Below are 254,302 nucleotides of genomic sequence, written 5' to 3'. Positions count from 1 at the left end.
GGCCCAAGTAAGGAGTCAGTACTTTTCAGCAAAAGCAGTTTAAATACCTGTTACATTTATGCCTCACAATCATTCAGTCCTTGAGCAATCACAACCATTTGCCTGTTTGTCAATGAATCATTTTGTCAACGATCCAAACTAGATGCATAATGAGGGGTCAACATATAGTAGTGGTTAGTCTTATTCCCATTTTCCAGATGAAAAAAACAAAGGCTCAGAGACATGAAGCCATTTACCCAAGACCACACAGCTGGTAGGAAGAAAGTCAAGGATTTAAGTTGGGCTTCTAACATCTGAGTCCAGTACTATTTCAAAACACCACAGCTTCAATATAGAATAAGGAGAAGGAAAGAATAAACTGGTAGAGGGACTTTCCACAGGTGCCTTGGGGCAGAACCCTGAAATCTACAGTCCTTTCCAGTCTGGAAGACAGTGTTGATTCTCTCTACTCTGTCTCTCTCTCTGTCCAGTCGTTAGTGAGTCTTTGAAAGCCAGCCTGAGAAATAGCCAATCCCAGGAAATGTCACCTATAAAACACTCCTTGACTGAAGAAGGTCATAAAAACACCACAAAAGCAGGAAATAGTGCTGGGACAGTCTGTGGCAAAGGCCCAGCCCCAGGGAGGCAACAGAGGCAGCCTAACATGGACAACTACTGTCTAGATTCAAATCCCAGCACCACTCACAACTACAAGATCTGGAGTCAATAAGTCTCTGTTCCACAGTTTCTTCTTCCATCATTAGCCAATGTACATGAGGTGCTTAGGACAACACCCAGCAAGCACCACGAATACTTAGCATCATCATCTTTACTTTCGTGTACCAAGGGCCTCAAATGTAGTCCTTTAACGTAAGGACCACGTGAAGTTAAGGCAGGCTAGAAGCAGGGAAAGTTTGGGACTCATATATATATGTAGGTTGCCCACTTCTGGTTCAGGGACAGCCCAGACCACCCTCATCTGGCCAGAAATTGCCCTACCCATTGATTATTACATGGGAATCACCTGGTTCCTCCCTTCCCTTAGATTAGTGTAAGGTACCTGAGAAAGAAAAGCATTCTGTCAGCCTCCAGATTCCACCTCTGCCAACCAAGATCTTTTCCTAACTTTCAATAAACTCCCTTTACAACCATGTGTCCTGTGATGGATTCTTCCTGTGGGACACAAAGAATTTGGAAGTTTTCTGATCATAGACTGCACCAGCACCATTAACACTTACACACTCATCACAGAGATAAGGACAGGCTTATGTCTATGGGATTGGTCCCCACCATCAGACCACACCAACCTGTAGCATGCTATGAATTCAATACTTCTAATAAATAACATTGATGTGTCTTGTGTGAATTAATAGCATTGTTTGATTAAAGATAATATATACTACAAGCCAGGAGTACTTGTCTAGTATATACAAGGCCCTGGGTTCAATCCCTGGCACCACAAAAAAATTAAAAGTGACCTTTTTTGACCAAGTCCTCATTTTTTGTGTTCCAGACCCACACTACTCACTCTTGACTTAGAGAAGTCATGACTGCAGACCCTTCCCTGTGGATCTAGGACAACCTGAGGATTCCTGGGCCCTAGGCACCATCTCCCCCTGTTTAGGCTGTATCTTCTCCCATGCCCTTCATTGAGTCCTTTCACTAAAACTGCTATAGTTCTGACATAATAGGAAAGGATTTGCTCAGTTACTTCATCACTGTGTAGCATGGGCGAGTCACATTTTGCTTCTGTTCCTCAGTTTGCTCACAGATATAGCAGGTGGACAGGATCACGCTACCCACCTTGTTAGGCTGTTGCAAGAATTAAAGGCCCAATATAGTTTGTAATCCTAGCCACCGGGAGGCTAAGATTGGGATGATCATGGTTTGAGGCCAGCCGAGGCAAATAGTTTGGGAGACACCATCTCCAAAATAACCAGAGCAAAATGGACTGGAGGTGTGATTCAAGCCTGCTTTGCAAGAGAGAGACCCTAAGTTCAAACCCCAGTTCTACAAAAAAATAAAAAAAAACCGGCCAATGTCTATCAAGCATAGTTCCTGATACATTTCTCAACACTAAGTACATTTCCTTCTTTCTTCTGTCATAATATCCCAGGCCATCAAGGCCTTATTCTAATGTCCCCTTCACTCATTCTGCTTCTGTGCTATTTCTCAAATACTGCCAATGCCTTGGGGCCTTAGCACTGCTATTCCTTCTGCATGGAAGTCTTCCTCAGGTGGTAGTCATTCAACTTACTCCCTTGCTTCCTTCAAGCCCTCTACAAATCTCCCTTCTCAACATAGTCTGCTATGTGGTAATCCTATTTAACAGTGATGCCATCCTGCCTAATGACCAGCAGCCCTACCAGTCCCCGTCCTTTACCCTGCTCCTTTTTATTCTTTATTCTATGAAAGGTCTAATTGACCCATTTATTTCCTTCTTCACTCTTATTTCCTCACCCTGGAATGTGAGCTCCAGGAGGGCAGGGGCCATGTCTGTCTCATCCATCCTGGTTCCCACCACCTAGAACAATTCTAGTGCACACAGCACACAGGATGCCTCCTTTACACTTGAGAAAACGAGGCCCCAAGGGAAGAATTGCTTGTGTGAGTCCACACAGATGGGAGAAAGAGGAGCCAGGGTTTGGATCCAGGTCCCTGAAGTCCATGTTTTTTCCACCTCTCCAGGTTCTCAGCCACCATGATAAAACACGGCCCCTGGGCAACTGGAAGAGTTTAGAGGATGGTAAGGAGTTAGAATTTGGGATTCAGTGAGCTGCTTTTAAGCTAAGTTCATCATTCACTCAGTAAACATTTAGTAAGTCCCTACTATGTGCAACTCCCTATGCTTCCTGAAGTAGGAAGCTCAGTTATGACTTGATACCCTAATGTCTACTCACTGACTGACCGTCCCACCAGTACCTCCATCTCTACAGGTACAAAACCCAACCCACCAGGTGTGGTGGTGCACACCTATAATCCTAGCACTTGGGAAGTTGAGATAGGAGGGTCATTTCAGGCCAGCCTGGGCTACATGGAGAGACCCTGTGTCAAAAAAAAAAATCATACTTGAGTATGTGTGCACACACATGTGCCTCTTTTCTTTTGGTTTTTTTTCCCCCCACAGGCTTGTTTTCAAACAGATTTCTTGACCCTGCTGGAAGGTTAGGATTTAGCAGATCTTAGGGGATAGGCCCAGGGCCTACATCTGAATTAAGTGTCCATCTTCTGATATAGATGATTCACAGTCTACACTGAAATACTCAAGCCTGGATAATTAGAGTACACTTTTTTTTTTTCCCAGTACTGGGGCTTGACCTCAGGGCCTTCACCTTGAGCCACTCCACCAGCCCGATTTTTGTGGAGAGTTTTTTGAGACAGGGTCTCTTGAACTATTTGCCTGAGCTGGCTTTGAACCACAATCCTCCCAAATCTCTGCCTCCTGAGTTGCTAGGATTACAGGCGTGAGCCACCAGTGTCCTGCTAGAGTATACTTTTAATCACTCCTACCTGCATCCTCCCCTCCACACAGCCTTCAGGAAGACTTTCTGAGCCATGACTGTCCCCTGTTTAGGCAGGCACATACCACACCCCCATCGTGGCCTTCTAAGTCACACACTCTGGTCCACAAACTTTTTTTTCCCTAATTACTTGTAAGGAATTTTGAAAGTACAAAGATAACATAATAAACATCCAAATTTCAACTTTCAGAATTATCAGCTGTTATAATTTAACATGTCCTAAAGTCCTTTTTTGTCTTTTCTGTGTTTTATATGTTTGTATTGTTTTGTCACATTTTAGAATCATTTGACCCATCAATTACATTCTCCTTCCTTCCTCCAGTCCCTAGGAAACCTCTATCATTACTGTTATGTGTTATTTTGACACTGTCACACACATCTCTTTACCTCACACCTCCCCTCCTGCATTGCCAAAAATTGAACTGGAGTTGTCTACACTAGCTATATTGTTTCTCTCCTCTCATTCTCTTGAACTGGGTCTTATTGGACTTTCACCTAATTTCTGTACTTAAATTGCTCTTTTCAATGTCACCAATGGTCTCCATGTTTTTCATTCAAATACTCGTCATTTTTTCGTCCTTATATTAGTCCCCACCCTGAAGCAAGGGTGGGGAAGGGGCTGAAAGGGAGAGACGATGGGAGCAATGTAAAAACTGTATATTAGTCTAATCAGAATTGTCACTATGAATCTCCCCCATATAATGAATATATCCTAATGAAATATTTATAATAAAAAAACTGAAAAAAAGAAGATATACCTGAGGCAAACTACTTTATAAAGACAAAAGGTTGACTTTGACTCAGAGTTTTGGAGGTACAAAGTCTAGGGGCCTTGTTTGATGACAACCTTCTTGCCAGCAGGGCCCCAAAACATCACATAGCAAGAGACAGGAATCGTGTATCTGTGTGATCGGTCTCCCTCTTCTTATAAAACCATCAAGATTTAATCACAAGGGTTCCACACTAATGACTTTGTCTCATCCTAGTCATTTTCCAAGGCCCCACCTCTAAACATCATTGTCAGATTAAGTTTCCACCATCTTAATGCCTCACAATCAGGGTTAAATTTCAACACATGAGGGCTGGAGGTGTAGCTCATTGGCAGAATGTTTGCCTACCATGGTCAAGATCCTGGGTTTGATTACAGCACTGAAAAAAAAAAAAATCAACACATGAAGTCTCCGGGGTCACTCAAACCACACCAATCCATGTCTCCTCCTTCCCCCCAATACTGGGGATAGAACCTAGGGTCTCATACATGCTAAAAAAGCACTCTACCGAGCTGGTGGAGTGGCTCAAGTAATAAGAGTGCTTGCCTAGCAAGTTCGAGGCCCTGAGTTCAAACCCCAGTGGTGCCAAAAAAAAAAAAAAAGATTAATAAATAAATAAATAAATAAATGAAGCACTCTACCACTGAGCTACATCCCCCTTTTTTTACTTTATTTTGAGACAGGGTGTCACTAAGTTGCACAAACTGGCCTGTAACTTGTGGTCCTCCCACCTCAGCTTCCTGAGTAGCTGAGATTACATACGTGCACCACTACACTCAATTCAGGTCTTTATCGGCAGCCTTTGACATGCTTGATCTGTGCTCTTTTGTTTGTTTGTTTGTTTTGGTTTGGTTTTTATTTTCACTTTGAGACAGGGTCTCACTCTGTTGCCCAGGCTAGCCCCAAACTCCTAGGCTCCAGTGATCCTCTTGCCTCAAGACTCTGAAGCTGTAATTACGGGTGTACACCATCACAACTGGCTACATGTTCCCTCTTAAAACACTTTCTTCAATTAGCTTATTCTCATAGTGCTCTCCTGGTCATCTTACCTCTCTGGCTGTTCCTTCTGTCTCCCTTTACTGAATTGTCCTTCTTCCTTTCTTCCTCTTCCCAGCCACAATCTCTAAATGTTGGGTGTTGCAGGGTTCAGATGTCACATTTTAGCTGTTCTCTCTACATTCATCTCTCTGGCAACAGCATCCTTTCTCATGATTTCAAACCTTATCCATATGAAGACAACTCACAGATGCCCTGAATCTTTGCTCTGAGCTCCTACATCTATACGTGGTGCAGACATCTCAAACTGAGTATATCCAAAACTGAACTCCAGACTTTTCTACTCCCTCCCCGAACCTGCTTCTCTCACTGCTCCCCATCCAAGAAACAGCTCCTCCATCATCCCACTTACTCAGCCCAAAAACCTGCTATATCCATTTCTTTCATGTCAAAAATCGGCAAATAACTGTTAATTCAATCTTCAAAATATATCCAGAAAACAACCATTTCTAATTCCCCCACCACCACCACTTCCACCACTCTGATCCAAGCCTATGCTGTTCCTGGTCTAGATTATTGTTTCAACAAAGCAACCAAGACCTGGGGATGTGGCTCAGTGGTAGAGCACTTGCCTAGCATGCACAAGGCCTTGGGCTCAACCCCCAGCACCTCAAAACAGACACACACACACACACACACACACACAGCAGCAGCAGCAGCAACAAAAACAACCAAGCAGCCAGAGGAATCATTTTCAAGCCTAGGTGAGAAGCTATCACCCTGTGCTCAGATTCCTCCAAGGTTTTTGTATGACCCACAAGATCCTGCTGCTCAATCTAGCCACCATCTTGCTCAGCATCCTCTCCAGCTCTTCTCCCTTTATCCCCCACCCCCCTTTTGCCACCCTGGTTTCTTTGCTACTTATTCCTCAAACACACCTCGGATATTCCTGTCAGAACCTTTGACCTTGCATCCCCTCTGCTTGGGATGTAGTTGCCCCCAGATATCTGCATGGTTTCCTCCTTCACTTCCTTAGAGTCTTTGTTCAAATGTCATCTCTCAGTGAGGCATTCCCTGACTGGTCTATTTTAAGGTACAATCCCCCCAGCCCGCTCTCTCTTTTTCTTTCTCTGTCTTGTTTTTCTCCATCACTCTCTCACTCTCTGATCATATATATGTGTGTATTTTTTTCAGGGCTGAGGATCGAACCCAGGACCTCATCTTGCACATGCTGGGTAAGTTCTCTACCGCTAAGACAGGACCAGTGCCCCATATGTTGTTATGGTCTGTCTTGCCCCATTAGCATGTAAGCCGAAAGACAGCAGGAATTCCAGGCAGTAGAACATAATGGTTGACAGGATCTGCTTGGAGCCCATCTGCCTGGTTTTGAATGCTGTTTGTCTCCCGTCCAGCCATGGCAACTTGGACAAGACAATTAACTTCTCTGCCCACAGGTGTCTTCGTCTGTAAGATGAGGTGATCATAGAAGTTATGCCATAAATTATCTTGAGGATTAAATGAGCTACTGATATATGTGAAGTGTTTAGAATTGTACCTGCAGAAGTGTTTGTGCTGTTATTATTATTACTAAAGAACACTTGACTCTGTCCGGCACCTGTAATCCTAGCTACTCAGGAGGCACAGATCAGGAGGATCACAGTTCAAAGCCAGCCCAGGGAAATAGTTCCAGAGATCCTATCTCAAAACACTCATCACCAAAAAAAGAGCTGGTGGTGGGGGTAAGGAAACATCTCTTAATGAAACAGATTTTTTCAGTTATTTCACACATTTATGGATAAACATTACTTCTTGCTAGAATGACCCTGGTTGCAACATCAATTTTCTTTTTCATTTTTATAGATAGAATCACTAGGAATGATGTTTACCTGAAAAAGTAGTGAGAATGGAAGAAAGTTTGTTAGAGTAATGTCGTTTAATTATTTTAATTTTTTCTGGGTTGTAAACTAAAAATCACATAGTCATCTATCACCAAAACGTGGTTGTTGAGTCAGGCACTGGTGGCTCACACCTGTAATCCTGGCTACTCAGGAGACAGAGATTAGGAGGATCATGGTTCAAAGCCAGCCCAGGCAAATAGTTTGTGAGACCCTATCCTGAAAAAAACCCATCTCAAAAAAGGGCTGGTGGAGTGGCTCAAGGTGTAGACCCTGAGTTCAAGCCCCAGCAACACACACACAAAAAGTGTTTGCTGTTGTTTTGCCATGCGGGGGGTGGATTGCAGGCCTCCTGCAAGCCAGGCATGTGCCACACCACTCAGTTACACCCCCAGTCAAAACTTATTTTTTAATAACAACACAATTAAAAACTCCTGCAACTTTGCTGATAGGAAAGAACTGGAGAAGTCTGTGTTATCAATCACTAGGGCCTTTCAAGCCAGGAGGAGGGAAGCACGCACCTAAAATTCTAGCTACTTGGGAGGCTGAAGCAGGAGGATGAGTCCAGGAGTTGGAGGCCAGGCTGGACAACAAAATGAGACCCTATCTCTGACAATAATAATAATAATAACGGAATGGAGCATGCTCAGTGGTAGACTGTTCCTCATGTTTAAGGCCCTGGCTTCCATTTCCACCCTGAAAGAAAGAAAAAGATCAAGCCCCCCATATTCTTACCTTAATGGATGCCCTGGAGGTTTCCCCTCCTTGCTCCAATAAAAGGTGGGCTGCAAAGCTCAGGCTTTCTATTGTAGTGTGAGAGGGTAGGAAGGAAGAAGGACCTTGATGTCAGACCCTATTCTCTAGAACTTGAGTCACAGAACAGAGGTCGGGTCCTAATCCATGTTCTTGACAGTATTTGTGGCATGTACTCTGAGAGAAAAAAAATCTTCATGAACCCTAGCTTGAAAATTTCTGGCCCCATTGGTGGAGTGGCTCAAATTGTAGAGCACCTGCCTAGCAAGTGTGAAAATCTGAGTTCAAACCCCAGTACCACCAAAAAAAAAAAAAAAGAAAGAAATGAAGATTGCTGGCCTGCAAAGGAGATAAGGTAGCAACACAGGAAACTGATGCAAAAGCGAGGTGCCTTGGTTGTTTAGAGCAGAAGGAAACTTCTACTCTGGGAGAAAGGGGATAGGATTAGAGAAGGATTCCCCGCCCATCCAACCCCCACAGTTGGCTTTGGCCTATTCTAGCTGGTACCGATGACCTGCACTTTATTTGTTGCCCCTTCTATTTCTCCCACTGGACCAGGGCTCTTCTTTTGTTTCTGGTAGAATCCCCAGTGCTGACGCTGGAGTCACTGGCTGCATGAATGAATAAACAAACAGCCTTTGAAGGACAGGTAGCACTTGACCCAAGGAAATGGGAAAAGACAAAAATGAGTATTCCTGAGAAAATTAAAGAGAATTTAGCCAGGGGTCAGTGGCTCACGCCTCTAATCCTAGCAACTCAGGAGGCAGAGATCTGGAGGATCTCGGTTTGAAGCCAGTCCAGGCAAACAGTTCCATGAGATCCTATCTCAAAAAAACCCATCACAAAAAAGGGCTGGTAGAGTGGCTCAAGGAGTAGGCCCTGAGTTCAAGCCCCAGCACTGCAAAAATAAAAATAAAAAAATAAAGAGAATTTAGCACCAGGCAATTCCAGTGCTAGGGAGATTGAGACAAGAGGATCTCAAGTTCAAGGTCAATTTGAGCTTCAGGTGAAAGATCCTGCCTCAAAAAAAAAGAATTTAAAATGAAAAATGAAAAGACAAAGTGAACCTCCAGGCAAGGACAGCTCTATTCCCTGATGACCCAGCATTTTCCCATCCAGATAGCATCCTTGAGTCATTGTCCCTTTACCACAGAAAGTATATTAAGGTAGCCTCAACCCAGGTGTGCCCAACTGGAATTGTCAGCATTGAATCTGAGCCCCTCAGCACCAGGACAGGGTAAATCCATGCTCATTTCTCTCCTCAATACTTGGCTGAATCTGACTTCCCCCTTGACCCAAATACCTTACTCACACAGCAGATTACACAGGACTGTGAATCTGTCCCTATGAACAAAATAAACCTGTTTGCTTTTTCAAAAAAATGAGAAAACAGGTTTCACTACAGGCCTCAAACCAGAAGCAAATTGCTACTTCCTGAAGGTCTATCTGTGCAGTCTGTAGGAGGTCTCAAAAAATCCCCAAGGTTATGAGGAAGTAAGAGAGCCCTGATCCTATTCTCTGCCCTCTATTCCTTCTCATTGGCTGTGGATTCTCCTTGTCCCTTCATTTTTGTATGCCCCTTCATACAGGACAAAGTCATTAAGCAAGTTAAGCAAGTTGGGCTTCTTAAGGCTGATAGAATCATCTGAATTTTCACTTTTATTTTTATTTTATTTATTTATTTATTTATTTATTTATTTTGTAGTCCTGGGGCTTGAACTCAGGGCCTATACCTTGAGCCACTCCACCAACCCTTTTTTATTATGGTGGGTTTTTTTGAGATAGCAGCTCTCAAACTATTTGCCCAGGCTGTCCTTGAATCATGATCCTCCTGATCCCTGCCTCCTGAGTAGATAGGATTACAGGCATGAGCCACCAGCTTCAGCACCCTTTCAGTTTTTTACCCTCTTCTTCTCACCTCTGAGGTCCACTACTCCCCTCTGGCACTCTATGACCTCCTTCTTTTCTATGGGTTTATAGCCATTTGCTACCTGGCACCTGCCAATTCCCATGTCCAGCCTTCCCTTACAGAATGGTAGCTTTCAAGAGCAGGGGCTACCCTCCATGCATTCCACACTTACTATGCATTTACCATGTAGGATAGGAAGAACAGACCCATTCTGTGCTGCGTGTAATTCTCACCAGTCCCCATTTACAGAAATATAAAGCAACAAAGGTTCAACTATGTTAACATGTCCAAGGAAGTGGGTGATCAAAGCCCACTTCAGTCTGACTCTTTTCTTCCCCTTTCCACCAACTATGAATCCATAAGAAGCCTGCCCTCTCCGGGTACCTGTGGCTCATGCCTATAATCCTAGCTACTCAGGAGGCAGAGGATCAGGAGGACTGAGTTTCAAAGCCAGCCCTAGCAAAGACCCTATCTTTGAAACACCCAACACAAAAAAGGCCCTGTGGAGTGTCACAAGTGGTATAGTGCAGGCTTAGCAAGTGTGAGACTCTGAGTTCAAACTCCAGTGCTGGGTTGGGAGTTGTGGGGAGTGGGGAATAAAAAAGAAGTTTGCCCTCAAGGCCTCGAGGTACTTCCAGTCTCACAGAGGAGAGAAGGTAGCAAATTGCCACAGGACAAAATGTACTGAGGGGCTGCTGAGGTATTCAGAGTTTACTCTCCCCTATAGGGACCAGGAAAAGCATCACAGATCAGATGGTATGGGAGCTTGTTTTCATGTTGGGTAGTATTTTGACCACAGAGACAGCAGAAAGGGTATTCCAGATGGAGTATACCCCACGAACAAAAACTTACAAACAAGAACCCAGAGACATGTTTGGTGGACTAAAAGGTTTGGTAGAAGCAGGGTGTAAGCACAGCTGGAGTGGAATAAAAAGCCAGAGACAAAGAATCATAAACTCTCTTCCCACATTTAGCACCCCTGCCCCAACATACCCAAATCTACCAGGTGAGGAGGCAGGGGGGTCAGCTCAAGTAGTAGAGTCCCTGCCTAGCAATTGCTGGAGGCCCTCAGTTCAACCCCAGTTTAAAAAAAAAAACCTTGTCATGGAAAGCTCACTCTATAGAGCACCCCTGGTCGAGCACCTTCAGAGCAAGTCCAAGCCCCTGAGTTCAAACCTCAGTACCACCAAAAATAAAATAAATTATAATTTTAAAAAAGCTGATACTGGTGTCTTATGTCTGTAACCCTAGCTACTTGGGAGGCTGAGATTGGGAAGATCATGATTTGAGGCCAGCCCAAGCAAATAGTTTTCAAGACCCCTATCTCCAAAAAAAAAAAAAAAAAAAAGAGTAAAATGGAATGAAGGTGTGGCTCAAGAGGTAGATCACCTGCTTGCAAGGATGAAAGAAGCCCTTGAGTTCAAACCCCAGTGCCACCAAAAAAAAAAAAAGAAGAAGAAAAGAAATCTAATATGAGCTGTGTATACAGCTTGAAAATTTCTAGTAGCTACCAAAAAAAAAAGAGTAAAAAAGAAAGAAGTGAAATTAATTTTAGTATAATATTTTATTTAGCTGAACATTTCCAAAATATTATCCTTCCGACATGCGTTCAATATAAAAATTGTTTTGTTTTTACAATGCTTTGTCTAACCCAGGAACTCACACGAGCTAGGCAGGTACTCTACCACTGAGCTACCCCCGGTCCTGTAAAAAACTGCTAATGGTTCTGGAGATAGACGGTGGAAATAATACATTTTAGGTTATGTGTATTTTAGCACAGTAAAAATTTAGGAAAAAAATTGATGAGATATTTTATATTATTTTTTGTACTAAATCATTTTGGTTCAGACAAGCTTATTCCAATGTTCTCTTTAGCCCTGTGTAACAAATAAATGAAGCAAAAAGTTAGAGGGAACCCGCTATGTCCACAGACTCCTCTGGTTCTTAGAAAGTTTCTCTCTGGATGGTAGAATAATGTTGACCTGGTTTCTTCTTTAAATATTCCTTCATCTTCTGACTTGTTTACCACGGTCATGTTTTAGTATATAATCAGGAAAGGAATAAGTAGTAGGTACCAAGGGTGCCCGTAGAAGGGGCCCCCAATCCTGCCTTTGCAGCTCAGGGAAAGGCTTTAGGAGGAAGATACAAAGGAATGAACACAATTATTGCTAAAAACAGATTTGGTTGTGTTCACTTTATAATTATTCTTTAAACTGTACTTACATGCTTAATGTACTGTTGTCTGTGTATAATATATTTCACAATTTAAAAACATAGGTCTAGCAGGGCGTGGTGATGAATGTCTGTAATCCCATTATTCGGGAGGCTGTGACAAGAAAGATTGTGAGCACCAGTGGCTCAGCCCTGTAATCCTAGCTACTCAGGAAGCAGAGATCAGGAGGATCGCAGTTTGAAGCCAGCCTGGGCAAATAGTTGGCAAAACAAATAGTTTGTGAGACCATATCTTGAAAAAAACATCAGGAAAAAGGGCTGGTGGAGTGACTTAAGGTAAAGGCCCTGAGTTCAAACCCCAGTACCACAAAGAAGAAAGAAAAGAAGGAGGAGGAGGGGAAGGAGGAGAAGGAGGAGGAGGAGGAGGAGGAGGACGACTGCAGAGTTCAAGGCCATCTTGGGCTTCATAGTGAGTTTGAGGCCAGCCTGGGCATCATAGCAAGATCCTATCTCAAAAATTAAAGGGGCTGCTTGAGTGGCTCAAGTGGTAAGAGCACCAGGCTAGTAAGCATGAGGCCTTGAGTTCAAACTCCAGTGTTGCTGGAAAAAACAAAAAAACAGAAAAACATTAAATAAGTAGCTGGTGGAGTGGCTCAACAGGTAGACTACCTGCCTAGCAAGAGCAAGGCCCTGAGTTCAAGCCATCATAAAAACAAAACAAAACAAAACAAAATTAAATAAGTAAATAAATACAAATGTCTAACCAAGCATGGTGGCATATGCCTGCAATCATAGTGTGAAGAGTTTGAATCAGGAAGATTGAGAGTTCAAGACCAGCCTAGGGTACCATTTGAGCCAGCTCTTTTTGCTTTAGTTATTATTTAATAGGGTCTCACGTTTTTGCCCAGGCTCAGCCTGGACCACAATCCTATTCATGCCTCCCACACAGCTGGGTTGACTGAATCATACCACCATGCCCAGCTTATTGATTGAGATAGGGTCTTGATAACTTTTTGCCTGGCTGTGAACCATGATCCTCCTGATCTCTGCCTCTCAAGTAGTTGGGATTATAGGCATGAGCTACCTTACCCAGTCTAAAATTATTCTAAGTAATAAAAATAGGGTTGGTGGAGTGGCACCTGCCTTGCAAGGGTGAGACCGAGTTCAAACCCCAGTACCACCAAAAAAATAAAATAAAAATAAAATAAAGTAAAAATGTAGGCATACTCGCTAATGGCAACAAGCAATGACCACACACTCAGATGTTGGCTTCTAAATACTATTCTTCTCCAACAAAAGGAACCAAAAATCTTTGGAGAAATGGTGATTCTAGAATTTGGGCAGAGAAAAGACAAAACAAGCCCAGAGCATTTTGTAGTGCCAAAAAATAAGGAAATACTCAAAAACTAAACAAACAAACAAAAAAACCCAAACAGATGAGGGCATATCACAGGGATACAGGAGTCAACTTGAAGAGCTCCCAGTAACCAAAGCTAGGATGATTTGAGCCACAAAATAAATAACAGTACTAGATTACAACCTAAAGTAAAAATGACAATTTCTTTTCTTTTTTTTTTTTTTTGGTGGGACTGGGGTTTTAATTCAGGGCTTGCAAAATAGGTACTCTACCACTTGAGCCACTCCTCCAGTCCTCTATTTTGACTCTTACTCTGGTCTGTTGGAGTCTGATGCAGAAACTTAGTCCAGAACAATAGCAATAGCTTTCTATAGTCTTTTTTCTTCTTCTTCTTCTTCTTTTTGTAGTATGGGGGCCTGGTGCATGCAAAGCCACTGCTCTTCCACCGAGGTACAGCCCTAACCCTGTGCAATTTTATGTAGCACCTCTGATGAGGCTGTACTGTAAGAAGCATGGGAAAGGAGAGGAGTAAAGTAGCTGACCCAAAAGGAATTGAAGGTTGGGTCTTCAGGACTTTACCCTGTGGCAAAGGGGAGCCATGGGAGGCTATTCAGCAAGGGTGTGGCCAGCTTACTTACTGACTCAGCCAGTTCAGCTTCCTGAGGCCTCCTAAACCTGCCTCTCCTTCACCCAGTGCCCTTTCCTTCCATGTGCTCTTCCTTCTTTGCCTCCAGAAACCTAGCCCTAGCATGCATTCAGTAGTACAGCCAGGAGCCGTGTTACACACCTGTAGTCCCAGCACTGTGAAGGCCGAGGCAGGAAAATTGCTAGTTGGAGGCTGGCCTAGGCTACATTGCAATTTCCAAGCCCACTTCAGCCCTACAGTGAGATCCTGTCTCAAACAAAACAAAGCCTGAGCCAGGCACCAGTGGCTCATGCCTGTAATCCTAGCTGCTTAGGAGGCAGAGATCAGGAGGATTGCAGTTAGAAGCCAGTCCCAGGCAAATAGTTTGAGAGACTCTATCTTAAAAATAACCAACACAAAACAGGGTTGGTGAAGTGGGTCAAGTGGTAGAGCACCTGCCTAACAAGTGCGAGGCTCTGAATTCAAACTCCAGTACCACCAAAACCAAAACCAAACCAAAAGAACAAAGACTGTTGTGGTGGTTCATGACTGTAATCCAAGCACTTGCCTAGGCTACATAGCAAGACCCTGTCTCAACAAATCACTAGTACTGAGATGGTCACCTCTATGGCCCATCCTTCCAACCCCACCCCAGCCAGTTCAGCTGTCTTGAGAGGCTCAATATTTAGGATCTCAACATGCCCCACCCAGTAAGAGGTGGAGTCACCTTTCAACACGCCCAGCAGAGACCCCTGGGTAGGAAGTTGCCTTATGTAAGATCCCACAGTCTTAGTAGAGTTGACTCATTTTTTTCACAGCATCCCCTATTCTCTCTCACCCATGGCAAAAAGAATCTAGCCCATTGGTGGGGAAGGAGGCTCCAGAGCACAAGAGGGGACTTCAGGACGGAGCCAGGATATTGTGCTACCAGGAGAATTGTCTGTTATCAGACTGTCTTCAACCAGCCTTCTTGGAGCCACAAATATGTCCAGGTCAGAAACTGGGGAGAAGAAAAAGGGGCAGAGAAAGGGAGGTGAAGAGGACCTGGGTGCATACACTTTTTCCTGCCAGCAATGGTAGGTAGAATTAATCAGATTCTCACACCCCCAATGACACCAGTTTTCTGCATCCTGTATCCCTTTGTGGAAAACCAAAAACTAACATTGACCATCTGTTCTGTGCCAGGCATAACTTCATTTGATCCTCACAGCATCTCTGGATTGGTATACCCACTTCAAAGATGAGGAAACTGAGGTTGGAGAAGGTTAAGTGACATGCCTAAGGTTATGTAGCTGGAAGAGAGCAAAACCAATCCAAGGCTTTAGAGGACTGCATGGGTCTAAAAATGTTCTGGGAACTTTCATCTCTCAGAGGAGGAGGAAATGGTTTTACAGAAAAATGCAAATTCCCTGTGGGATCTCTCTTGTTTGATTGCTTGAGACAAGGTCTCACTAATTAGCCCAGTGTGCCACCACACCTAGCCTTTCTTTTGTGGTGTTGGGGATCGAACCCTGGGTTTTTGCATGCTAGGCAAACACTCTACCACTGAACTATACCACAGCCTATTTGTTACTCTTAAAAATTCCTTTGACTGCCAGGTACCAGTGGTGTACTCCTATAATACTCCTTTTTTTCAGGAGGGAAAAAAAGGGCTGGCTGAGTGGCTCAAGTGGTAGAGCCTGCCTAGCAAGCATGAGACCCTAAATTCAAACCAAAATAACACATTTTGCAACCTTCCTTATTTTTCTCCTTCTTCTCCCTTTTTTTGTGCTTGCAAAGCAGACATTCTACGGCTTGAACCACACCTCCAGTCTGTTTTGCTCTCTTTATTTTTTTGGAGATGGGATCTTGAGAATTGTTTGCCTCAGCTGGCCTTGATCCTCCTAATCTCAACCTCCCAAGTAGCTAACATTACAGGCATGAGCCACTGGCACCCACGTTCCTTATTATTCTTAACTCACTGTTTCTTTTTCTTTTCTCTTTCTTTCTTTCTTTCTTTTTTTTTTTTGAGAGATGGGTTTTTATTGTGAAACCTGGGCCTTGAACTTGTAATCTTCCTGCCTCCACCTCCGAACTGCTGGGCGTAGGCCACCACGCCCTGGGTAGCTCACTATTTCTTCAGCGCAGTATGCAGCATTCAGTGTTGGCAGGACACATGGACTCACAAGATGCTGAATCTTGGATGCTTTGCCTGGGTTTCTCACCTTCTTTGTTTAAGGACTTTCTGACAATGTATTGTAAACATAATTTTCTTTAGTGACATTGAGATGTGTGGATTCTGTTCATTCCTTGGGGCCCTGGCAACCAGAAACAGTAGAATCTGTCTGTCCAGGAATATCCTTATCTCCTTTTCTAAGTAATGAAGTTGAGACCACTCAATCTGGCACCTCTAGCACAACCCTGAACAGATTTCCACTTTTTCTCTCACTAATTCTTTTTTTTTTTTTTTTTTGTGGTGCTGGGGCTTGAACTCAGGGCTTTCACCTTGAGCCACTCCACCAGATCTTTTTTGTGAAGGGTTTATCAAGATAGGGTCTTTCAAACTATTTTCCCGGGCTAGATTCAAACTTCGATCCTCCTGATCTCTGCCTCCTAAGTAGCTAGGATTACAGGCATGAGACACCAACACCTGGCTTTTCTTTCTTTTTTTTTTTTTTTCTTGTGGGACTGTGGTTTGAACTCAGGGCTTCCCACTTGTAAAGCAAGCACTCTACCTCATGAGCCACACCTCCAGCTCATTTTGCTCTGGTTATTTTGAAATGAGGTTTGGAGATCTCTTTGCCTTGAACCATGATCTTTGGATCTCAGCCTCCCGAGTAACTAGGATGACAGGTGTCAGTCACCAGTGCCCGGCTTCTCCGGTTCTTGATCTATGATAAGAATGCCCCTTACTCGTGGACATGGCTATGGGCCAAGACCCCCTGCTTCATGGGGACACCTTCTTTGTGGTTCTTGCTTCTGATCTGGACCACATTACCTTTCCATCTTTCAATCAGAGCTTTGGCAGCAATTTCTGTGGCCGTACACTTTGCATAAAAACTATGAAGTTTTCTCTCATCGTCCATTTCAATGAGTTTCTGGTAGCCAGTAGGAAGGAAATATTCAGCTTCATTTTGATGTAGCTAATTGCCTATGAGGCACCACGAAAAAGAACCTCTGTTTCTTTCTGTTCCCTCATCCTCCACCCTTTCCAGTGTTCAAATTACTCACCATCTCCAGTCCATTCTGCCTCTTAATTGCCCCCAAATCTTCCCATATCTTCCAGTCCCTTTATTCCCTCTCCACCAGGCAACCTTTCTCTCTTGCCCAGGTCACTGCATAGCCTGCTCTCCAGCCTCCCTGACTCCAGTTAGGTTCCTGCCATTTAGCCTCTCCACAATGCAATCAGAGTGGCCAGAGCTCAAACTGCCTGAGTAAACATCCCATTGAGCCCTTGGTGACCTTAGACAAAGTCCATGATCTTAATGTGGCTGACAAGGCCCTTCCCATCTGGCCACAACCTCATTTTTCAGCCACACCCTGCTCCTGTCTGGTTTAACTACTTTCAGTTTTCCGGATGTGCTCATGATACTTCTTTTGCCTGGAAGCTCTGAGCAACTCCTACTCATCATTCCATCCTCAGCCTGAATCCCCTTTTTCCAGGAAGCCTGTCTGATCACTTCTGCCCCACCAGGCCGAGCTTGAAATCCTTAGTATATAGAGTCAGGAGATTCCCCCAAACTGGAGGGCTCCTAATAGCCAACTGGCCCATTTTCTGCCCTTCCTTTCCATTCCCTGGTGGATGTCACTGTTTCAATCACCTCCTCTGCTTCTCTGATGCCTCTCACTCCTCAAGACCCATCTCAAGTCTGGAATAATCCAGAAAACCTTCTGGGGAATGAAAAGAATGCAGCCCCTGAGTCAAGATGCCCCTGGTTTATGTCCTTCCTCGGCCATGTCTAGTGATATAACCTGAAGCATGGCACCTTTCCTTTTTTTTTTTTTTTTTTTGCAGACTGGGGTTTGAACTCAGTGCCTACATCCTGAGCCACTCCACCAGCCCTTTTGTTTGAAGGGTTTTGTGAACTATTTGCCTGGGCTGACTTCAAACCATGATACTCCCAGATCTCTGCCTTCTGAATAGCTAGGATTACAGGCGTGAGCCCCCAGTGCTTGGTAGCACCTTTCCTTTGAGAGCCTGAGTTCTGTCTATAAAATGGAGATGATCACATTACTAATACCCGCTTCATGGTTGTTGTGACTAAGTTATAGATGTTAAAGAACAGTATAAACTCTGAAGTGTCGTGTGGACGTGAGGGTGATGATGCTTCCTTGACACTGTGCTCCGACAGCACCCACAGGCCATGACCTGCTGTCTGCACTTCATCTTAATGCACCTCCCCAAATCTGCTCTTTATTCTGAGTGTGGAAGCTGGCTGGGGTCACGTCTTCTCTGGCTCTTGTGCTTTCCCTAGATTTCAGACATTGGGGCCAAGCAAATAGCTGTGTGACTACAGTGATTATAACCAGCTATCATTATTGATCACCTATTACATACCAAGTACTTTTCATCTATTGTTTCTAAGTCTCAAAATTATCCAACAGACAAGCATTTTTTGTCTTCACTATACAACATGGGACTCATAAAAATTAAATGACTTACCGGGTGTGGTAACCCATGCCTATAATTCCAGCACTTGGGAGGCAGAGGCAGGAGGATTAGTGAATTTTAATTTTTTTGGTAGGACTGGGGATTGAACTCAGGGCTTACTGCCTGAGCTACATTTTCAATCCACTTTTCTCTGGTTATTTTGGAGATGGGGGGTGGTCTCAAACTGTTTTGCCTAGGCTGTCCTCAAATCTCAGTCCCCTTAATCTCAGCCTTCCAAGTAGCTAGGATTACAGGAGTGAGTCACTGGTGCCCAGCTAGGATTGTGAGCTGAGGCCAGTCTGAGGTACATGGTAAAACTCCGTCTCAAAAATCTAAAAAAAAAAAAAAAAAAAAATTAAACAACTTGTTGAATATCATAGACTTGTTAGGATCGTGGGGGCAGGGACCTTGGGAATCTTTCTGGTACTGTCCCAGGATGATGTTAAGGGGTTTATAGCTTTCCACTTGCTGACTCTTCTATTGGTCATCAGCTGAGCTGAGTCCAGAGGAAAAGAGAACAAAGTGGGAACCTAACAGAGGAAGTGTCCATCATTTCATGGATCAGACATAAGGATAGGAGACTTTTGAATGGAAGTTAAGCTTGACTTCACTTAGAACACTGTCACAAAGCTCTGGTTCTATGTATGCAGGAGATGAAAGGTGTCAAGAAAAACCCTGGGACGTCTTCTAACAAGATGAGCACTGAAATGTCACACACGTTTTATGTGGAGACAGTAGATCAGAATGGGATTTGATGGTCAGATTACTCACTGTAGGGGGGAAATGGTCAACTGTTTCCATCCTCTTGAGGAAGAATTTGATCCAGAAAGAGATGCAGAGCTCATAGTGAACCACTAGGTGGCACTGAGGAGGGTGCACTGATTACCCTCTTAGCTGAATAATTAGAAGGGATTTTAGAGCAAGGAAATGTAAACTCCAACTTTTGCAGAAGAGATGTGAGGTCCACACACGTTACCCAGCTTTGTGAGCCAGTCCTAGAGTCTCAGGTCTGTCTAAATCTGGTGAACTTACCCATTAATACCTATTAAACCTCATCTACAGAATCCCGCCCACTCATGATAGGGGCTTAGTCTTCACTGACATCCTTCTGAGCTCCAGTCATCCTGCCCATAGAATGGAGGATCAGTCTACATCTGTGAGGTCAAGATAGTCCTCACTGGCCACATGCAGCAACTTGAATTTAAATTAATTAAAACTAATAAAATTTTAATGTTCGGTTCTCCAATTAGCCACCTTTTAATAGCTCAATAGACAATTGTGGACAGTAGCTCTCAGGTTGAGCAGCACAAATACGGAATATTTGCGCTATTATAGATGGTTCTATTAGACAACACTGGATGTATTGAAGGGGCTTCCAGCTTTAGTGCCTATGAATCCTCTGTGAAGCTCTTTTAGGTATATATACACACTTAGGATTACTATTTCTCCTCCTCCCCCTCCTTCTCTTCCCCTTCTTCCTCCTTTATGGTGATGAGGAGGATTGCTATATCTTCTTGATAAATTAACCTCTTTACACTATGCATTGTCTCTCTTTGTCCCCAGGGTTTGAATTCAGGGCCTCATACTTTCTAGGCAGGTGCTCTACCACTTGAGCCACTCGGCCAGTCCTTTTTTTGTGATGGGTTTTTTGAGGTAGGGTCTTACAAACTATTTGTCTGGGCTGGCTTTGAACCACGATCCTCCTGGTCCCTGCCTCCTGAGTTGCTAGGATTATAGGCATGAGCCACTGGCACCTGGCTTCCGCTTTCTTTTGATTGTTTACATTGTATGTTATTTTTTACCCTTTTGACTTTTTAAAAACCTTTTAATCTATTTATGTGTTTATATTAAAAAACCTCACCAGGCACTGGTTTTTGGTGGGACTGGGGCTTGAACTCAGGACTTTGCATTTGCAAAGCAGGCATTCTACCACTTGAGCCACACTCTTAGTCCGTTTGGCTTTGATTATTATTGGAGAGAAGTCTTGGGAATTATTTGTCTGGGTTGGCCTTGAACCAAGATCCTTCCAATTTCAGTCTCCCAAGTAGCTAGGATTATTAGTGTGAACCACCGGCACCCAGCCTTTCTTCATTTCTTTGTGTAGATCCAACTTGCCTCTGGTATCATATTCCTTCTGGAAGAAGGTCTTCAGGCAGTGAATTTCCCCAGCTCTTTTTGTTGCCTGGTCAACTTTCTGCCACTCCTGCATACCTGTGCCACAGATGCTCTTCAACCGGCTCTCAAGCCTCCCCTGGGGCAGACTGCTGTTGCTTGGTACTTTGGTACTATGTTCCTCAAGGAATGGGGGGGGGTTTCTCAGCCGTCTTGATCCAGCCTCAGTATTTTGTTTTGTGCGGATGGAAATGAAGGCTTTGTGCATGGTATCTGTCACTGAGCTACACCCCAGCCCCCCAGCCTCAGTCTTAAGCAGGCTCTGTGCATCTGGGCCTCAGCCTGGGGCTTTCTCAACATTCCTGCCCCTCCCTCCTCCTTGTGGCAGCCAAATTCCACCTTGTATTTTGGTTAGACTCAAACTTAGCTTGGGGTTGCTGAGGGTGTTTGCTTCTACCCTTCCTCCAGTTGCAGTGGGTCTTTACTTGAGTCATGGGAAGAGGTGTTTCTCACCTATTCACCAGCCCAGGCCCACGTGTTTTGCTTCTATTCCTCCCAGAATTAATTAATCTACCAGACACCAGGCATGAGAGACCAGCTTCTTCTAGCCCACATGCCTTTGTTGAAAGGAAAGAAGGGTCTGGAAAAGCTTGTGGGTCTCTGTGCTCATCCCTCTGCAGCATACACATCACCACCCAAGGGCTCTCTCTGGCCTCTCTCTAGTCTCATTCCCTACATCCAGCCTTTCCTGTTGACCCCTTGAAGATTCCTTTGTGTCTGGGGTCTGATCTATTCAAACTGCAATGCTAGTGCACACTTTAAAACTTGTTAAATTTACCCAGGCATGATGGCACACATTTGTAACCCCAGCTACTAGGGAGACAAATGTCAGGAGGATCATTACTTGTGGCCATCCCAGGCAAAAAAATTAGTGAGACCCCCATCTCAATAGATAAGTTGGGTGTGGTAGTACACACCTGTGCCAAGCAAAAACAGGAGACCTTATCAGAAAATTAGTCAAAACAAAAAAGGACTGGTGGAGTGTCTCAAGTGGTAGAGCACTTGTCAAGCAAGCATAAGATCATAAGTTCAAACCAAAAACCAAAAAAAAAAAAAACCACAAAAAAGCTTGTTAAATTTGTGATTTCTTCTTACCCTCTTCGATGACAGATACCTTTTCCCTGGGCTGTACAAAGGTGACACAATAGTGTGGTCCATCATATCTTCCAGAAGCTTGTTCCTCTTTGGAATTCAATTGATGTGGTTTGTTTGCAGTCTTAGTTCTCTGCTGTCTGCTTGCAATCATGGTTTAATAAATTTTCTGCGTTTTCCTCGATGTTAGGGTGGGAGCAATGTTTCTTTGCTGATTTCTTCATGAAATCAGATGACAGTGGAAGTGGAAGCCTATAAACTGTCAGAAATGCACTTTTTGAGCTGGGTGCTGGTGGCTCATGCCTGTAATCCTACTCAGGAGGCAGAGATCAGGAGGATCTTGGTTTGAAGCCAGCTCCAGGCAAATAGTTTGTGAGAAGTAACTTGAAAAAAACATCACAAAAAAGGGCTGGCAGAGTGGCTCAAGGTGTAGGCTCTGAGTTCAAACTCCAGTACCACCAAAAAAAAAAAAAAAGAGAGAGAGAGAGAGAGAGAGAAAGAAATGTACTTTTTGTAACTGAAAAAGAGGTTTTTTTTGATGGTACTGGGGTTTGAAATCAGGGCCTTGAGCTTGCTAGATAGTTGTTGTACTACTTGAACCAGCCCCTTTAGCTTTCATTAATTTTCAAATACAGTCTCAATATTTATGCCTGGGCTGGCCTGGACCTTGATCCTCCTATTTATGCTTCCTGTGTAGGTAGGATGACAGGCATGCACACTGCAACCACCTTTTTAATTGGTTGAGATATTGTCTCATAAATTTTTTGCCTGGACTGACCTCAAACTACCATCTTCCCAATCTCCACCTCCCAAGTAGCTAGGATTATAGATGAAAGACACTGTGTCTGCTGAATATCTTTTTATAGCAATAGAAAGGAATTTATAGGATCATTCAAGACCACTCCAGTTGCAAAGAAATACCCCACACAGAAATGTTGCCAAAAGCAATTCCCCAACCCTCAGGTGTGATTCCTACTGTTCAGCATTTCCAGGGTATCACTACAGGTTAAAATATCCATATTAGTCCATTTTGCTATAAAAAAATATGTGAGCCTGGGTACTTCATTAAGAAAATGGATATATTTGACTAATGATTCTGGGGGCTGAAAGTCCAAGATGGGGCAGTGCCATCTGCTTGGTCTCTAGCCCCTTGGCAGAAACACAACATGGCAAAGAAAGGGAAAGGAAAACAGCTTCCTGTGATTTGGATCCTGAGAATCCCCCTAAAGGCCCAGGTGTTAAGGCGTGGTGCTCAGAGTGGTGCTTTTGGGAGATGATGGAAGCTTTAAGAGAAAAGGCCTAGTAGGAGACCGTGGGCCCACCACCTCAACATTGCCACACTGAGGGCCAAGCCTCCAGCACATGAACATTTGGGGGAAGCACTCAGACCACCTCCATACCGTAGCAGTGCCCAGGCATTCGCTCAGTGTTTGTTGAAAGCATCCTGTGTGCAGGTATCCACCAGGCTAGCAGCTTCAGATTCTGCAGGCAGATATGGTTCTGGTCTTTGCAGGGCACACAGTGAGAAAATGGAAAAAAAAGTCATGACAGGTGTGGAAAGTGTTACAAAACGGGGAGCAGAGGATGCCATGGGAGACTGTGACTAGGGGACTACATAATCGTGCTCAGGAAAACCTTCCTGAAGAATTCAGTCATGGGCTGAATGATGAAGTAGGAGTTCACCAGGCAAAGAAAGGTATTCTAGTAAATAAGGGTACATATCATATTCCTCCAAGTCTTATTGGCATAAAAAAATCTTTATTCTGATCGCCAGTTCTCTAGGTCAGGCATTCAGGGAGAGTACCACAGGATGGCTTGTGTCTGGGCCCTCCGCTGGGAGACTTAAGAGGCAGAGGCTTGGACTCATCATAAGACTTGTTCATTCCCCTATCTAGTGGTTGATGCAGTCTGTGGGCTAGGAGTCTCAGCTCCCCTCCATGTGAACCTCTCCAGGTGGTTTCTCCACTTGGCTAGTTTGGGTGTCTTTAATATGGTAGCTAGATTCCAAGGACAAACATCCCAAGAAAGAGAGGCAGGCTGAGCCATATCATCTTTTACTACCCAACTTCAGGAGTCATTAGGCATCACTTCTGTGTTTTAATTGCTGAGTCTGTTTCAAGGGGAAGGGAAATAAGCTTCTTCCTTTTTTTTAATGGTTGGTACTGAGGTTTGAACTCAGGGTCTCACACTTGCTAGATAGGGGCTCTAATCCATGAGCCACACCCCATCTCCATAGAGATTTTTTTTTTGTTTTGGTTTTTTATTGGTACTGGGGTTTGAACTTAGGGCCTTGCCCTTGCTAAGCAGGTGCTCTACCACCATAGCTTTACCCCCAACCCTTTTTGGCTTTACTTACTTTTAGGGTAGGGTTCAGAATTATTGCCTGGGGCTAGAATAGGATGCCTCCCATGAACCTAGGATTACAGACGTGTACCACCATGCCCAGTCATTTTGTTTTGTTTTATTTTGAGACAGAGTCTCACTTTTTAGCCCTAGTCAGGCCTCAAACTCATGATCCTCCTGCCTCAGCCTCCTAAGTCCTGGGATGACAATCATGTGCCACCACCCACAGTTTAGACTTCATCTTTTCATCGGAGAGTGGCAAGGTTTAGAAGAGTAGAAATATTGCTGTGGTCATTTTTAGAAAGCACAATCTGAGTGTTCCAGTGGAAGAGAATGCTTAAGCAAAAGTCTAAGCAGGGCCCATCTGAAGACATATAAGAGCCTAGCAAGGCTGGTGTGTAGCCAAGATAAGAGACTTACAAGAAGAGGCTTAAGAGGTAGAAAACCAAAGTCTTCATTCTTCCCTTGAGGAGTTTATCATCTCTCTCTCTCTCCTCTTTTAATTTTTTTTTTTTAGTGCCAGGGATCAAACCTAGGGCCCTGTGCATGCTAGTAAAGCACACTACCACCCCAGCATGAGGAGTTCATCATCTTAACAGTCAAAGCTCCTCCCTTCTTAAGTTTAGTTCTTGAAGAGCAACTAAGTGGTGCCTCAACTATTTCCTCATTTGTTTCAGACAACAATCTGGTGAAAGACATATTGATAGCCCCATTTTTCAAATGAAGAAACTAAGAAGCAGTGAGCTGTGGTGGGAGACAATGTGGGGGGGATGTACTCAGAGATTTTAGGGTCATATGGATGAACATTTTACATGTCATCATGACATTTTTTTTGTGGCACTAGGCACTCAGGGCCTGCACCTTGAGCCACTCCATCCATCATCCCTTTTTTGTGAAGGGAATTTTTTTTTTTTTTTTTTTTTTGTGAAGGGAATTTTTGAGATAGGGTCTTTTGGACTATTTTCCTGGGCTGGATTTGACCCTTGATCCTCCTGATCTCTGCCTCCTGAGTAACTAGTATTACAGGCATGAGCCACTGGTGCCCAGCAGCTAATGTCTTTTTTCATAGAAAAATAAGTCTAGGACATCACACTTGTGGTTTCTTGGAATCAGTACTGCAAAAAATATATGAAATGAAAATAATTATATTACCTCTCTTCTCAGGTAGTCTGAAAGAAAAAAATTAAAGGTGAGCAAGGTAAAACATGCTATAGTGCTGGAACTCCATTCACCACTGAATAGATTTTTGATGGGGCTGGAGTTTGAACTCAGGGCTTCGTGCTTACAAAGCAGGCGCTCTACTGCTTGAACCACACCTCCAATCCATTTTGCTCTGGTTATTTTGGAGATGGGGCCTCCTGAACTATTTACCTGGACTGGCCTCAAACCATGATCCTCCTGATCTCAGCCTCCCAAGTATTTTTGATTACAGGCAGGAGACACCAGTGCCCAGCTTCAAAATGTATCATTAATTCTCTCTCACTCTTTCTCTTTTTCTCTCCCTCCCACTTCTTAACAGCTCAATTCTGCTCTGTGTTGGTCCAGCTTCAGGTGACTTTTTACCCAGAGTTGACAAGGTTACCCCTGAGGCTCTAGGGTTAATGCCTCCCAACTACCAGTTCAGAAGAAAGAGGTGCCTTCTTGCCATTGGGGTAGGAAAAGTTCTTAGATAAACTGGGCTTGGACACATGCCCATACTCAGTCAATCTCTGTGGCCAATAGGGAGGCCTATGCTGCTTAGCCAGCCTTGTTATATACAGTGCCCCGAGTCCAAAAAGTGGAGCCATGTTCTCCCAAATCACATAACCACTTGTGTAGAAGGAGTGATTCCCTAAGGAAAATCAAAGAAAAGTGAACTGGGGATATAGCTCAGTGGTCAAGTGCTTGCCTAGCATGGGTGAGACCCTGGGTTTGATCCCCAGCACTAAACAACAACTAACATTGATGATTCTTTAGCTGGACATAGTGGTGCATACCTGCAGTCCCAGCACTTGGGAAGTGGAGGCAGGAGGACCGACAGTTCAAGGCTCGCTTAGGCTACATGACCCTGTCTCAAAAAAAAAAAGGGAGGAGAAGGAAAAAGAGGAGGAGCGGTCAGGGACAGGAAAGGGCAAGGGAGTGAAGAAAATGAATTATATGCTGCATAAACAAATAAACTAACAAAAAATAAGTTTGCTATACTAAGCAATCTTGTAAAGTAGGTTCTGAGCCTCGGTTTTCATGTATGCACAACGAAGAACATATGACGGTGCCCACAGAATAAAGTCATGATAAGGATTAAATGAGATTAAGTTTTACTAAAGCTTGGCGTCTTACCAAACGTACAGGAAGCACTCAATAAATAGTAGTTGTTGTTAGGGATGCCTAAGTCAGAGAGTTAGCAAATGGTGAACTAGAATTTTAAACCTACATTTTCTGATTCTAAGGCCAGTGTCTTAGTCCCTTTCATGTTGTTACAACATGTATCTGAGTGAGACTGGGTATTTATAAGGAAAAGAATTTGTCACAGTTTTGGAAGCTGGGAAGTCCAAGACTGAGGAGTTACATCTGATGAGGGCCTGAATCAACATGATAGAAGTCATCACATGGCAGAGAGGGAGAATGCAGACTGGTCTCTCTTCCTTTTCTTATAAAGCCACTGATTCCATCATAGGGGTCCCTCTCTCATGACCTTGTTTAACCCTAATCATCTCCCAAAGGCTCTACCATCAACACCATCAACATTTGTCTTTGGGGATTAAGTTTCTAACACATTACTCTAGGACACACAGTCAAGCCCTTACAGTCAATGATCTGTGTACTTTTCAGGGATTTTTTTTTTTTTTGAGTTTGTTCTTTTTTATTTATTTATTTATTTTTTGGTGGTACTGGGGTTTGAACTCATGGTCTCATGCTTGCAAGGCAGGCACTGTACCACTTGAGCCACTCTTCCATCCTCTTTTTTGTCTTTTGATCTGTGTACTTTTCCATCAGCTTCTCACAGCATACCTTCCTAACTCTGTAGTATTTTACAGTATAGTTTTATCCTCATAATAACTTCTTTGCTCTATCTTTAGTTTAATCTTTGGATGCGGGAAGTATTGTGGATTGAACTCAAGGCTTCATATATGCTAAGTGTGAACTCTACCACTGGGGTACACCCCAGATCATAGCCTCTTCTTTTTGTGCAAATGTTACATGGTTGGAGAACCAGAAGCTAGAGGACCATCACAGTCATTCCTTCCACTTTCTCAATACCCCCAGGTTCTATTGAGAGTGGCTCCTTGCTGGCAGAGGGGCTCAAGTGGTAGAGCACCCACCTAGAAAGCATGAGGCCCCAAATCCAAACCACAGTGCTGCCAAAATAAATAAATAAAATAAAGTAAATAACAGAGAGTGGTTCCTCTGAATGCTGCAGCCTCCTTTCATATTTTCAGTCATCTAGACCCTAGGGCAGTGTTTTGCAAGTTGCTTTCTAGTATATCTTAAAGTTGAGTCATATCAGTCCTCCAATTGACTGGTGTTTCAAAATTTGAATTTCTTTATTTTCACATGTTCTATAAACATACTGTGGATTTCTACTTATAACTCTTGTCAGGTAGGTGGTGATATATTACCACATATCACACTATTTATAGCACAGAAGAGGCTAGATCACCTGCTTACTCAACAGTAATAGTCTTGGCTTGTCATTGCCAGAAAGGCTAACAATTATTTCCCAATGCATTTTAAAACATGAGAATTCTGTTTGCTTTAGCCTTTCTGAGTTTGGTTAGCAGAAATCATCCCCCCTGATTTGATTGGCACCACCAAGAGTCTGACCATCTAGAATTTGGCTTGGGCCTTGGACTCTGAGTTCTGCCCAGACCTACCTTGAAGATAGAGGTAGTTGAAATACATACTTCTAGAAAGTGAGATGCAAACAGAAACCTGTCAGGGACATCTGAAAAATGAACAAAAGCAAAAAGGCTGGGGGTGTGGCTGAAGTAGTAAGAGCACTTGCACATACGAAACCCTAGATTTAATCCCCAGTACCACACACACACAAAAAAAAGATATGGAGGAAGAAGAGAAGAGAGAGAGAGAGAAGACAGTTAATGGGGACAGTGATAGGATGATAAAAGGAACAACTAGGAATAATTTCTAAGGATTTTTTGGGGGGTGTTCTTGTTTTTATGTTTTTGCTTTTTGGTGGTACTCAAAGTTGGACTCAGGGCCTCGTGCTTTATAGGCAGGTGCTCTACCACTTGGCCCATTCCTCCAGCCCTTTGTACTTTGGTTATTTTTTGAGATAGGGTCTTGCTTTGATGCTTGAGCCAGGCCTGGGTGGCCTTAGACCAAGATCCTACTTTCTCTTCCTCCCAAGTAGCTGGGACTCCAGGTATGAACACACCATACCTAGCCCACATTTTTTCTTTCATGGATCTAAAACCTTATCATCAAATCAAGGTCACCTTGGTTTTCTCCTATGACATCTTTTAGAAGTTTTATAGATTCACATTTCATGTCTAGATCTATGATCAATTTTGAGTTGATTTTTAGAAGAGTTTAATGTTAGTGTCTGAATATATTAGTCTGTTTGGGCTGCTATCACAAAATACCATAGACTGGGTAAGCATATAAGCAACAGAAATTCATTTGTCACATTCTAGAGGCTGGGAGGTACAAGATCAGGTTTGCCCTAATCATGCTGTTTGGTGCTGCAGTAGCCATTTTGTAACTAGAGGCAAAATTAAAATGAAGGATTCTGGAGCAGAAAAAAAAATAGAAAGGAATCTTGTTGAATAGCTGAACTAATTAGAATAATCACCTACCTCAGAATTTCTGTTATGTGAAAAAAACTCCTGTAAGCCACTGCTGGCCATATTATTTACTTGCAATTTAAAAGAATCTCAATTTACCTGTTAACTATTTTATTGGGGCAATCTATCTTTGTTTGGTGCTAGGGATTGAACCCACAGCTTTTCTTGCCACTGAGCTATACTCTCAATCCTGGGGCTATCTTTGCATGGACATTTTTGGAATGCCTCTTTTGAAAATATCACCAGATTCCTTGACATATTCTCCTCAATATCCTCACTGGTGGCCTTTTTTGACTGGATTGGACAGAAACAGAGACATTTAGCTTGAGAAAGAGAGAACAGGAGAGTATGGTTATCTAAAGTTTCAATATGTATTTAACTTTTTCTTTTCTTTTCTTTTTTGGTGCTAGGATCGAATCCAGGGCCTTGCATATGCTAGGCTAGTGCTCTACCAATGAACTACAAGAGTCAAAGTAATTATTATGACACTACCAAAGTGGCCCAGCTCTTAACATTGACAATAAGAGCATCTCATTTAATACACAGCCGATGTTGCCACAGAGAACAACAACCTTGGGACAAATAAATGAAAGTACAAACTGCCCTGTGAGGCAGAAAACTTGCTTTTCTCAGACAGGATGAGCAAAGAACTGGGGCCAGAAAAGAGAAGCAGGTTAACACCACTCAGTTCTTAAGATTTACACTCAAGTCTGGGGAGTAAGATTGGCTGTCTCTTAGCGTAGCTCAGTAGGGTTTTCAAGAAGGAACTCAGGTCAGTGAGATATAAATGAGAGTGAGTCCAAGTGCAGGGAAGGGCTTGAACACAGGCGCACCAAGCTTTGAACTCGGTCTCACACTTGCTAAGCAGACACTTTACCACTTGAGCCACCCTATCAGCTCTCCTCATTTGATTTTTTTAAAAAATGCTTACATGTTTAAGTAGGAACATTCAGAAAGAGCAGATAATAATATAACCACCAAGAGTTTAATAAGGAGTTGAAAATGGTGGTACCAGTGACTCCCTCTGCAGAGCAGGTGAGTAGTGGGGCATCTTCTGAGGCTCTTGGGAAGAAAAAAGTAGCTGTATTCACTGCTGCAAACTTTATTTGAATAATCTTTATCTGTTTCCAAAAGCAAAATCAGAGAATACTGGAACTGGTCACTCTATCAAATATTTATCAGATACGATAATTGTGTGTACAGTGTTCTGGACAGGCTGTGCTTGAATACTGTCAGAGACAGAAAATTCACAATCTCCAAAAGTAGCCCAAGCTCTACTGGCATGAAAGAATAATCTTTGTGTGTGTGTTGCTGGAGATTTTACTCAGGGCTTAATGCATACTAGACAAGCACTCTTGCCACTAAGCTACATCCGCAGTTCAACCTGGCCCTCTTGATTAGAAAGGTCTCTCTTTAATTAACCTAAATATACCTATAGTGGGAGATGTGTTGGATTCTGAATTTAGTCTTTTTTTCTTTGCTGTGTTGGGGATCGAACTCAGGTCTTATACATGCTAGACAACCATTGTATATCTTGACCTATATCCTCAGCCCTTAACCTTCTTTTGAGTCTGTTTTTTCTATGTAAAATGGTAATAATACCTAACTCATAAAGTATTTATAACTATCAAGTGAATTATTGTGTATAAATTTATATGTGTACATACACACATATATGAAGATATTCATATATATTTAGGTCGAGGGAGCAAGTATGTGGCCAAGTGAGTACCTCACAGAAAATATTCAATAGTAACTGCAGCCATTATTATTTTCTTCCTGTCATTCACTCCCTACTATCAAACATTCATTCTGAAAACAAGTATTTACTAAACATATCCTATGTACTATAGACTGTGCTAGGAGTCCGGGAAACATATTCACCCTTCTCTGTCAATATTTCTAAGAGCCTCTGTGACTTTGCCCCAAGGATTTAAAATAATGGGGGTTCTGGATTAGAATAATCTGGGTTTTAAACCTAACTGTCCCACTTCATAACTCTGTGATTGTGGAAGTGTTGCTTAATCCACTGTAAGCACTTGTCTCCCATGGAAGGTATTTCATAAATGTTAGCTATTATTCAGACTTACTGACCCAATAACCCTAACCAAGGTTGCAGCCTGAAGCTGTAGAGCTATGGATAGATGATCTCAAAGCTTTCTTCTATTCTCAAAGTCTATGATTTTTTTATATTTAGAGGAACAGCTGTGGGGAAAAGGTCAGGAGAAATGACCCACAACATTTTTAGTAGGGCATGAAAGGCTTTGTGAGCTGAATTCACAAGGGTAGATTCTTACTCATCCAAATGGAGAGAAATCACCTTTGGGAGCTCAGGATAATTCATACAAGTGTAGTGAACAGAACTGGAGAAAAAGCAACTCATGGAGTGGTAAACGTGGGACAAGCACTATAAATGCTAAAAATGTGTATGTGGTCCTTCCTAAGAGTGGGTGGACGAGGGATAGACAGTGTTTAAAGTCTCAGACTCTGAAGTCAGGCAGATCTGTGTTTGAATCCAAACTTGCTTCTTTATCAGCTATGTAACCTCTTCGTGCTCCAGCTTCCTCTCCTGCAAAATACAGGTAGTAACTGTATCTAGGGGACCGTAACGTAGTGAAAATAAAAATGAATTGTTATTATCTAACAAGTGGCACCCTGTGGGTGAGTGACTTTCCCTTCTCAGAGGGTGATGAGTGTCTTCCTTTTCTGACTTGATGCTCCTGGTCTCTGCCTTAAGAAGTTAGGCATAGTGTATCCCTTGTCACCTTGAAAAGTTCCTTGGAGAGGAGAGTGTGTCCATCAGACTTGAGGCTCCACAATGCTGGAATTGCCTCTCTTCCCCAGACATGAGAACAGCAATGACTCCACTAGTCTCCGATGGGCCTTGTCTTTCATCAGTCTGAGGGTTCCTAAAATGAGCGTGGCTGAATCTCCTCCAAACTACTCAGTGTAAGATCAATTCCCTTTTGTCCTCTTCCTTCAGGCCCTGGAGACACTCGTGAGGAATGTGCTACTTCACTAGAACCCCAGAGCCAGAAAGTGTGGGCTAAGTCTTGACTCTTGGGGACCCTGGGCCCTAGCCTGAGGGATCCCCTAATTTAAAGGCTCAGAGGAAGTCTTGAGGAGCTCTTGGGGGCTGTGCAGGTCTCTGGGGGCAATAGAATGAGGGTGTGGGGGCTGTCCCAGAAGCTGTGAGAGGGAGCATTTTACCCACGGTGGGGTGGGAGGTGCGTCTAATGGGAAGAGCCTGCTCTGCAGGCGCTCCTCGACGGCGAAAAACTACAACTCCCAGGATGCCCCAGGGCTTAGCCCGGCTTTCCCGCCCGCCCACTGGCTGCCGGTCCCGCGAGCGGCAAAATGGATTGGCCGCGGAGGAGCGGGGGCTCCCCCACTAGCAGGTTAGTGGGCGCCGCCGGCAGCAGACGTTGACCCGGCACGGGGGGGCAAAAAAGGGGGCTGAGGCTCCGGCTCGCCATTCTGGAAACTGTTGGGCGCAATCTCCGTAGCGTAGGCGCGGGCTGTGAAGCACGAGGCCGGCGCGGAGACTGCGTGGCGCAGGCGCAGTGCTGGGCTTCTCCTGGGTCCCCAGACAGCTGGAGGAGATAAACAGAGCAGGAGGAGGGAGGGGAGTGCGTGTGTGAGAGCGCGCGAGGGAGTGTGAGTGTGTGTGAGCGCGGGTGTGAGGCGGTGCGCAGGGGCGGGCGGAGGCGCTGTCCGGCCCCGGCCAGGCGCCGGGCGGGGAGCATGGGAAGAAGCTAGAGCTGCCCGGGCTCCCAGCCCCCTTCCCGGGATCCGCGCTCCCACTCCCGGGAGAGGGGCCGGGCCCCCCGGACGGACATGGGCTCCTGAAGTTGCGCCGCTGCTGGTCCGGGAAAGAGACCTGACAGGTACGGGTCGTCGCCGCCCCCTGCCCTCCGCAGACGCCGAGGCGGGGACCGGCTGCCGCAGCCCCGACACAAGGGCCGCCAGTTCTGGGCCGACTCCAACCCTGCCGGCCTGGGGGCCTGAGTCCTCCCGCCTCGGGGCCCCCGGGTGTCCCGAGAAGGGGCAGGCCTCCCTGGGGCTGAGGGCCGGGTGGCCGGGGGCGGGGTGCGGGCGGAGGGCTGGTGGGGACGTAGGGAGAAGGCTGTGGGAGTCCCGGGAGGCTCTGCCTAGGGAGAGGTGGAAGTCGTCCTATCATGGGACTTTTTTTTGCGGAGTTTTGACATCTGATCTGGCGCCGGTCTCAGGAAGAAGGGGGCAGGTGGAAGTTACGGGAGGGCAATGACCCGACCTGCTGTTTCTGTTTCTCTCTCTCTCTCTCTCTCTCTCTCTCTCTCTCTCTCTCTCTCTCTCTCTCTCATCCCTGTCTCTCTCTCATTCCTCTCTCATCCCTCTCTCTCTCTCCCCCTCTTCCTTTCTCTGGGGTTCACGCTTCTGGCAGCCGCAGATGCCTTCAGTGGCCCATCCTGGCACCAAACCTGAACTTTAGCACGATGGTTGCGCCCGGTGCAAAGGGCCTCTATCTGGGAGTGGGCTATTCAACACCCAGTTCACGTGGTAAATAGGAAGTGAAGAGATCGACCCAGCAGGGTCCCTTCTTTCTGAACTTGCAGTGGGGCATCCCCTTGCCAGAAGGTGGTTGTATTTTCTTAGTACCCTCTGGTTAGCTCTCCCCTGCAGGTGCTCCACCAGGATTTTTGGAGAAGTATAGGAGCTTATGACTAGTGTATAACAGTCTAATATGTATGTTCTCGGATTTCCTTTAGCCTACTGACATAGTGGAAAAGCAACTTTAAAGTTTTGTTCTCAAGTTTATGAGTTTAGAAGTCTAGTAGAATGACTGGAGCTTCCTTATTCCTTCCAAGGATGGGCTGATGATCAGGGTAAAGTGGCAGTTAAATATTTCCTTTATTTATTTATTTATTTTTTTATTTTTGCAGTGCTAGGGCTTGAACTCAGGGCCTAGACCTTGAGCCGCTCCATTAGCCCTTTTTTGTGAAGGTTTTTTTGGAGATAGGGTCTCGAGAACTATTTCCCCAGGCTGGCTTCTCTGCCTCCCGAGAAGCTAGGATTACAGACGTCAGCCACTGGTGCCTGGCCCAAGTGTTCCCATTAAAACAAAGGCTGAAACAGTTTTTTGTTTGTTTTGCGGAACTGAGGTTTGAACTCAGGGCTTGGCTTGCTAAGTAGGCCCTCTACCACTTGAGCCATGCCCCCAGCCCTTGGAGCTGAAACAGTTTTGAGAAGAAAACAATGCTGAGGACACCTACCTTCTGACTCAAAGATGTTATGAAATCCCCATCCTAGGGCACAGGTAGGCCCAATGGGCTGCACTAACTTTTTTTTTTGCTACTGGGGCTTGAACTCAGGGCTTAATGCTTGCTAGGCAGGTGCTCTACAAGCCCTTTTTTATGATGGGTATTTTCAAGATAGGGTCTCAGGAACTATTTGCCTGGGCTGGCTTCCAACAGGCTCCTCCTGATCTCTGCCTCCTGAGTAGCTAGGATTACAGGCATGAAGTGGCAATTTTTTTTTTTCTTGTGGCATTTTGGTTTGAACTCAGGGCTTCACCCTTGCTAGGCAGGTACTCTTACTATTTGAGCCACTCCACCACCAGTTTTTTGAGATAGAGTCTCTAGAACTATTTGCCAGGGGCTGGCTTCAAAGCTCAATCCTCCTGATCAGCTAGGATTACAGGAGTGAGCCACTGGCATCCTGTGGCAATTTTTTTTTTTTTTTTTTGCAGTACTGGGGTTTGACCTCAGGGCCTTCACCTTGAGCAACTCCACCAGTTTCCCTCTTCTTTTGTGTGTGATTTTTTTTTTTTTTCCAGATAGGGTCTCATGAACTATTTGCCCAGGCTGGCTTTGAACCATGATCCTCCTGATCTCTGCTTCCTAAGTAGCTAGGCGCAAGCCACCAGTGTCCAACTGACAATTATTTTTTAAAAGGAAGAAAGATTTACTGTGGCTCATGGTTTCAGAGGGTTCAGTCCCTGGTTGCTTAACCCCATGTTCTTAGAACATCTTGGCAATGGGAGTGTGTGGCAGAGGAAGTTCTTTACCTCATGGCAGACAGGAAGCAAAGAGGGAGAGGGAGGGAAGGAGAGAGACAGAGACAGAGACAGAATTCAGAGAAGAGAAAGAAAAAGCTCTAGGGAATAGGTGTAACCTTGGAGGGCCCCCAGTGTCTTTCCTTCAGCTACTCACCACCTCCTAAAAGTTTCCACCACCTCTCAAAGTAGTCACCAGGTGGGGACCAAATTAAATGTTCAACACATGAACCTGTGGGGAACATTTCATATTCAAACCATAACATTCTCCTCCTAGTTCCCAGAGGCTCCTGGCCATCTCATTATACAAAATGCATTTAGTTCATCTTCAAGAGTCCCCAAAGTCTTAACAGTTAAAACATTGTTCAAAAGTCCAAATTGAAAGTCTTCTAGATTCAAAGCAAGCTCTTAGCTATGAGCCTGGCATGGCAGACAGGAAGCAGAACTAGTGCAATTTTTCTAGCTAGAAGGAATTCAGTATTGACTCATTGGGCATACTCTGTAGGGTAATTTCATACCCCTGGGCTTTTGGATCTAGAAAGACATAACTGATTTTTTGGCGGTAGTGGAGTTTGAACTCAGGGCCTCATACTTGCTAGGTAGATGTTCTACCACTTGAGCCACTCCACCAGCCAGTTTTTGTACTGCGTATTTTCGAGATAGGGTCTAGAGAACTATTTGGCTGGGCTGGCATCAAACTGCTATCCTCCTGATCTCTGCCTCCTGAGTAGCTAGGATTACAGGTGTGAGCCACCAGCACCCCATCTGCAGATCTTCAGGGGCCAACTGCTGAGGAAGATCCAGATTGTGATTTGTTCTTCAATTATGTTTAATTTTCTTCTCTTTTAAATTAGAGAATGTGTATCATATAAGCAGTTCTGAATCTCAAAGGGTCATAGACAACATGTAATATGGTGATACTTTTGTTTGGGTCACTGGATTAATGGTCCTGTTTCCTTTCTTTTATCCTCACCTTTCCATATTCTCTATTGCATCTTCGAGCTACCATCACAAATTGCTAGACATCCAGAACCCTTGGGCTGTGCTTTCTTCTTAGCTGTCATGTCTTCAAAAACCAGGTCCTAGCGTAGCAGTTGCCATTGGAAACCAATTAATTTGGTGTTATGTTTAATTCTGGCTAACTTACTTTGAGAAATATTTACCAGTTGGCCTGTATCCATCCTAAAAAGTGACTGACATTCTACTGGGCACCAGTGGCTCACACCTTAATCCTGGCTAAACTGGAGGTATGGCTCAAGCAGTACAGTGCCTACTTTGCAAGTGCCTGCTTTGCAAGCCCATGAAGCCCTGGGTTCAAACCCCGGTCCCACCAAAAAAAAAGTGACATTTCTTGAAGGGGTTTGGTATATGTTGGGCTTAGTACTAGGTAGTATCCTTACTTTGTCTAACTTAACCCTCATGACTGTCTTGTGAGATGAGAATCATTTTACTATACAGATGAAGACACAGATTCAGAGAAGTTAAGAAATGTGATTAAATTCACACAGCTAGTAAGAGGAAAGATTAGAATTCAAAGCTAGGTCTGTGCGCTTTGTGTTGAGCTGCCTCTGGGACTGTGACACATGAGGAAGCATGGAAAAGACCAAGCATGAGAGCATGAGGGAACATGATACCTGCCTGCAAATACTTGAATTGTCATGGGGAGGGGAAACTGGACTTTCTCTGTGTGATTCTAGGAGGCAGCATGAGAATTAAAGTCTACACACTCTGAGAGGGTAGACTTTGGTTTGATAGGAGAAAATTTGAATTTATAAATCTGCCTTATAAAAGAGTTATCATTTGAGGCATCCAAGTAGAGGCTTTGCCTCTTCTTATCAAGGGTATGATAAAGGAACTCATATTTATCCTACTAAACAACGTTTAATATTTTAAATTCAGTCGTTCTGTGAAAATATCAGACTCCTTTTTCTGATCTATAAAAAAAAGTCATGTTTTTTCCTGCTTTATATTGGACATTCAATATTTTTTCTGTAATATCTCATTTAGTGCTCAGAAATCCCCCAAGATAGAAATGATCATTATCCCCAAATGAAAATATGGTGGCTCTAGAAAGGTAAGAAATATGCTGGAGTTACACAGCTAGTAGTAGTAGGGGTGCTATTTTAATCCATGTCTGCCTCCTGTTAGCTGTGTGACGTAGACTAAATCATGTGTCCTCTCTGAGCTGCAGATGAGTTAAATGAGGCTTATGATGGTACCTACCTTTGTGGTATATTGATGAGGACCAAATGACTTAATATGTGCTTCTCACTGGCCTTCACTGATTTTTCTCAAGAGCCAGGACTTGGGGGTGAAGGACTACCACTTTATTAGCTTCTTCAGGGTGAATTTGGGTCTGACTGAAACCCAGAGAGTCCTGGGGCTCATTCTTTGTGCTCTTAGTAATAGCTGTAGACTCCTTAAAGGACTTTGTGGCATTAGTGACTAATACCTAAAAACTTGAAGCCTGAATAAGGGGAAGACACAGCCAACAGATCAGAGTATATAGGAGGCTGTGTCAGGGGCCTAATGCAAAGAAAATTCTCAGCCACTCCTGTAGAGCCAGATTCAAGGATCACTGTTCACATTTTTATATTTAATATCATCTTTTGGGATGAACAAGGTCACAACTGCTAGAGCTGGATGCCAAGAATAATGATCCTTAATCCTCCCTGTAGCCATATGGGGAGGTATTAACCCCATTTTCTTAGAGTGGGAGTAGGGAACAGGATAAGACTTTGTCCAGGTAGCTTTCTTGGGATTTTTAGGGCAGTGTTAGCTTCAGGAACTTGATAAAGTTTTGTCCTTATTCATAACCCCAGATTCTATTTTCAGGAAGTTTAAAACTATTTGTCCCTGAACCTTTTTTTTTTTTTGGTGGGGTGGGGGCTTTCTTAGAACGGGAGCCACTCAGTACTGCTCAGAAAGCTTCTTTATTTGAGGCCTGAGTGTTTGGGTTCTGATGGCTTAGCTGGTTCCCTCTTGAGCCACAGATCTGAATGTAGCACAGCTGCAAATAAGTTAGAAAAGAAGCATTTCCAAGTTGATCGGCTTAGTTTTCCTTGATCTTTCTGATAAGAGTACAATTAGAGGGTGAAACTTCAATGGCTTTCCTACTACAGGTACTGTGTTTTTAAATTTTTCTTTTTTTTAGAGGGTGGGGATGGAACTGGGTTTAAACTTGGCCTCGTGTGTATTAGACAAATGCACTACCACTTGAGCCACTCCACCAGCCCAGTACTTTGAATTGTGGAACATTTTGGAAAGATGCACATTAAAAGCAAAATCCGAGATTATGGGTGCTTTTAGTGATAGCACAGCATCATCAAAATATGTTCCCTTTTTTATTTCTGCACCCTTCCACTATCTTATAGTGATCGTGTCCTAGAGAAAGCAGGTAAGCTAGCTGATCACTAAAAAGCTAAGTTCTAAAAGCACCCAGGAAAATACAAAGATTAAATGGTGCTATAGATCCCATTCAGGAGAGGAGACATCAAGGTCTTGCCAAAAGCTTTCCAGAAAGTGAAGCATTTTTTGGGATGGACTTCAGAGAGAAAGCCTCAGTCAGTCCCTTATGGGATTCTGAAGCAAGCAAAGAATGTCTCCAAAGATGCTTTGCTGATGGGCCTGTGCTATAGGCCACTCCTTTCCCAGAAACTGGTCTTATGCTAACTTAGTCCATGAACCAGAAGTGATACTTTTTTTTTTGAAGACAGTCTTTTTCGGTGTAGCCTAGGCTGTCCTCAAACTCACAATTGTCCCGCCTCAGCCTTCTGAGTCCTGGGATAACAGGCGTGCTACCATGTTCTGCTTGAAGTACCACGCTTTAAATTTGTGTTTGAAACCAACAGAGTCAAGGTGATTTTGCTGTTGATACTGGGGATTGAACCCAGAGCCTCAAACATGTTAAGCAGGCACTCTACCACTGAGCTACACCATCAGCTATTTATTTATTTATTTTTGCAGTACTGGGGCTTGAACTCAGGGCCTCCACCTTGAGCCACTCCACCAGCCCTTTTTTTGTGATGAGTTTTTTTGAGATAGGGTCTCATGAATTATTTGCCCAGGTTGGCTTCAAACCGCAGTTTTCCTGGTCTCTGCCTCCTGAGTAGCTAGGATTACAGGTGTGAGCCTCCAGGGCCCAGCTTAAGTTGATTCTCCATTTAATAACTGTGTGCCTTTGGCAAATTAACTTTTCTGTTCCTCAGATCCTGTATCTGTAAAATGAGGATACTAATAGAACCTGTGTAGTGGGATTGTCATGAGAGAGAGAGAGTCTGTGAGGTACCAAGTGTAAAAATGTCAATAAATATTATTTACCAAGCTTGGTATTGGGAATTTTACATTTCTGGACATCCTGTAAAGGTTGGGGTTATCAGATTAGGAAACTGAGGTTTCAAAATGTTAAGCCACACACAAAAGTAGGTGACAGAACTGGGGTTTTAACCTTAGGTTTGTTAGATTCCACACCTACTTCTCCCCCTCCCCGCCAACCCTTTTTTGTAAAGGATATTTTCAAGATAAGGTCTTGTGAACTATTTGCCAGAGCTGGCTTCAAATCATGATCCTCCTGATCTCTGTCTCTTGAGTAGCTAGGATTACAGGGGTGAGCCACCAGTGCCCAGCAGTTATTTTGCTACTTCTAATGACCTTTATACATTGAAAATACTGCTGGATCCTCACCTTGTTGCATGTTTCTTCTCTTCTATAGGATTGCTCCAGTAGGAAAACCACTACAAATAGAGTAAAAGGAAACTTGCATACATTGTTTGCATAATTCAGAATGTAGAAAGGGGGTCAATTGTCGTCTTGGCTGGGGACACCTCCCTCCTGTGGGAGGCAGCATGTCCAGAGAAAAGAGAAGAGGTTCCATCTTTGGTTTGCTGCAAAATAGCAGCATCTCCTTAGACTCTCAGGAGTGTCATTGGAAGAAGTTCTGTGGCTCGTTTCTGAGTTCACTTCTTCATTTTGTAGATGGAGAAAGAGGCTGATGGAGTGAAATGCCTCTCTCAGGGTCATTCATCCAGTTTAAGACAGAGGCTCACCTGCAGCGCAAGACCCTGAATCCCAGTCCATGGCTTCTTCCTCAGCACCATGTAGTGTTATGCTTCAGTTCTCTCTTGTTAAGTGGGGATAATAATAGCTTAATAGCTTCCTCACAGGATTGTTGTGAAGCAAATTAAAAACATGAACAAAAGCAGCATTGATAGGTATAAAACTGTATGCATGCAAGGAATGCATGCTGTTATTCATTCAACAATAATTAGAGGCCTCTACTGAGCTCATATCACTCCTGGAAGAACTCAGAACATCAGCAGATGAATCAGATGAAGAGCTGGCCCTCGAGATGCTTTTAGTTTTTAGGTTTGGTTTTATTTTTAAACGGTAGTGGGATTTGAGTTTAGGGCCTCACACTTACTTAGCAGGTACTTTACCACTTCACCCACTCTGGTAGTCCATTTTGGTGTTGGGTATTTTTGAGACAGAGTCTCCAAAACTGTTTACCCAGGCTGGCTTTGAACAGTGTTCCTCCTGATCTCTGTCTCCTGGGTTGCTAGTATTATAGGTGTAAGCTGCTGCCAAACCTTTTAAGTTTTAAAGAACAGAAATCACATAATCACTGTTCAAGGAAGTAGACAAAAGGGTAAGAACTTAATTTTCTTTTTGTAAGTTGTGATTCTGAAGTAGAGAAAAGAAGAAAGGAATTGGAGGCTTTTTTTTTCTTTATAATTGAGATAATTCACACACCATAAAATGTATTTATTTATTTATTTACTTATTAGTGGATGGGAGTTTGAACTCAGGGCTTCATGCTTGCAAAGCAGGCACTCTACTGTTTGAGCCATACCACCAGTCCATTTTCCTTTTTTAAATTTTTTTGGAGATGTGGGGGTCTCTCAAACTATTTGCCTGGAGTGATGTCAAATTGCAATTCTTCTGATGTCAGCCTTCTAAGAAGCTTGGATTATAACCATGAGCCAACGCTGCGCAGCTAAAATGTACTCTTTTAAAGTGTACATTTCAGGGCTGATGGAGTGGCTCAAGTGGGAGAGCACCTGCCTAGTAAGCATGAGTTCCTAGGTTCAAATCCAGTACCTCAAAAAAAAAATGTATAATTCAGCAGGGTTTTGTTTTTTTGTTTCAAGATGAGGTCTCACTAGGTAGCCCAGGATGGCCTCAAACTTGCAATCCTGCTGCTTTGGCCTTTCAAGTACTGGGATTACAGATGGGTACCATCACACCTGACTAGCAGTTCTTAATATGGTCACAAAGTTGTGCAACCTTTAGCACTGTCTGATTCTAGAACATTTTCATCACACCACCCCCCCCGCCCGAAAAGAAACATATACCTTTGAGTTATTACTTCTCACTCCCCTATCTTCTTCATATCCTCCCTTAGCTCTAGGCAACCACTAACCTAATTTCTGTCTCTGTAGGTTTTCCTATTCTTGACATTTTATATAAAGAGCCACACAATTGTCTTTTAAATTTTTTATTAATATAAATTGTACAAAGTACATTGCCTTTTGTGACTTCATTCTTTCGTTTAGAATAATGTTTTCAAGTATCATCCATATTGTATGTGAATAAATTCTTCATTCCCTTTTATAGGTGAATAGTGCTCTGTTACATTGACATACCACATTGTATTTATCCATTCATCAGTTAATGGATATCTGAGTTATTCTTTTGCACTATTATGAACTATGCTGCTGAGAACATTCCTGTACAGGTTTTTTTATAGACACTTATTTTTATTTCTCTTGGGTGTATACCTAGGAGTAGAATTTCTGGATCATATGGTAACTGTTGAACTTTTTAAAGTTTTTTTTTGTCTTTTTTGTGATGCTGTGGATTGAATCCGGGGTTTTGCATATGGTAGGTACACACTCTACTGCTGAGCTATGTCCCCAGCAGTTTAAATCTCATCCTGTTTCAACAACTAATAATATCCTGCCTTTTTTTAATCTGTACTTCCCAAACTTTCTAGTCTCCCCCTTCTATTCTTTTAAATAAAACTCACAAATATTAAAGTGCATTAGATTCTAAAGTGCATTAAATTTGGTTCTATAGTTTTGACAAATGGATTTATTCATATAACCCAAGCTCCTGTCATTATGTAGAGCCTTTCTCTTGCTCTAGAAAGTTCTAAGTATCCTTCATTGTCAGCCCCCAATCCCCTAGGCAGCAGTATTCTGGGTTGGTTGGTTTGTTTTTCACTATAATTTTGTCTGTTGTAGAACTTCATGTAAATGGAATCGTATACTTTTTAATGTCTGGCATCTGTCTCAAAATCACTGAGATTCTTCCATGTTGTTACCTGTCTCAGTAGTTCCTTTGTTTTTTGTTGATATTGTTATTTTTAGATAACACACTTTACCCATTTAAAGTGCACAATTTTTTTTCCCTCACACTTGCTAGGCAGATACTCTACCACTTGAGCCATGTTCCTAGTCCCCGCCCTTTTTTTGGTTTTTTTTGCAGTACTAGGGAGTGAACCCAGGGCTTTGTGCTAGTACTCTACTACTTGTACCACACCCCTAGCCCCTGGTATTTAATATAGTATAATGTGCAAAAATCACAGTAATTTTTAGAACATTTGCATCCTCTCAAAAAGAAAACCCACACTGTAATGAGATACCATATCACAATTCAGTAGGATGGTTATAAAAAAAAAAACTAATCAAAAACAAACACCCAGGGTTTAAGATGGGGTTTGAGTGGTAGAGTGCTTGCCTGGCAAGCAGGAGGCCCAGAGTTCAAACCCCAGTAATGCTAAAAACCAAAAGCAAACAAAACAAAAACTCCCAAAGCAGAAAATAAGTATTGGAGACAGTGTAGGAAAATTGAAAGCCTCATACATGACTGATGAAAATATAAAATTGTGCAACTATTGTGGAAATGTTCGATTCTCAAAAAGTTAAACATAAATTTACTATATGTTTATTATATGACCCATCAATTCCATTCCTAGGTATAGAATTGAAAACAGGTACCTGAACAGATACTTTTTTTTTGGTCTGTGCTGAGGATCAAACCTAGGGCCTCATACATGCTAGGCAAGTACTGTACCACTGAGCTGCCTTCTCTGCCTAATAATTATTTTTTCACAAATGTTCATGGTAGCATTATTCATAACAGCTAATAGATGCTCACAATAAGTATATCAATATAATGGAATAGTATGAGGCTACTAAAAAAAATGAAGTACTGTTACTACAGCATGGAAGAACCTCAATAGCATTATGCTAAGTCAACAAAGCCAGACACAAAAAGTTACATTTTATAAATGAAATATTTACAGTAAATCCATGTAGACAGAAAGCAAAATGGTACCTACCAATGCTGGGGAGAAAAGGTAAGAGGAGACTGAGTACTTAAGATTGTGGGGTTTTCTTTTGGGTGATGGAAATATTTTATTGTCTATTATGTGTCTAACATTAAAGGAAAAAATATCTGCAATAACATTATGTCTAAACATTATAAGAAGGGAAGGTTAGTTAGATCAGATGGAGGTGTGATTTCAGGAGGGTGTGCTAGGAATCTGCAGGAGATTTGCTGCACAGAATCTGCTGATGGGGGAAATCCAGAAATGGCCTTAGGGTATCCAGATGAGTGGGATGGTTGGCAGGGAGGCTTGAGGGACCCTGAGAGCCATTTTTATAGCATAGAGGCCATTAAATGGAAGAAAGGCTAGACTTCTATGTGGCTCTAGAGTGGAGCTAGGATAAAAACATGGAAATAACAGGAGACTGAACTTTCTTTAAAAACTTAGTGGGTGGAGCTGGGGATGGAGCTCAGTAGAGTGTTTGCCTAGCATGCACAAGACCGTAGGTTCAATTCTTAGCACCACAAAGAACAAGAACAACAAAAACTTGGTGGGTTTTTTCTCTGACTAAAAGAAAAGTTGATTCAAAGGTAGAAGGAAAAAAATCAGTTATATTATTATCCTAAAATAGCTATTTTTATATATCATTTTTATTAATTTATTTTGGCAGCAGTGGAGTTGGAACTCAAAGCTTCACACTTGCTTGGCAGGTGCTCTACTGCTTGAGCCACTTCTAGCCCTATATATCATTTCAAAAACATGGTTGTGATACAGTGTTTGTTGAAAAGCACGATGTTATGTAAACATTATGATATGACATAATCATTTTTCCTTCATAGTTAGCATTTCTAATGACATCATATGGCTGTATGTTATTTAACCATTGTTCTATTATTGAAAACTTGTATGCTTTTTATTTTTTTGCCATTACAAAATGTGCCATGAATATCCTTGAATATGGAACTTTCTTCTATTTTGAGTTTTCTTTTGCTATATTCTCAAGAATGAGATTACTTGTTCTTTCTGACTGTTGTTATATAAGACAGTAATACCTTCAAGAGGTGGTGAGACTAAAAGCCAACCTATCAGGATGTTAAAGAGGAATTTCTTTATCAGGCTAGCTCTTGGACATCATGGTTACTATTACATATCCATTACAAAGGATATAGGTGAAGAGATACATAGGGAAAGATATGGGAAGGGGTGTGGCGATTCCGTGTCCTCACTGGCATGCTGTCCTTCGGTAACTTCCATATGTTCAGCTGTCTAGCAGCTCCCCTTTTTAGTCTTTGATTCTATGAATTTGTGAGAGGGTTGAACATTTTGGTTTTGCTGTGGATTTGGTTTTGGGGAGGGCCAAGATGAAGGTCAGGGATTTGAACATAATTAAAAGTTCAGATGGGCTGCCAAAGATACATACTGAGCAAATGAAACTTCACATCTGTCTAGTTGTGTGCCTTGTTCTTACTTTCTGGACATGCTGCCATCTTTCTTTGTACACATAGACAACCATGCATTTTCTGTGAAGCATACTTGACTTCTTCAGTGTTTATTCCAGTGCTTCCTGTGGTTATGAGTCACGGTCCTCCCTGCTTCTTTTACACATTCAGAGGTTCTTCAACACTATGGAGCAGGGCCAGCTCACCATACCATAAATCACTTAGGAAATAGCCAGTTCATGGAGTGGGCTAGTGGACTGTTTTATGGGTGGGATTGGAGCTTTGAAGCCAGCTTATTCCATTCCCCAAAGTTTGATGACATTTTCCATCCCAGGAATTAAATGTGTGTCTTGTGGAACTGGACTTGGCTGGAATGTGCAAGGGTCCTGAAGATCCTTCTGTAGCTTCTTTCTGTTGAACCTATTAAGAGAAGATGGCAAAAGTCAACATAACTAGAGACCTCATTCATCGGCAGATCAAGGTAAGCATACCTATACACTACAGCATGTAGTCCCTTCTTCCCCACAGATTCATTTTACAGATGAAAAAAACTGGGGTCTAGAGTCAGAGACTTGCTAGAGTCACATAGCTAGTTAGTAGAAAACCCAGGATTAGAATCAAAGGCTCTTGTCTCCCCATCTTCCTTTATCTAAGAATATGTAATTCATGGAGATGCCTCTGTCTCTGGAGTCAGGAGCTTGTACTTGGGCTGCTGAGATTAATGTAGACTGGTGAAGGAGGGGAGCCATCAATGTGTGGTACCTGTGGATGCACATTTGTGTGTTGGGGGATATACACAAGAGTAAATGTAGCTTTGTCATGTTAGTCTAGCTGCTAAGTTTTATATATAACAGAACCTGGAGGAGTCTTAGTCCCAGTGCAGCTTAGATTGCATCTTCTCTTCAAGGCTCTCCTGTATTAAAGCCTGCCCTTTGCAGTTTGTATGTAGAAGACACTGATACCTGTGAGAGGAATGGAGATTGGTCAAAGTCCAGTTAGTGAAGTAGCCGCAGGCTTTGTCAGGGAAACCATCAGAAGAGTAGCCACAGAAGTTTAGTGAAATAGATTCAACCAGCACATGTGCTTTTATGGTTAGAACCCCAAGCTGAAGTCGGAAGTTTTAACTACCCCCCTGAGCCTCATTTTTCCTCCCTCCTTCCCTTTCTCCCTCCTCCCTCCTTCCCTTCCTTCCTTCCTTCCTCCCTTCCTGCTCTTTTTTTATGGTACTGTGATTTGAACTGAGTACCACTTGAACTCTACCGTACTCCCAGCCTTTATGCCTTGGTTTTCTGTTACTAAATAGTAATAATATCTGCCTGCCTACAGATTGATTTTGAGGATGAAATCTGAATGAATATGAGAATGTGCTTTAAAAGGTTTATTTAAAGAAAATAATTTTTTTGGTGGCACTGGGGTTTGAACTCAGGGCCTTGAAATTTCCAAACAGGCACTCTACTACTTGAGCCACTCCTCTAGTCCCCCAATTTTTAAAAAATTATTATTCAGCATGAGCTGTGGCCATCTTCTGAAAGGACTAAATGTATGCCCCTGCATGAGTCACTTGTTGCACATTAGTCTATATATTTTGTGTATTTTTGCCTATATCCCTGAATCCTTTTAGCTTTGTCCAATCATGTGCTCTTCAGGAACTTTATTAGACTGTGTGGCCCTCAAGGACAGGGACTATTTATTAGGCAGAGAATGAGTAATTTTTTTCTTTTGTGTACCCCCCACAATATATATCATAAAGGTGATGCCCACTTTCTCCAACCTAAATATGGAAACTTCCCCAATTTTTCTTTTTCTTCTTTTTTTTTTTTTTTTTAGATTTTTTTGTAACTCAGTAGTACAACTGAGTGCTAAATTATATGCACCCTTCTGTTATGCTCTAAACCCTGCCTAGAAGTATTGCTAACTCCTGCAGGCAGTTCTTGTTCTTTTCTAGCTCCTATGATGGCCAACAAGGCTACAGAGGAAAGGTACACAGAAAATCATGTTAAATTGAATCAAAGAAACCACGAGTTTGTTTCTGTCCCTCAGGAGCGGGGTGCCTTGAGCTTTGAACGGCGCTACCATGTTACAGACCCTTTTATCCGGCGGCTGGGCCTGGAAGCAGAGCTGCAGGTAAGAGATCAAGTTTGCACCCTAGACACGTGACCTGTTCTCCATCCTCTACAGGCAGAGACAAGTTTTTCCTCTACAGGTCATATCTGAAGGTTACCACTCCTTTTATTGCACAATTTTGTTAGGCCAATCTGAATCACCAGAAATGAATACAGTTTAGTGGTCCACATAGTCACATAGAAATTATTTTTTGAACATGTTATTTGCTTGGAAAAAGTTTGAATTCTGTATCTCCATTACTGGGCAGTAATGATTCTTAGCTGTGTACAGGAATTTCAGATTTACAAAGTGTTTTCATACACATACATATAATGTTTGCATACATACAGATTTTCTCTTTTAGCTTCAGACAATGCTATAGGGAGACATATAGGAAATAGGTGTCTTGAAAACAAAATTATGCTTAGAAAGGCTAAGCATCTTGTCCCATTGTTTCTGTGCCCAGTCCATGCAGGGGCCAGGCTTTTGGTCCAGAAGTTTAGCTTATTCATTGTGTCTGACATAAAAACACTCCATAATGTTAATTCTGTTCCCTTTTCTTCCTTAAGATCATGGAGTTTTTTGGGGATTTTTTTAGTTGTTAGGTTGATTTATAAATGCTGCTTTGGGAAGATCATAGTTTGACTCCAGCTTTCAGCTGACCTACCCGACTTGACTTAGTGTTATCTGTAGGTTGAATAAGAATTCTCTTTGGCCAGGTACCAGTAGTTTACATCTGTATTCCTAGCTACTTGGGAGGCTGAGATCAGAAAGATTGAGGTTCAAGACCAGCCTGGGCAAATAGTTCTTGATACCCTATCTCCAAAATAACCTGAGCAAAGTGTGCTGGAGGTGCGAGTCAAGTATTTTTGGGTTTTTTTTGGTTTTTTTGGCAGTACTGGGATTTGAACTCAGGGCTTCCCACTTGCAAATCAGGTGCTATACTGACTGAACTACACCTCTGTTTATTTTTTATTTTTAGTTATTTACTTTTTGTGGTACTGGAGCTCAGGGCCTCACACTTCCTAGGCAGACACTCTTATCACTTGAGCCACTCTGTCAACCCCTTGCCGTGGTTATTTTGGAGATAGGGTTTCGCTTTTTGTCCAGCTGGCCTGTACCACCATCCTCCTATTTTATACTTTCCATTGTTGCTTTGATGACAGGTGCATGCAACCACACTCAGCTTTTTTTGTTGAGATGGGGTCTTGCAAGCTTTTCTGCTGGGGCTAGACTCCCCATTTCAGCCTCCTGGGATGACAGGTGTGCTCCACTGCATGCAGCTATTGGTTGAAATGGGGTTTCTTGAGCTATTTGTCCAGGCTAGCGTTGAACTGTGATTCCTAATCGCTGCTTTCCAAGTATCTAGAATTACAGGTATGAGTCACTGGTACCTGGCTCTTCTTGTTAATATAGGATTGTGATTATATTGATCTTAGAAGAGGACTAAGAAGAATTTTATTGAATGTTAGCAGTGTTACCTTGAGATGGGGAGATTATAGATGATTGCTGTTGCTTTGTTTTAATTATAGAATTGTATCTACTATAAAATATAACTGATAATAGTCGTAATGTGGAAAAGATAGGAAGAAAAATCACTTCTTATTTATTTTCATTTATTTTGTTGAAACAGAATCTCACTATGTAGTTCAGGTTGGCCTAGAACTCGCAATCCTCCTGCCTCAGCCTCCTGAGTGCAGAAATTACAGGCATGCCCACCATGCCTTTATTTATTTATTTATTTGTTTGTTTATTCACTTTTTGTGATGTTTGGGATCAAATCAAGGGCCTCACATATGCTAGACAAACACTCTACCACTGAACTATATCCCCAGCCCCTAGAAGTCACTTCTTTCATCTTTTTTTTTTTCTTTTTCTGTGAGACAGGATCTAACTATATAGCCCAAATTGGGCTCAAACATGTGATCCTCTTGCCTCAGCTTTGCAGTACTGTGTTTGTAGATGTGTACCACCTCACCCAGTTTGAAAATCACTTCTTAATCCCACCTCCCTCATACAGTTACTATTGGCATTTTGTATACCTCCTTTTATCTTCTGCATATTTTTACATAATTGTAATTATGATTATGATACTTTATATTGAATTTTGTCTTTTTTTAAGTTAACATATAATTATCTTTTTTCCTATGTTGCCAAGTAGTCATCATAATTTTTCCTTAATTTTTTTCTTATTGCAAAAAATAAATATAAGAGTAGGATGTATGCAATAGGGCTGAGGATGTAGCTTAGTAGTAGAGTGCTTGCCTAGCATGCACAGGGACCTGGGTGCAATCCCCAGCATTGCATGAAAAAAAGAAGAAAGAGCAGGTGATAGAAAAACATAAAGAAGAAAGAAAAATCATTTTTAATTCTACCATGTAGAAATAAACATTGTTAAAATTGTGTATTATAAAGCAGAATTCTAATTAAGACACTGGGTGTTGGAGGTAGAAAAGATTAAATTTGAAACTTGTCTTCTCTACTTCCTAGCTGTATGGCCTTGTACAAGTTACCCCTAGTTTCCTGATGTATGAAAACAGAGCAATAGCTGAGAGTCATGGTGATGATTAAATGAGTAAATTTGTGTAACACACTTAATACATAATTAACTAGCCCAGTAAGTTACAATGATGATTCTTAACTCTTCTAATGCTTATGTGCATTTTCTGTGCTTTGCATTTTGTCCTACAAAATGGGATTCATATCATTTAGACAATTTGGCAAGCTCTTTTACACTTTACACCATGATTGTTTCCCCATATCTCTAAAAATTCTTTGTCAGCATAAATTTTAATATATTTTGTTATTTATACTTAATATATTTGCATTTCTCCCATATGGAATGGGCCATATTATTTCCTTTGGGGTATAAGTTGAATTACATCTTTCTTGTGCAATTAGGGGTGGGAGGGTAGATTTTTGTCTGTAGGGAACATTTGGCAATGTCTGAAGACGACTAGAAGGATACTCTTGGTATTTAGTGGCTGTTGGCCAGGGATGCTGCTAAACATCTTACAATATACAGTAACTACCACAAAAAATGTGCTGCAAAGAATTGTGCATCCCCAAATGGCAATAATGCTGAGGTTGAGAAAGCATTATTATTCAGCATGTGTAGATGCTGAATTGATAGTAATCCCTGGCTGGCTGGGCCTCTCCTTTCAGTTGTGCCTCTACTAACCCAAGTTATCTCTACCATCTCTTCCTGATAACTCTGTCTAAAATAGACATGGAAACTTTTTTTATACACAAAACTGGATCCCCTCTCATTTCCCATGGTCTGAAACTCAAGTACATAATGGTGGTAAGGGGTCCTATATCACTTTGCACTCCTAAAAGCCACCTTGAACTGGGTACCAGTGACTCATAATACATGGGTATGTAACTAAAGGATAAATAGCTAGGGTAGCATTAGTAGGTCAGAGGGTATTATATATCTGTGATTTTAATAATTACCAAAGTTGCCTTCCATGGGGTTTATACCAATTTATACTCCTGTTATAATCTTTCACTCTTACATCAAACATAATGCTTAAGAAATAGTTTTCTCCCCAGCCCCAATGTGACCATTATTATTCTGAGACATTTCACAGACAAGTGCAATCTGATGAGCTAGAGAGATCTCAGTTCAGTTTCTAAGCTGGGAAAATATAATCTAGGTTGGCACCTGAAAGATGAATGAGAAAAGTTAACTAGAGTGGGGGGATAAAGAGGGGAACAGTGTTGTAGGTGGGGGAATAGCATGTGAGTGATGAAGAGAGAATGGAAGATACTGAGTTCGAGAGAACAAATAGAGAATATAAGTAGAAAAGAGATAATAGATAAGGCTGGCCAAGTGAATGTGGAAGGGATGTGCATAGTGAAGGATGCTGTAAGCTATGTTGCAGACCTTATACTAAGAACAGTGGAGAGCCATTGAATGTCTTACAGTAGATGAACAGCATAATCAGAGCTACACAACGAGAGTTAATCTTTTCTGCAAAACGAAAAATAGATTGTAGGAGATCAAATTGGAGACATTCAGAACACCAGGTAAAAGGTTATGGCAGTGGCTCAGGAAGAGGTGATGGATAAGCTGAACTAAGATAGTGGTAATTTAATAGAGAAAAGTGAGTTCTTTGAAACATTTAAAACCTAGAATTACAGAAGTCTTGGTAAATGAGTCTGGAACATTAGGACAAGAGAGGAGCACAGGATAAAGATCAGGTTTCTGCATGAATGGTGGGTAGAGAATAGGATCATTTGCTGCTTTGGAGAGCACTAGTAGAGAAACAGATTTGAGAAGAAAGAAGTGTTTGTGATGTACTACAGAGCTGTGGGTCATAGGTTGTCCTATTAAACTATCTGGACAGGTAGTTGGAATATTTGGATTTGAACTCAGGATAAAGGTACAGGTTAGAGATGTCAGTTTGGAAATAGAGATCAGCATATAGATCAGAGCCATGAAAGTGAGTTGTGATTGCAAGAGCCATTTCTCTGGAGTGTGTTATTGGTATAGATGGGTAGAAGTGGGTTGAGGAATTACTGGAAGTGAAGAAATGAAAATATCAACTGTAGATTACTCTTAATGTAACTATCAAGTAGAAGAGAAATGGAAGGCCATAGCTACATGTAGATTTGGCAACAAGGACTTTTTTTTTTTTTTTGGTGGTACTGGGGTTTAAACTCAGGGCTTCACACTTACCTGGAAGGTGCTGTACCACTTGAACCACTCCACCAGCCCTTTTTGTGATGGGTTTTTTCAAAATAGGGTCGCGCAGACTATTTGCCTGGGTTGGCTTTGAATCATGATCCTCCTGATGTCTGCCTTCTGAGTAGCTAGGATTACAGGCTAGGCAAGGAAGGACTTTTTTAGATTAGAGAATCTTGAGCATGTTTGATCTCAAGAGGAAAGGGAAAGTTGATGGGGAGCTGGTAGCTCAGGCCTGTAATTGTAACTACTCAGGAGACAGAGATCAGGAGGATCACAGTTTGAAGCCAGCCCAGGCAAATAGTTAATGAGACTCTATCTTGGAAAAAAAAAAGAGGGCGGCTGGTGGAGTGGCTCAAGGTGTAGGCCCTGAGTTCACACCCCAGTACTGAAAAAAAAATTCAGGAAAGCAAGACTATTATCCAGGGTGGGGGTTTTGTGAGATGAATGTTTTAAGATTGTGATTGTGGTAATGAATCATGAAGGGGCAGGTTTGGGGGGCTGGTGGGAGGTGGGGCAGTACTGGGGTTGAACTCAGTACTCACTTGCTAGGCAGGCATTCTACCATTTGAGCCACTCTGGCCAGCCCCATAGATTGGTTTTTCTCTCCCCTTTTTTTGGTGAGACTAGTGTTTGAACTCAGGGCTTCATGCTTGCAAAGCAGGTGCTCTACTCCAGTCGTTTTGCTCTGGTTATTTTGGAGATGGGGGTCTCATGAACTGTTTGCCCTGGCTGGCCTCAAACTACAGTCCTCCTGATCTCAGCCTCCCAAGCTCTTCTTTCTTTTTTGAGATGGAGGTCTTGCTATGTTGCCCATCTGGTCTCCCAACTCTCAAGTGATCTTCCATCTTCAGCCTCCTAACTAGCTGGGACTATAGGCTTGTATCATTATTCCTAACTCTGAATCATGGATTCGTAACTGAATAGGGAAAGGAAATAAGACATTAGGTACATGTATGGATTGAGAAGAGGGGTTAGCTGACTGGACCTGGAGGTCTTTTTGAGGATGAAGGGTCACTGAGGCATGATATATACAGATATAAATGTAGCTATAGATACTCTCTTGTACTTTGCTTTTTTCACTTATAAATATATCTTAAAAATCATCCCATACCAGTTGGTAGAGTTCTTCCTTATTTTTATGCTATTATATGGATGTATCAAGATTTATTCAATGAATTTCCCATGTGTGGGCACTTAGAGTTGTTTGCAATTACATACCAAAATGAGTAACCTTGAACATATGTATTTTAGAGTTGCTGGAGATAAGACATTTTGGTTTTTATTTTTCTTATGGTGCTAGGTGATTGATGCCAGGGTCTTGCACATGCTAAGCAAGCACTGAGTTACATCATCCCCAGCAATAATGCTGGAGAAGTATCTCTAGAGATTGAAAAAAATCCCTATAAGCAGAAGTGCTGGTCAGATGGTAAATGTGTATGTGGTTCAGTTAGATATTGCCAAATTTCCCACCATGGGAGTAGCACCACTTTGCCTTGCCTCTCACAATGCATGAGATATGCCTGTTTCTTCAGGTCACCAGTGGACTGTGCAGTTAATATTATGCTGTTTTGTTCCCCTACCATTCTTATATTGTTATCTCAGCATTAGAAAATGTTGTCTCAAAGTGAGTTGCATTTCTTTTATGAATGAAGTGTATTATATATTGCATATGTTTAAGTTCCATTTTAAATAACTTTTGCCAATTTGGTACAACAGAGGGAGAATAAGAATTAGTATGTTTTTGCATATTTTTTGCAAATAGAGCACAGGATGGATAATCAGAAACTAATGAAATTGGTCACTTCTAGGGGTGGAGGTGGTAAATATGGAGTGGAGAAAAGAAAGGGGGTAATCCTTTTTGCAGTTTTCACTTTTAGAACTATATTGAGAGTCTGCATATTCAAAAAGTAAGAATACATTAACAAAGATAAGGCAAGTATTGGTTAACTCAAGTAATTTTTGAACTTTGTACTCTGACAACATACACTTCAAAATGAACTTCAAAGAAATCTTGAACTATTTATTATAGGTTTATTATTTGTAATGGTATTTCTGTAGCAGTTCTGTATGCATTTTGTGTGCGTTCTAGAATCAAGCAAATGAGTAAATGTTGGGAGCCAAACAATCTCACTGTGGGAGAACAGAAATTCAAATATGGAATAGGGAATGGCAAAGAAGAACTGTGAGTGCATACATCTGTAATCTCAGCACTCAGGAAGCTGAGGAGAAGGATCAGAAGTTCAAGCGTAGCCTGGGTTATGTAGCAAGACCTTGTCTAAAAAAAACCCCCAAAATAACACAATAACAACAAAAACAACCTGGGATGTACTGGATTAGAATTAGCAGTATCAGTATGAACTCATGGTTCTGAAAATACAGACATAAAAATATGTACTTATATTTTATCTCCAGCTTTTGTTCACAGACAGGATTGAGAGGCAGTGATACCTTAGTGTTATAAATTAGTGTTTTCTAAATATCATCCCCCACTAAAAGGAACCACAAGTTGTTAGAGAAATAAGTGGTTCCAAGACTGGGACAGGGAAAGTACATGAAAAATGGTAGGAACATAGCAAAAGTTCACAGGAGCCAGCTTGCAAGGCATGCTACTGGCCAAACCTGGAACGATTTAAGCATCAGGATGAATGACAGTAATGAATTAATGCCCACTGAATAAAAACATCTGAGTTTCCCCAGGCTCAGGTGACTCACTCACACCTGTAATCCTAAACTGCTAGGAAGGCTAAGTTTGGCTCCTGGTTTGAGGACAGCCCGGGAAAATAGTTTATCAGACCCCATCTCCAAAATAACCAGAACAAAATGGACTGGAGATGTGGCTCAAGCAGTAGAGTGGCTGCTTTGCAAGCATAAAGCCTTGAGTTCTAAGCCCCACTCCCACCCCAAGAAAAGAAAAAAAACCTGAATTTCTATTTTTAGAATAACTGAGTTTCTGATGAAAGGGGGCATTTCATTCTATTAGGCTGTTACCCACTTAATGCAGAAGTAATAGAAAAATCCTCTCCCCCTTTTTGAGACAGGGTCTCACTATGTAGCTTAGGTTGGCCTTGAACTCCTGAACCTCCTGCTTTCAGCATCCCAAGTGCTAGGATTACAGGAATGTACCAGCATGATCAGCAGAAAATCACCATTTTATAACTGCCATACCGATAAATGATTCAAGCAAGAATAAACAATGAGTTATTGAAAACATCGGGTGAAAATTTGATAGAGGTCAGGATATTTGTACAATGTAATATATTTCCTCACAGATAATGAGGGGAAAAATAGTATCATGGTGAAGAAAACTGGTGGGTACTACCTTCAACACCTTGTGTTACCTGATATTGTATGGTAAGGACACAGAATCATTGAGGTAGTATTTCTGACAAAATGCATTGCCTAGCTGGGCACTCATGGCTCACGTCTATAATCCTAGCTACTCAGGAAGCAGAGATCAGGAGGACTGCAGTTTGAAGCCAGCCCAGGCATATAGTTCATGAGACCCTATCTCGAGAAAAAAAAATATAAAGAAGGGCTAGTGGAGTGGCTCAAGTGGTAAGAGCACCTGCCTAGCTAGCATGAGTCCCTGTGTTCAAACCCCAGTGCTGCTCTGCTACCCCCACAAAAAATGCATTGCCTAATTTAATCATGAGGAAATACTGAGACAAATCCAAACTGAGAAACATTTGTTCAGAACAACTGATTTATTCTTAAAAATGTCAATGTCATAAACAAAGAAGGGCGAGAGACTATTCCAAATTAAGAGACCAAAGAGAAAATGGCAGGTGAATACAGTGTGTCATCCTGGATTGGATTCTGGATCAGGAAGATCAAAAGGATGTTATCAAGATATTTAGTGAAATTTGAATATAGACTGCAAATTAGATATTGGTATTGTATCAGTGTGGAATTTCCTATTTTGGATAAGTTCTGGGTAAATAAAAAAATGAGCATGTTCTTAGAAATATATATACATTGAAATAGTAAAGTGTAAAGGGTCTTGCAGTCCGCAACTTACTCTCAAATGGTTCAGGGGAAAGAAATGTGCACATCTGGGTGTAGGTGGGTAGTTGCAAAGAGTAAGAAGAGAGGAGGGAGAGAAAGAAGGTGGCAATGTGCAAAATTAATAAATTATAATAAAGTATATATATGGATGTTTTTATACTTGCAACTTTTTTATACATTTGCAATTTTTCAAAAGGGAAAGTTAAAAATGGTCATTGAGAAAATACAAAAAAAACTGTTATAGTGACACCAACTGAGTAAGAGCCAGAATGGAAGTTCAGATTAGAGCATTTAAATCTAATACTAATCAGTATTCTAAAATGTTTTGATGTGTAAGACTGAAGCACTTTTTCCTTGGACATCTTTGCTCAGCATTCCATATCCATCATTAGTTACATGTGATAACTCATCTTCGCTGAGTGAACTTTATTGTCCTGAGGGGTTTCCAGCTCACAGCCTGCTGTCCTCTTTTTTTGGGGTAGAGGGGCTACTTTTGCTTTGGGTTTTATCACCAGGATCTTACATGTTCATAATGGAACACATTTTTATCCCTCCTATTTTGTTCACCTGTAGATTTCTTGGTACAGGGTTAGATACATGGTAGGGAAGAGAAGACAGGAACCTCACTTTATGAATAAGAATAAAATTGGCTGGGTGCTGGTGGCTCACACCTGTAATCCTAGCTACTCAGGAGACAGATCAGGAGGATCATGGTTCGAGGCCAGCCTAGACAAATAGTTCTCGAGACCTTATCTCAAAAAAACTCATCACAAAAAGACAGGCAGAGTTCAAACCCTAATACTGCAAAAATAAAGTAAATAAATGAATGAATGAATAAATAAAACTGAACATAAGTGATGGAAATGAGATTAATAAGATTTATATCAGGCCTGTTTGACTCCAGAGTTCTTATTCTTCCCACCTTAACCATGTGTCTGCTTTTTTTTTCCCCCCAAAGCTGAAGAAATAGTTCTTGGCTTTGTGGATTTATTCTCTTGCCTTATTAATTTTCTTAATATCACTCATTATCTTAATATCATATAAACAAATTGTATATATTATACAGTCAACCCTTGGTATCCTTGGAATTTTTCCAGGACTTCCCAGTCATAACAGAATCTTTGGCCGCTCTTATATACAAAATGGTGTGGTATTTGCATATAACCTACACACATCTTCCCAAATACTTCACATCATCTTCAAATTATTTATAATACCTAATAAAATGTAAATAGTTGTTATACTTTATTGTTTCAGGAATAATTATAAGAAAAAAGTTTGTACATGTTCAGTACAGATGCAGCCATCATTGTCCTAACTATATTTTTGATCTGTGGCAGGTTGCATCCACAGCTTCAAAACCCACAGAGATGGGAGCCAACTATATATCTCACCTTCATTGTCTAGCTAGGTTGCTTTTTATTTCCATTTTGCTTTTTGTATAATTTGAGCAAAAATTCAAATTATGAATTTATGAAATCAAGTCAAACTAGAGTGATTTTCTCTTCTGCTTTTTTTTTGGGGGGTGGGGGGAGTGGAGTGGAACTGAAGTTTGAACTCAGGGCTTCACACTTACAAAGCAGGCACTCACAGGCAGGCTTCTACTGCTGAGCCACACCTCCAGTGTCAATTTCCTTTTTGAACAGAATTGGCCAGACCAGAGCAGTTCTGTAGGCATAGTGTAACTTGATTCTATCATAGTCGTGTCAGGGTGTTTTTGGTTTTTTTTTTTTACAATATCATTTTAGCAAAGTAAACTAAATAACAAGCTCATTAAATAGTCACATCCAAAGAAAAAGATAGAGAGATCTGACTTTGTGAGAAATTTCAAGGACTGTACTTTAAATCAGGATTCAACAAATTACAGCCCGTGGGCCAAAGCCAGATTGCTGCCTGTTTATTTTGTGTTTTACTTAAGTGTACCATTCAGTTTGGGGGTGGTACTGGGGTACTTAAGTGCACAATTCAGTTTGGGGGAGGGGCTTGGTTGGTTTATTTTCTCCTTTGGTGGTACTGGAGTTTGAACTGAGGACCTCAAGTAGGTCCTTGAGCCACTCCATTAACCGTTAGCCTACAATTCAGAGTTTTGTTTTTTTTTTTTTTTTTTTTTTTTGATGGTGGTACTGGGGTTTGAACCATCAAACACCTTGCTAGGCAGGTGTGCTACCACTTGAGCCCCTCTGGTAGCCCTTCTTTGTGTTGGATATTTTCGAGATAGGCTCAGGTCTCGTGAACTATTTGCCCAGCCTGGCTTTGAACCTCAATTCTCCTGATCTCTGCCTCTCAAGTAGCTAGGATTACAGGTGTGAGCCACCAACACCCAGCTTGGTTATTGTTTTTTGACAGCACTGGGAGTTGAACTCAGGGCTTTGTAATTGCTAGGCAAGTGGCCACTTGAGCCACACCTGCAGCCCTAAAATTCAGTTTTCTTAAATATATTCACAAAGTTATTCAACCATCAGTGCTATCTAATTCCAGAATAGTTTTATTGCCCCACAAAGGAACCTCTTATCCTTATTAGAAGTCATTCCTCATCTCCCATCCCTGGTTCCACCCCACCAACCACTAATCTATTTCCTGTCACTAATCTATTTTCTATTTTCTTCTTCTTGACATTTCATATAGATAGAATCATACAATATGTGGCTTTTTTGTGTCTGTTTTTTTTTTTCACTTAACATTGTTTTCAAGGTCCATCCATGTTGTAACATGAATGTGTGCTTCATGCTTTTTTATGGCCAAATAGTGTTCTGTTATGTACATACACCACATTTTGTCTACCCATTCATTAGTTGGTAGACATTGGGTTGTTTCTGTTTTTGAGGCAGTGTGAATAATGCTTCTATGAACAATCATATGCAGGGTTTTGTGTGGATATATATTTTTAGTTCTCTTGGGTACATACCTAACAGTAGAATACTTTTTTTTTTTTTTTAAATGGGCCTCAGGTTTAAACTCAGGGCTTCATGCTTGCAAATCACATACTCTGTTGCTTGAGACATGCCTGTAGTACAGCCTTTTTTTTTTTTGAAACCTCAAAAACTGGAGGTCAGCCTCAGCCTCCCAAGTTCTGGGATTATAGATGTGCATTACCACACCTGACCTCAGTGTTTAATTTTTTGAGGAAATGCCAAACTGTTTTCTAAAGTGGTACCATTTTACATCTCATCAGAAATGTATAACAGTTCCAGTTTCTCCACATCCTCACCAACAATTCTTATTATCCATCTTTTTGATTATAACTGTTCCATGGGGGTATAAAGTGGTATCTCATTAGACTTTTGTGATTTTCATTTACCTAATGACCAGTGATCTTGAACAACTTTTTTTTAATGTGTTTATTGGCTTTACTTGTGTGTTTTCTTTGAAGGAATGTCTATTCAGATCCTTTGTCCATTTACTAATTGGGTTAGTTGAGTTCTTTTTTTGATTTTAGTTTTGTTTTTAAGATAGGGTTTTGCTGTGTTGCCCAGGCTGGCCAAACTCCCATGCTCAAGTGATCTTCCCATCTCAGCCTCCTGAGTAGCTGGGACTACAGAAGTGCACCACCGTATCTGGCTGTTTCTAGTTACATGAGTTCTTTATATAATTTTCTCTCTCTCTCTCTGTTATCTTTTCTCTTTGGTTTGTTTGTTTTGGTTTTCTGTTTCCTTTGTGACAGGGTCCCAATATGTAGCCCAGGTTGTCCTCAAACTTAAGATCCTCCTGCCTTGACCTCCCTAGTGCTGAGATTACATGCACGTGACACCACCATGTGTGGCTAGCTACTCCTTTTCCTTTTCTTTTAAGTTCAAAATTAAATTTTCAATTCATAGCCCTTAGTACATTTACAGTGTACCTATCTAGTTCCAGAACATTCCATCACCCCAAAGGAACCCTTGTCCCCATAAGCAGCCACACACCCCCTCGCCTTCCCAGCCTCTGGCACCCAGGAGTCCAGTACCTGTCCCTGGTTCATGATCTGGACATTTACTATCAATGGAGCCACACACTGTCAGGCCCTTTGTGTCTCAACGTCTTCAAGGTCCATCTATGTTGTAGCATGTGTCAAAGACTTGTTACTTTTCATGACTGAGTGACAGTCCAGTATGTGGATGGACTAAGCAGTGTGTGTCCATCTGTTTGTTCATGGACACTAGGGCTGTTTCCATTGTTTGTTAGGAATATGGGTGTGGAATTGCAGGAGTCTGTTTTCAACTTTCTAAGCAATTGCTAAACTACTATTATTATTTTTAAAGCAGGTAAAGTCTGTTAGGGTCAGCAGGTAGCAAGAATGATCTCAGGACTGGATGGGGTCCTTTGTGCACAAAGAGTCTGGGTTCTGTTGGTGGATTGACCTTCAGTGACCTGGCTGGACAGGAAGAGAGACAGAATCATTCTGAGATCCAGGGTGACTAAGGACAGGCTGTAAGCAGATGCTCCAAGTACTGGGCTTCCCAGAAGTTAGACATGGAAACCATTATGACAGTGTCTGAATGTCCTGTGACTGCTATAACAAATAACCCCACATTTAACAGCTAAAAACAACACAGATGTACTGTCTCACACTTTGGAAGGTCAGAAGTCTTTAACACAGGGCTCATAGAGCTAAATCCAGGTATGACAGGGAGGATCTACATCCCATCTTTCCAGCTTCCAGAAGTCCTGCATCCCTCAACTCGTGGTCTCTTCCTCCCTCCTCAGAGTCAGCAGTGCACGGTCTCTGTCTCTCTCTGACTCTGACCCTTCTGCCTCCCTCTTATGAGGACCCTTTTAGTGGCTTCTGTTAGCTGATTTTAAACCTTTATCTCCTCACAGTTTCTGAGTCTAGAAGTCTAAAATAAAGTGTCAGCAGGGCTGTGCCCCCTCTGAAGACTTTAGGGAGGGTCCTTCCTGCCTTTTCCAGCATCTGGTGGCTCCATGCATCCTTGGCTTATGGCCACCTAACTCCCAATTAGTCTTTTTTGGTTTTGGTGGGACTGAGGTTTGAACTCAGGGCTTCATGCTTACAAAGCGGGCACTCTACTGCTTGAGCTATGCTGCCAGTCCATTTTGCTCTGGTTATTTTGGAGATGGAGTCTGGCAAGCTGTTTGATTGGCCTGGCCTCAAACAACAGTCTTCCCAATCTCAGCCTCCCAAGTAACTAGGATTACATTTGTGAGCCAACAGCACCTGGATCCAATTAGTTTAATCTTCACATGCCCTACTCTTCTGTGTCTTCACTTTCTTGATCATGCCTTTAATATACAAGTTTTCATTTTAACGCAGTCCAATTGATTTTATTCTTTGTCGTTTATGTTTTTGGTGTTGTTTCTAAGAAACCATTGCTAACTCAAGGTCATAAAATTTACACCTATATTTTCTTAGAGTTTTTGTTTTAGCTATTCTATTTAGGTCTTTGATCCATTCTGTGTTTTTATATGTGATATGAGGTAGGGTTCCAACTTTATTCCTTTGCATGTGAACATCCAGTTGTCCCAGCTCTATTTGTTGAAAAGACTATTCTTTCCCTCATGGAATTGTCTTGGGACTTTTACCAGAAACCATGTAACCATAAATGTATAGATTTATTTATGAACACTCAATGCTATTCCATTGATATAAATGTCTGTCCTTATGTACCACTTTGTAGTAAGTTATGAAATTAGGAAGTATAAGTCTTCCAACTTTGTTCTTTTTCAAGATTGTCTGGCTATTCTGGGTCCTTTGCATTTCCATGAGTTTCAAGTCTACTGCCACCTGTTTTTATAAATAAAGTTTTATTGGAATACAGCCACACTCATTCATTTATGTATTGTCTGTCTGCTTTAGTGATTCAACAGCAGAATTGGGTAATTCAGACAGAGACCATATGGCATGCAAAGCCTAAATTATCTACTATCTGGCCTTTCACAGAAAAAAGTTGTCAACCTCTACTTTAGATAATGGAGTAAATTAATCTTTAAAGCATCTGAGAACCTAAGTAAGGATCCAGTCATTAATTCACTCATATATTTAGGCAAATGTTGAGTGCCTAAGTATATGCCAGCAATGATCTAGACACTGGTTGATGAATATAGCAATGAATAAATCCAACATAGTTGCCAGTGGCTTCTACCTGTAATCCTAGCTAATAGAAGGCTGAGATCAGGAGGATCGTGGTATGAGGACAGTCCAGGCAAATAGTTCACAAGACCCAATCTCCAAAATAACCAGAGCAGCAAGTGCCAGTGGCTCATGCCTGTAATCATAGATACTTGGGAAGCTGAGATGGGAGGATCGTGGTATGAGGCCAGCCTGTGCAAATAGTTCAAGAAAGCCCATCTCCAAGATAATCTGAGCAAAATGGAGTAGAGGTATGGCTCAAACTGTAGAGTGCCTGCTCTGCAAGCCCAAAGCCCTGAGTTCAAACACCAGTCCCACCAAAAAAATAAGTTAAAAAAAGTAAATCCAACCAACAGTTTCTGGCCTCTTGAAGTTTCTCTCCAGGACCTGTAACAGTTCTTAGATTCTGGCCTCTGCTCACCTCCCGGAGTCATTCATTTTACTCTGTCCCCTTCATGTGGCTCTGGCCACATGGGTCTTCACTCTCGTTCTACAGCATTTCAAGCCTGTTCCTTTGTGCTGGTTCTTCCTTACGACTGGCCATACAGCTGGGATGCTTTTCCTTCAGATCTTTATCTAACCTGTTCCTTCTCAGCATTCAAATTTCTCCTTTTGTTGATCTTTTGTTGGCTTATTTCTAGTTTGGGCTTTTAAAAATAAAGCCTCTATGAATATTCTCACACAAGTCTTTATATGGAGAAATGTTTTCACTTTTCTCGTTAATGCCCAGGATCGACTTGCTGAGTCATAGGATAGATAAAAGCTTAACTTAAAAGAAATTGCCACACAATTCTCTAAGGTGGTGATAGCAGTGAGACATCCTTGTAATAAAGGTGGGAATAAGGGTAGCATTTGAGGGTAGTCTGGCACAGCCAGAGACATTTTTGGGAGTTTTATTCACCTGGGTTTCCATCTGGGTTTTGGTGTTTACAATTTGTGTGCTGAGTGGGGTAAGTTATTTCCAAGACTTGGTATTACCTGTAGAAAAGGAGTGATAATGAAATCGTGTATATAAATATGTAGTATTCTACCTCAACTTTTCGTACCATGGAGGGACAGTAATGTAAGCTATAATGGGTACATCATCTGTAAGAAATTTAAAGGCAACTTAAAGTCTGTTGGTTTTTAGCATCAGTATGTACCTGCATTTCTGAGCAATGTTAGTAGTAAAATACACCTCCCTGCCTCCACCTCTATGCTGTGTAGTCAATTCTAGGGACTTATAATAAATAGTTATTGTAATCAGTATTTAATAAAGTGGAGTAGGAACTAAAGTCTAGGTTGTAATTTGGAACTTAAAGTAGATTTGGAGTTTTTATTGCGGGTACTTTGCCTATATGCTTCCTGTTTCCTCCAGTTCCCTGGTGTGCAAGGCTCACCTTACATAGAAACATTTTCATCTCTAAACAGTCCCTCTTCTTGACTCCTCAAGTTTTTTTCTTCCCTTTTTTTTCTAACCATTATTTAACTGATGTCATAAGCTTGTTTTCTTCCTTGTATTCTTCAACATGAATATAGATTGTATACAGATAGGCAAGCCAGGCTCATTTACCAAAGCCAAGTCACTCTTTTTAGATACTGTTTGTTGTAAAGTAAGCTCCAAAATATGTGCTCTAGCTTGTAAAGTCCTCTATAATTTTTAGCAGTACTAGGGTTTGAACTTGGGAGCCACTATTAATATTTTTATAGTAGTTATTTTGTATTTTCTGTAGAGTTCTGAACATGCTATACTTTCTCCAACTTACCTTCTTCTGAGATATTTTTTACTATGTAAAAAATAATCATAAGTGCCATATTTGTCCACTGTGGTCCTGACTTCTGCACTTTGAATAGGTTAGGAATTTGAGGACAAATTCAGTCATTCTGGAAGAGTTAATGCATTTCTCAGATAGTACTTTGAGAGCCTGAGCTATTGTGTTAAAATCCTGTATCTTGTCTCTGTTACCTGCTTCACCGTAAGCAAGCTGCTGAACCTTTCTGAGCATTACTTTTCTGTTCCTAAAAATGAGTAATATCTGTCCCTTAAGTGAGGCAGTGGATGTAAAGTGTCAGGTTAATTACCACAAATTTAATGACTTAAAACAACACAAAACTATTATCTCATAGCTCTGTATATCAGAAGTCTGATACAGGTCTCACCTGACTAACATCCAAGTATTGGCAAGGCTGTGTTCCTTCAGGAGGCTGTAGAGGGGAATGTTTTCTTATTAGTACCAGTTTCTAGAGAGTGCTACATTTTTTGGGTCTAGTCTCTTTCACATATTGATCTCTCTTATTCTCTGCAGCCAGGAGAGGATTCATGTGATTAGATTGGGCACACCCAGATAATCCAGGACAATCTCACCATCTCACAGTCCTTAATCTTAATCATATGTATAAAGTTCCTTTTGCCACCTAAAATAACATAATCACAAGTTTCAGAGAATTATGACAAGAAATCTGCTTGGGGCATTATTCTGCCTACCCCAGGTGCTCAGCTTAGTCCTATGCCTGGCTCTTCATTAGCACTCAGTAAGTGGCAGTCATTCAAGGACCTTGGTGCTCTGGGAGATTCCAAAGTGATGCTCTGACTTCCAGGCACAAGTAATTTACAGGCTGGTGCAAAAATGAGAAGGAAGACTAAGCACAGAAATGACTAACTCAGAAAGAGTGACCATAGCTATTTGTGGGGTGTCAACCAAGTACATGGCAAGGCAAGAGGCCTCAGGTCAGCAAGTAACCTGACAGGTATTTTTGTTTTGTTTTGTAGTAGGACTGGTTTTTTTGTTTGTTTGTTTTTTCAGTACTGGAGTTTGAACTCAGGGCCTTCACTTTGAGCCACTCCACCAGCACTTTTTTTGTGTGTGTTTGATGGGTTTTTTCCAGATAGGGTCTCAGAAACTTTTTGTGCAGGGCTGGCTTTGAACCTTGATCCTCCTGATCTCTGCCTTCTGAGTAGCTAGGATTACAGGCTTGCACCACCGGCACCCAGCTGGGACTGGGGTTTGAGCTCAGGGCTTTGTGCTTTTAAAACAGGTGCTCTACCGCTTGAGCTATGCCTCCAGTCCACTTTTCTCTAGTTATTTTGGAGATGGGGTCTTGAGAACTGTTTGCTCAGGCTGGCCTCAAATAATAATCCTCCCTGTCTCAGCCTCCCAAGTAGCTAGGATTATAGGTGTGATCCACCAGTGCCTGCAGGTTCAACCAAAAAATGTCACTCGTGTATACAAGTGGAGAACATGGGAAGAAATAAGTTTCAACTCAGATGAGGTGTGTGTGTGTGTGTGTGTGTGTGTGTGTGTGTGTGTTTGGTTTTAGGGCTCCAACCCTGGTCCTTGTGCATGCTAAGCAAGCTCTCTTCCACTGTGCTGCATTCCCAGACCTCAGATGAGAATCTTTACAGGACAAGGGGAAAGAGAGAAGGAGAAAGCAAAGGAACAGCCTTTTCTGACTTGACACTTAGTAAATTAGACTTGTCCATATCTCTCAATTCTTCCCACTAGTCCACTGGACTTGTTTGGTTAGTTAAGCAACACATACATGGTAGGCACTGTGCCTAACCTTGGGAATGCAGTCAACATAATCCACAAACTCTGCTTTCTATCTGGTGAAAGAAAACAACCACATCAACACAGAGCCATAATGCAGTATGGCAGTAGGAACCTACAGGAAGGGTTACCTCCCTCCCAAATTCATAGGGCAGGGAAGGTATCTTGAAGGAAGTACCTGCAAACTGATACCTGAAGAATGAATTGGAATTGTTAGGATGCTTTGGACCACAAGTAACAACCCAGCTCAAATTGCCTTCAACAGTAAAGAACTGATTGGCTCGCTTAACTGGAATGGCAGAAGTAGGTGTCAGAGTTCGTTACTCTGGTTAGTTTGGCTCCATTTTCTATGATTTCCTTGGCAAAGCTCTCCTCTGTGTGTTCATTCCACCCTCAGGCTAGATAGTGTTCCTCATGGTAGCAAAATGTGAGCAGCAATTCTATGAGTCAGTCACATCAGTATCCCCAGAGGAAGAAAGGCAACTCTTCCATAGACTCTCTCCTAAGAATGTGAAAACTCCTTTTCTAGAAGCTTCCAGCACCTGTTCCCTCTTGCATCTGATAGGGGTCACAGGGTCATTTCAGAGCCCATTCCTGTGGCCAAGTGAGTGCCATATACCATTTGTTTTAGGCCTGTGTTACTGAACCTATCCCTATGGCAAGGACATTGGATTTGTGCTTCCTGGAATACATGGTCTGATTTAGGGCAGGAGGATAATAATTAAATGTAAATCAAGGTGCTGTTAGAAAGGAGGGAAGGTGAAGGGACAAAAAGAACAGTATGTAGGAATGTCTCTCTTTCTACCCTGTAGGACCTTCATATCCTCCGCTTACTTGTGGGTTGCCTGGCCTCCCCGTGATTTCTCTCTGCATGCTTTCAACTTTAGCATCTACTGTTTGTTGTTGTTTTTTACTGCACCTGTGAAATTGCATAGAAATTTTTTGTTTTTGTTTTTGTTTTTTTTTTTTTTTTGGTTGTTCTGAGGTTTGAACCCAGGGCCTCATGCTTGCTAGGCAGGGTCTGACATATGAGTTGCTCCACCAGCCTTGTTGTTGTTGTTTTTTTTTTTTTTTTTTTTTTTTAGCATCTATTATTAACTGCCTCAGTCTCTCTGTGTTTCTTAATTCAAATTCCAGGATCAAGACTAGTCTAATTTGCCTTTCTGCACCAAGCTCTCTACCTTTCTGAAGTAAGCTTCAGAAGACCAGGGGCTTTATTTTTCACCTGATGCACCCAGCATATGAACATTACCTAGCACTCAGTAAGTGCTTGGCAAGCACATGCAGGATGAATGGAAGACGATCCTTCTAGTTACTTGGCTGCCCTTGGGTAACATGCTCCTGAGCAAATTTTCTATGGCTAAGGGTCTTGTCCTCTGAAGGAACTATTGATATGCCCCTTCTAGTGGATCTCATTTCTACTACTTACTACTGTGTGAATTTCAGTTGACTTTTCTGCAAAATAGGATTGATAATACCTACCTTTCATAGCTCAGGTACCCAGTGCCAAGTGAGATTGCAAATATGAGAACACTTTATGTTTAGTGAGATGCGAGGCAGGTTAATCAGTTCTGACACCTCACACGTCTGGCAAATACTGAAGATGGAGAGACTGAGTTTTTGTTTTGTTTTGATGTGACTGGGGTTTGAACTCAAAGCTTCACACTTTCAAACAGGTGCTCTACCACTTGAGCCATATCTCCAGTCCATTTTGCTCTGATTATTTTGGAAATGGGGGCCTCATGAGCTGTTTGCTTGGGCTGGCCTCAAACCACAATCCTCCCAAGTAATTAGGATTACAGGCATAAGCCACTGGCATCTGATGTGGAGAGGCTGCTTACCTGTTCATTCCACTTTTCAGTGTTAAGCTCCCCATGAGACTGTCTAACCAGCTCTCTGTATCCCTTTCTATTTGCTCCCCCAGGGTCACTCAGGATGTGTCAACTGTCTGGAGTGGAATGAGAAAGGAGAGTAAGTATGAGCTAGAAGGTGCTGGAGAAGGGGGTGAGGAAGTTGAAAGAAGAGTTCCTTCTTCACAGTAGACCTAACGAAAAGAGTAGATCCACATAAAAACAGACAGCTGCTCTCTCCTCTACTGTCAGCACACAGTTAAACTGTTTACCCAGGTAGATGGAAGGCTGGATGACTATTCAAACTGTGTTTTTATAATAAACCAATGTGTTCAAGAAATAATGGGAAAAAGTCTTAGGATAAAGTAGAAGAGAATCTACTTAATGTTTACAAGATAACCTTAAATTCTATGACATCTACTCCTCAAGTTCTTGTGGACCAACTTATTATCAGCTGGGAATGTGGGAGATTGGGTGGGGGCCTGGGAACTTGAGGACAAGTCCGAGCCCCCAACTCCACCCACAGCTTGCTGGCCTCTGGTTCCGATGACCAACACACGATTGTGTGGGATCCCCTGCACCACAAGAAGCTGCTGTCCATGCACACGGGGCACACTGCAAATATCTTCTCTGTCAAGGTGAGCAGGACAAACCAAAGAGCAAGTGAAAGGCATGACTGGGCTGTGGGCATAGTAGTATTGGTATGTTTTGTCCCAGGTAGCCCCTGGGGTCACAGATACTTCTGTTGTTTGAGTGTCTGATGGTGATGCTTGAAACCCCATCCCTTTTCCATGTTCTTGTTCCTCTCAGAGCCAAGAGTCCAACTTGAGGTAGATTTATGTTTATGTGAGCAGTGACAGAGGGTAGTTCTGAGCATGCACCCCAGAAGCAGGGCTTCTGCCTCTTGGAAGTTGTGCAAATAGGCAAATCACCTGACCTCTCTGAGCCTGTTTCCTCCTCTTTAAAAGAAAGTAGCTAAGGAAAATCTCCTTATGAACAAATAGAATAGATAAGTCATTTAATTAAAAATGAGGAGATAAAAGGAAGTAGCAAGCCACAGGGTTAATGTTACAGTTCAATTATATAATTGATATGTATATTTTTTGGAGTAGTACTGGGTTTTAAACTTGGTCTTGCACTGGCTAAGTAGGCGCTTTACCATTTGAGTCATGCCCCCAGCCCTTTTTGAGTTAGGTATTTTTTAATAGGGTCTCCTATTTATGCCCAGGCTTGCCTGGATACGATCTGCTATTGACACTTCCTGTGTAACTGGGATGACAGGTGTGTACCACCACGCCCAGCTTTTATTGGTTGAGATGGGGGTCTCCTGAACTTTTTGCTCTGACTGCCCTTGAACCATGGTCCTCCTGATCGCTACCTCCCAAGCAGTATGTAATTGATTTTTTAAACAGCATCTGGTCTACCTTTTCATAAGAAGTGAATTTTTTGACTTGATGGAGGGGGTTTGAGCTGAGAAGAGGTGTGATAGTGACTTACAGACTTTTAAAACCCTGTTAGGTGAAAGTAACATGAGACTTGTCCTTTTTTGATCCCAGAGGACAAACCTAGGAAAAGTGTCTGAGTCTACAGAAACACGTGTGGTCCTGGGGAAGGGAAGAATTGTCTGGTGCTTAGGGCTGTTTGAAAAAGGTATTTGAAAAGGTATAACTGCAGATTTGTAAATTTGTCCTAGCACTGAGATTGTTTGTTCATTGGCACTTTGTCTGTCATGTTTGTAGTTGGAGGAAATGGCCTGTAAGGAAGGGCCTTTTCAGCTATAAAATTTTAAAATGAGTATACATGTGAGTGAGCCTGGCCTTTGAAAAGCCTCACTGATCTCAGAAATATTTACATCATTAATATCAAGAGGAATGACAAGGTAGATTGAAAAGCTCAAAACCTACTTATTTCCCTCAACCCTGTCTTTCCCAAGCTCTGATTCTTCCTGTCCCAAGGGCCTACTCTAGATGAATTTCTGTGATATTTATTTATTTTTAGCAGTACTGGGGCTTGAGCTCAAGGCCTCACACTCTACCACTTGAGCAACGCCCTCAGCCCCTTTTGCTTTATTTTTTGGTTAGGGTCTCACATTTTTGTCTTGGGCCAGCATTGGACCAGACTTGGACCTTGATCCTCCTTCCTATGCCCCCTCTTAATTGGGATTGCAGTGTGTACCACCATCCCAACTTATTTGTTGAAAAGGGGTCTTGCTAACTGTTTGCCTGGGCTGGCCTCAAATTAACATCCACCCAGTCTCTGCCCTCTTGAGTAGATGGGATTGTAGGTGTGAGCCACTGACCCTGGCTAAATGGATTTTTGTGATTTCTTTTCTTTTTTTTTAGAGGAAGAACAGTGACTTGATAATCGCCTCTTTAAGTGGCTGTTCACCTCTTACATGATCAGTAACTTAGCTTCAGCTTGCTGGCCTGTAGTTCTGATGGATGGGACCCCATTGTGTGGGACCCCATGTGCCACAAGAAGATGAAAAGTGTAGGTCCAGTTTGGGTCTTTGTGATCAAACCTGCACACAGGAACCTGAGCCATCAATTTGGCATCCTGAGTTCAGAGACCACAGTTTGACAATAGTCTTAATACTCCCTAGAGGTCATACCTTAGGAAAGATACTTATACACAAACCCTCAGCTTCCTTTTCTGTTTCAAAGAAAGAAGTATGGAAAAATACTTCTCTTTAGGGAGTCAAAACACTGGATGTATTCATAGTATTTCACCCATGTGCTCCCCCTGGTGGCAATAATGGTGTATTACAGCAGCCAGAGGCCCATGGCAAGGGCTCATATTTCTGCTGTGCATGGAGTCTCTGCTACCTCTAAATGGGATTAAAAGCTAATGATTTTCTCTAAAAATGATTGAATTCTTTCTGTTTCATCTGTCCCCTATCCTTATGTGTCAGTGGAGGAACATGTCGAAAAAAGTGAGTTTTTGCTCTTCCATGAACATTTGAAATCAATGAGACTGCTGCTATTTAAATGCAGAATGATGCCTCAACCTGCAACTCCAACACTCTGCTTGGGTGTGGGTTGGGAGGAACTTTTCAGTTAAAAGGAAAAAGACATTTCAATCTGAACTCAAGAAAAAAACAAGAGTCAACTCACATCACCCCTGAATACTTTTTTCCTCAAAGTTAGGTGATAGAATTGCATCCTATTTTTTCCTGTATTTGAAGCAGTCTTTGTGACTATTTTGCTTTTGTCACATGTCATCAGAAGTACGGTATTCTGGATTTCATTAGGACACTGAGGTGCTCATTCTTTATCATAGCTGTGCAGAAATGGATCAAAGACCAAAACCTGAGCTGTTTCCACCATTTGCTACTATAAGGAGTGCTGCTCTGAGCGTTTTTGTTCAGTTCCTGTTTTTTTCTTACTTTATTTTTAGTTTTTTGAGACAAGGTATCACTGTGTATTCTAGGATGGCCTTGAACTCTGGGTTTTTGGGTTTTGTTTTTTTTTTTTTTCGGTACTAGGGCTTGAACTCAGGGCCTCGGGCTTACTAAGCAGGTGCTCTACCACTTGAGCCACTCCACCAGCCCTGGGTTGTTTCTTAGAAGTTAAAGTTTTGGATCAAAAGATGGGAATAGTTTTTATCTTTGTTACCTATTGCTACATTGTTCTCTGGAAATGGTCAAGCCATTTAAAAAATACCTATCCCTTTAAAACTTCCTTTAAGTTCTTCTTACTTTATTAATTAATTTTATTTATTTAATTTTGGATACCAGGGTTTGAACTCAGGGCCTCATGTTTGCTAGGTAGGCGCTCTTATTCCTTTTGCCACTCCCCTAGCCCAGTTCTTATTTTAGCACGAACTTATTACTTAATCCCTAAGTTACTTAATAGTCATCATGGGCTGAGGGTATAGCTCAGTGTTAGGCTTCATGCTTAGCATGTACAAGGTCCTGCATCCCAGCACCAAAAAATTAGTCAGTCAAACATTATAAGGCAATATGGCATGGGGCAGTCATACCTAGGTTTGAACAGTCTTGCTTCATATCAGTCCTAAATTTCAATTTATCTTTTCATTTTTATTGTTTTGTAGTACTAGAGATTGAACGTAGGGCCTTATTCATTCTAGGCAATTACTCTACAACTAAGTTGTATCCTCAGCCCTTTTTAAATTTCATTTTTAATTACCCAGGCTGGCCTTGAACTTGAGATTCTCCTGCCTTAGCCTCCTGAGTAGCTGAGATTGCAGGTGTGAACCACCACACCATTTTATTTTATCTATTTTTTTTTTTTTTTTTTTTGGTGGCACTAGGGTTTGAACTCACTTTTGCTAGGCAGGCACTCTACCACTTGAGCCATTCCACCAGCCTAGACCATTTTAAATTTTTTTAATTTATTTTTGCAGTACTGGGGTTTGAACTCAGGGCCTACACCTTGAGCCACTCCCCCAGCCCTTTTTTGTGTTAGGTATTTTCGAGATGGGGTCTCGCAGAATTAATTGCCCGGGCCTGGCTTCAAACTGCGATCCTCCTAATCTCTGCCTCCTGAGTATCTAGGATTACAGGTATGAGCCACCAGTGCCCGGCTTATTTTTGGTGCTGGGGATCAAACCCAGGACCTCATACATGCTAAGCATGTGTTCTGTCACTGAGTTATACTCCAAGCTGATGACCCTTTTTTTTTTTTTTTTATGGTGCTAGGGAGTGAACCCAGGGAATGTATTGGTCATGTGCTCTACCACTGTGCTACAATCCAAGTCCTCTTTTTTTTTTTTTTCCAGTACTAGGGTTTGAACTCAGGGCCTCATGTTTGCTAGGTAAGTGCTGTACCACTTGAGCCACTTCACCAGCAAGCCCTCAATTTTTAATGATATTGTTTTAAGTATCAATCAGAAAAAAGTAGCAGTCCTGGTATCTGGTGACAACTGTGATTATCATTCACTTAGCTCTTATTTGGGAAGAATCAAAGGCAAAGGGTTCCTCAGGTAGTGTTATTTGGTATAGGTCAGGACTACTTTGGCAAAAAAAAAGTGAATATATTGATTTTGACCTATAGGCTTATAGGCTGCTTCTTGATACCCTAAGTCTTATGTAAATTGTCTTGGATGGGCTCATTCTCTTTTCTGATGTGGAGAGGAAAAGGGAATGCTGACATCCAGACCAGTGTGCTTCAGTGGCCAGCTCCACCCCCACCACCTGTCAATCCCTTCTTCATTCTCTCTTGAGCAGTTCCTGCCTCATGCTGGGGACCGAATCTTGATTACGGGGGCAGCTGACTCCAAGGTGCATGTCCATGACCTGACGGTAAAGGAGACCATCCACATGTTTGGTGATCACACAAACCGAGTGAAACGCATTGCCACAGCACCCATGTGGCCCAACACATTCTGGAGCGCTGCTGAAGATGGGCTTATCCGGTAAGGGTCTGGGCACAGAGTAGCCTGTGCCTCCTCTGCCCTCAGTGCATGGTGGCTCTGCCATCCCATCTGCCTATCTGCTTCCTTCCAAAGGCCTAGGTTTTCATTCCAATAGAGGTCCAGCCTCATTTGTCTGCCCATGGCAGCTGTCTGCGTACAAACTCACCTGGGAATATTTGCTTACCCCACCTACACCCTCTTCCTTCTGTACCCTCCACTGCTCTACCTCCAGGCCTGCTGGCCTTCTCTCACCATCTCAGATGCCCAGGTCTCTGCTATCTCTAGGTATTCACACTCTGTTTCTTCTACCTGGGATTCTCTATCGATGGCTTTTTTCATGTCTCTTTGTCACCTAAGGAGATCAGCTTAAATCACCTTTTCAGAAGCACCTTGTCTGACCATCCTAAAGTAGATAGACCTTATTCTGTTTCAGTTCCTAGTTGTATCCTCTATAATTCTAATTATCATCTGTTATTACTTTGTTTTTACTTGTTGGTTTAATTTTTTGTATGTATCTGCACTGAATAGTAAACTCTGTTAGAGCAACTCCTTGTTATTCTTGGCTGTGTTCGTAGCACAGTGCCTGGCACACAGAAGTACTTGCTTTGCACATTTCTCTTGAACAGTTAGTTGGTCAATGACGAAATGCCTGGGAGAGGGAAAGTCAACCAGAAATGGGAAAGTGGACCAGTCCCCTTTTCTAGTGCCCTGTATTGTTAAATTTGCCTCTATTCCCTTCACTCTAAAATGGTCTTACTGCCCTTTTTTGTTTGTTTGTTTGATTTGGTTCAGTTCGGTTTGGAGGTTTTTTGTTTTTTGTTTTTTGTTTTGTTGAGAAAGGGTCTTGCTATGCAACCCAGGTTGATTTAGAACTCTCAGTCCTCCTCCCTCAGCCTCCTGAGTGCTAGAACTATAGGTGTTTTCCTAGTTCTTTTTTTCTTTTTCTCTTTTTTTTTTTTTTTTTTTGTGGTGTTGGGAATTAAACCCAGGTCTGTGTACACAATAGACAGGTACTCTACTAATGAACTATGCTGACAACTCTCCCCTCTACCCCAAATTCTTTTTGAGAAGGAGTCTTACTGTGTTGCCCAGGCTGGTCTTGAACTGCTGGGCTCAAGCAATACTCCAATCTCAGCCTCCTGAGTAACTGGGGCTACAGGCATGCACCACCATGCCTAGCTATCATTGCCCTTCTTTAACTGTTTTCTTCAGGTGCGACCTTAGAACTTATCCCTCCTCTAACCCAATCTGTTTCCCTTGAGTTCCTTGGTGCTCTTTTTGTGTTACAGAGGTGAAGCATCTAAGTCTTGTATAAACCATAACTCTGCAGGGCACTGCAGCCAAACAACTGGGGTGAAATCCTAGCTCTCTCTCTGTCATTGTTTGACAGGAAAATCACTTCACCCTGAACCTTAGTCTCCTCATCTGAGCTGAGCATTAAAATTGAGAAAGCACATGTAAAACCTTACCATGGTACTTAGAAGACAAAAAAGCACTTGGTCATTGTTACATCTTGTTGACCTTGACTACCCAGACTGTGTAAGGGCCAGCTGGTAGAAGCTGAGCATCTTGGGCACCAGGTAGGACTCTAAGGACGTAGACATAAGTCACAGTTGGGGAATGTGTCCTAACAGCAAGTGGACATAAGCTGGCACTTCCAGAACAGACAGGATTTGAGTGGATGAGGAAAAGCAGAGTAGAGTGTGTGATGGCAGGGATAAAAGTGGCATGTACAGAGAAAATGTGCTGTAGTTATAATTGACGTGCATTTTGAAAACTGGAGAATAAAAGTTATGTGAAATTGTGTCTTAAAAACCAAACTGCAGAGTGTGGTAAAAGTAAACTTAAGCTAAAAGTGTTGAGGAATTTCTGCAATTTGGAAAGCAAGAAAGTGACATAAAACTATTTTAGGAAGAGCTTTTTGGTCAGAATAACTTAGAAAGACAAGGCAAATGGTGAAGAGATTGTTATAGATGTCTAGGCCAGAGGTGGGTGAGCACATGGGTGATGTCCCTCCCTACTCTCTGAAGACACTTGTATATTGGCAGCAAAAAAAGCTCCCCAGTCTGAAGCCGTGGGAGTTCGCTACTGCTGTTGGGTGTTGTGGTATTTCCTTTACCACACAGCTGAGCCTGTGGGACCAGCCTTGGCCCTTGGTGTTTGTAGGTAGCTCTTACTTGATTGCCATATTATCTTCTCTGTCACGTGTTCTGCTGTTTCTTAAAAGACACTAGATTAGGAAGGAGCAGAGCAAAGTAGTTTAAGTACAGTCTTAGCAAGCTATCCCCAACTCTCCACTTAGTAGCTATGTTATCCTAGGCAGGTTATTTAACTTCTTTGGATCTCAGTACTCTAGTTGTACTAGGGCTGGTATTAGGATTTATTTAAATAATGCATGTAAAACAGCTAGGGACAATACTAGATACCTAGCACATTCTAAGTGTTAGTAATCAGTAGAAGTATATTAGTGGCAATAATTCTGACATCTGTAAAATAAGACAGTAGTTTCTACCCTAAGGGGTTCTGTTAGGATAAAACAGAAGCCTACTACAAGCACCTGGCACCCAGTGGACACTAAAAAATGGGAGTGGTTTTTTTTTTATATTACTTACAAAGGGGTCCAAAGCCCCTCCCAATCCTCTTGCATAACAAGGACTTGGTTTCTCCCCTACTTTCCAAATAAACACCCTACCCCCTAACATTGTCCTCTCTCACAGCCAGTATGACCTTCGGGAGAACAGCAAACACTCGGAGGTGCTGATTGACCTGACAGAGTACTGTGGCCAGCTGGTAGAGGCCAAGTGCCTCACAGTCAATCCCCAGGACAACAACTGCTTGGCGGTAGGGGCCAGTGGGCCCTTTGTGAGGCTCTATGACATTCGCATGATTCATAATCACAGGTATGACCAGCTCAGCCTCCTGTGGGCAAGTCCCTGGGACCTGTGGCCCCTTGCCTCATTGCCATGCACTTTTCTTCTTGAGTGTTTTTAAAATTTTTATGGTTTAAAAAAAAATTAATCTGTACTTATTTTGGAAAAGTATAATAAATTACCCATTACCTAAAAAGAATTTCTACATTGTAATATTTCTTGCTAGCTTTTTCTTACCATGATTATTTGTACAGTCTTATGCATGTAATTTTTTTGTCATGTAATTTATTTCATTCTGCGAAAAATAAGAAAATGTAGAATATACTTAGCACCACAGCCTGGGATTTCCATGCTTCTTGGGACAGATGCAGCAGTGTCTGGCCTCTTTACTTCACTCATGGCTTTGGATGGCCACTCCTGCCCCTCTTCCACATTATCTGATTGGAAATGCACCTTGAGCCTTAGCTTCCTCATCTGTAAAATGAGGATAAATATGCTGGCCATGAAAACCCAGATGGTTTACAGGACTTTCTTGGTAAAGCAATGTAATATGTGTTTCCACAATCACCTAGTCACTGGGCCTCAGGATCCTATCAGGATGAAAAGGCCTCTTGTATCTCTAGGGACACAAACTTGGGCTTCTTCTGTGGAGCATGTTCTGGCTTGCCAGGAACAGTGCCAGAAGTTTGGTTTAGTTTGGTTTGGTTTGGCTTAGTTTTTTGTAGTACTAGGTTTTGAACTCAGGGCCTCACACTTGCTAAGCAGGTACTATACTACTTGAGCTGTGCCCCTAGCCCTTTTTACTTCTGTTATTTTTTTACATATGGTTTCAAGTTTTTTTCCTGAGCCTTGGGCCACGATCCTCCTACCTCTGCCTCCTGCATTGCTGGGATTACAGTATGAACTACCATACCAGGCTTATTCTTTGAGATACGGTCTTTCCAACTTTTTGCCCATACTGGCTTCAAACCACAATCCTTCTATTTCAGCCTCCCAAGTAACTGGGATTACAAATGTGAGTCACTGCACGTAGCAGTGCAAGAATTTTAACCTATCTGATTTTTCTTCCCACCAGAAAGAGCATGAAGCAGAGCCCTTCAGCAGGTGTGCACACATTCTGTGACCGGCAGAAACCCCTTCCAGATGGTGCAGCCCAGTATTATGTGGCAGGTAGGATTCAAACCTGGCTCTGGATCCACTCTTTTCCTAGATACTGGTTCTTTCTGGGGCTGTGCAGGTGGGTGGCACGGCACACTGGTCAAGAGCAAGGGTTTTAGAGTCAGATGGAGCTGGACTTTACTCCTGGCTTGCTAGTAACCAACTGTGTGACCTTCAATATATGACTTAACTTTGAATTTCTTCTCTGTAAGATGGGGCTGTAATGCTTAAGTGAGATAAAACATGTAAACAGCTGGCCCAGTGCCAATGTCAGGGCTCAACACTAATATTATATATCTATAATCATAGCTGCTTCTCTGATGAAGTTGATTGGTGACATTTTCAATATAGCTATCTTCACACAATCTCTTGCCCTTTTGAGGGAGACTGGGAGACTTGCCCTATGGTGACTGGGATGTTTCGTGCAGGTCACCTGCCAGTGAAGCTGCCAGACTATAACAACCGTCTGAGAGTGCTGGTTGCCACCTATGTGACCTTCAGTCCCAATGGCACAGAGCTGCTAGTCAACATGGGAGGGGAGCAGGTATGTTCTGTGATTCTGCCCCCCATCCTGCCCTACTGTTCCATATCCAGTAGCCAAAGCTGTATGCCTTCATCCACTGTCCTGAGGCAGATGGAAGTAACAGCTTCCTTGTAAATGACATTACAGTAAAATGTGGAAGTGACAGGGCATCATAAGAAATCCCAGAGAGACCAGGCACCATTGGCTCACATCTATAATCCTAGCTACTCAGGAGGCAGAGATCAGGAGGATCGCGGTTGGAAGCCACCCAGGCACATAGTTCTGTGAGACCTTATCTTGGAAAACCCTTCACAAAAATAGGGCTGGTGGAGTGGCTCAAGGTGAAGGTCCTGAGTTCAAGCCCCAGTACCACAAAAAAAAGAAAAAGAAATCACACAGAGATGTCCTAGCCTGTTTTGTTTTTCCTCTTCCTTGTTTATCTTTTCTAGTGAACTATAAAGATATATGATAGTAGGATATTTTGGTTAAGAATATAGGTTTTGAAGCCGGGTGCCAGTGGCTCATGCCTATAATCCTAGCTACTCAGGAGGCAGAGATCAGGAGACTCACGGTTCAAAGCCAGCCCAGGCAAATCCTTCAAGAAACCCTATCTCAAAAAACCCTTTTGCAAAAATAGGGTTGGTGGAGTGGCTCAAGGTGAGGGTCCTGAGTTCAAGCCCCAGTACTGCAAAAAAAAAAAAAATATATATATATATATATATATATATATATAGGTTTTGAAATTGACAGACCTATCTTCAAATGCTAGCCTACTGTTTACTAGCTGTGTACTGTGACTTTTAACAAGCCTCTTCATTTTTCTGAGCCTAAGTTTCCTCATCTGCTGTTTTCCAAGATGGAAATTCCTTAGGCTCAGAACATACAGCCAGGCTGTGGTTTAGGGCCTTCTTTGAGAAGAATTACTCGAAAATGGCAGATTGCTTAACATTCAGCTTGTGTGCTCTCAGGATATTTAATAAGCCTTGCATAAATTAATTTATTCTCCAATTATTGAGCACTCACTGTGGGACTAACATTATCGTAAACATAGGGGAGACAGATACAAGTATCAGCCATCCCCTGACAGAAGACATTGCAGGTGAAACAGTGGTGTCATTACAAGGCAAGGCATCAATATATGCAAAAGAAATGGACTGGAGAATGGGTGTACACCTGAGTTCAGAATAGGCTCTGGCTTCACAAAACTAAGCATCATCTGGCCTAAAGATAGCATGGGAATGATTGGGAGGGCCTAGAAGATCAGTTTGTAGACAGACAGACCTGGGTTTGAGTCCTGGCTGTGCTACATGCTGCTTTTATGACCCTAGATAAAGTACTTGAATTCTGAGCCTATATCCTTCATCAGCAAAAGGGGCAATGATAAGAGTACCTCTTCATGTGGTACTTTCTGGAATGAGCTAAATCAGTATACAACACTTAGCAGAGTTCTGGAACAAAGTAAACATTGAAAGTAAACATTCAATAAGTGTTTCATAATATTAGATAATATGTACTTACTGAGAAAAGTAATGAGCAGTATTAGTTTAAGCAACTTGCTTCTCCTCTCTGAGGCTTCAGTTTTCCCATCTGTAAAAACAAGGCGTTTGGTTTTGTGACCTCTTTGGAACTTTCCAATTTAGATATGTGATTCTAATGACAGTATTTCAAGCAGGGCTTTAGGTTGACCAAACAGCCCACCCAAGGGCCAGAAGCTAGGAAGATTTCCCTACCTGAGAGTGGTTTGTTGGAAACACATCCTGTGCCAGCTCAATGGTTCCATGCTCAGCACTTACAGTGATTTAATTGTATCCTTGCCTCATAGACTCTGTCTCTTCTCTTGACCTTTCAACTCTAGGTCTATTTGTTTGACTTGACTTATAAGCAGCGGCCATACACCTTCCTCTTGCCTAGAAAATGCCACTCCTCAGGGGGTAAGTTCTTCCTTAGGCTATCTCTGCAGGGGCAGGGCGGTGGAGCTTGGGTACTTGCTCTTCTGAGAAACCTACCCATTACTCTGGAATGTGGCTGCAATACTCCAAAAAGAACAGATTTGTGCAGTGACCCTGTCTACAATAAGGAAGATAACAATAGGTCAGAGAAATTTGTCCAGGTTCTTTGCATCATAGCCCTTTTACTTCCCTCTGCAAAGATAGGTTCTTCCCATGGGTTGGCTCTTGGGGACCTGAAGTAGTTGCCCTTCCCTTTCTCATCCTGTGACTTACTGGCTTCTTTCTGGAGCCTGAAGTTGATACAGGAACTTCCTTACCCCTCATTCCCTCCTTCACACCAGCTCAGGGAAACATCAACCTGAGGCTATGTCCTCTCCAGCCAGCAGAGGGCGCACAGGCTTTTCTTTATGCCATTACCTGCCAATCTGTCTGAACTTTTGGTTTCTGGGACTGGGTTTTACCTGGGAGAATAGTCCCACAGAGGAACCATCAGATCCTGTTATGGAAACCAAGGACCTGCAGAAAAGAAATGAGGACTTCCTCCTGAGATGTCGTTACTTTCTCCCCATCCCTGCCAGAAGTCCAGAACGGCAAGATGTCCACTAACGGTGTGTCCAACAGCGTGTCTAATGGCCTGCACCTTCATAGCAATGGCTTCCGGCTACCAGAAAGTAGGGGACATGTCAGGTGAGGCCAGCTGACTTGTGTAGTCCTCCAGGCTTCAGTTACACTTTTCTGGACTAGAAGGAGGAACATGTCCTATAAACCTTCCTTCTGACCTGAACCCAGGGACTGGGGCAAAGAGGCTTCTTGGAGGGTGACTAATGCTCCCAAGGCTGTTCCTTAGGAGGCCAGTCATGCTCAGACTGCAGCTCCAGGAACTGGGTCAGGGCCCAGGGGCTAGCTATCTCTTAGCATTGAGCTCTCCAAAAAGAGGTTCTACATAGATGGTCTTCCTCCCATTATATTATTTCCCAGCCCACAGCATATTCCTTCTGCTGTTCTCTGCCAGGCCCTTTACTGGACTTTGGATACATAGGTGCTGAAATTTCTATCCCTTGTGGAAAAACAGTTTTCCATAAAGAGATCCATAGGAGAGACTAAGGTGGTCACAAGGCTCAGCTCAGCATAGAGGCAGGTGGTGTCAGTCGTGGTCTTGTGAACTTAGGCATTTGATAAAGAATTGCTTCAAGGGCTGGAGGTGTGTGGTTCAAGTGCAAGCACAAAGTCCTGAGTTCACACTCCAGTACCACATACACATACACACATACACACATACATACACACACACACACACACACACACACACACACACACACACACACAATTGCCTCATGCCTATCCAATGCAGCCTTATTCCTACTCCTCTTCTTTTCTAACAAATCAGAGTGTTTGGAATTGTGTCTGTTCCTTCTTATGGTAATAGGTAATAACCCAAGCTGGGAATAAGAGTGGCCACCTCTTCTAAATGGATGACAGTGCAGATCCCAGAGGCTGAGAAAGCCTGCGTGGACCTCAGGCAGGGTACTGTCCTCTTGTTTGACTGTTCTGACTTGGCTGTACTTCCCTCACAGCCCCCAAGTAGAGCTTCCCCCATATCTGGAACGTGTGAAGCAGCAAGCCAATGAGGCTTTTGCCTGCCAGCAGTGGACCCAGGCCATTCAACTTTACAGCAAGGCCGTGCAAAGGGCCCCTCACAATGCCATGCTGTATGGAAACCGAGCTGCTGCCTATATGAAGCGCAAGTGGTAAGTGGGCACTGCAGGGGGGACCTGGGTCAGAACAAGGGATGAAGCAGCTGGACCACAAGACACTGGGCTTGATGGAGCCAAGTTACCAAGGCATCCAGCAAAGGTGGCAGTGAAATCTTGTTAATTCTTAAGGCTTCTTGACCTGGACCTCTTCTCCCTACCTTTAGGCTGAGGGTAGGCAGGTGCTCCAAATCTTAAGTCTCAAGCACCAGAGAACCTCACAAATAGTGGAACATGTTCACAAGTAACTCCAACATGTTTCTTTGTTATGAAGTACTAAGAAAGTAGGAGTTGAGAGAGTGGCTAATCCCAACTGTTGGAGAATTAGATCTTAAATTGGAATTTGAAGGAACAGTGAAGTCTTCCTAGGTAGAAATGAAGGGTTTGGTAAATTCATTTGATATCTGTTTAAAATGAGTCTACAGTTCATTGGTCCTGGGACTTGCTTTGTGTGCTCTTGGACCCAACTGCACTGAGCACAAACAAAACCCCAGAAATCTGAGGCTAGCTATGGATCATTCTGTGGTCTAGCGACTGGTGGTAAAGGAGTAAGTCCATATCCTTAGGAGCCCCTCATATTCACAAACCATCAGGGCCCCAGCCCTTCTGCCTGTAGCACCAGCAGGCAAGCAGGCAGGCAGACCCCCATCCCCCAGCCAGGACCAGGACTGGAGATGGATAGAGCTGGGCCCACAGCCATTTCTGCTCCGTCTGGCATCCGTCGGCCCTGCCCAGACAGACAGGCCAGCTGGTGTGCCATCGTCTGGCTGAAACTAGGCAGGCCTAGGAAGCTTAAGAAACCCACCCAAGTCAGCAGGTGGGGGATGGGGAAGAGCCACTCCTATAGGCCTTTGCTCAGGCATTAGGAGTTTGCACAGGGTTCAGGTGGCACCCAAATCAGGAGATGACTATTTCAGGGCCCTCCTGAGGTCTGAGGTGTGTCGGGTCTCTGTCCAACACATGGATAGAACATGGCAGTCCTCACTAGGCTGAGAGCCCAGCTTCATGTCTATATTCTTGCTAAGAGAGGTTGGTGATTTCTCAATCCATGTGTGCCGTCAGCTTATTCTCTGAACTCCTATTGTGTGCTAGGTACTGGGGAAACAAAGTTCTGTCACTCTGAGTCTGTACCCTATAGTCTCTGTACCTCTGGACAGGACTATGTCCCAGACATACATAGTTCAGCATGAAAGAGGCAGGAAACAGTAAGTCTTGTGAATGGTCAGGTGAAATGCCGTGAGCATCCAGAAGAGTTGGGTCGCTTTAACTGGGGATCAGGGAAGTATCAGAAAGATGTGTTGTCTGAATGGGCTTGAAGTATGGGCAGGCTTAGACAAGGAGATGAAGAGGAGGAGGGGACCGTGGGGAAGGACATTCCAGGGAGATGAAATGGTGTGAACAAAGGCGTGGGGGTGGGGGACTGACTGAGAGCTTGCTTCAGAACAGCAAATCCATTTGGCTAGAGCAGAGGGTTCAGGAAGGGACTGGCAGAAGATGAGTCTGTGAGGTAGTCTGAGGCTGGCCTGGAAAGGGCTTGGAATGCAGAGCGGTGGCGTTTGGCCTCGATTCAGTACATGATGGGCAGCTACTGGAGAGTTTTGAGCAGGAGAGAGATGTGTGGAGGGCTGTCCTTTCAGGGAGATTGGTCTGGCAGTGTGTCTAGGATGGGTGAGCCCTGGGGCCAGCCTGTTCTCTTCCCCCAACCCCCAAATGCCTGCCAGTAACCCCTAGAATGTCACATTCTGTCCCAGGCCAGTCTCCCCAGGGCTACCATCTGCTCCTGGATACAGACCACCCTCTGGCTCCTGGCTGGTCTCTGGTCTGGCTTTCCCTAAGAGCTCAGAGGGGCACCTTGCAGGCAGTAATTGGGTTTCCAAACAGGCCCTGCTCCGTCGTCATAGCCATTCATTTTGACGCAGACCACACCATCAAAGCAGCTCTGTCTCCTGCCTGCCTCATGCTGCCGAGCTTCTGGTTCCTGGTCTGAGTATGGCTACTCCAAGGGCTGTGTGCTTCCTCTGAGTGCTAGGGGGAGAGAACAGTCAGGACCTGCTTTGGTTATGCAGAGGGACGGGAGGGTGAGCTGTGCCCTTGGTGGAGGGGCGATCAGTTCTAGGGAGTGCTGCTTACTCTTTGGCTAGGCCCACCCTAGCCCAGCACAGGGGGAAAAATAGTTTCCAAAGGGGAAGTGGTTCCTGTTTCCTGTCTGGCTCTCCAGATGAGAGGCAAGGACAGGTCTCTGGGGTACAGAAGAATGTACCTCCTACATCACAGCACAGGTTGGGAGAAGGAGGAGCTTCTCCTTTTACTCCCCACTCCAACAAAAAACCTTGCTCTTTCCTTCGTTCCAATACTTTAGGTTGGAGAAGTGAGTGGGGACAATTTGGAGCTCCTGGTGTGCACTGCCCCCTCTCTAGAAGCTTCCAGAGAGCTGACTCTGCCAGACAGTCAGGCCCCATCCTCCAGCCCCAGGAGGTGGAGGCCACAGCTGCTGTGGATCAGTCAGCCAGGACAGAGGGGGGTCTGGCTGAGGGCTTGCTGCCTGCTGGTCAGACCCTGAGCCCCCAGCTTGGCACTTCTGGCTTCCCCAGACCACAGAACTGTCCTTGAGGGCCCCCTGCCTTGGACATAGCTTTGAAGGCCAGCAGGGGGATTTGAAGACGTGGATGAAGGAAAAGAAGGAGGGCTTGGGGAGCTTGAGGTGGGCAGGATGCCAGGCCTTCTGCTGCAGAGCTGCGGGTGCCCGAGATAAGCAGTACGTAGTTGCAGTCTGAGCCCAGGAGAGGGCAGCCTGACACCATTCTTTGCCACCTCAAGTCTTCAAGGTTTGTGCCTTGCTCTTTAGCATATTCCCATCTCCCCCAGGAGGGAGGCTTGGATTTAGCTAGGCCTTCATCCCCATTGTCCCCTCACCCTGAGGCCTGTTAGAAGTGGTCTGGGGTGGCTACAGGAAGCAGAGGAAACTGAGTAGGGACCACTTGCCTGCCATGTGGCCCCACTGCCAGTCTATACTCCATTGCCTTTTCAGGGATGGTGACCACTATGATGCCCTGAGGGACTGCCTCAAGGCCATCTCCCTAAACCCGTGTCATCTGAAGGCACACTTCCGCCTGGCCCGCTGCCTCTTTGAGCTCAAGTATGTGGCTGAGGCCCTGGAGTGCCTGGACGACTTCAAAGGGAAGTTTCCGGAACAGGCCCACAGCAGTGCTTGTGACGCGTTGGGCCGAGACATCACCGCTGCCCTCTTCTCTAAAAATGATGGTGGTGAGTGAGCTCTGAAGAGGGATTGCTGTCACTTGCTTATTTGAGGTGTTGCATGACCTTCTGGAGAGGACATCGTCTGGGACTGGAGAGGCCTGGATTCAGGTTCTGGTTCAGAAACCATATGATATTGATCAGTCTCTCAGGTCTCTCAGACTGCTTCTTCACGTGAAGAAGGGAAATGCTAGCACCTTCCATTGAGTGTTTCTGTTGAGGATTAGTTAATAGTATGTTTGAGGCACTTGTATAGGAGTAAACTGAGCCCAGGCAGGCATTGTGGGCTCCAGCTGGGCCTTCTCACCTGTTCCCAGACAGGGCCTTGGCAGCTAACTGGACTGAGGCAGGAGCTGGTTGTTGCCTTTGTTGCAGTCTATACAAGTGCAGCAGAAAGGGCAGTAGAATGCCTTGGCTCCCACCTCAGTTCTACCAGGTTGCACTGTGTGGCCATGGGCAAAAGCACAGCCACCAAACCACTGCCTCACATACAAATGACACCCAAAGCCTGCCCAGCTCCCTTAATAGCATTGGAAGGCAAGCTGGATCGTGGTAGTGTAGTGCGCTGTATAAACATGGAAGGCGAGCTCATTAGGGGCAGACATGGATCTTCACCTCTCAGTTTTGCAATTTACTAACCTTAGGATCAGTTGTTTGGTGAGTAAGTTATCAGACACATACCTGCCTTGTGCCAGACACTGTGCTGAGTCCTGGTAATACAGAGATTTCAGTGTTTGTGCAGTTTACAGCCTAGTGAAGTATTGAAGCTATGGAAGTATTGAAGTATTGGAAGTATTGAAGTATTGAGCTTGGGGTCTTACAGTACTTGTGAGACCCCAAGTGGCATAGGTACATAGGGGAAGACTTGATGGCAGTCTTGGCTTCTTCAGGAAGGGACATATTTGGCAAGGTCTTAGGGATGCAGAGTTTCCAAGGTGACTGTGAGGTGAAAAGTCCTTGGCATGGGCACCAGCACATCCAAAGGCCCTGAAGCAGGCAGAAACAGACCCTTTTTGTGTGTGGTGGAGGGGGAGGACGACTGGGATTTGAACTCAGGGCTTCACATTTATAAATCAGATGCTCTAGTGCTTGAGCCACACCTCTAGTCCATTTTGCTTTGGTTATTTTGAAGATGGGGTCTTGCAAACTATATTCCTGGGCTGGCTTCCAACTGCAGTCTTCCCAATCTCAGCCTCCCAAATAACTAGGATTACGGATATGAGTATGCTGGTACCTAGCTAACATTGCACCTTTAAGGAACTGAGAAAATTAGCATAATTTTACTTGTCAACTAATCAGTGCTACAGTTGGGGTTCATATAACTTGCCTTCCAAGAATTTGGTCTTCACTGCTTTTAAGAGCTATGGGTCTATTTATGAAAGTCATCCATTCAGGCTCTCTTTGCTGGTGCCTCTTCCATAAAAACATCCCTTGAGCCTGTGTATCTGGGGCTTTAGGCCTTTATTCAGGGTTCTCCTGGCGTTAAAGTTTTCCTCTTATTAAACATCCTAAAAAGATGGTTGGATCCAAAGATGCATCTTCCCACAACCTTTTCCCACTTTTCCAGAGTAGGGTGGAGGCAGGTAGCCTTACACTGCCAATACTTGGAATGAATAGGACCAAGGGTGGGGGAAAAAGTGGAGAGAGGAGGGAGTGTCAGGACTCACTTTTCCTTGATCTCTGCCCCCAGAGGAGAAGAAGGGAGCTGGTGGTGGTGGCCCAGTCCGCCTCAGAAGCACAAGTCGCAAGGACTCCATCTCAGAAGACGAGATGGTGTTGCGAGAACGGAGCTACGACTATCAGTTTCGATACTGTGGCCACTGCAACACCACTACGGATATCAAGGAAGCCAATTTCTTTGGCAGGTCCGAAGCCTTGAACAGGAGGAGGGCACAGCCCTGTTGGCAGCAGGAGTTTTGGGAGGGAAGCACTAGGGACATAATGCTTTTAGAAAAGTCTTAGCTCTGCCTCTGTACCCTTGTGCAAATGGCTTCGCCTGTGTCAGCCTGTTTCTTCAATTATGAAATGAAACCAGCCATTCCCATTCATGGCTCCATAACAAGGACTAACAAGATAATACAAGTGCAGCACCCAGTTCAGTGCCTGGAATGCTCTTTTATCTCCCACTCCAACCCCCTCTGCTGCATGTGCCAGAGAGTGTTTGCTGCTGCTTTTTTTTTTTTTTTTTCTTTTTTGGTGATACTGGGGTTTGAACTCAAGTACCTCATGCTTGCTTTCAAGCACTCTAAAACACTTGAGCCACACAAAACCCCCCCCAGCCCTTTTGCTTTTAGTTAGTTTTTCAGGTAGGATCTCAATTCCCACCCCGCACTGGGGTTTGAACTCAGGGCCTACACCTTGAGCCACTCCACCAGCCTTTTTTTGTGAAGGGTTTTTTTCGAGATAGGGTCTTATGAACTGTTTACCCAGGCTGGCTTTGAACCACAATTGTCCTGATCTCTGCATCCTGAGTAGTTAGGATTACAGGCGTGAGCCACCAACACCTGGCTAGGATCTCAAATTTTTGCCCAGGCCAGTCTCAGACCATAATCTTTCTAATCCCTGCCTCTCAGATAGCTGGGATTATAGGTGTGTACCACCATACCCAGCCCCCAGAGTTTGCTTTCCTTATCTGGATGCTTATAGCTTCTCTCTGCTAGGGGAGGATGAGGCAAGAACCCTCAGAGGCTGGAAATCTTAGCACAACCAGTGCTCAGAACTGTGCCTTAGGTATTAAGGGACAAAGCCTGTGTGTCAGACACCATAACCCCAACTTTCCCTTGTGATCCTTATACTTTCTGGGGTAGATGAGACACATGAATGTGAATTAAGAATATCTCCATCAATATACTGTGTGATTGTCAGTGGTGTGTGAGGGCCTATGCTGTAGATGTACTAGGGTTTGGGGGTCTGGATCCAAAAAGCCTTGGATTGCTGAAGGAAGGCTTAGGAAAAGGTGTTGTTCAAGACCTGAGAGAAACAAGATCTAATCCTGGTACCAAGGAGGTTATAAAGCACTTTGGAGGAGACCATCTGGACCCAGGACTGATCCTGGGTTTAGGAGAATATGACTAGGATCTGATCTGCCTCTGAACCCTTGTGAGTAGGAGTTCTGAGTCAAGGGCAGACCATGAGTGTAGGGGACTGAGTGGCTCTAGACTTCCCTGTTTACCCTTTCCCTAAGCCACAGAGCCTCTACTTCAGGCTTTAGGACAATACCCCTACCTGACCTCCTTGTCCTTTGCCCCCCCTCCGCCAGCAACGCTCAGTACATCGTCAGTGGCTCTGATGATGGCTCCTTCTTCATCTGGGAAAAGGAGACCACCAACCTAGTCCGTGTGCTCCAGGGAGATGAATCTATCGTCAACTGCTTACAGCCACACCCCAGCTACTGCTTCTTGGCCACCAGCGGCATAGATCCTGTTGTACGACTCTGGAACCCCCGACCAGAGGTAAGGGTACAGGCCAAGCAGCCAAAGCCAAACAAGAAGGAAAAACTAGGGACCCTGTGCGAGCCTCTGGCTGAGTCTGAGATGAGAAATGAGCCATATAGGCTAGAAGCTGCTGGGGTGACTAAGGCTAATTCAAAGTGGGAAACTTACTCTCCCTCCCCCATTCCTGGAATGCTCCAAATGCAGTGAGCAGTTCTGGAGGCAAAAGTTGGAATATACCCTTGAGTTAGCTATGAAGATGAGGTGCCCATTCACCAAGAACACGGGTGCAGGAGGGCAGACAGAACTAGACCATCCGTGGCTCCTCATGAGAAGGATGTCTCAGAGCTGTTCAGGGGTTGATCCTTCAGTCACAGGGATGTGTGCAGGCTTTGGAGTCTGGTAATCCTAACTTTGAATGCCTCCCCTCTGCCTTCACTTGCATCTGCAAGACTTAACCATTCCTATACTGGAAATGGTTGCTGTGAGGACTCAGAAGTGATACCTGTGTATCACTTCACAATGTAGAAGAGACACACCACACCAGGTTATGTATACATGGGTGGGACACACATCTGGAGGGTACATACACAATGGGATGCATGTTGGTGGGACACTGCATCAGGATATATCTGGGAGAGAGCACACATGCTGAGGTGGAGAGCTGGTGTTGCCCCTCCATGCCCTGTGTGGGGAGCCAGCTGAGCCCACTGCAGGTCTTGCCTGCCTCTCTGCCCCACCTCCACCCCTCCCAGCTGACAAAACCCAAATTGCATGGTAATTCTGACTGCAGTCCTATGACTTGTAAAGAGGACCATGAGGAAGCCTTCCTTGGGAGAACAGGAAAAAGAAAAAGAAAGGGCTGTTAGACGTGCAACAGAACAGTGGGAGAGGCAAATACCACTCATGTGTGCCCTCTCTCAGATGTATCCTGATGCAGTATCCCACACCATGCATCCAGTGTGCATGTGTCCTCCTAGGTTTTACCTTATGTACCCACCCATGTATACATAATCTGGTGTAGTGTGTCTCTTGTACATATCCTGAGGTGTGTGTTCCCCTCCACCTGTGTACATCTCCTGGTATGTATATCCCCCAGTGTATGTAGTTTAATCTGTGTTTCTCTCTCCCCACCCCTGTGCATATGTCCTGGTACATGTCCTTTCCTTATATGTCCTGGTATCCGACCCAACCTGAGTCCATTTGACCTGTCCCTTCCTCCACCACAGAGTGAAGACCTCACAGGCCGAGTTGTGGAGGACATGGAGGGTGCCTCTCAGGCAAACCAGCGGCGCATGAATGCAGACCCCTTGGAAGTGATGCTGCTCAACATGGGCTACCGGATCACAGGCCTGAGCAGTGGGGGTGCTGGAGCCTCAGATGATGAGGACAGCTCAGAGGGCCAAGTGCAGTGCCGGCCCAGCTAGACACTCCTAGCCCTAGCCCCTGCTACTGGCCTGACCCTCCTCCCTGGGCAGGAGGTCAGGGGATTCTGATTTGGTTTGTCTTCCCACCCCCATTTTTCATTTCCCTTGTTTTGTTTGTTAGTTTGGCATTGGGGGTGGGGATTCCTGCAACTTGCTGCTTTCAGACTCTTGGGCTGATTGTCCCTTGACTGTCCCCAGCTCTGAGCAGAAAGCAGGAGGGGAAGTCCCTCTGTATGTCCCCACCTTCTGCTTCCATATCCCTGGAGGGTTCTGGCCTGCCACAAAACTCCTCTGCCTTTGATGAAGAGGCAAGAGGTAAAGCTGTCTTCAGTGACTGCCCTGCCCTTCAGTTGGCAGCAGGAAGAGAGTGGAACTCTCAGCTGGTAAAAGTTAGCCTTGGCCTGTTGCCACTCTTCCTCTCTTGCCTGCAGGGCTAGCTCTCCCAAGGTCTTCAGGGAAGGTCCCTCCACAGCCACCAGTGTTAGGATGGAGCAAAGGAAGGATGGGAACCCTGGAATGGGCAAGGCCAGACTACCTGCCCTGGTGGCAGTGGAGCTTCCTCACTCACTCCTGGGCATCTGCTGTGGCTCTGCCCCTGGGCCTGGCCACCTCTGAGGGCTCTGGCTTTCCTGAGGGACCTGGAGGGGTGGGGGGAGATGCACCATACCCTCTGCCCCTATGCTGCCACTTCTGCACCATGGCCACTCTCCTCGGGCGCTCCTTGGCCTCACTGTGACCTTTCTGCCAGAGCTCCCAGCCAGGCCTACTCTGCTGAGGTGGCCCTTCCTACTAAGGCCCTTCGGCCCTTTCTGCCCTCCTTCCTACCCTACTTGCTGAGCCTAGCCGCCACAAAGACCAAAGAAGTGATGGCTTTTCTAGGTCCCCTGCTGCTCTGGGGGGAGGGGGTGGGAATGTCCCTAGCTCAGCCCTCTCCCTTCTCAGCAGCCCCAAGCTTTACACTGGATGCAGCAGTCACCCCAGCCACCAAACCTCTCCCTCCCTCCCTCTTCCCCTCCCCCTCCATGCTTCCTTGGCTTCAGCCCTCCAGCTGCAACCTCTGGGGAAAAGCAGCCTCTCTTCCTCTCCACACCCTCCACTCCAACCCTGTCTCTGCCAGGTGCCTCCTCTCAGTCAGGCTTCAGAGCAGCACTGGGGACAGGAGGGCCATGTTAAAAGCTTTTTCAGTTTTAAGATGGTGGGGCGGTGAGACTAGTGGTGGGGGGTTTGGCACCATCTCATTGCTTTAATCCCAGCGACACAGGTGGCAGCTTCTCCCCCTTCCTGCCCACTCCAGTCCCTCTTCCCACCCCTCTCTTCTTTTAGCTTGGTAATGAAGTATATTTATTGGTGAAGGAAACAACTGCTGCTGCTTCTCCTGCTGCTGGGACTTGCTCCCCTCTGTCTCTTCTCCATGACCTTTCTTTAACCAGGGACGGAGGAGCAGGAGTATTGGGGCTAGGCCCTGGGGCACAAGAACTGGCCAGGGCCCCTTTGCTTTCCTGTGTTCTAGGCACTCACCATTTCCTCCCTCCCTGCCTCCCACCCTCTGCCTGCCCATCCTGGGCCCTGAAGTGTGGAGAGACACATAAGCCTTACTGTCCTCTGGGGGCCCTGAGCCGAGCCTTTTTGTTGCTCCGCTCCCGGGAGAGTGAGGGTGACGCAATTGATTAAAATCATTTTGTTCTAGTTGTGGCTAGTGGCATTTGTGCAAATGGGTCTTGGGTCCCTCACCTTTAGCTCTGTGACCTTGAGTAACCACACCTCCACTAGGCAGAATGAGATACGCCTTGCAAGATCGCTGTGAGCAATGGCCACTCAGCCCAGAAGGGCTGAGCACAAAGTCCAGCTCTGGTGGCTGTGATTTGCCATAATCAGCTTTTTAATCCCTGGCTTTCTCTCCTATAAAAGAAGAAGCTAGTAGTTTTTCAGACTTTTTCAAAAGAACCCAAATGAGAAATATACCTTTCACACAGTGACCCAAGATACACATGCAAAAAGTTTTACACAGTAACACTTACCTTTGCTACATGCAGTATATTCCATGTTCCTTTCTATTTTATTAAGAGAAAAATACTGGTTATAACCCACTAAATTGATATGTCCTAGATTATCAGAGGATTCCAAATTTTCTCAGCTCACAGCACCTAGTAATTTTTTCATGGAGCCCCTAAGCCAAAAGAAATACCTAATAGTTCAAGTCACTTAGAAAGTACTTACGTCCTAACAAGTTAGTTGCCATTAAAAAAAGTTATGTAAACTGAGTGCTGGTGGCTCATGCCTGTAATCCTAGCTTCTCAGGAAGATCACGGTTCGAAGCCAGCCTTGAACAAATAGTTCACAAGACCCTATCTCAGAAATACCCAACACAAAAAAGGGCTGGCAGAGTGGCTCAAGTGGTAGAGCTCCTGCCTAGCAAGCATGAGTTCAAACCCCAGTGCCGCCAAAAAAAAAGATTAATGCAATGTAATAAACTGCAAACTACCTTGAACTATTAGTTTTTGCAGAAGCCAAGAGATGTTGAGTACCTCTCAAATTTAAAATATTGTACTTTGCCTCCTGGAACTTGCTACTCCACTCTTAAGTCCCTTAATGCAGTTTGGTATTTGTGGTTTAGTACTGTGGTAATATATTTTCATAGTTGAAACTTTATGATTCTTTTCTTTGTACCTCTGGAAAGGTATCTCTGAAAAGAATCTGGGCCAGCTGGCTATGCTTGCTTTAAGGTAGGTAGTGTTAGGAGGTAGGTACTGCAGGCTGGTATTCTTCTGTGTTCCAAAATTCAAGTCTATAGAAACTTCAAGAAAGATATTTCCAGACCACATAGGGAGGAACAGTATCTAAGGCCATGCCAGTAGTGCAATATCACATATTCCTCCCTGGACCCCGAGTAATTCAGTTTGGCTGGAGAGGCAAATCAAGGAAATCCTGTGCTTAGTAAGAGACTAGGCTTGATCCTATAGGCAAGGAGGCACCTTTAGAATTCTGGGTTTTGAACTCAGGGCCTCATCCTTGCTAGGCAGGTAATCTACTACTTGAGCCATGCCCCCAGCCCTTTTTGCTTTAGTTATTTTCTAAACAGGGTCTCACATTTTTGCCTGGCCATGCCAGGTAAGAGGATCAAGGGATTCTCTTATTTACACTTCCTGTGTAGCTGGGATGGAAAGCTCATACTGCCATGCCCACTTTATTAGTTGAGATGGGGTTTCACTTTTGCCCAATCTGGCCTCCAACCACAGTCCTTCTAATCCTTATTTATCAAGTAGCTGAGACTACAGGCATGAGCCAACACATAATAGCCTTTTTTTTTTTATAGCAGTTTTAGGCTTACAGAAAATTGAGCAGAAATTGAGCAGTGAACTTCATATACCCCTCTCTCCCTGACTCAGTTTTCCCTATTATTAACACCTTGCATTAATTAGTCTGCCTGTTAGTTTAAACATTGTGATGAAATACCTGAAAAAATAAACTTTAAAGACAGGGGACCCAGTCTACAGCCATACCACCCTGAATGGGCCCAATCTTGTCTGATCTCTGAAACTAAGCAGAGTAGGGCCTGGTGAGTACTTGAATGGGAGATACGTGAGCCAGGTACTGGTGACTCACACCTGTAATCCTAACAGGCAGTAAGAGTGCCTGCCTAGCAAGCGTGAGACCATGAGTTCAAACCTCAGTGCCACCAAAAAGAAAGAAGTAAATAAGTAAGAGTAGTATTGGCAAAAGAATAGACGAATGGAATGAATAGGAAACCCAGAAATAGATCCACACAAATATAGCCAACTGATATTTGACAAAAGAGCAGTCAATTCAGTGGGGAAAGAACAGTTGTCTTCAAATTATGCAAGAACAATTGGACATCCGTATGTAAAAAAAAAATGTAAAAATGTTTACCATGTCATTAGGGAGTAGCAAATGAAAACAGAAAACTGTACACACCTACTAGGTTGGCTAAAAAAATGTTTAATGATACTACCTGACAAGGATGTGGACGGCTGTTCATTGATTACTGGTAGAAATCAAAATTATACAGCCACGCCACTTTTTCTTTCTTTTTTTTTGCAGTGCTGGGTTTGTACTCGAGACCTATTTGAGCCACTCCACAAGCCCTTTTTTTGTGATGGGTTTTTTTGAAATAGGGTCTCACAAACTATTTCCCTGAGCTGGCTTTGAATTGCAATCCTTCTGATCTCTAAAACCCATCATAAAAAAGGGCTGGTAGAATGGCTCAAGGTGTAGGCCCTGAGTTCAAGCCCCAGTACCACAGGAAAAAAAAAAAAGTATCACTGATACTTTCACTGACTATAGTTTTGACTTTTCCAGGAAGTCATGTAGTTGGAATCATGGAATATATTGCCTTTTCAAACATAACTTCTGTCACTGAGCAATATGCATTTAAGTTTACTGCATGAGGAAAGAGGGAAGGAGGGAGGGGGAGAGAGAGAGAAAGAGAGTTCTCACTATGTTGCCCAGGCTGATCTTGGACTCCTGAGCTCAAGCCATCCTTTGCCTTAGCTTCCCTAGTAGCTGGAACCACAGGTGCGTGTCACAGTGCCTGGCCAGGCCCTCCATTACCTTTTTTGGGGGGTTGGGAATTTTCGAAATAGGGTCTCACAAACTATTTGCCTGGGCTGACTTCAAACTGTGATCCTCCTGATCTCTAGCTAGGATTACAGGTGGCACCTGGCTGATACTCCATTTTTAAACCACTCTGAATGTGTGACTCATCCAAAGCTCTCACCAGCCCTGCTGATAGAGGTCCTGGGTTCAGATGAACCCACACAGTCAATGCATAGCAAAGCAGACATTACAAGTTGGGACTTCTGTGTTTGTGTGGGCAGGTGTGGCCCCAGAGGCCTGTTGCCAATCTCTATGCTTAGAAGCATGCCAACATGCAGTTGCAGAACTTGAGAGGCAATGAGAAGTTAGCTAGTTCTGTGGTTCCCAGCCCTAGCTGAACATCAAAGTCACCCAGAATTTAAAAAAAAAAAAAAAAATTCCATGCCCAGAGATTTGAAGTTTTTTGTTTGTTTTTGTTTTTAGTGATACTGGTGTTTGAACTCAGAGCCTTGCACCAGGTTCATTCTAATGTGAATTACACAAACATAGACAATGAGTTCCAAAGAGAATCAAGGAAAGGGGTGAATTGCCCCACCCAGGATGAGAATGAGAAGCAAGGCCAGGACTGAATCTCTTGCTCTCTAATTCCTAGTACAGGTTTTCAAGTCATTTTCTTAGCATGCCAAGGCCCTGAGTTTAATCCTCAAAAAAAAAAAAAAAGTTATTTTTTAAAAATAAGTAAGTCCTCATACTTTTGAGCTTTTACTGTATACCTGGCATTGGACTAGGTACTGACTTACAGAAAATGCACATAACCAACCCAGTCCCTTCCCTCCTGTAGCCTACAGATTATCTGGAAGTATGGAATAGCAGATTTGGGGTTTGTGCATGGTCTCTGAGCTTTGGGTTTCACAGTGAAACATAAGTCCTCTCCAATACTTTCTACTACTATTGAGTTCCAGGCTCTTTGTTAAGCCTTGGGACGTCAATATGTCTGGCAGGGAAAGCAGGCAGATTGAAGGAATTCTGACAGGCATAATAGCAGGCATGTGCCACTCAGTGGTTCTGTCTACTGCTCCCACTCATTTCTTTAAATAAAGTAGGTCCTAGCCCTAATGAGGCCAAAATATATACCTACTTTATGTTGACTTACAGACTCTCAGGCTGGTCTCCCTTCACCATTATATAGTGACCCTAAAAGGGATTGCCAGTAAAAACAGCCAGGGCTGAGTTTAGAGCTCCAACTGTGATATGTCCTCAGACCTCCAGCAAGTCCTTAAACCTCCTGTGAATGCAGCAAGATAACCAGAGCAGGCTCCAGATCATGCCGAGATTCAGTGATGGTGAACCCGATTCATAGTGAGATGCACCAAAATGCATTGAATCTTTACCTTGGCTAGGCATCATTCAGGTGTAAGCCATCTAACCTGACAAAACCCCCAATAAAATTTGGATTTGTCTCTATTTTAAAGCTGAGGAAACTGGTGTTCCAACAAATTCAGCTACTTTCCTGAAGTGTGACAGTCACTGACAGAGCTAGGGTTCAGACACTGGGCCCACTTGATTCCTGAGTCTACATGTTTAACCTCATGTTTTCCTGCCTGCCCCAAAGTAGGAGACTTAAATTCTGGTCCTAGTTGTGCTTTCTATAACCCTGGATAAGTTTGCCCATCTATAAATGGGAGTGAAGAAGGAAATAGTTTTGTGAACTCTGATGTTTAAAGTGTTAGAGTCTGTTGTCAAATGGTTTCTTGCATTGTGTTAGTCACTTTGACCCTTTCCCAATCATGAAAATTTCTGGAGCTATAATAGATATAGAGAGAGACCCAGTTTCTAACAGCCAGAAAGAATAATAACAGAGCTGAAAAGAAAGGCTGCAAAATGAAGGACACTGCCTTTCCACGTGCCACACCCATGCATCATGCCTGCAGCAAATCCATCCTGCAGTATGGCAGGATTATTGGTTGAGGTGATTCTTCGTATTTGTTGATCTGTCATCAACAAATAACTCATGGGACATTCTCTGAGCACTTTCTATCTTCCAGGTGTCCTGCTGACTGCAGGGCCAAGTAGACCCAGTCAGTCCCTTTCTCAGAAAGGAGTTCACAGTCTCTTGGGGGGAGAAAGACTTGTAAACAGCTAACACTAATGCAAGTGCACATGAATATTCAATAGGTGGAGACACAGCCTTCATGCTCTGGGAGCAAAGAGGACCATTTGCCTGAAACCTTGAACATGATATAAAAGAAGTGCATTCCAGATTAAGGAACAGTGTGAGAAAGACATGGTATGAAAAGCAGAGCTGGTGAGACTAGCTTGAACAAGTAGGAGGGAGACTGGAAAGGACATGTGGAATTGGCCAATGGGGAGCCTTACACAGGGCCAATTTGGGGGAAGAAGGGGTGTACCCTAACTCCCATCAAAACAGGAAGTGAGCTGTCACTGGTGGCTCATGCCTGTAATCCTAGCTACTTAGGAGTCAGAGATCAGGAGGATCAAGGTTCAAAGCCAGCCCAGGCAAATAGTCCCTGAGACCCTATCTCAAAAAAACCCTTCCCAAAAAAACAAGGGCTGGTGGAGTGGCTCAAGGCATAGGCCCAGAGTTCAAGCCCCAGTACCACAAAAAAAAAAAAAAAAAAACCAGGAAGTGCCCCAGCTCAACCTTCAAACAAGCAGCATCCCACCCTCAAAGGTTTGCCAGCTTGACAGCCCCCACTCTGCCATCCTTCCCTCCCCCAGCCAGCCCCATAAGTGGATCCAGATGGTCATTCCTATTTTTGGTTGGTGTACGTGTTGGGGGAGGGGCAGCTCTGAACCCTATCAATCCTGTCCCAAGCTCTCTGTGTAAGAGGAGCTTCTTCCAGGCCCCTGCTGTGCTCCTTTGAGCCTGGAAGGCAGTGTTAGTCTTTGATGGAGATTTCCCATCTGTCTGTGGGTGAAAAGGGAAGAAGGAGCAGAGGAAGCAAAGGCACAGACCAGAACGGCTGTTACATTGAGTGAGAACCAAGGTGATTTGTGTATGTGAGAGTTGGGCCCTGTGGATGGGTTGGGGTGGAAGACAAGCCTATGAGAGGGACCCCACAGGAATCAGAGATGGAGCCAGCTTCTGGGAGAGAGGAGATACTTGATCCTGTCATGACCCACTTCTTCAGCTGCCCAGGCCAAAAAAGGGAGAAAGATGCAGGCCATAGAGTAGGGATCTGGCGCTGGTCAGAACCATTGCCTGAGCACTGTGCACATCAACCTGGAGAAGCCCCTTTTCAGGGCTCAAAGCACCAAGAGGTAGTATGTGATGCCAAGCCTGCTAAGTATTTATCACTCATTCAGTTTGATGAATATTCATTAAATACCACTTACTAAGCACTATACTAAGCATTGGGTTTACAGAAATGAACAAGACACAGTCTGCCCTCAAGGAGTGTCTAGTTCAGTTTGTACTATAAAAACAAAGGCTAGGGTGTTGCAAGGGAGATTATCAGGGGCTAATTTACAGGCCCAAGCATCAGTTCTCTGAAAAGTGACAATTTTTTTTTTTTCTTTTTTTTGTGGCAGTACTGGTGTTTGAACTCAGGACTTCATGCTGGCTAGGGAGGCACTCTACCATTGAGCCACTCCACCAGCTGAAAGTGACATTTAATCTGAAACTGGAAGGATGAATGGAAGTGTTACGTGCTGGTGTCGAAGGTCCTTGCCTTCACAGGCCAGAGAACTGGCTGAATGATGAGCCAAAGCCAGTATATAAAGTAGGATTCATTACAGAGAAAGGAAAGGCTACAGCTAGGGAAGTGCCACGGAGCCCGGAAGCTGGTAACTTGCTGCTCAGGTGAAGGCTGAGGTTTTTATGTACCTTCTAACTCTGGGTTAGGTGGGTTTTTCTCATTGGCCATGGATTCGCGGGCTTTCTCAGGTGAACTGGTTTGGTTTGCACCTTTATTGGGGGAGGGGAAACAATCTTGAGAGCATTTTGCTCATCAGCCCTGTGGCAGATCTGTATCTCTCCTTTAGGCTGTAGGAATGCAGGCCTCCATCTCCTCAGGATGTAGGAATGATATTGCCCTCCATGGGGAATGGGATACTCACTCATCTGCCTTAGGTCTCCAGACCCAACAAATGCTAGCTAGTTTAGGTAAGGGGTATATTTCAGGCAGAGGGCAACAGTGTGCATCGTGTCCTTGGATGTGAAAGAGCAGGCACATGAAAGGAACTGGAAAAAGTCCAGGTGGCTGTGAACAAGAAAGGGGTACAATTCAGAAATGTAGGACCTTGTAAACCATGGTAAGATACTTGTGTCTTACACTAAGTGCAATGGAAAGGTTGTGGTGCTATGGTAGTACGATTGAATTTGTGGCAAACCCTGAGAGACTTTCTTTGCTTAAAGGGCAAATAGTTGACAGTGATAGTAGAGGAATGTCGAAGGCACAGACCTTCCTTGGAGCCTGTAGTACAGAAGAGCTTGGATAACCACAGTGATTGAATCACAAAGCAATGTAATTTATTCATCTGACAACTGTATACTGGCCACCTAATCCATTCCAAGCTCTGCACTAAATGCTTGTTGGTGCCTTCCAAGGATCACACACTACACAGGGTCACGGGAGAAGTACAAACATGCTCAAGGATTTTGATCGGGTTAGAATAATTTTCAGCTGTGATACCTGTGAGGCCTTTAGAAGATGTCAATTCATTGACTCCATCAATAAACAGTGACTATTTAACAGGTCTGTGCATAGTTTCTGGTGCATCTGTTTTGCATAGTTCATAGCTCCTGATGCATCTGTTCTGCACCAGGAACTGTACTAGCTATGGATATCAAGGGCTTTAGGAATTCCATAGTACTGACAGACATACCCAAAATACATTGAAGTATTATGTTTGTGCCAAAAACAGAACAACAGGCTTTCTGTATATTAATGTTGAGGGAGAGTAGTTCTATTAAAGAAAGACCTTCTCAAAAGGCACACCTCCCATCCTCCTGAGTACATTTGTCCAGACTTTCATTTCACTTGATTTTTAATGGATGCCTTCCTCGTTTTCCACACTACCCCTCCCCACTGCAGCAGATTTCATATCCTTTGTCTGAGCATCACTCTAAAAGCCAAAAGACTCCAAGATCAGAGCCTGGCCTCTCAGCATTATTGGGTGATTAGAGACAATTGCTAACTTCCCTGAGCCTCAGTTTTCTAATTGAACAAAAAAGGAATTGGATCACATCTAAGTCTCTTGATTTACTCCAGACAGGATGATAGCCACACTCTCCTGCACACAGTGCAGGAGAGGCCTTCCTTTTTTTGCACCGCTGCATCCAACCCCCTCCCCCTATGCCACCTGGCAAACATCAAGACTCAGCTCAAATATCTTTTCGCTCCCCTGCTCCCGCTCTCGCTCTCGCTCTCTCTCTCACTCTCACACACACACACACACACACACACACAAAGATTTTAGTCTGCCTTCCTTTTTCACTAATTCATGAGAGGTTAGTGAAACTCAAAGGAGATATAAAGACTTAGGTTTGAGTCGTGGCCCCTTACCTCCCCCACTACTGCTTCAGTTTCTCACTTGTAACAGGAAAATACCTAAACTTGTACGTCTAATCAGTTTATGGGAATTAGGAACAATGTATGCCAAGTGCCCAATACATAGCGCCTGCACCCTACCCCACCCAGCGTACTGATTGGAGTTGGTCGGGGGTCTCGGCGCTAGACTGCGAGCTGCCTGAGGGCAGTGCAGGTGCGGCTGGCGGCCAGGCCCAAAGAGACGCGGCTCCAATTCCCGGGGGAAAGCCAACGGCGCGGACTCCACCGCCAGGAAGTGACGCCACGGGCACAAGTGGCGCCGGAGCGGAGCAGGCCGGAGCGGGGCGCGCACAGCATGGCGGAAGCGGAAGGGAGTTCTCCGCTCCTGTTGCTGCCGCCACCGCCCCCTCCCGGGATGGCGGAAGTGGAGGCGCCGACGGCGGCCGAGACGGACATGAAGCAGTACCACGGCTGCGGCGGCGTAACCATGGATGTGGAGCGGAGCCGCTTCCCCTACTGCGTGGTATGGACGCCCATCCCGGTGCTCACGTGAGTCTCCTCAGGTGTCGGGCTGAGCTGATGAGGGTCCAGGGAGAGCCGAGGCCCTTGAGTCGGCCTTGGCCGGGCTCGAATCAGTCTCCGGCCCCGACACGCAGCAAACTAGGGCTCGTACCCCTCGCGAAGTCAAATTAGAACCCCACCACCCGCGCGGTGCCGGTTCCGCAGACCGCAGGACACTCTCCCTGCCGCGATTACACCTGTTTTAGTCCGGGAAAAGACGAGTGTAGGTCCGCGGGAATGACCAGGGACTGGCTGGCAGTCTCTAGAGAAGACGCGCCCCTAGGGTCTGAGGAGACACCTTCATTCATTCACCCGCTTATTCGCTCAATGCGCAAATGCTTACGCAGGACATCCTCTGCGTCTGGAAGTACGGGGGGGGGGAGTTGGGCCACCACGGCTCCTGGGATGTCAACGTTGGAAGGTCCCCCAGAGGTCTGGGAGTCGAACCCTTTGTCTCACACCATCTCAGTTGCAAAGCAGGGTCTGATCCCCAGGGTGTCTTCCTCCCCCGAAGAAGGAAGGAAGGCCTTGGTCAGTAGAGAAGCAGGTGCACAGGTGCTGCTTGCTGCCCTCCTACTTCAACCTTCACAGATGGTGACAATAAACAGTTTGCCAAACTTTTTCACTCTGACGTTCACAGCCACCTTCCTCCCTCCCTCCCTCCATTTCTTTCGTGTTATACTGGGACTTGAACTCAGGGCCCACACCTTGAGCCACTCCACCAGCCCATTTTTGGGATAGGGTCTTGCGAACTATTTGCTCTGGCTGGCTTGGAACAAACATTCTCCTGATCTGTGTCTCCTAAGTAGCTAGGATAACAGGTGTGAGCCACTGGGGGCCTGGTTTAGCTTGCTGACTGCTAGCCACATTTTATTCTCTCTTATCCTCTCTCATCTCTATTAAAAATAACCAAATGGTTGGGTGGAAAGGGGATCATTTTTGGCCTTATATGTTGCTGATCCTAAATGACCTCAATTTCATTTATTTATTATTTGCTTTAGTGTTTTTTGGTTTTTTGGTTTTTGGTTTTTGAGACAAAGTCTTGTTATGTAGCCAGAGCTGGCCTGAAATTCTCTATATAGCTCAAACTGGTTTCGAACTCCCCATTCTCTTTCCTCAGCCTCGAGAGTGCTGAGATTACAGGTATGAATCACCATGCCTAGCTAAATGACCTTAATTTTTGTATGTTAAAATACTTGAATAGTTTTGTGTTTTCAAATGCTTTTACATTTCTTTAAGAGCAGACAAATCTGAGTCCTTTAAAAATAAATTTGTAAGACGTATGTTTATTGGGGCTTGGTGGAGTGACTCAAGTGGTAGTGTGCCTGTCTAGCAAGCATAAGGCCCTGAGTTCAAACCCAGTACCACAAAAAAAAAAAAAAGCCTAACATGTGTTTATTAATTCATTTAATGTTCTTTTAATACATCTGCTAAGTGGTTCCTATGTGTCCAGATAGTTGTAGGTAGTAAGAATATACAGTGGTGGTGGTGGCTCAAGTGGTAGAGTACTTGCCTATTAAGTGTAAGGCCCTGAGTTCAAACCCCCAATATAGCCAAAAAAAAAAAGCAGTTAATGGTGCTTTCTCTCATAGAGTTTAAATCTTGGTGGCTAAACAAGAAACAAGTAAGGAGAACTTCTGATAGTAATCAGTGCTATGAAAATAAAAGGTTAATGTGAGAGTAACTGGGAGCAATCCTTGGGAAGTGTATTGGTTTTGCTAAAACCCATCATGCTATCCTAAGATCTCTTTGGCCTTTCCTCATTTTCAAAAATACCATTTGTAGCATGGTCCGCTGCAGAGAACTGGTAGCAATATGAAGTGGAAGTACCATGATCCCCAGTCATTTTGCCCAGAAGCAGCTCACATCCCAGTCTACTCAGATCTATGTGCAGGTGTTAATAAGATCAAGATGGGTAAGGTACCGGTGCCTATCAAAGGGCTCATGCTCCTTTCACAGGATTCACCCACCAGCAAGAGAGAGAAGGTGATGTTGCTAACAAGGAGTGCAAAGTTAGAAATAGATCTCCCTTTGGAAGGGAGATCAAGGAAGGAAACTACACCCAATGATCTTTCCACCCCCTTAGAGATGATTCTGCATGAAAAGCCAGATAATTGTTGCTACTAATAAAAACAGCTAAATATTTCATGTCCACTCTAATTCAGCCTTTACATCAACCTATGAAAATAGATACTGTCACCCCCATACAGATAAGAAGAAATAAAGGCTTAGAAACCAGCACTGGGTTTTCCCCACTAAGATGGTTTCTCTTCCCAGGTAGAGCTCCAGGATTAGTAATTAATTTATTCATTCACTAAGTCACTATCAAGAACCTCTTATGTACCAGGTCTGAGTAGACAGTAGTTCACAAAGCAGCTCTGGAGCTTGCCTTTGTGGTGCTTCCAGACAGATGAGCAAACTGCTTGAGGGTTTCTTTCCTGGGGCTTCATTAGGCACAGGGCTTTGTTGTTGCCTCCTGCCTTCACTCTGAGTTCCTTCAGCAGCCCTGGCACAGCTGTGGTGTGTGGAATACTGGTCAAAGCCAGATCTTTTCCTAGCCAGATGAAAGGAGTCAGGTTCAGGGGAGGTCATGAGATCAGGGTCTAAGACGCCAGGTAAGCTACTTTCCCATAATTCTTGAGTGTCCATCCTGGGGCCACTATGGATCTTCAATAACTTATTCTTTATCAGACCAATAAGTCATATAGCAAGTATTTACTGAATATCTCAACAGCTACAGAACTTGTGAGTGTTCCCAGCATTTTGCAACAGATCCTATTTAATCCTCCCAATGGTCCCCCATCAAGGTACTTCGAGACATGAGTATGAATAACTTGCCCAAAACAAAACCAAAACTCAACCTATATCTGACATCAGAACCTGACTCTACTTTTTTTTTAATTGACACATTGTAATTGTACATTTTTTAGTGTACAGGATGACATTTCAATACATATTTAAAATATGTGATGATCAGATCAGGGTATTCAACACACCCATCACCTCAGACATTTATCATTTGTTGTTTGTGTTAGGAACATTTAAAAATGCTTTCTACTAGCTATTTTGAAATTTCACTTAGTCGTTATTAACCATAGTTACTCTACTGTTCTGTAGAACATTGGGAGCTGTTCCTCCTATCCAGTTGCACCCCCCCACTCTTAAATGTAGGGAGTTTGTTCGTCATGTAGTCAACAGATATTTAGTGAGTTGTGGCTATGTGCCAAGTACTCCCTTAGAAGTTATGACAATAAGCTGTATGCAAGTGGCTTACACCTGTAATCCTTGCTACTTGGGAGGCTGAGCTGAGCAGGATTTGAGGTTTGAGGCCACCCAAGGCAAATAGTTTGCAAGACCCCATCTCCAAAACAACCAGAGCAAAATGGACTACAGGTGTGGCTCAAGAGGTGTAGAGTGCCTGTTTTGCAAGCATGAAGCCCTGAGTTCAAATCCCAGCCCTACCAAAAAAAAAGGTTATGACAATAAAATGAGAGAAAAATCCTAGTTCTCTTGGAATTTAAGTGTTAGTGGGGGAGAGACAGGCAGATAACATTAAATAGTGAAGATAATTTCAGATAGTAGTACATGGATACTGTGAAGAAAATAAAGTGATGAATCTGGGGCCTAGGGTTATATTGTGACTACTCAGGAAGGCATGGTTCAGGGAAAACCTCCATAGTCTTAAAACTGTCCAGTCTAATTTGTAAAATGGTTTGAATCCACCTGCTTCTCACCCTCCCAACTATACTCTAGTCAGGACTACCATCCTCTGTGGCCAGGATTGCAGCAGAATCCTCTGTACTGGCTTCCTTTCTGCCTTCTTTTCATCTTCCCCACCATTCTTCAAACACATGCCATACAGCTGCTTTGGAGTTTTCTCTTCTGCCTGATAGGGGGTTTTGTTTGTTTTTTTTGTGGGTTTTTTTGTAGTACTAGGGTTTGTACTCAGGGCTTTATACTTGCTAAGCAGGCACTCTACCTCTTGAGCCTTCTTTTCTGCATGTTGCTGTCCTGTCCTTTCACAGGTCAGATTAAAAGTCACCTCTTCTCTGTGAAGTCTTTGCTGACTTGGCCCCAGCCCCATGTCATTGCTTCCTTGAGCTGTGTCTCTCCCTCCCTAGCAGGGTGCTTTGTGCTCATGCTCTGGCAGCCTGGAGACTGGGACCTGGGGCCACTGGCCCTGTGAGTTCCGCTTAAGTTGAATCCGTCTCACCAGCACCCAGGCCCTGTAGGGCCATGGTTCTTAGACTACAGACAGATCGGGGGTTCCCATGTGCTACATATTGGGGTCCATCTGAAAATTTTTTTTTTTTTTGGAAGTAAAGGTGTTTGAACTCAGGGCCTTACACTTGTAGGCACTCTATCCCTTGAAATACTCCTCCAGCTCCCTGAGAGTTGCTTTTTAAAAATTGTTCATGATGGGTTGGAAGTGTGGCTCAGATAGTAGAACGCCTGCCTAACAAGCATGAGGCCCTGAGTTCAAACCCCAGTACCACCAAAAAAAAAAAAAAATTGTTCATAGTGGCCCATACCTGTAGTTCCAGCTAGTTGGAAGGCTGAGGCAAGAGGATCACTTGAGCCCAGGAGTCTGAGGCCAATCTGGGCAACACAGTAAGATCCTGCCTTAATAATAAATAAAGGCCTGTGGCTTTTTAAAAAATTGGACTTTTAGTTCCTGGAATACACCATGTTTTATCCTGGTCTCAGTCCTTACACATGTTTCTTCATTTCCTTGGGGAACCCTTTCCTGACCCCCACCCAATACACACACAGATTGGTTTAAGTGCCTTCTTCTTATACTTCCTTACAAGTTTTATAAGGAAGTCTTACTTATATGCCACAGGGTACACAAATCTTCACAGCTCAGTGAATTTTTGCATAGGTCCATATCACGTACCCACCACACAGACAGAGCTGCCTTGTGCTTCTCCCAGGCAGTTGTGCTACAGAGTTAACTTCTCTTGAACTTGTCTTCTTTTTTTTTTGGTGGCACTGGGGCCTCACATTTGCAAAGCAGGTGGTCTACCACTTACGCCACTCCACCAACTCTGAACTTGTCTTCTTTTGAACTATAAACAGACTACTTACAGTTTGTACTCTCGGTTAAGGTTTTTTTTTTCCCTTAGCCTTAGTCTGGGAGAGTCTGTGTTGTAGGTAGCAGAATTTTCTTCCTTTTTATTGTTATATACAGTTTCATTGTATAGCCTATACTGCAGTTTACGTATTAATTTTACTTTTGCTGAACATTTGAATTATTTCCAGTTTGGCGGGGGGTGGATTTTTTTTTTTTTTTTTGCAGTTCTGGGGTTTGAATTCAGGGCCTACACCATAAGCCACTCCAGCAGCCCTTTTTTTGTGTCTGTGATGTGTTTTTGTTGTTGTTTTTGAAATAGGGTCTCTCAACCTTGATCCTCCTGTTCTCTGCCTCCTGAGTAGCTAGGATTACAGGCATGAGCCTCCACCATTCCGCTTATTTTGATTTTGAGACAGGGCCTTGCTGTATAACCCAGACTGGCTTCAAATTTGTGATCCTCCTGCCTCAGTCTCCCAAGTACTGGGATTATGGACATGTACCACCATATCCAGCTCAGTTTATTTTTTTTACCAACTTATATTGAGATAATTTACATAGAGTAAAAGGCACACAATTTCAGTGAGGTTTGATTTTCTTTTTGATTTTTGCAGTGCTAGGGATCAAACCCAGGGCTGCCACACCCCCAGCCTCAAGTTCAGTGAGTTTTGACAAATGTTCCCAGTGCTATAAAGGCACTATGAACTTTCTTATACATGGCTTTGGTGGATATAAGCCCTCATTTCTATTGGTTGTATACTCAGAAGTGAAACTGCTGAGACATAGAGGAAAGTTCCCAATTGTTTTCCAAAGTGATAGAAACTGTACTCCCCCCAGCAGAGGAGAGTCCGATTGCTCCTCATCCTCGCCTGTGTTTGATGTTCTTGTCCTTTTAGCTGTAGCCCTTTGGGTGGTGGTGCAGGGGTATCCCATTGTACATTAATTCACAGTTCTCCCTCTTCTGTGCTTTCTCTGCTCTTCTGGACCATCCTAATGGGTACTCATCAGAGGACACTGTATTCACATGTTCCCACTCTGGATGAAGCATCTGTCTAACTGGCTGAAAGACCCCCTGAGCTCTGTCCCTTCCCTGTCTTTTTCCTTCACAGGTGGTTTTTCCCTATCATTGGCCACATGGGCATCTGCACATCCACAGGAGTCATTCGGGACTTCGCTGGCCCCTATTTTGTCTCGGTGAGTCCCATTTTGTCCTGCATTTGAGGGTCCCAGGGTTTACATGAAATGCTGAACTGTCTCTCCAGACCCAGGAAAACACAGATAACATGCAGCTCTGGCCCTAGCCCTCTGCCCCTCACCAGTGTTTGACCCCTTTCCTTCTCTTGCCTCTAGGACAGGCCAGGAGGGCAGTGTGGCCAGAGGATTCTTAAGTAACTGGTCCAACCCTTTGCCCCCACCCCTGGGGTACCGAGACATGGGTAGGGGTTAGAGGCAAGAGTGGAGTCAGACCATCCAGGAACCACATCTCTGGACCTTCAGAAGGTGGGAGCCAAAGTGAGGGGACAGGGGAGGCTGACATGGTTCCTGGGGTGGGACTTCTAGAATGAACCAGCTGTGTTCTCAAGTCTGTTTTCCTTGGGAATGGACCAAGACTGGTCTAGTGGGCTCTCTCCAGATGAGCATGAGTATCTACCTGTCCTCAGGTTTCAGGCTGGAATGAAGGGGTGTGGTCGCAGCAGCAAGTTTATATTAGTAGTTGTCATTACCATCTTAACAGAACAAGACCTATTTAAAAAATACTTTCACTGTTTAAAAATCAAAGCTTGGGGGTGTGTTGTGTTGTGTTGTTTTGGGAGCAGGGTCTTACTGTGTAGGCCAGGCTGGCCTTGAACTTATAATTCTGCCCTAGCCTCTTGAGTGCTGGGATTACAGGTGTGCATCACTATGCCCAGATACTATCATGTATTTTTATAAATCTTCTTCAGCCAGCTCTTTGATCAATAGGGTCTCCTTGGTTCTGAACCCAGACTCTTATCTCTGCATAACTCCCATACCCCAGGTCTCAACATGGTAAGCCTAGGTCTTCATCACAGTGTCTTCCTCTGTAGGAAGGCTCTGTAGGCCTAGCAGCCTCCCCTCCTGCTTTGAGTGCTATCAGGCTGCCAGAAGGAGTTTCATGTGAGCTATCATCATTGGTCTGGGAGGGCAGAGGGCTGGTGTTTGCACCATGAAGAAACCCTCTTGCCCATGATCAAAGATAAGAGAAGACTGACCGGAGAATTTAGAGAAAACAGTGCCCAGAGAGGGCCAGAGAATCTCCTGAGTGCTGCACCTCTTCTCCCCAAAGAAAAGCCTTTATTGGCACTTCAGCTACCACACCAGCCCCTGAGTGGGCCCATGCCCAGCTTCTGCCCACCCTAGCATTATCTTGTTCAAAGTCACTGCACTTCAGCCACTGATCCAGGTTTGTCATGCAGCCTGGATGTAGGTTCCTCACTGACCTCTGCTCTTGTCCTTCAACAGGAAGACAACATGGCCTTTGGAAAGCCTGCCAAGTAAGTGATTAACACCTGTGTGACTGGCCCTAGGGCTAATTTCCTCATGCCTAGAGCAGAAGGCCAGGCCCTGTGCACAGCAGGAGCCAGTATCCTCCAGTATACTTCCCCCAGCAGAGAAGGAGAGTTCTGATTGGACAGATGTGGAGAAGAGGGACAGCCAGGTCCTCATAGCAGCCCTGTACCAAGCACCTGGTGTGCCAGATCTCTGGGTTAGGTGTTTGCCAGTCCAGTTGAGCAACACCAGTCCAGGCTCTGGTGGTTTCTGTTTCTAGGCTCCTCCCACCAAGCCATTCCCTACAAAATAGCCAGAGGGCACTCCTGGCCTGAGACCTTTGGGCACTCCATTGCTTGGAGCAATGGTTCTCACTCAATTTGATGTTCCTGGGCTTCTCTCCCACTCACCCCAGAAGCCCAGTGGGGAAACTTTAGACAGTGTTGCTGGTTGGTAAATTCCTCAGTGTGACAGTCAAGTCCCTGCATGATATATCCCCTGCTATGCTTGCCTCACCTGCCAGCATTCCATCACCCTGTTTCTCTGTCTGAATCCTTCAGTAGTGCTCAGTCACTTAATTTCTGGGACTACACAGTTTTATGTCTCTCACTTTGTTCAAGCTGTTCCCTCATTCTCCAGTGCCCACCTTCCTTTTTTGTGTCCCACTAGCTAGTTGTTATACCTCCAGAAAGCTTTCTCACACCCTCTGTCTTCATCCATTTAGGTTGCTATGGCAAAATACCATTGAGTGGGTGGTTTATAAACAGCAGAAACATTTCTCACGGCAGCTCTGGAGGCTAGAAAGGCCAAGATCAAGGTGCTGGTAGATTCAGCACCTGGAGAGGGCCTGCAGTATCTCTTTGTGTCTTCACATGGTGGAAAGGGAGAGGGGTCTCTCAGGACTCTCTTACAACAGCACTGATTGCATTCATAAAGGTTCCCCCCACCCCTCCCCAAGACTCAGTCATTTCTCAAAGGCCTCACCTCCTATCACTATCACCTTGGAGGATAGGATTTCAACATATGAATGGGAGAAATATCCAGACCATTAGCACCCCTGACTAAATTAGTTCCATGTCCTTCTAGGATCCACTATGGCACTGGGCATCTTACCCTGTGTTAACAGTTGTCTTCTGTATGACACTTGCTCAGAATCTTACTTACCCCCATGGCCTCAGGACCCAGTTCAGGGCCAGGCACATAGCAGGCTACAGAGAGCATTCATAAAGCTGAGAGGCCACAAGGGAGTTGAGCCACTGCCTAGAATCCCCTCTCTCCCCTTAGGTACTGGAAGTTGGACCCTGCACAAGTATACGCTAGTGGGCCCAATGCATGGGACACAGCTGTGCATGACGCCTCTGAGGAGTACAAGCATCGCATGGTAGGTGGGCTGGGATGGCAGGCAGTCCTAAAGCTGGTTCTTTCCAATCCATTCTAACCCAGTCCTTCTGCACCTCCAGCACAATCTCTGCTGTGACAACTGCCACTCACATGTGGCATTGGCCCTGAACCTGATGCACTACAACAACAGCACCAACTGGAACATGGTGACACTCTGCTGCTTCTGCCTGCTGTATGGGAAATACGTCAGGTGAGCTGCACCCCAACGGTCCTGTTGAGGCCATTGCTGTAGTATCTTAGTCTGTAGGGACAATTGGAGCTGCTTGGAACTATGAAGATTCTAGAATGACTAGTTGAGTTCCTGGTGGAAAGTGAGTGGCTGTGCCAAAGTCCAGTTCCACCTGGGTCCCCAGCCTCGCTGTCACTTGCTCACTGTGATGCCCTAGGTAACTGCCATGGCCTCCAGGCTGTCGCTGTCCTTGGTAAGATGGCAGTAAATGATTCTGTCTTCTTGGGAATCCATGAGACTCCAGTACCCTATACTCAGGCATTGTGAAAGATCCTCACAGATAATGTGCTGACTGCCCCCACAAGGTCCTTTCCCATGCATCCTTTGTGAGAGACAGGGTTCTGGGCAGGTAGGCCCAGTGACAGCCCAGATGGAGCTTTGAAGTCACAGTCTTATGATCTGTGAAGTCCAAGACATTAGTCTCAGCTCACAGTAAAGAGAGCTCAGGGCTGGGCATGGTGGCACATGCCTATAACCTAGCTACTCTAGAAGCAGAGATCAGGAGGATCACAGTTGCAGGCCAACCCAGGCAAAAAGTTCATGAGACCCTACCTCAAAAACAAGCCAGATGTGGTGGTACATGCCTTTAATTCCAACTACTGAGGAGGCAGAGGTAGGAGGGTCACAATCCCAAGACAGGCCCAGGCAAAAGTATAATACCCTATCTGAAAAAAAAAACTAAAAAAGCAAAAGGATTGGGGCTTGACTCAAGTGGTAAAGCACTTGAAGCCCTGAATTTAATCCCAGCATTCAAATGAATTGTCATGGTCCCACAGCATGGCCACTTCAGATTCCAGGCTTTGGAACTAGTACACACGGCTAATCTGGCCGCCTCTCTCCAAGTTTCCTCTTAGCTGTGCTCTCTGGGACCTTCTTTCCTCTCTGGAAGGCTTTTAGAGGTCCCCTGAGAAGAACATAGCTTTGGTCACAGACTGAGGCAGAGCCAGGGTTGAAGCCAGGCCCCTCACTCCCAGCCCCATGGCTCTAATCACAACACTGCTCATACTCGTCCACCCCACTCTTCCAGTGGGTCCCATTAATAGAGGCTGTGGAGGAGGGCATTCATGGCTTACACGCCCACACAGAAGTTCTGGCTCCTCCTACTGGAGGCCTCTTCCCAGAGATAAGTGGTTATGGATAGAGCCAGTGATCCCCAAAGAGGGTGAGCAGTCTGGATCTGGCCAGCAGTTTCAGGACCTCCATTGGGAGTTGTTGGTCTTCCCTAATGGGCATCAGGCTGGACCCCAACCTTGGTTGGCCAAGTTTGGGAGGAGGGTGTGGTTTCAGGGGCTTCCTTAGATATGGCAACCCTGTCAGGTTGTGGCTGGATGGGGCTCTGGACCACACTCCTACTCACTGTGCTCTTCTCCCTGTCAGTGTTGGGGCCTTTGTGAAGACCTGGCTACCCTTCGTCCTCTTCCTGGGCATCATCCTGACCGTCAGCCTGGTCTTCAATCTGCGGTGATGGCTGCAGGTGGCCCTGAACCTTCCAGGCTCCCAAGGAAGCCGCTCTCACCCGTTTTACTCCCAGATTCTTTCTCCTTGCCCCCAAACGCAGGTTTGGCCTGCTGGGTTGGATGTGGGGTCTGGGCTTGGTGGAATGGAAAGGCTGAAAATGAACACAGGGTTCGGCTGTCTGCCTGTGTCTTACTGGCCACTCAGAAGCTCCCTGTCCCTTCCCTGGGCTTGGGACCCCGCCCTTGCGGCACCTCCTCTTTCTGGGAGGCCTTACCTCCCTTAGAGCTCTTCCTGCCACTGCCACTGTGCTCCTCCTGCCACAATCCAAGGACTGATGCAAACAGACCTATCAGATGAGCCAGGATGATGACTAGAGCTGGACTAGGAACCTGACCTCTGGCCAATAGTTCTGTCCCGAGATGGGGTGGCATACACTGAAAAGTCTGGAAGCCAAGTTGTCTGGAGGCTTCCCCAAGCCTAGAACGGTTCACAGGGGCTGGATGGGCTCCTTGAGATGTCTGCCCAAGCTGCACTAGAATAGAATGTGTCACATCTCCTGGTGTCCTCCAGCCTGGCAGTCGCGCGCGTGCCCCCCCAACCCCCTGGTAATTGGGGCATGGCTGACAAAGCAAGTAGAGTTGATATAGAGTGGCCCTCTTTAAACCAAGCAGGGTAAAAACACATTTGACTCAGCCGAGGTAGGGCCTCGTGTTGACCGTGGCAGCCCTTGGGTCCAGAGTGTGGGTAGACTGTCAGAGCAACCAGTGTCATCAGGAGTGGAGTTTGCTATTTCTTCAAGTAGCCAGAAAGGCCTCTGTGCTGCCTGCCTTGGCCCTCTGCTCCACGAGCTCCTTTGTGAGGGGCTCTCTAGCAGGAAATAAAGTTTTGAGTCCAGGTGGTGCCTGTTATTTTCTCCCTCTATGCAGCCCCTTCAGTTTGTAATTTCTTGATGTCCTTGAGTATCTCTGCCCCCAGGGACAGATCTGGTTGCCAATGCATGTCTGAATGTGTGTCCCAGGACTGGAGCTTATGGAGATGTCAGCATCTCTAGGTATATCCTGCCCCATGCCCAGACTATGGGAATTCCCTACCACTCCATGTCTGTGATCCCAGCTCTCCTGGAGGCAAGTGTGTAGAAACCCCTCCCAAATTCCCTATTGGGAAGAACTTGACAGTAGGATTGGGAATAGAACCTAGCAGACCAGAGCCCTGGACCTCCCCCTCACCCAGGAGTGCACAGTTGGGCTAAGTCAAGGGAATTGGCAGCCCTTGGTCCTGCCACATCTGTCAGTCATGTCACTGAGCTCCTCACTCTCCATACACCCTGCAGCACTCACCCACCTCTGGTCCTTTGCCTTCCACCTATTGAAGTTGTGGCTGCCTTCTCACAGCCTGGCTTAAAGACTGTATCTGGGGCTGGGGTGTAGCTTCATGGTGAAGCACACCTAGCACATACAAGGCCCTGGGTTTCAGCCCCAGCACCAAAAAAGAAAAGAAAAAAGTTTTTTTGAGTACTTACTGCATACTAGATCTTGTAATAAAGTTCTGTGTTATTTAACCTCACTGTGGTCCCCATTTTACAGATGAAGAAATGAACACAGACGAGATCATAGAGTAGGAAGAGTGGAACCATGGTTCAAACCCAGCAGCCTGGCTATAGAGCACCCACCTGGCCCATCCTAGAAGGTGGCCTTGTTGGGGCACAAGGAGAGAAAGGCAGTTTCTCCAGGGGACACAGGGTCTTGACAAACAAGAAGGAAGAATGGGGGGTTGGGAGCGCGACTCAAATAGAGCACCTGCCTAGCAAGCATGAGGCCCTGAGTTCAAACCTCAGTGCTGCCAAAGAAAGATTGGGTGCAGGTAAAGAAAAGAAAGCCCTCTTTCCAACAATCTTACAAGACAGCTGCTGTTGTCCCTGTTCTACAAGGAAGAGCAGGCAGCTTGTGTAGATTGTTGATCAAGGTCATGGGGGAACCACAAGGCTGAACCCAGACCTGCTGGCCTCTCTGGCCCTGTTCCTCTACCAAGGTGGTTTCTGGAGACTGGAGGGCAGAGAGACCTTAGTGGAGATGACTGGAGCCTCTAGCAGCTGGACAGGGAGCACAAGGACAAGGGTATTGGAGTGAGTGACAGAAAGGGGACTTAGCCAGACTGTAAGGGATAGGCAATGAAGGACAGTCAGAGCCAGATTTACTGTGGTGATCCCAAGGGTCAGGCTGAAGGGTTGGACAGCCCACAAGGAAGGCACTCACGAAGGTGTCCAAGGGAGGCTGGAATGGTTCAAGATTTGTGGCTGGCTGCTGGCATCTTCCAAATCTGAGAAATGGCAGAAGTAATGTATTCAAAAAGCCCTCTGACAGCTGGGCAAAACAGGGCTGGAGGAGCCAGTGTGGTACAAGGAAATCATGGGAGAGAGGCTGGGCAGTAGGGGAGAGCTGACAGATGGGTCAGGGAGGGAATGACGACAAACGTGGGGGCTGCTTACAGGAATGGGAACTTGGAAATAAGGCTCCAGTGGCTCATGCCTGAAATCCTAGCTACTCAGGAGGGAGGGATCAGGAGAACCAGGGTTCAAAGCCAGCCCTGGGCAAATAGTTCTCGAGACCCTATCTGGAAAATAGCACAAAAAGGGCTGGTGTAATGGCTCAAGTGGTAGAGCACCTGCCTAGGAAGCATGAGGCCCTGAGCTCAAACACCAGTACTGACCCCCCAAAAAAAGTTTTCAGGTGTTCAGGTGGGGGAGGGAGCCAGATGGATTCAAGTTGAGGTGACAGCAGGAGAGTTGGCTGGGAGCAGCAGCCAGGAGAGTCCCAGTTACAGAAAGGACAGGAGGTCAGAAGGGAAACAGACCTGAAGAGTAGACAAAAAGTTTGATACCTTCCAGGGCTGCTGAGAGGCGGGAGAAGAGCTGGAGAAACATCACTGAGGAAGGGATAAAGAAGCGGGAGCCTTGGCAGAGGAGGAGGCATCAGGATGAGGCTCCCCCAGGGGACTGGGGACAGTTGCATATGTAAACATTCCAACCAACCCAGGGCCTTGCAAATGTTAAGCAAACACTGCACCAGAACTATACCTGGGGTCCATTTTATTGTAAATGATAATCCTTCAGATCACCTCTATTTACCAGATGAGGAAAAAGAGGCTCTGAGAATAAGATTAACTAGCAAAACATAAGCAATAGGCTATACTTTGGACTGGGAATGGAGAAGGGATCCCTCAGTTTCTCGGAATAGTGAGAGCCTTCAGAGGACTTTTGATGGGGAAAATAGGTGAATTTTCCTTTAGAATCCACTCCTTGCCCCACTTCCTCTCCCAGAGGTCTGCGAGCTGCTTTGTAATCTGTAATCCATGGCCACAGGGAGGGGAAGTAGGTAGGTCCAGGCTGTGTGGTTAGAAGTAGATTTGGGGGAATCAGAAAGCTTTGGTATGGCCAGCAGTGGTGGTGCATCCCTTTAATCCCAGAACTCCGGGAGGCTGAAACAGAAGGAGGCCAAATTCCAGGCCAGCTTGGGCTACATAGCAAGACCATGTTTAAAAAAAAAAAAAAACTCTTGGCCTCTTGTGCCCAAGACCAGAACGAAGACAGCCTCCAAGGATCACAGTCCTAAAGCCATTGTCCTGTAGAGCCCGAAGCTTTGTTTCTCAGGGTGGGCAGAATCTGGTGCTGAACAACTCGGAAACCCCACAGACAGGGTGTTGGAACCCTTATCTTGAAGAGTCCAGGTCTTCTCAAGCGGATGCAGTCCAGGGTGGCAGAGAGGACAGAGAGAGCTGCTCTGCTGTGGCCAGCACCTTCCTGTGGTGTCTGTAGACACAGAGGGACAGTGGGTACAGAAATGGTCATGAGTACTGGACTGTGTTGGAGAGGGAATGCTTGGCACCTACTCCATGCCAACTTGTACCAGGCACTTGCATTCCCCTTTAACAGGGTTCTTTCATTCTGCTATCCAGCTTACATAGGAGGAAATTGTAGCTCAGAGAAGTTAAGAGACCTGCTCAAGGTTACACAGTGGCAGAGCAGGGACTCTATGCAGGGTTGTTTAACTGCAAAGTCTGCAATCCTTCTATTACTTTGGTTCTTAGAAAGGTGTCTAACTGCTTTCAAAGCGATTTCCTATCAGCTACGCCCTGGGCTGGGCGGGGCTGCTACCCATTTTATGGACAGCCAGAAGAGGCCTGGTGCTGGCCCAGGCAGGTCGGCCTGCTCGAGTTACAGGGTGAGTGTACAGTGCAGCTGGGGCCAAGTCCTGGCCCTCATGGACCCACCAAACTAGCTCTGGGTTCTCTGAGAGCCACTCTCGGGCGCACCCTGGGTTGCCATAGTCCAGGCCCGGTTTTGCTCCAGGCCCTGCTGAGGTGTTTGCTCCTCCCCCTCCTTCTCCTGGCTGGGGCAGAAGCTTGGCTGGCCGAGTCAGCCTTACTCCCTCACTGGTCTTCTCCAGATCACTGAAACTCCTGCCGGGAGAGCTGGAGTCACCTACCAGGGTGTCCTCCTATACTGGACCCTTACAGGTAACATGCCTCCTACCACTGTCCTGCAGAGCAGGCACTGCCATCTGGTATCCTGGGCACCTCTGGCACTTGAGACCTTGGGCTGGGGGAAGCAGGAGCATGTCTAGGACTGGGTTGGCAAGACAGATGGACAGACCCTTCTATTACCAAAAGCTCTGTCCCATGTTGTTGAAACGGGGCCTGGAGGACCAGGCACTTGGTATGCCTCTGGAACGAGAGGGAACTTCAGAAAGGGGGACACTGGGGTTGGATGCCCAGGGCCCAGCCCAGGGAGACCTGCAGGACAAGGGCAGTCTCAGTTCTCCTGAATCCACCCCCCCACACACACACACACTCACACACCCCAGGTGGTCCCCCGACGCCAAGAGTACACATCACAACATAGAGCCTGGTCTGGCAGACAGCATAGGAGGAAATGCACTCACTGAACACACCCATTTGCCACTGTCACCCTCTGAACACAGCACATTCTAGTCAGCTGCTCGCATCACTGTGACACGGCACACAACACACACTAGCCACATAGGCTTATGGAGCCTGAGCATGCAGACATGCCATCATACTAGACTCAACCTAACAAGATAAGTGCTCAACACACCATAGAAGAGCCCAAAATGGTGTGCACGACAGCCAGCTCCTTAGGCGCAGCAGTTCAGAGAAACTTCACTGTTGAGCACACAGAAATTTCCACAGGGTTATGCAGGTACAGGCATGCAGAAGTCCCAGGCTCTTCCACAGGGCAGCAGGAGAGAGACACTAATTCAGCTTGGACACTGACTCAGCTGGGAGGGGACAGGGCTCAGGAGGCAGTGGGCACAAGCCAGGACGTGCTGCCCTCTTCCCACCTCAGCTGCACCAGGAACCCTAGCAAGGAGGGGGTGGGGAAGGAAGGACAAACCACTCAGTGGGCTCAGGCTGTGGCCACCACTGAGTGCTGGGCCCCGTGCCACGTCCACACCCCCCTCTTGGGTGGCAAATGTTTTCTTTCCGGAGTCCCTAGTGCCTGGGCACAAGCTGCCTCTCAGCAGCCAAGGATTCCAGCCAGGTCTTCTTGTAGGGGAGCCATGTGACCAGAGCACAGGCCCAGGAGCTAGAGGCTGGAGGGCAGAGTTTGCAACAGGGGCATCCCAGGGCTGGCAGCATAAGTGGGAGTGGGTGCTGTGGTTACTTTGTCAGAGGGGAGGAAGTTGCTTCAGACAGGAAGGCCAAATGGGCCAGGGCAGGGTGGTGAAGGGAGCAGTAGTGGACCGGGTTGGGAGGCACCCCAGACAGAAGGGTGAGCAGAGGGGTGTGTGCCACCCCCAGCAGTTGTGTCCAAAGTACTGGCTTTTAGGGGCTTGACCTGTCTCAGGCTTCAAGGAACTCATAACCCAGTTAAATGGGCAATGGGGTGGGGGGAACGTCTTGGAGATTTGTGCAAATCCAGGGACATGTATTTGTCCCCAGAGTGTTTTTGTTGTTGTTTTTCTTTTGTTTTGTTTATGGTACCAGGGCTTGAACTCAGGGCCTACACCTTGAGCCACTCCACCAGCCCTTTTTTGTGATGTTTTTTTTCGAGATAGGGTCTGGAGAACTAGTTCCCCAGGCTGACTTGGAACCTCAATCCTCCTGATCTCTGCCTCCTGGGTAGCTAGGTTTCTAGGTGTGAGCCACTGGCACCTGGCTTTGTTTTTGTTTTTTAGGTGGGATTGGGGTTTGAACTCAAGGCTTCATGCTTGCAAAGCAGGCCCTCTACCACTTGAGCTACATCTCTAGTCCATTTTGCTCTGGTTATTTTGGAGATGGGGTTCTTGTGAACTATTTGCCCAGTCTGGCCTCTAACTGCAATCCTCACAATCTCAGCCTTCCAAGAAGTTAGGATTACATGTGTGAGCCACTGATATCTAGCTCCCAGACTTATTCTTATATGGGTGAACCTAATGGCTGGGTCCCTGTCTTAGTGTGCACATTCTGTGTGCAGGCTTAAGGATGACTGTGCACAGCCCTTGGAGTGGGTCTTTACCTGTTCTGACCAGCTCTATTCATGGGGTGCAGATGCAAGAAGTGGGCTTTTTTTTTTTTTTAAGTGGTAGTGGGGTTTGAACTCAGGGTTTCACATTTGCAAAGCAGGTGCTCTACTGCTTGAGCCATACCTCCCTGTGTGCCTGTCTTTATGCAGGTATCAGTGTAAGCAGGTGACAATGGGCATTTATTCCTGCATGGATCAGTGTGTGCACATCTGTGTGTGCCATCTTGTGGTTCACCTCACAATGTGTGAATGTGTATCTCCAGACACTTCTTTGAGTGTGTTCGTGGGCCATGAACATGCCACATCTTACCCTGACCTTAGCCTTCCTGGGGTTGTACGACCTGGGGATACGTTGGGGCATATGTTGGTCAGTAGCTCTGGGTGTGCTGTGTATTTGAGAAGAGATTGATCTGGCCCTTGGTCTCCCCCAGGAAGCCACGTGTGCCCAGCTGAGGCACGGCCCTAGCTGATGCCCCAGAGGGGCCACCCATCTCAGGAGAGGCTTTGGGCCCTGCCCTCCCTCCCCATGGCACATGGGCCAGAACCTGAGGCCGAGGGACTGCTGGACCTCAGTTTTTTGACAGAAGAGGAACAGGAGGCCATTGCCAATGTCCTCAAACGAGATGCCCACCTGCGCCAGCTGGAAGAGGGGCGGGTCAGGTGAGATGGGGCAGACACAGGACAGGTGGAAGGGACCCCAGGCCCCCAGAGGCTTGGTACTACCACCCTCCTACCAATACACTGCCTATCAGATGTTTGAGTGCCTCTTCATTTTGCTGTTTGGTCCTCTCTGCCCTTGGCCAGCTCAGAGCTCATCACCTCTCCTGGGGTGACTGTACCCACTCCCTCTCCATTCTCCCTACCTCCAAACTTGTCTCCTCTGGGCACTCACCTTGGGAAAGGACGCCTTGGTGGACAGGACACCACCTGTCCTTAATATCCTGCTGAAACCTCCCTTGGCACTTAGTGTCCAGGGCAAGCTCCTGAAGTGTGGTTCACAAGCTCCCTGATTGGCCCCTGGCAGCCACCCCCATCTCATCTTTCCCCACAAGCTCCACCCAGTATCTACTATAGTCACATGGGTGCTAAATACAGCCTTATATCCAAGCCTAAGCTGTCCTTCCCAAAAGAGCAGCAGCACAGGAGCCCAGGAGTAACAAGCAGTGTTTGAGGAAACATATTTACTAGCTATGGAAGCTTGGACAACTTACCTGACTGTGAGCACTACTTTCCTCAGCTAAAATAGGGCTAAAGATTCCTAAGAATTAAGAGGGGGCTGGCGGAATGGCTCAAGTGGTAGAGCACCTGCCTAACAAAAAAACCCAAAGGTCGAACCTGGTAATACACAAACCTCCAAAAAGATAAATAAATAAATAAATTTTAAAAAGGGATTATGCAAGCATAGTTCACAGAATAACAATTGTCTCTCTGGGGAATTCTAATTTAATTTGTCCTTTTTTTTTTTTTTTTAGGTATTGGGGTTTGAACTAAGGGCCTACACCTTGAGTCACTCTACCAGCCCTTTTTGGGTGATAAGTTTTTTTGAGATAGGGTCTCTCAAACTATTTGCCTGAGCTGGCTTCTAACTGTGATCCTCCTGGTCTCTGCCTTCTGAGCAGCTAAGATTACAGACATGAACCACCGGTACCCAGCTCCAACTTGTCCTTTAAGAAGCAACTCAAATGTTGTCTCCTCTGGGAAACCCTCCTAGATTCTCACAGACAGAGCTGGCCTTTCTTAAATCTATCACTGCACCATTGAATATTTGGGATTCTGTCTCTCCAGCAGCCTGAAATTCTACAGAGCAGGGGACAAGTCTAATTTGCTGTTGAGTCCCTGGTCCTTGGTACAGAGTTGGCTCAGAGGGGGTGCAGTAACGTTGGTGGCTAGCAACAGCCATGCCCTCCCCTGTCCAACAGCAAGCTCCGAGCCTCGCTGGCAGATCCTGGGCAGCTGAAGATCCGGACAGGGGACTGGTTCCAGGAAGCACGCTCCCAACGGCACCACCACACCCACTTCGGTTCTGACCTTGTCCGAGCTTCTATTCGCAGGAAGAAGAGCTCCAGGGGTAAGAGGAGGCTCCATAGCAGGGAGGGCAAGCCTTGTGCAATCCAGGGTGCTGGCTGTATGTAGACAAGGAGAGAGCCCTGGACTCTAGGCCTGGCAGTCCCCATACTGTAACTTTGAAAGCTCACTGCCCCCTGTAAGCTGGGGTGTGGGGTCATCCCCAAGAGCCTCTCCTGTGGGTCACAGTCAGACTTTCTGAGAATGGAGGCTCACAGAACTTCTCACCTGGATTCAGGAGACCAAGCTCTGAGCAGTGATGGAGAGGCTGAGGCTGCTGAAAAAGCAACTGAAGAGGAGCCAGAGCCCAGGTTGAGGAGGCACCAGGGAGAGGGCAGGCAATGCTGGTTACCCAGTCCCTTCCCCTAAAAACCATGGGTCCCTCCTCCTAGGCTCCCCATTGAAAAGGCCACTCAAGAGAGGCATGATGAGACTCAGGTGAGTATGGAATGACTGAGCTAATGAGTGCACAGTGTCCCAATGGGGGTGAATATGCTGGGGATCAGGAGACCCTGCTCTGGGCCTCAGCATTCTCCTTGGTCAAATGGTAGCATGGACCTGACCTCTCTGAGGGAACTTCCAAATCCAGCTTTTAAGAATGGGTGATACTGAGGACTTAGCTACTACTGCCCCCACCCGAGAAGCCTGGGAGTCAGTCCAGTCCATCAGGAGGGGCAGGTCCTGGGTGTGAAGGACAGGCCCAACTGGTCCTGCAGCTGGGTGCCAGCCCTTCCCTGAGGGCTGCCCTACATCTGAAGCTGGAGTAACCAGGCTGGAGTCCCTGACCTATGACCCTAGCATGACCCCTGACCCTTTCCTCATCAGTCCCCCACTGCGACCTCCACCCTTTGCTTTCTTCAGGAACCTGATTTCCCCACACCATATGCTCCCCCAAATGCTTCAGATCAGGAGGAGCCCCAGGCGCAGGGAGGTGAGTGGGAGCGAGTGTTGGAGGGCACAGAGAGGTTGCGGGGTTCAGAGGGAACTCAGTGACCTCAACCCACGTTCCCTTCCTTCTCCCTTGTTGGGGACCCGCGTGGCTCCCGGGCGACCCCAGGCCAACACTGGGACTGTAAGCCAGTCCCTCCAGCTTTGCTCAGGGGCACATAGGCGAGGGACTCGCTCAGCAGCTAGTGCCCCACTCCAGCCCCCGGCTCAGGGGCTGTACAGGTGGACACGGAGGCGGACCCGGAGCCGAAGCCCGCGCCGGGGGCAGGGAAGGAGCCTTGGCCCGCGCCAGCCCAGGTAGGCGGGAGCCGCCCGCGGCTGCTCTGAAGACCCGGAGCGGATTCTCTGCCCGGAGTGCTCCTGCGGGGGCTGTGAGCTATCACCACATGAGTTGTCTGGGGAGGGGCGGGGAAAGAGGGGCCGTCCCCGTCACTTCTCCCCTTTCCAGACGGAGGTGGCATCCGAGATCCTGGAGAACGGAGAGGAGGCCCTGGGCCATGGTCCCTCACTCAACCGCATGCTCAGCAGCAGTTCCTCGGTGTCCAGCCTCAACTCCTCCACGGTGAGGAGTGAGGGAAAGGACGGGGCGGCGGTGTCGGGGGGGGGGGGGGGGCGTGCTTCCCATCCCTATCCCGACACCTAGCCCCTGCCTGATCCCTCACTCGCTCCAGGACCCGATGCCCCAGCGCCCTGGCAAGCCCCCTCGAGGTGCCCTTTATCCTTTCCTCGCTTTCCTTTCATGCCCAGTATAAACCCCCCCGCGCCCCACCCCCCCAGCCCCGACGTGAGCCCAGCATCTCCGCCCTGACGTCCCTCCCCTGTCCACCACAGCTAAGCGGCAGTCAGATGAGCCTGGCCGGGGAGGCCGAGGCCGGCGTGGTGCAGGTGCGCGGCTCAGTGCACTTCGCGCTGCGCTACGAGCCGGGCGCCGCTGAGCTGCGCGTGCACGTGATCCAGTGCCAGGGCCTGGCCACCGCCCGCCGGCGCCGCTCAGACCCGTGAGTGCCCCGCGGGGCCAGGCTGGCCGCAGGGACGGCGCGGGAGGGCGCCTCATAACCCAGCCACAGCTCAACTTTCCTGAGCCTGTTTCCTGGTCTTCAGAATGGAAATGGCACCGTTATTGGGAGGGGATTAAGTGAGATCATTTCTGTAAATTAGGAGGAAGCTCTGGAAGGTCGCTGGGGAAGCCTCCAGGGGAGAGAAGGCTCTGCAAGAGCCCCTCGTTACCTCTGACCCTCTTGTCTCTCGGCCCAGCTATGTCAAAAGCTACCTCCTCCCGGATAAGCAGAGCAAGCGCAAGACCGCAGTAAAAAAACGGAATCTGAATCCGGTCTTCAACGAAACTCTCCGGGTGAGGCTACGGCGAGCAGACGGTCCCCTGGGAAAGAATAGGGCGCCGCTTCCTGAGGGGCGGGATGGCAGGGCCCTCCAGTTTCCACCTTGCCCATGCCTGCAATCCTGCATTCTGCCGGGGGCACGGCAGGAAGGCCCCAGTTAGCGCGTTTCGCAGTGCGGCAGTTTGCGGTGGGCGTGGTGACAGTCCAGACCCCCCCATTAATGCCCTTCGGGGCTCCCCAGGATGCCATCCTGGAAGGAGCGTGGTAGGACCTGCTCCGGTCAACATTCACACAGCACCGACGCCAGGGCCACCAGCGGTGCCCCACTAAAGCGCACCTCCTGTCCCCAGTACTCCGTCCCGCAGGCCGAGCTCCCGGGCCGCGTGCTGAGCCTGTCCGTGTGGCACCGCGAAAGTCTGGGCCGCAACATCTTTCTGGGCGAAGTCGAAGTGCCCTTGGACACATGGAACTGGGACTCAGAGGCCACCTGGCTCCCCCTGCAGCCCCGGGTAAGGAGGCCGGGCCGGGTAGGGTCACCCGCGACACAGATCTCCAGCCTTTACCGCAGCCCGCTTGGATCCAGCCTTGGACAGAGCCCTCCCTCTGCCTAGCACCCCTGCATCCCCAGGTGAAGGCTGGCCTTCCTCGGCTTCTTCCTGGGGGGCGCTCATCTCTCCCGCCATCTACCCAGGCCCCGCCCTCCCCGCTAACCACACCTCATTGGTGGCCAGAAACACCACCCCTCTGCGGCCCCTTCCCTTGGCCCTGGCCCCGCCCGCTGACAAGCCCATCTCTGCTCTCGCAGGTCCCCTCCTCTCCTGATGAGCTTCCCAGCCGCGGACTGCTCTCCCTGTCCCTTAAGTACGTCCCTGCCGGCTCCGAGGGTGAGTGACCGCCCCTCGAGAGGCTAAACTAGACGGGCCTTGGGAGGAGGTAGCCTGAGCCAAGTGTCTCCGCAGGTGCGGGACAGCCTCAGAGTGGGGAGCTGCACTTCTGGGTGAAGGAAGCCCAGGACCTCGTGCCGCTGCGCTCAGGGTCCCTGGACACTTACATACAATGGTGAGGGGCACTGCGGCTTCGCTGCCTCCCTCCCTTCTGCTCCCAATCTCGGACCACCCCCAGCCCTCCACCGCTCATCACCCAAGCCTGCCTTTAATCTCTGAGCAGGGGTGAAGGGGACGCTGGGGCCAAGACCTGGAGTCCGGGAAGTTGAGAACGCCTTTGGATGACTGGTGTCTATAGGAATTACTGGGAAGTCAGGCTGGGACTGAATGGGACCAAGAGACCAGAGCGACTGTCATGAGCAACCTGGAAGGCCAGCCTGTAGGGCTTGGCCCTTAACTTGTAGCTCAGTCGTTTTTGTTTTGTTTCTCCCCTCACCCCCCACACCATAAGCAAGTTCTCTACCACTGAGCTACATCCTCGGCCCCAGTAATTTTCAAAGTAAAGTCTAGGGATGCCTCCAGGTGCTTCCCTACCTCAGACAGTGAAATGAATGACAGCCTATTAGATTTTGGGTTCCCTTCCTGTTTTTCTTTCAATTACTATACTTCAGAACAAAATTTTATTTTGCAGGAAGCATTCTGAAGCTTTGAAACTTTGGAAACTGGGGGATCAGGGTAACAGGGAGCCAGTGAAGGTCACTGAGGCAGGGAGTAACAGTATTGCAGACATCACTCAGGGATTCTGAACAGCTGTAAATTTCAAGGCAAGAGAGCTGAGAGGAGGCTGGTGTAAAGGTAACGGCAGTGAGGGCTAGAGCCCAGGTCTTGGGCAGGAGTCAGGATACATGGACATAGGTGAGGGAAAATGGGCAGGACTCAGTGACTGGCTGGCTCTAGGGAGTGTGAGAAGGTGGTCATCTGATGCCAGCCCCCCTTCCAAACAGCTCAGTGCTGCCTGATGACAGCCGGGCCAGTCGCCAACGTACAAGAGTGGTTCGACGCAGCCGTAGTCCTGTGTTCAACCACACTATGGTTTACGATGGTTTTGGTCCTGCCGATCTGCGCCAGGCCTGTGCTGAGCTCTCCCTCTGGGACCACGGAGCCCTGGCCAGCCGCCAGCTGGGGGGCACACGCCTCAGCCTGGGTACTGGTAAGCACAGCATAGGCCTGGAGGGAGCTGAGCTGGGAGGCAGGGGGCTCAGTGCATAGCCTTGACTATTTCTCTCCCCTTTCCTGAGCTCTGTCCACAGAGAATTGGGGGTGACTAGGCATAGTGCATAATCTGGGGCCAGGCAGGTTTTCTTGGGACCTGAAGTGTTCAAGATGACCAGGCCTTCCACCTCTGTACACCCACATTCAGGCAGCAGCTACGGGCTACAGGTGCCCTGGATGGACTCTACACCTGAGGAGAAGCAGCTGTGGCAGACACTCCTGGAGCGGCCATGTGAGTGGGTGGATGGCCTTCTGCCCATCAGAACCAACTTGGTCCCCAGGGCATAGGTCTACCAAAACCCTCTGTGGATCCCCATCCCAGAACTGCCCTTGGCTAAAGTCAATAAAACCTGTTACTAGGCAATAAGAGGTTGATGTCTGCTGTGGGGAAGGGGGAGACCCGAGGGGGGTGGGCAGAGAGGTAAGATGTTAGAAGGAAAGAGTGGGAGAGTGAAAGGGACAAAATTAAGGAACTTCAGACTGAGACACAATGACCTCAAGGGACTGCTCTTTGGATACCCCACCCCCCACGCTTATGAAGTTGCCAAGACAAACATGGATACAAAAATGTTCTGTTTAATAGTTTTTGGTAAGGGCTGGGTGTGGTGGCTCATGTCTGTGATCCTAGCTACTTGGGAGGTGAAATCAGAAGGATCCAGAGTTCAGGGCCAGCCTGGGCAAACGTTAGCAGTGAGACCCTATCTCAAAAACAAAATACAAACATAAAGACTGGGAAAATGGCTCAAGTGGTAGACAAATTGGGTTCAATCCCCAGCATGGCCAGAAAAGAAAAAGTTTGGATTTTGGGGTTGGGGATTGCAGAGTACATGCCTAGCCAGCTTGAGGCCCTGGGTTCAGTCCCCAGCACACATACAAAAAAAAAAAAAAATTGGTCATACTTGGTGTGCTTGGGCACCGTGTGTATTTGGTTTTCCCTACTGGAATGAGGCCTGGGTCTTACCCTGGCCCCACCTGTCTGGCCTCCTACAGTTGCTCCTGGATCCTGGGGCATGTATATCAGAAGCTGCTTTTGTCTTCACCAGTCATCTGTCATGGGACTCTCCTGCTTCTGATGTTCTCATTCAGCCTCTTGGGGTCCGGGGTAACTGGCTTGGATCCTGCTCGCTGTGCCAAGATGGCCCTCCAGATTCGGCATACCATCCCTCCCCTGGGGACAGTGGGCTCAATGTGGTTCAGCCAGAAGAAGGCCCAGGCTCTCCCTGGTAACCACTGTTTGCCCAATATTCCTCTGTTCCCAGAGGACGTTGGTGTTCTTGTGGTTTCCAGGGAGTAACCTAGGCAGGCCTGAAGCTGGGGGTCAGGAGCTGGCCAGCATGAGGCTGTGGGCGTGGTTCATTCCTGGAGGGCCCAGGAGTACCTGATGCGGGTGTAGAGGAGGTCGTCTCGAGTGGCACAGGTGAGCAGGGCATGGAGGGTGAAGCTATGGCTCAGCAGCTGGTTGTGGATAACAACCCACAAAAAGAGGGAGAGACAGTGACAGAACAACGTGAGCAGAGGTCCAGGTACTAGTTTCCTGCTACCAAAACGCTAAGGCAGATCAGTTTTTCCGTCTGAATAATGGAGAAGCTATTTGCAATTTTGAGAGTCTGCATCAGAGGGAAAAGTGAGGAGAGCTGAAGGTGGACAGAGATGGAGTCTTTGTTGGTGAGGTAAGGGCTAGCCAACCTGCTCATCCTCACCGTTTGGATGGTACCTGCATCCACACTTAATTCCTGTAGCCACTGCACCAGGTCCTGGTCCTTTGAGAGTGTGGCTGTCAAGAAGTCAGGTGATGAGCCTGGAAGTGCTTCCTGCCAGAGGCTGCCTCAGACCCACCACTAGTGTCCTGCAACCAGATCCTCTCACCTGGGTTATCTGAAGCCAGGGTGTAGGTCCTGGCCTCAGCATTTACCCGCTGTAGAGCTTGGTGCACCAGGGCCTGGCACTCACGTTCCTTTTCTGCCAGGATATCCCGAAGCCTGTTGGAGGACAAAAGAGTACAATGGAGTGGCAGTAGTTTGATTGCCTGTGCAATCTGGGCGGTTTGGAGGGGCTTTACCTGTCAGTCTCTGCTCTCAAGAGGCCCAGCTGCACTATCAGAGGCGGGGGCCCCTGCTCCAGTTCTCCTGGAAGTGGGCTCTGTGGAATCGGAGTTTCCTGCTGCTTCTGCTGGGACACCCCTTCTTTACTCAATTCCTCAGACTTCGGAGATACCGCCTTCTTTTCCACCGCTGCCAATCCGATTGGGGTGAGCTCAGCAGGGAAGACAGCCCTTTGGGACTCCCAACCCGGCTGAGGGCAGTGATCAAGTGGGGCCACTCTGAGAGATATCTATTTAGTCACTTCCCCAAGGGCTCCTTCCCTCCTTGGTGAGCTGGGCCCCATTCTGTATTCGCCACGCCCCCAAGGGCCACACCCTCGCCTGCAGCTGGCTGGCTCCAGTCCCATCCTACCCGGGTCCAGCACTGCCAGGGCAGCTCGTACTGCACGGCTAAGCAGCGAGTCCAACACGAACATCCAGTGTGGGCGGATCTGACGCCTGCGGAGGATCTGCTTCACCTGGAGAGGGAGGGAGGGCGCGGCTGAGACAGCTGAGTCTCAGAGATGGGACTTGCTTTGGAAAGGTCTAGAAAGTCTGCCCCGGGCAAACGAGGTTGACGGGCTCGGGGTTAAGAGAGGGGTCTGAGAAGCTAGGACTGGGCAGACATGCGTCCTCGTGGAGACGTGAAATCCTGGAACGGTGAGTCCCTGCACATTTTCTCACTACTGTTACTGGGCAGCCCTAACTGCGGGGAAGCTCCCTCACCGCATCTGGGAAGGCGAAGAGCGGCCCATTCAGAAGAGTAGGCTCAAGGCCCTGGGCCCGCAGCTGCGCTTGCAGCGCCCGCAGCTCCTGGGCCAGCTGCCGGCGGTTGGGAGTGTGGATGTGCGCCCCGAGGCAGCGCAGCAGCTGTTCCACATGATCCCTGCTCAGGCGGGAACCCTGGGAAAGAGAGAAGGGGTCGTCAGCGGGTGTTTCCATGCGAGCCAAGAAAGATGCTGGTGGGCCTGTTCATGCTCCGCCACCAGGGGGCGCTGGGGCGGGCCGTCCACCTGCTCCTGCTCCAGGCGCAGATTCTCTGCCAGCGTGGGCAGTTCCTGCTCCAGTACCGCAGACAGCATGGCCCGGCGCTTGCTCTCCTGGTGCAGCAGGCTCAGTCCCGAACTCTCCTCCGGGGACGCGGGCTCCTCGGCCCCGGGCTCCTCGGGTACCCTTGGGTGAAATGGGGAGTGACTAATGGAGAGTGGGCAACATCCGGGTTTTAATCCCGACTCTTTTACTTTTATGCCTGTCTCACACGGATAATGAAAATAAACCCAACAGCGGAGAGTGTGCACAATAAATACAAGTTAAGGCACCTGGGAAGAGGGCTGATAGGCACCAGATGCCAACCTTGTAAGTAAGTGGTCAAGGTGCCCAGGCCCCAAGGAGGGCTCTTTCTGGGAGGGAGTACAAAGGCAGAACCAGGCAAAGGGAACTTAATCCAAGACCCTAGGTTCTCACCGGAGATGGCTGGTGTCCCCATAACTGAGGCAGCGCTTTGGGGGACTAGGTGGGTGCTGAGAGGGTGTCTGAGGCTGCGGGAATGTCTGGGACTGGGTGGCTGAGTCAGCTGAAGTAGTAGGACCAGCTGAAGGAGCATCTGAGGGAGGGACAAGCTGTTAGCTGCCTCAGATACACACCTCCTGTACCCCTCAGTGGTGCTCACTCCCTCCACCCCCACAGCACCTGAGGGCTTAGGAGTGTGACGAGGAGAGCCAGGGCTGCGGCTCCTCTTCCCAGGTTGCAGGAAGGAGTCCCCAAGCAGCTCTTGGGCACTGGCTCGGAGACAAGGATCAGGCTCAAAAGTTCGGAGCAGGAAGGCTTGGGCCTCAGCTGACAGAGAACTGGGCATTGGTGGGTGCACCTTGTACATGCCCACCTAGAGAGGGGAGACAGGGAGGGAAAACAAGAATCAAGATTAGAGGTGTTTAAGGCCCAGTCTGGCCCCAACCAACCTTCATGGGCCACTCCCTGAAAGGGTCTCACCTGAAACATGGCAGCCTGTGGGCTTCCTAGCTCATGGAAGGGAGGGCGACCTGTGGCCATCTCAATCACAGTGCAGCCCAGTGACCAGATGTCAGCTGCCTTCCCATACCCTCGTGGACCCTGATCAATGATTTCTGGGGCCATATACTGCAGAGTCCCTAGGATAGGAGCAGATGGACAATGTTGATCTAGGGACTCCATCATCTTCTGACCACCTGCACCCATGCTGAGCCTACCATTCAAAATATTTCTAATCCCCTACCTTAGTCATCAGACATCGATCCTGAGTTTTATCACCCACCCTAGGCCTCCATCACCTGCCAAAGCTTCTATCGTTCATGCTAGGCTCCATCGCCTTCATGGACTCCATCACCCACAGGAAGGGTTCATCATATATCTGACGTTCTCCTGAATTCTATCACCTACTTTGGCCCCCAACACCTATCTTGGCCTGCATCAACACTCCTGGGCTCCATTTTAGATATAAACTCAGTTTAATCAGTCATCTAAGCTCCAATTCTAAATTTTATCACCTCAAGCCTGGCCCAATCAACTGCCCTGGGTTCTATCTCCCAATAGGACTATAGTTCTGTGCCCAGGACAAACCCCATTCCCTAGCAGGCTCCAAGAGTTCTAAGTCCTCACTCATGATACACACACCCTGTTACCTGTGAAGGTCTCAGTACAGGGTGTGATGCCTGCCAGCCGCTTGGAGGTGCCGAAGTCAGAAATCTTGAGCAGCCCACTGAAGGTGTTGATCAGTACATTGTCCCCCTGATTGAAATGGATGTTGTGTTTTGTGGACACTGGGCTGGCCCCTGACACAGAGCTGAACCTCCATCCTGGAAGCTCATCTCTTGGGGACCCCAGCCTGGTCCAGCCTCTATCAGTGTCCTCCCCCTGCCTTCCCACTTGTATGTTCCTCTGGGAGCTGATGTCTGATTTGGTTTCAGACCTAAATTTCTCCTCTCTAAGGAATTCCCGGCACTTTACAAAGCATCCACCCTCTTGATCGAAATGCCAGTCTCTGTCTGGGACTCTGTCTCCCCACCCCCAGCAGGCCAGTCACACTAGCCACAGGACTGACCTTGATGTCCCGGTGCACAATTCGGTTATCATGTAGGTAGCTGAGTCCTTGAAGGATCTGACGGGTGTAGAAACTAATAGTGCTCTCATTGTCCTTCAAGGGTCCCCACACTGACCGAAGCAAGGAGGAAAGGCTGCCTGGGAAGATACAGTTCAAGTTCATCCTTGGCACCTATTTATTCCACCCACATCTTTCTGCTCAAAGCCTTGACACACCCATGCCATGGCCGGGACTCCATCATTAAACCCACTCCATCAGCTAATTCTAGGTGACACCACCCACACATGCTAGGGTTCCTTTCCCCCTGGAGTTCTCCACCTCTGCCTGCCTGCATTCCCATTCCCCACGCCTCAGGTTTCACTCCCATCCCACGCAGAGCTGGTACCTCCAGGCACTTCCTCCATGAAGATCTTGAGGTAGCCGCCCTGGCTGGCTGAACCCAGATAGCGCACGATGTTCTTGTGGCGCAGGCGTTTGTGGAGAGCAATCTCTTCATGGAGGGGCTGAGAGAACCTTGCGGGGGGCAGGCGGGGGAGGTAGAGGAATGGATAGATTTGGGCGCACATGCTCATCCTGCACCAGCCAGACCACGCCCCTAGGATCCGCCCCATCCACAAGTCTTTCTCCAACCTTCCCCACCCATATGCTCTGTCCATAGTCCTCTCCAGACGCAGCCCCTCCCTCACAGACCCTACAGACCCCAATCCACAGTCCATAGAATTGGACCTTTCCGGGCTCGGGAGCCCTTCCACTCGGCACCAACCACTAGGCACCTGCCTTTCCGCGCCCACAGCCCGCCATAGGAGGCTCTCGACTTAGGTCCCTCCCACTCGACCTGCTGACACCACCCTCGTGAGCCCCTACGGGACCCACATGGCACCGCACCTGCTGTCGCGCTCTGGTATCTCCTTGATGGCGATGCGTACTTTCGTGTGCCGATCACGGCCTGCGTACACCACCCCGTACGTGCCCTTGCCCAGCACCAGCCGCTCACCGGTCTCCGCGTATTCATAATCAAACTGTGGGGCGTGGGGTGACCGGGTTCAGCAGAGCCTGCAGCCTTCTGCCCTCCCGGACCCCCGTCCCAGAACTTAGCCCCTCCTACATCCTCACCTCCAGCACCTCCCTTACGCCCTCCACCTCCTCCGTGGGCCCCGTAGGATCTGGATTTGTCACCAGGGCCTGGATCAGGCCACAGAACCTGAAGGAGCAGGGGAGGTCAGGCCCGCGAAGAGGCACCTTGGATAGGATCCCAGGGACAGGGACGTCATCCCTTCTTTTCCCTCAAACGCCCCCCACACCCCAGTACCCGAACCCCGAAAGGCTGAGCTCACCACTGGCACCGCTCTATACTGGGGAAGCACAACTGGACGTCCTGGGCAGGAGGAAGCGCATAAAGGAAGCAGCAGCGCTCATCCCGCTTGGAGGCACTGGGGAAGGATGGAGAAGTCCGTGAGCCAGTGAGTTCCTGGCCTGTGGGCAGTGTCTAGCTGAGCAGCCCACAAGTCTCACCCTCACCTGACACCGCAGATAGAGGCAACTGGGAAGGTCCAGCTGAAGGATTCATCCTGTGAGAAGAAAGGGTGTTTGACTGGGCTGCTAAGACAGGAGAGGGAGAAAGGCTGGACAGAAGAGGTGCATAGCGGTGAGTGAGGGACTCAGTGGTGGTGCACCTGGGTTTCAGGCTCCAGCAGGCTTAGGGTCACTGTGCTCACCACACCTGTACCCTGAACCTCAAGCCTTGCAGGCAGCAACACTTTGTTCATCTCCAGGATCAGCACCTATGAGCAGTGGAGGAGAGCGGATGGTCAGGAAGAGCTCACTGCTTTTCCAGGTCCCCCACTCTCACTGGTCTCACCAGGCACTGGTTCCCCTGAGGAGAGGCTGTGTTGAAAGGCTGGCAGGATTGTAGCAAGAAGTGGAGCCAAAAGTGAGCTCGAAGCAAGGGTCCTCCAGAAGGCTGTGGTGTGGGTCTGAAGTGCTGGTAGAGCAAGAAGGTTTCCATCACCGACACCAGGTACCTGTAGGCACAGCCTTGTCCTCAGCTCAGCCTAGGAACCCGCTGCCACTGCCAGGCTGGATGTAGCCAGAATGTGGGCATTGGGTGTGCCATGCACCCTGGTCTGAAAGAGGGGGTCATGGCTTGGGGTTCAGGCTAGAGTGCCAACAGGGATGCGAGAGCCAATAGCCCAGGCCAGGCCAGTAATATAGAAGGGGGCACCTACCAGATGGGGGCATTGAGCTTGTACAGCTGTTCTGCAGCCAGCACGACCTGGATGGGATCATTGGCAAGGATCTGGGCTCCCAGGTAGAAACCTACATCCCAGTAATACTGCATTTTCTCCACGCAGCCTTTGCGGGCCAGCAGGCAGCCAAGCTTCATGCCTGGGGAAGAGGGGCATGAGCTCCAGTGAATGTGGGTGCAGGTGTGGATAAGGCCCAAACTGGCCAGGAATATAGATATGTATAAAAAGTTAGGTATGGTGGGAGTAGGAGCCCAGGCACAGGTGAGAGTTTGGACACAAACAGATGTGGAATTCAGTGTGTAATGAACATGAGTGTGAGCTTGGGAACAGTGGTGGCTTAAGGGCCCAGGACACGTATGAGGAAGACCCCAGTGTGGGTAAAGGTAGAACGGTGCTAAAAGGATGAACTCAGCCCTAGCTGAGAAAACCCCAGGGTTTTCTCTCCCCGCTCTCTCCCCAGGTCCCTCTGGGGACAGTGACTGGGAGCTGGCTCACCTATCAGTTGGAGCTCCTCGGAATCCTCGAAGTGCTGCCCGACTGCGATGAGGAGGACGGCTGCATTGATACCAGAGTGTAGACTGGGCTCCATGTCAAAGGCTTTGCGATACCTGAGGTGAAGGGGCACAGGTTTGAATGTGTGCCCACAGCCCGTCCCTTATCCCACCAGCTCAGCCCTCTATCCACTCTCCTGTGCCCCTTACCAGTGATAGGCCTGCTCCAGGTGTCCAGAATCCTGGAAGCCAGAGCTGAAGAACATGTCCTTGTAGACACGGCCACACATGCAGTACAGATCTGGTGCCACAGGGCCCTCAACCTGGACCAGTGGCAGCAGAACAGCCAGTGCTTTCTCCCGGTCCCCAGGCCTGTTCCTTCTAAGGGCAAGGGGAAGTGATGGCCATGACCAGAGATCCCTAGGCCTTGAAAAGCAGGACAATAATGACCTCCAAATGATACCCTGGTCAGCATTGACCTCTCTACTGGTAGAGACCCTAAGGACAGCAGTGATCTGGGACCACACCAGATCACCTGTCCCCTGCCCCCACCAGACAGCAGAAACCCAGAGCAAAAGGGACTTTTTCACATCAGAACCCAGGTCAGCAAATTTCCTGAAGAGCAATGATCCAGTCAGCAGTGATCTTGCATAGCAGGGACCCAGGGCACAGAGATCCCTGTGGCTCTGACTCAAGCCTTGTTCCGCCACTCACCGGTTGAGGGCAAAGGTGTAGTGGAAGCAGACGTTGTGCTGCTCGGCCACATCACAGGTGGGCAAGGCCTGTAGTGTCTCCACCAAATCAATGATAGCTGAGTAGTCCTGTGTGAGGGAGCCAGCATGAGGAGCCCCCAACCTGGAGGAAACCCCTGAGCAGGGCTCCTGTCCCACACCTGACACCCTTCCCCCCAGACTCTGCACACCTCCATCAGGCCCCGCAGGTACACACCACACCTTACATGGAGAAGCCACTCTGTGCTCCATGCTGGGTGTTCCCAACCTCACAACTGCCCTGGGAGGCAGTGACATTATCATCCCCTATTTCGAATAAGGAAACTGAGGCTCAGAGAGGTTAGATGATTTGCTCAAAGTCATCCGTGAGCAAGTGGCACTGCCCGAGCTCAACTTGGCTTTGTCTGGCAACAAATGCTTCATTGACTGTGTGTCTGGATGCTGCCCACCTGCACATCACGGTAGGACAGAAGCAGGTTCATGATGATATCTGGGGTGAGCAGCTCCACGCTGTCCAGTCTCCGCTGCAGGCGAGCCAGCTCCTGTCGCAGCCGCTGCCCACTGAACCGCTCCCGAGCCTGCCGGATGTCCTGCCGAATGGTCTCCCGAAAATAGCCACTGATGCCCAGGCCAAGGGAGGGAGAAGGAGAGGATGGTGGGCCTGTCCCTCGGTCCCATGCCACTGTACCCTCACCAGCCTCCTCCTAGAACTCCCTTCCTGTGGACCCCCATTACCAAGAGTCCGTAGGTGTGGCCTCCAGCAGACGGGCAAGCCGGCCCACCAGGGGAGTGAGCAGAGCCTCAGTGCCCGCCCCGGCCTGTACTAGCCCATCAGCCATGCCCCTCAGGAGGCCTGCGTCACCACATAGCACCCGACCAGTGGCTGTCACCACATAGGGGATCAGTGTGTAGCTGCCAACACAATCCTAGTGGGAAGGAGGCAGGAATTGGTGGAGGTCAGAGGTCATCACAGGGTTAAAGAGAGGTAGTGAGGGGTCGGGGTTAGTACCAGTGAGGATTGGAATAGCAGAAAAGTAGATTATAGGGAACAGAGGGTTACATGGATGTCAGGGGGCCCTAGGGAGGTCAGAGGTAACTGAGGAAGCCAAGAATATTAGTGGAGGTCAGAGATAATGACAGAGGTCAAAGGGCACATTGGAGTAGGGAGTGGGTTCTGCTCACCGAGTTCTTCTGGAACACATCTTCCTGCAAGAGACAGACAGTCAGATACTGGTGTTCTGGGTAGGCCTCATCCCAACCCTCACCCGTCCCCCACCAGCCACCTGAGCACCTACACGCAGGGCCTGCAGGTCAGGGAGGTCAGCCTGGGAGCACAGAAGCACGTTGTTAGTCATGCTGAAGCTCTCCCTCACGCCGAGGTGGTAGAACAGGGAAGGCTGTGCCAGGGAGTTGCTCACCTCCAGCACCACCACATCTGTGGGTACAGAGGTGCAGGCGCTGAGCCCTAAATCCCAGCTTGTGATGCTGGCTCTGCCTGCTTTGCTGTGGGACTCTAGCCAGGTCCAATTCTGCTTTGGGCCTATCTCCCCCTTTTGGGGTTCCCCAGCACAGTCACACTACTACTATCTGTGCTGTCGCAAAAGAGGAGTTGGGTTCATTGGCTTGGGACCCTCATCCCACTCTGCAGTGCCTGTTAGCAACATACACGTCACCCAGGGGAGACGGAGTGAGGCTTTACTCCACCCTGTTTCAGGCCCTGTGGGAAGCAGGAATTGGGCAATCACAGAAGTCCCCTCTCCTGGGTCTTCACCCAGTCTCTTGAAAGCGACCTGCACCATAGTGTGTGTAGACAAAACTGTGCCTGTACGTGAGCGCGTATAGCTTACTGTATCCAACAGTATCACTGAGGTCTGTAAGGGCCTGCGTGAGGCAGCATGGATGCTATTTGTGAGTCCGTCGATTTTTCTGTTTGTGTCTTTGTGTCCTCGTGATCGGATCAGCCTTCATTTTTAGGCTGAAATTTTATGGACGTCCAGGAAACACAGGTTCCCGAACTCGGGTGAGCAAATAAGGATGGAGGCAGGGCATCGGGTTGGAGGGAGGGAGGGGTGACCCTCGCGGGAATAATCGCCTTCTGGCCCCGCCCCAGACCGTCCTGCCGGGCTTCCAGTGCCGCCCATTTTCCAAAGCTTAACTCCCGCGCCCAGAGTCCCGATGTATCTCTGCGCTTCCCACTCCTCTCTAGCTCAATCCTAGGAAGTAGTAATGCTAGGACCTCTAAACCCATCCCAACAGCAACCGCCCCTTTTTTTAGTCCAAGCTCCGCTCCCAGGATTAGCCTTTAATTGCCCCGCGCTAGGATGTTTTCCAGATCAGGCTGAGAACCACAGCCCTGACCCTCCTCAGCCCCGCCACCAGAGTTTCTAAAGTCCGCCTAGCTCTCTAGGCATGGCCCCTACTAAACCTCCAACCTTGGACCCCAGAGCAGGGCCTGGATCCTAAACCCAGTCTCGAGCTCAGCCACGCTCCAGATCCCCTAAATTCGGTTAACACATCCGCGCCTCAAATCCCTGGCGTCTCCGAGCTCCACCCCTTTGCCCCGCCCAAGACCCTAGGCCCCGCCCCCAGGCGCGCACCCGCGTTGTAGAAGAAGTCCAGTGCCGCGGTGTCGCCCAGCGCCAGGGTCCCAAAGGGCAAGCTGCGCAGCTGCGGGGGCGGCCGCGGCCCGGGGAGCTGCGCGCAGGCCTCGCGCAGGCATCGCAGAGGCAGCGGCTCGGCCTGGGTTCCCGCCGCAGGCTCCACCGGGGGCTGCGGCTCCCGGGTCAGCACGTAGACCACGCTGAGCGGCCGGCTCCGCGCAGAGCCCCGTCCTGGGGCAGCGGCGAGCGGCCGGCCCCGGCTCAGCGCCTCGGCCAGCGGGTCCTGCCAGCAACTGCCGGCGCGCTCCAAGGTCCCGGTCCCGGGGCCCGTCCCCTCCATGCGGGGGCGCTCAGGCGCGGGGTGCCGGGCGCGAGGAACCCGGAGCAGGGCAGGAGCCTGGGACAGTGGATCCAGAGATCTCGGGATCCGAGAAACTCCTACGGGATTTGATGATCGGGTCACAGACCGGATGTCCTGTTCCAGAAATCTGCAATACAGAAAGAAATCTGAGCTCAGACTCGTCAGGTCCTGAAGATCGGAAATCCGGAACTGGGTTCCAAGAATCTGGGGTACCCGGTGATCCGCGGCTCAGAGTCACAGCAGAGCTCCTGGGAATCCAGCAAGCAGTATCCGCACTCAGACCTCTCTGGGGAGCGCCGGCCGTCACTCAGTCCTGCAGTAACTTGTAGGCTGGGCCCAGCCCTTTCCCGACCGGGAAAGCTCCACCCTCGGCCCAGGGGCAGCGCCGCTCCCCAGCGACTGGGGACTCAGCCTCTCCCTCCCTCCTCTCCCGCCAGAACCTCTGAAACTGGCCGCTTCCGGAACAGCCTGTGCCCCTGTGCACGCTGTGCGCTGTGTACTGTTCACTGCAGGCGTTCACAAAATGTGTACCTAGGCCAGGGCCAGGGAACAAGCGGGGCCCTGCCTTGACAAATCTGTCGAATGTATGGATCTCAGGACTTCAGGATGTGCAGAACACCTGTGATCAGAATCCTTCAGCCCTGAGGTGCGGGTTGACGCCTGACTTTCCCCAGAGTTCTACCTGCTACAGAACTCTGCTAACCTTTGACTTCTACCCAGAACACAGGACCTGAGAAGCACTTCCCCTGCAAACATAACCTACCCTTGGAAGAAGAGCCCCACAACCCCCAGCCTTCCTGGCAACAAGGTTCCAGCTTCAAATCCTCAAGAACCTAACTTTCTAGTGTGAATTAGTGCGTAAGGCAACGAGCTGTTGTAAACCTCAGTGGATCCCAAAATCAGGAACTGAGGACTTAGAGAGGTTGAGTAACTTGTCCAAGATCCAGTCAGCGACATTACAGAGCAGGATCCCAAACCAGAACTTTATTTATTTACTTATCTACTTACTATTCATTTATTTATTATTTTTCAGTAGTTGGCTTGAATTCAGGGCCTATACCTTGAGCCATTCCACCAACCCTTTTTTTGTGATGGCTTTTTTTGAGATAGGGTCTGGCAAACTTTTTCTCTAGGCTGGCTTTGAACCACAATCCTCCTAATCTCTGCCTCCTGAGTAGCTAGGATTACAGGCATGAGTCACTGGTGCCCGACTAAAGATGCAGATGTTATAGACAAGTTGAATGCATTTTTTTTTTCTTTGCAGTACTGGGGTTTGAACTAAGGGCCTCATGATTTTTAGGCCGGCACTCTGCTGTTTGAGCCACTCTGTCAATCAAAAAATAAAAAACCCCACCCTCCTCTTGTTTTGTGTGTGGTTGTACCAGGGTTTGAACTCAGGGCTTTGTGTTTGCAAGGCAGGTACTCTACCTCTTGAGCCACTCCTCCAGTCCCCCAACCCAGGACCTTTAGTGATTTGTTTCTGCTGTCACTTAATACGACACGACTTTGGCCAAATGAACTGCTCGGTGAACACTAGCTCGTTGGCTTCTGCTTCATTGCCTGTTGCTCATGAAAGAAAAGTGTGCTTGCCTTAATTTGAGCCCGGGTTCAAACCAGGTCTCAATGGGATAATCAAGAAGCTCTGGAGTGTGTGCTTGGCCCATAACAGAGGCTGGGGTGGAAAACTGGTAACTTACAAGGGAGCAACAGAGAGGGTGAGAAAGCTGTGCAATTTCCACCACAAAACTCTCCACTTGTAGGACACAGAGGGCTCAGGAGACTTGTCAGTGGATGCTTGAATCTCCTCCAGCTTTGTCTTGCACACCTCCAGAGACAGAAACCTTGCTACCTCAGGAGGCTGTCCCTTCCATCTTCCTGATTGGAGCTTAAATGTAAGGCCTGTGGGCTTTTTCCCAGTAAAAGGGAGATTACAGAAAACCAGGGTTTCAAGGGTTAAAATGATTTATTTTAAAATGTGGACAGGGAAGCAGAGGCAGTTGGCCAAGGGGAGGTGGCTGAGCGTCTGGAAGAGATAAGGGTGCTGTCTCCCAAGGAGCCCTAGCGAAGCATCATCCGAACCCTGCGGTAGGGGTGGCCCACGCCTCGGCCTGAGGCCCAGTCGATACCATACTTGTGGGCAGTGGCCTCAGACATGGCATAACGCCCATTGAGATTGGACCGGTAGCAGGAGAAATACCACCAGGCACCATGGACAATGACCGCACAGTTACCCCCACTTGAATCATGGTCAGTGTCATGCGTGGTAAAGGGCTTCCCACTGTGGAAGCTCAGAGAGTCCCCTGCAGGGAGAGGATGGAGATGGAAGTCATCATGGTGCCCCACGCCCTTGGAGATATCACCCCAAGGAAACCACAAAGCAAATGTGAGGTGGATGTTATGAGGCCCCATGTAACGATAGCAACAAGTGGCCAGGGTGTGTGCCCAGGGTCACTCAGCTAGTCCCGGGGCAGTGGGACTTGAACTCAGGACTGTCTTGCTCCAGGCCACCAGCTTTTCCCCCAGCCTTATCCCCTGCAGAATCCCCAGCTTGCCAGGCACCAGTGGCTCACGCCTGTAATCCTAGCTACTTAGGAGGCAGAGATCAGGAGGATTGTGGTTTGAAGCCAGCCCAGGCAAAATAGTTCACAAGACCCTATTTCAGAAAAACCCATCACAGAAAAGGGCTGGTGGAGTGGCTCAAGGTGGAAGCCCTAAGTTCAACTCCCAGTACTGCAAAAAAAACCAAAAAACAGAATCCCCAGTTTGCCTCTAGCTCCTTTGTCATCTCTCAGCCTGAGTCAACAGCCAGAGCAACTCTGCCAAGGAGAGCTGGGAGGAACCTTGTGGGTGCCTAAGCAGGAAAGGGGGCACCCTCCCCTTAACCACTTCCCTCTTTCAGACCTCTCCCAACAGCAACTGCTTCTGTGAAGGGAGCTTTCCCTGGTTCCTGAGCATAGAATGCTGCCACTCAGCAAAGCCTCAGGTGGCACTGCCTCCCTGCCCATGTTGCAGAGGAGGAAACTGAGGCTCTGATAGGGAAAGGACCTGTCCAAAGTCACATAGTAAGTAACTGGCAGAGATGGACTCACACTCAGGTCTGATGCCCCCGGGGCCATCCTGTCTCAAGATTTCCATTTCTCAGATGAGGAAACTGAGGCCCAACAGAGGGGAAGAAGTTGCACTAGGTCACTCATGGAGGCAGGAACAGTGCTATGAAACAAGCCAGCCTCCCTCCCTTGTCACCCAGCTCCAGGGCCCACTCACCTGCAGTGCCTTCTAAGTAGTTGCCGAGCACCAGCTGGTAGTGGTCAGCTTCCCCGAGGAGGCGGAAGGTGGAATAGCAGGCAAAGGTGCGGTTGCCCTTGAAGTCCTCCAGCTCTACCCGCAGCTCCCAGGTACCTGGGCGGAAGGAGAAGCTGAGCTGGGGGACGCCTCAAATCCCAGAGTCAGGGATTTGGGACGGCAGGCTGTACACCTCAGGCCCCTCCACCTTGCCGGGAACTCACCCTGGAGGGTGAGCTGGTGCAGATTCTCATTCCCTAGCCAGAACTCAGACTCCTGGCTTCCAAAACCTGCTTTGTAGGAAGACCAAGTACGGAAGAAATCCACAGAACCATCCTGGCGCCTCTGGAACACCTGGGGAAGCAGAGGCAGTGGGCTCCAATCCAGGCTGGGTGTGGGGTACATGGTGTGGGGTACCAGGAGGGCAGGGAAGGTGGCAGCTGAGGGCAGATGTGAGGGGTGGGCAGCTGGGGGGTTGTGGATAAAATGTGTTTCCTCCAAATAAGCCCGGCTTGTGGATCTCCTAATAAACTTAATTCCCTTCCTAACTTTCACTCACACTCAACCTTACTCTAGAATCTTGCGAGCCCCAGGGGAGACTGAGATGATAGAAACTGTCCCTGGCCTCGGGAGATGGTCAGTCCTGCTGGGAATCAGACTCAAAATAACCTGCTTTAATTTACTGTAATAAGAACCTAGAGCAGGACATTTTCCTCAGAGGCCTCAGCTTGACTCCTGGCATTTCCCTGCTGTCCTCCTTCCTCCTCTAAGCCGAGCAGTCCTCCAGCCCTGTGGAATTTCCCTCTTAAATGTCTTTCAACCCAAGCACCTCTAAGTCCATTGCTGACACTTTCCTCTGCCTTCTTCCGGATCCCTGCAGTTTTCCTAACCTGTGCTCCTGCCTGCAATCCTTTTTTTTTTTTTTTTTTGGTGGAACTGGGATTTGAACTCAGGGCTTCATGCTTGCAAAGCAGGTGCTCTACCACTTGAGCCACACCTCCAGTCCATTTTGCTCTGGTTATTTGGAGATGGGGTTTCTCCAACTATTTGCCCGGGCTGGCCTCAAACCGTGATCCTCCCGATCTCAGTCTCTCAAATAGCTAGGATTACAGGCGTGAGCCACTGCACCCAACATGTCTGCACTCTTCTCCCTCCCAGCAGTGCATCTTCTGTGGTGCAACCTGAGTCATCTTTCTCAAACATCAGTCTCAAAACTCTTCAATGTCTCCCTATTGCCCTCTACAACCTAAGCCAGCCATTTAATATCCTCTGTGAACTGGCCTTTGCAGAGGTCCTGAATGCATGTTTAACCCCATTGGCAGATCCCGGCTGACTGACCACCCCCAAGTGCTCTCGGCTCACTCACATGGGGTCCTTAACCCTTCTTTTACTCTTCTGGAGCCTTCCTGTGTTTATCTTGAAAGTGCTTATCTGTCTAGAGGACAAGCCTACAAGGTCCTTTCAAATGGCACCTCCTATGTGAAGCCTTCTCAGATTTCTTCAGGATGGCCTGGAGCTCAGCAAATACATGTAATTTCTTTAAGTAGTGCCTTGCGCCAGTGGGCTCCAACTCCCCCTAGAGGTCAGGGGGAGAAGTGACAACTGGGCCTGGCCTGCTAGCTCCCCTTCTCACTCACCAGCCAGCCACCTCCTGCAGTGTCCATGTCACAGTAGACTGGGAGGGCCCTGCCTTCTGGTAGGCACACATGATACCAGCCACTTAAGGTGGCACCCCGGCTCAGCAACTCTTGGCAGCTCCTGGGGCCTGGAACAGGGGAGACAACTGAGGAGACCCCAAGTTATCCCCCAAACCTTTCCACCCAGGCACTAAAATAACTGTGGGAGCCAAGAGCCCTCTTTGCCTCTTTGGGTTCCTGGAGAGGGGTTCTGGGGAGGGTTGAAAAGCAGGGAATGTCTCCGCCTGGGGCCCACCAACATCTCAACACTGCCTGATTCCAAGTTCCTGCGAAGACCGCCTCACCTTCCTGGCACCGGAGCAGGCTCGCTGGATCTCCTGTTCAGAGATGGACCAAGTGTTGGCTCGGAGGTCTGAGCACCCCTAAGGAGTGCCCATGAGCCGCCAGTGGGGTGGGGCTCAGGTCCTTTTCATTCTCCCCACTCCCAGCCTCCCGTCCCCCAGGGAGGGCAGTCATAGCCAATTGCAGAGCAGCTGCCACACAGAGACACCCCACCTTATAGTCTGAGGACAAAGCAGGAAAGACTCCAAGCCCACACACTCACTCACCAGGCTCACCCTTGGGACCCATCTTGCCTGGAGGTCCAGGTTGACCTGAAATCCCAGAGGCAGAGATGACCTGAGTCCTGCTCCACACTCAGGACCAAAGCAAGATTTGGAGTCAGAAGGTCCCATCCCATCTTTACCCTTTTCTGGCTCTGTGATTGGGAGCAGAATGGGGACAATGCCACCTACCTGGCAAATCTTAAGATGCTGGACACCTCCCCATCTGGTGTGTGGCACAGAAGAGAGTCCTGCCCCTTCGTGTGTCTCCTCAGCACAGACAACAGTTGCTGTATCCCTGGCCTCCCCATGTCATCCCAAGGGCCCTGCCAGCTCCCCAGCATCTCTCACCTTGAGGACCTGGAGATCCCTTCTCTCCAGGACTTCCTGGGGCTCCTGGACAGCTGGGCAGGATGACGACTTTGCTGGCTTCCAGTTCCCTGGTTTCTGCAGGGAGGCACAGAGCCAGAGGGAATAGGGTGAATATGTCTATCCCAGACCCCTCTGTGGTCCTTTTTCTACCTCCCAGGTTCCAGCTGTCAGGATACCTGCTCCTGATCCCATAAGGTTTTGTGCCATTTCCATCCTATTTGCATATAGCTACATGATCAAACTTACCCAGCTCCTTGGGGCGGGGAGGGAATCAGAGATACAGTTGGTGTGGAGGGTACCCTAGGCCCCTACCTGGACAGTTGGAGTGGTCCTGAGTCCTCAGAGAGGCAGGTCCCCCAAATAGGAGAAGCAACAAAGAGAGTGGGGTCCACAGGAGGCCCATTTTACTGGGACCATCAGAGGGAGGATGTTAGCTTATAAGGACCAGGCTGGTGGAAGGTCATGAAGCAACACTTCCTTCCATTGTATCCCAGGAACACCCCACCCAGGCTGGAGCCGGCAGGGATGCAGGCATTTCTTCCCCCAGTCCCAGGGAGGCATTGTCCCCGCCTGTCCAGCCTGTAAGGAGTCCAGCTTCTCACCCTGGCTTCCAGGGTTCCCAGTCATCTGTCCACATCTCTCCTTTCACATGGCTTCTCCCACATTTATTTACTTATTTTTATTTTGGATTCTCTCACCTTTAAACCTTAGCTCATTCTGTGCTTTCCATCTGGAGTTCTCTCCTCTCATCTCCACCTGTGAAGTGCCACCTGTCCATGAAGGTCCAGGCTTAGAGCCTGGTATATGTCACAGTAAGTGTGGATCCTTACGCACCCTTATTCCTTATTGGTCCTGGTACAAGCAGGTGCTCAGTGTAGCATCAGCTAAGTGGCTGGGGGTGGAGCTCCATTGTAGAGTTAGGCTTGTCATGCATGAGGCCCTGGGTTCAATCCACTAACAGATAAATATGATCTTTTGCCAAAGCCCCACACACCCCACCGGCGGGGGAGCACCCTGGGGAAAGTGACTGCATGTTGCAGCTTGAGGCCCGTGGGGTCTGGGAAGCAGCTGCTAACATAAGCAATCAAGCCATGGTATGGCTGTGAGAGGTGAGGCCTGAGCTGGAGCTGAACCTCAAATGATAGGGGAGGAGAGGGGCAGCATTCAGGAAAACCTCCTTGCTAGGCCCAGTGCTGGGGGATGGGGAAGAACTGAGGCTCAGAGGAAGTGGAGGCTGAATTTGCCTACAGGATGGATCCCTGGAAGAGATGTCCCGAAACTCTGCAATTCCGGTTCTAGGAGTGTGTCCTCACCCAAACCCACCCACTGGTGTGCCAAGGACTGCAGACAAGCCTGTTCATCATGGTTGTTTATGAGAGTTGACCAGGAAAGGTGGGGTCCTTTCCTGGTCAGGATTCAGGCGAATCAACTATGACCACAGGGACAAGTCAGCAAGTCTGATCTGCAAGGTGGGGTAGGGAAGAATCACAGACCAGCAGGTATAGCTCTTCTGTTTTTGTTTTTTAAGACAGGGATTTTGCTGTATATCCCAGGCTGGCCTTGAACTCACTATATGTAGCTCAGGCTGGCCTCCAACTCTTGATATTCCTGCCTCAGCCTCCTGAGTGCTGGGATTACAGTCATGATGTACTACTCCTGGCTTGAAAATTTCTTAAAAGATATCAACAGTGCAAGGCAGAATTTCTGTTAAGGAGAAAGCAATCGGACACGCAGGACAAGAAGTAGTGTGGAAACAGATCCTTTATTTGGGGGTAGAGTCCAGGCTGGGTTGATGGAAAGAGGCAGCACAAACCCCATGTACCAGGGTGGGGGCTCAGTAGGGGCAAAGGATGAGACACAAGGTGGTTGAAGGATGCTCTCAGTTGCAGATGCCAGGCCCAGGATAGGAGGGGATGTCAGGCATTGGCGTTGAACCTGGTGACCAAAGGGGCCAGAAACTGGTGTCCAAAGCTTCCCCCCCCCACCCACCAGTGGCTACAAGGTGGCCAAGAGGACAGCCTCTGCATCTTCCTTCCCCTAAGGGTGGAGTCCAGGCCCATGAGGGTCAGATTCTGTGGAGGGCAGACAGAGAGGACACTCAGGAAGGTGACCTTGCCCCGGGCACTTCCCAGAGAGCATGTGCAGATGGAAGAGCAAACATTTTCCTGCAGGCTGCATGACCACCCCACAGCACACACAGCACATGGGGGCCTCACACAGCCCCCTCTTCAGAAGAAACCACACTGTACACACGGCCCTGGCTCCTGTCGAGGTCCAGACTGCAGCGGAGGACTGGCCTGGACTGTCACCTACTGGTTCTCTTCTCTGCTGGCAGCATGAAGGGACAAAGACATAGGGAGCTCAGTTGAGCTCCCAGACACTAGGCCAGGGCTGACATTTGCTAGCGCCCCAACTGGAGAAGAAAGAAGGGTGCAGCTCACATGGGGGATGCTGGGAGGGAGTCATGACCCTTAGGGCTTCCCCCTTGGAAAGAGGGAGTGGGGAAAGGAGCTGGGACACCCATGCTGGCCAGGTACTCACAGTGTCTGGTAAGTGCTGTCCTTGGCCTTGAGGAAACGCAGCACAAAGAAGGCCACTGCCTGTAGGCTCAGCACCAGTACCACACCTCCTATGAAGCTGGCCCCATCAAAGCCAGGACTGTGAACTTCAGGGACTGAGGGGCTTCCTGCAGGGTGAGGCAGGGTGGAGGTTATAGCAGGCCACCACGGATCAGGATCCCAGCCCCACCCCACAATGGGCGCAAGACACCAATCCTCACAATGAGCTGGCTCAGAAGTCCAGCTCAGATCCTGTGGCAACAGGAAAGCATCTGGTGGAAGGGTTAGTGCTGGGGAGGGTGAGCCAGGGCCAGCCCTACTCCTGAGTTGCTCTGTGACTTTATGCCGTGCACATCCTTTCTGGGCCTCCTGCTCACAAGGGCCCAATGGGTGAGTGGGACCAGATAGCACCAAGCTTCCCTCCAGTCCAACTGTCCCTCACTAGCCCAACAGGGTAAGGATGGACCCAAAACTCAGGCACCCAGACCCCTTTCAGCCAAGGGTTTCAGGGCTTAGAGCCCAGATGAGACGATATGGTTTCTTCTGAGGAGCCTTTACTCAGAGAGGAAGGAACGAGCAGAGGCAAGGGAAGCCCCCAAGGCTGACACCCTACTGAATGAATGTGTGGCGACTAGAATATGGGCCAGACTTGGGCTGTCACCTCAAAGACAGAGAGCTGGTCTCCCAGGCTCCCTTGACCCTTTCCTCTCCCCCTCCAAGGATACAGTCTTAGGGCCACAGTTGCCAGTTTAGGCCTGGGTGACTCCCAGCCGTGCCATGTTACCATCAACTCCCAGCAGGGATTCAATTTCAGGTCTTGAGCCAGGTGCCCAGGGCATGGCAGTGCTGGTAGGCAGAAGATCATGCTGGGACAGCGGACAGGGGCCCAGCCGGGAGCGGGGTCTGCCTCCCAAAGGGTGTGGGAGGTGTTAGGGGTCTGAGAATAGAAGAGCAAAGGATGTCCCCAGCTGCAGCTCAGGGAGCCTCAGAGAAGGACACTGGGAAGAGGACAAAGGGATGAAATGAACCGCACACTGCAGATCTGGGGCTCTAGCTGAGGGAGCTGAGCCATCAATAATTCAACCTCTGAGATCAGTTTCCGGCTTTAATTAACCAAGAGCCTCTTCAGCCATTCGGACCAAGTCTGGTGGCCTCCAGGCCCTGAGGGGCAGTGGGAACCAGGGGGTGGGTTCTTACCCCTGCTTTCCTGTAGATCTGCTCTGGGACCCTCAGAAGTGGCAGCAAGTAGCCACTGAGGACACCTCATGACAACCAGCACCACCCTGCCCTCCAGCTCCAAGGACAGGTCCACAGGAATCACTCTGAGTTCCCAGAACTGGTGCTGGGAGAAGGGATGGGAGCTGCCATTTCTTGATCACTTGCAATGCGTCAGACACTGAAGTGGGTCTTACTCAGCTTCAGAAAATCTTCACCAAGCTCTATGAGGCAGGTGTTATCCAACCCATCTTATAGATGTGGAAACAGGTGCAGAGAGAGAACTCAGAGGGCTGAGCCATAGGGCATGTCAATGCCTGAGCCCCACTACCCTTCCCTGTACCCCTCAGGTTCTGCCCACCCAGCCCCCAGGGAGTACCTACCTGTTGTGATTGTCTTCGGTTCATAGGTGGGGTGGTGGTGGGCAGCTGAGGAGGCAAGGAATCCAAAATAACATATCCCCCACCCTGGCTCCCATCAAGACCCCAACCCCAGCCAGCAGCAGACCTCTGACTCAGTTCAGTTCCCTATCCCAGCTCCCAACACACTTTCAAGCCTTAGTCACACAAGTTCCCTCCACCAGCTGTGCTCTATCTCTACTTACAAGGCTCATTTCTGATGCCACCTCCTCCAGAAAGCCCCTCTCCATTTGCTCCTGAACTTCCAAAGTCCTTGCTATATCTTACATTAAAAACCCCCATCCCCTCTGCACACCTGGACCAATTTACAGATGAAGAAACAGGCCAGAGATGGGGCGGGACCTCTGCGAGCTAAGGGCAAGGGTGTTCCTGGACATAGTCTACTCCTGGAGAGAGGCTCTTATTCTGGGAGCAAGCTATGGCTGGGGAGACCGCAGCCCCCTCCCCCCAGGTGGTCTTAGGCCAGTGAGGACTCCCTTACCTGGACAGGACTCTGAGTGGTTGTAGATAGAGCAACCTTCCTTCACCACCTCAGCTTGGGCCATACAGTGTCCTGGTGGAAGAAGGTGCAGGAGAGAGGTATGGGGAAAGGGCCCAAGGCCCTGGGGGTCAGAACTGGGGGATACTGGACTTGGGGAGGGCCCAGCTCCATCCATACCTGGCTCTTCTGGCCCACACTGCTGCCAGACACAGCCCGACAGGTTGTGCGCTCTGTCCCCCTCCACACAACGCTCACAGGGCTCCAGTTGTTTGCAGCCCCCTTGGACAGCAGGCCAGATGTTCAGGCGAATCAGGGCTCCCCGCCCAAAGCCTCTAGCTCCTTTACCTGGGAGTGGGATGGGAGTGGGATGGGAGCAGCTCCAGGAAGCCAAGCTACAGTGTCTCCCCCACTACTGCGGCTCACCCATCTGCAGGCACCTGGAGCCCCAACAAACTGGTTATGCTCACCTCCCCCGCAGCCCCCCAGAGTCCCCTCCTTTGCATACACCTGAGGTTCCCAGGTGTGTTTGGAGCCACCTCCTCCAGATACACCTGAAACGTCCTAGTCCCTCACACCTGGAGAATAGAAGCACATGGAGCCCCACACACAGCTGGTGACCCCTTCTTTTTCCCTCCCCTCGGAATCCTGAGCACGTCGGAAAAAGCATCCTCTCCTTCCCCCTAAGCCCAGCCTGTGCCTGGAGAGGGGGCTGGGCGACGGGCAAGCTCCACCTGCCTGGACCCCAATCAAATCTGCCGGGCATTACCAGCCACAGCAAGCTGGGTACACAGGAGGAGGCAGCAGCAGCAGCCACAGAGCGCAGCCTGGAAGGCGCGGGGTCCTGGCGCGGCCATGGGCGCGGGGGCGGGGGTTGGGGGTCGGTGGACAGCTGGTGTGGCGAGTGCCTGCTGAACTCGGCTCTCCCGGGAGCTTGTGACAGCGAGACCAGGGCAACGGGCGTGGTGGTGTGGGCGTGGTTAATTCAGGGGGCGTGGTCACTGGGCGGGGCTAGAGCTCTATGTCTGGGCTCGAACCAGGGAAGGCAGGGCTAGATAGGGGTGTGGTTGTGTTGGAGGTTTGGGGCGAGGCTTGAACAAAAGGGGCGGGGCCCAGGACTTTGGGGCAACTGGGTCACTGCCCCCAAGGGCAGCTACACGGGAACAGTTAAGTAAAGGCTGTTTTAATTCCTGCTTCACAGGTGAGGAAACCAAGACTCAGAAAAGGTGAGTGACTAGTCCAAGGTTAGTGGCAAAATCTGGATTTGACATGGTCACCTTTTTTAATCTCAGGGCTTGGCTCAGGCCCTCTGAAGGCTGGGACATGCCTGTTACCCCTCACCTCTGGCTCCCGATCCCCAGCTTCGGTGTGCCCTCTCCCTCGCACCACTTTCTCTTTTGCCCCTCAGCCCACAACCTTTCTGCCTCCTGCCCAACCCGCCATCTGGCAAAGTCATGAGTCACACCACTAGTAGGTCACCTGGCCTATCTGTGGCCATCCCCATGGGCACATCTCCTGCCCCAGCACCAGCTTCTTTTAGATCTTCTCTTCCCTCTTCAGCCTCTTTACAGCTTCTTTAGGGGGCACCTACCCTCTCCTCTTTCTTCTCCTCCCTTGAGTACCCTCTTAATCCATGGCGGCCCAGTTTAGTCCTGAGCCCTATTCTCCACTCTTCTTGAGTCATCCTGGTCATTCCTCGGCAATCAGACCCCACTTAAAAGCCAACCAATCACTAATCTCCATCTCCAGACCAGTCCTGGCTCCACAGTCACCACACTGGTAACTGAGACACAGCTAACAACCAAGGATCCAGTACTACTAGCAGAACGTACTTTCTCCTAAGAATGTTTGTTTGTTTGTTTACTTGGTGGGACTGGGGTTTAAACTTGGGGCTTCTCACTTACAAAGCAGGCACTCTACTGCTTGAGCCACACCTCTAGTCCACTTTGTTCTGATTATTTGGAAGATGGTGTCTGGTGAACTATTTACCTGGGCTGGCCTCCCAATCTCAGCCTCCCAACTACCTAGGATTACAGGTGTGAGCCACCAGTGCTGGCTCCTAAGACTTTTACTTGCAGTTTCTTGTCTAAAGTCCACAATTTTCCTCTAGGCATGGGTGGTGAGGCCCCGAATTTGCAGGCTGCTCAGGAACACAAATACAGTGAAGCTGAGCAGGCTGTGCAGCCAGGATCTATGGAGGCTAGGGTCTCTTGCTTCCTGGGCACCTCCACCTGAGTGCCCTCAGACATCTGAAAACCTCCTGGTCCATTTTGCCTATGCACAAAACTTATTACCCATGTCCTTCCTTCTACTCTCCAACTCGCCAGTCTGTTATCCAGGTTGGGACCCGTGGTTTCGTGTCCGTCCCTCCCTCTGTCTCTCCTCCCCAGATTAAAATCCTCTAGATTCTGCCTCTCTGTGTCTCTCTGGGTTTCCTCCCTCATTTTCCCTCTGCTGTTCTCACTGCCTCTCATTCTCCAGCCCCACTATGAAGCTGCCTTCATAGTGCTAGGGGTTCCTGAAACCATGGCTTTGACCACATCTTTTCCTGTTAGCAACTTTTCAGCAATAGATTCCTGGCTCTAGAAGTTTCTAGCCTATGTTGGTCTCTTCCCATTGCTTTCCTACTCACCAACAAGATAGAACAGAGGCCCTCACTCCTTGCCTTTAGCTGAGCTCTTCTCTTTCTGGGAGCCCTCCTCTACCCCTGACTCCCTTTGCCTAGCGAACTAAATCCTTCGGGTGACCACTGAAAGAAAGGGGTCCTTAGGAGAAATGTCATTGTCTCACTCCCTGCTTAAACCCACCAGCACCTTACAGCTCATGGCTTTCCACAACCCACAGGGATCTCCCCTGCCCACATCTCTAGGTTCAAACCCTCCCTCTCCCCTGCTGCTCACTGGGCTTCTCTGTTCATGTGACCCCCTCTCCTCAAACTCTTAGCCTCCTCAGGAACCATGCATTTGCTGCTCCCTGCTTTTGAAACTCCTTTGTTCTCTCAAGTGACTCACTTGTGACCTTCCTACCTGAAAGATGTCCCCTGGTTATTCTGTATCGCAGCACTTGATGTTCCTTCCAAGCATGTATCAAATGTGTGATTAAATTTTCATTTGTGTCCTGAGTTGTAAGCTCCATGAAGGCAGGAACCACATTTAGCTTCTTCCCTGGTGAACTCTCTGCACAGAGTTCTGGTGAAGTAGATTTTTTTTTTGGCCATACTGGGGTTTGAACTCAGGGCCTCACGCTTGGTAGGCCCTGAGCCACTCTGCCAGCCCTGTTTTGTGTTGGGTAGTTTCAAGATAGGATCTCTCAAACTATTTTTAGGGGTTGGCTTCGAGCCACAGTCCTCCTGATCTCTGCCTCCCTAGTAGCTAGGATTACAGGGGGAGCCACCGGTGCCTGGCTGGATGTTTGTTAATAGCCATACTGCACCATTTTGTGATCGTTCATGTACACATTTGCCTGGCCCACCATCCATATTTGTCTGTGATGCCCTCAAGGTTTCCCTACTTGATGTCATATTAAGCATCTCTTGGTAGATGTCATCTTTCCCCATTAAAGTGGAAGTTTCTTGATAAAGGTAAAGGTTTTTGTTCACTGCTCTATTCTCTATGCCTGGCAAATATTAGCTGTTCACTAAATATGTTCTAAATGTTGAAAATTTAGGAATGTGGCCAAATTGTCTCTCTGTCTGACCCTAGCACCCACTAAAACCCAGGGCCAGGGGGACTGTCAGTTGAATGATTGGGTCTGTGCTAAAAGTACATGTGGTGACAGTGACCAGATGCTGGGTCTTGGACAAGGGGCTCAGGTGAGGAGATTATCTGCGTATCACACACAACAATATACACGGACACAGCACTTCTCCCTTTAGAACTTAGGTCCAAGTCCCTCAGACTAGTGAAGAGGTGAGGAAAGAAGTCTCACCTGCTGAGGGCTCTCAGCCATCTGGTGGCCACCTGGGGGAAGTGCAGGGGTTGTCAGCCATAGCAGAACTTCACCCCAACACTTTATGGGGAGAGGGTGCCATATAGGCTAGAACAGAAGGTATCCTGGGCTTGGTTACAGATGGGTCTGGCTTCAGATCCCACTTGTGCCACTTACTGTGTGGTTTGGGGCAAGTATCTTGGCTGCTCTGGGCTTCACTTATGAATGGAGGACATTGTTCCTTAACTTTGCAGGTTGTAAGCACTGGCTCTGGTCTGGCACCTGGTAGGCAGGGTGTGTCAGTGGTGGAAAGGGAGTGGGAAGGTAGGGGCAGAGGGCATGAGGAAGGGTTGTCCCTTCCACGAGGGAGCAAGTCTTCAGGGAGCAGAGACCTGATAGGCAGTGACATCCTTGCTTATTCTGCTGGCATGAGCAATGTTGGTGCATGAGAGAGAAAGCACACATGCAGATCCAGCCTCCCTTCAGTCCCTCCAGTATCAGGGCTAGAAACCCTGGCTTCCAGAGGAGCAACCTTTACTGTGAAAAACTCGGTGCCCATGCAGAGAGGAATCTCACGACTAACCACCTACTTCAGCAAAAGCAAGTGGCCATTGATGTCCTTCACCCTGGGATGGCAACTGTCACCAAGACAGAAATTAAGGAGAAACTAGCCATAATGTATAAGATCATGCCAGATATCATCTACATTTGGATCCAGAACCCATTTTGGTGGCAGCAACACAATTTGTTGGGCATGAATTTCAATGAAGAAAAACTGATCCAACTACAGACATTGCAGGATGTGGCCTGTATGAGACAAAGACCTCAAGAAAACAGAGAATGAAGACAGTCGGGGACCCCAAAGTCCTCCAGTGTTGGAGCTGGCAGAGGACAGATTCTGTAATGATGACCCGTAGTGATGGAACAACTATGGAAACTGGGAGAAGGTGGATAGTTGAGTCTTAGGGCTCTCAGACCCTTGTCCCCTATCTCAGACACCTCCACAAGGTGTACTGCAACTCTGGCTGTGTTTCCATCTCTTTTTTTCTGGCTGCTTCTGTTAGTTTTATCATTCAGCCAAGAATATTTACTGAACACCCACAACATGTCAGACACCACCTCTCACAGAAAACGGAATGGCTCATGTTCATGGAGGTTATAGTCCAGTGGGACTGACACACAGCAAACAAAGAAGCATAGATAAATACAATTGTAGGAGTTCTACGTGCTCTAAAAAAATAAGAAACAGTGAAGGGGAGGGAGAGTGATGGGGAAGGGGCGGTCACCTGGGACAGAGGTTGGGGAAACCTGGTTTAGAAGTGCTAGAAGTAGAGCTCAGGAGGAAGCGAAGGGTTTTAGGCAGGGAAACAGCCAGTGCGAAGGTCAGGAGCAGGAACACCTAATCCACAGTCTGGCTCTTCCAAGGCAGAGTTCTCTGAGGCCTCTCCTCGTTCTCTGATCCTTCCCCTGACTGATGTCATCTACCCTAAACCCTCAGTTACCCCCTGCTCATGCCTCCCTGGCATCCACCATTGGCCAGGCATATCAGTGACAGCCAATGTAGTCAGTGCTGATAAGGGGTAGCAATCCTGAGGTAGGTATTAATATTATCCCTATTTAAGAGATGAGAAAATAGGCACAGAGAGCCTGAGAAACTTCCCAAAGTCACACAGCTAGGGAATGGAGGAATTGGGATTTGACTCTAGTTTATTTCCTACCGCCTCCACCCCACAATAAGCATCTCACACTCACCACATCCAACCCGAAGTACACCATCCTCCTCAGCCTATGTTCCCTGCTTTGTGGTGGAACCCTGTCCCACACCTGCCCAGTGGACCCTGACCATGGGAGCTGCAGGGGTGCTGGCATGGGGAGAGGAGGCAAGTGGGACCTGGGATCTTGGCTGACTGCTTTCCTCAAACTTTAACCTAATCCCTCCTCCCTTTGCCCTCCCACAGATGGTTCCAGAAAGGATCAAAGCTAGAGAAAGAGGGAGGAGGGACATCGTGCCCCTCCCTCAGGACTGCCCACGTGGGTATGATGTGCTGGGGTGGTCAAGGGCAGGCCGGGTTGGGGAAGGAGGAGCTCTTTCTCCATGCCCTACCCACCAGGGTGCCCAGGATGGGAAGCCAAGAGGGGCCTGTCCTGAGGACCGAACTGCCAGCTCTTCTGCTTCCAACTTCTTCCCGGTTCCTCATCTCCTGCTGCTTCAGGGAAGTGACCCACCACCACCCTGCTGGCTTTCCAGATCCTTAAATAAATAATTCAGGTTTTGAAATTTTGCCAGGCTCACCCTCCCGGGTTGCTAGGGCGCTATTGGGCCGACATAAGTGACGTCATTCAACTCCTAATCCTAGCCCCAGCATCACGGGACCTGTCCTGGCAGCAACTTACCTGCCTGGTCACTGTCCATCAGACCCACTGTCCTGTTCACCTTACCCTGGAGCCACTCACCATAGTCGCCTAGTATCTTCATTCCAGGAACCTATAACCCTCATTTTCCACCTCAACACCTCAGCACTTGTCAGGGTCATGGTGACCTGAAGTCCCTTCACCTGGATACTCTATCTTTCCTCACCACCATCTCTGCCACCCTGAGATCCCTGAACTCCATCATGCTTCAGAGTCACCCTGAAACTGCTATGGTTGCCCTGGGGGCTCTACCCTTCTATACCGTCAGCGTCCCACAGCCACCATCCCCCAATATCCCGTCACCAAGCTCATATCGTCACGGCCACCCACCTTCCTGCTCCCTCGTGCTCCTGTCACTGTCACCGTCACCTCAGGGCCCCGTTATAGGCAACCCCGTCATCCTCACTGGGGACGCCCATTCAGCCCCATCACTCGGTTCCATCACCTGGATTCTGTCAGCTTGTTTCTGGTACACAAGGGTCCCATCTCTCCGCAGCCTGTCCCGCTCCCCCCACTACATTCCCCGCAGCCTCTGCTGAGACTTCTCCAAGGCTTTCCCACCAACGCCCCAGAAATCCCCCGCCCGCAGAGGGCGCCGTGTCAAGGACAGCGCGGGCTAGTTCGGGAGGGGGCGGGGCCGCGGCCACGGTCGCTTTTTATGAATGGGGGAGCGGGCGGTGCGAGGCCTCATTACTATGCCGCGCAACGCGCGCTGCACCCCAGCGCGCCGCGCCCATTGGCTGACAGCGCTGTGACGTCACCGAACCGGTGGTCGGGGGCGGGGCGAGGCGGGGTGACTCACGCCGCTTCTCCCGCGGCCGCGGGGGCTTCTCGGGGTCCGCGCACAGCCTGAGCTGCCTGGACCCGAGCGGAAACTCCCCGCGGCCCGGCCGCGCCCCAGGACTGAGCGGTGAGTAGTGAGCCCTGCGTCCCGGAGGGCACGCAGGATGCTGGGACATTGGGCAGTCGGGAAGCTCCTTGCAGCTGGCCAGGGTCGGAGGTCGAAGCTGGGATTCTGAGTTAGCAGATTCTGGGTTAGCAGGCAGAGCCCTAAGTGTTCGGGTGCTGGAGCGGTCAGTTGGGTGACCTGGAGAAGGGCGAGCATTCCTGCGGGACCTGAGGCCCTGGAAGGACGGACGGTCACCTGAGGTTGGGCGGGCAGGAAGAGTCTGAGCCTGGGACTCAGGCGTCCGAGCAGCAAGAGGTGTCTGATTTAGCGATCCCGATATCCAGGCAGGAGGCGGAGTCAGACCCAATATCCAGGTGTCCAGGCAAAAGAAGGAGGGGTCTGACTCTGGGATCCAGGCTTCCAGCAGGAGGTATCTGTTACAGAGATCCTGGGGTTAGGCAGAAAAGGGGGGCCCTCTAGGGGCACAAGTCTGGGAGAGAATGTGGGAAGACTGAGTTTCTAGGTATTGTTACCCCAGGAATGTCGGGTGGGGGCTGGCAGAAGCTTCACGCGCTTTCCCTGGGGGCGGAGCCTGGGGCTGACAGTGCTGAGAATCGTGAAGGGTCTGAGAGCCTCAGAAACCGAGTCACCCTCTCTGCTGGGAGGAAGCAGAGCTACTCTCCTTCTGGAGATGCTCCCCCACCTCCATCTTGAACCTTTTTAGGGCATCATTTGGATCCTAGAGTCCCCATTCACTTATGGTAGCCCTTGATCTGACCGTGGGAAAGAGGTCTGCAGGACCCATAGCATTGAAGAGAACCAGGATAGGGAGCTCCAGGAAAAGAGGCTCGTTTATTCAAAAAAAAAATTTTTTTTTTGGCTGTACTGGGGTTTGAACTCAGGACCTCACGATTGCTAGGCAGGCATTCTACCACTTGAGCCACACCCCCAACCTGAGACCCCACTTTAGAGGCCTGGAGAGAACAAAGATATCCTAAGAAGAGCCCCAGGACATGAATTGAGGGACACAACACTGGTACCCCAACAGGTATCCTGAAAGGGAGCTCACCCCTACCAGACCTCACCTGCTAGCACCCAGCCCTGCCAGCATCTCACAGGGCCTTTCTTCTACAGGTACCATGGTGTGGGGTGCAGGAAGCTCCCTGGCCTGGCTCTCATCTGGCCCAGGAACCCTGAATGTGAGCACCATGGACCCAGCAGAGGGGCCCACTGGCTCAGTTGCACTGTTGCCCTCGCCCAGGGTCTGGGATGTGGTGCTGTGCATCTCAGGCACCTTGGTGTCCTGTGAGAACGCGCTGGTGGTGGCCATCATTGTGGGGACTCCTGCCTTCCGTGCTCCCATGTTCCTGCTGGTGGGCAGCCTGGCGGTGGCAGACCTGCTGGCAGGCCTGGGTCTAGTCCTACACTTTGCTGCTGTCTTCTGCATCGGCTCGGCGGAGATGAGGCTGGTGCTGGTTGGTGTGCTGGCAATGGCCTTCACTGCCAGTATTGGCAGCCTACTGGCTATCACTGTCGACCGCTACCTTTCCCTGTACAATGCTCTTACCTACTACTCGGAGACAACAGTGACTCGGACCTATGTGATGCTGGCCCTGGTGTGGGGGGGCGCCCTGGGCCTGGGGCTGCTGCCTGTGCTGGCGTGGAACTGCCTGGATGGCCTGACCACATGCGGTGTGGTATATCCACTCTCCAAGAACCATCTGGTGGTCCTGGCCATTGCCTTCTTCATGGTGTTTGGCATCATGCTGCAGCTCTATGCCCAGATCTGCCGCATTGTCTGCCGTCATGCCCAGCAGATCGCCCTCCAGCGGCACCTGCTGCCTGCTTCCCACTATGTGGCCACCCGCAAGGGCATCGCCACACTGGCCGTCGTGCTTGGTGCCTTTGCTGCCTGCTGGTTGCCCTTCACCGTCTACTGCCTGCTGGGTGATGCCAGCTCCCCATCCCTCTACACCTATCTCACTCTGCTCCCTGCTACTTACAACTCCATGATCAATCCTATCATCTATGCCTTCCGCAACCAGGATGTGCAGAAGGTGCTGTGGGCTATTTGCTGCTGCTGTTCCTCTTCCAAGATTCCCTTCCGATCCCGCTCCCCCAGTGACGTCTAGTTATATCCTGGTGGCCCTGCAGTCCTACAAAATTCCAGAATGTTAGGTCCTCCAGGGCTTTGCTCCAAACCCCCAGCTCCACACCCCTAAGATCCAGCTGGTTCTGGAGGTCTAGGACATTGGATGTTTCTGGATTCTGTTCAAGCTGGCTCCATGGTTCTAGAATGTTCCAGGTGGTCAGGGTTCCACTCAGAAATGTCCCACTGCCCAAGGGGCTTGCAATTCCAGAATGCTGGGAATCTTACAGTGCCATTCCAAGTCCTCAGTCTTTCCCCTCCCTGAAACTTGACCTTGGCCATGTCACTTTACTTTTGAATTTCTGAACTCCGGAGTCAGAGAGGTTAGTCACTTAGTTGCCTGATGGAAGATTTATCTATATATATGTGCATATACAGAGAAATTATAGTATTTATATTTATAAATTTATTTATGGGTGGAAAGGGGAAAAAAAGACCCACACTTGAAATCTAGGCCATACCAGGGTATCTCCAGTCCCCTCCCTCCCCCCGCCATTTCTAACCTCAGTTCCTGGAGGGGAGAAATGGAGAAGAAACAACCACGTATTTTGTTATTGTTTTTGTTTATTTTTTATGGAAGAGATCATAGAACCAGAGCTTTCTTCCCTGCCTGCCCACCATGGGTTTTCAGGGGAACACACCAGCCTCTGGTTTTTTATTTTTTTAAGAAGCTATCACCTGAGCAACCGAGAATTCCTCTGCACTGGGGCCCTGCTGCCCTCTGGTGACCATCTGGGGGAATTGTATCCCGGCCTGGCAGTCGGGACTAGAAAACGCAACCCCAACTACACTCCAGCCTAGCGTCCAGCGCCACAGCCATGGCCTGGGGGCCAGGCCTCACCCTGAGGTGCCCTAGAGGAGGCGGGGCAAGAGCCAATACCCCACCCCTCTGTCAACCGGGTGCGGTCCCCAGTGCATTCCTTGTTCTCTCCTCAACCTAACTCAATAAAAAATGATTTTGTAATAAATGTTTCCAAGTACCTCTGTGTGTTTGTGCAGGATATAAGTGGGGCCTGATGGAGGATAGCCTGAAATGAAAGTCAGGCCAGTCTAGGGGGACCTGATGGGGGGATGGTTATGACCCTCCCCGCCCCCCAATTATGTCAGTGCTCCTCTGATCAGACCTGTCAGGACCTCTCTCTGGTGAAGGCACCACCTGGCATGGCCCTCACCTCCTCCTGTGAACAGGAAGCAGGGTGCTGGGCTCTTCCTACCCGCAGTAGCCTGTTTGGGGTCTGGCATGAAGAATATGCTCACAGGATGTCAGTTTCCTTCAATAACAATAGCCAAGTCCCTCTAACAGCACGTTTATTGTGGGCCAGGTGTTGTGCTACCTCCTAACAAGTATACCCTTGGTACTAGTGGTATCATTTTACAGATGTGGAAACTGAGACCCAGAGGGGAAGACTGGCCCAAGACCATATAGCCAGGAAATGGTTGAGGCAGGATTCAAACCAGGAACATCTGTTTCCTGAATCTGTGTTCTGTCCCCTGGATAATGACCGCTCACTTCCTTTTTCCCAAGCCGGGGGTTTAGGACTTTCTGGAACCTGACTTACATTCTCAGGACCAGTGGCCCACATTTGGGAGATGGTTGGATGGGGTCTGGTCCTTCTGGAACTGGAAGAGCTTCTTTCCCATGCAAAGTGAGTGGCTATAAGTGTGTGCACTTGAAGAACTGAATCTGGGTGTTTGGGAGAGGAGGAGGACCCCAGAATGACTGTGCTCATCAGGCAAGGGCAGAAAGAGATGTGGGGTGTGGCTCAGGAGGAAGCTCTTGGGGGGGTCATAGTGGCCCACAACTGTAATGCTAACACTAGGGAGGTAGAGGCAGGAGAATCTCAAGTTCAAGACTAGTGTGAACTATATAGTGAAACCCTGTCTCAAAAAAACAAGGGTTGGGAGCACAGCTCAGTGGTAGAGTGCTGGCAAGGCCCTGGGGTCCATCCCCAGCACAGAAAAGAAAAAAAAAAAAAACAAAACAACAACAACAAACAACTTATGATTAGCCTAGCCTCGGAATTGGATAAAGCCTGGAGGTGAGGCTCTCAGAGCATTTTTGGCCATCACATAGATGGGGAGGCTGAGGATCAAAGAGGAATAGCCATGCGCTGAAACTCAGTGGTACCAGGTCTGCTAGGACACAGCTCTTTCTCCATTTCCCCAGCTACAGCACTTTTGCCTGGTGTTAAAGCCCCCTCCCCAACAGTGGCCACAGAGACCAAGGAAGTGAGTATGCCAACATGCCCAAGAACCAAGTGGGGAGACTTCCCCAGGTCAGGCAGAGCTTTATCTTCTCTCCCGACCTTCCTGGAAGGCCCCTAGGATGAGACCCCGACCCCATGAGCACCTCCTCCCCTCTGGCTAAGCTTGGAGACAGACTTCACACACCACCACCACGGTATTGTTGGATGGATGCTATCCCTCGCCCGACTCTTCAATAGAGGAAACTGAGGCTCTGAGAGTAATGGGCCTTCACTCGTGTCCTTGAGGACAACTTCATGTCCGGGGGGGTGAAAATAGCAATAAACAGAAAAGTTTTTCAAATACTGTAATGTTGGTGATAAGTCCTCAGAGAAAAATAATGTACTGAGGAAGGATAGGGGCTATATGAGGAATTTTAAAATAAAGACATCTAAAAGAAAGGCTGCCCTCAAAAGTGACATTTAGTCTGCCCAAAATCACAGTCAGGAGTTGAGCTGGGATCTGATCCCAGGTCATCTACCTCCAAATCTGTTTCTTTCCTGGTTGAAGGAGTAGATTTGAGACCAGTTCAGAAACAGCCAGGATATTGGGGCAGGGAGGCCTGTGCCCGGCTGTGGAAAAGCTGGGGGGTCTCCAGGTTATTCCCAGACCTTAGGGAAGGGTCTCCTTGCTGCTTTCTCCTTGCTCCTGAGGAGTTCCCACCAAGGTCCAGGTCCTGTTCTAGATAGTACAGCCTGGCTTTCTGTTCCCTTACCCTGGCTTCCAGTTCTGCTGCTCAAGCAGGGACCTACTTACTGCCTGCCAGCTGGTGTCTAGGGGGATGTCTGTGCTGGGCCCTCATGCTGAGGGCTTCCTCTGTCTGTCTCAGGGTGGTTTGTGGTGCCTCTGAGGCATTTGGGGGAGCCCATGTGTGTGGTAGGGCTAGTTGGGATTTCCCTCTCCCTGGGATCCTACAGAAATGGTCAGGGTCTCCCTGTACCCCACTGCACTCTTCTCCCCAGAATATCCCCTTGGCTGTGCACTGCTGGGGCCATGAAGATGTAATTCATACAACATACCTCACTCCAGTTCCTGCGTAATCATATGGAGAAGTCTTGCCTTTCTTCTCGGAATGGGGCCCCCAAAGGAAGGGCTGTGTCCCACCTCCAACTGAAGGTCCCTGAGAATAAGCACCTGTTTGTCTCCTCAAACACGAGAGCAGTTGTCTTTACTTCTCCTTAGAACCAGGGGCTCCTGAGGACAAGGTCGTGTCTCCCCCTCAGACCAGGAACTCATGAGGGCCAGGCTTTGTCTCCTCCCTCTGGCAGAGGACCTCTGAGAGCAGGGCCCTGTGTTTTGCCTCAGACTGAGGGCCCCTGAGGGCAAGACTGTGCTTTCCTGGTTACACTGAGCCTCCCATGTCTCCTCAGCCTCAGTCTCCTTTGGTGCTCATCAGTCCAGGGCTGTGCAAATGGCACGCCTGGGTGTGTGTCTGGGGAGGGGTGGTCAAGCCTGTTTCTGCCAGCTTTCCAGGCCCCAGACTTGATCCCACCTAGCTACACAGGCCCAGGAGGGGTGGGCATCAGGCTTCCTAAATTGGGGGAGGCAGGGGCTCCCTTCCTACAGGACTGGACCCTGAGATAGGGCTGGGGCCACCTCCCCCTCTTCTCTCCTGGTCCTGGGCGAGGGGGTGAGGGGAGAGATCTGAGTGCTGCATCCCGCCAGGGCCATGACCGCCTCTCCTTGCAATAAGTGAACAGACAGCAGCTATTAATATAAGATGGGTTCGCGGGCTTACAGCTTCTGCAGGCTGGAAAACAGGCTCCCAGGGCTGGGGGCTGCAGCAAGGCTCATCTGTCAGATTCCCTCCAGGAGCCTAGAGCCTTCCAGTCCCACAACCCCCAGCTCCTTCCATGCTGAGACCTGTGTGCAAGTGGACACATGGATGTGGGCTGGTGCAAGCACATATGTGGGTGGCCACGCACCTGGGTGTTTAGGGAACACACTGACTTACAGACATACATGCATCTGCACACTAGGGCAAGTACACTTGTATACACAGATACAACATTGCACATGTGTACACAAGACACATCAGCTTTATGTGCACACAAGTTCATGCTGGAGCACATGCTTCAATGTATGTACCTGCCCTTGCACATATACACATACAGACTTAGCCTTCTATATAAACATATGTGCACACAGACCCAGACATACATAACTCATTCACACACCATTGCACACTCATATACACACAGACACACACCTGCACATGTGTACACAGGTGGTATCCAGTCATGTGAACACAAATGCATGCAGGTCACGTTCAAGGACTTAAGTGCATGTACACACCATTTCACACAGTGCACACTGTTTCACACACTCCCCGCTGCGTCAGTGCCTGACAATCAGGAATCCACTCGCCCACCCTTGGCTTCAGCACCACAGGACTGGCTTGGCCCCACCGCTCTCCCTCTTTCCTCCCTTAGCTTTATGAGAGGCGGCTCCTGCTCCTACTAATCTTCCATGCCTGCTTTCACTTTCTTGCCCCCCGGGGGTCCCCAGATCCCTGATTAAGCCCCTTGCTAATTGGCCACCAGCCCCTTGACTTTGCTGTAGGCCTTCTCAGGAGCTGGGAGCAAGAGGCTGCAAATTGGCCAAGTGGATGGGTCTAGGGAATACTGTGCACGCAGAGGGCCAGGGTGGGAGTGCGGGGAACCCAGTTCCTGGCTGGAGCCAGGCAGGGCACTTCAGACTTGAGGAGGTGAGGAGCCAATAACATTCTTGGGGAGGGCATTTCTGTGATTCATGTGTACTGTCACAGGAAGCCATTCCTGCATGCACATTTACACACTCACTACTAGCGTGCAGGCATGTTGCACCCAATTCTGTACATGCCCAAGTACTCTGTGAGTATACATGCAAGCAGAATCTTACATGTGCATGCAATCACCTGTCAGCCCTGCAGACATCATTTACATATGTGTCCAAACATACAGAGGGGCTGGGGGGAGCTTAGTGGTAGAGTGTGTGCTTAACCATAAGTGAAGCCCTGGGTTCAATTCCCAGCACCAAAACCAAAATGCCACCCAAAGAGCTACATGTACACAGGCTTGCAAACACACTTACATGCTACGCAGACCCATGGATATCCTCCTCACTGTACTGTAGGCATGCTTGAACATGCATCCACAGGCAGGCAGGGCCACATCACTCACACATGTGGACATACTGATGTGTCAGCTACCAAGTGACTGGGTGCTAGTCTGCCTCTGGCTTTGAACAATGAAACCCAGGAGCTGCCTCAGTTGGCTAGTTAGAGGTATGAAGTGGTGGAATCCACTTGGGTTTTCAATTCACCTTTTCCAGCCCCCACACTGAATACCTTTTGGGTGGGATCTCTGAGTTCTCCCCAAGCCTCTAGGCAGCCACAGGTAGCCTTTCAGAGCACCCGGACCAAAAACCAAAACCTCTGGTTTTTACCCTTGTAGTTCCAGTTCTCTTGGTTCTGGGCCTAAGCACACAGGGTTCTGTGTTCTCTGGAGCATTGAAAAGACAGATTCTATTCCCTTGTTTGCTGCCAGCTTGCTGTGTGACTTTGGGCAAGCTGCTGTGCCTCATTTCCTCATCTGTAAAATAGGAATAAAAGGCTTTGTATTGGTAATCCTTCCAAGACTTTCTTGAGTCTATGGAGTCATATTTATGGATGTGTACTCAAACACATCTAGGAATGGTGCCAGCTCCCATCAAGGTGCAAGCTAAGAGGAGCTGACCTCTGACTTTTCATCTGGCAGGTATACTCTTCTGAAAAGCAGAAGGCAGGTGCACATGGGTGCCTACTTCCTTAGGGCAGGGGTGGCTGCCTGCTGAAGCTGGAGCGGGCCTGTGCAGGACCCCTTGACCCAAGTCTTACCTGCCCTCCTGTTGCCAGGGGACTGGCAATTTTACCTTGAAGACTCCTGAGGATGTTAAAGGCTGTTTTTGTCCTTAGCTTCAAGAGCTCCCTAGGGAGCACATATTCCCTGAGGCCAAGGGGGGCACCTCAAACTGCTCCTCCCAGTGAGGTAGGAGCTGGCTGCCAACCATCCTGAACAGAACTTCAGGAAATGGTGCTGGGTTGCCCTAGCAGCCAGGTGGCCAGGAGGGGGCAGTGAGCAACTGGTGGAGGCATCGAGCAGGGAAGGGTGGCTCAGGACGACTTTGTGTGAGATTTCCTACAATTATGTTTGTTCCTGTAACTGTATGCTGATTTGTGTCCTTGTCCGCACAAGGGCAGGAGCCTGTGCATGACGTGTGTGACTCACAAAGTGTGAGTAAATGAGTGCACGCATGTGTACTGTGTTTGTGTCCACTGTGTCCCCAGGTAGCCAAGGGCACAAGCCTAGGATGGCAGGGCCCTGGGTCAAGCTTGTTTGATTTCAAAGAGCAAAAATAACTCTCACCTGTTGTTGCACATGTAAAACGGTACCAGGAGGGGATGAGGGTCTCCAAAGCTCAGTCAGTGATGCTGGACAGATAACATTGAATAGCATGAGCTGTGTCAGGTTAGCTATGTGAACTTAGACCACTCCTGTCACCTCCATGAAACTGTTTTTCTCTGGTGTAAAACAGGTGACCACTGCCTCTAAAGATCAAAATCAAGCATCTGCAGTCACTGGCAGGTAGTGAACACTCAAAATGCTTGTCCTTCCCGGGCGTAGCTCACAGGTGAAGAGACTTGCTCAGGGTCACAGCTCCCAAGTGGGCAAGCCATAATTCCAGCTCAGGCCTCTGGCTTCCCAGAACTACATTCCTTCTCTCCAATTCCCTCACAAGGGCGGCTCCCGACGCCACCATTTTGTCTTCTGCCAGGGCAGGCGTCTGGTCTGGCTGGCTGTCAGTCACTGGCCCTGGGTAGCCAAGTGCTGACTAAACACAGGCTTGAGCAGGAGGGTGGAGCGAGGGGCTCTGCAGGGTGCGCCAGCTCCGCGCCCCCTCCTCTGTACCCCCACCTCCAATGATGAGCTCAGAGAGGCTGGCGCAGCACTTGCTGACAATTCAAAACTTCTGCCCCTCTCCTGGGACGCCAGTGGGTGACTCTCTCAACAGCAGGCGTGACCTGCTAGCCACGAGCCCTGCTCCTGCCCCTCTGCCAGGGGCCACCCCACTGGGTCTGCTGGGCCCGGAAGTAGGTGTCTGCTCATAAATTACCCCCAGGGACAGTAACCCACAGCAGCTGTGCTCTGAACAACCGTTGCTTCCTGGGTAGGTCATTTTTTTTTTTGGGTCAGAAAATAAAGCCAGCCCCCTCGCCTTCCTCAGGCAGAGGGGGAGTGCAGCAGCCTGAACCTTTTATCGGATTCAATTGTGAATCTTTCTACTTAAGGTAAGTTGCTTGGGTCTGAGGCAGACAAGATGTGGGCCAGATGTTGGGAGGCAGCATCAGCATTCAGACTGTGCTCCTCTCCAGCCGGGTGCAAGAAACTGCTGGCAGCCATCTCCCTGGCCAGCACACCACCCTCATGGGGGAGAGGGCTTGGGCTTCGGGTTCCCCAACTCAGGTCTCCATCCAGAAGCCTCCTACCCTTCAAGCCCACCCAGGCTGGACCCCAGTTCAGAGTTCTGTCACCGCCTGTGGTTATCAGTGTTGCCTCTTCTCATCTTTTCTCCCATGAAACACACACACACACACACACACACCCCAGAGATGGCTGAGTGGCTACAAGTCTTTATCAGAATATTGAAGACGTTGGCATTTCAGTATTCATGTGCATACAAAAAGTAGTTACATGGAAACTTTAGGTCACTGTGGTACAAATGTGGTATACACATGAGCCTGTCAGGGAAGCAAATGAGACCAGGCTTGGAGCCATAGAGCTCTAAAAATTGGATGTCCTAACAGTCTGAGAATAGGGCAGAAGAGGAAAGGGCCATTTTCAGAGTCTGGCTTAACCTCACTGCTCATATCCCCAGCTGAAGAGCCATTCCCTTTCCCAGCCTTAGGGAAAGGGCCTGTTTCCAGACGGCATCTTTGCTCAATCCCTAAAATCTTGATGTGCAAAACACAACCAAGAACCCATTGAAATATGTCCTTATAAATATATTTTTATCAGAGAAAACAAGGCACTTTGGGAGCACTATAGCTTACTCTCCTACAGGTACATCATTCTAGACAGAAAGTAAAAATTGGTTAGTTTCTCAAGTGAATTAACTGAATAAAGTTAATACAGTAACAGAATTGTTCCCCGGCCCTCACTGAATGTGGCAGAGAGAACAGGAGGAGGCACTTCTCTGGGTGATATCTGGTCCTGGGTCAGCTGGACCCTGGCAGGGCTCAAAGCCTGATGCCCCCCAGGCAGACTGACATCTTTTCTGAGCATGAACGCCTGGCCCTTGTACACTGCCTCCCTCTCCAGGCCCTGAGGTCAGGTGAGGGGCTGCTGCGGGAGGCAGTCCTAGAGCAGAGCAGGGACACGGTGGGAATGCTTAAGCAGGGTCACCAAAGCCACAGAGACCTCAATCTGTCCAAGCTGGCGCTGCAGAGTCGGAGGATCGGCGCCACGGGAAGAGATTTCACATTAGCCCTGACAACACTGCCTCAGCTCTGCGGTGACATTGGCCAGGGTCGTTTCTGAGGGCGCTCGAGCTTCCATTGGAGGCAAGCTGGAGTTCAGGCCAGCTGCTCTGAGCCTCCAAGGGATCACTGCTTCCCCCACCCCCACCCGCTCCCTTAGAATGAAATCATCTCATGAGCAAGGCAAAGCTACAAGTCACTTCTGACACTGCCGAATGGAAGCTGGGCCCCTGGGCCACAGGAATGGGGGCAGGTCCCCTGGGCTGAGCAGACCAGGAAGGGAGGTGGCTTCTTGGCTTTGGTGCTTAAGAGTCCTTATGGGCCATTGTTCTATACTCTTACCAGCCTCAGCCCAGTTTAAATAATCACCAAACTTAGCATTCTACAATTACAGGATTCCACAAACACATGCCTACCTGCACTGGGTCCTTTATCATCTTAAAGGGCCCTGGGTTTAAAGTAGCACTTTTTTTTTTGGTGCACATATGCATAAATAGAGCCCAGAGGGCCTCTCAGCTGACTGGGTCCCCAGACCCCGAGCTGAGGAGGCTTCGCAAGGCCGGCTGCTACAAAGCACCGAGCTTGGCTGCATAGATTTTAATGAGAGCGTTAGGCAGAGCTGTGCTGTTGCTCTCCGGGACTTGCAGATCATTACCAAACCAGCTGTAGGATGAGAACACAGCACATCGAAACCCTAGGAGGTCACTGAGCTAATGATCTAATCCTACCTTCCCCAGGCAGAGCCCCTCCCCACCTCCTCCTGCCCCCAGCCCTTTCCATGGTGGACTCTGTCCATTCCAGAAGCCAGGCCAACACCACCCCCTTCAAGGTCAGAACAGAATGATAGTGAGTGGCTCTGGCTCCCCCTTTTTCCGGAAAGGAGGAGGATGGGTATAATTTAGTGAAAGCCATTAGGCCCAAACCCTGACCTGGCCAGGCCCCAGGACTCCTATTTGGGAGAACCACTGCTCTCCGCTTGCCTCTACAGCCATTCCTGGGCTGCAGCTGGGGCACCTTCAACAGCCATTTTAGGGTTCTGGTGAAAGCACCTCTGGCTTTCAAAGTGCAGGGTGGGAAACATGTGCGGAAGGCACAGCTTACGTGCTCAGCATGGAGCTGGGTGCCAAGTCCTGTGCCACAGACACCCAATGGCGGGGGGGTGGCACACTGGAGTAGGCATAACAGGAGGGCCTCTGGCACCTTCAGGTTCAGTCCCCACATTCTGAATTCAAGAAAGGAGGCAGAGGGGGGTTATTCGGCAAGGGCAGGCAGCAGTGCCCATGATTACACACTCTCCTCAAGCCAGAGGGGTTTATGAGGGCTTTGGCAATTACTACAACCATTTGCTGTGCTGGGCAGAGACAGATCCTGTTTCTCTTTGTTTCAGGCTCTGAAAGCCCGAGAAGCCAGGAGAAGCCGATTTCAGCATAAGAGGCTACACAATAGTTGGAGCAGAAGAGAAGCAGCCTTGCTGTTGGCTAGAGCTGACCAGTTTTTTCCCGAATAATAGCACCTATGTATTAGCTCTGGGAAGGGGGGCAAAGGGTGCTCAACATCACCATGCAGAATGAATGGGGAGCCAGAAAGAAGACCCTGAGTCCCTCTGCCTTTCAGCCTTCTTCATGGCTTCCAGGCCCCCCCAGGCAGATACCTGCAGCGGCTGCCAGCCTGAGGGACTGAAGATTCTACAGCTGGCAGAACCCTGGCTTAAACTGGGGAAGTGAAAGGGGGAGGAGCTGCAGAGGAACTGAAAACAGCACCTGTCAAGGCTGCCTGCCCTCTTTCTTCTCTCCTTACTTCTGGTCCCTCAGAAGCACAGCTCCTAGGCCACATGATTGGCTAGAGATAGAAAGGGGTGACAAAAGGCTACAAGACAGGCTATAAGGGTGGGAGCAGTACTGATGAGGTGGCACAGGCCCTGAGCCCTTTGACTGGGACTCCCGCCTATGAGAGGTCTGGAGTAGCACAGAGCCAAGACTACTCTGCCCAGACTCCAGCAAGTGCCCATTATTTGGTCCCAGAAAGCACAGGTAACTTGGAATCAGGAAGTCTGGGCTCTTGCTCTATTACTGTCCAACTGTGTGACCTTAAGCAAGTCACTTCCCATCTCTAGGCCTCAGCATCCTTAAGAGGGTGTAACCCAAGGAGTTCCACTGTCCTTCTAGTCCTGTAGTTCCAAGTCTCTATGCTTTCTTCCTGACAGCCAGCAGGGGCCCAGGTCCCTGTGTGTCAGGGTAGTTTGGTCATGGATATTAGAGGTTAAAACTGGGCTGTGCAGCCTGAAGGCACCTAGGGGTGGAGGGGGAATTTAAAGGACACTTGAATACCATACTCATTAAGAGGGAGCCTGGGAGAGAGGCAACAGTCCCAGTCTTCAGAAAGGCATCATTTCTGGGCAGAAAGCTGAGACATTCTTTACAGGCTTGATGCCTCATGGAACAAAAGTATCCCAGGCTTAGAGATCACTAAGCAAAAGCAGCCCCATCTGCTAAAAAGGGTAGAATGTGGGGCAAAGGGCTGTGACAGTCTGGCTGTGGGGGCACTAGACCTGCCATACTCTTGGGGCACAGGAAAGGGGTCGGCTGTGTCCACACAGGTCATTCTCAGTGCTGTAGATGATGTTACCATTATTTAAGCAACTGAGGGCAAGGATTTTGGAAGAAGGCCACAGTTGAGAATAGCTCTTAGGGGAAGGCAGTATCTCCAACTGAAACCCAATCAAAGAGATCTGCTTTGGGGTTTTTCCTTCCTTCCAAATATGCAAAAGTCACTTGAAGAGGGAATATGCTCAGGGAGCCCACGGGCCTAGCAATGGAGAAAGGAGAAAGCACTTGGATATAGCTTTGGTTGCTTCAGAGAAGGCTTTGGCCCCTTAAAATTTGTTTTCCTCCCTTTTTCCCTCATGGGACTATTAGGGTAGGAAGGCAGGAAGGAAGGAAAGAAAGACGCGGGCAGCAGGCAGAACAAGTTAATCCGACCAGTCATCTTCATCAAACTCAGAGGAGTCATCTTCTGAGTCGCTGTACTCAACGGCAATGCGACGTGACAGGATGGTGGCTACGTCATTGCCCACAACATCACGCTTCTCTTGCTCCCGCTGCTCCTCAACCCTGCGCAGCTGAAAGCCTGGTGGAAGAGAGGGAGAAGAGCTGAGAAGGCGTGTCCCTTGACTCAGAATCCATCTAGCACTGTGTAAAGGGAACGGCGACTGCTGGGGGAGGATTGTGAAGATCAGAGGAAAGCAGAGAGGGAGGGGTTATCACAACATTCTTAGAAGGAAAGACAGGCTTTAGGAAACAAGTGTCCCAAGTGCTGTAGGTATATCTCAAAGCCTGCTATTCTTCCTGGTTGCTGGATAGTACTGTTTCACGAGGCTCTGAGTGGGAGTGGTCCAGCAAGTGCTCAGACTGCCCAACTCCTCCAACTGCAATGGAGTTCAGCAGCTCTGGGCTGTCTCCTCTGGACAGTCCCTTGAGAGTCATAACAGAGCAAACAGACCACTCCTAATCCCTTGGGACCAGACCTGACCACCCCCCCCCCAGAAAGAAAGAAAACAAATGCTCCTAGAGGTGAGGTGATGATAGAGAGGGGAGGAGGGAAGAAGGGAAGGGGATCAGAGGAAAGGATGATAAGAAATGGGGAGGAGAAAAGAAAGCAGAGGGAGGGATGATATAGCAGGCAGAGCAGAGGAGGGTGACTGAGCCCAAATGAAGAGATAGCCACTGGGACAGTGATTCTTTTTTAATTTTTTTTTCTGGGTACCCTTTGAACCCAAATGAAGAAATAGCCACTGGGACAGTGATTCTTTTTAATTTTTTTTTTTCTGGGTACCCTTTGAACACCTGATGAATAATGGGGATCCTTTCTAAGGGAAAAAAAAAATGTATGCAATGGGCAGGGTGGCCCACACCTAGAAATTCCCCCATTTGGAAGACTGAGGCAGGAGGATCATCAGTTTGAGGTCAGCCTGGGATACATAGCAAGATTCTGTCTCAAAAAAAATTTCAAAAACAAAAAGCATACACACATATACAATGCACCTATTTTCAAGGATCTTGAGAGCCCCAGGTTAAGAATTCTTTACTTCTGGATGTGTGGTTCAAGTGGTAGAGTGCCTGCTTTGCAAGCATGAAGACTTTGAGTTCAAACCCCAGTCCCACCAAACAAACAAACAAACACAAAAATTTCACTTTAGTTAGACATGGTGGGGCACATCTATAATCCCAACTATGTAGGAGGCAGAGATAGGAAGATCCAGGTTCTAGGCAGCCCCCACAAAAATGTTGGCAAGACCTGATCTCAAAAAGACAAGCTGCTGGGCAGGGCACAGTGGTACACATGTATAATTCCAGCTATGTGGGAGGCAGAAGTAGAACTGAAGGCAAAAAGCACCTGACCCTATCTGAAAAACTAAAGCAAAAAGGGATTGGAGGTATGGCTCAAGTGGTAGCGTGCTTGCCCAGCAAGTGTGAGATCCTGAGTTCAATTCCCAGTACCACCAAAAAAGAAAGAAAAAGAGAAGAATTCTTCACATTAGACCAATGGAGTAAGAAATCTCAATCTCCACATTTTTAAAGTAAGGCCTTTTTTCTGGCTGCTCCTAGGCCTTAGGTCCCAATTTCTCTGCAATCCATGAAAAGAATTTTCTGGGAAGGGCATACACCCCTTCCCCACCCCCTAATCAGTCACCCCAGCTTCAGAAAGACAAGGCTCCATGGTCCCTGACCTATCACTGAGATTTACCTTGACGGATGGCAGAAAGCAGGTCGCTACGGGCATCGCTCACAGCAGGTAAGGTGGACTTGGGCTTGGTGGCATCAGAAAGTGGTGATGGTATGGCGGGCTGGCCATCTGCACCACTGAAGGGGAGAGGTGGGGGCCCTGGAGGAGGGGGAGGAGGAGGAGGAGGAGGAGCTCCACCTGCTGGTTGGGATAAGGGAGGTGGTGGCAGAGTTGGGTAGTCAGCTGCCGGTGGTGGGGGAGGAGGTGGAGGGGCAGCAAAATCAGGGTGAGGTGGAAAAGATGAAGGGGGTGAAGGTGGCGGAGGGGTCCCTGGAGACCCAAATCCTACAGGTGGTGGTGGAGGTGGGACGCCCATTGGAGGTGGAGGTGGAGGGGCAGGTGGTGGAGCAAACCCAGGTTTGGGGCCTGGTGGAGAGCCCAGAGGAGGAGCTGGGGGTGGATGGCTTGGGCTGACCACACTGGTTCTTTTGGGCCCAGCCAAGCCAGATCCTCTTTGGTTGTCTGCTGGATAGCTAAAAAGCCAAAGAAAAGAGACTCATCATCACTCAAAATACAAACACCCACCTAGATGTATGCTTATCTACAAGCTCAGGCTTCTCTTGGTTGACTCTATCATTTCACTTAGGAGAAACACCCAGGAAGAGTTAGATCAGACCAAAAAGGAAATGAGCAGCCTTAAGGTAATGAGCTTCCCACCAGCAGAGAAGCATCATTAGAAATCAAGAGATACTATTTAAGAAGAAGTGGACTTGGGATTCCCCTAATCAGGTAAGGCTGGCCAAGTCATCGTAAGTCCCCCTCTAACATGGCTCTCCAGAGAAAGGCAACCTCCCTAACCAGATCCCTCCTTAAGAGGTCATCAGTTTAAGTCTGGAGCCAGGACTAAGAAAAGAACTGGAATAAAAATTCAAATACCACCCACTCACTGAGCTCTGTTTCTCAGGCCAGTAACATTCACCAGATTTGGGGAGGACAGGAGGCCCATGCTGAGCTGACAAAACCTGAGCAGGGCAGAGATTTAGATGCATGAATCTTCACTTAAGGGAAAATGAGTCTCTATCTGAGGAGCTAAGATGGGAAATGGGAAACGCACATGCTACCATCACTAGATCCAGGTTGGAAGGGGGATCAGATTTGTGGAGCTGCAACTGCAAGGTTTCAGGCCATGTGTGAGGCTGAAGGTTTTCATCTTCCACCTTTGCATCTGCCCTGCACTAACAGCTACTCCTTAGAAAAGCATCCATCTTCAAATTTTCCACAGACCTTCAAGCCTTAGCTGCATCTGACAGGGCTACCAGCAGGAAGTGATTTGGGAGACAGAAGGAGATTTGGGATTAAGGGTTTCAAGAGCCAAGAAGAATGGGAGGAGGTGAGGACAGTGCTGCTTTAGGTCTTTGAGTGAGGGGCCTCAACATAGTCACTAATTAAACTGTGTCCAAGGAGAAAAGCGTGCCTTTCAATAGTGCTCACTTGTTAGGCATCAGAAAGGGAAAAAGTAACTATAAGAGAACATTGCAATGTACACAATCCCCAGACTTCTTTTCAGTCATCATAGTCAATCACCTACGTACACTTCTGCCAGAGATACTGACAAATATCAAAATGAAGAGACTTAGTCTCATCCCTCTTTTCCCTTGATTTCATTCATTCTCAACAGTCTACCCAGCAGCGAAATGAACCAGAAGTAACAGGAGAGGGAGGTGACTATCTGTTAAGACTCCTAGATTCTGGGCAAGATGTCTGCTAACTATTACATGGCCAGCAGATTGTACCACATGATTCTGTACTGAGGAAAGAAGCTAACAGAAAAACACAGAGAAGTTAGTGACTTCTGTTTGTTCAGGTATACACAAAATAGCAAAGTAGTTAAGAATCAGACTTCACCAATCATGGCTCTGCCTCTTGCTGGCTGTGTGACCTTAGGTAAGTTCACTGACCTTTCTGTGCCTCATCATCTACTCATCTGTAACATGGGGATAACAACAGTACCCATCTCAAAAGGACTCCTGTGGGGAGCTAAATACACAGTGTTAAGCACAATGCAAACATCTGATAAATGTTAATTATTTTATTACCTAGATAGACTTGCCCGAAGTCATTTTTGTGGTCCCTGGCCTAAATTTTGAATTCTTATTTTGTTCCTCAGAGTTTAACCACCCAGGCAGATGGAAGAGGTTCTACCATTTACCTGAATTCTGCTGGTGGGGGAGGCAAGTTGTCCTCAGAGAAGGAAGGAGAAGGTGAAGAGGTGGGGTCTGACTGCGGTGGTGGTGGGTAGCTGCCTGCATCCATGTTTTCAACAGAGCCAATGCTGCCATTCTGGTACACCAAGGCAGGTGAATACCTAACAATGAACCCAATGCCAAAAAAGTGTCATTTAAAGAGTCTACTTTGATCCACAGCACCAAAAGATAAAAATAAAGAACCTAAATGGCACTCTCTTTTCTTCTTAAAAGATACCATAAAAATTCATTTGAGGGCTGGCGGAGCAGCTCAAGTTGTAGAGTGCCTGCCTAGCAGCATGAGATTCTGAGTTCAAACCCCAGCACCTCCCAAAAAAAAAAAAAAAAATTCATTTGAAACAAAAGCTACTAGAGAGAAATAAAGTATATAGATTATATATTTTCTGTTATACTGAAATTTTCTTTTAAGACTAAATATTCTATTGTTATTTATCTCCCAGACATTTCTGATAGATTGTAATTATGGAATCCAAACCAGATTATCAAAACCTGCAGATCCCTTCCTGGTGTTAGCCTTGTCAAACCTAACAGTTCTTTCAAATTCTCTCCCAAATATTAGGTGTAGCTATACCTGAAACCCAATGCCTGTGTTGGGGAAAGGGTGAAGTGAAGCCCCACAGGCTGGTGAGCTGCAAACACGTGAATGGCACACAGCTGGATTTTGAGGTCAGCAAGCCACTGGAGTGCTCAAAGGCAAAGGAGGCATTTGATTGCAAAATCAAACCAAGGTTGCTATACAGTAGTAAATGTGGTCTCTCTCTCTCTGCCAGGTCTCTTATCAAAGAAAAATAAGCTGCTGCTTAAAGTAGGGTGCTAAGGCTTGCCTCATAAAAACCTCTCTCACAGCACTGGATCTTGGGTGAACTTTCTCTGGGTGAACAATGTCAGAACTTCAAGCAAGCATAAATGCACTAAGCAATAAGCCTCTATACCAGTACAACTACACCTAGCACCAGCTAGCAAAATCTGGCCTATCCTGTTCCCCCTCCCCCTTCTTTCCACCATTGTTGGGTTCTAAAGAACTCATCAAAATGGATCCTAGGGAGAACAGAGTTGGAGGGAACTAACTGAATCAAATGATGCTCTGATATGGAAAATCCCCAAAGCCTGGAGCCCTCGATGCTTGGTACATCTCTTGATAAGTTCACCAAGAAGCATGTCCAGATAGACTAGCCATGTACCCCAACTCTAAACCTCCAAGATAACAGTAAAATAAGAGACAAACTTCTCATCTTCACCACCCCCACTCCTCAAAAAAAGACACACATAATAGTTGGCATTCTAAACATGTAAGCTTCTGGCCTTACAGTTGCTGAACTTATGAGATGTGCCTGTCTGAACAGGATGGGACCACAGAACAAAATAGCCCCTTTTACTGAGAGGTGAAAGTAATGAAGGTACCCTCAGGGCTGATTTCCCTGTGGAAAGAAAGGTTCAATTTCCCTCTTACCATCTTCATCACTCTTTAAAAGAAATCTCTTAATCCAGGAAGAACAAGTGTCAGAAGTGTAGACATTTTTAAAAGTCAAGATTTTCATGGTAGAGTTATTCCTAAAAGCAAGAACTCAACTCTTTTTTTTTTTATCATTCCTAGACACCCGACATGGTTCTCTGACAGCCAGGATGCAATGCATTTAGAGGAAAAACCAGTGTGACACTCATGCCAAGCAGTGGTGGTGACTTGGCTTTGAATGTCACACAGGTCAGACATCAGGATAAGCATCAAACCAAGCTTTACAACAATTTTTCCCCCTTTAAACCTCCTATGTGATTTGGTATTGGGAAATGAGGTCAGACTGACATCGCCTATTTCTCCACAGAGATATATAGCCTCCACAGTGGCCGAACAACTTTTCCCACACTGACTCTGAAGTCTGCATTCAGTCCCTTGGCTAGCCTTTCTCCCAAGCCTGACAAATGCTGGCTGAAAAGTTGCTCTGGTGATGTGCAATTTCCCTTCCTGGCCTTCCTACTCCCTCAAAATGCCTAGTTCTTAGGCATAACCTTCAAATCCATGCTCTGCAAGCAAAGGGCTCCAAAGACCACTTTTCTTCCCTTTCCAATCTTTCTTCTAGGACTCTTAGACATATCTGTGCCTGGCAGAGTAAGAGTACTAGAAGCCATGGGTCTGCTTTTCCAGAGCACTCCAGTCATCTCATTTAAATTGCCAAGTCTCCTGATTTATTTAGCAAATTTTAATCACTAGACGGATGTACTTAAAAGTAGCTATTAACAGTGATATTGATCTTAACCCACAGTCAGATTTCAGGGGGTGTGAAAGGTGTCAAGATGTTAAGCTCATTGTTCCCAGGTCCCCGACTTCTTTCAAAAAAATGCTACTGAGAGTTTGAGTGGCTCAAGTAGTAGAGCTTGCCTAGCAAGAATGAGGCTGAGTTCAACCCCTAGTGTCTCAAAAAAACAAAAACGAAAACAAAAAAGACAAGAATGCCACTGATAATACAAAAGCATCACCTACCCAGAAGGTCCCAGCTTTTCTTTGGACTCCACAAATTCTTGTCCCATCTTCATTTTCTCCCACTCTTCCTTACGAGTCTTGATTTTACGTGGGTTTACATTCCCTCTATTTGGATTATCTTTCTTTTCTTTCTGTAATGAAAAGAAACAGAAAAGCCTTTATAAAATATTTCCCAAAGTTCTTCATTAAAATTCCACCCATCTTCATGGATGCACATTCAAGAGATGATTTGCCTGGACAAAACACACTAACAGCAGAATTTATAGAACTGCTAGGTTTGGAGTGACCCAAAGGCCATCTAATTCAAACCACCTCCTGGGCAAAATATTTGCTCAGTCCCACACTCAACACCTCTAGCAATGGCAAACTCGTTACCTGTCTGGATAACTCTTTCACATCTTTGAATAGCTCTAATTGTTAGGAAGTGGGTGAACAGCTATTTGTTATTTGCCCTGCCACAAAGGTCAGTTAAGAAAGACTAGGAGGAATAACAGCTGTAGATATCTGGGACAGCTAGAAGGAAATAGTTAAAAAAATAAAGCAAACACCAATGAAGAATTTTCCAGCCCATACAGCTGCACTAGCCTCTGGCAGTCTCTTGGGCCTGCTGGCAGCCATGCTAATGGGATTGTGAGGTCAAAACTGGTAGGTCACACACAGTACCAGGAGCCTAAGGGGAAAGGAGCATCTCCACAAACCAAGCATATCCCCCATTCTGGTCCTGCCCACCCAGGAGAGAAGGGACTTGCTCCTGTTACAAATCAACTGCTGTAGAACATGGTGCTGGTTTCTGAGAAATGAGCTGCAAAACTGGCAGAGAAGGGACTAGCCTAGCTCCAGTGTCCAACAGAGTCAGGTGCAAATTGCAAGAGAAATAAATGGTGAATAGAAAAGTCAATTTCTAAAACTCAGCCTGAATATACTCAATTGTTAATAGCACTAGGGGGAACAAACACATTTTTGGTGTGATTTATACTTTCATCTTGGTGCTTGGTGTGGACACATTTTTTTTTTTTTTTTGAGGAGTTTCACCTGGCATCCAAGCAAGCAGCCACTCGGAATTACTTCACATAAGACTGGCTTCCTTTTTATGCCCCCTCCACAATCGTGCCTACTGATGTGTAGAACAGAGGCCCCTTTCCCTCACCCTATGCTTTCTCTTCTCTTTCATGATATCCTTGGTGTCCTGCAGCATCTTCTCCTTCCAAAGATCAAAGAAGTATGAAGGGTCGGTGTAGAATTTGAGTGCCTCTTTTCCATCATCCCTGGGATAGAAATGAAGACAAGTAGCTATCAGTAGACAGATGAGCTCCCAACCAAATCCAATATTCCAAACACCTACCAGTTAGCAGTTTTTATACTAAGGAATCAAGAAGTCATTGAACTCAATCACACATTTCCTCTCCCATACCAGCGTTTCAATGCCCCTAAATAGCATTCTCTACTAAAGAATCTTTGCCTTATTTTCAATTTCTGATAGAGAAATTTGCATGGTCAAGGGATGAACAGGCTACGGCAGCAGGATCCTGATTATGCTGCCCTGATTATTTCTAATGATCTGAATGGCCACAGACAGCCCCCTGAATTGCCAGCACATATGAGGGGATTTTTGCCACTGGTTCCCCCTTTCCCACCAATTCCCAGAACTCTCTAGAAAGCGTTAGTGGCTTTTAACCCACCTGAAACCTGTGTATTTATGTGTAGGTTCTCATGCACACAAATATACACAAATATATGTGTGTAACTGCTATTCCTCTATATGCAGATAATCAGTGCATTGCACCTTCTTGTTCCCTTCCACAATGAAAAGTTCAGTATCCAACACCACCCCAACCACAAGGGGGCCACACTGAGAACTGTTTTAAAGACCACAAAGTTTAATTACCACATCTTAGTGGCTATGACAGTAATACAGAGTGAGCTAGTGAGTGTCAATATAAGGGCTACTTGTCAGACTCAATGATCATGGCTGGAATCCTCTACTTTGGTATGGTTAATATTCCACTGTCCAGAAAACATGCACATTATTCTGAACTGAAAGAAGTGGAAGCCAGGCATGGTGGTGCATACCCACCCTGGAGGTGGAGGCAGGAGAATCTTGAGTTCAAGGCCAGCCTAAGCTACATTGTGAGATCCCTCTCAAAGCAAAATGAAACACTAATGATTCTTATATTAGATCTTATTCTGAGTTAAAAAGATTATTGCTAGTTTCTGTTAACTCAAGTCCAGATAATTGAGAGGAGATGCTTACTCCGGTACTGTATGTTTAAAAGGAAAATAACGCTACTAGAAAAATAAAGTTCTTTTAATATCTTTTGCTTATCCTATCCTAGCACACAAACCCTGCATCACACTCCCTATAATTTATCAGCTCTGTGGTCCCTTTGTGACCTCACAACTTTGTCCAAACCCAACTAGACCAAAGGATGGAGACTACAGAGTCAAAATTCTGTTGTCTTTCTATACTTGCTTACTAGCCCCTTTGAGAGCCAAGGGGCAAGCATAACCTCACAAAATAGTAAAAAAGAGTAGAAGTCATACACTATCTCTGTATCTGTGTGAAAAGCTACCAAGCTTTTCCAGGATCCCTGAATCAGGATGGTGTCCTTGAATTTCACAGGGGTACACACACACATTCTCCCTTGCAGTAAACCCATGTCTGATAGAAGGCATCTGCCTCGAGCTATCTGTAATTACTTTTTACCTGTTACAAAGATATTTATGGATACAAGCAAGATAAATATTCACTTTCTGCCCCGGTTCTGTGATTTTATGCAGCACAACAACACTACCAAACCACTAGAGGAGAGGGGCTTTGTCTATAAAGCTATCTTGTTTTTCAAGTACAGCTGCAGCAGGGTTGGTCCTTGCAGAAGGAAATGTCGAAAGGATATTCAAAACAAAGTGAATGACACTCTCGTGGAAGAACGCCAATTATTCCTTAAGCTTTGGAAGGACCCCTCTGAGCCCAGAGCAGCCAGTCCATGAGGATGGTCCCACTAACACATCCAAACATCTGGTAATCTAGTGGTTTCCAAGTAAGTGTGAGCCTTGCTAGAATGTTCCTCTTGGGATCCATGCTGTAGGAATGCCTTGTAACAAAGTCCTTTTGGTTCTGTAATAACTACATTTTTTGGATGGAATCCAAGAAGACCTGGCTTTTACCAAATTAAACTCTGTAGCATGTAATGTTACAACAAACTTTCAATATATATGTTATATTCACTGTGAATTTCAGAAACCAAACAATCAAATAGTAAGTGATAACAGTTTAAAGCATAAACTTTAGCTTCTGCTGCTACAAGCTATTATAGGGTAGGTAGTAAGCTTTTTTTTTTTTTGTGGCATGGGTTTGAGCTCAGGGCCTCAGGCTTGCTAGATAGGTGCTCTTAGCGCTTGAGCCACACCTCCAGGCCTTTACTGAATTAAGGTCTCTCAAACTATTTTCCTGGGCTGGCTTCAAACTATGACCCTGCTCTGATCTCTGCCTCCTGAGTAGCTAGGATTACAGGCGTGAGCCACTGGCGCCTGGTGATAGTAAGCTTTTTGATATAATCTTCTGATATAAACAATACCTTTAGATGTTTTTTTGTCTTTCTTTCTTTTTTGGTGAGACTGGGGCATGCTTGCAAAGCAGGTGCTCTACCATGTGAGCTGCATTACCAGTTCATTTTGCTGTGGCTATTTTGCAGATGGGGGTCTCACAAACTATTTACCTGGGCTGGCCTCAACCTGAGATCATATGGATCTCAGCCTAGGATTACAGCCATGAGTCACCGGTGTCTACCTCTTTAGATATTTTAAACAATCTAGTGTTGTTAACCAAAGGCCAAAAAAAAAAAAAAAGCAGCAGCTTGCCAGTTGTACCTGTAAGGGGTAAGATTGTTGAGAGGGGGAGGAGTATCACAGGTATTGTAGGTTTCCAAAACAGGTACTGGGAGAGAGTTTCTGTCAAAAAGCTTCTGATCTTGAATGGTAGAGCTTCTGAAGGCCTTTCGGGTGTTGATTCCCTGTAGTGACACTGCGAGAAGATGGAAGACATTAGAAAATGGACGGCAGGCTATTTGAGCAAACACTGAGTCACACCAGTCAGAAAGGCCTCAGCTGCTGCATTTCTTGGCTGCGGCTGTCTGCAGCCAGGTTTTTTTTTTTTTTTTTTTTTCCCTTCCTTCCCCTCTGGGGAAGCCCACAAGGCTGTCAGCAGCCCAGCCATTTCATGACTGAACAAAATGAGGCAACACAAAGGTTTACTGTGTGGCCAGATCTAACAGGCTTCTCCTTAGGTGGAATGGATCTTCCAAGTACTTTTATGGTAGCAAAATACGACTGAGGGAAGGGAAATTTGAGAACAAGGGAATTGGGGGAATGGGAGAAAAGGAGTATGTGGAGGTGTAGCAGAGCTAAAAAGGTTTCTTTATACCACCCAGGACTGTGTCATTTCAAAGAAAAACTCCATAGGTCTCTGTGAATGCACCTCTCAATTTTTATAAATTAGGGAAAAAATTCTAAGAAACTGCTCAGCAGAGCCTGCAAGTGCTGAGCTCAGCTTCCTTACCTTCTTCTTCCTTGGGATCCAGCTGAGTGACTTTAACCTGTAGTCTGTCGACTCTCTCAGCAAGGGAGCTTATCCGAGAGGCAAAGGTGTTTGCCTGAGTAAAGAGCTCTCCAAAAATGTCCTCTGCATATTTACCTGGAAGGAGCAAAGAGTCCAAGTCACGAGTACATAGAAGTAGCATAAGTAGAAAAACTAGATACCAAAGATTGTATTCCCCATTTTCCAACCATATAAATGCACACACACACAAAAGCTTGTGTCCTAGGAGATAAAGACATATTCTCCATAGCTTGGACAGACTATGTTCCATAACTCAAAACAGGCTGAATAAAATCAAAAGGGTAATGCAAAAAATTGACCCAGGAAGAATAGACACTATGTCTATATATTGTCTATATATTTGCCTGCGGCCCTTAGCCCCTTGTTATTATTCTACAAAGCACCTTGTGAAATTGTTCTGGGAAACAGATGGAGAACTAAGAGGACCTCCTAGGTGTCCAAAATTATATGATAAGTAAGAAACTACTTCCTCAATAGAGCTTCAGAAGTCCAGTGAACAGCCAGGTGTGATGGCACATATTTGTAATCCCAGCTACTTAGGAGACAGAGGTAGCCTTCTACCTCTGTTGAGTTTGAGGCTAGCTCACATAAAAGAGCAAAGACCTTGTCTCAAAAACAAAATACAAACAAAAGGGCTGGGGGTGTGGCTCAAGTGGTAGAGTACTAGCAAGCATGAGGTTCTGGATTCAATACCCAATACTGAAAAAAAAAAAAAAAAAAGTCCAGTAACTATCAAGGTAAATCGCAAGCTGTGATATCTCATAGGGGCCATGAACTTATCAACATCCCACAACAGAAATACATACCTTCTTCTAAGGGATTAAAAAGGTTACTTTAATGCTCTATAACTTATGATTTTCAAAGTCTTTGCTCTAGGTTTAAATCTAAGTCTCAGAGAACAAGTGAAAAGCTGAAAGTTTTAAGCCCTCCCTGAAAAACAACATACCAGTGGTCTTTTTCCACAATGTCCTGTTTTTTAGAAGAGTTTTGTACTTTCAACCCTGGAATGCAAGGAGAATTTGCAGGCAAAGAAACACAACAGCAATCTGATACTACCTCCATATTGTCATTCCAAGCCACAAGGCACTTTCTTACTAGGAATGAAAAGTGGTGCATATGAATAAATATACCATCTAAGTTTCTTACTCACAAGGTGAAGGAAGGCATAAATGACTGTGCTGAGCACCTCCCCAATTTTTTTTTATAAACTATTTAAAAGCAGGCTCTTATTTTTAGCTTCTAAACTACCTAAATACTCAGTCCATATTTCAAGGGAAAAAATTAGCCTGAAAGGCCAAACCACATCTTTTGGGTGAACTGCAGCTCACCCTTTCAGAATAACCTGGAGAGTAAGGACAAGACCAATCAACTGCATGTTTTGAATTGCTGGTAAATTTAAGTCAATAAGGAGTTTCTAAATCAAGGAAGGAGCAAGTCCTTTGCATACTGAATGATTCTGTGATCTAAACAACTGGAAAGCTCCTGAGCTCAAAGAGCTAAAATTGGCTAAGGAATTGCATTTCTACTCTGTGGATGGAGGATCTGATTTGATCCCTCTCCAAAACAAGACTACGTTCCTACGGTCCTACTATACTGTAGGGCTGGAGATGTGGCTCAAATGGGAGAAGGCCTGCCTAGCAAGTGCAAGACCCTTCAAACCCCAGTACCAACAAAACCCAAAATATATTAAAACAAAAACCCTATACTGTATCACGGTAGATCAGGTAAAGGTAAATTGTATTTGGAAGCTAAAGCAGGGAAATATGCAACACTATGTGTGGAAAAACACACTAGGCTCAAAAATATCCAACTCTTCTGGAGGAAAAGAAAACCCCAATCAACTTGTCCTTAGGTCACCAGAAGAGGACTCAGGATTTCCTGGTCCTTAATAAAGGAGGCAGTGACAGTGGGAGTAAAGACTGAGTGTGGCACAGTGGTTTTCCAGGTTGTATCTTAACGAACCCTAACATATCAAATTGGTAACACAGGGATAGGATAGTGAAGTGGGGTGAAGGCTTCCTATTGCCTCATCAACTCAGGCCCTAGGCCAATTCAGAATCACGCTATGGGACATGAAAGGAGCAGTGGACCTTAAATCAGAAGTTTTTTGGGGTTTTTTTTGGCAGCACTGGGGTTTGAACTTATGGCCTCATGCTTGCTAGGCAGGCACTCTACCACTTGAACCACTCCGCCAGCCCTGTTTTTTGTGTTGGGTATTTTTGAGATACAGAGTCTCATGAACTATTTGCCAAGGCTGACTTCAAACCGACTTCCTCCTGATTTCCTGAGTAGCTAGGATTACAGTTGTGAGCCACTGGCACTTGGCTATGTCTCAGCCTTTTCTATTTATACCTGTATTCTCCTTAGGAAGTCTCTCAGGTTTAGTCTACTCATCTTTAATTGGGGATAATTATATCTACCTAAGTTATCATAAAAGTTGAATAAACTAAAAATCTAAGTCGTTACAATAAGATACTTCCTTATATTGCTCAGCCACATAGATGACTTTTAAAAGTGTGACTAGTCAGGCATGGTGTTGCATGTTTATAATCCCAGCTACCTGGGAGGCTGAGTTGTAAGGATGGCTTAAACCCGTGACTTCAAGTACAGGCTGGAAAACAGCAAGATCTCAAAAAAAAAAAAAAAAAAAAAAAAAGACTATTAAAATATCCTAAATTTTATTACGCTTAGAAGAAAATTTAAATGTAATTCCAACTGACAATTTGATAGTCCATTTGGCAATACTAGGGCTTGAACTCAGGGCCTTGAAAGCACTCTACCACTTGGGTCACACCCTCAGGCCTCTATCTATCTATCTAATCTATCTATCTATCTATCTATCCATCTATCTATCTATCTCTATTTATGGTGGTACTGGGGTTTGAGCTCAGGGCCTACACCTTGAGCCACTCCACCAGCCCTTTTTTGGTGATAGGTTTTTTTCGAGATTAAGGTCTCAGGAACTATTTTGCCCTTGGCTGGCTTCAAACTGTGATCCTATTGATCTCTCTGCCTCCTGAGTAGCTAGGATTACAGGTATGAGCCACCAGCATCCAGCTTTTAGGTATTTTTCGAATAGGGACTTACTTATGCAACCCAAGTAGCTGAGATTACAGATGCCTAGCTCATTAGTTGAGATGGGGTCTGGATAAGTTTTGCCTGGGCTGGCCTCAAACCTTGATCCTCCCAATCTCAGCCTTCTGAGTAGCTGGGATTACAGGCATAAACCACCACATCTGCCTTGATAGTCCCTATTCTTCAACTGCTAATAATTACTTGCAACTTCTTGAAAACAGAAGTGTGGCTTAAATAGGAGGTAAAACAAAGTTAAATTTCACTCATTCAGATTACCAATGCAAGGGCTGGTGGAGTGGCTCAAGTGGTAGAGAGCCTGCCTAGCAAGTGTGAGGCCCTGAGTTCAAACCCCAGTACACGAAAAAAATTAAAAATAATTATGGTGCAGATTACCAATGCAGACCCAATACCCATAAAGACATTCATAACAGATATCATATTTGGATTTCAGAGAAGTCTTCAATTTTTTTTCCTCAGCAGAACTCTTGGAATGAAATGCTATGTGGAATAGAACAGGTAAAACCAATTTTTAAAAATGTGCAGCTGCTCTTGTTGAAGTGTGAGTGGAGCTCCCCGATGACAGTGCTGTCCTTCTGTCCCCATGCAATCGGTCGGAAAATCCGGTATCATAGCATAATTCCTAATGACCCTCCTGGATGGCCACGATACTAATCAAAAGCTGGCTGGCTGGCTGCACCTGTATTTCCTAAGACATAGAACTTAACAAGTGAAACGTACTCTCACTGTACGGAGGGAAAATAAAAATTCTGAATGTGTTATCATGGAGGGAGCCATGGTGGCAGAATTTTTAGTTTTATGCTTTATCCATTCCATAATCAGACTTTCACTATTAGAAGTGCAGTTCTAGCTCGAGTACAATGCACAAGGCCAAGGTCAGAGCCTGAAGCACAGGAGCCCATCCCTGAACCCCTCTCCACTAAGGGAAATCCTAGCTATCTTTCAAGGCCCAGTTCAAATGTAACCTCCTCTAGGAAGCCTTTCTTGATTCTCCTTTTCTAACTGTGCCCCACTTCCTATACAAAGTGTCCTTCCTCCCCTAACTTCTCTGTGTACCAGCAGCCTAGAATGGTGGGCAACACACAGGCATGAATCATTGAACACACATTTACTGAGCTTCCACTGGGTGCCGAGTAGTATATGATGGAGACGCTGAGGTACAACGATAGACAAAACTCAATTTCCGCTTCCAAGGAACCTTTAATTGAGTACAAAATACACTGATACTTTGCAGTATTACCTGGAAGATAATATAGGCATGAACGAGAACTCAGAGTAATGCTTGGCTCACTCTAGAGGAGGTACCTGAGCAGAAGAAGGGCAAGGGCTGTCCAATTCTTTTTTCCCTTCCCTTTTCCCCTTTTTCCATGTTAAAAGAATTTTTATTTGAAGATTGTAAAATGGAAGAAGACATTGTAGAAAATGAGACTAGAAAGGAAGGCAGGTCTCAGAGAATATCGAATGCCAGGCCATTATTCTATTGTAAGAAACAGGGGAGACAAAAAGATACGGTGTTGGGAGCATGGTTCAAAGAACACATGCCTAGAAAGCACTAGGTCCTGAGTTCAAATCCCAGTACAATAAACAAACAAACAAATGAATTTGTGTTTTAGGCAGATTACTCCAGCAGGGCATATGTGACCAATCTAAGGAATTTTGAAAGAAAAGAGGCCAGAGGGTGGCATGGGCAATAGTTCAAGTAAAACTGGGTATGGTAGCACACACCTGTAATCCCAGCACTCAGGAAGCTGAGGCAGGCATAAAGCCAGCCTGCACAACATAGCTAGACCCTGTCTCAAAATAAATAAGTAAAATAAAATTGAAAGCCTGATCCAAGGCACCGCTGGCACAGACAAAGAATAAGAGATAGAGCAAAGAAATTCTTAGCTAGCTGAAATGGTGGCTCACACTTGCAAACCTAGCTACTTGAAAGATGGAGATCGGGAGGGTCATAGTTAAAGGTCAGCCTGTGCAAAAAAGTTAGCAAGACCCTATTTCAACAAATAAGCTGGACATGGTGGGGCATGTCTGTAATCCTAGCTATGAAGGAAGTATAGGTAGGAGAACCATGGCCCAAGCAAAATGCAAGACCCTATGTGAAAAATAACTAAGGCAAAAAAGGGTTGGGGGTGTGGCTCAAGTGATACAGTACCTGCCTAGCAAGTGTGAGGTCCTGAGTTCAAACCCTACTAACACAAAAAATAAGGGATAAGGGCTGACAGAGTAGTTCAAATGGTAGAGCACCTACCTAGTAAGCGTGTAAGCCCTACATTCAAACCCCAGTACTGCAAAAAAAAAAAAAAAAGAAAGCTTAAAATAAATAAATTTTTAGTTAAGTTTAAATATTCACTTTGGGGGCTGGAGATGTGGCTCAGTGGTAGAGTGTGTGCTGAACATGCATTAAGTCCCCAGGTTCAAGCCCCAGTACCAAAAATTTAAATAAATAGATTGTTAAGATCCCATAAAATCCTGGCATAAAGCAGACAATCAACAAATGTAAGTTTCCTTCTCACCCTCTCCCACTGTCTTCTCAAGAATTATGTATCTCTCTTTTGGCAGATTAGGAGCATTTGGAAGGCAGAGATCACTTCTCATTGTTGCATCTTTGCAGTATCCAGCATGTGAAATATGCTCCATACATGTTTACTGGATGAATAAGAGGCCGGTCAGTCTCATGTCAGGAAATCTTGTTTCCTTGGGCAAAAGCTGCTCTTGTTCCTCAAATCAGCTTCCTCAAGTTTAGGAATGGTCTGATCAAAAGTGGGCGAGTGCACAATGGCATCCATCAACACTATCCTGGAAAAACACCTCAGAGGAACACAACTCCTGCTGAGTGAGAATAAGAACCACCATTAGCTAGATGTTCCTTGTCCTATGGAGAAGGAACCAGCATGTGATTGACTTCTATATGTCTGGCCTTCTCAGAGTGAAAGAAGCAGAAGTGATGCTTTTAAGAATCAGTGACGCTCTATGCAGCTTTCATGTGCTTCATTGTCTGCTGTGCTGCTGTTGCGTTTGTCAGTGTTCCTTTGTGTAAGATAGGCACTGGCAGGGTTTCATTTCTTCATGACGCCCGATCCAGGTTTCCCTAAGCCCTGGATCAACTGAGATGGTCCCTGAGCAAGGTTAAGGCTTAGGAATCCATACATCATCTGGTTACAGAGCTCTGTCTCCTCGGGCTCCTATTTTAAAGGCAGGGCCTATTACTACCTGGGGGAATACAGGCTTTCTTGATATTCCACTGCCTTCACTGAGGGCAGTGATGCGATAGGAGGGGTGAATGTCTGAAATAATTCACACCAAGATGCCTTTAGTAAGGAAGATGACTAAAATGGCATTTTGACAGAAGTGCTTATGGGAGTTGCAGTGGCACTAGACAAATGCAGAGCCAGTCCAAGCATGTGCCCTTTGCATACCTCAGCTCCAAGCAAACAATGTCATCTTCATTCAGAATGAAATTCAAACAACACGCATGTACCCCACCCAGGCAGTCTCACTCATTCATACCAATTTAAAAAAATTATAGTTAAGCTGGATTTCCCTCATCTCCAAAACAGACTGGGCTAACCCCCATCTCCCTCCTAGAGAAGAATGGTTCCCACTACTATTTGTGTCACTGTGTGTTCATGTAGCTTTTAAGACTCCCAATACCCCCAGAGACTACAGAAGTAATCTGTACCCTGAACTTGGACCTGGGGGCTTGCAGCACAATTAAATGTGTACCAGAATAGACAAGTCAGCCAGAATCTCTGAGTACATGTTTGCTTTACTCCTCTTTGGGAAGAAAGGGGGGAAAGTGTTGGGTAGATAAAGACTATTGGCACATTTGAGGCTTCAACAAAGTCAGGCTACATCGAACAGCTCATGTAATTACAGGCACATTCTCCGACCCAAGACACTGCTCTGTGAACCTCCCACTTTATAGATAGAGAATTCTGCTCTGTCATTCCATCTGCAGTTTTTGCTGCAGCCCTTCCTGCCACTCTTCCCACAGACTTCTTTTGAAGCAGGTGGAGGGAAAGATGGAGGGAACCTAGAGGGTGGTGGTAGATGAAGAAAGAAAGGGTAGAGGGAAAGAATCTGCACCAAAAAAGAAGCCTCTCTTTGGGAAGGGAGATGGGATACATTTTCGCATTACCTAGGGAAGGCAGATGGAGGAGAAGGAAACTAAATAAAGAGCACCAACGACCCCTGAGGGCAAAGCACAAGCTCTGGGAGGCACTCACTCAGGCTGCCCAGCTGTCGGATGACATTTGCCAGGGTGATGTTGGTCATGCATTCCAGCTCGTTGCTTCTAACGCTGGGCAACGTCTGACGGCACAGGTGCCTTGGCTCGATGTTCCTTGTTACTAACGGCATGGTGGACCTGCTTCAGGCAATGTTCCGAATGATGAAAAACAACCTAAAAAAGAAATAACAGGAAAGTATTATTCAACCACAAATTCCAGGCACACTAGGACTGTGTGAGTCTTCCTCCTTCCTTCCTTTCCTCTTTCTTTTTTTCTTGTCTTGCTCTGATCTAAAACTGCTTTTTTTTTTTTTTTTTTTTTTTTGAGACAAAGTCTTGCTACGTAGCCCACATTGGCCTCGAACTTGTGATTCTCCTGCCTCAGCCTCCTGAGTGCTAGGATTACAGGCCTATATCATTATGCCTGGCTTTATAACAACCTAAAAAAAAAAAACTTCACTCTATCTTTTTTTTGTTCCCTCCCCTTTTAAAGCCCCCAATGTATTCAAGTTTTGCTACTAGAATCTTGCTAGATAAGCAGAAATTCTGAACTGGTGACTACTGGCTGAGATATACCAGCAGCATAAAAAAAAAAAAAAAAAAAGTGACAACTACTGCTCCAACCAACAAGAATCCCCAGAGGCAAGGAGGAATGGTCAGAAAACAGCCCATTCAGCAGCACATATCCTATCCTTGGAGTGTCCATAGTCAAAATGGATCAGATTCTTGGCCACCAATTATAAAGCTCTCCTCTCACCAGGCATTGGTGGCCCACACCTGTGATCCTAGCTACTCAGGAGGCAGAGATCAAGAGGACAGCAATTCAAAGCCAGCCCTGGCGAATAGTTCACAAGATCCTATCTCAAAAATACCCATCACAAAAAAGGGCTGGCAGGACTGGAGATGTGGCTCAAGTGGTAGAGCGCCTGCTTTGCAAACGTGAAGCCCTGAGCTCAAACACCATTCCCACAAACAAAACAAAATGGCTGGTAGAGAGACTCAAGTGGTAACAGTGCCTGCCTAGCAAGTGAGAAGCCCTGAGTTCAAACCCAAGTACCACCCCCCACCCACAAAAACCCACAAAAAAAAAAAGCATCTCATTTGGTAATGTCCACAATGAAATCAAGTTGCCACAGTAACCCCAATGATATACATCTGTACATGACTTTTCCAGTTCTTCCTGGATGGTTAATTGCTAATGTACAACTAAATACTGCTGCCAGTATCTATTAACACTACTGAAGTTTAATTTAGTCTGTAAGTTGATAGAATGAAAGCGTATCAAGGAAAATTTTACACGTTCAATATGTCAAACATGATGCTGAGCCAACTGTGCTAACAGGAAGATTCCCTGGTCCATTCTCTTCTACCCAGTAGCTGCCTTTCTCTCTCCTATCATGCTCGATACACCTGGGCAGAGCTTTAGAGATGGCAGGAAGTGTCTAGAGCAGATAGGAAACCTCCCAGTTACAGTTTCTTACCAGTTCTGCTGAGCCCCTTTCCCTAGGAACTCCCCTGGCACTCATGCTGAGCTATTGTTTTAGATTTAGATCACCAAATTTCTAATCTTCCCAGTTAGGAGGAGGTTTTAATCTCAATAAAATGGATATGACTATAGTCAGAGCACACTGGGCCAGTCCTGCTTCCATAGCTTGTGAAACTAAAGAAATCTAAAACAGCCTAATGGTTTTCCTGTTAGGCAAAATGATAAATTCACTTCAAATGAAAAGGTAAGGCATAAAAGGTAACACATCTCAGCCCCCACTATTATAAATTCCTCTTCAAAACAAAACAAGAGGTTTACATCAAACCTTAAAACATCAGCTCATCACCAAAAAAGTTGACTGTGAATACAAAATGCTCAAACCAAACTAACCATATAGATCCAACAGATTGGGAACCAACATATTGTCTGACCAAAAAGGGGGGTGGGGGTGGGGAGGCCCTTCAAGGGAGCAGAAGAACCCTTTGGAACAGACTGCTCCTTGTTATGGACATTCTGATCTGCTACAAGTAAAAATAAAACAGGAAGCCAGCAGCTTGGGGAACAAGATTTCCTGTCACCAACAGCAACAGCCCAAGAACCCGGAGAATCAGCTGTTTGCTTATAACTTTGAACCTCCCTTTAATAGTCATTGTGGAGCAGCTGTGTCTATCTTTGGGGTGCAGAGGTGTTTCCTGAATATTTGTCTACTGTCTTAGGAAATGACTTCCATTCCATTTCTCTGTTAAGTTCCTCCTTTGACTCAACAGGTTTTTTTTGTGTGTGTGGCACTGAGGTTTGAACTCAGGATTTCGTGTTACAAAGCAGGCACTCTCCCATTTGAGCCATGCCTCCAGCCCTCAACAGGTTTTTTTAATCCAAACTCCAAACTTTCCACTTTAACTCTTTTCCTCTTTTACTTAATGTAAAGGGATTAGGTACTAAGAGGCAACCTTTAGTGACACATGGTGAAAAGAATCTAGACAGGAAAGAAGGTAGGAGGCTATAAACAGAAGAATCTCACACTGTTCTGCACATCATCCTCAGGATGCCCTTAGATTCCCAAATTTCAAATTTTCTGGAAGAACCAAGAATTCAGAACACAGCCAGGAATGACTGAAAACAGTCATTGTGGCTTCATTCCTTTGAGTACTGTTCCAGCTTCTCAGTAGAGCTAAACCACCTTGAAATTCTGAGTTGAATGTGACCACTTTGAGGGCATTCCCAGACTTTCCCTCTGGATACCTAGGGAACTGGATTCCAAATAGCTAGGTAAATATCATACTGGGGGCAGGGGGTGAATTCTAACATCCTGGTACTTAAGTGTTTATGCTTCTCCAAGTGTCCTGGGTAAGCAGACGCATTAGCTCCTATCATCTGCATGACATTTACCTAGAACCAAGTTTTCAACCACAAGATGTTTCCCTCTTGCCAAGAAAAGTCAGCCGCCATAACCAGCTAGAGTACTCAAAAACAAGGACTGGCGCACACCTGTAATCCGGCTACTTGGGAGGTGGAGGTGGGAAGAACACAGTGCAAGGCTTCCCTGAGCAAAAGCACAGGACACTACCAAAAAACAAACAAACAAACAAACTAAAAGCAAAAGGACTAGGTTTGTGGCTGAAGTGCTAGAGCAAGCCTGAGGTTGTACATTTAATTGCAAATACTGCCAAAGGAAAAAAGAAAAAAAAAAAAGGCTGGAGGCATGGCTCAAGTGCCTGCCTCAAAAACGTAAAGCCCTGAGTTCAAACTGAGTACTGCCCCCTCCCCAAGCAATAGCCATCAATTAGAAAAGTATATCTTTAAGAAAAAAAAAAAAGCCATTTTTATCAAACATACCAACAGAGCCAAAATTCCCTATTTGATGGAATTACCTGCACTAATTGCTCATTTTCTTTTGGATAATCAAGGGTTGGTTGTCTTCTACACAAGAAGTATGGAGCTATTACATGATCTGAACCATAATAGTAACTTGGCCAAGACAAAAAAAAATCCTACATTCAGGATAAACTTAGAAATGGCAAAAAGACTTCCAGCCTCTTGATTCTATTTCTTTTTTGTGTGTGGTGGAACTGGGGTTTGAACTCAGCACTTGCAAAGCAGGCACTCTTCTGCTCGTGCCATACCTTCAGTCCTAGATTCTTTCACTTCCGCTTCAAGCTGTACTAAATGCACATGTTTTGGAGTTGAGATGTATGTAGGTTAGTACCTTGACTCTGATATCTTACTAACTGTATAATCTTGGGCAGTTTTCCTAGAGACATTGAATAATACAAGATACATAAAATGCTCTCAGGCCAGGCATAGTGGTACATGCCTGTAATTCCAGGAGTCAGGAGGATCAGTTTGAGACCAGTCTGGGCTACAGAGTTAGACTTTGTCTCAAAAAAAATTAATTCTTAACAATAATAAAATATCCTATCTATAGAGCTTAAAGAGTGGGGAGGGTAGTTATTTGTAGTTCCACAGACCAGAGGGCAAATTCTATTCCTTGATTTTCTTTTTTTCCCCCCACTATGTAGCCCAGGCTGGCTTCAAACTTGATCTTCCTGCCTCAGGCTCCAGATTGCTGGGATTACAGATGTGTACTACCATGTTCAGCTATTCATTGACAAATATTTAAAAAAAAAAACAAAAACCTTTTAACCATGGACATATAATATAGCAGAATGGAACATTCACATAAAAAGTTTAAAGATTAAATCCTAGACTTCAATGAAATTTGGTATTTTTTCCCCCTGAAATTGCTCCCAGCTATGTTTCTGGAGCTCCTGAAAAACAGACTCTCTTCTCTAGTCTTTTATAACTGGGTTCTCCTCATCTGAACCACAGAACAAAGAAAATGATTGGAGTGACTTTTCTTGATTCTCTTCAAGACTGTACATAACTAGCACCCTCTAAATGCAGTGAAGAAAAGTTAATATATTATACACACTAGATGCCTAATGGCATAGGGCTTAATTCACTCACAGAACTCTAGTTGAGAAAGAACTCTCCAACAAGTGGTACTTTACTGGAAAACTATAGGAATACTGGGTATTTAGGAACCACCAAATTAAGGAAGTACAGGGTCAAATCTGCATTTTAGACAAATTGTTCAACACAAGGGCAGAAGTTACATTGGGACAGAAGGCTGGAGGTAAGAAAACCAACTGGGAAACTCTTCACAGGCTCAGAAGGAGAAGAGAGAGGCTCACTGCATGCACATATGAACTGAGAAATCAGGCTAAAGGAGTGGATCTAGCTCTTGGGTCCTCCTGCTGCTCTCTCCCCTTAAAGTTTTGTACAGTTATACTCACAAAGTGTTAAAACATATGTTTACTTATTAAAAGAGTCATGAAACAAAAAGTGAAGGGAACCAACAAAGTAGCGATTCTTAGGTAGAAAAAGAAATTATGAGGGGTTGGGGATGTAGCCCAGAGGTAGCATGCACAAGGCCCTAGGTTCAATCCCCAGCAACACAAACACAAACACACACAGTAATGGATACATGAAAGAGTAGGTACCCTGTCTTCATGGAATCAGTAAAGGTCTTTTTCAGTCATACTTTACTTTGATTAGGAAAATTATACACTGTAGTAATATTTGCTAATTTGGGGATTTGAGAAGGTATTACCTTGGGGGATGTTACACAGGAAAGGAATTAAACTAGAACTGTTGAGAAAATAAAAGTTATAGGGAAATAAATGTCTATTTATCTAGTTCTTTTTAATTAGAGTTGTACTGAAATAGAATGGGTTCTCTTTAGATAAGGTTAGGAATGAGCTCCCCCAGCCTCTGGATAACCAGCTATTAGCCATGTAAAGTGAAAGAGTTTAAAAAGGTATTGGGAGGGAGCTGAGGATGTGGCTCAGTGGTAGAGTACTTGCCTAGCATACAGAATGGTCAGAGTTCAATTTCTAGCACCGGAAAAAAAAAAAAAAAAAAGGTATTGGGAGGTCAAGTTAGTATCTTCTAAAGATACTAATACTGTCTTACTAACTTGATCTACAAAATAAAGGGACCAAGTTAAATACTCTTTAAGAAGTTTTTAGGCTGGAGGTGTGTCTTAAGAGGTAGAGAACCTGCCTAGCAAGGAGAAAACACCAAGCAAACCCCAGTATTGCTTTAAGAAAAAGGGACTGAGCTCTAAAATTTTTGGACTTGCTTCTCCCTAAGCTGCCATAACCTCTTAAATTATCCAACATTCATTTGTATTCTGAACTCAAAACCATACACAAGCCTAGAGACAAGCTAGAGACTAAGGAGAGGTGTGGATTATGGCCATTAATCAAGCTCCTTTCCTACTCATTTACCAAGACCCATTGCATATAGAATGGCCCAAAGAATGTTCCAGACAGAGCCCTGGAGTTCAGTTATTTATACATTGGGGAAGGTACTGATCTGGTGAGCGCTACCCAAAGAACTCCAAAGAAAAAATTGGCTTTTGGACTAGTTGCAGATATCCAGGCCAGACCTAGCAGTAATCCTCATCTTCACCCCTAGAGCTAGTTTCAGCCTAGGAACAAGTCCAAAAACAAATAAGACTTCAGACATCCCTTTGTAGCACTGGTCTGGCAGTATATTGACCAGTCTGGACTGTTGGTGCCACGTTGAGATTTATACTTTGAAAGGAAAACTGAGTAAGAAGCTAGCTCTTTTAGGTGCCTCTCCAACATGAGATTCTTCGTTTGTATACTAGAAGTTACCATGAATATTTACATGCCACATCTGGTCAATATAAAATTAGAGCGTTTGACATCCAGCCCTACTTTCTTAACTCCCGTAACTATTCGCAACAGCCTTGGGTGGGGGTGGAGGTGGGGTGAGGTGGGGGGGGGGTGGATACAGAAAATAAAAGAGGGCTGCTTGTCAGGGGAAGGAAAAAGCACTCATCTGTAGTTCATACTCTGAGCTCCTATTATTACTGGGACACAAGACAGGTAACTGCTCATTCTGGCAATGAGGTTTATTACTAGCTGTTTATGATAAATAAACAATGCTGCATTGAGAGCCAAGGCCATTCATAACACCTGCAGACTTCTATGGTCACATCCAAAATGCAAGTATACGTGAGATATAGCAACAACCATCATACAACAGAAGCACTTCTCAAGGCAGTTCCTCTTTGAAACATGTGCCCAAAATGCTGATCAGCAATAGCAGGGGATGGGACATGTGGTGGTGCTGGACTGTGGCAATTAGGACTTCTGCTTTCACTTCAGCATTTCCCACTGCTCTACAGTTAATAGTACTTTGGAAGGAAGCATATAAGAAGTTTACTTGCAAGAGGCAAACGGTTTTATGTTTAAAAATATGCCCATTAGAGGTTAATAGTAAATTGCTATTAAAAGGGACTAAAAAAGTCCAGCATGGTGGTGCATACCTGTATTCCCAGCACTGGGGAAGCTGAGCCAGGAGGAGCATGAGTTCAAGACCAGCCTGGACTACATAATGAGACCCTGTCTCCAAAAAAAAAAAAAAAAAGTGTTCCACTGGATTTAAGAATTATTTTCCCCCCTTTGGTGGTACTGACTGGAATTGGAATTTAGGGCTTTTAGTGTTTTGCCACTTGTGCCAAATCTCCAGCCCTTTTTGCTTTTATGTTATTTTTCAGACAGGGTCTTGCTTTTTGCCTAGGGTTGGCCTCAGACCTGGATCCACCTACCTAGGTCTCCCATGTAACAGAGATTACAGCTGAGAACCACCATGCATACTTTGTTTGTTAAGATAGGTCTCACTAAAGCTTATTTTTTGACCAGGCTAGCCTAGAACCTCAATCCTCTTGATCTTTACCTCCTGAGTAGTTGAGATTATAGCCATGAATCACCATGTCTAGCCTAGATTTAAGAATTTTTATTGAAAACCTGAATAATCGTGTGACTTTTTTATTTTTAAATATATTTTATTAGCACATATTAATTGTACAAAGGGATTCCACTGTGATATTTTCATACATGTAAATGATGTACTCTGATCAAATTCATCCCCTATCATTTAGCTTTAAAATCACAGACAACACACAGTCTTCCTGTAATCTAAGATGGCATATAAAAATGTTTAGAGTATGACTTTACTGTTGAATATAGCAACCCCACTACCATGCAGCAACTACAAAAAGTGCTTATTATAGGCTTAAGTACCCACCCACTTCCTGTCAAAACACAGGGTGGGGCTGAACTGACAAATATAACCACTCTCTCCAAACACAAGAGATTACTGACAAATCAGTTTAGGTTGCTAAAACAATGTCCAATAGAGCTAGCAGGACAGATAGGAACTCCTAGTGTGGACAGAGAAAGCAAGTGACTATGAGAATCAACAAAGAGTTTACTTACAATCGAAAGCCAGGAGAAATTTTCAATTTTATAAAGAAATGGCACCAGCTCTGGGACTACATGCAGTCAACAAGTAAGGAAGCTTCTTATCTTGATTGGCTTTGGGACAGTAGCCCAGGAAATGGGACTTGGAAACTTTAGCATCTTACTCCCTGAGCACACTGTACATCTATCAAGGACCATTCACACCTGCTGATTTCAGAACCTTTAGGGGCAATTCTACCCTTTGTTCTTACCTTTACTACTCTTAAGGCTCTTATCACAGCTTTGCTCTGAAAAACAAAGTGGGGGGTCACTTTCACCTTCAAAACTGACTTCTAGTATCAACTTTTCCATAGATGTTTTCCCCATAACTGACCAAAATCAGGCTCTCTTTTTAGTAGGATTCAGCTGGTTGTACAAAAGAAAATACATTTATTCACACTGTAAGTTTAGTCTAATAATGACTGGCAATTGGAGGTAAAATTTCAGTTCATCCCTTTAGTTCAACTGTGGAAATACACCTAAAATTGCTTGTGATATGCTATATGGAACTGTGACTTTGTTTGCAAAGTACTCTCAGTTCTGATAAAAAGAGTTACACAGCTGGCAGAGTAGCTCAAGTGGAAGAGTGCCTGCCTGGCAAACATGAGACCCTGAGTTCAAATCCCAGTACCCCCCCATACACACACACAAAGATTTACTCACATAAAGCATTTCTTGTATCCCCATCTTGGCCCTATTCCCTGTTACAGATCCACTTAATGATTTTTAGTTAAAGACATGAAATTCATTTTATTTTCCCAATATGTCAATTTCTACTAATACCCAAACTCATTAAAATAGTATGATTTTTGAGCTCCCCATCATTTAAATGGGCTTTTACTTTGATTAAATAAATATAGCTTATAAATAAAGTTTTCCTCATAAATGGAGAAATCTTACTCTTAACACTTGTGGGTACCAGATGTCTTTCAGTTACAGTCATCGATTTCCACAGGAATATAACATGAAAAGTAATACTCTGAGTCTTACTCTCATTTCCTATTTGGGAAGTGGAAAATGTTTCTCCATTTCTCCCCACTTTCATCCTGTTATACTAAATTCCTTTCCTAATAAACTTTGCTATCATTTTCACTACAAAAACAAACAAACAAACAAAAAACCCCTGCTCTGAAAAGCGAACACCCACCCACTCATCCCCACACAAAAGTAGCAGACCTTAACAAGTCATTTCAAAAGATTACTAGAAATATGCCAATAACTCACACAAGCGTCTATTAATTGTGCAAAGGGGTTTCACTGTTATATTTCCATACATGCCGATAAAGTACTCTTCATATTCAAATGCTTCCATTTTAAAATTATATCCAATGACAAAAGAGAATGATCTCTAATCAGTGGTACCCAAAATTCAGGATAAGACGACAGAAACAAAATGCATCCCTCGCCGGGTGTGTGGCACACACCTATACCCCCAGCACTAGGGAGGTTAAGGCTGGAGGATCTAGAGTTCCAGGCCGACCTGGACTATATAGCAAGACAAAACAGAATAGTTGAGGACATGGCTCAAGTGGTACAGCACCTAGCAAGTGCAAGACCCTAACTTCAAATCCCTCCAACTCCCCACCCTCCCATACACACACACAAAAGCATTCCTCTCCAAGTACAGGGAGTAAGCAAAATCTGGACATGAGTTCTAGACTTCCAGACAAATGGAGCTGGGTTATCTCATGTGGTTGCTTTTTTGTTTGTTTGTTTTCCAGTACTGAAGATTGAACCTAGGAACTTGAACATGCTAAGCAAGTGCTCTACTGAACTACATTCCTATCTTTTTCTAAATTGCAATTTATTTTTGTGGTACTAGGGGTTGAACTCAGGCCCTTGTACTTGCTAGGCAGGCACTCTACCACTTGAGCCATTCCATAGTCCTTTTTGCTTTGGTTATTTTTGAGACAAGGTCTTGCTTTATGCTTGGGCTAGCCTACCTCTCAATCCTTCTATTTAAGATTCCAATATAGCTGGAGTGACAGGTGCATGCCACCATACCCAGGCATTGGTTGAAATGGAGTCTCAAGAACTTTTTGCGAGAGCTGGCCTTGAACTGTGATCCTCTCAATTTCCACCTTCCAAGTAGCTAGAAGTACAGGTTTCAGCTACCATGCCCAGCCTTTCTAAATTTTAAAACAGGGTCTTATTGAGTTGGCCAGGCTGCCTCAGCTTCCTGAGTAACTGGGGTTATGAGGATTATAGGTATGTACCACATGTCAGGACATAGTTGGTCTTTATGAAAGAGTTTCACTCCATTTTACATTCCTATTAGAAATGGAGAGGATGATGCTAGGATGTAACTTTTTTTCCCTGGCTCTTGAAAGTAGCAGGAGAGTACTGTTCTAGGTTAAGCTCCCATAGACAAGGCACTAGAGCACCTACTGGTTGATTAGATATAGTAACAGGTTTAAAATGAAGAAGGAGAGCCAAACTACACATCAGGTACTGAATAAGTTTCATTTCATCTTGCTGACTGTCTAACCATTCATTACAATCTCTATGATATCACTTCATATTTTAAGCTTCTCTCTATTGTAACTGCTACTTCTTTGGCACAGTACAGCCAAAAAAGAAATCAACTTTACACAATGAGAAAGGCCATGGAAAAGAAGGCTACAGAGCAACAACAAAAAAGGTAATTCAGCAAAATATTCTGCTGACAGCTCAGGGCAAAATACAAACACACTGTGTGGTCACAGAGCAAGAAGCAGCAGCAGTCCTGAGAGGTAACTGTTCAGACACCAACTTGACTGAGGGGAGAGACCCAGCAATCACAACTACATCAGAGCAACAGGGAGTAGAGTTATAGAGCAAGTTACCATGCAATTCCATATTAACTATTCTAGCCTGCCAGCTGTAACAAGAATTCATTCCTGAAAAAGTGTCACACACTCATCTGTCACCATCGGCCAAGCTGCCAACAACTAAAAGTCGGCAGCAAAGGGCTATGCATTTACTTCCTCCTCTCACAAGGTCTATTTACCACTCAAAGCATGGGATTTATAAGGAAAAATTCTTGAGAAGAGGGAAAAATAAAACCTTTTCTTTTCTTTCTCTTGGAGTTTACCAGGCAGTTACCAAAACTCTCAAAATCTAGTAAGGAGGACACAGCCACAAAAGCATGAACATTAAGAGACACAGGTGTAGTTTTCACTCCACCACTGTCACACTTCAGCTCTGGGACCTTGGCAAGGGATCTACTATCTCAGTCTGCTTCCTAACCTATTAGATTAGTGTAATGATTCCTAGTTTATAAGGTTATTGTAAAGAAAAACAAAGTAATGCAGACATAAATGCGCAATGTCTGGCGCAGAAAAGATCACTGAAATGACAGTAACAGTAAAAAGGAGTAGTAGTGGTAGTGTAGTGTGGTGTGGTGATGGTGAATGGTTAACACCTATCTATATGGACTTGCACTGTTCTAAATGCTTCATACTGGTTATCTTAACCATTATACACTACTGTCTCTTAATACTCTTCAGGTGTATTAATGGTTAACCACTAATTACAGACATACAAAGAAATATAAAATACAAGAACTTATAATTTAGTTACGGAGACAGATAAAACCATAGTTAAGTAACAATACAGCAAAATAAATGAAAGTTTAATTAGCAAATGATATCATCAATGATGGCAACAGGATGAAAAGATCACTATGAACTGAAGAGAATGAACAGACTTCCAAACCCAAAAACTTAAAATGGGCAGAATTTGGATGTAAAAAACAAAGAGGAAGGTTTTCCAAGTATATATTATCCAAGTAGGAATTAATATATAAACAGAAAGTCTTAAATTCTACCACTAGTAGTAACTATGGAAAAGTCACAACTCCAGTGCTATGGTTCTATAATTCAGCTGTGTTAAGAGAATATTCAAATTTAACCAAATCAACACCACCATGAGAAGAACAGAGATAATAAGGAGCTGAAACCATACTCAAGCACTGCAAGGCTAAAATATCTACCCCCTAACTAGCATGTTCCTGTTTTGCTTCAAATACTTGAACAGTCATAATAGCTGGCTTAATACTCTCATCTGCTAATTCTAACATCTGTCATTTCTGAGTCTATTTCTACTAACTCATTTTTCTCCAAGTTCTGGGTCATATCTTCCTGGCATGTCCTGTAACTTTTGATTGGATGCCAACATTATAGTTTACAATACTGAATGTCCAACCTGGTTGCCTTTCAAGAGTGTTGGGCTTTGTTCTGGTTGGCCAATTAAGTTAATTTTGGTTCTATTTATTAGTTCTGAGGCTTTTTTTTAAAGCTTTGTTAGGGCAGGTCAAGAGTAGTCTTAACTCTATAAATATTTTAGTCTCATCACTAAGATGTCGCCCTCTCCACTTAGTGCCCCAGGGGCCATATGGACTCTAGATGGTGAGAATTCAAACACCTCTCTGCTCTGAGACCAGTTAGCTCATAGCTTCCTGGTCACCCTTTCCCCAACCTCTAAAAAGAGTTTGGTCCTAGGTATGTGTATGTGTGGTCAACAAGACTTAAGGGGACCCTATGGAGATTCCTAGAACAAATTCTCTGTGTCGCTTTCTTCTCCCCGGAACTCTGTCCAATAGCTTCCAGCCACCTTAAACTTCAATCTCTCAATTCTCTCTCAACAGTACTAGGGTTTGAGCTCAGAGTCTTAAACTTGCTAGGCAGGCACTGTTAACACTTGAACCACACCTCCAATTTTTAATTTAGTTATTTTTAATTTCTTTCTTTTTTTAGTGGTACTGGGGTTTGAACTCCAGGCCTTACACTTGGTAGGGAGGCACTCTGCCAAGTTATTTTCAATATTGTCTTACATTTTTGCCCAGGCCAGTCTTGAACTACAATCCTCCTACCTATGCCTTCCGCATAGCTGGGATGAGATGCATGCCCACCGCATCCAGGTCTTTTTGTTGTTGTTGAGGTGGGAGTCTCAGTAATTTTTTGCCTTGGCTAACCTTCAACCCTAACTGTGGGGATTATAGCAGTGAACCCCAAGCCTGGCTCAATCTCTCTTTGGTATGGCAAGATCACTGTGCTCTGCTTGGGATCCTACTCTGTTCCATGTTCAGAACATGCATCTGAATGGCGAGCCATAGTAATCACAGGGATAACCTTTATTTCCCTTTCCCAGGAATCATAAAACTGTGCATTCTGGTTAAGCAAAGAATTATTTCATCTCTAGTTTTACAAAGCTCCAAGACATAAAGAGTTATTGTTAAAGAGAATTTAAGGATATTTTATTATTAAAACTGCATGTAATAAATCCATGTCACAAAGGGAGCAGGTGGCACACTTGTATAATCCCAGCCCTCAGGAGGCTGAAGCAGGAAGATCACCAAGTTCCAGGCCAGCCAGGTTTACACAGCACAACACTGAGGAAAAAAGGACTGTCATCTGGATTGTGACATATCTTTTAAAAAACAAGCAGAAATACCCTTTCATCTCAAAGGTCCAAGGCAAATGTCAGCACTTCTAAGAAGTCCTTCTTGACTCTTCTAGTCTAAAAGTCCTTTTTCCCTCTCCTAAAGAGGTATATCCAATCTCTTTTTTGTAGGCCAGATTTTTGGGACATTCAATTCTTTAAGTGCTGTAACAAAAAAAAACCCAAAAACCCAAAATATCTCTAAAACTGACAGAAAGTAGTAGTAGCAACAGCAGCATCTGGAGGCAAGAGTGGGTTTTTTTTTTTTTTTTTTTGGCACTACTGATGTTTTTTGAACTCATGGCCTCTTACTTGCCAGGGCCAGCCTCAGGCTGCATGCAATCCTCTTGTGTAGTTGCAATTACACGCACCATCACGCCTGTTGGGTGAAACAGTGTCTCAATAACTTTTTGCGAAGTCTGGCCTCAAAGGGAGATCCCCCTCATCTCTTGCTGCCTGAATGGCTGGGTTTACAGGTATGTACCACAGCACTAAGCCCATTTATATATGCATTTATTTATTTATTTTCTAGTTAGGGTTAGCCCATGCTGACCTGGAACTCATGATCCTCCTACCTCAGCCCCAAAGTGCTAGAATTATAGCCATGCCCATCATAGCTCACTAACGATGGGATTCTTAACACTTCTTTGCATCCTATAGTGTTTGCTCAATAAATATTTGTTAAATTCCTAAGATGTACCATGTATTTACTCACATTTTCTTGAATAGCCCTAATTCACAAAATAATTCTGCAAGGAAAGTAGTAGTATCCTGATTTTATAGAAAATTTAAATTGAGAGATTCTGTAATCTTATCAAAGTCACACAGATAAACAGCTTTTAAACCCAAGTCCATCTGTGTCCAAAATTCATGCTCCTTCACTGCTGACTTATCACAAAATGCCCACATCACCACCAAGTCCCAGACTTATCATCCTATCCCTTGAAAATCAGACTCCATGCTAATATAGCAAAGCTTCCTGACCTATTTGTCCTGGAACAGAAATGGTGTTAATGAGAATAGCACACTGCTTTCTCCCTCTCTATACCCAATTTTAGCCAGATGCTCAGGGGCTTCACATCTTTCACTTTAAACAACATAAACACTGGCTTATTTAAAGTGCCAGGCTCAGTATTCAGATGCTATGGCTTTTCAAAAAAAAAAAAAAAAACACCTCTTGTTTTCAAATAGGTAGGCTCTTGGAGTTTTATCACTTCTGATGGGCTACTTTTATCTGTGGGGTTCCTGAGAATCACACTCTTTTCACTGTGCAGTTCATCAAATCTTGTCATTAGGGACTTTTTTTAAAAACACCTCATCTTTCTTCTTTTATAAAGTGAACCAAAACATTTTCCTATGGGTAATTCCTAAACTGCATACATATACTTTAAAATATTATTCTTCTTCCCTTTTTCCAAAAAGCCTAGTTATTTTTTTTATTTAGCCCAAGTCAAGATAATTGTATCAGAAGTGAGTTTCCCCCATCTCTTTCTGCATATAAAGAATACTGAAAAGTAAGTCTTTTTTAATTATTAAATATAAATAGCTCATTAAATATAATCCAATTACTTTAATTGTAAGAAGGAAGTAATTACAATATTACATGTATTCTTGCCTAGTAGATTTAGTATCTTAATCTTTTCAGTGTTAATTTTAAATTAACCTTTGACATTGGAAAAATGCAAAAACTGGTATCTCTTTTAAAAAATATGTGTATAAAGCTGTACTTTGTGGATCTTAGTTTCAATTTCGCTCACAGTTTTAGTGTGGGAAGAGCTCACTTCCACAGACAGAATAATAATACATCACCTTCCCAAACTGAAATGGCACTTTTTGTCTACCATATATTATTTTAAAGGGTCTGTTTTAAATCTAGAGTAGCTCAGTGGTAACAAGGTCCTGTATTCAATCCCCAGTGTAGCAAAAGTAAATAAATAGACAAACAAATAATCCTAACACCTTAGTGGGGCAAAAGTCAAGAGATGAATTCTGTGGCATCCCGGTCATCATAGAAGCTTCACTTGAAAAGACATTTCCAAGACAAAATGTTACAAGAATGTCTTTGGTATCATAGCCTAAACTATTACCTAATTTCTATTCTGCCATTACCAATCAGCTTCCTGGGACCATCCCCAGGCATTCTTCTTGCTCTCTGATTTGCTTTCATCACATTTTCTCTCAGAAGCCATCTGGTTCTTTGGTTTCTACTCTTTTCTGGTGACCATCAGTAAATAAATTGTATAGCTAAGTCTCCATGAGGAGTTTTGAAAATGAGCTTTGCCAGTCAATGCACTGAAAAACATTTATCAGAATAAGGAAAGAGTCTTACATGGATGAGGAAATAGGAAGTTTGAGCTGTTTTCCTATTTCCTACCCAAATCTATTAATGAATATTATTTTTAGATATGAATATGCATTTAGAAAAAATAAATTTACATTTCCATAGAACTTTTTTCAAACTTCAGAAATAGCAAGAAATGTCTACGGCCATACCACCCTGCCTGAACATGCCTGATCTCATCTGATCTCAGAAGCTAAGCAGGGTCAGGCCTGGTTAGTACTTGGATGGGAGAAATAGCAAGAAATATATAAATATATATATATATTATAAAGAAAAATGGAAAGCTGAGCATGGTGGTGTATATCTCTATCTAATCCCAGCACTTGGGAGGCTGAGAGAGGAGGATCTTGAGTTTGAGGCCAGACTAGACTATATACCAAGACCCTATCTAAAAATAACCCAAAACTGAACAGGGCTGGAGGTATGGCTCAAGTAGTAGAGTGCCTGCCTACCAAGTGCAAAGCAGTGAGTTCAAACCCCAATACCACCAAAAAACAAAACAAACAACTGAACAAACAACAACAAAAAATGTAATAACTATGTTTGTACTGCAATTTCCCTCCAAAGCAGAAAAGGTCTATTTAAAGCACTAGGGAGCATCATGTGGTTTCAGTAACTCTAAAGGATTTCACTAAAATAGATTTTCCAGTTCAGACTTTGTATTAATGAAACAAAGGCGTACTGTTGCCTAAAACAAATGAATGAACTGGATGTGACTAACTTCCATCATTATTCAGACTGCAGCCATGTTGGGGAGTCTCTGACTACATAAGGCTGACTTCTACCATTATCTAGCCTAACTTTACTAAGTTATTTTATGGGAGAAAGGGTGGGGGTAGGTGGTCCAAACAATGTATACACATGTGAGTAAACATAAAAACGATAAAAATAAATAAATAAAAAGAAAAAGAAAGTTATTTTATGGTCCAAAAGGATAGTGACAAGGGTCACTGCGAGTTCTCTCATCCCAAACACTGTAATGGGTTCTGAATAGTTACCAAAGGTTAGCAGGAGGAGTGGAGCCAGATATCTGATGACCACAGTTCTCCAGAGGATGGCATCATTAAAAGACTATAAGACGTAATTTCACAAGTAAAAGGTACACCAGCAGCTAAAACTAAGCCCCTTTCAAAATTTCAATGATTCAAGTTTCATCTTGGTAACACTGGTATTTTTGTACAAAATATATCTTATTAGGCCAGCTCTTGAAAGTTAAAAAGGTACCTTTAAATGCCTGCTGACCTAAAATTGCCATGTTCCATGCTTTAAAGGGATTGATTTTCTGGAGAAGGACAATAAGATGCCAAATTCTGTTCAATGGAGATCACAGTACTATTTGGTGAACCTATTCTGCACCTGTAGAAATAAAAGAATAAGACTGGCTCACACCCCAGAGGGAGGATGGTATTTATGTGGGCTCTCCCTATGACCTCTTGGCAGCAAATGTAAGAAAGTCCTTTTCTGAGGCTAAGAGGCGGGCCCCAGACTTTTAACTACTCATTCAAGCAGGGTTAAGATCCCCTCCTCCATAATTAAGCTCCCTTTCCCACTCTCCATGCATGCATGAATTGCAGTGACACTGACATGGGGGCCTGACATTAGTCTTTGAAGGTCATTTAAATCTTCCTCCCCTCCAAGCTGCCTTAAAAGCAATGCATCATCCATTCTACAATGCCTGAGTGTAGGGTTTGACTAGATAGTTCTCTAAGCAGAATCACCTAAAGAATAAAAATAAAGGGCTCCAAATTCAGGTATCATAAAAACAACAAATCAAGGAAATAAAACTCAGTTACCCAAGAGACAATAGTAAGAGAAACACTAAACACTTAACATTGGAAGACTGAAATCACTTCTACTTCTAATTCCCTTTTATCTTTATATGGCTCCAGTATCATCTCCTGTCACTTTCTCATACACACACACCCTTCTCTGCAGTCTCAATGCACCATGTTCTCTCTTATCTCCTGCCATATGTTTGCTTAAATCTGACCACCCAGCATAATTCCCATCCACTTCTATGGTCTTCTGAGATTGAGATCAAAGTGAAAACATTTTTTGATGGGCTTTACCCCAAAGGAGAGTCTCTAAACTTCAATGACCTTGTCCTGCCAATATCATCACAATGGATCACAATCACTAATTTTCTCTTTCTTTCTTTCTTTTCTGTGGTACTGGGGCTTGAACTCAGGGCCTTCACCTTGAGCCACTCCTGCGGCCCTATTTTTGTGAAGGGTTTTTTTCAAGATAGGGTCTCTCGAACTATTTGCCTCAGTTGGCTTCGAATAACGAGACTCCTGATCTCTGCCTCCTGAGTAGCTAGGATTACAGACGTAAGCCACCAGCACCCAGCTCAATCACTGATTTTCTTACTTGCTCTCCCACTAGACTGTGAGAGCTCTTGGAAACTGGTGATAGCAATCATTTCTAATTCTAGTGCCTACCACCATTCTACATGCCAAGAAAATGCTCTGGAAATGTTTATCAAATGAAAGAAATCACAGTTAGTGGCTCTTGTTCTTTAGCCCTTACGAAGGTAAGGATCAGGACTTCCAGTCCTATAGCACTGCATTCGGAAGAAACAGACCAGATTTGAATTAGCCCAAGTTCACCCTCTTTTAGAATTTAAATTACTGACGACTTATCAGGTCACAACACAGGGTCTATGTACACTCCATAAGGGAAGCGGTGAGGGGGTCTAATCTGGAACACAGCAGAGTAAGAAGTTAAAAATCAGAAACCACGCTGGGTAAGGGTGGCTCTCGTCTAATCCTAGCTACTTGGGCGGCAGAGATCAAGAGGATCATGGTTTGAAGCCAGCCTGGGCAGTTTCGAGACCCCATCTCAAAAATACCCAACCCAAAAACAGGGCTAGCAGAGTGGCTCAAGTGGTACTGAGCTTATCTAGAAAGCCTTGAGTTCAAACCCCAGTGCTAAGGGGAAAAAAAAAAAAAAAAGAAACCAAGGCTACCCTGACCAACACAAGCCATCTCCATTTTATTCCTGTATCTCAAAGCTCTTACTTACTAATATAGAGAAAACTAATAGCAGCCAAGGGAGAAAAATTTCAAAAAAATACCAAGGAAGGTCAGAATAGGGTAAGTCATGAAAATTAGCATATCTAAACCTTGAAAGAAATCCAGAGTGTTTTGCACTCTTCAGGCACTTGGCCTAAAGTATAAACAAAGTCCTGACTCCTTTCTTCTCCTCCCAAGTAAGGTTCTTGCTTCCTTCCCCACAATACTTTCCCCCACTATTTATCCATCCACCTACCTACCTGCTTTACCCCCCACTCCCTTCCCCTATCTCCTTTCCTTCCTCTATAAATACAGATAGGCCTAGCTGGCATACAAACAACAACTATAAAATATATATGGAATTTGTATAAAAATTGCTCATTCAATGACCCTTATGTACATTAAGAATAGACACTGTGTCACACACACTGAGGATGTAATTCAATACTTTCTCTGCCTTCACAGAACTTGCAAACTATTGAAGGAGACATAACAAAGGGAACAATTATATTCTATATTGTAGTGTGATTGGCATAATGATACATGCCTGTAATACCAGCTGCTTGGGAGGCAGAGGCAAGAAGATCTCCAGTCAAGGCCCACAGGGCAAAGTTAGTGAGATCCCATCTCAAAAGACAAAAGAGCTGGGGGCATGGCTCAAATGGTAGAGCGCTTGTCTGGTATGTGCAGGTCCGAGTACTTAAAAAAGTATAATTACAAATGTTAAGTTCAAGTATGGACAATCCAGTACAGGTTAGGATAGGAGTGGGGTTGCTTAAAAAAGCATCTCTCTCTCTCTCTCTGTCTCTCTCATGCTTTGTTTTGTTTTTACAAGACAAAAATCTCACCACGTATCCCAGGCTGGTCTCAAACTCATGATACCCCTGTGTCAGCCTCCTGAATGCTGAGATTACAGGCAAAAAGTGTGGTTTTTTTGTTTGTTTTTGTTTTGGTGGGAATGGGGCTTAGAACTCAGGGCTTCGTGCTTGCAAAGCAGGCACTCTATGGTTGAGCCATATCTCCAGTTCATTTTGCTCTGGTTACTTTGGAGATGGGATCTCTCAAACTATTTGCCTGGGCTGGCCTCAAACCATGATCCTACCTATCATGGCCTCCCAAGTAGCTACAATTATAGGGGTGAGCCACTAGCACCCTGCTCTGAAAGCATATCTTAAAGGACAAATAACATTGGTTAAAAGAAATTCCAGGTGGAGGTAGTGGCAAGTGTAGAAGCAAACTATATTCCAGGAACAGCAAATAGCTTGATGTGGCTGAAGTGCAGGAAGTCATGAGTGATAAGGCTAATAAGGTAGACAGAAGCTGAGGCACAGAGGGCCTTGTATGCCCTGCTATAGCACTTAAGAGTGTGCTGAAGGCTACAGGGAGCTATTTAAGATAGAGGCCAAAGAGTGACATGATCAGATTTGCATTTAGAAAGCTCTCTTTGGCATCAGTGTGGAGAATAGACTACAAGAAGGGTGAAACACTAAGGCAATAGTCCAAGCAAAAACACTTCTAATTGATCAATAGAATCTTCATAACCTAGCAGGAGATTTGCAACATAAGATGACAGAAAGAGTTCTACACTGAGTTGAAGTCTGGGTTCTGTCACTGATAAGCTTTTTCCCTTGAACAATTACATTATTTAATCTCTCTGGGCCTCAGTTGTTATATTCTGAAAAATACCCAAAAGCACAACTAGGGAGAACGCTAACCTATTACCAGGTATCATCAACCTTTTCTTAATGCTTTAAAATTATTTAAAGATACAAATCTTAAAAATATATATATAAAGTAGCTGGAAATGGTGATGCCTATAACCAGGACATTTAAGAGGTTCAGCTGGGGGCCAGTGGCTCATGCCTGTAATTCTAGTGACTCAGACTGGCAGAGATCAGGAGGATCAAGGTTTAAAGCCAGCCTGGGCAAATAGTTCTCCAGACCCTATGTCGAAAAAACCCATCACAAAAAAAGGGCTGGTAGAGTGCCTCAAGGTGTAGGCCCTGAGTTCAAGCCCCAGTATTGGAAAAAAAAAAAAAGGAGAGAAGTTTGGCCACAAGTTTGAGGCCAGCCTGGATTACATAATGAGACCCTATCTAAAAAAAGAAAATTATTTGTATGTATATGTATTAAAGAACCATGATATACATGATATAGCAAATATGTGTTTCTATCATCCACTTTTAAGAACTCAGACCCTTGCATTTGTTAGGAAAACACTACCACTTGAGCTGTGCCTGTCCAGTCTGCTAATAGTAATGTAAACCTGGGCTACACACTAAGACCTTGTCTCACGGGGGAAAAAAAAAGTGGCATGTAAGGCCTTTCATTATCTGATGCCAACACACTTCTTTAGCCTTCTCTATGGCCATACTTTTCCAATGGTCTACTCTCCAGCCACTCACTGCTCACCACACAGGCCCTACACTCTGCCACCTCTGATTTCAAACTCAAAATATTTTCCACTTCCTGGATTACCCACCTTTTGTTTTGCTTTCCCCCTGCTTCCTAAAATTTTATTAATCTTTGCCCAGTTCAAATGTAATTGCTTCCATGAAGCCATCCTGACCCTTTTACACAGGAAGAATTAATAAAGCACTCTATTCCAACAGCATCTATTATTCCTCTGTTATAGCATTCATCCCATATTACAGTTGCAACAGGATGGACTTTGAGCTCTTTGAGGGAGGTACTCTCTTTTAAATCCTGAGGTACCAAACAGCACTTTTGTTACCCATCGACCTTCATAAAATACTAGTTTAAATAGATAAAAAGATGAACAGAATCTGATAGGAAAATGTATCTTTAAACAGTGGAAAGGGGTTTTTTTCTGACTCTGACTATGAAGAAAAAAAAATCAGAGAAAAGGCAAGCAAAAGGAAAGGAAGTAGGAACTAATAAAGAATAAAATGAGATAGTTAGGTCCCTTTAGCAAAGACCAATGAATGTCAGAAAGGCCAAGAAGTGAAAATGAACACCTTAACATCACTTTTTTAATGTAGAGGACCACAGCATGGAAAGAGGGAATTTAGAACTGATTCTAAAACTGCAGCCTATGTCTTCAAAATTTGATGGAATTTATCTGGAAAATTATTTGGCCATGGTGTTTTCTCTGGGAGAAGTTAAAGTACAGCTTCCATTTATTTAATAGTTAAAGGTTTTCTATTTTATATTGAGTCATCTTTGTAAGTTATCTTTTTGCTAGAAAGTTTTTTTTTTCTTTTCTTTTCTTGATTAGGCTAAGGATTAAACCCAGGACCTCCAGCATGCTAAACAGAAGCTCTACCACAGAATAGCATCTCAGTCCCTGAATTTGTTCATTTTTATTTAAGTTTTCAAATTAATTGACAGAAGTATTCACAGTAATCCTTCAACTGATTAACAAAGATTATTGTTTTTAAGGCAAAATGGCTATAAGAATAGAATGAGAGATAAGGATTCAGACATAAAGATATGGGATTCACCAATATCACAATATTTTCATGTATCTCTGAGTTCTCAGAATATAGGTTTCTTTTGGACAGGAGATTGTGCCCATCATAGTCCTTTGCACATGCTCAAAATTTATTGATTTCATGTGTCAAATAAAAAACACAAAATTGGTAATTCAAACCAAGTATCTTATTATTTTAATAGCTGATTGTGATTAACGCATGGTTGACTCAAATCACATTTGCGGTTGGCTTGAAAATAAATATATATATATTTTAATTATGTTGGGCTGGAGATGTAGTTCAATGGTAGCACCTACCTAGCACCAGCCACAAGGATCAATCTATAGCACCATAAAACATTTAAGTAAGTAAAACTTGGTTTTTGAGGTCATTCTCATTCATAATGTTAAAAATCTAGGGCTCGGGGCATGGACTAGACGGCAAAGCTCCTTCCCGGCGTCTGAGTTCAACCCCAAAGCTGCCAAAAATCTAAGCCAGGCATGCACCTATACACCTAGATAGTTTGCATACCTATAACCCCAGCACTGGGAGGCTGAGACAGGATTATGAGTTTGAGGTCAGCCTGGTCTACATAGCAAGTTCTAGACTAGTCTGGTCTAATAAAACCCTACCTCAAAAAACGAAAAAAAAAAAAATCAGTTTAGGGGCAAAGGGTAAAAGCATGTGCTTAGCATGTGCAAGGCCTAAATTCAATGTTCAGCAAAGCCCATTCACTAAACTTAAAGAAAAAAAAAATCAACAACATTGGTCAGGTAAGGTAGCTCACACCCGTAATCCCAATTAATCAAGAAGAAGAAATCAGTAGAATTGCAATTTGAAGTCAGCCCAAGCAAAAAGACCCCCATTTCAACCAATTGCTGGATGTGGTGGTGTGCACCTATTAACCCAGCTACTTAGGGAAGCACAAATAGGATCATGGTCCAGGCCAGTCCAAGCATAAAGCAAGACCCTATTTTAAAAATAACCAAGAGCTCACGCCTGTAATCCTAGCTACTCAGGAGGCAGAGATCAGGAAGATTGAGGTTTGAAGCCAGCCCTGGGCAAATAGTTTGCTAAACCCTATCTTGAAAAAACCCATCACAAAAAAAGGACTAGCAGATTGGCTCATGTGGTAGAGGGTCTGACTAGCAAGCATGAGGCTCTGAGTTCAAACTCCAGTACTGTCAAAAATAAATTAAATTAAATTAAAAATCAGCATAGGTTGTACTGGGATACTTTTGAAAGCTTATTTAGAGTGCTGGTGGAGTGGATCAAGTGGTAGAGTGCCTGTCTGCAAGCATGAGGCCTGAGTTCAAACCCCAGTATGGGGGGCGGGTAGGAAAGAAAGTAAAAGAAAGCTGTTTAGAGACTGACAAAAAATACTAGCCCTCTTCAGCGAAGGTCAACCTCTAATTGGATTCACCTCCAGCAGAGGTTATGGTAAATGAGTACAATTAGAAGAATAGGAATCATACAACTTTGATTCTAAGCTGGTATAATCATTTTAAACAAACATTAACACAGTTTCTAGTATCATACAATAAGGTTATTTCCAAATATCTATGGGAAGTTGACAACAGTGCTATTTTTCTGCCAATCTGGTAATATAGCTGCCTTTACCAGCTCCAATCCTTGTAGAAATCATGTTAATAAAGATGTTTTGGGATTTATGGTTATAAATGCCAATATTTTTTAAAGCAGGACAAGGTTTACAGAAATTCCTGCTGGCATTTTTCAGACTTGGAGGAAATAGAGTTTGACAAAGTGATATGGAAGAGAGCAAAAGAATTAGCAAAATCGAGAGAAGAAAATATGAAAATGCATCAGGTAAAGGCCTAAGTTCTGCTGGCAGGAGAAAAAAGCATCTGTATTGTATTAACAAGAATCCACTGTAAACAAAATTCAATTATGATAAAATTATTATCATGTCCTGTCACATTTGTTAAAACTGAACTTTGCCAAGAGGTATCTTTTCAGGGTGTCCATTCATCTTGGTTTACATCAATCATCCCAGAGGGATTACTAATAGTGTTCCCGCCTTACTCTTAAAAGTGAACCAGTTTACACAATAAATTATATGATCACTCTGTCCTTGAAGAACCAGGAGGCAGACCTGCTAACACAGGTCAGTGTTTAGGATCCAATCATAATCCCATAGTGAACATTCAATATAGATTTACCTCATTTATCTAGTACTGTGATTAGAGCAGCATAATAGCATTGTAATTAAGAATGATTCTGCAACCAAACAGCTTAGGTTCAAATCTTAGCCCTGCTAGATATACTCTTTAGCTACATAACCTAAGGAAAGTTTTTCTGTCTTACTTTTCATTTTAAAATAATTTCAAACTTAGAAAAAAGTTTCAAGAACATATAAAGAAATTCCAAATATACTTCATCTAGATTCATCAATTACTAATACTTTGCTATGTTATCTCCCTCTCTCTATGTCCCACACATATACACAGTATTTTTTTTTTGTGGTACTGGGGCTCGAACTCAGGGCCTACACCTCCACCAGCCCTTTTGTGTGATGGGCTTTTTTAAAGATAGGGTCTGGAGAACTATTTCCCCAGGCTGGCTTCAAACCAAAATTCTCCTGATTTCTGCCTACTGAGTAGCTAGGATTACAGGCATGAGCCACCAGCGCCCAGCTATTACTAATTTTTAAACCAACTGATAATAGGTCACTCTCCTTTCTGTAAATACTTCAGTGGGTTAGTTTCTAAAAACAAACTACAATTACCACATTAGGAAATTCAACACTGATACAACATTATTATCTAACATAACGTTAATGTCTAGGGCTGGCAGAGTTGCTCAAGTGGTAGAGTGCCTGTCTAGCAAGCATGAGGCCCTGAGTTCAAGCCCGAGTACCACCAAAGAAAACCCAAAACAAAACAAAACAAAAAAACAAAAACCTACAGATGTAACGTTCATATCTAAATTCTATTAGTTGTTCCAATTATGCTCATTACAGAAATTCAGGATTCCAATCCAGAATCTTGGGCAGGTTTGAACCTCTTTGTATATCAGTTTCCCCTATCTGTAAAATGGAGATTAATGGACTGGGGATATGGCTCAAGTAGTAGAGTGACTGCCTAGGAAGTGCAAGGCCCTGAGTTCAAATCCCAGCACCACATAAAATGGAGATTAATAACAGTACCTACCTCCTGGGATTACTAAGAAAAACGAAGGAATAAATTCAGAACAGTTGCTGGCATTAAGTGCAGGTACCTATCATCTGCTTTTAGAGAACAAGACTCCAGAGATAGAACTGTCAGTTAGTGGAAATAACTCTTTAGATGCTATACTTTCTTAAGCCACTTTTGGGAAAACATATTGTGTATATCCAATGTTTTTTAAACAGAAGGCATTAAATATAATTTACTCCTCCTTGGTAACTCAGGACTTCACATCAGCAGTGGTGCTGTCATAAAACTGTGATGCTAAGACTGGGCGAGGTGGCTCATATCTATAATCCTAGCTACTTAGGAGGCAGAGATCAGGAGGATCAAAGCTCAAAGTCAGCTGGGGCAAAAAAAGTTCTCAAGACACCCCTCCCACACACAATTCAACCAATAAAAACTGAGAATAGTAGTGTGCTGGTCATCCCAGATAGAGGGAAGCATAAATAGAAGGATCATGGTCCAGGCCAGTCTGGACATAAATGCCAGACCTTATTCAAACAACACCTAAAGCAAAAAGGGCTGAGGGCCTGGCTCAAGTGGTAGAGAGCCTGTCCTGAAGGCAAGGCCCCAATTTCAATCCCAGTACTACCCAAAAAAAACAAACAAACAAAATCCATTATGCTGACAGAGGCTCTTAAGAGAGCCTCTGCAAAGTTCTGGACAGACTCATAGTTCTCAAATCTCCTGACGTCATGCTTCTGACCATTAGACTACATTAGTGCATATGATCTACTTTAACTTTATAATAGTTATAGCCACACAAAGTTTCTAGTTTAAAAAGCACTTTCATATCATCTCTCGGTAATTCAATAAATATCTATTCTATCATTTGATTCATCAGCTGATTTGAATCACACAAGTCTGTCTGTGAGGGAAAAAAAAAAAATGTATCTCCAAACCCCAGTATGACCAAAAAAAAAAAAAAAAAAGAGGGAGGGGACTGGGAGCATGGTTCAAGCGGAAGAACATCTACCTAGCAAGCACAAGACACAAGTTCAAACCCCAATACTGCTCAAGAAAAAGGAAAAAAAAAAAATTTATATATATATAAAACTGCTTCCATTTTTATCTACCTTATTACAGGAGAATAAACTAGCTCAGAGAGGTAAGTGACTTAGTCTGGGCCACAGAGTCAACAGGCAACACAGTCAACCAACTCTCACATATCTGGGTCCTCTCTGTGCCTCAATATCCACAATTACCTGAGTAAGGTCTTAGGGTAATGTTACTTTGAGGTAAAGGAAAGGAGCATTCTAAAGCTCTTCTCAGAAGCACTTGCAACTTACCTTTCAGATGCAAGGAATTCTGTTCTGATTGGCTGAAACCATCAGAATGTTTGATTTTCAGATGCAATTCCTCTATACTTTCTCAAGTATCTTTCTAAACCCTGAATTTTACAGGCAACAGTTTATTAATATAGACTCCACACCTTCGAAACTTAAGACAAATTCAGATCTGTGCTAAAGTTTACCTCTGCTCTCTAATATGGAAAAGACTAAGAAAACAGTGTAAATAAGATTGCAGGGAGAAACATTTAATGAGCTGTTTTTAAGCATTTCAAGAGTCTAATTTACATAAATTAAAGTTAAATTTCACATTATTCTAAGCTATTAATTAAACCATGTACAAGGACCTCTACCTAATAAAATAACCTGGTAACACTATTAGCCTATTTTCAGTTACTGTATGAACTCAAAGTAACAGCTGCACGTAAAGAAAAACAACATATAACATCCTAAATAGGTTTTCCCCCAATTAGCCCGAATTAATGAAGTTTGATCATACCTCCAATGATGACCCACAAAACCTGTCTTTGATAACTTAGAGTAGAAGCTGAAATGTAGCTAGGATTATAAGCACAAGCCACCAGTACCCATCCAGAAAGTTTTTCTTTTTTGAAGCATTTCAGCTAAAAAAATTATTTAAAAAAAAGACATAATTTAAAATAATCATTTTGTAGACATCTGATGAGACAGTAGATCTAGGTAATCATTATCCATGATCACTTACAACACAAAGAGACACCTGGACATCATGAGCATCCTGATGGAAAAATACAAAGCTAGTGGGTGCTGGTAGCTCACTCCTGTAATCCTAGCTGCTCAGAAGGATCAAGGCTGGAAGCCAGCCCGGACAAATAATTTGAGAGACCCTATCTCAAAAAACTCTTCACCACAAAAAAAAAAAAGGGGGGGGGCACTGGGGGAGTGGCTCAAGCCCCAGTACCACAAAAAAAAAAAAAAAAAGAAAGAAAAGGCTGACTCAGGTCAAGCCTATAAAAGTAACACTGCTCCAACAGGTAGCCACTACACACATGTAGCTATTGAGGTCTTAAAACACAATGTGCCAAGCATGATAGCACACACTTGTAATCAGAGGCTGAAGCAGGAGGATTACCAAATTCAAGGCCAATCTGGCCTACGTAGTGAGTTCCAGGCTAGCCTGTGCTAAATGGCAAAAACCTGGCAGAGAAAAACAAAACACACATAGCTAATCCAAATTGATATATATGTAAAACATCAAATTTCAAAGATTTAATATAAAATACTTCAATAAAAACATTTTATTGATTACATGTTAAAATTATAATAGTTTGTAACTACTGGGTTATGTAAAATAAATTATGAAAGATGAATTTTCCCTTTCCTCTTACCTTTCTTTTTTACATATATTTTTTCTTGTGGCAGTAGTAGAGATTGAACTCAGGGCCTCATTCTTGCTGGGCAAGCACTCTACCACTTAAGCCACACCCCCAGTCCTTAAATGTGCTAACTAGAAATTTAAATTTCATTTGAGGGTTGGGGATGTAACTCAGTTGTAGAGTATTTGCCTAGCATGCACATGGCCCTAGGTTCAATTCCCAACACTGCAAAAAAAATAAAATAATATAAATTTGATTTAAGCTTGAATTTTTTTAGGAAATTTTTTTTCTTTTAAAAATTGACTTTATTCTTAAGAATAGTTATGGAATCAGAGAAAGATGGAATGGAAAGTACAGGGAGTTACCAGATACCTTCTGTTCCCACAAACTCACAGCCTCCTCCACTATCCACTATCTTACACTAAAATGGTACATTTGTTACAACTGATGAACTTACACTAACACATGGCCACCACCTGAAGTCCATACTTCACTTTCATGTGTAGCTGGGCATGGTGGTGCACACTTCTCATCCCAGTACTTGGAAGCTGAGGCAGAAGGATTGACATTTCAAGGCCATCCTGGGATACATAGTGAGACCATGTCGCAAACAAACAAAAACAACTAAATAAAATCTATGGGTTTTGACAAGTGTACAATAATGGCATCTATTTTTATGGTGCAGAATAGTTTCACTACCTTAACCATCCTCTGTACTACATCTATTCATATCTACCTCACCCCTAGCCTCTAGCACCTAACTGATCTTACTGTCCCCAAAGTTTTGCCTTTTTGAGAATGCCACTGAATTGTAATCATACAGTATGCATTCCTTTTAGACTGACTTCTTTCATTTAGTAAAATACATTTACTGGAAATTTTTTCTAATTTTGTCCATTTAATTCTCATTATACTAGGTTTCCTTTTATTTCAGGGGTGTATATGTGTTATCTGAAGCCTTGCAAACACTAAGTGCTCTGTAATCCTTCATTATATTAAATATCTAACAATCAAGTAATACCCAATACTGGATTATTAGTTCAACTTTCAACAGATTTATGGAGTGCCTACTGTGTACCAGTTACTAGTAATACAACTCTGTGATCATGCGAAACAAGGTTCCTGCTCTCACACAATTGAGGAAGATTTGGACAAACATAAAAACAAGATGTTAAAAGGTTGAGATGTGTTAGGAAGAGAATAAAACAGGATGCAGGAAAAGAGACGATAGAAGAATTTAGATAAGCATGGCCAGGAAGGGCTTCTCTAAGGAGGTGATGAACTGAAACTGAAGAAAGTGAACCACCCAAATGAAGAGACAGAAAGGAGAGTTCCAAGTGGAAGTAACTTTAAAGGTGCTTAATGGGGAAAATCCTTAAAGTAGTCTAATAAAAGGCTCAAGTCAAGTGGTACAGCATTTGCCTAGAAGGCACAAGGCCCTGGGTTCAATCCCAAGTATCACACACACACAAAAAAAAGATGGAAGTCAACCATGACTATAGAATAGTGAACAATGGTGGCAAGCATGATATGGAATTGGAGAGAGGAGCCAGGTATTTCAAAGCTTTGTAAGACCAATAAGAAGTGGGGGTTGTTTCTTTTGCAGTGCTAGGGATCCAAGCCAGGGCCTCATACATGCTAGGCAAACAAACCCTAGACTGCTGAAAACAGCAAACAGATTATTTTTCTCCTCCAAAAGAGAATTCATTTCGAATAAAAGAATTCATTTAGAATAAAAGAGCTGTGACATAGTCCCTTCTCAATTCATCATTTCTGTTTCTCAATTTTTTTTTTTGCAGTACTGGGGCTCGAACTCAGGGCCTTCACCTTGAGCCACTCTGCCAACCCTTTTTGTGATGGGTATTTTTGAGATAGGGTTTTGCGAACTATTTGCCTGGACTGGCTTTGAACCACAATCCTCCTGATCTCTGCCTCCTGAGTAACTAGGATACAGGCGTGAGCCACCAGCACCCAGCTTCTCAATTTTTTTGTTGGCAGTACTGGGCTTTGAACTCAGATCTTTGCATTTACTAGACAGGTACTCTATCACTCTGAGCTACTCTTCTAGCCCAGACACAGTCCCTTCTCTAGATAAAGATGTATAAACAAACATCTCAGGCAAAAACTCCAGAATCTACTTTAAAAATATCTAAAAGCAAAAAAAGAGCTGGAGGGGCATGGCTTTCAAACCCTAAAATTACTAAAGAGGGGGAATATTTTTCTAGAAAGAAAACTAGTGAAATCTTCCCAGTATACAGAAGACTCTATAATATTAAATAGAAATATGAAGTACAAGATTGTATGTTTGCAGAAATGTGCAAAGTAGTAACTATGTAGATAAAATAAAGCAATGCTGTAATGGAAAAACAGTCCAAACCATAATTATCAGATGATGAGCTCTAAAGCTACCTGCTATAACACAGGAAGGGCTTTCAGAGTCCCTGGTCTGTATCTTGAATATAGCTACAAAAAGGCAACAAAATGTTAGATGATATGAAACCTCCAGAAACACAGAACACATTATCCTATCTTTGTACAAACCAAAGTGTATCTGTACCTAGAATAAAATGTGCAATTGTAATCATCATAACACACAAAAAAAGTAAAACAGAGAAGGCCTTGAAAGATATCTGAAAAGTCCAAAAGTACAGAAGGGCTTCTGTATGAGGACAGATTCCCCCTCCCCTTTTTTTTTTTTTATGGTACTGGAGTTTGAACTCAGGACTTTGCACTTGTTAGGCAGGTGCTTTATCACTTGAGCCAAACTTCCAGACCTTATTGTTCTAGTTATTTTGAAAATAGGGTCTCATTTGTCCAGGCCATTCTGGACCTCAAACCTTCTGTTTTATGTTCCCTGCTAAAGTACACTCACCACATCCAGCTTTTTCTGTTAAGACGGAGACTCTCGATTTTTTTTTTGCCTGTTCTGGTCAAGACACACAGTCCTCCCAATTTCATCTTCCAGTAGCTGGGATGATGCCACCATGCCAAGCTACTGGTTGAGATGAGGTCTCTTGAACTTTTTGCATAGGGTAGCCAGGAACAGCAATCTTCCTAATCTCAGCTTTTCAAGTAATTAGGATTATAGGCAGGAGCCACCAGTGCCCATCTCAGGCCTTTTCTTTTTAATATAGATTTTAAATATAGATTTATAATATTATAAGTATATTATAATAGCTTTAGCAGTAAATAAATGCTACTTTAATGTGAAGCAGTAAGGGTGTGAAATGGTAAAGACTGCTACATTAAATGTTAGAAGTTATAAAGCATCTGAGTGCTGTGGTACATGCTTGCAATCCTAGCAATCCCAGAGGCTGAAGCAGGAGGAACAAGAATAAGGCCAGGCTGAACTTCATAGAGAAATCCTATCTCCAAAAACAAAAACAAAGTTACGAAGTAGTTTTTTTTTTAATTTAAAGCCTAGGTTGGGGGGCAGGGAGAGAGACAGAGGGCAGGGGGAAGAGATGGCCCAAACAATGTATGCACATATGAATAAATGAATAAAAAAAAATAAACAAAGCCTTGGTTCTGGAATCAGTGATTTTGTTGTTACTGTTTATTTTGTTTTGTTTTATAGGGACTCACTTTGTAGTCCACACTGGCCTCAAACTCAAAATTCTCCTGCCTCAGTTTCTCAAGTGCTGGGAATACAGGCAGACAAGCACTACCACACCCAACCAGACAAGGTTTTAAAATTCTACTTTCTGCCAGGTACCAGTGGCTCATATCTGTAATCCCAGTTACTCAGGAGGCAGAGATCAGGAGGATCATGGTTCAAAACCAGTCTGGGCAAAATAGTTCACGAGACCCTATCTCCTAAAAAAAGAGCTGGTGGAGTAGCTCAAGGAGTAGGCCCTGAGTTTTGTACTAAAGAAAAAAAAAAAAAAATTTTCTACTTTCAGTAGGCTTAGCTGGGACCAGGGGCCAATTACTTAATTTTTTTAAGCCTTTCTTACCTGTAAATAACTAATTTAAAGGACTGATGTAAGAATGGAGATATACACAATACCTGGCAAATAATATATATTTACCACACAACAGTTACTACTTTTATTAGAACCAATAAAAAGTAACAGTTACTACCCAACTAGTATATAAAGTAATAAAACTCATTACTCAGGCGGGGAGTATAGAATGTAAGAAAAAAATAACTCAAGGATAGTATAGATGAATTCATTGGTAACATTTCCATGAGAAACTCCCAAGAGAAATTATTAGTTTTAGGCAACAAAGGCCTAATTATTGAAGTTGGCATTTTCATGCCTTCCCCACAAAGTCATACAGAAAGCTACATTTAGAATTCTGCCTTGGGCTGGCGGCAGCTGTAGACCGCCTGCTTAGCAAGTGTGAAGCACTGAATTCAAGCCCCAGCACTGCCCCCAAAAAAGAAAAAGATAATTAAGAATTCTGTCTTTTCACCAAGATGGCACCAAAAGTGAAGAAGGAAACTTCTGCCCCCCCAAAGCCAAGAAAAAGAGGCTCTAAAGGCTAAGAAGGCATTACTGAGGCTGGGCACAGTAGCTCTCACCTACAAGCCTAGCTACACAGAGGCAAACATCTGAGGATAACAATTTGAAGCCAGGTGAAGCCAGCCTGGGCAAAATCTCAACCAATAAAAAGCTAGATATGGTAGCACATGCCTGTCATTATACTAGGAAGTATAAACAGGAGGATGATGGTCCAGGCCCGCCCTGGCATAAACACTAGACCAGGTCCCAAATAAAACTAAAGCAAAAGAGGGTAGGAGCAGTAGCTCAAGTGGTAGAGCACCTGCCTAGCAAACTCAGGGCCCTGAGTTCAAACCCCAGTACCACTAAAAAAAGAGAAAAAGACAAAGAATCTGGACATCACCCACTTTTGGCAGCCCAAGGCACATCAACTCAAAATACCTTCAGAACAGTGCACCCAGAAGAAACAAGCTTGACCGCTATGCCATCAAGTTCACCCTGACCACCTCATCTACTATGAAAACACAAAAGACAATAACATACCTGTGTTCATTGAGGATGTAAGGCCAACAAGCACCAGATCAAACAGACTGTGACACAGAAGTGGGTATGTGTCACAGTGAAGTGTGACAGTGAAGTAGGTAAGGTCAACACACTGATCAGGCCATCAGGCCTGATGAAGAGAAAAAGGCGCATGTTCAACTGCCTCCTAACTACCATGCCTTGGATGTTGTCAACAAAACTGGGATCATTCAAATGAGTCCAGCTGGCTAATTCTAAATATACATCAGTTCTCCATTGTTTTTTTTTTTTTTAAAGTGGAATTGTGGACTAGATAGATATGCCTGACCAAATATGCTTTTCTATTCCTTAACTTATGATAACAATTGTTAGCATTTATTGAGCACTGGACTAAGGTAATGATAAAATTTGATCCTCCCAATATTCCTCTGAAGTATACTATACTTTACAGATAATGATAGGTCCTCATTTTACAGACGAAAAAACTGAGGCTACAGAGCTCATGTGAACTTTGACTGAGTCCAGAATCTGTATCTTAACCACAAAGAAGTCCTGCTTCCTACTCTGTGAGAAATGTTGGGTAAGGAGTATGCAAGTTCTTACCATTTGAGCCACTCTGCCAGCCTTTGTTTGTTTTTGGAGACAGGGTCTCACTATGTTGTTCAGACTGGACAAGAACTTGAGATCCTCCTGCTTCAAGCCTGCAGAGTGCTAGGCTTATAGGCATGTGCCACCACACCTGGCTCTGATAGGTGATTCTTACTCTCTGCTTGCTATTATCTAATTTGGGCAACTTCTTTTTCCTTTACAAAGAACACTTATTTCCATAATTGGAAAAAGGCAGAAATAAAAATAAGTCTCAGGAAATTTTCATTCTTTATTCACTTCTGCTTCTGTAATTTCTTGCAATGAGCACTCATTATTTTTGTAATTTCAATGAGATTCTTGAAGTAAATAAATGTGAAGGAAATAAATTACATGCAAATACCAAAGTAAAAATATATATAGGGAGCTGGGGTGTAGCTTAGTGGTAGAGCACATGCCTAGCATGTGGGAGGCCCTGGGTTCAATCCCCAGAACATTAAAAAAAACAAAATGTGATGTAAAAATAACCAAATTAGGTGCTATAATTTGTTGGAAAGAACTCTAGAAATACAGCAAATGACTTGGGTTCATACTGATCCAGTCATATGAATGAATTTCAAAATGTTTATCTTCAATAGAAAAAGTCAGATGCAAAAGACTGCATACTGTATGACTCAAGAACAAGCAAAATTATGTGGAAATAGAAATCAGAATAATGAGCCTGGTGCCAGTGGCTCACACCTGTAAACCTAGCTACTCAGGAGGCAGAGATCAGGAGGATAGCAGTTCAAAGCCAGCCCAGGCAAATAGTTGGCAAGACCCTATCTTGAAAAAAACAATCACAAAAAGGGCTGGTGGAGTTGGCTCAAGGTGTAGGCCCTCAGTTCAAACCCCAGTACCGCCAAAAAAAACAAAAAGAAAAGAAAGAAATCAGAACAACGGTTAACTATCAAATAATAGGAACTGACTGGAAAGGGCATGAGGGAACATCAAAGGGCTACAGATACAGAAATGTTCTATCTCTTGATTGAGGGGTTGGCTACACAACTGTCAAAACATCTAAGTATTCACTTGTATTTTTATGCACTTCAATGTATGTAACTTTTTTTTTTGACAGTAATGGGGCTTGAATTCAGGGCCTTAACACTTGCTAAACAGGTACTCTACCACTTGTGGCTCAGCCCCACTGTATATAACTTTTTCATTTCAAAAATCTCTGGTCCGAGCATGTGGCTCAGTGGTAGAATGCTTACCTAGCATGAAGAAAAAAAAAAAAGCTCATTTTTTTTAAAAAGTTTCTTAGGCCAGGCATGGTAGTGCAAACCTGTAATCCCAATACATGGGAGGCTAAGGCAGGAGGATCATGATTCAAGGCAACCTAAGCTACATTGCAAGACCCTCTCTCTCTCAAAAAAGAAGGTAAGTTTCTATCTAAAATCTGCCATTCATTAGTTGAGTGACTTCAAAGAAGTGAATCTCTCTGAACCCACTTACTCTATTAAATACAGCTACTAACATAATTTAATCTCAAGTCCTGGGGACCGACAATAATGGTATATATCAAAGGGAGAACAATGCATTTTGCAAATTATCACCTGCTGAATGCTGAAGGAGCTTTAAAAGTTAAGAGGGGCAAAGTTGGTCTTCTACTTCTCACAAATCCACAGATGCCTTTGTATTAGGAATACTCCAGCTCCTAATTGTGAATACCAATGAGCATGACCTAAGATCTTCTACACAATTAAACTCTCTCTCAAGACCTGTTTTGGGAAAGGGTTTTTTTTTCTTTTCAGACTGAGTACCTGCTAGAACAATGGCATAATCAGGGTAGAAAAGGCTTCAATTCTAAATATTCTAGTGCTAAAGAATTGCTCTTATTACTTGACTATGTCAATTACAAATTTTAAATTTCAAGTGAGTCACATCATATGTGCATGATAAGCATGTGTGCAAACACACACACGTACTCAAACTGGACTGAAATAAACCACGGCTCTTTCTCAAAAAGGCATCTACATCCTAAAAATAAAAAATTTAATTTTGTTCAACTGAAATTAATCTTACAACTAAACGAATACACTTCAAATTTTTCCAAGTTTTACCAAAAAAGAAAAGAAAACCAAAAAGAAATATCAAGCTGGCACCAGTGGCTCATACCTGTAATCCTAGCTACTTGGGAAGCTGAGATCAGGAGGAGTGCAGTTCCAGGCCAGCCCAGGCAAACAGTTTGCAAGACCCCTCCATCTCCAAAATAGCCAAAGCAAAATGGACTGGAGGTATGGTTCAAGTGGTAGAGCACCTACTTTGCAAGTGTGAAACCCTGAGTTCAAACCTCAGTTCCATCAAAAAAAAAGAAAGAAAAGAATTACCATAAGCAAAGTTTAACAGCTTCACCCACCAATCTCAAACTATTTAGTTTTTAATTATTCATTTTTTTAGACAGGATCTTACTATATAGCCTAGTCTGGACTTGAACGCCCTCTGTTATTCCAGGCTGGAACTCAATCCACCTACCTCTACTTCCCCAGTGCTACAATTGCACACATGCACCACCACACCCAGCTTCAAACTATTTATTTTTATTAGTATGGAAATCATGATGAAAAGCAATTTTTTCTGTGACACTTCTATATCTGAACATTATTTCATCTGCAAGCATTCAACAATCCTGTTTCTATTCTTCTTTTTTTCTAATTCAATTCTGTTTGGTTTCTAAGTTAAGAAGTGTGTTTCATTTGCATAAATGGTAACTATTCTGAGATACTATTCATAACTATACATTTGAATTCTCTAGAGTACCATTCATAACTTCAAATGCAGCAGAGCAGGAAAAGAAAAAAAAAAAAAAAAAAAAAAAACACATTCATTCAACTTCGAAGACCTCAATGGTGACTAAGACACGAATGACTATGTTCTACTGTAGAAGGCTGGCCAAAAGACAGTGAAGTTCCCAAATGTCACTACTGCTTCATCATTAATTTATGAATGCCCAAAGGAACCAAGGACCACTTCCTTGACCAATCTACCCATCAAAAAATATTAAGCAGCTGAGCACTAGTGGCTCACACCCATAATCCTAGCTGTTTGGGAGGCAGAGATCAGGACAATCACAGTTTAAGGCTAGCCCGGGCCTATCTTGAAACCCTATCTTGAAAATACCGAACACAGCTGGGTGCCAGTGGCTCATGCCTGTAATCCCAGCTACTACAGATCTACTACAGAGATCAGAAGACTCGAGGTTCAAAGCCAGCCTGAGACCCTATCACAAATAAAGGACTGGCCACCTTGAGCAAGTGGCTTAAGCAGTAGGAGCACCTGCCTAGCAAGCATGAGGCCTTGAGGGGGGAAAAAAAAAAGCCCAACACAAAAAAGGGCTGGCAGAGGAGCTCCAGTGATAGAGTGCCTGCCTTGGTGTTCAAGCCTCAGTACAATATATATGTTTGTATGTACGTATATGTATATGTTATGTGTGTGTGTGTGTGTGTGTGTGTGTGGAGAGAGCATGCGCGCTTAGAAAAGCATACCCATTAACTAAACATGTTTATTTTAGAGTTATAAAGTATCAATAGAAAAAAATGTATCCTGGCTATAAAGCTCAAAAATTAGCAAAGAAAATCCTAACAAGTTCTCTAAAAAAGCAATGCCCAGGCTGGAGGCAAGACTCAAGTGGTACAGAGCCTGCCTAGCAAGTGCAAGGCCAAATTCAAACCCCAGTACCATCAAAACAACAATAAAAAATAAATTAAAAAAGCAATGCTGGTAATCTTTAGATGTTAAACTTCTCAGCTATGCTCTGAGAAAGTATTTCATGTATAGTAGTAATACTCTTGTAGTTCTTCATCTAATCTTAGTCAGTGATAGAAATTAAATCTGGATAGATCTGCATAAATAATTCAGCTATCTGTACTGCTCTAACTTATTTAGGATAAAATTTGAACAATAAAAATTGCAGTTACTTTAAAGTTGTCATTTCCTGATTTCCCTTATTTTCCTTTCTTGTCCAAAGTCAGAGTCAGGAGACTATAAAACTAGAAAGAAGGAACAAAAGAGAACACACATCCAGGAACACCTACACTCACTTCCCTGTACTACACCATCATATCTACTCCTGTTAATACAGTGGTTCCTTCTTTCTTTTCTCCCTCCTTCCTCCCTCCCTTCCTGTTTTTTGGGGTGCTGGGAATGGAACCCAGGGCCTTGTGTATGCTACCCCTGAGCTATATCACCAGACCTTTTTTATCTTTTCCATCCATCTCTTTCTGAATTTTTTCATTTTTACTTCTTTTTTGGCAATTCTGGAGTTTGAACTCAGGATTCAAGCTTACTAGGTGGTTAGTCTACCACTTGAGCCATACCCCCCCAAATCCTTTTTTTGCTCTAGCTATTTTCCCAATAGGCTTTTTTTTTTTTTTTGGCCTGGGACCAGCCGCAGACCACAATCCTCCCACCTAGCTGGGATCACATGTGTGTATCATTATGCATGGCTCATTGAGATGTGACTAGTCTCAAACTGTGATCCTCCTTGATCTCTACCTCCTGAGTAGCTGGAATTACAGCTGTAAGCCAAGATACCTGGCCTTCTACCTTTTTTTTTTTTGAACCCAGGACAGCATGGCCACTCCGTCACCAGACTCCCTCTGCCTCCCCCAGTCACCATGCTGCAGCCACCATCCACCAACCCCCAAACTTCATGGACTCACCTCTTTTATAAACAGTAATTTATAGGTTCTTTGCTCATCCTCTTTTACAAAGGAATTAAGAGACTAGTACCTTTTTCTGTTTGATTGAAAGATTAATCATGTGAGGATCAGTAGATTTGTTTCCAGAAGTGTACAGCTTATTTTTTTTTCTTCAGTGTAGTTTTTAGTATGAGGTGGGATTTGTCAAAATTTTCTTTATTTTCAATTTATGAAGCTTCCATAATTTGCACATCTTACTAAAAACTTTACTAAAATATTTTATTAAATATTTATTAAAACAAATTACTTTAACCATATGCTGTATAAGAAACTTGTGAATTTGGGTGGTTTATTTAAATTGTCAGGGGCCTCTATGAACAATTTTTTTTTTTTAAAGAAAATCAGGCTATAAAGAAGTCCAAGACAGTAAAGCATTTTATTATTTAGTTTAAAAAAAAAAATCAGGCTACTCTTAGCTTTGCTGGGATGCCTCTACTGTAGCATTAGGATGACTGGTATTGTTGGAGGATAGAGGATGAAGAATTATTTCTCCTCTTTAGAAGAAGCTCCATTGGGAGAGGCTTAAGTGGTAGAACACCTACACACACACACACACAAAGAATATAGAAGAAACTTCATGACAGTGAAGATTTGAAGAATTCTGCCCTTTAAGAAACTAGATTTCCACCTGCTTTGAGGGCTTCAATTCACCTTCCTCTTTAAGCTCATTCAATAGTTCCTGAGAACAGTACCTTTGATTGTCTGGGAGATAGAGGGAGTGAGCCACCCGAGTTCGACTTACTTTTTTTTTAAGTGGTTCTAGGAATTGAACCCAGGGCCTCAAGCATGCTAAGCAAGAGCTGAACCACTTGACCCATGGCACTTGTATTGCTTTTAAAATTGGGCTCACTACTTTTGTCCATGCTGGCCTCAAACTCATGATCTTCCAGTCTCTGTCTCCAGAGTAGTTGGGATTATAGACATGCATCACTAAATCTGACTTTTTTTTTTTTGATACAAGATCTCTATTATGTAGGCCAGTCTTGAACTCTGGATCCTCCTGGCTCAGCCTCCCAAATGCTGAGATATAGGAAGGTGCCACTATGCCCAGTTTCTTCTGCTTCAGTTTTATGGACTCTCTTCCATTTTATGGTCAGACCACAAATTTAAACAGCATTCTGGTTGTCACCTACTAGATACCAATAGCACCCTGTCCTCTGATGTCACATCTACAAATGTCTCCAGACATTGTCACGTGTACTCTGTGGAAGAAAGGAAGGAAGGAAGGTAGGTAGGGAGAATGTATTTTAATATCTCAAAGACCACTGAGAGTATTAAAAGATAAATTTTGAGCCAGGTATGATAGCTCACACCTGTAATCCTAGCTACTCAGGAAGCAGAGATCAGAGAATCACAGTCCAAGGCCAGACAGGACAAGAAGTTCAAGAGACTCCATCTCAAATCAATAAAAGCTGGGTGCAGTGGGGCACACCTGCCACCTCAGCTCCAACTATGAAGGAAACATAAATAAAAGGATTTATGTCTGCCTGGGCATAAATTTGAAACCCTATTTGAAAATATCTACAGTTATGACAAGCACAAGGTCCTGAGTTCAAACTCCATGGCTGCCAAAAAAAAAAAAAAAGATCTGGCCCAAGAACTTTTTCCTTTTTTCTTTGGCCCCAAGAATTTTAAATAAGGTATGGTGGACTAGTATACTGAGACTAAATAATCTTCTTATACATCTTCCTATCTTTGAGGAATAAAGCTAATACCGAGAATTAATGTAGACCTCCACATACAATAAATTCATTGTCATAATAACTGTCATACATACACAATGGGGGGGGGACATTAAAAAGGCTTTTTTTTTTTGTCAGGTGTTGGTGGCTCACACCTGAATTCTAGCTACTTGGGAGGCTAAGATCTGGAGGATCCAGGCTGTAGGCCAGCCGAGGCAAATAGTTCAAGAGACCTCCCCCACACACACATACATACACCTGGTATAGAGGTCTGGCTCAAGCAGCAGAGCATTTGCTTTGCAAATGTGAAGCCCTTAGTTCAAAAAGAGAATTTTTTTGCCAGAACTGGGGTTTGAAATCAGAACCGCTCACTTTTTTGGCTCTTCCACTTCAGCCATATCCGCAGCAGACTTAATGTCAAAAAACAATGGGCATAATGGTGCACACCTGTAATCCCAGTACTCAGGAGGCTGAGGCAGGAGGATCACAAGTCCCAGACCAACCTGAACTACACAGCAAAATCCAGTCTCAAAAGTAAAAAATAAGAGTAAAATATAATTTTTTTTTTTTTTGGCACTACTGGTATTTGTACTCAGGGCCTCACTCTTGCTAGACAGGCGTGCTACACTTGAGCCACTCCACCAACCCTTAAATCTAAATAAATAAATGTCAAAAACCAATTACACCATTATATTTCTCAAAGGATGGCAATATTTGTAGTCTCCGATATATTGAGGAATTGAAAAGTCAATTCCTCTTAAGTTGATATCCACTGATTTAAAACACAGTTAAAATGTAGCCAGGCTGAATTAGTAACTATGTTGAGAAAATGAATCATGGATGATAAATAATTTACTCAGTAAAATGTTGACTTTTTAAAAAAATTACCTAAAAGGGTTTAAAATTAAAAATTATTTCATTCTAGACATTTTCTAAACATTCAACAATTGCAACTGACTTTCTATGACAGCAGAGTCTCAAACATGGACAGAGATAGGGACAGTTCTTAAAAGACCTCTGAACAGGAAGAGGAGTTTCACAGTTCTTTCCTTCCTTCCTCCTTTAGTTGCTGCTTTTCTGGTTTTAGAATTTCAAACAAAGAAAATACATACTGGCTCCACTGCTAAGAAACGCCCTCCTTCTCAGCAACTTCCTCTTCCAATTTTCTTCCTTACCATTGACATATGAGAACAATACCCACGGCTGGACCATTTTAATTAAACCAAAGCACTGAGGTTTGGAAAACATCAAGGGCTGCAATTTATGGTACCCAACTACCTCCTACCCCAAGTCCACAGTCTTTACTCATTGAAAAATCAGATAATAGAGCACAAAGAAAGAAATAATAATCTTAATCAGAGGGAGGCTATTGAACCTCTCACCCCAAGGAATTCAAGGAAATCTGAACTAACAAGTGGAAATTTCTCCCATCCTAACCAAAAGTGACCTTCAAAGACTAGGCTGGCACCACCCTGCACCAAAAGTCATGTCTGTACACTGAGAGCTGTGGAAATTTCTACTACTGGACACTTAACCAGAAATAAAACTGAGTTCTCTTAGGTTCTGACACACTTCAAACTGACTTTTACAACTTAGAAATGGTCTTTTCCCCCTCACAGAGTGAAGAAAGGGGATGAACTCATAATCATTCAGAGATCAAGAACCAGTCAGTCTCCATGCCAGAAGTCTAAATGAAATATAAGGGGGCAGACCCCTCCCTCCATTTGTAACAAAGCAAACTTCCCTACTCTTAAGTGGGCAGTGACTTATTCCTGCCCAGTGAAACACCTTCACAGAGGTAATCTCTGCACCTTACTGTGTGGCCCTGGGCACGTTACTTAACACCTCTGGAACGTATTTCCTTCCGTGTAAATTCTCAAGGGTAGCTGTAAAAATAACAAGAACATATATTCCTGACCAAGAAACATAGTAGAAGAACCATGAATAGTCCTTCTCTTCTTCCTCCTGACTTCCGATCATAGCCCCGAGAGGCTCCAAGGATTCCTCCCTCATCTCTGAACCTATGAACAACTGAATACAACTTCCCCAACCTCCATCCCATCATGATCTGGGCAGCACCCCCGCCTTCGGGAAGGAGCCCCCTTCAAGTCGACTCTCCTCACTCTGCAGACCATCCTGAGCACGCGCACGCGCGCACGCACAGGGCCCTACCCGGGGCTCCCCAACTCAGCAGGCCTGGGGCCTCCAAGTGCACCCCAATTACTTCATGGCCCAGAGATGGAAGCTGAGGATCAGCATAGGGAACAACTTGCCCAAGACGCTGAGAAAACACCTGGGACCCAACTCATGTACTTCTGCCGACAGTCTTCGTTTTACACCCGGGAAACTGAGGTCCGAAGACGGAAGTGACTGGCCCAAGACCACACGGCTGCTTGGTGGCAATCAGCCCGGGACTCTTAGCCTTGCAGGCGGCTCCAAGTCTCCGAGGGGGACCCCGGGTTAAACCCACCCTCAGGGGTGGAGTGGACTAAGACGCCCACGCGCGCTGGCCTCTCACCCGCGTCTGCGAGTCCGCACCGGAGGCGCAGGATCTCTTCCCTCTGGACCCTGAGCGGCTCGAAGGGGCGGCCCACCCGGGCCCCGCGCCTCACAGGTGGGCCCGCCCAAGAGGACTTGTTGCTCACCTGACCTCGCGCAGTCGCCCTCAGCGACAAGGAAGGGCTGGCGGCTGCCCGGTCTCCGAACGGGATCGGCTCCCGCCGACCGCCTCGCGGGCTGCCACACAGCCAGACCCCCCCCCCCACCCCCCTCAACGCGCTACGCCCCCAGCCGCGCTCGCCGGGCCCGTGTCCGCCATTACATGATTCCCCGCCCCGGGACGCAGCCACACCCCGCCAAGGCCTCTGATTGGCTCTTTGCCCCACCCGCCCAGGGCTTCTGGCCCTACCATTGGTCTGAATGGAATGCCAGTTAAATAACTACGCAAAAGACGTACTCAAGAGCACTGTCCCGGGAACTCCACCCGAGCGACTTCCGCAATCGGAGTAAACAGCAGGGGGCAAACTAAGTGAAGTGGGGGTGGAAATTAAGGTAAATCAACTACTAAATTCAGAGTAGGAACGTTCTATCGAAGAAAGTGTAAAAACTCTTCCAAAGTGTGTTGAAAGACAAATTCTTCTTATTTAAGCTCAAAGGGCCGGTATTTTTCGTGAAAGGAAGGAGCCAAACCTATGAACTTTCTGTAGACACCCCTCCAATTGCAAATAGTTTTGTCTTTTCAGTCCTAGTCTCGGCAGGGCAGAAAGTCCAGTGGGGAGAGTGAGTCATAGGCTGCAACCCACCCCTAAAGGAACTGTCCTCGGCAAAGCACTGTTCCTGGGACTGGGAGTTCTGAGAGGACGCTGTCAGGTGAGCTGGACCCTAGTTCGACTACCAACTCACTCTGCGTCCTCAGGCAACTCCCTGAACTTATCTGAGTCCGTTTGTCCTGCAAAATAGGCGCAGTGCGTATCTGCCTCCCATCCTGGGTGGTTATTGAGGACTCAAGCCTGAATGTACTTGATTATAAAAGGCTGCAGCTGGGTAACAATGTTACCGACAGATTCACAATCTAGCGAAGATAGCTCATTTAGTTCTCTAGAGCAACTCTGTAAGGCAGGTATTGTCCTCATCTTGCAGAAGAGAAAACTGAGTTTCCATGACATTGCATAATTTCCCTCAAGGTCACCCAGAAAATTGGAAACAACACTGGGACTCAAACCTGTATTATTTGCCTAGCAAGCACGAGGCCCTGGAAGGTCAATCCACAGTATCGCCAAAAACCAAAAAATGCTCAAATCTGTATCCATTAGCTTCTATTCCTGTATTTCTCTCTTAGGCATGGGATAAAGATTTCCCTCACCACCAATCCCCTGAACAGGCTAGGGATGGTCCTAAGGGTGCCAGGCCAGCCCCTGCCCTCTTCTGGTTATTATAGACTTTGGCACAAACCACCTCCCAAGCTATTGTTAATCACCAACATTCCTGTGGAAAAGTGAGACCCGGGTTGTGTCAGGTTGTTTCTGGGATCCTGGGAGTCAGGAGGTAAGTAAGGGATAACAGATGAGCCAGCAACCTGGCAGAATCCTAAATGAGTGCCCCACTGTGGACCCTCAGCAGGGAGGCCTCACTCCACGACTGAATTTCAGGTCTGTCCACTCTCAGAACAGGGCTGTGTTCATTCCTGGATTGTTTTTCCCAGAAGGGCTGCCTTAGCTGTACTTCCTCCTGGTCCTTTTCCCTCTCTGGAAAGCAAGGAGGCCAAGAAAGGAGGGAGGAAGGAACAGCCTAAGACTTCCAAAGGTCAGAGACCTTCACATGTGTGGTGCCAGCAAAGCCCCAGTGACCACTGGGTTAGTGTCTGCTAGGCTTGATGAGACATGTGGTCTGACCAGCTATGGCTGTTTAAATCTTGGCTGTGGCTGTTGGGCGATGAGAGGCAGCTATGCAGAAGGCAGTGACTTTGAGGTCACACCGACCTGAGATTGAATCCTAGCTGCACCCCTCTCTCCGGTCCTCACCTACTTCCTCTCTAAAATGGAGATAGATGACAGGCAGTTGTGAGGATTCAATGAGTTACTTGTGAAATGAATGAGTCATGTGTGTGCAGTGCCTGGTAGCTATTTCTTCATTCATGATTCATCCATTCAATAAGAAATTATTAAGCACCTACGATGTACAAAGTAGTCTGCCAGTGGCACAGCTACCATGGTGAGCCAGACAGACTCAGACCCTCATGAAGCTTAGACTCTGGCAAGGGAGAAAGTGATCAGACAAATCAAAATGAAAGAAACAAGAAGGCAAAGGGCAATGTGTTGATGGGAGTGAAAGTCAGGAGCTAGGTAGGGTCAAAGGAGGCTCTCTGAGCAGGTGATAGATATCTGGAGAGAGCTGATGAATAGGGGGTTATCCAAAAGAATGGATGTGGAAGGCATACAGGCCAAGGGGGAGGGATGGTGGCAATGGGGAGGGAGACCAGAGCACCCAGGACCTGAGGACCATTGTATAGTGTCATGGTTATTGCTGAATGAATGAGGGTGTTACAGGGAAGGGCAACTGGCTTCAAGAGTGGGACTGTTAGCTGGGTGCCGGTGGCCCTCGCCTATAATCCTAGGTACTCAAGAAGCAGAGATTAGGAGGATTGCAGTTTGAAGCCAGCCTGAGCAAAATAGTTCTCGAGACCCTATCTTCAAAAAACCCATCACAAAAAAGGTCTGGTGGAGTGGCTTAAGGTGAGGGCATTGACTTCAAGCCCCAGTACCAAAAAAAAAAAAAAAAAAAGTAGGCCCTGAGTTCAAATATCAGTACTGCAAAAAGAAAAGGAAAAAAGAGTGCGGCTGCTCTCCAAGGGTGTCTGCATTTTTCTAAGTCCCTGAAAGATTGAAGGCTTGAGGTTGACCCTATTAGGTTTAATCTTGACTCTACCACCTCACCTGGGATAGAGTGACCTGGCTGTGCCTCAGCTACCCTTTTGAGGACCATGGGTAATGATAGGGTCATAAGGTGAAGGTGAGTATTTAATAGGGAAATGTGGTAGTGTCTGGCACATAGATGGCTCTATATATGCAGTGCTTAGTCTTCCCAGCATGGATGGAGATGGACCTGAGGCAGCAGATCCAGCAGATGGTTTGGGATGGAACTGATACAGGCATCTATGTCTTGGGCAAGTTGTTACCTGACTGTAAATGTCATAGGAGACTTTGAAGCCAGATAAGCCTGACTTCAAATCACTTTTCCACGTCCTAGCTGTGTGACTTTGGGTAAGGCAGTTCACCTCTCGAAGCCTCAATTTCTTTACCCATAAGATAGGGATCATGGGCTGATAAGAGTGGCTCAAATGGTAGAGCACCTGCCTTGCAAACCTGAGGCCCTGAGTTCAAACCCCAGTACCACCAAAAAAAAAAAAAATAGGGATCATAACTGATTATAGTGATTCACACCTATAATCCCAGAACTGGGGTAGAATGATCTTGAGTTCCAGGCTAGCCTGGACTACATAGGGAGACACTGTCTCAAAAAAACCAAAAACAGGGTTGGAGGTGTGCTTAAGAGTGCTTCCCTCATAAGCACAAAGGCCTGAGTTCAAACCCTAGTACTGCCAAAAAAAAAAAAATATATATATATATATATATATATATATATATATACACACATATATATACATATATACATATATACACATATACATGTATACATATATATACACACGTATAAATATACATATATATGTATATGGAACATAATTGTTTCTGTAAAGATTAAATGAGATAAATGCAAAACACTTAGCACAGTGATTGGTACATGGTAAGTAGCTGTTGAATGTTAACTATAATAATAATAACCATTATTATTGATGTCAGCAGATTCTACCTACACTAGAAATTAAGACTCTGGGGCTTTGTTTGCAGGTTGTCTGACAACAGGAATCCTATCCTCATTTTGCAAATGAGGTCAAAGAAGCACAGAGCAGCTAAGTTAAGTGACTGACCCAAGGACACCCAGCTAAGAAGGACTAGCTAGAATTCAAGCTTGAGAGCTCTGGTGGGGCAACCCCTCCTTCCTCTTCCCTAAAATTATTCAATGCCTGGAGTAAGTTCCCAGGTTGCAGAGGCCAAGCCTGTTCCTTTCCTGCCACTTCTAAAAAGTAACTTCTGCCTGTTCCTGAGAAAAGCAGGAAACAGACCCTCTTCCTCTGCAGGGAGAAGCAAAAAGACATTTTTAGAGTAACCAGGACTGGGTCTGAATTCCAACTTTCCCTCTTCATGACTATAATCATGGCCAAGTCACACCCAGCCTCTGAACCTCTGTCCTTATCTATGAAATAGGGATGATAAACCTCCACCCACAAGGCTGTCATAAGGAACACAAGCAATAAAGCCTGCACAAACTCTAAAGTGCAGTCCTCACAGGAGTCACTGTCATCATTGCTAAGAGGATGGCAGGCCCTTTGGGAAAGCACTCTGTCAGTCTGGCAGGCAAGAATGGTGGGACCTGGCTGGGCACTGGTGGTCATACCTGTAATCCTAGCTACTCATGAGGCAGAGATCAGGAGGATCAAGATTCAAAGCCAGCCTGGGCAAAATACTTCACGAGACCCTATCTCAAAAAATCCCATCACAAAAAAAAGAGCTGGTGGAGTGGTTCAAGATTTAGGCCCTCAGTTAAAACCCTGGCACAGCAGAAAGAAAAGAAAAAAAAAAAGAAAGAACCTATAATTCTAGCTACTTGAGAGGCTGAGATTAGGAGGATCCAGATTTGAGGCCAGCCTGAGCAAACAGTTCAAGTGATCCCCCACCTCCAAAATGACCAGAGCAAAATGGACTGGACATATGGCTCAAGTGGTAGTGTGCCTGCTTTCCAAAGCCCTGAGTTCAATTCCACCAAAAAAAAAAAAAAAAAATGCCACCTGTGGAAACATCCCTGGGTTCAAGTCCTAGATATGTCTCTTTTTATACACTGTCTGGAGCATGGCATGGTGGTGAACATCTGTAATCCCAGCACTTTGGAGGCTGAGGCTGGTGGATCAGGAGTTCAAGGCCAGTCATGAGTACATAGTAAGATCCTGCCCCCCCCAGAAAAAAAAAAAAAACCCATGCCATCTGACCTTGGACAAGTTATGTAATCTGACTGAGCCTCAGTTTTCTCGTCAACAAAATAGAGTGAATAATGTGCATCCTGTGAAGCTAGAGAGAAAATGGAACTTGAGAATGCATGAAAAGCTATGAGCCAGCACCTGGCACAGGACTGGCGAGGTAAGAAACAAAGCAGAGGACCAAGCAGAATCATCACTGTCTGCATCCCCCACTGCTATCTGAGCGGAGTGGGAGGAGAGCACTGTGCTCAGAGCCCAGAATGGTCTCTGGGTCACTCCCCTCCTCTGCCTCCTCGGCTCTTGGTCCACAGCTTTCTCTCTCTCTCTCTCTCTCTCTCTCACTGTCTCTGTGTGTGTGTCTCTCCTTTTTTCTTTCTCTCCTCCTCCCCCCACCCTTGTCAAACAAGTTCTTCTCCACTGAGCAATCCCAGGGGGCCCTGAACCTCGGTTCCAGCCCAGCTCGCAGGCTTTCCCCACCTCTACATCCTTAATCCGCAGCCTTTGCGTTTGCCATTCCTTCCACCTGGAATGTGCTCTCCTCCCGGAGCGCCTTTGATGGGGAAGGGGGGTGCTGGAGGGGAAAGGATCTGGAATGGTGCTCCCCACCTCCTCACCCCCTCCCCTGCATCCTCCTGCTGCATGCCTGACCTCCCCCTCCCAGTGAGGGGGATGAGGCAGCATTGGGAGGGGGAAAGAGGGGGGCTGGGGAAGGGCCCTCTGTGGGGTTTTTCACCTGCTTAGAAGAGGCAGACAGAAATGAAAGCTCTGGAAAAAAGCCTGCTGCTCTGCTTCTGAGGCCCTGGCTCGGTGAAGCCTCCCTGCCTTCCCACCATGCCACCTCCTCCCTCTCCGCCTGCAGGCAGGTGCCACAGCCAAGGAACATGGGTGGGCGGCAGGGCCAGAGAGACCTAGGTTCAAATCTCTTTCCTGCCACTTACCCAGCAAGTGACCTCAGCAAGCTGCTCAGCCTGCTTTATGTCTCATGGCTTTGGAAAAGGGGATAACAATTCCTGCCTCTTGGTCTGCTGTGAGGACTGAGTGAGATGGCACCAAAGTACTCAGCAATAAAGATAACAGTAGTAGTAGCCCATGTCAGGCCCACGTGGGCTGGCTCCATTCTCCGCACCTTGCATATAATAGCCTGTTCACCTCCAGGTGAGGTGGAGACTATTGTATTTTACAGATGAGGAGACTGAGTCCCAGAGGGAGCATGACTTCCCCAACCTCACATGGTAAGGGGTGAGCTTCATCTGCACTTTTAGTCAGCACTTGGTCGCCTTGATGATGAAGTGATGTAGATGTGAGTTTTTTGTTTTGTTTTGTTTTTGTGGGACTGGGGTTTGTACTCAGGAGACAGATCAGGAGGATCACAGTTAGAGGCCAGCCCAGGCAAATAGTTCACAAGACCCTATCTCAAAATTACACAACGTAAAAACAGGCTGGTGGAGTGGGTGAAGTGCTAGAGCACCTGCTTAACAAGTGTGAGACCCTGAGTTCAAACTCCAGCACCACCAACAAAAAGAAATTGTATTAAGAGAGAGACACTATGCTGGGCATGGTGGTACATGCCTGTAATCCCAGCACATAGGAGACTGAGGCAAGACCCTAACTCCAAAAAACATGGACTGGGAATGTAACTCAGCCCTATGTTCCATCCCCCGTACCACAAAAAAAAAAAAAAAAAAAAAGGAGTGCTTACCTCAGCAGGGAGACTGAGGCAGATTAATAGGTGAGAATCTGAAGGGTGAGTAGGAGTTCCTCATAAGCATGCTGGGCAATTTTTTTTTTTTTTTTTTTTTTTTTGGCAGAGTGCTGGGGATGGATTCCAGGGCCTTGGGCTTGCTAGGCAAGTGCTTTACCACTGAGCTCCACCCCCAGCCTCAGGGGTATGAAGTGGATAGGGGGACTATGATTTGAGGTGTAGACCCAGCAAAGGGGATTGAATGAATAAAAGGCTGGTGATTCACATGCCTGGGGTCAGTTCCGTATTAGGTCCTGCACTGGGCACTGCAGGTGTAGAAATAGAAAAATAACTGGCCCCTCAGAGAGCTTACAAACCTAGAGTGGAGAGATGGCAAACAAGATGTTATTAAAGAAAAGTCCAGAGGGATTTTGGAAACACCAAAAAGAATCCTAAACCCCAAAAGAACCTAAATCCTAAAATCACTGAAAGCTTCCTGGAGGAGGAGGTGATATGTAGATTGAGTCTTAAAGATCAGAACCAGATTATGTGGCCTGCTGCCACACTGACCCATATGTAAATTGATCATAGAAACAGAACTAACGTAAAGCAAGAGTAAGGTACTCCAGTAGAGTCTGATTTTTCCCCATGAAGAAGGTTTCAAAAGTGATCAAATGTCAAATTATTTGAAAAAGAAAGGTGCTAGTGTCCTGCTTTGCTGGTGCTCCAAAGGCATGCTTGTTCTGTTCCTGGTGTAGTTTAAAGGGGGGCCTGGCAGGAAAAGGTTGTCAGCCAGATGAGAGGTGGAAGGCGTGGCAGGCCAAGGCCCAGAGGCAGAGAAAAGATGGCTCACTAGGGTAAAGGAAATCCTCTGATGAGGGTGGGTGAGTGAGGGCTGGACAAGATTCTGTGGGTGCTGGGAACCATAGAAGGTTTTTGTTTTGTTTTGTTTTGTTTGAGACAGGGTCTCACTTTGTAGCCCAAGCAGCCCTCAAACCTACAGTCCTCCTGCTTCAGCCTCTATAGTGCTAGGATTATAGGTTTGTACCACCACACCTTGACACAGGTTTTTAACAGAGAACAGAGATGTGTCCTTTGCAAGATTGTTCTGATTTTTTTTTGTGGTTCTGGAGTTTGAACTCAAGGCCTCCTAGGCAGGTGCTCTACCACTTGAGCCACTGCACACCAGTCCTTTTTTGTGTTGGGTATTTTCAAGATAGGGTCTCATGAACTATTTGCTGGAGCTGGCTTTAAACCTCGATTCTCCTGATCTCTGCCTCCTGAGTAGTTGGGGTTACAGGTGTGAGCCACCAGCATCCATCCCTGTTCTGAATATTTTGAGAGATTTATATGGTTTGAATTCATTCATTTAAGAAACACATAGGGAGCCAGGTGCCTGTGGCTCACACGTATAATCCTAGCTACTCAGGAGGCAGAGAGAGATGAGGAAGATCACAGTTCGAAGCCAGCCTGGGCAAATAGTTAGACCCTATCTCGAAAAAAACGTTCACAAAAAAGGGCTGGTGGAGTGGCTGAAGGTGTAGGCCCTGATTTCAAGCCCCAGTACCACAAAAAAAAAAAAAGAAAGAAAGAAAGAAACACATAGGGAGCTGGGTATGGTAGCAACACCTATGATCCAAGTATTCAGGAAGCTGAGGCAAGAGGATGGTGAGTTCCAAGCCAGCCTGGGCTACATAGTGAGACCCTGTTTCAAAAAACAAAACAAGCCAGGCACTGGTGACTCATGCCTGTAGTCCTAGTTACTTAGGAGGCAGAGAGCAGAAGGATCACAGTTCGAAGCCAGCCTAGGCAAACAGTTCACAATACCCTATTTTAAAAACTCCCATCACAAAAGGGTGGTAGAGTGACTCAAGGTGTAGACCCTAAGTTCAGACCCCAGTACTACAAAGAAAAAAAGAAATAAACACAGCAACAGATAGTACTGTACCTACTATCGGCAGGCACTGACCCAGGTGCAGACTACAAGAGATAAGGGATATTCAGCCACTGGGTGCCTCCCCTCCCAAAGGGTCTCAATGGGTAAAGACCTAGAGTGTGAAAGTGAATGACTTTCACCAAAAAAGGAAGCCAAGCCCTGTGCAGGGCAATGGAGATGAGGAGATGAGGAGATGGCTCTTGGGGAGCTAGCACTGGAGAGACCAATGATTCATAGGTAGAGGAGAAAAGGAATGAAGGGAGGAAAAGGGAATGGAATAGGGGTGGACCACCCATCCAGGTCCTGTAACCTGCAGGAGGAGGCAATGGATAGGGGGCAAAAGTAGCCAATCCCTGCTGCACCCCTGTTTGCTCAGCCCTGCTGAGCCCTGCAGCTTGTCTCCTCCTGGCTCCAAAAGACAAACCAAACCCTGGAGGAGAAGGAGGCAGTGAGGAGAATGGCAAGAGACAGGCCTAGGCCTCTCCCCCAGCAGGGCCTTCCTCCCAGTGCTTGGAGCCAGCAGGCTGGGGAGCCAGAGGTTACAGGGAAGGATTAAGGAGCTGGTTGCTTTTTTACCCAAACCATGGCTGCATTTTCTCTCTCTCCTCTTTTTTTTTTTTTTTTAAAAGAAAAATGTTCCTGTACACACACCCGGAGGCTTTTTCAGGAGGCGGCTTTTGGAGAACTGGGAAAACAAGCCAAGAAACAAGAGAGAGGAAAAAGACCACGCCTCGCCTGGCAGATTCCTAATGGCCCAGGAGACCTGGGGCTTTACAGGGGGGCTAGTGGGGGCTGGCTCTAGTGGAGGGAAGGGCAGACCGAAGGACAGCCACTTGCTGGCTGGTGACCTTGGGCGGGATACTGCCTGCTTCCCTCTGGTGAGGATGGGGAGGAGGGAGGCAGGGGCAGCACTGGCTGGCCAGGCCAGGTCACAGGAAGGCCCCTTCGAGCCTGAAACGTGATCTCGGGATGTGGGGCCTGCCAACCTGCAGCGACCCTTGGCCAGCAGAGATGAAAGGCTGCCTGTCCCCAGCTTCCGGACCCCCAAGGCCCCAGAGCCTCAAACTTGGAGGGCAGCAAAGCTGCTGCAGCTGGCTGGAGCCAGTTGCTGGGCTCCCCACCCCACTTATGTCATCCCACCCTCCCTTCCCTCTGTTTTGTAGAGGACACTGGGGCCCAGAGAGAACTGGTGACCTGCCTGAGGTCACACAGCAAGTTGGAGGGGCTGAGCCAATATTCACCACAAAGTCTGAACTCTGAATCTGGGCCTTCTTGCCTTTCCCAGAAACTTGGCTGCCTGGGGGCTTACCGTGAAGACTTGGAGAGACCTGGGGCCAGGAAGGACAGTTCAGAGCTATGCCTGTTTGAAGTCATAACTTAATGTTGACTAATGTGGCTTTTTTTTTAAGACCAAGAGAAAATTCCCGGCCACTGCCTAAGCTGGGACTTGCCCTGCTGGCAGGGGAAAGAATGCAGCTCAAGCCACCACAGCTGTTGGTGGCCAGCTGCAGCCTCAGCTCCTGCTGCTCCCGCCCCAGCAGGCACAGGGACAAAGGCCTCTTCTCAGCCTGTCTGTCCAGCCCCCAGAGCCTCCTCCTGACAGATCTGCTAAGTCACTGTTCCCCTCTGGGCCTCAGTGCCCTTTCTATAAGATGGGTGTAGAGTATCTGCCTGACCTACTTCTCAGTGCTGATTTGAAGTTCAAAGAAGTAAACTTTCACCAGGTGCCAGTGGCTCACACCTGTAATCCTAGCTACTCGGGGTGAGACCAGGAGGATTGAGGTTTGAAGCCAGCCCGGGCAAATAGTTTGTGAGACCCTATCTCAGGAAAAAAAAAAAAAAAAAATCACATAAAAAGGCTGATGGAGTGGCTCAAGGTGTAGGTCCTGAGTTCAAACCTTAGTACCACAAAGAAAAAAAAAAGAAGTAATCTTATAACAGTCCAGATCCTCCAGCACAAACTTCCACCCAAGAGTCCACCTATGCGCTGTCCCCTCTGTCTCTGCCTCAGGAGTGAACACCTCCCTCCTCTCTGCTTCCTCTGGCAGCTGAGCAGCCCATCACCTTCACTCATGCTGGGGAGCCTGCCCTCACTTCCAGTCTGCACTGCTTCTTCAGGGTATTTATCACTGTTGCGATTGAATAATTAATTGTGTAATTGGATCTGTCTCCCCACTCAAATGTGAACTCTGTAATAACAACAAATGTAGTGAATGCTCACCTGACACCAGGGCCTCAAAATGTATTATTAGCTTACTTGATCCACTGGATCCCATCTCTTAGGATCCCATCTTACAGATGAGAAAATTGAGAAAATGAATAGCTACATCACTCACCAGGAGTCACAGCAAGTTGGAGGCCAAGCCAGGATCCATGGCAAGTAAGTAGCAGAACCAGGCTTTGAATCCAGACCCAGTATCCCACGAAGGAGGCAGGTTCAGCACATCCTGATGTATCTTCAGTGCTCAACCTACCACCTAGCATACAGTTGGCTCCATCTATGTTGGTGGAATGCATACACAAATGGGTGCTGAATAACATAAATATTGGGAGAATAAAGCATCTTCCAGGTGCCGTGTGTGGGGCTGAGTCACTGAGAGGGGCAGTACCCACTGTTATATATAGCCATATATATATGTATGTAAGTACCCTCAGAATATATGTGTCTGTACTAGCAGTACAAAACAAATACTGGGCTTCCCTCTGGAGTGCACAGGCCACCTGGCACATTACCTTTGACTCCTTTTTCCACTCCATCTGCCAGAACCAACTCATCCCCAGGGTCTGCTTAGGGTATACCTGGAGCACCCCTCTTCCCCACCTCCCCTCTCCCATGTTTCTCTTGGATTTTTGCAGCAACTCCCACACAGGTTTCTCCTTTTTTTTTTTTTTTTTTTTAGGTTCTGGGGCTTGAATTCAGGGCCTACACCTTGAGCTACTCCACCAGCCCTTTTTTGTGAAGGGTTTTTTTAAGATAGGGTCTCATGGAACTATTTCCCCAGGCTGGCTTTGAACTGCAATCCTCTTTGCCTCCTGAGTAGCTAGAATTATAGGCATGAGCCTCTGGTGCCTGGCAAAGGTTTTTGTTTTTTTTTGTGGTACTTGGGTTTGAACTCAGGGTTTGTGCTTACTAGACAGGCACTCTACCACTTGGACCACCCCCTGCCCATTCTGTTTTTCTGCCTTAATTCCTTCAGAGTGGGACTCTGGAAACAGAGCTAAACTGTCATTTTTCTTTACTGCCCTCCCCCATGCACCTCCTCACTGCTCTCTGGATAAATCCCACACTTCTTATCAAGCCTTCCCTCACCTCTTTAGCCTTACCTCCTGCCCCTGTCGTCCTGCCTACACATGGCCTTTACCCAACTACTTGGTGGAGTAGAAAGTAAGAACCAGGAAATAGCCAGAACTAGGTTCAAGTCCTGGTTTTGCCACTTATCAACTGTGGGAGTTTGAAAACAAATCAGTTCCTCTCTCTCAGCCTCAGTTAACATATCTGGAAAATGGACATAATTATACTATTTCACAGAGTCGGTGGGAGGATTAAATGAATACTTTAGGTGCTGAGTACAGTCTTTCCTGACATTCCCACTAGTCACTATAATTCTTTGCCACCAAGAGCACTTCTTTTCTTTCCTTCCTGGCTTAAAGCACCAAGAGCATTTCTTACTGGCAGTCTTCCCTATTCCTTATGGCCCAGCTTGGATAGCCCCTCTAGAAGAAATTCCCCTTGGTATTCACACAGTACTCCCCAAGTGAAATCAGCCTTGCTCTCTAGACTCCACTGCACTTTGCACCTCTAGAAAGCCCTTGGGATGCTGTTGCTGTGTGCTCTCCTTCCCCCACGACCCCGAGAGTTCTGGAGAGCCAAATAACACCTTCTTTACTCCTGCTGGCCTGGCATGTGGCAGGTACTCAATCAGGAGTCACTACTGTCAGTGCCTTTCCTGAGCCTGCAGGAAAGAGACCCCATTGATGAGACAGGAGAACTTTGTAGGGACCAGGTGCCCAAAGCCCACCCCAGTTCTGGTTCAGGGTTTGTTGGTATGTGTGTAGGGAGTGGAGTGGGTGGAGGAAACTCCTGGTCTCTGGCTCTCTCTTCCCAAGGGAGGGAAAGAAGGAAGAGTTGGTAAGGAGGTCCAGGTGCTGGAGCAGGGCCGGGTGGGGCTGGAGCAGGGCCGGGTGGGGCTGGAGCAGGAGCCAGGTGTGGGCAGGAGCTGGCAGACACCAGCTCCTCTAAGACCAGGGCTGGGCCTGGCAGGACAGGGCCTTACCACTCAGTCCCCACCTGCAGTGCCTCACCTCATCCTGGCATCTGGATTAAGTGACTTTTCAAGTTGTAAAACTACATCTTGACTGCAAAGGCGCAGACTCCAAGCCTGGTCCTGTCTCCTAGCTGGGCAGGGAGACAGAGGCGGGCTTCCTTTAATTTTTTTTGGTGTAGATGACACCTTGCAGTCCTGGGCACATCAAAGAAGGTAACAGTAGGTTTTGCAAAGCCTGGTTAAGGTCACATTATCCCTAGCCTTTGCTTTAATTGCTGTCCTGCCACTCTGCTCCTTAAAACCCTTTTCTGACTGCCTAGTACCCTCAGGATAAAGTCTCAACTCTTATTCACCCCACAGAACCCCAGGTGGCCCCTGCTTACCTTAGACTTTTTCTCACTTCACTCTCCCATTTTCACTTCTGGGTTTTTTTTTTTTTTGGCGGCACCAGGGTTTGAACTCAGGGTCTCACACTTGCTAGGCAGGTGCTCTTAACTGCTTGAGCCATTCTGCCAGCCCTTTTAATAATGGGTTTTTTTGAGATAGGGTCTTGGGAACTATTTGCCCAGGGATAGTTTTGAATCACAGTCTTCCTGATCTCTGCCTCCTGAGTAGCTAGATAGATGTAAGCCACCAGCACCTAGCTCCTTCTGGTCTTCTCAAAGTTCTTCCAAAATACCTTATCCCATCTGTCCTCTGGGTCTTCATAATAATGTTTTTTCTGTCTTGAATTCTTTTGTTTCTTTGTTTTTTGGCAGTACTGGGGCTTGAACTCAGGGCCTACACCTTGAGCCATTCCACCAGTCCTTTTTTGTGATGGGTTTTTTTTTCAAGATGGAGTCTTACGAACTATTTGCTCTGGCTGGCTTCAGACCGAAATCTTTCTGATCTCTGCCTCCTAAGTAGCTAGGATTACAGGCATGAGCCAACAGCACCTGGCTCTGTTTATCTCCTGGTAATCTCTTTTTTGCTTATCTCCTGGTAATCTCTTTTATGGTTACTGGGTTTTGTTTTATTTTGTTTTGGCAGTCCTGGGATTTGAACTCAGGGCCTCATGCTTGCTAGGCAGGCACTCTACCACTTGAACCACCCCACCAGCCTTTTTTGTGTTGACTGATTTTGAGATAGGCTGTCTTGAACTATTTACCCAGGCTGGCCTCGAACCTTGATCCTTCTGATCTCTGCCTCCCAAGTAGCTAAGATTGCAGGTGTGAGCCCCCAGCACCTGGTTATGGTTACTGTTGATGTCTAAGAAATCTTTGCTGATCTCAAGGTCATGAAGATACTTCCATATGTTCTGTTTTGTTCTGTTTTCCTGGTGCTGGGGCCCTGCACGTGCTAAACAAGTGCTCTACCACTGAAATACATTCCCACACTTCCAGCCTTTGATTTTCTGAGGCAGGGTCTTGCTATGTAGCCTGAGTTAGCCTCAAACTCATGATCCTCCTGGATGTACTTCCAGAGTGCTGGGATTGCAGGCGTGTGCCACCACGCCAGGCTCCCATATGTTTTTTCCTAGAAGCTTCATACTGTTCGCTTTCCCACTTAGGTGTGTGAATTAAGGTCTGCGCAGAGTGAAAGAGGGGATGCTAACCACTCCCTCATTCCCATTCTTCTCTCCTGCTTCTGCTTCCACCTTACGTCCTGTGCTAACCCTCCCTTGACTGCTAGATCAGCCCTCCCATTCCACAGCCCCGCCGCCGCCCTACTTAGCACAATTATAGTTAGCCAATTGGTTGTGTAATCGTTGTTTTGTTTGTTTGTTTACGTTTTGTGTTACTGAGGAATGAACCCAGGGCCTTGTATATGCTAAGCAAGCATTGTACCACTTGAGCTATGCCCCGAAATACTCTTGGGTGTTTGTTTGTTTTTATAGTTAGTTACTTTATTTTTGGGACAGGGTCTTGCTTGCTATCTTTGCCTGGGCTGGCCTTGAACTTATCACCACCTACAATCCTCCTACCTTTGCATACCAAATACCTGCAATTACAAACAGGTACCACCACACCTGACTTGCTTGTTTTGGCTCTGGTTTTTTGGGGGTTTTCTTGGCGGTACTGGGGTTTGAACTCAGGCCTCAAATTTGCTAGGCAGGTGCTCTACCAACTTGATCCACGTCCCCAGTGCATAATCCTTTTTTTGTTTTTTTAACACCAGCACAGGATTTATTGTGAAGAAGTGATCCTGTGGAAGGGGTCACCAGCAAGAGCACTTGAGCCCCCCATACTCATTGTTTAATGTCTCATTTCCCTTAGTATACTGTAGCTCTGCGAGCTCAATGCTTATAACTATCTTTTTTTTTTTTTTGAAAGATGCATGCAGAAAAGTATACAGGTGCATACCTCAGTGAATTTACACAAACTGTGTAATATAAAGGTACCCACACCAATGCACAGAACATTCCTAATACCCAGAAGCCCCTTCTTTCCCCTCCCAACTATGACCACCTGTTTTTAATCCTCATTTCTTAGTGCCCAGCACAGAGCCTGGAATTAGTAGACTCACAAATCTTTGTTGAATGATTGAATAAGTTGAACACTTAAATTCTTTACTTTGCTAATTTTTTTTGGTGATACTGGGATTTGAACTCAGGGCCTCATGCTTGCTAGGCAGGTGCTCTACCACCTGAGCCACTCCACCAGCCATGGGTGCTTAATTCTTCAAAGAACTAGACACAGAATCCTATCTCAGTTCTAGCCCCAGCCCTGTGTGACTTTGAACAGGTCTGTCTGCTTTCTGGGTCAGTTTGCTTGTCTATGAGATGGAAGTAGATGAAGACTGAACTAATAGTCTCCTCCTCGGGGCTTCTCCATATGCAGCATTTGGGGCACAATTAACCCCTGGGGTGCTGGCAATATGTTGTCAGGAGCCATTTTGGTTTCTTGCCTGAAAATGAGGTTCAAGGAGGATCAGAAACTTGATCCATGTATCAGAACCTGGGCCTGAGACTCAGATGACCTGGGTTTGAGTCCTAGCTTGGCCTCTGGGTGATCATGGGCAATTCCCTTCCCTTTCTTGGGCTTTCTGGGTTTCTTCACCTAGCGTGTGAGGATCACTGAAGAATGGGCATGGCTCCAGATTGCTAAGCACTAAGGTTGGGTTCCTGAGCAAGCACTGGGATCTGGCTCTAGGCTCCACCCTGCCAGGCACTGTGAGGGAGAGGGAGGCACATGGTGTGATACAACCCTGGGGAAGGGAACTCGCAGTCTGGCCAGGGGACCCAATGTTCAGCCAGAAACCAAATGGAAAATGGGCTGATGGTCCAAGTGATTCTCTCTGTGTGGGGTTGAAAGGAGAGGGGCTGGAATGCTCCGAGTGGGGGCCTAGGAGACCCAGGGTTGGGGTGGGGGGAGACAGAGATGGCTTCCTGGGGGAGAAGCCTTTGGAAATTGGCAGGGCAGCCAAGGGGCGCTTCCTAGAGATGGGAGGAGGCAGGAAGAAGGAAATTGGGTCCAGGTGACCACAGAGCAGCAGCTTGGCGTGCAATAGGGAGAGGTGGGGCTGGTGGGGAGTTTGGGCAGCCGCCCCACAGCTGTGCCTTGGAGGGGAGGGGGGGGTGGACCTGGCCTAAGCCCTGGGAAAGCGCCATATTCTCAGGCCACAGGCTTGGAAGGAGGGCACTGTTGCAAGCGGAGGAGGAAGGGGCTCTCTCTGAACAGCCCCCAGGGGCTGAGGCGAGGAGCAGGGTCAGGCCCCAGTCCTCCAGATGCCTTCAACTTGGATCACATTTCTGCCTCTTTCTGGCTTTACTACCAGGGGCCACCCAGGGCATCTCTATGTCCCACTCCTCAGGCAGATGACTGGGGCCAGTCCAAGGAACAGAGTCTAACTATGGAAATGGTAATATGCAGCGGAGCTAGGGTTAAAAGCTTCATTGCCAGGGTTCAACTCCCAGCTCTGCCACTTAGAAGATATGAGAACTTAGACAAATTCCCTTTTGTTTTTGATTTTTTGTGTTTTTGAGCCAGGGTCTTACTATATAGCCCAGGCTGGTTTCAATTCACGCTCTTCCTGCCTCAGCCTCCAGATTACTGGGATCATAGACATGCACCACCATGCCTAGGAGGCAAGTCTCTTAACCTTGCCCTGTCTCAGTTTCCTCATCTGAAAATGGGATAGTAGTATTACTGACATAGGGTTTTCTAATATAATGTATAATAGATGTTTGATGTTCAGATATAAACATTGCCACCTCAGAGGCAATAAAGTGAACAGGCTTTGGAATCACTCTAGTTTTGAGCCTCAGTTTCTTTTTTTCTTTCTCTTTTAATTTTTTTGGTGGTACTAGGGTTCAAACTCAGGGCCTTCTGTTTACCAGGTCTGCCACTTGAACCACAGGCCCAAGGCCTTTTTTGCTGTAGATATTTTCAAGTAGGGTCTTATATTTGTGCCCTGGCTGGCCGGGATGGCAGTGCTGTTTATGCTTCCTTCCTGTGTAGCTGGGATGATAGGGGCATGTCACCTCGCCCAGCTTTTATTGATTAAGATGGGGTCTTGTGAACTCTTTTGCCCAGATTGGCCTCAAATGTCAATCCTCCTGATCTCTACTTCCCAAGTAGCTAGAATTATAGGTATAAGCCACTTCATCCACTCAAGCCTCAGTTTATTTCTAAAAGGGAGCTAATAATTCCTGCCTTTTAGAGCAGTTGTGATTAATGAAGACGAGCTGTTCCCTACTAAGAGTACACTGGCGGCCCTCTCCCACCCCCTCCCTACGCCAGTGCTCTGTTCACCCACCCCTGGAGAACAGCTGCCCTTGGTCACTCCTCAGGCCCAGGAATCTACCCTGGCAGTGTGGTTTGGACTATGCAAGGGTTCACCCAGATCCTGGAAACTAGCTCAGGAATTCCAGGGTCCTGGCACTCAGAACTGGTCTACAAGTGGGTACCGTGGGTTGGAGCGCAACATGTCCTCTTGGCCTCTGTGCCTCTTCACTCTGTGGGGAGGGACCGGTGGAATAGGGCTGGAGTGGCCCTCTGAAATGCTGAGGCCCCTGCCTCCCTGGTTGCCTGGACCTAAGAGTTATACTAATTAGTAAGTGACAAAGCCTGTTCCAGCACGTAGTTGACACTTGGGAATAGTAAAAAATGATTTTGTCATTCATTATCTTCACAGCAACCCCAAGAGGCAGGTGCTTTTAAGTTCATTTTGAAGATGGAGAAACTGAGACTCAGAGAGGTAAAGCCACTTACTTGGGGTCACACAGCTATATCTAAAAAGGCAGAACTGAGATTCAAAAAGGAATTGACTGATCCCAAGGGGGCTGCTAGCCAAAGGTAGAAATCCCAAGGTTGCCAGTGGATTTTTTTGAAGGCTGAGCCAGGAGACAGACACTGCACTGGACATGGGATCTGTCCCAGGTTGATGACCAGACACACTCAGGAATGGGTGGCGATTTACCCTGTCTGTAACCTGTCTATGAGCCCTTCTCCCAGCCTTCTCCTAGCATTCTAGTTAAAGTTATTTACTTATTCATTCTGAACACTTGCACTCCATCCTGTGGTGGAGTCATGTGTTGGGCCCTGGGGACCCTGAATGAATCAGCCTTAGACTCTGCCCTGCAAGTGCTGCTAGTCTGATGGGGGAGGCAGGTACACAGCCAGAAAAACTGCACAGGTACACAGTGCAGTGTGGAACAGTGACTAAGGACATGAGCTGTGGCAACAGACAGCCTGAATTCAAGTCCTAACTCTGTCACTTTCTACCTTTGCAAACTGGGCCAGTCACTTAGCCTTTCTTTTTCTTTTCCTTTTTCTTTTTGCAGTACTGGGGTTTGAACTCAGGGCCTACACTTTGAGCCACTCCACCAGTCTTTTTTCGATGGGTTTTTTCAAGATAGGGTCAAGAGAACTATTTGCCCGGGTCTGGCTTTGAACTGTGATCCTCCTGATCTCTGCCTCCTGAGTAGATATGATTACAGGTGTGAGCCACCAGTGCCTCACTTAACCTTTCTGAGTGTGTTTTACCTGAGTGAAATGGGGATGGAAAGAGTCTTATAAAGTAGCCCTGAGGATGAAATAAGATCCTGAATGCCAGGTGCCAGTGGCTCACACCTGTAATCCCAGCTACTCAGGAGGCAGAGATCAGGAGGATCGTGGTTCCAAGCCAGCCCAGGAAAATAGTTTGTGAGACCCTATCTTGAAAAAACACATCACAAAAAAGGGCTGGTGGAGTGGCTCAAGGGGTAGGCCTTGAGTTCAAGCCCCAGTACCGAAAAAAAAAAAAAGTCCTGAACATGAAATGCCTATATAAAGTCTATCACAAAGCAGTCAATGAACATTAGCTACCTGTAATTCAGTGTAAGGGGGCATAGAGGAGAAACTTACTTTTGTTGAGGAAGAGGGGTCAGGAGGGCTTCCTGGAGGAGGAAACATCCAGGTTGGGTTTTTAAGGATAAAGTGGGGGAGGGCATTGCAAGAAGAACTGTATAACCTGGCCAAAGGCCCAGAGACGTGGAAGGATATGACCTGTTTGGGTGTGGCAGAACAGAGTTGGCTGGGAGGCTGGAAGGCAGTTTCAAGGGCCTCCAGTGTCTCACTGCTGAGCTTGGATTTTGAAGGACTGAGGAGACAGAGCAGAATTGTGCCTGTTTTAGACAAATGATTCTAACTGCAGTGTGGAGAGTAAGCCGGAAGGGAAGAGGCTGGATGTTGAGGAGCAGATCGGAGCGTTCTCCCCAGGGGTTCAAGTCCCCCCCGTGGCTCCCCACCAGCCTCCAGATCCGGCTCTGACCTCTTACTTCCTGCCTTCCCACACGTGTGCTCTTCCCCCTCCCTTTGCCTGGCTAACTCCTTGTCCTTCAGGTCTCAGTTGAGTCGTACTTCCTTCTGTACGCTGCTAGACGCCCCCCACGCGCATCCCTTAGGTCCTCCACTCCTCTGCGCCTGCGACCTGCCGCCTCCCCGACGGCGCTGGCGGAGGGCCGGGACTGTGCGCCCGCTCACGGCCATATCTACAAGGCCTTGTGGCGCAGTGCCCGGCACACAGGGTGCCCAATCTATGATGGGAGGAAAGAGCAGATGGGATAGACAGGACCGGGCAGTGAGGGGAGAAGAAAGAGTGGCCGATGACTCAGAGGGTTTTTCTCACTCAGATAAGCCCTATGCCTTTAACCAAGATGGGAAACACGGAGGAGGGGGGCTGGAAGCAGAGGAGGAGGAGCAGGATAGGACAGGGCAGAGGGGCAGGAGGCTGAGGCCCTGGCACAGTTCCCAGGAATGTTCCTTCCCCTCTGTCTGCCCACGGGTGAATCCTCATCAATGTCCCTGACTCTAAAAATGCAGCCTCCTCAGCAAAGCCACCTTGACCACTCTGAATATTCTGCCTCCCTATAGGTGTTTCTTTACCAAGGCTCTTGTTCCATTTCCTTCCCAGCCTCAGCATGATTGCAATCCTGTTTCTTTGCTTTGCTTTTGGCGGTACTGGGACTTGAACTCAGGGTCTTCACCTTGAGCCAGTCTACCAGCCCTTTTTTGTGATGGGTTTTTTTTTTTTTTTTTTGAGATAGAATCTGGCGAACTGTTTGCCCATGTTGGCTTTGAACCTCCATCTTCCCGATCTCTGCCTCCTGAGTAGCTAGGATTACAGGTGTGAGCCACTGGCACCCACTTCTTCTCCACAGTACTGGGGTTTGAACTCAGGTCCTTGTGTTTGCTAGGCACTATACCATTTGAGTCTTTTTTGCTTTGTAGTTATTTTTTCAGTTAAGGTCTCTCTCCCTAATGTTTTTTCCTCCAGGTCTGACCTCAGACCAGGATCCTCTTACCTGTGCCTGCCAAGTGGCTGTGATGATAGGCATGGCTACTGTTGGTTCAGATGAGATCTTTTGAACTTTTTGCCCAGGCTGGCTTCAAACCCCAATCATCCTGATTAGCCTCTTGAATAGCTAGGATTACAGACTTGTGCCTCAACACCTGGGTTTTTGTTTTTTTTGTTGTTTTTTTTTTGAGATAGGGTCTTACTATGTAGCCCAGGCTGGCCTTGAATTTGCAATCCTCCTGCTTCAGCCTCCCAAGTGCTGGGATTACAGGTGTGTGCCCAGCAGTTGTTTCTCTTGATTTATATTTTGTATACAGGGTGTCTTCCTTACTAGTTTGGTGGTTCCATGAGGGAAGGAATTTGTGTGTGTGTGTGTGTGTGTGTGTGTGTGTGTGTGTGTGTGTGTGTGTGTATGTGTGTGAGATGGGATTGAACCCAGGACCTCACATATACCAGGCAAGGGCTGTACTACTGAGTTACGACCCCAGCCCAAAGGCAGGAATCTTGCTTGTTTTATTGACCATGGACACCTGGCAGGCTCTTAATACATAGTAGATACTCAAAACAGATTTGTTGATTGAATGAGTGAATGTCTGGATGCAGGATAAGAAACTGAACTAATCTTAGCCTTCAGGCTACTAGGAGCCATAGAACATTCTTAAGGAAGGCAGTGTCAAGATTCAGCTCCTGTTTTAGAAAGCTCACCCTGATGGCTGTGTGGAAGATGGATTATGGATTGGGGAGGGAAGGCAGGCAACAAGAGGAGGGGGAGTTGAGGAGCCACTGGGGGAGACAAAGATGCAGCACCTGGGGCTGGGCCTGGATGGCCCCCTGCCTGTGAGGGCCCTGAGCCCCTCCCAATCTTTCCTCCAGCCCTCCCCAGGCCTGTTGTCTCCAGCCCAGCGGCAGGCGGTGGGAAGAGCAGGGCTGGCAAAGCTGACACTCACTAATCACGGCCCTCACCCCGGAGCCGGAGCCGGAGCCGCACTGACTGTCTGGTCTCCATGGAGACACGGCAACCTCCGGCCACTTGTTAATGGCAGCTCAACAAGGCTGTGGCAACAGGGACGGTCCTGACCAGCGTGCCCAGCTCCACACCACCCGTCCCAGCCTGGGCCTCTGCAGAAGACCTTGGGGGTGCCTGAGTTGGGGGACAGGACAGAGGTCTGGTGGCTGGGAGGCTTCTCATCCTTCTGCAGCCCCGCCTCTCTTGGCACTGCCAAGCAGCAAGGGCAGAGACAGCCTCTGCCCAAGCTGACTCCTCCGCAGGGCTGCTGGGAAGCTGAGCTCATGCAGGTCACCCAGGCGAGGCCAAAGGGCTGGCTGGAGATGGTGAGGAGTCCAGAGGGGACCTGTCTGCATCCCACACATGAGCAGAATGGAGGGGGATGTGCTTCGCCTGCCCTGGCAACCCTCTGCTCTGCTAGCCCGAGGCAGGGGCCCAATTGGGAACCATCTGTCCAGAACCTCTTCCCAGAGCACTGTCACTGCATCTGAAATGCCACCATTAGCAATTTGCTCCTTCGGGAGGCAGCGTGGCATAGCACACAAAACACTGGCCTTGCAGTCAGGCAGGCTTGGGTGCAAGGCCTTGCTCTGGCTGAGCGTTGATTTCCCCATCTGTGAGCTGGGGATAATAATTGTCCCTACATGTTCACATGCACGTGCAGATACACACACCAGCATGCTAACACTGAGTTGCTCTAGAAGTCTGATCTCAAACCTGTGCTACCTCCTCCCAAAGACCTTTCTTTACCCCCATGGACCATCTGGGTTCCTCCTCCACAGTCCCAGGATGTCTCCCAGATGGCCGCCACCCTCCTGTAACTGTCCCACATTTGTCCTCCCCACAGACTGGGGCGTGTAACTGGGCGGGTGCATTGAGCAGTGAGAATAAACAAAGAAGGTGGGTAGGGGGTGCCTCCCTAGGCCTTTTGTCTTTTCCTTAGCACCTGTTAAGCCCCTGAGCAGTGGCCCATGGCCTCTCTCCTCTTCTTTCCTTAATACCTTCATGGTCCATCTGTCTGTCCATCATTCCTCTGGCAAATACTCCTAAGCCCTCCCTTATGTGGGGCCTCAGAGGAGGCAGATGCCACCTCAGCCTATAGGTGACACAGGTGCCAGATTCCCACACTCCAGACATCTGAGCACACCATGGCTGGTCAGGGTACAGCTGTTTCCCCTTACTGGATTTTTCCTTAGTCACTCCTCGGGCAACACTCCAAGCTGCAAGAGCCCTTGGAAATCATCTAGTCCAGCCCAGGATGGCTACACAGATGAAGAAACTGAGGCCCAGGGCAGCCCAAGATCATAGGAGTGGCTCTGGTTTTGAGCTGACAGTGTACCAGTTTAGGAGGCAGCTTTTGGCTCTCTTGGCCCTGCTGACTGCTGTTTCCCAGTGGCAGAGGGAATGCTGGTGGGAGGCCTGTCTGGCCTTTGCACCCTGACTCCTCCGCAGGGGCAGAACCAGGTGGCTCTAGTGGGGTCCAGGACAGGGGGTGTGGTGAGGTGTTGACTCGGAGGGGACAGTTGGGGCATGGGATGGCTGGAAGATGTAGGAAGCAGAGTTGATTTTAGAAACTAAATCAGAAGTCCTTGGGTTGGTGGAGTGGCTCAAGCAGTAGTGTGCCTGCCTAGCAAGCATGAGGTTCTGAGTTCAAACCCCAGTACCACAAAAAAAAAAAAAAATCAGAAGTCCTAAGCTCCTGTCCCAGCTCAGTCACTCACTTGCTGGGTAACTGTGGATGGATCACTTGGTCTCTCTGAGCCTTACTGTTCTTATCTATAAAATGGTGCTACCTTTATAGAAAGAAAACATTTTGTCAGGGGAGGTGGCTATACAAAGGGGAGGAATTTTATTTGGGAGCTGAAAGAAGGGAAGAGACTAGTTGAAAGTCACAAAGTGAGCCTATGTCTCCCTCCTGTGAGTTCCCTGAGCTGAATTGGATGAAAGAATTTGGAGCTGGAAGTGTCCAGTCCAGACTGTTCATTTGCTGATGGAGGAAATAGGACCAGAGATGGGGAACAAGGTGGTCAAGGTCACCCAGTGACTGTGGAGCCAGTGTGGGCCCAGAGCCCAGGTTGTGCACAAAGTCCCCCTGCCCAGCTGCCTTCCTTGCTCATCCAGCCCCTTGGTTTTTTCTCCCCCAGTGAGTGGGCGCAGAATGGGCCCAGCTTCCTTCCTGCCGCCCTGCCCGCCGTCTGCCACGTTGGCAGCCGCCTGCAGCCTTCTCACCCCTGCTGCTGCTGCTGCTGATGCAGCATCAGCAGAGATCAACCCACCGAGAGTTTGCCCAGAGCAGCCAGGGCTGCTGGAGCCGGGGCTGGGCTGGCTGACTCTGCCAGACAGGAGGGAGAGCCAGCCCTCAGCCTTCCCAGCCCTTCCCCATTCTCACCAGCCAAAGGAGGGAGATGGGAGGCTGGGGTTGGGGGCCAAGGAGCTGCGGTGTCTCATGATGAGGTTTAGACTGCTAGGTCTGTCCCCAACAGGAGCGTGCATATATGTGTGTGCCTGGAAGAGCAGGCTGGGGGCGATCTGTGAGTCTGTGTTTCAGTGTGCACAGGTGCGGCTGCATGTATGTGTTTGTACCAACACAGAGAGCCACTGTGTGTTTGTGTAAACACAGGGAAAGCTGTGTGTGTCCTAGGTTTGAACACAGGCCATGGACAGAGAAATGCTGTGTCCAGCAGCGTGTGCACACAGAAATTGACATGTACCACACCAGTGTGAAGGAATCCATGTATGCACAAAATGGTCAGTACACATGCCTGTTCGCATGTGTCATATCTGGGTGTTTTCGGAGCACCTGTGAATGTTATGGTGTATGAGATAATGGCATACCTGTACACAAGGAATAGTAATTGTGTGTGCATAAGGCACTGCTGTGTGGGGCTGTGACTATGTGTGTGTCACCCATGCCCAGGAAGGCACTGTGTGACCACATGGGCTAGTCTAAATGTCCAGGGATGGGAATGCCACATCGCTGTGCCCAGTGAATTTTGGAATTTTGTGAGTGTGGGTTTTGTTTTGTTTTGTTTTATTTTGAAGACAGGTTCTCACTACATAACTGAGGCTGTGAGTGTGGTTATTGACGGTGATGCCGGGGACACTGTTTTTGGCTGTATATGCTTGGCCACATGTACCAGGGAACAGGTGGCACAAGCATTGTGCTCCTGTGGCTGCATTTACTCAGGGTGGCCTTGGAGGTGGGGCCGGGGGCAATGTGATGGCGTTGTGCAGGGTAACATTGTGTTACAGGCTTGCACATGTTTCTCTGTATGGCACGGCCTGTGTGTGACTGTGCGTGTCTGTGAGTGCTGAGTGCTGTGTGCTGGAAACAGCACACTTCTGAGTCTGTGGTGAGCTGAGTGCAGGAAGGCGGAGGGAGTCAGAGGCTGTGTTTGTGCTTGTCTGTGAGCCTGGGGTCAGATGAGCTCCATGTGCTACCTCCTGTGTGCACAGGTGGCCGCTGTGTCCAACTGTGTCTGTATGTTTCAGGTCGCCTGAATGTGCACAGGAGGAGGACATAGCGGGGCGAGGGGGTGCGGATTTGAGTGCATGCCTGTGCAGGCCCCTTTAACGTGGCAAGTCTAAGAAATGTCGGCCTTCTTGGCAGCAAATCTGGGCTTGGTTCCACTGGGGGTGTCTGCAGAGAGGGGCTCTTAGAAGGGACGTGCTTGAGCGAGAGAGACAGGAAAGGAAGGGGGGGCAGCCCCAGCTTGGGGTTTCCAAGAGGGAAAGCCAGACATTGGAACTTGTCAACGCTACCTCCTTCCCTGCCCCCACCTTTCCACTGCTGCCTCCCCTCCTGGCGCCTGAAGGCTGTTGGCAAACGGACAGACAGACAGTGCACACATAGACTGGTTCTGCAGCACAGAGCCCAAACCCGAGCCCCTAAATACACCAGCCTGGACATCGAGGTCCAGAAAGGGCAGAGGAAGTGGCCATGTCTTGGAGGAGCACATGTGTTTATGTGAGTTGGGGGCCTGGGGTGCTGTTAGCCTCTGGTGCTCCAACCCAGACTAGAGGCCTGGGAAGGGAGGAAGCTGCTAAGGAGAGCCTCTGGGGAAGGGGCTTTTATGGCTCTAACCAGGCTCCCAAAGCTCGCAGCTCTGCTCCCTGTTTTTACAACTGCTGCAGTGTCTGAAAATCCCATTGCCCCAGAAACCACCCGCTGCATCTCCCTGTTTTGACTGAGGCAGAGGAAGTCCAGAGAGGGGCAGTAACTGATCCAGGGTCATTCAGCAGAACCAGAACTGGAACCCAGGGCTCCTTCTCCCAACTATGTCTGCTCTGAATGTGCTCATGGGCCAGTCAGTCCTGCCCTTCCTATGATTCATTTAGCTCTTTCTCCCTCTCAGGTCTGCAGTACATGATAATGACTTTTTTTTTTTTTTCGGGTCCCAAGTGATATGTCTGTTTGATTGTTAGTCCATCTGTTTGTTTCAAGGGCTCCATACACTCTAGCAGAACCCAGAAGAGAACAGGAGAGCTTAGTTCTGGGCTAGGGGCTACTGGAGAGGTAGGGGTGGGGTAGGGAGATGGAGAAATTCAAGAAGAGTGGAAGGAGATGAAAAGAACAAAGAGAGGGAGTAGGAGGCAGGTCTGAGCAGCACTGGCTCTCAGCCTCCTGACCACCAGAGCATACTCTGAGCTCGGAGTCCTGCCCCCTGGGCACTGGGATAGGGTAACCATCCTGGCTTACCCCCAAGCCTTGGGGGCTGCATTCTAGGGCCCACCTGCTTGTGGTGTGTACTGACCGTACTCAGCTAAGAAGGAGGGTGGGGAGAGTAGGGCGTGGGCCTGGGGATGTGCTGACTAGGGCGTGGGGCCTCTGGAGCATGGTGGTTGGGTGTATATGTGCTAGGACTCTGTGTGGCAAACAGGCTAGGACTTCACAGGGAGGGAGGGAGGAGGACTTTGGAAGTGTGTGTTTGTCTGTGTGTGCCTGTGACAGGCAGGGAATCTGTGCCTCCATGTTCTGTGTAGGCTGGATTCAGTGTGTAGGCAGGCACATTGTACTGCTATGTACAGTACTGTGTGTGTGGCTGGATTTGTGTGTCTCATGGGTTTGAAATGTGCAACTATTATGTGTGTGCAGTTGTGTGTGAAATCTGTTTTCAGGTACACCTGTATTGTCTGTATGGGTCTTGACACTGGGTGTGTGCACAGTTGTGTACATTTGGGGATAGTGAATGTTAGGGAGCTGTTTACACGCGTGGTTGTATATTTTGGTAGGTTTAGTCATATGTGTGGTTCCTGAAGCCATATTTCATATTTTTATTGTCAAACTTCCAGCCTCAGAATGTAAATTATGAGGACTGAAGTTTTTCTCTTGTTCACAGTATCCCTAGTGTCTTGACTAGTACCCAATACGTAGCAGGCGCTGAATACTAGTTCTCAAATGAAGGATGAATAAGTGTATGCACAATTGGCAAAGTGTATGTATTTGTCATGTGTGTGTGGA

General features: G+C 46.0%; 8 protein-coding genes, 2 long non-coding RNA genes, 2 other non-coding genes and 1 pseudogene across 25 annotated transcripts; 5 read left to right on the top strand and 8 right to left on the bottom strand.

Moving 5' to 3' along the window:
- Window positions 1–15,998: 15,998 nt before the first annotated feature.
- LOC109702969 (small ribosomal subunit protein eS6-like) lies at window positions 15,999–17,089 on the bottom strand (annotated as a pseudogene).
- Window positions 17,090–32,338: 15,249 nt separating this feature from the next.
- On the top strand, window positions 32,339–90,465 carry Wdtc1 (WD and tetratricopeptide repeats 1). 2 transcript variants are annotated; one of them, XM_074080890.1, is made up of 16 exons: window positions 32,339–32,393; window positions 45,132–45,278; window positions 46,838–46,921; window positions 67,114–67,160; window positions 67,566–67,677; window positions 72,228–72,415; window positions 75,133–75,315; window positions 76,361–76,455; window positions 76,872–76,987; window positions 78,822–78,897; window positions 79,494–79,602; window positions 80,490–80,663; window positions 83,695–83,930; window positions 85,612–85,786; window positions 87,181–87,373; window positions 88,582–90,465. In XM_074080890.1, the coding sequence occupies exons 2-16, from the start codon at window positions 45,231–45,233 to the stop codon at window positions 88,777–88,779; spliced, it is 2,034 nt and encodes a 677-aa protein (XP_073936991.1). In that variant the 5' UTR covers window positions 32,339–32,393; window positions 45,132–45,230; the 3' UTR covers window positions 88,780–90,465. The 2 variants fall into 2 exon arrangements, with proteins under 2 accessions (XP_073936991.1, XP_020013143.1); XM_020157554.2 differs by lacking the exon at window positions 32,339–32,393 and adding an exon at window positions 32,563–32,882.
- Window positions 38,898–38,969, bottom strand: Trnav-aac (transfer RNA valine (anticodon AAC)). Its single transcript has one exon. It is a non-coding gene; the product is annotated as a tRNA-Val (tRNA).
- A 6,600-nt stretch (window positions 90,466–97,065) lies between the features above and the next one.
- LOC141425000 (uncharacterized) lies at window positions 97,066–99,175 on the bottom strand. Its single transcript, XR_012450015.1, has 2 exons — window positions 99,002–99,175; window positions 97,066–97,556 (listed from the first exon to the last, which is right to left on the bottom strand). It is a non-coding gene; the product is annotated as an uncharacterized lncRNA (long non-coding RNA).
- Tmem222 (transmembrane protein 222) lies at window positions 99,159–111,632 on the top strand. Its single transcript, XM_020179006.2, has 6 exons — window positions 99,159–99,395; window positions 105,588–105,672; window positions 106,960–106,991; window positions 108,271–108,367; window positions 108,447–108,577; window positions 109,994–111,632. Exons 1-6 carry the CDS (start codon window positions 99,202–99,204, stop codon window positions 110,079–110,081), a joined length of 627 nt encoding a protein of 208 aa, XP_020034595.1. The 5' UTR covers window positions 99,159–99,201; the 3' UTR covers window positions 110,082–111,632.
- Window positions 111,633–113,865: 2,233 nt separating this feature from the next.
- Window positions 113,866–123,466, top strand: Sytl1 (synaptotagmin like 1). 2 transcript variants are annotated; one of them, XM_020178984.2, is made up of 15 exons: window positions 113,866–114,586; window positions 117,026–117,254; window positions 118,514–118,662; window positions 118,897–118,969; window positions 119,051–119,096; window positions 119,520–119,589; window positions 119,806–119,903; window positions 120,055–120,168; window positions 120,438–120,604; window positions 120,861–120,957; window positions 121,294–121,452; window positions 121,749–121,827; window positions 121,903–122,002; window positions 122,832–123,037; window positions 123,248–123,466. In XM_020178984.2, exons 2-15 carry the CDS (start codon window positions 117,064–117,066, stop codon window positions 123,385–123,387), a joined length of 1,689 nt encoding a protein of 562 aa, XP_020034573.1. In that variant the 5' UTR covers window positions 113,866–114,586; window positions 117,026–117,063; the 3' UTR covers window positions 123,388–123,466. The 2 variants fall into 2 exon arrangements, with proteins under 2 accessions (XP_020034573.1, XP_020034566.1); XM_020178977.2 differs by having other exon boundaries at window positions 120,765–120,957.
- Window positions 123,467–124,128: 662 nt separating this feature from the next.
- Window positions 124,129–134,663, bottom strand: Map3k6 (mitogen-activated protein kinase kinase kinase 6). 4 transcript variants are annotated; one of them, XM_020178952.2, is made up of 29 exons: window positions 134,321–134,663; window positions 133,019–133,158; window positions 132,906–132,929; window positions 132,459–132,649; window positions 132,173–132,341; window positions 131,707–131,813; window positions 131,203–131,373; window positions 130,997–131,109; window positions 130,481–130,640; window positions 130,114–130,276; window positions 129,929–130,036; window positions 129,774–129,823; window positions 129,590–129,685; window positions 129,369–129,456; window positions 129,141–129,274; window positions 128,641–128,768; window positions 128,256–128,392; window positions 127,837–127,942; window positions 127,169–127,326; window positions 126,869–127,061; window positions 126,644–126,782; window positions 126,193–126,352; window positions 125,906–126,082; window positions 125,553–125,658; window positions 125,159–125,330; window positions 124,966–125,078; window positions 124,800–124,873; window positions 124,478–124,554; window positions 124,129–124,267 (listed from the first exon to the last, which is right to left on the bottom strand). In XM_020178952.2, the coding sequence occupies exons 1-29, from the start codon at window positions 134,661–134,663 to the stop codon at window positions 124,150–124,152; spliced, it is 3,915 nt and encodes a 1,304-aa protein (XP_020034541.1). In that variant the 3' UTR covers window positions 124,129–124,149. The 4 variants fall into 4 exon arrangements, 3 of the variants coding, with proteins under 3 accessions (XP_020034541.1, XP_020034556.1, XP_073936989.1); XR_012450014.1 differs by lacking the exon at window positions 124,800–124,873 and having other exon boundaries at window positions 124,225–124,267; XM_020178967.2 differs by lacking the exons at window positions 132,459–132,649; window positions 134,321–134,663 and having other exon boundaries at window positions 133,019–133,156.
- A 1,189-nt stretch (window positions 134,664–135,852) lies between these two features.
- Fcn3 (ficolin 3) lies at window positions 135,853–141,026 on the bottom strand. The gene is made up of 8 exons (XM_020178994.2): window positions 140,890–141,026; window positions 140,557–140,652; window positions 140,212–140,256; window positions 139,948–139,980; window positions 139,604–139,731; window positions 138,191–138,320; window positions 137,949–138,083; window positions 135,853–136,984 (listed from the first exon to the last, which is right to left on the bottom strand). The coding sequence occupies exons 1-8, from the start codon at window positions 140,978–140,980 to the stop codon at window positions 136,743–136,745; spliced, it is 900 nt and encodes a 299-aa protein (XP_020034583.2). The 5' UTR covers window positions 140,981–141,026; the 3' UTR covers window positions 135,853–136,742.
- Window positions 141,027–142,328: 1,302 nt separating this feature from the next.
- Cd164l2 (CD164 molecule like 2) lies at window positions 142,329–146,185 on the bottom strand. Of its 6 annotated transcripts, none has more exons than XM_074080883.1 (6): window positions 146,017–146,185; window positions 145,428–145,595; window positions 145,251–145,322; window positions 144,734–144,778; window positions 143,119–143,263; window positions 142,329–142,905 (listed from the first exon to the last, which is right to left on the bottom strand). In XM_074080883.1, the coding sequence occupies exons 1-6, from the start codon at window positions 146,102–146,104 to the stop codon at window positions 142,887–142,889; spliced, it is 537 nt and encodes a 178-aa protein (XP_073936984.1). In that variant the 5' UTR covers window positions 146,105–146,185; the 3' UTR covers window positions 142,329–142,886. The 6 variants fall into 6 exon arrangements, 5 of the variants coding, with proteins under 5 accessions (XP_073936984.1, XP_073936986.1, XP_073936987.1 ...); XM_074080885.1 differs by having other exon boundaries at window positions 142,329–142,902; XM_074080886.1 differs by having other exon boundaries at window positions 142,329–142,649.
- A 6,209-nt stretch (window positions 146,186–152,394) lies between these two features.
- Gpr3 (G protein-coupled receptor 3) lies at window positions 152,395–155,565 on the top strand. Its single transcript, XM_020178641.2, has 2 exons — window positions 152,395–152,496; window positions 153,610–155,565. The coding sequence occupies exon 2, from the start codon at window positions 153,615–153,617 to the stop codon at window positions 154,605–154,607; it is 993 nt and encodes a 330-aa protein (XP_020034230.1). The 5' UTR covers window positions 152,395–152,496; window positions 153,610–153,614; the 3' UTR covers window positions 154,608–155,565.
- Window positions 155,566–162,502: 6,937 nt separating this feature from the next.
- Window positions 162,503–227,422, bottom strand: Wasf2 (WASP family member 2). 4 transcript variants are annotated; one of them, XM_020178921.2, is made up of 9 exons: window positions 227,250–227,422; window positions 184,761–184,936; window positions 177,382–177,516; window positions 176,694–176,847; window positions 173,974–174,091; window positions 172,827–172,957; window positions 170,296–170,451; window positions 168,108–168,619; window positions 162,503–166,490 (listed from the first exon to the last, which is right to left on the bottom strand). In XM_020178921.2, the coding sequence occupies exons 2-9, from the start codon at window positions 184,891–184,893 to the stop codon at window positions 166,333–166,335; spliced, it is 1,497 nt and encodes a 498-aa protein (XP_020034510.1). In that variant the 5' UTR covers window positions 184,894–184,936; window positions 227,250–227,422; the 3' UTR covers window positions 162,503–166,332. The 4 variants fall into 4 exon arrangements, with proteins under 4 accessions (XP_020034510.1, XP_020034518.1, XP_020034525.1 ...); XM_020178929.2 differs by having other exon boundaries at window positions 227,123–227,259; XM_020178936.2 differs by lacking the exon at window positions 227,250–227,422 and adding an exon at window positions 183,048–183,363 and having other exon boundaries at window positions 184,761–184,900.
- Window positions 227,423–227,843: 421 nt separating this feature from the next.
- On the top strand, window positions 227,844–241,016 carry LOC141424998 (uncharacterized). The gene is made up of 3 exons (XR_012450012.1): window positions 227,844–227,973; window positions 232,262–232,355; window positions 236,442–241,016. It is a non-coding gene; the product is annotated as an uncharacterized lncRNA (long non-coding RNA).
- A 1,628-nt stretch (window positions 241,017–242,644) lies between these two features.
- Trnaa-agc (transfer RNA alanine (anticodon AGC)) lies at window positions 242,645–242,717 on the bottom strand. The gene has a single exon. It is a non-coding gene; the product is annotated as a tRNA-Ala (tRNA).
- Between the last annotated feature and the right edge of the window lie 11,585 nt (window positions 242,718–254,302).

This window comes from Castor canadensis, chromosome 7 (assembly GCF_047511655.1).
Source record: "Castor canadensis chromosome 7, mCasCan1.hap1v2, whole genome shotgun sequence".
Classification (NCBI taxonomy): Eukaryota; Metazoa; Chordata; class Mammalia; order Rodentia; family Castoridae; genus Castor; species Castor canadensis.
The sequence above is the reverse complement of the archived record's forward strand: the minus strand, read 5'-3'. Positions and strand labels throughout refer to the sequence as shown.

Bases quoted from the DNA above. Each gene is read 5' to 3' on its own strand.
- Wdtc1 (XM_074080890.1), top strand. From the start codon at position 45,231: ATGGCAAAAGTCAACATAACTAGAGACCTCATTCATCGGCAGATCAAG. The intron at 45,279-46,837 runs GTAAGCATACCT...TCTGTCCCTCAG, and splicing joins TCATTCATCGGCAGATCAAG to GAGCGGGGTGCCTTGAGCTT. The intron at 79,603-80,489 runs GTGAGGCCAGCT...CTTCCCTCACAG, and splicing joins GAAAGTAGGGGACATGTCAG to CCCCCAAGTAGAGCTTCCCC.
- Tmem222 (XM_020179006.2), top strand. From the start codon at position 99,202: ATGGCGGAAGCGGAAGGGAGTTCTCCGCTCCTGTTGCTGCCGCCACCG. The intron at 105,673-106,959 runs GTGAGTCCCATT...GTCCTTCAACAG, and splicing joins CTGGCCCCTATTTTGTCTCG to GAAGACAACATGGCCTTTGG. The intron at 108,578-109,993 runs GTGAGCTGCACC...TCTCCCTGTCAG, and splicing joins CTGTATGGGAAATACGTCAG to TGTTGGGGCCTTTGTGAAGA.
- Sytl1 (XM_020178977.2), top strand. From the start codon at position 117,064: ATGCCCCAGAGGGGCCACCCATCTCAGGAGAGGCTTTGGGCCCTGCCC. The intron at 118,663-118,896 runs GTAAGAGGAGGC...ACCTGGATTCAG, and splicing joins CAGGAAGAAGAGCTCCAGGG to GAGACCAAGCTCTGAGCAGT. The intron at 118,970-119,050 runs GTTGAGGAGGCA...CCCTCCTCCTAG, and splicing joins GAAGAGGAGCCAGAGCCCAG to GCTCCCCATTGAAAAGGCCA.
- Map3k6 (XM_020178952.2), bottom strand. From the start codon at position 134,663: ATGGAGGGGACGGGCCCCGGGACCGGGACCTTGGAGCGCGCCGGCAGT. The intron at 127,943-128,255 runs GTCAGTCCTGTG...CATTTCAATCAG, and splicing joins TTGTGCACCGGGACATCAAG to GGGGACAATGTACTGATCAA. The intron at 125,331-125,552 runs GTAGGATGGGAC...TCGGATTGGCAG, and splicing joins CCTGGCAGTGCTGGACCCGG to CGGTGGAAAAGAAGGCGGTA.
- Fcn3 (XM_020178994.2), bottom strand. From the start codon at position 140,980: ATGGGCCTCCTGTGGACCCCACTCTCTTTGTTGCTTCTCCTATTTGGG. The intron at 140,653-140,889 runs GTAGGGGCCTAG...GCCTCCCTGCAG, and splicing joins GGACCACTCCAACTGTCCAG to AAACCAGGGAACTGGAAGCC. The intron at 136,985-137,948 runs GTGAGTGGGCCC...CTCTCCCTGCAG, and splicing joins CTACTTAGAAGGCACTGCAG to GGGACTCTCTGAGCTTCCAC.
- Cd164l2 (XM_074080883.1), bottom strand. From the start codon at position 146,104: ATGGCCGCGCCAGGACCCCGCGCCTTCCAGGCTGCGCTCTGTGGCTGC. The intron at 145,596-146,016 runs GTAATGCCCGGC...TCCCACTCCCAG, and splicing joins TACCCAGCTTGCTGTGGCTG to GTAAAGGAGCTAGAGGCTTT. The intron at 143,264-144,733 runs GTAGGTACTCCC...CTCACCCTGCAG, and splicing joins ACCGAAGACAATCACAACAG to GAAGCCCCTCAGTCCCTGAA.
- Gpr3 (XM_020178641.2), top strand. From the start codon at position 153,615: ATGGTGTGGGGTGCAGGAAGCTCCCTGGCCTGGCTCTCATCTGGCCCA.
- Wasf2 (XM_020178921.2), bottom strand. From the start codon at position 184,893: ATGCCGTTAGTAACAAGGAACATCGAGCCAAGGCACCTGTGCCGTCAG. The intron at 176,848-177,381 runs GTAAGGAAGCTG...ATCTTCTCGCAG, and splicing joins GGATCCCAAGGAAGAAGAAG to TGTCACTACAGGGAATCAAC. The intron at 174,092-176,693 runs GTACAACTGGCA...TTTCTATCCCAG, and splicing joins AACAATCTTACCCCTTACAG to GGATGATGGAAAAGAGGCAC.